Genomic DNA, 243,793 nt, shown 5'->3' with positions numbered 1-243,793 from the left:
TTAAGAATCCCTGTAAGCCAGAGGTCAGGTAAACGCAAGCACACAGTATGGGGGATAGTTCAGCTGCCAGCTCCTGAAAGGAAGTAAAATGAAAGAAGAGCAAGGGCACACTGGCAGAAGTCAAGAAGGGATAGAGGCCAGGTGAAGAGACTCAGCAGTTCTGGCGAGTTTTGCCCGTAGGCTGTCCCTTGCAACTACCTGCAACCTAGAAATGAACCTCACCCAGTAGTGATTCTATCTACTTTGGGTCCAGTCCAGAAACATATAGGGCAGCAAGTGCTGAGTACACATTTGTATCCCAAAGGGGAACCAGAAAAGTCATAGCTAAGTGGGAACTCAGTCCAGAAATACGCACAAATATTGAAGCAGCAGACTATTAGGGCCGGCAAACTGTAATTAAAAAAAAAAGAAGACATGGGCTTTGGGCTCCTCTTGAGCATAGATCATGCCCAGCATCTCCAAAGTTTCTGCATTTCATAGAACAATTTGCTCTAAATTCCCTTACTATCCCCACCCCCCCACGCCCCGCACTTGCTATTAAATATGTCTGTTAATTGTCTCTCCCATCAGAATGTAAACTCCATGAAGGCAAGATTGGGGAGCTTTATCACCAGTGTTCCCAACTCCTAGAACAGTGCCTGTTGTAGAGTAGGGGTTCAATTGATATTTTACTGCCTTCTCACACTACTTCTCACACTACACATTAGTTATTCCTCTCACTAGATTTCATAAAAAGGAAATCAGTCAGTATGTTACTTTTGGTGTCTAGCTTTCAGTGAGCATGTTTTTTTTAAAAGAATCATCCATGTTGTTGCACGTGTTTGTAGTTCATTCTTTCCATACATTGTTTATCCATTCTCCTCTTGGAGCAACTTTGGGGATGTTTCCCATTTGAGGCTATAATGTATGAAGCTATAATGAATTTTCTTGTACAAGTTTTTTTGTGGACATATGTTTTCATTTCACTTGAGGACAGTTCTAGGAGTGGAATTACTGGATCTTCAGATGGGAGTATTCAGCATTTTAAGAAACTGTCAAACTATTTTCAAAGTAGTTGTACTGTTTCATGCTTCCATCAACAACGTTTGAGGGTTTCAGAGATTTCACATGGTCACCAACATTTAGAGTGTTCTCAGCCCTTATAGGGATTCCCTGGTTGCTCAGTGGTAAAGAATCCACCTGCCAAAGCAGGAGACAAGGGTTTGATCCCTGGGTCTGGAAGATCCTGAGGAGAAGGAAATGACAACCCACTCCAGTATTCTTGCTTGGGAAATCCCATGGACAGAGGAGCCTGGTGGGCCGTCCTCCATGGGATCCCAAGGAGTGACAACAACAACAAATTTACTTTATTGTTTATTTACAATAAATTTCTTTATTATGTTTATTTACAACAACATAAATTACTTTATGTTTCTATAGATCTCGCTATTCTGGACAGTTCATATAAGTGGTATCATACATATGTGGTTCTTTGTGGAGTGGTTTCTTTCCCTTAGCATATTTTCAAGGTTCATTTATGTCATGGTATGTACCAGTACTTCATTCTTTTTTTTTAAACGCTGAATAATAGTCCTCTGTAAAAAATTCTACCTCTTACTTATCCATTAGTCAGTTGATGGACATTTAGGTTGTTCCCATTTTTTTTTTTTTTTTGGCTGTTATGAATATCTGTATAGACATTTATCTGTGCACATATATTTTTTTATTTCTCTTGGGGATATACCTGGGAGTGAAATTCTGGACCATATGGTAACTCCATGTTTAATCTTTTGACGAGCTGTCAAACTGTTTTTCAAAGGTGGCTGCACCATTTTCCATTACCAATAGCAAGGCTTCAATGTGTCCATATCCTCACCATTTTTTATGTTTTATTGAATATAGCCATCCTAACGGGCATCAAGTATCTGACCTCAGTTTTGACATGCATTTTGCTAGTGGCTAACAATGCTGAGCATCTTTTCCTATGCTTATAGGTCATTTGTGAGTCTTCTTTGGAGCAGTACCTATTTTTAATTGGGTTAGTTATCTTTTTATTACCGAGTTGTTAAGAGTTACTAGTACATTCTAGATATGAATTTCTTTTCTGATATATGATATGCAAACATTTCCTCGCATTCTATGGGTTGTCATTTCACTTTCTGGATAATAACTTCTGAAGCGTAAAAGGTTTAATTGTGATGAAGTTCCATTTATCTATTTTTTTCCTTTGTTGCCTATGCTTTAGCTCTCATATCTAAGACTAGTGCTGTTCAGCAATTTTTCATGTGCTATTAAATAATAGCCAATATGGCTATTTTTATACCTCCTTTTGTGAAATGTATGTTTAAATCTTATGTCATTTTTCTGAGTTATCTTTTTATGTGCTGTGATATATGTTCTCATTCACTGTCTTATCTATTTGTTTTCTTAATAGTTCCTTTTGGTATCATAAAATGTTAACTTTCTTGAGTGCAATTTATCCATTTCCCCACCCCATGGTTCTTGCTTTTTGTATCCTGTCCAAACAACCTTTGCCTACCTCAAGGTCACAAAGATCTTTTCCTCTATTCTACATAGAAACTTTATAGTTGTAGGTTTTACATTTAGCTCTCATTTTTTTTTTTTTTTTTGTGGAATGAGCTAGAGGTTGAAGTTCATTTAACCTATATGGTTATCCAGTTGTCCCAGCAATACTTGTTAAAAGAGACTTTCCCTCTCACATTGTACTGACCTGGGACCATTGTAAAAAGTCAGTTAACGTGTGTTGGTGGGTTTCTAAAATTTCTAATTTGTTTCATTGACCTGCTTGTCTCTATTTCCCTAATACCACATTCTCTTGAATACTCTAGGCTTATGGTTAAGTCCTAATTAAAATATTTTACTCCTTCAGCTTTGTTCTTTTTCTCCAAGATCATTTCTGGCTACTCTAGACCCTGTGCATTTCCACTTAAATTTTAGAGTCAGCTTGTCTATTTCCTCAAAGAAATCTGTTGGATTTTTATAGGGATTAAATTAATCCATAGATCAACATCAGTCCAGAAACTGCTATGGTACCCTGCACCCGTTTTCACAAAGCAAGATTTATAGGTCCAATCTTCATCTCCCAAGCATATTTTGTGCTTTCCTATTATGCACTGAAACACCTATCATCTTAATCAATGTATACATGCAATTGAATACAAATATTGATAATATACTTATTTATAACTTCTAATTTGCCACTGACCTAATACTTCTTGATATCAAAGTTCATGCTGGGATTTCCCTGACAGTACAGTGGTTAAGACTGCACTTCCAATGTAGGGGGCACACGTTTGATCCCTGGTCAGGGCACTAAGGTCCCTCATGACCGAAAAAAAAAAAAAATTAAAGCTCATGCTTTCCCCATAATATTACTCCTACCACATAGCCACATTTCATGGGTTGTGGCAAGCTACTGAGAGTTTTAAAGTAGTGGGTGATACACTCATAGCCATGTGATATGCCCCAGATGAACTTCAGGGAGGAAGCCCAAGCTAGGGAACCACTCACCTTTCTACTATAGTTATCAACAGTGAGATGGCTCTGGCCATTCCCCTCCTCCCCAAAACTCTCTCCTTATCCAGACCTTCTATAAACTCCCAGAGATTCCCCCACAGGGTAGCATCTTGTCTTTAGAGAGGAATAAAATATTCCTGATTCTCCATTTATGTCTTGGCAGGCCCCCTTTCCTTTCTCTTGCAGAACCTGAATGACCTAGCACCTAGCTTACATAGTAATGGCAGCATTAAGTGGTATCATCAGTCATACCTACCTGAGTCTAAGTGAGGAGGAGGGCAGTTTCTAGAGAACTCTGATGTTTCAGCTCGTTCCCTGATGAAGTAGAGGAAATAGGCTCAGACATACCTAGTCAGTTAAAGGGAAAGAAATTTGGTCTCAGTGGTAGAGCCACTTTTGGCCACAATTGAGGGTACACCCCCAAAGCAACCCTGACTCTTCTACCTTGAAGAATAGCCCTATACATGGCAGAGGAATTAAGCCAATTAGACATTGCAGAAGAGCCTGGAGAGGAGCAACAGTGCCCAGACTTCTCTCCCCCACATACATGCTGAGGGCTACTGAGCCATGATGAGACAGCTGTCTGTATCTAAAAACATCTAGTCTCATTCAAAACTTTTGCACTGGACAGGGAGTCAGGACTGGAATGGAGGTGGATGGTGACCGACCAGGAGGCTGGCCAGACCCCAAGACCTGCGGCCTACTAGCGAGCTCCTTAATCATCCTTCCAGGCCATCCCAGGTGCCTCTCTTCCAGAAGCTAGTTGTTGGCACAAAACTCCTCACTTTCTTCTCTTGCCAAACGGATGGTATTTGGGGAGACAGGGGTGTGGTTGGAGGCTGGGAGAATGCACAGCCTGCCTGGTTCCCAGCTTACCCCCATGGTAAGGCTCCCACAGCCCTCGGAAAAGGCAAGACTGTGAGCCACAACACTGAGGTCAGAACATGTCAGGGACCAGGGATTCTGAGTAGGGATTAAGACCTGGGCTCCATCATTATATTTCTGGGCTCAGCTACTAGCTCTATCATTGACTGGCTGCTGTGACCATAAGAAAGTTATTTAATTTCTCTATAGATCACTTCTCTCATCTTTTAAAAGGGAATAAATGACTACCCACCTCACAGGGCCACAAAGTGAAAGTGAAGTCACTCAGTCATGTCTGACTCTTTGCAACCGCATGGACAGAGGAGCCTGCACCAGGCTCCACTGTCCATGGAATTTTCTAGGTAAGAGTACTGGAGTGGGTTGCCATTTCCTTCTCCAGGGAATCTTCCTGACCCAGGGATCGGACCCAGGTCTCCTACATTGTAGACAGACGCTTTACTGTCTTGAGCCCCCAGGGAACTTCACAGGGTCACAAGTAAGTATCAAATGAAAGGATTCTTGTGGATTGGCTTGCAATCAATACCTTTTGGCTATTCTTGCTGCACTTATAAGTACTTTCTCCTGCTTTTGAGTGAAAGCACGTCTGTACTTTCCCCACGAAATGGCCTTTCCCAACGAAGGCAATTCCAAAACAACAACCCGACAATCTAAAGAATCTCCAGAACATCCCTCACTCGTTCTGTTGGCGTGGGCACAGGGATAGCATAGTTCACTGGTGCCTGGCAGTGAACATTCCCTTTCGACGTGCCCAGTGGTTGAACCTCTTGCGCGCGTGCAGATGTACACATCAGTGCATCTACTTGTGTGTGCGCCGCCTCCCGCCGGCCTGCCCGCGGGGAGGCCCGCATGCCTGTTCAGCAGTCCCGGGTTAGCGCTGCGCCGCTGGTGGGCGGGGCCCGGCCATTGTTCCGTGGCCAACCGAACGGCCCCCAGCCCCCTACCCCGCATCCCCTGAGCGCTAGCGACAGAGGGAGGCGGGGCTTCGCCAGGCGCGCGGCCCGGGACCCGGGGTTTGAGGGCACGTCTCCCCTCCCACGCGTCTAGGCGAGCGGGAAGGCCGGGGTGGAGTTGTGTGGAGTGGTCGCCCGCGTGGTTTCCCCACTCTTTCCCGGGAAACTTCCCCAGTGCCCATCCATTTGCGAATTGCCCGGGGCCAGTCCAGGGCTGACACGCATCCCCGCACCGTTCCCCGACCGGGTCCTCTCCCTGTTCCCGAGCGCCTCCGAGGCGGCAGGATGCCCGGTAGAGGCCCAGCGGCCGGTGGAAGAGAAGCCGAGGAGAAAGGGAGGGGAGGGGGAGTGAGGAGCTCGCGGCAGAGGGAACAGCAGATTGCGCCGAGCCAATGGCAACGGCAGGACGAGGTGGCACCAAATTCCCTTCGGCCAATGACGCGCCAGAGTCTACAGAAGCCCATTAGCATTTCCCCAGGGGCAGGGGCAGAGGCAGGGGCTGCGGCGGCCAAGACGCGGTGTGTCTGCAGCATCCAGTTCTTGCTTCTCCGGCCCCCAGCACGCCTCGGCTGTCTGTCTCCTCCCCTCTCCCGCCCAGGCGGGTCTCCCACGGTGAGCCAACTCTGCGCACTTTGCCCCTAGCTGGCAGCGAATAAAAGGGGTCTGAGGAACTACGGGGCACGGTCACCCGCTGCCAGCGCTAGCCTTTAAATCCCCAGAACAGCAGGTCCGGTTCGGACACCAATCCAGCGCGCACCGCGCAGCGGAAGGTCCCGAGCGCAGCGCCGCGGATCGCCACGCAAAAGCAGGCTCAGGAACTAGCCTACGCTCAGTTCGGACTGCCCCGAACTCCGCTCCGCAGTCTCAGCCCTGGGAAAGTGATCCCAGTGTCCGAGGGCCCAGATGCCGGCCCACTTGCTGCAAGAGGAGGTGAGAGCTTCCGAGGAATGGCCCCCAGGCCCCGGGTTCGCCGGTGCTGGTGGGGCTTCTAGGTGACTCACTGGAGAAGAGTTGAGATCATCGCAGGAGAACATAGCCATCTTTTGCGAGTTGTACTGCCTTCAGTTTGTTGGGAATGGGGATTGTAATTTGCCAACTTAGGTCTCCAACTTTCGTTTCTTACGCTTTAAAGAGAAACCTGGTCCTGCCGGTAGCCTTATGTATGTAGGTATGCGGGCTTTCTTTGTGTGCTCGTTGGGGTGCGAGTGTTTCACTCCTCTTTCTTATTTCCCCTTCACCTTGAGGTTTCACCTCCTCTCCCCAATCTCTGCATAGTTCCTGGGGACTTCCCTGTCTTCCGTCTGCCATAGACCTTGCCCTCAGGTAACCTGGGTATTGGGACCAGGTCTGTGCCTATCCCCCGCCCCTCCCCCAGCTTGGCTAGGGAGTGAAGTGGTCCCTACTACCTACCTCCACGTGTCCTCTCCTCTCTCTTGATCCTCCACTCCGTCTCCCTTCCAGATCTCTAGCTCCTACACAACCACCACCACCATCACAGCACCTCCTTCCAGGGTCCTGCAGAATGGAGGGGGCAAATTGGAGAAGACTCCCCTATACTTGGAAGAAGACATCCGCCCTGAAATGAGAGATGACATCTATGACCCAACTTACCAGGATAAGGAGGGCCCAAAGCCCAAGCTTGAGTATGTTTGGAGAAACATCATCCTCATGGGTCTGTTACACTTGGGAGCCCTGTATGGGATCACATTGATCCCCACCTGCAAGATATACACCTATATCTGGGGTAAGAAGTTCCCATGTCCTCCCGACCCAGTACCCCAGGTTCTCTCCACTCTTTTAGTTAAGTAGGAACTTACATAGAGTAGAAACACCAGCCCCTCCAGGCCGAGGTTTTCCCAGCCATTTCTCTTTGGTGTCCTGAGAGGCTGGGTGGCCTGGGAACAGAGCCTTTGGGATGCAGGAGCGTCCACTCTGGGGGATCTTTTAATTTCAGTGTTGGGGCTGGAGCCCTGAGACCATGGGCCTCAGGTTTTGAAATGAGCAGAACTATACCAGAGTCATCTTTCTCTGAAAGAGGTTTTCTGTTTTAAGTCTTTTGCTTGACTGCTTGTCCCAGCCCTGCCAGCCAGGAAAGAATCAAGGTCCCTACCTGGGAGGCATGGGGACATGGGACTAGATGAGTGACTTTAGAGGGCTTAAGCTGAGTCTAGTCATGGGGTAACAAGAACAGCTTCTCAGGAAGAGAGTTAGTAGTAGAGGAACAGAGTGGTGGTCATCCACAAACTTATTTTGCCCTGACCCTGGGCCCTTTCAGGCTCCTTGGTTACATAAACAGATGAAGAAGGCTCCTGTGTAACTTAGTTTATACAGATGATTGATCTGTGATTCTGTGTAGGTCTTGACAAATTGTTCTTAGATTGAAATAAGGTTCAAGAAGTGTTCCATGTCCATTCCACACCCATCCTGCTCCAGCCCCTCTCTCCTAGGCCTGGGCAGCCCTGGCCTTCAGGCTGCTGCAGTGAGAGGGATAGTCCCCAATGTATCCCTCACCTGCCTGTCCTTAGCTCAGCTCTTTCAGGAATCCATGGGCTTGGGCTGATAGCAGGGCCTTGCCGCCTGCACACATACATGCGCTCTGTGGGCATTCCCACCTCTGCCACTGAGTCTGGCTTGGGAAGGGGAAAACAGAGAACCCTAAAGACCAGGGATGGGAGGGTGGGGCACATCAGCACTCTCTGAGAGGGGCAGACCAGAACTCCCCCTCCAGAAAGCAACTAGGTCTTCCAGAGCAGTCTTGGGTGTGGGGTGCTTGCAGACAGCTGCACTCTTGGAGGGGAGTTACATAGAAGGGCTGGCGGGCCAAGTTTCAGACAAGTCCTCCAGAACCTCTTTGGTCTAAAGGTGGTGGATCTGGTATGTGGAGATTTTGGGAGGAATCCTCTTGGTAATCCATGGACAGAAATGTAGCTGGGTAGATCCCCTCTCTCAGTTTTTCAAGGAACACACTGGGGACAATAGTACTTTTTTTTTAAGATTAGAAAGGTAGTGCTTTTTTACATGTGTTTAATTGCTGGGGCCAGCCAGGCACCGATGAAATCGTTTCATCGGCAGACCAGGAAGGGCTTTTATTTTTGAGGGGAGGGGGACATCTGTTCTCTAGTCCTTCTAAGAACCCAGCAGAACTTGAGTTCTGGAATTTCAGTTCAAACTGAGGAATCAGGAGCAGGACAGGGATTCCCCAGGGAGGCTTCGGACTCCTCTCTCCACCCCTTCTCCCCAGTAGAGAAGTCTTCACCAGGTGTTTGGTGAAGGTGTTTGGTCACCTGCAAGCCCCTTCCAGCCCCAAGAGTCCTTGAAAGCCTTGTAAAGTCCTGAGCTTGACCAGATGCTGCTGCTCACTCCCTTCCCTTGGCTGCTGGTGCAGGGGGCAGAATGCTATCCCCAAACCAGGGCTGTGCCCGCTACCTTTTTGGTGTCCTGCCCATGGGTGTGTGCTGTGCCTTTGGACAGAGAAATGTGTCACATGGAGCCTGGATGGTGACTTTTATACTCCTGTCCCTGGGCCCTGTGGTGGATGGCTTAGCTGATGGAATGACTGGTTTGGTGTGGGGATTTCAGAACTCTTGTCTTAAGGAACAAAAGGGCAGTGGGAGGAGGGAGGGTCAGAGGGGCCTCAGAGTTCAGGAGCTTGGCTTTACCTTTTCTTGTTTTATCCCTAAGGATGGTGTTAAATTAGCAAATGGTTGTGATCCCAGCTTTTCTCATGACTGAGCAGTTTTGGTGTCTCAGAACTGCCTTGAGGGAATGGCCGAAGAGATATCTCTGGCTACACTGAGGGACCATGGGGTAAAACTTCTCCAGTCTCTTTCTTAGGACTAAAACTAAGGTTTTGCTTAACCACCAATTTGGACTTTAAGAGAATGAATTTCCAACTGACCCAGAGCCTTCTAGAAGATAGGCTTAGAGGTGCTGATGAGAAAAAAGCCACCAGAGGGTTTGAGTGCTTTTTCCAATTCCTCTGTCAATGCAGGGATCTCAGGTACTTTTCTGAGTCAACTTGCCAGGGTCTTCTGTGGCATGAAACAACTCTAGGAGCTTCTGTGCTTCTGAGCTGAGTGCTTCTTCTTTTGTGCCCAAAGAACTTTCCTTTACCCTGGGTGATTGGTGGGCTGTGGCTCAACCATCATCTCTCCAGGTGTAGATGCAGACAGATACGGCATCTGAAAGGCTATTACCACATGCCCAGGGACCAGCAAATCACCTAGGGCCCCAACCCAGTCCAGAGGGCTATGAGTAGAGGAACTCTCACTGGGACAGACTCTGGCTCCATGGCTCTCCTCCTGTAGGAGAAATTGGATAGGGTAGAGGAAGATGGGTGGGGTGGGGGCTTGTTTAGGAAACTGGTGTCTGTGGCAGGAGAAGAACACAGAAGGATTTGTTACAATGTGCAGTGTCTCCAACTGCAATTAAGTTCAGTGGCCACTGAGAATCTATTGTTTCTAGCCCTTCCCTAGGAATGAAACATTGTCAATAGTCACTGCTCTACCAAGGCCTCAACCCCTGCCTCCCTGGAGCTATTGAGCAGAGGAAGGTGGGTGGCTGTTGGGTTGCCCAGCAACCCACCTCCCAGTTAGAGACTCTATCTGGTGCCTGGAGCCAGCAGGCCTCCAGGAAGGTGAGGCATGACAGTGTTGGGCAACTTTGAGCCTGTCCTGCCGTTATCTAGAATTAGCCTTGCCAGCTGGAGTATGGACTGGCAGAGAGACGTGGCAAAGGCGAGACATATCTGGCGAGACATATGCCACGGAACCGTGGGCATATCTTGGGGAGGTGGATGGTATACATCCTCGTGCCAGACTTCTGGAACACAAACCACTTTATTGAGACAGAAATCTAGTTTCAAGCCACGGCTCCATTTCCTAGCCATAGGACCACAGATAAACGCTTAACTTCGCCAAGCATCTGTTTTTTCAGCTGCAAAGCAAGGGATATTAAGCCCCTTTCAAGGTATCTAGTGAATCAGAAAACATAGAATCCTTGGTGAAGCTTAAGACACTGCAGCTATGACTGATGTGTGGGGTTGGTTTTCCCTTCCTGTGGCCACATTGCCTGCTAAAAGTTTTTTGGACCACTTGGTAAATAGTCCTAGTTCTGAGCCCCCTTAATGTGCCCTAGAACCCAAGCACCCTCAAATGGGTCAGTGCCCAGACTATACTGTCTGTTAAATATTTTAATACCACCCTTGCCTATGGGTCTTAAGCACTGCCATAGTGGTCTGTGGTCCTTAAAACATTGAAGAAGGTTAGCAGAAGGTCAGAGGGGTTGGGACCTGGGAGAATATCCATGACAAAGAAGGCCAAATGGCCAGGGAAGGTGGGGGTGGGTAACAGCCCTCTTCTCTCCTGCCTTTCTGAAGTTCCCTGGGACTCCTAAGCTTATTCCAGCTCCTAGGTTAGATGATGAGAGGGGATGGTATTTTTCAAGTGATTAAAATCAAAGGCGCCTAAGAGATCAAGGTATCCCTGGAGTTCAGGGAAAAGCAGATCCTCACCGGGAGCCTGAAGAACACACACTGTGACCTGAGGAAAACATCATGCAAATACTCTCCTAGGTTACTGACTGCCTGCCCTGTCTTATCCTGGCAGTGTTATTCTACTATTTGATGGGTGCCCTGGGCATCACAGCAGGGGCCCATCGCCTGTGGAGTCACCGAACCTACAAAGCCCGGCTGCCCCTGCGGGTCTTCCTGATCATCGCCAACACCATGGCGTTCCAGGTGAGAAGCCAGCTGTGCTCAGCTCTTTCTCTCCTCACTCGTTATCGATAAGCCAGTGGCGGAATGGAGGCAATCAGTGCCTGGAGAGGGACAGCACCTGGACAACCACTTCACTTTCCTCTCTCCTTGTGGTTAAGTTCAGGTTCGGTCCTGAAGTCCATAAAACATAGGGATACTTCTGAGTGACTGGCAGAGGCAAGTAGGAGATAAAGAGGAAAAAATGTCGGCGGGCAGGGTCGCTTTTGAACCTCTGTTATCACTCAGTCTGGCTGTTGTGGTCTTTCATAAGTGCATAAGGCAAGAACTGAGCCTGCTTTCACGGGCAGACATTGGACAGAACATTCACAACTCTGGGTGGATGTCTTAGGACTCTGTCACAGTGGGGTTGAAGTTAATGTTTCACAGATTTCTTCTTTTAAACTCTGTTGTTTTCAGGTAAGACAATCAAACACTTTTATAGTGCTAACTATATGTCTGGCACTATTCTAAGCACTTGACATAGACTGCCTCATTAAACCCTCACAACAATCTTAGGAGGTAGGTAGCATTGTTATCCCCATTTCACCGATGGGGAAATTTTGTCACTGAGGGTTTAGGTAGACCAACATTATGCTCCTTTTAATGGGTTACCAGGCTGCCTAAGTCAAGTGTTGAGGTTTGTTGAAGCAGAAAGTTTTTAGCAGAGATAGAATGAAGGGGACTGGAAAAAGAGAACTCATAGTTATTAAGCAGTAGCAAAGGGCAAAAGATAGCATGTAGTGAGGGGCCTAGCTTGGAACAAGAGGAAAACACAAGGAAGCCCAGTTAGTCCCCTTCTCCATGGCAATATCCATGGTTGTGTAATCATCTCTGCCATATGCCTTAATGCCTCAAAGGCTCCTGATACTGTCCCTGTAGAGCAAAAAAAAAGGAAGAGAGATTGGCGCACTCTATGGAATAGAAAGAGTCCCAGAGGCCATTTGGGAATGTGGTCATATCATGATTTATCTGCATGGCCTTTTCGAGTTGTATGAGGTATCTCTTGCCAAGGCATCAGAATGGAGCTGCCCACAGCTTCATCCACTGACCAGGGTGCTAAGACATAAGGCTGCCTGCCTCCTGTTATCCACGCTCAGGGATTAGCCCCCCACACCCCATTTCTTGCTTGAAGAATTGCAGTGTTCCCTCCTAATGTAACTCTGAGCCCTGTACAATCTTCCTGCATTCCGCCCACCACATAACCCTCAAGAAGCAGCCAGCCCTGTTCATGTGGTCCTGAGACTTGAAGTTGCTTTTCCACTTATGCTTCAGCAGCAAGTTTAGGGAGGAGAGGAGGCAACTGCATGACTTCTCCTTTGGAGCACTGACTCCTAGGTATTTTGTGAGGTTGGGCTGAGAGCTGTGGGCTCTGGAAGATGCCCGGCAATTGGAATTCCCCTGAGAGGGTGTCTCTCCTCAGGCCTTCATTCCTCTTCTCTGTTCCTCTAGAATGACGTTTTTGAATGGTCCCGAGATCACCGTGCCCACCACAAGTTTTCAGAAACGGATGCTGATCCCCACAATTCCCGACGTGGCTTTTTCTTCTCTCACGTGGGTTGGCTGCTTGTGCGCAAACACCCAGCTGTCAGAGAAAAGGGTGCTACGCTAAATTTATCTGACCTAAGAGCCGAGAAGCTGGTGATGTTCCAGAGGAAGTGAGTGACATGATGATGGAGCTGGGGACCTGGCATTTGGGGACCCCCTTTTTTCTCCTAGGACTTGTCAACATGAGCTGAGAAATTTACTTGGTTTCCATATCTCAGATTATAATTTAAAACCCTAATTTTTAATAGCCCATGGGCCCAGAGCCATAGACTGTTGTTTCTTTTTCTCTGAGCTACCTAAGCCAATTAAATTCAACAAATGTTTGTTGACCTAGGACAGTCATGGATACAAAGCCAAATGTGTCAGTCCTTACCTTCAAGGAGTTCATAGCTTATTGGGGAGTGGAAGGATAAGCCAAGTGTCCAAATACCTATGATACATGGCAAAATATTTTCCATAGCGAGGAGAGGCACAAAGGGGAGGGAGACTGTAGAGTGGGGAACATCAGGGAAGGGCTTATGAAGAAAGTAGCTTTGGAATCCACTGATGGATGGCACAGGGCAGGTGGGTGGGGGGACAGTGCAAATAGAAAGAGCTGAAGTGTGTTCCTGGAACAGAGTCCTTTTGCTTGAAATACGGGGTGTGGTAGGAAAAAAGACTAGCAACAGAGACTGATGCCATTCTTATGGAGTCTTACAAGCAGACAAGGTTTAATTCAACCCAGGCAATAGGAAACCATGGAAAGGTTTTTGAGTCAGAAGGTGGCATGGTTGGAGGTGTGCTTTAGAAAGGTAGTTCTGGGGTGGATGAGAGAAGGCATTGAATGAAAGAGGTGGGAAAGTCCTGGGTTTCCGTGCGGGGAAGTGGTGGTAGGAATGGAGAGGAGTTGAAGGCAGCAGGGGTTACTAATGATATAAGAATAGCAGACTTAACTGCTGAAGGCATCTAGGAAATCAATTCCCTGGTAATGTCGATGCCTGCTGTACCTTTGGGAGGAGGAAGAATGGAACAGGGCCTCCAGAGGGACAGATCTGCTGGCATCTAGGACATTTGGGGTGCCTCTCTGAGGGAGAAGAAGAGGAAGGATGATAAAGATTCCTGGCTAGCAGGAGATGAAGGCAACATACTAAGCAAAAGTTCTGGGGACTTCCCTGGTGGTCCAGTGGTTAAGACTCCACACGTGCACTGGGCATGGGTTCGATCTCTGGTCCGGGAACTAAGATCCCCTCATGCCACCTGGTGTGGCCAAAAAAAAAAAATAAAGATTGACTTAGACATAGATTCTGCAAAGAGCACTGCTGAAAGGGAAAGGAAGCCCAAAGGCAGATCGGAAAAAACCGGGAAGGAGAACTCAGTCTGTAATTTGGACCCTGTCTGTTCCCCTGAAGTAGTAAAAGAGAGCAGTGGATTTAGAGTCAGGAGATGAAGCATTCCAGTCCTTGCTCCACCACTCCCTGGTAGTGTGACCTTAGAAAAGTCATTTAACCCCTTATTACCTCATCTCAGAAGTATGATAATAACACTATATTCTCAGAAAATTTCCTTGCCCATTCCCTCTTGCTCTGTTGCCTGCCACATTGTGCTCTCAGTGTAGAAGGGACAGCCCAGCCCTGTGAGAGTGGAAAATCAGGTAGGTCTCAGCATCCTCTCTCCACTCACTAAGTGTATGATCTCTCAATGCAGGTACTATAAACCTGCTGTCCTGCTGTTGTGCTTCATCCTGCCCACACTCGTGCCGTGGTATCTATGGGGTGAAACGTTTCAAAACAGCCTGTTTTTTGCCACCCTTTTCCGTTACGCTGCTGGGCTCAACGCCACCTGGCTGGTGAACAGTGCTGCCCATATGTATGGATATCGCCCTTACGACAAGACCATCAACCCCCGAGAGAATATCCTGGTTTCAATGGGAGCTGTGGGTAAGTCAGCAGTCCACAGCAAGACCACGTCTAGTGGTCTGCTGCCTAGGGTATTAGATTATGAGCCAGGAAAACTAGATTTACCTGTTTTATATCCCCTCTCCATATGTCATTCCACTATAAAACTAAGGGACAGTATTAGAAAACCCTTGAAAGTTAAGCCACAAGTCCTATGTAAAGAGAAAAGGGTGAAAAATAACAATGCCTTTAATTCCAGGTTTAAGAGCAATCCACAAATGCTATGTATGATGAGCCCCTTTGGGCTGTCCTCTTCCCAGTCATCTCTGATCTGGGTGGTAGTCTTGCTTGGGGCAGGGAATGCATAAATAGAAGAGTAGGGTCATCTGGGTGGCCAGAAAGCCTAGTGTTTTATATTTAGACGTGATATACAAAACAAATACTTGTTGTTTAACTCAATAAGCTTCTCTTTTATCACCTTCCTGTATTCAGAGGGGCAATATTTGAAGTGTGTTACATGCCTTACTGCCTGGTGATGCCAGTATGAAGGATATCGAAGCAACTGTTGGTGGCCCTTTATCACCACCTACCACTCTCTTCTCTTATCCTTTATTTTTCTCTCTTCTGTTTCTCTGCTGTGCTGGGAACACTCCCTCCCCACAGTGTGACTTAGGAAACTCCTAGTAAAGCAATTACTTACTGGCCCAATGCTGACTATTCAGGAATTTATTTCTACCAGTCCTGTTCCAATAGCCAGACAACAGGGTTCTGCCATCTGTCTCCATTTTCTTTTTCTTTGTTTTGTTTTTTTTTTTTTTTTGGTCTGTCACTCTTTTCAGCTAAATATAGAACTTGACTAAGGCCTGGAATTAGGTTTCCTTAGGCAGACCCCACGGCCTCTTCCAGTGATCAGGGCTTCTGGTCATCCGGCATAGATAGGTAACCTCCCTTTTCCACACATGTACATGTGCCATGGCCTAGCCATCACTTGGTTCTCTTTAAAACCTTCCTTTATATTCTCAACCCTGACTGTCTTTTTCTTTTTTATTACTCTCTGTACTAAAGGCATTTTTTCATTCCTTTTTAATTTTCATGCATCTTCCCCTCCTTCCAGACACCATGTACTGTTTACATGTTCTTACTCTGAACCATGTTTGAAATCAATCACATTATAGGCTATTTTCATAGAAAACCAGTTAATGTAATGGAAGGTTTCTGGAATGAGATCAGTCCCGTACTGCAAACAGATCTGTTGTGAGCTTCCCCAAGCCTATTCAGAGTGGCTGTCAATATCTCACTTATCATTTGTTCCTTCATCCCTGTTGCTCCCCACTTATCACCTCACTCTTTGTTCTCTGGTCGCCTGTTTCCCTGCCATTCTAATCTTGTTCTTGAATTACCCCCACCCCCACCCCCCAGTCACATGCTCATCTTCTCTCTGCCAGAGCCAACCTCCCCGCTTGAGCATCTCTTGGCTGTATCTTGCTGTTCCATTACAGAGTCTCATCCTTCTTTTGCCCACTAACCTTCCTCCTCTTTCTTTCCTCTCTTGGCACCGTGTGTGTGTCTGATTGTTTTAAATCTGATAAGTGTGGGCCTAGCTAGTGCTTAGACAGAGCCTAGTTGCAAAGTCATTTATGGAAATTAGCGATCTTCCGTCAGTACCTTTAGCCTTGGGGTTATCCTACCCTCCCCTACTCAGTTCACACTGAATAAACTGATGATCCACACTGTGAGCAAACCTTGAAATGGTGCCCTGGATGGTGTTATTCCCATCATAGGACTTCCTTCCTTGTTGGTTATTAATGTCATTATTACTGTACTGGGGCTCTTTCATCTTCAAAGGGCTCAGCACACTCTTTTATTAGCTATTCTTTACCCAGCTTTACCCCAGCCTCATAAGGGTATTGTTACTGAATGTGGTTCCAAAGAAGATCCTGCCTAGGACTGGAGAACTCTATGGAGTTTCCACAGCTTGACTCATTACAGAAATTATTCTGAATCTAGAATTTCTTTGATTTTCCTCTGTCCAGCAAAGTGAACTGCTCATTTCAGAACTTTAGAGGTTAGAAGGAATACCTAAGCTTTTTGATTCTTATTCCCTCAGAGAGCTTCTGTTTTATCAGCATCACCCCCAGGATGAAAGCTCAAAGAATTAGGAGCCAAAACAGTCCACTCTGAACCAGTAGAGGCTGAGAAAACTTAGGCCCCTCCCTGGGCTAGGCCTCCCTTCTTCTGACTTTTGACTGTGCCGCCCAGTTTCTTGGTACCCTTGGAGAGAGTGCCCGTGCAGTGGGGGAAAGTGTGCTCCTTTGCTCATCTTTATAAGAAGCCCAGTAAAAGTTCTTCATTCTGGACTCTCTCTCCACTCTAACATGTGCACATATACATGTGTTATATGTGGTATGTGGTTATATGTGGTATAAGAGCCTTTAGGGTCTTATACCAATATGTAGTGAAGCTCTGGAATTTTCTTATCTAAAACCCATTTCTACTGATAGCAGTTTCTCTGAAATCATCTTATCTTCTCAGAGAAACTGCCAGCCCTCCTCCCACAAAGGTTCCCAGAGAGCCATGGTGACCAGGTTCTCCCCAGTCATTTCTTAAGATGCCTCTCAGGGCATCTATTTGATTCAGAGTTTAAAAGACTAGCTTCATTCATTCATTCAACAGCAACAGGTTTCTACTAGGTGTGAGGCATTCTGCTATGGAACCAGAATGCCAAGATCAAGAAGCCAGCAATCCACAGTATAGCTACATAACTTTTCTCTGCTTTTGTTCCAGGTGAGGGCTTCCACAACTACCACCACACCTTTCCTTATGACTACTCTGCCAGTGAGTACCGCTGGCACATCAACTTTACCACATTCTTCATTGATTGCATGGCTGCCATCGGTCTGGCTTATGACCGGAAGAAAGTATCCAAGGCTGCCATCTTGGCCAGGATGAAAAGAACTGGAGAGGAAAGCTACAAGAGTGGCTGAGTTTTTGGCCCCTTGGGTTCCTTTTCCAAAAGCCAGCTGGGCAGAGGTTTAATGTTCTGTTTATTAACTACTGAATAATGCTACCAGGATGCTAAAGATGATGTTAACCCATTACAGTACAATATTCTTTTAAATTTTCTTTTTAAGTTGAAAGCCAACAACTCTGCCTTTATGATGTTAAGCTCATGTTCTTATTTCTTCTCTTATCTTCTTTCTCTTCTGTTCCCTTTATCCTTCCCTTTGTTTAGTCCCTATCACCTTTCTTTCTCTTTCCCCTCATTGCCTCCCAGGCAAGCAGTTGGTCAGTCATTGGCGGGTTTCCAGCTTCCAAAGCCTAGACAACCTTTCTGTAGTCTAAAACTAGTGGTCTTTGCCCCAGCTAACCCTTTCCTTGAGCTATCTGAGCTTTAAGGTGGATGGCTCGAGCTGGAGATAGGAGAGAATCTTCTGGGAAGGGCCCTGATGATCTTCAGCCCAGGGTTTTGCTGGATGAAATGGAAAAATAACTTTATTTTGGCACCAAACTGCGAAAACAGGTAAATTGTCAGGGGAGAGAGTCAGCATGCATGGTATGATTGATAAATAGGATGAGTTGAAGTGGGAAACAAGGCAGGAAGCTCCTGCTGTGATCAGACACCCCTGTCTGCCCATCACCCAGCATGCTCCCTTTCTCTCCTGACTCTGACTGGGAAATAGCCATGGAGCAGGGCAGTCCTAGAACTCAAAAGCAAATCTCAATGTCCTGATATACTTTAGGCTGAGGATAAAGAAGAAGCATTTAGTTTGTGGTAAAAGTGGTCTCTGCTGCAGACAAATTGTTTTCTTTCTTTCATAACAGGAAGATTTCTTATTCTAGATAACAAGAAATCTTGAGGTTGGTTGTTTCCAGAATTGCTGACTCTAGCAGCTCAGGAAATTGTCAAAATTCTTTCATCTTTCTACTCTGCCATCTTTGGGATATTGGTCAGCTCCCCTCATGGTAAGAAGGCGGCCACAGCATTTTGAGACTTCCAAAAAAGAGATGTGTTGGTGGTATGGTGGTGAGCATAGCTGCCTCCCAAAAAAGAATTTTAGGAAGCGGAGTTGGGTCAAACATAAAGCTATATATACATGGGTACTTTGGTTGGAATATTAAAGTAATTCTCTCAGAGTATTTCCCTCTGAAAGAGAGGGGGGCTTGAAGAAGAGGAAAAATTAGCCAGGTTGTCTCCTTTCCTCTCGCTGCTGGACAGGAGATGGAGAGGTTGAGGGGCAGGGTCTGTAGGCAGTTCCCAAGAGATAAGGTTACAAAAGAAAGGCTCTGAGATCACATTGCTGGGGGATTCAGAAGGTTACTGAGTAAGTTGTTGGGTGTTTCCGATATGGAAGCTGGTTATACAAACAAGTTAGATGTTGGGTTCATTTCATTAATTCCACTTTCTCCTTGGAATGAGAAAGCATTAGAAGGCTTCTCCCCACAGTGTTGAACCCTTTCACTCATTCCTTCTATTAACTTCTAGCTGAAAGTATAGGACTGGCTGGGGGATGGGGTAGGAATCTCTTAACGACCCTATCGATTCTTGGCTCTGCCTTCTCTGCCCACTTTCTCCTGCTGGTTCTATCTCCTCGATGTTTCCTTCTTTCTCTGGACAGGCAAACCTCTTCTGTGTGTATTCCAGAGGCAGTGATGGCTACTGCGGTTCCAAGTTGTTCCCTCTCTTACCAACAGAATGGTCAGGGTCACTGAACCACTGTTTCTCTTTACAAAGTTGAGCAAGCTGCCACTTTCACTTGGCCTCCAGAGCCTCCATCTATATCCTTGTGCTCCTTACCACACTGATGACTCCAGACAAGGCGGGCAAACCCTGCTAGAAACATCCTGGGCACAGGCATTCACACTCATGAGGCACGGCCAAGCCGAATGCTCATATTGTGCCAGAGCCAGCCATGGAGCAAAAGAGGATTTGTTTTTAGTCTCCTCTGTCTGGGTCAGAACCAGAGAGCATGCTGGCTGCCCCGGCGTACTGGGTAAGCTGCCTAGCCTGAGTCAGTGCTCCCAGGGGACAGTGCAATGCTTGCAGAAGCAGGGGGAGCCTAGCCTTCACTGGGAAGCACAAGAAGCAAAGGCAGGTTCCAAAGTGCCTCACTCAGAAGGTGGCCCCAGCCCCTGGAGGGAGCAAGGGTGTACCGCAAGACCTTGACTGAGGCTTAAGATGTGAGATGCCATGAACTTTGCTGAACAGTGTCTCTGTTCAGCAAACTAACCAGCATTCCCCACAAACACAGTCTAGGGCAGACAATAGTATAGAGGAGTGTTGGAAGAACCTTGGGTCTCTCTGTCCCTGTAACCTCAGTTGTCAAGGCAGAAGCCTGGCTTTATTCTATTTAAAGGTTGAAAATATACAATACCAAATGCTCTGCCACTGTTGAGCTCCAAGGATGGAAAGGAGGAGAGCATTTCTTCCTGTATTAATTGGAAAAATGGCAGCTACAGGGCTTGGGCTAAACTAAAGGCATCCTTGTCTTTTGAGCTGTTCCTCTCAGTAGGAAAAAAAAAAAATCTAATAGAAGATCACTGTAGATTAGATCCTCTGACTGAAGCACCTACCCCTTGGAAATGCCTGTGGGGTAGTTTTAATTCCACAGGTCGTCTGATGCGTGCTTTACAACTGATGATCAAAAACAACATATCTTTCTATTCTAATAGTGTTCCATGGATCTGACCTATACCATGACCCTACACAAGGCTGGATGGTGTCCTTGGGCCCAGGGTACTTGTACTTGTGTAGGTGGGGGTTGTCTACTGAGTAAGGAATACTGTTTTTAGGGTTCTAAAGCTAAATTCAAATGGCGTGTTAATGACCCAGAAACTCAGATCTGATGGTGTCTGAATTTCTAATAGTCCTTGCTTTGTGGGTATGCTGACAACTTATCTGGATGCCTTACATCTTTTCTAATCAGTGTTGCCTCTGAGCCTGCTCTGCTCCCTCCCTGCTCCTTCTGTGGAGCCCTTTGCACCCCAGAGCCTGCAAAAGTGGCCTGGCTGGAGAATGATGAGTATAGCTGTTTGCAGGATTCCCTTCTGGGCTTCATTTTGGAAACTTTGCTTAGGGCTATTTTTCTTAATTGCCCGCATTTGATGGAGGGTGGAAGGAATTTTGAATGTATTTGATTTATTATTATTATTATTATTTTAGATTAAAAGATGGTTGTAGCATTTAAAATGGAAATTTTTCCTCCTGGTTAGCTAGTATCCTGAGTGTATTCTCTGTAAAGTGTAGCTCAAATGGGTCATCATGAAAAGTTCAAGAAAGCTTGATGTCAAAGTTATATGGGTGGTTAAGGCCAGGGCCTGTCCTACCACTGTGCCACTGACTTGCTGTGTGACCCTGGGCAAGTCATTTAACTATAATGTGCCTCAGTTTTCCTTCTGTTAAAATGGGATAATAATACTGACCTACCTCAAAGGGCAGTTTTGAGGCATGACTAATGCTTTTTATAAAGCATCTTGGAATTCTCTTAAGTCCTGAGTATTTTTATAGTAGCAGTATCCACCATGAACTGTGTCCACCATGAACCACGTGTCCTGGATGCAATCAGGAATCTATATGGTTCTCTGAGGGATTGAATAAATGCATTAGCTAAGGGGTGGATAACTAGCCAGACAAAATCTGAGAATGCATAAACTCATTGCCATGGAAACATACACAGGATACCTTTTCCTTGATTGGGTGGGATTTTTCCCTTTTTATGTGGGATAGTAGTTATTTGTGACCTAAGAATAATTTTGGAATAATTTCTATTAATATCAACTCTGAAGCTAGTTGTACTGATCTGAGATTGTGTTTGTTCATAATAAAAGTGAATCTGATTGCCCTGTGTCTGAGCTTTTTTGGCTGTGATTCAGTCTCTTCACCACCCTGTTTATGTCCTATTCCTGTACCTTTAAGAGTAAAAAAGAAGTAGAAACCACAATGGTTGACTCATACCCCAGTAACCTGCCCTGCCCTCCTGCCCTTCTAGGGGTAACTTTAGGTTAAACTCAGCCTTGGCAGCAGGAATCCAGGAGTCTGCTGCCATTAGATAAAACATGTTAACACCCAGCAAGCACTTTGGGTCTGGAGAAATACCAGGTCTCCTGTGTGTCCCATGGTCACATGAGCCCAAAATAGAGAAACAGAGAGGAAGGGAGCAGCAGGAGACACTCTTTGGAAAGCAGTTCTGTACCTGGCAAGCCAGGCAGGGCCATCCAGGTCATTCGTCTGAAATGGAAACAGAAATGTGGTCCCTGAGGGGAATAAAGCTTCCTGAAAATGCTGATTAACAGCTGCAGGAAGACATGAAAAAAATTCAAGGAAAAGCTTGTAAATTCCTGGAATAGAGAGGGCTTCTTGATCATTAGGGGAAAAAGGCTTTTAGCTTTTACTACCTTATCTGAGACTGGAGAAGGAAATGGCAACCCACTCCAGTATTCTTGCCTGGAAAATCCCATGGACAGAGGAGCCTAGCAGGCTACAGTCCATGGGGTCACAAGAGTTGGACATGACTTAGCGACTAAACCACCACCACCACCACCTTATCTGAGAATCTGAGTGGAAAAGAGAAGGACATTTTCTGGTTTGAGAGAGTTTCATTTTCCAACAGGAGCTACCCGGTCAATGCCTGGGCTTCTAAACATTCACCAGAACCAACCTCCCTCACTTCCTAATGTCTTACCAGACCTTAATAAGTTGATGGTGCACTTTCTTAATCAATATCTGGCTTTCCACCCCTTTCCCTCTATTTTGTTTGAAAGGTTCAGGTTGGACATTTTTTTCCTGTTGCTCTATAATTGCCCTGTACCTTCCAAGTCTTACCTTTGTCTTGGAGACAGAGACACCAGCCACATGTAAAAACAACAGTTGCTATAAACTAAAGTCTACCTAGAATGATATATTTGTGATACCAAACTCCTTGGAAAAGTTCACAGATGTACCATGTTCTATATTAGATAGAGGGATTGAGGCCAAACATGAACAGAAATCCCACAGCCTTTTGATGCTGAAAGTCTGAGTTCTAAGTCCATCAGACCCACAGACACCATGATAATATTTACAATAGCCAGACACTATAGCGAGCACTTGACAGAGTGCATTTTCTCATGGTATGTGAAGTGCTCTGATTACTCCAGTTTTACTGATGAGGGAACCGATTTCACTGGGAGAAAAAACACGGTGTGGCAGTGAGCAACAAGTCTGTGATCCAGTTCCAGAAGTTCACTCATTAACTGCTCTGCATAACCATCTAGGTAAATCTGGAGTGCACAAATCTCATATGCAAGTAGATGCCCGGTGAGATGCACTTTTACACAGAGGCAAAGCTTGGCTGCAGTGGCTGGGAGCTAAATTTATGCAAAGTTAAATTGCAGATGTATTCTCTGGTCCAGACGAACCCAACTCATGCCACCTCGTGACCTGTTTTAACCTTCAACCATACCTGAGTTTTAATCTCTCTAACAATAGAAACCTATCTGACATTTCCTCTAAACTTTTACAAACCGTACTCCACCCTGCTGTCACATTTTGAGATCCTTAGCAGTATCTCTTGGAGAAGGAAATGGCAACCCACTCCAGTATCCTTGCCTGGAAAATTCCATGGACGAAGGAGCCTGGCAGGCTACAGTCCATGGGGTTGCAAAGAGTTGGACACGACTGAGAGACTTCACTTCACTTTAAGGGTATCTCTTCTTTTAGAAATGTCTCCTGCACCTGAACAATCTGTATCTGATAAAGTTATTGAAAGACCTCATATCTCATTTTAAATTCTGTCTCTGCAACAAACTGTGTGAAATGTCACAGGGGGTGGGAGTTGTATTCTGTGACTGATAGTTAACTTACTAAGCCGCAGGCAAAGTGCTGCTTCTTGTATGCTGACTTTGGAGCAAATGCCACAGGCCTTAATTGCAGGTTCCAAGCAGTTGAGATTCTATACTAGGATGGCTGGAGGCAGGGCCTTCCCCTTTTCTGGACCCGGGTTTCCCCCTTCCCTACCCTGGCCTGCCCAGCCTGCTGCACCCAAGCCACAGAGAGCTCACAAAGCCCAAGTGTCTGCTATGCTGACTCATGCGGCTCTTCTACGGCCAGGCCAGGACTGTCCAGAAGGGCCTGAGGGGGGCCCTCTCCTTTTGGCCATCTCCCATAGGAGCAGTGTACAGCCAGGGCTGGGCCAGGCTTTAGAACTTTGTGACCGACCAGAGGAAAATGAAAATGAAAGGGCAGACTGCACAGTCAGAGAATTCTGAACAGCAGTGAGGATTCACCCTTCAGTCTTTTTCTTTGCTTGTTTCATATCCATATGTTTTAAGTAAAACTCACATACCATAAAGTTAGCCATTTTAAAGTGAACAATAGGGTGACATCTTAGTCCATATGGAACACTGTGCAACCCCTACTTCTATACAGTTCTGAAACCTTTCCTTCACTCCAAAAGAAGACTTGGTACTTGTTCCACACTTGTTCCTCATGCCTGCCCCCGGCAACCTCCAGTCTGCTTTCTGTCTCTATGGATCTACCTATTCAGGATATTTCATGCAAATAGAATCCTACAAGATGTGACCTTCTGTCCACACAGACCTTCTGTGTCTGGCTTCCTCCTCTCAGCATAGTGCTTTTGAGGGTCACCCACACTGTAGTATGTATCAGTACTTCATTCCTTTTTAACACCAAATAATATACCATTGTATAAATATACCACAATTGCTTTCTCTATTCCTCTGTTTCCACCTTTTTACTATTATGAATCCTGTTGCTATGAACACTTGTGTGTAAGAAATTGAGTATGTGCGTGCTCACTCACGTCTGACTCTGCTGCGACCCCATGGACTGTAATCCGCCAGGCTCCTCTGCCCATGGGATTTTCCAGGCAAGAATACTAGAGTGGGTTGCCATTTCCTCCCCCAGGGGCTCTTCCCAACCCAGGGATCAAACCCACGTCTCCTGCTTGGCAGGAGGATTCTTTACCACTGAATCACCTGAGAAGCTCCAAATAATTGAGTCTGGTCTTCAATTTATTTGGGTTTATACCTAGGAGAGGAATGGCTAGATTATATGGCAGTCCTACATTTAACTCTTTCCAGAACCACCAAACTGTTTTCCACAGCAGCTGCACCATTTATGTTTCTACAAGGAAGGCTCATATCACACATATTCATTTATTTTTTTCACCCTTTATACTTAACAGTGTACCCATTTGTTTCTTTCCTGCTCCCTACTTGCAAGAAAGCAGGGGTAGAGGATGGGAGAAGCTGCACCTCTAGTAGAAAGATGATCCCCCCCATAAACCGGGGCAGCAGGAGCCCCTCTGGCCTTATGCTTTGCCTCTGCTCTTGCCTCTTCAACAAACAGGATTCTGTGACCAGGAACAGAGGAGGGAAGGCTTCCATCTCCCTGTGACACACCCACCACAGCCATTTATGTTATCCCATAAAACGACCCTCCCAGCGCCCTCCAACACTTCCCTGCTCACACAGAATATCCCATTAAACGGTCTTAAACAGCCAAAACTGAGAACAGAAAGGAAGCAGCTCCGTGTGGAAGCTGCCAACCTTGGCTCAGCTCTGCAGGCGAGTGTTTTAACTCTCAGCTCAAGCTTAAGGTCTCCGAAGACACAACCCCGAGCCTTGTGCTGCCCAGCCCCCCTGCTAAAGGGCCTGCCTGTCTGAGCTTGTCTGGACCTGGCTGGGAGTAGACATGAATGGAGAGGAAGAGCTTCCCTCTCCACCCCCTCTCAACGGGGTTACTGCCGGTCACAGAGCTATTTACATTTACAACAGCCCAACAGCGCCTGATCAGGCGGGAGCCAATCAGCAGCCCCCAAGCTTGTCTGACTCCGTCTGCGCCAATCAGGAGGTGCTATCCTTATAGCCTCTCTTTCTTTGAATCACACAGGTCGGTTGTCGCCTGTTTTGGGGAGGGGAGCCTGATTCAGAGTTCAGGCTCTCCCTAGACTTCAGTTTGTCATTCACTGGAATGGGGAAAATACAGAAACACACTCAGCTTCCCGGGGAGACAGCGCACATAAAATTCTAGGAGAGTGTTATAAACGAATGGAGAACACTGTCTTCCTTCCCAGCATAGATTCTGTGCTTCTCCGCTGCGAAAAATTGTATAGAGAGAGTTTCTCCTCCTTCACTGCCAGCCCCTCCCTGACTCAGGATTATCAATATGGGCTCTTAATCCATGATTGCCTTGCAGGCGGTGCGACATTGCTGACCACAACAGGCCAGTAGGCAGAGCTAATTTTTTTTCTCACCAGCAATAGTGCAAACACCTGTCAGTAAAGGGCAAAGAGCAAAGGATCAGCAAAACAGGCTAAAGACTGGATAGTCACAGGGTAGAGCAGAAGCATGAACGTGTTTGGGAGCGGTCAGGGCTGATGTAACCGGAACATGCAGGACTTGGAGTGCAACGTGGAGAGAGGCCTTGAAAGCCCGCCTGGAGCGTTTAAACATGCTTCCGTGAGTGATACAGAGCCCCGGGGAGCCACCAGTTATTTTCAAGCAGGAGAAGAAAATAATTTCCTTTCTCCCAAAAGTTATCTCTGATGATTCAGAAAGTTAACATAAAGAGCAAATCAAGGAAGGATCAGATTAGGGCTGGAAGATCAGTTAGGAGGTCATGAGACCTAAATACTAGGATAGTAATGGCCAAATGGAAAGGACGGGCCCGGCTTGAGAGGTATTTTGGAGTCAAATCGATAGCACTTAATTGATTGGCTGCTTCCCAGGTAGCGCTAGTGGTAAATAATGATCCTGCCAAGGCAGGAGACAGAAGAGAAACGGCTTTGATCCTTGGGTTGGGAAGGAAAAACTTCTTCCTCTTCCCTTTCTAGGTCTGTCTGTTGTTCTAAGAGAAGGGCATGGCAACTCACTCCAGTATTCTTGCCTTTAGAATCCCATGGACAGAGGAACCTGGTGGGCTACAGTCCATGGGGTCATAAAGAATTGGACACGACTGAAGCAGCTTAGCAGGCATGAGAGATGACACGGGAGAGTAGTCAGAAATGATTTTGAGGTTTCACTCCTGTGTGACTGGAAGGGAAGCACCTGCACTAACTGAAATAGGTAGTTTAAAAAAGAGAAGTAGATTTTGGAAAGAGAATAGTTCAATTTTTAACATGTGGAGTTGAAATTACAAGAATACCTATGTGGAAAAAATACCTAGTCAACTGTAGGGAATAGGGATCTTAGTGCCAAAAAGAGAAATAAAAATGAGCTCCAAGGGATTTATACTGAAACTAGGAAGAAAACTGATCACCTGGGAAGGGACTGCACAGTAAGCAGATTCAGCAACAGAATCTTGGGAAATACTGACACTTAACAGGACGAAAGAGGACACAGAGTTAGCAAAACCTAGGCTAACAAGTATGAGATAAGAGGAAAAACAAGCAAGCAAACTAAAACAGCATATGAGAAGTAAAATATTAATTCCAGGAAGAGGGAGCAGGACATGGCAAAAAACAGATACCTGACAAAAGGGCATTGGTTAAATAAATTATGAAACATTCATTTAATGGACTACTATGCAGAAATTAAGATTATCTCATAAAATTATTGCCATCAGAAGATGTTTAATAAATCTAGTTAAGAGAAGCATCCATTTTTAAAAATAGTATGTACAAAATAATTTTTAAAAATTACATATATGACTGCAAATGGGCATGAGGGAAATTTTAGGGGGAGGGAAATGTTCTATATGCTGACTGAGGCAGTAGTAACACAGTTGTATACAATTGCCAAACATCCTCAAACCATAATGCCTTAGAAAAGGAGACGTGGCTGTTGATGGTGTCTATTTCTTTCTTTTTTTTTTTTTTAATTTTTTTTTTTTTTGATGGTGTCTATTTCATAGAGTTATTCTGGGAATTAAGTGGCATGGTGCCTGGAACATAAGAAGGGCTTGGTCAGTGGTGAAGGAAAGGGTAATGGTGAAGAAGGAAAAACTTTTTCCTCTTCCCTTTCTAGGTTTGTCTGTTGTTCTAAGAATTAAGTTGACATGAGACAGATTAACAAGAGATAATAAAATTCAATTGCATACATATAGGGGCCCTATAAGAAAATGAGATCCAAGGACAGCTGTTACAGGTCTTGGGAGAAGTAAGCCACACCTCACCGGACTTGTCCAACCTCTTGTATGGGGTGTGATAATGGATGAGCTTACCTCTTTGATTCCACCTAATTCTTAAAAAATATTTAACTTTTTAAAAAAGCCTTTACTGAATTTATTACAGTATTGTTTCTGTTTTTATGCTTTGGTTTTTTGGCTGTGAGGCATGTGGGATCTTAGCTCCCCAACCAGAGATTGAACCCTCATTCCCTGAATTAAAAGGTGAAGTCTTAACTACTAGACCTGCAGGGAAGTCCCAGGTTCCACCTAATTTTAAGACTCTATGATTTTAAGTACATGAAAGCCCTTTCTCAAGGTGATAGAAGTTAAATTTTGTTGTTTTCAGTCTGTGGAATGGATGTCCACCTTGCCTCTTTTGATTGTCTAAACAGTATCCCATCTCTTTATGGTTTTAAGCACATCTATTTAAATTACCTTTATGACCTGGAATAGAGGAGCTTAAAATGGTCATGTCTGGCTAATAACAACTAACTGCATTTCAAAGTAGGCCTGTGGTAGAAATTTTATTATTATTGTGTTTTATTGAAGTACAGTTGATTTACAATATTACATTAGTTTCAGGTAGACTGAACTGAACTGAACTAATATAGCATAGTGATTCAGTATGTTTTTGTTTTTGTTTTAACAGATTATACTCCATTAAAAGTTATCATAAGATAATGGCTGTAATTCCCTGTGCTATACAATATATCCCTGTTTCTCTGTTTTATATACAGTAGTTGATATCTCTTAACTCCATACCCCTAATTTTCCACTTTCCCTTTCCCTATCCCCTTTGGAAACCACTAGTTTGTTTTCTGTGAGTCTTGTTTCTGTTTTGCATATATGTTCAATTGTGTTATTTTTAATTTATTTGTGTTATTTAGATTGCACATAAGTGATATCATACAGTATTTGTCTTTCTCTGTCTGCCTTATTTTACTAAGCATAATATTCTCTAGGCCCATCTAGGGTGCTGCAAATGGCAAAATTTCATTTTTCCTTAATGTCTGAGTAAAGTTCCATTGTGGAATTTCCCAGATGGCTCAGTGGTAAAGAATCTGTCTGCCAATGAAGGAGACACAGGAGACCTGGGTTCAGTCCCTGGGTTGGGAAGACCCCCTGGAGAAAGGAATGGCAACTCATTCCAGTATTCTTGACTGGAAAATCCCATGGACAGAGGAGCCTCACAGGGTCACAAAGAGCTGGACATGACTGAGCACACACACACACAAAATTCCATTGTGTGTATATATATATATGTATGTATGTATGTGTGTGTGTAACTGTATGCCCCATCTTCTTCATCCACCTGTCTGTTGAGGGGCATTTGGGTTGCTTCCATATCTTGGCTGTTGTAAATAGTGCTGCTATGAACATTCAGGTGCATGTATTTGATTATTTGGCTTTAATATGGGTGCACATTATATTTTATTATCTGTATCACTCATTTTGGCATTCTGCAGTATAATGGAGAAACTATTAGATGAGGAGTTAATAGGTCCTAGTTTCAAGTGAAACTAAATGCATGACTTCGAGAGAGGCATTAAATGCAGGAGCTTTCAACATGTGATCCATAAACACCTGGAGATCCCCCAAGAAGCTTTCAGGGATCTTTGAGACCACAATGAACTTCATTGTATTTCTCACTGTCACCCACTTGGAGGGAGTTTAAAAGTGTTCACTTAAAAGTGTTCTTGATTAGGAAATAAAACTTATTAATTATATTAAATCTTGACAGCTGAGAAATATCTTTTAAAAGTTCTGTGTCAAAAACAGGATGTATACATAGAGCACTTCTGCTATCACAAAATGAAAAAGCAATACTGTAAACATTTGAGTTGTAAGTTAAATTAAGCACTTTTTTCTTTTTTCTAATTACTTTTTTCATATAAGATCATTTTTACTTAAAGGAATGACTGACAGGCAAACTATAGACATTCAGACAGATGTTATTTTGAACATTAGTGATTGTTTTCATCAATGAAAACATCAGATTGTTTTCATTAGTGAAATCTAGAAAACAACTGCCAGTATATGTTCTCATGATAAAATTTGAGCTTTAAAGGAAAAGTTAGAAGTTAGGAAAACTTGTGTGTGGCATTGTGTTGGACAACTTCCCCCAAATTACAGACTCCTCTGATGAAATCAGTGGTATTATTAATGATGGTGATTTTTTAACATTGTAGAATAAAATGTGTCAACATTTTGGAAGATTTGCATAACTTTGTGAGCCAGTGTTTTCAAAATGAACAAAGAGCATTACAAAATCATGCATAGATAAAAGCTGCATTTGAAATGCAAGAGAGATCAATGGATTCTAATAAAAACAAAAAGTTCATTGATGTGGTTTCATATTCTGCACTGCAACTAACCTTTAAGTTGGTTGTTATTTTTCCATAAAAATTTGTTATGTTATCTGTTTATGTTAACATGTAATAGGTTACTTTTGACTAGATGGACCTTTGTTGGCAAAGTAATGTCTCTGCTTTTTAATGTGCTATCTAGGTTGGTCATAACTTTTCTTCCAAGGAGCAAGTGTCTTTTAATTTCATGGGTGCAGTCACCATCTGCAGTGATTTTGGAGCCCCACAAAATAAAGTCTGTCACTGTTTCCACTGTTTCCCCATCTATTTGCCATGAAATGATGGGACTGGATGCCATGATCTTAGTTTTCTGAAAGTTGAGTTTTAAGCCAACTTTTTCACTCTCCTGTCACAAAGAGTCAGACATAACTGAGCAACTGAACTGAACTGAATAGGTTACTACTTAGAGGTTATTGATAGGTTGTTGTTTAGTCACTCAGTTGTGTCTAGCTCTTTGCAACCCAATGGACTGTAGCCCATTAGGCTCCTCTAGTAGAGAATCCATGGGATTCTCCAGGCAAAAATACTGGAGTGGGTTACTGTGCTCTTCTCCAGAGGATCTTCTCAACCCAGGGATCTAACCTGTGTCTCCTGAATTGGCAGGCAGATTCTTTACCCTTGAGCCACCAGGGAAGCCTTAATGATAGGTTATGTGGGTTTTTTATATAAAGCCCATATAAACAAACCCTCTTCAGAGTCCTCTATTTTTTTTAATAACAGCTCTATTGAGATATAATTCACATACCATAAAATTCACCTATTTAAAGTGTATAGTTCAATGGTGTTTAGTATATTCACAGGATTGTGTAACCATCATCACAATCAATTTTAGCAGATCCTCACTAAACATTTACTAGCAAACTGATTAATATAGCATAAACAATCTTGCCTATGTTCTCAGGGAGGCAGAAAGAAAAGTTACTTTTTTGGAAGTCACTGCCCCATCCCCAGCCACTTTTTGCTGTCAACTTGCTAAACTTGCAATTAGTTAGACTCATAGCCTTTTTTTTCCACCTGAAGTGTTAAGCAAAATCTTCCACACGCTGTTTATAAAATTAATATTTTGAATATAAGCATGGTAAATTTCATTTTTTTGTTAATCTTAACTTTGCAACCTATTGAGTTTTTTGAATTCCCCAATTCATTCTTCTATGATATTAAATATCTCTCCCAACTTTGCTTAATTGAAAATAGGATAAGTATGCCTTCTCTGTCACAGATAAGAGGGTTGTCTAGGTCAGACCCAGGGACAGTGTGAAATGTTTTGAACTAATCTAAAATGAGAGATTCTTCTCCCCTGAGTACCATGCAATGAACAGATAAGCACACCTGACCTACCAGGGTCACTTAACTGTGTCCTCCAAAAAGTTCTCTTATTTATATCATGGGCCAGCCTCAGAACCAGAGCCAGTAAATAGCCAGTGAAAGGGAAAGAAAAAATATTCTAGAATTTGGTAGCTTAAGGATAATGTTCTCTGCACAAATAAGCAAAGCTAATAGGGCTTCTGCCTTTTATCCCTGGTGAGGGCAACACAGTAAGATGAAAGGGTAACAGAAATAGTCTGTTACCCAAGTGTTAACAACTTGGCAAGTGTCCATATCTGCTAAAAGGAGATGTACCCTGCCTGAGGCCATCCTTGTCTCTAAAGAAGGAGAATCTAAAGGAAGAAGGAGTAGAAGGTCCATTTACAATCAAGGGTTTTGGAATCAAGATATTCAGTGAAATGTAAGGAAGAGGAAATACATTAGGAGAGACCATCTGAGTCTCTGAGATTTGTAACTTCAGTGGAAAGGCTTTAAATTGTCCCCGGAGAAGTTATCTACTGATAACGGACTAAAGGTGACCCAGGGCTCCTAACAAGATCCCAGAAGGGCAGATCCCAGACTCAACCAGTGTTTCCCTTTCCTCTGTCAGAACTTTGGTTTGTTGAGGTGGTGGAGATACTGGGGAGAGGCTGGTGATTTATGAGATAAGACAGGGTTTGATAATAGCAATATTGGAGGGGTGGGGAATGTTGCAATGGGCTCTGTTCACTTGAAAATTCTTTTGTAGTTTCTTTGAATTTTGTTTTTATTTTAGACCTAAGTTATACATATACATAAAAGAGTCAAATAGTTCTATAAGTCTTGTTTTGAAAACAGCAGTATGCCATCCACATCTCCTCACCATTTTCTGCTCCACAGAAGTAACTATTTTCAACTCTTCTTTATTGAATTTATCAATATTGCTTCTGTTTTTTTTATGTTTTGTTTTTTTGACTGCAAAGCAGGTGGGATCGTAGCTCCCCAACCAGGGATCGAACCCTCATCCCCTGCATTGGAAGGCAAAGTCTTAACCAGTGGACTGCCAGGAAAGTCCCCATTTTCAACTCTTTTTAGCTGACTCTTTTGGCATTTACTTCTGTATCTCTAAATGACACACTTGTGTGGCTATCTGTTGGTATATAGATTTCATATACATTATTTATTGACTTCCCTCCATGAAAGATGAGACTCCCACCTTCATTATCATTATCACCACCACCACCACCACATTCACATGGGCTGGCAGGCTTCACCTTCCCTGTCCTCTCCAAATGGCTGTGTTCTGATATTTGGTTAAAACAATATTCAGTATTTATATTGCTATGACCATGTAAACATTGCTCACGTATAAGCCATGTGATATACCCATGATTTCTTTTTTTTTTTTCTCCATGATTTCTTTCTTGCACAACTTTTTGTTTTCTCTGGCCCTCATGATGACATTTTTTTCATTTAGTTTTCTATGTACTTAATCATCAGTTCAACTCAAACTCCCCATTAATTGTCTACATCTCTTCTCAATAAATTTGGTCATCTTAGGTATTCTCTCAGTTTCATCTTCTTGAAGAAATCTCCCCTGGAGCCGTGTCATCTGCTCTAACCTAGACTGGTTACTCTTTAAGCTGTTGCAGAGTTCTTGTTCTGGGAATTCTCGTTGGCGTCGTTGTAGAGATTCCCTTTTCTTCTTTTCTAGTTGGATTCCCTGCTCCTGCATCCTGTGTGACTCTTTTTCTTGGTTTCTTCTTTTTCTGAAGAAACCGATTCTCTATTAATCTCATGAAGAAGAATGTTCTTAAGATAGTTTCTTTGTCCTTAGTTTTCCAAAATTTCATGATGCTGTGCCTTGGTCTGGATCCACTTTCATTCAACATCAAGGACTTTGGTGGACTCTTCAATCTAGAAATCCTTGTCATTCAATTCTGATAAATTTTTTTATTATTTCCGCCTCATCCACTCTTTATTCTCTCACTCTAGAGTCTCCAGAATTGATCCTTTATTAGGAAAAAAAAAAGAATATTCTCTTTTATTTTCCATGTCTTTTTCTTTTGCTTGATTTTCTAGGTTTCTTCAACTTCACCCTACAAACTTCTATTGCATTTTTTAAAGATCTTATGATACTTTAATTTCTAAAAGTTCTTTTGGAGTTTTCCTTTTTATTGCCTCTTGTCTTGTTCTATGGATGCAATATTTTCATTTATTCCTTTAAAAATATTAATGATAATGTGAGGGAATATTTTCTTTCTCTTTGCATAGTCTCTTGTCCTCCAAGTTTTTTATTTTTCCTGTTTTTAGTTTGGGCAGATATATTTCCACACATAACTGATGATCCTTAGTTCTCTGTCTACATACAAGAGTAGAGCACCAAAGAGCCAATCAGAGGCTCTGAGCATGTGTTAGACACATTTGATTTCCATTGCACATAAGCAGATCTATGTGTTTCTGACTGGATTCTTTCTTTGAGTCATCCTTAATATTGTAGGTTTTTCCTTTTAGACTATCAGCCTCTGCAAAGAAGACCCCTTCAATTTCCTGCCTGAATAGTTCAGCTTGGCTGCCAGCATTTAGAAGCTGAAAGAGCAAAGAGGCTGACCTTCAATATGTAAATATTCTACCGAGCATGGGAATATTTTGTATAATATTGTGTGGTTTCTGTCTCCTGAATGGACCCAGATTGATATAATAACTCTTCCTTTAACTGAATCTGATGTTTCCCCATTAAGAGACCCTTGGTTTTACCCTGTCCAATGAATAAACCTCCAGTGTTATGTGTTGAGTTGAGGTACCACCAAATTTTGAACCTTAGTGGCTTCTTCAGTGTAAATCACAATTCTTCTTGGTTCTCCCCCACTGCTGGCTTAAGCTTTAGCTTTCCAGGTTCTACTAGGACAGTGATCATTTTTTCATCTGTTTTCCAGCTTCTGAACTCTTATTGTGGTCTCGTCTCCCATTCTTTATGTCCTTGTGAGGTTATGCCTCCTTTACTATTATTTTACTAGGGTTTAGGGAGGGAGCAAATGCATGTATTCAAAATGTCTTCCTTATCTGGAAACTTTTCTGTAGTCTCTCAGACCCTATTTATCCCACATAGATTCATGGAGTGCCTCATACTGCTTAAGCACTCGGGACGCATCAGTGAACAAAATAGAATATCCTTGTACTTATAGAATTTACATTTGTGTGCTTGTATGTATATGTGTGTGTGTGTGTGTGTGTAAGGAGAGATAATAAAAATAAAACCTAAATACATAGAGTATATATTAGGTATTATATAGGTAAGGTAGAAAGTGCAACAGGAGGGGAGAGTATGGAGAAAATGGAACCCTCCTACACTGCTGGTAGGAATGTAAACTGGTATAGTCACTATGGAGAACAGTATGGAGGGTCCTTAAAAAAACTGAAAATAGATTACTATATGATCCAGAAATTCTACTTGTGGGCATATATCTGGAAAAGACAAAAACTGATTCAAACAAATACCTGCACCCCAATGTTCATAGCAACACTGTTTACAATAGCTGAAACATGGAAGCAATGTAAGTGTTCATTGACAGATTAATAGGATAAAGAAAATGTGATATGCATATACCATGTAATATTACTCAGCCATAGAAAAGAATTAAAACCTGCCATTTGCAGCAATATGAATAGACCCAGAGATTATCATACTAAAAACAAAGTAATTCAAATATATGATATAACTTATATGTGGAATCTAAACAAATGATACAAATGAACTTATTTTTAAAACAAATTAGACTCAGACATAGAAAACAAACTTGTGGTAACCAAAGGTGAAAGGAAGAGAGGGATAAATTAGGAGAATGGGATTAATAGATACACACCACTATACAGAAAACAGATAAACAACAAGGACCTACTATATAATGCAGGGGACTATATTCAATATCTTGTAATAATCTATAATGGAAAAGAATTTGGAGAACACATATAAATATGAACCACTTTGCTGTATACCTCAAACTAACACAATACTGTAGATCAACTAAACTTTGATTTAAAGAAAGTGCACAGGAATCAGTAGTAATTGGCAGGGGGGAAGGTTGCAGTATTTATTAATAATAAAATGATCAATGTAGGTCTTATCAAGAAAGTAAAATTTGAGCAAAGACTTGAAGGAATTGGAATCATAAATATGTATATTCCTTGTTGGATGGGTTTCCACATATTGTCCACAAGTTTAGCCTCTGTTTATCCTTAGCTTAAAGGGAGACCAAATTCTTCTGTTTATTTTGCACCCTCACTATACTTGGCTTTTAACTCTTCAGAGAACCCAACTTCACTAGCTGCCTACATGCCTGGAGAGATATTTGGTCTACGGCCATACCACCCTGAATGCGCCCGATCTCGTCTGATCTCGGAAGCTAAGCAGGGTCGGGTCTGGTTAGTACTTGGATGGGAGAGATATTTGAACTTAGGGGCTAACCAGCCATATTCTTCTGGGTAAAACACAATTCCTGAATCTCAGTTTTTCCATTTGTATGTGGGAATGATGGTGAATCACTGGGCCTCATTCTCTACCTGGAAGCTAGTACCCATTTCTTCTAAGATTAGTAAAATAAACAATAAAAATCATGTGATGAGTATAACGTCTTTGATGATAAGAGAGACACAACCAACATTTTTTTTGGGGACAGGGAGACAGGGAGAAAATACTGAACTTATCTTGGACTTTAGATTTACTAGGGGCTTCCTTGATAGCTCAGTTGGTAAAGAATCCACCTGCAATGCAGGAGACCCCAGTTCGATTCCTGGGTCAGGAAGATCCGCTGGAGGACGAATAGCCTACCCACTCCAGTATTCCTGGGCTCCCCCTGTGGCTCAGCTGGTAAAGAATCCACCTGCAATGCAGACCTGGGTTCAGTTCCTGGGATAGGAAGATCCCCTGGAGAAGGGAAAGGATATTCACTCCAGTATTCTGGCCTGGAGAATTCCATGGACTGTATAGTCCATGGGGTCACAAAGAGTTGGACACAACAGAGCGACTCTCACTTCACTTAGATTTACTCTGGAGTATACTGAAGTAAGCTGGTTTGACCCTACCAATCCCACTCAGCCACCCCTCAAGCTCCCACCCACAGTTTTGCAGGCTGACTTCATGATCAATTAGCCAAGCAATATTCTTCCATCCAGGGCCACAATCAAAGGAACCAACTTTGAGTGCTTACAAGCCCAGTACTATGCTGGTGCTTTGTCTGTTGAAACTCACAACAGACTGATGAGACATAAGTTCCTAGCCCTAATTTCAAATAAGGAAACTGAGTGGTAGAGTTTTTGAAATGTGAGCAAGTTAACAAGAGAATAAAAACCCCATTTTATTTAGTAGGTATATTAGTATGGGTTCTTCAGAGAAAGAACCAAAGGGACTTTTACCTCCCCATCTCCCCATCTATTGACTGATGAACAAATGGATAGGTTTACTATAAGGAATTGTTTCACATGATGATGGAGGCTGAGAAGTCAAAACCTGCAGAAGTTATTATCTATGCAAGCTAGACACCTGAAGAGTGGGTGGTATAGTGCCAATGTTCCATAAAACATTCTGAACTGCAACTCCAGGAGGCTGTCTTCTCAGGCTGTTGTGAGTGTCACCAGGTGAAGCACCAGTATGCTATTCACCCATGTTGATATATTTGTAGTCATTATGTATTATGTAAGACTAATATTTCCTGACAGCTCAGTGGTAAAGAATCTACCCGCCAATTCAGGAGACACAGGTTCTATCCATGGTTCAGGAAGACCCCCTGGAGAAAGAAATGGCAACCCACTCCAGTATTCTTGCCTGGGAAATCCTATGGACAGAGGAACCTGGTGGGCTACAATCCATGGGGTTGCAAAGAGTCAGACACAACTGAGTGACTAAACAACAACAAGTGACTAATATTAATATAATACATGCAACATAGATGTAATATTATAGCTACTCATCATTGATAAATCTATAATTATTCATCCATTCTCATGCTGATGGACATTGAGCTTGTTACCAACTTTTTGCTATGCATATTCTACATCTGTCTCCTTGTAAACATGAGCACAACTTACTCTAGAATTGGAAGTTTTGGGTCACAAGATTTGGGTCACCAGCATCTTTGACTTTATTCGGTTCAGTTCATTTGCTCAGTTGTGTCCAACTCTTTGTGATCCCTGGACTACAGCATGCCAGGCTTCCCTGTCCATCACCAACTTCCAGAGCTTACTCAAACTCATGTCCATCAAGTCAGTGATGCCATCAAACCATCTCATCCTCTGTCGTCCCCTTCTCCTCCTGCCTTCAATCTTTCCCAGCATCAGCGTCTTTTCCAAGGAGTCAGTTCTTCGTATCAGGTAGCCAAGGTATTGGAGCTTCAGCTTCCAATGAATATTTAGGACTGATTTCCCTTAGAATTGACTGGTTTGATCTCCTTGAAGTCCAAGGGACTCTCAAGACTCTTCTCCAAACATCAATTCTTCGGCACTCAGCTTTCTTCACCATCCAACTCTCACATCCATACAGGACTACTGGAAAAACCATAGTTTTGACTAGACAGACCTTTGTTGGCAGAGTAATGCCTTTGCTTTTTAATATGCTGTCTAGGTTGGTCATAGCTTTTCTTCCAAGGAGAAGGCGTCTTTTAATTTCATGACTACAGTCACTATCTGCAGTGATTTTGGAGCCCCCCAAAATAAAGTCTGACACTGTTTCTATTGTTTCCCCATCTATTTCCCATGAAGTGATGGGACCAGATGCCATGATCTTAGTTTTTCAAATGTTGAGTTTTAAGCCAACTTTTTCACTTTCCTTTTTCACTTTCATCAGGGGGCTCTTTAGTTCCTCTTCACTTTCTGCCATAAGGGTGGTGCCATCTGCGTATCTGAGGTTATTAGTATTTCCCCGGCAATCTTGATTCCAGCTTGTGCTTCATTGAGCCCAGCATTTCTCATGATGTACTCTGCATATAAGTTAAATAAGCAGGGTGACAATATACAGCCTTGACGTACTATTTTCCCTATTTGGAACCAGTCTGTTGACTTTATTAGATATTAATAAATTTTCTCCCCAAATGGTTGTATCAATTTACAGTCTCACTAGCAGCACAGAAGAGTTTCTACTGTTTCATTTACTCACCAACACTTGATAGTTTCAGACCTACTTTCCAACATACTCTTGTAGCTTTAATTCCCACTGCTCTCCTTCATTAATCTTTGATTTCAGCTAAATTCTAGTACACATTGATACCTGAATATATACTGTAATGTACTTCCTTTCTCCCTCAATATTTATTGAGTAAGTACACTATGCCAGAGGCCCAACTAAATATTAGGAAAAAAATATGAAAAGACATAGCTCCTGTCCTAAAAGACTTTATACTTCCCTGGAGGGACAAGACTTGCAAATAGGATTTAGAATATAATTGTTATGATGAAAGTCTGTATAAATTACAGTATGCAGTAAGGCAGAAGCAGCACATAAATGTTCCTCCATTTGGGGCAGGGAAAGGAAGGGGAGTGGGGAGAGATGGTCAGGAGAGCCTTCCCAGAGGAAATAGTTTAACCATGTTTTCACTCTGGAAGATCTTGTCCTTTTCATGACCAGCTCCAAGGCCAACTTCACACAAAACATCCCAATCACCCAAGGGAAGTACTTTGCATTTTCCTTACAGGCAGCATTATACCATCTTATATTGTTGTAGATATCTGTATATGTGTGCTTTACCTCTTCTGCTGCTGCTAAGTCACTTCAGTCATGTCCGACTCTGTGCGATCCCATAGATGGCAGCCCACCAGGCTCCTCCGTCCCTGGGATTCTCAAGACAAGAACACTGGAGTGGGTTGCCACTTCCTTCTCCAATGTGTGAAAGTGAAAAGTGAAAGTGAAGTCTCTCAGTCGTGTCTGACTCTTAGCGACGCCATGGACTGCAGCCTACCAGGCTCCTCCATCCATGGGATTCTCCAGGCAAGAGTACTGGAGTGGGGTGCCGTTGCCTTACCTCTTCTACTAAACAATAAATTCATTTGTGGGAGGTGTTTCTGTCTTAGACATCTTTCTGTCTCCCACTCAGCCTGGAAGATTACTGACATACACTGTAAATTCAGTCAATGGTGCTGAATGAAAGATTAATACAAAAGAGAAGGGGTTAAATCATTTGGCTTCCTTTCTTTCAAATGCTTGACTTTTGAAACATTTTAACTAATTACTAAATCAGACTGATTTGGGGCTATTATCCAAGTAACAGGAAGACTTTTTAAAAAATCCTTTATAAACATTTATTTTTAAATTTAATTAATTAATTTAAAAAATCATTTTCAAAGTCAGTTGCCCAATTCCTTTGGTGCAAAAAAAAAAATATTATGTAACCTTATAAAATCTGGCCAATCAAAAGGACTTTCCCTAGTCTTGTTTCCTACTTCCTTAATAAACTCTACATTCTCATTTCAAAAGATCTTGCCAACATTATTTCATTATCACTGTACCCATCGGCAGAATGAAAAAATGTTGGCATAGTTTTTTGGTATAGCAATGGAGAAATGAGGTCGAAGCAATTTAGGACTTGGAAGCTAGTGGCTTTTATACTCTCTATAGAATGTCTTCCTCTTTCTCTTCCAACCTGAGTTCCCACCCCATCCTGAAACTGACAGTTTGATTTTGTTCCAGGATTTTGTGAGAAACATATACTAGCTACTAACTAACAAACCTATATGAAAAAATTTTCATAACTTTTTATACATACCCACTTTAAGTGAAAGTGTAGTTGTTCAGTAGTGTCCAACTTTTTGCGACCCCATGGACTGTAGCCGACCAGTTTCCTCTGTCCGTGGAATTCTCTAGAGAAGAGTCCTGGAGTGGATTGCCATTCCCTTCTCCAGTGGATCTTCCCAACTCAGGGATTGAATCTGGGTCTCCCACATTCCAGACAGATTTTTTAACATGTGAGCTACAAGGGAAGGCACCCACTTAAGGACATTATCTATACAGATGAAAACAGAAAGTTTCATAAACTTCAGTTCAGTTCAGTCGCTCAGTCGTGTCCAACTCTTTGTGACCCCATAAACCGCAGCATGCCAGGCCTCCCTGTCCATCACCAGCTCCTGGAGTTTACCCAAACTCATGTCCATTCAGTCGGTGATGCCATCCAACCATCTCATCTTCTGTCGTCCCCTTCTCCTCCTGCCTTCAATCTTTCCCAGCATCAGCGTCTTTTCCAAGGAGTCAGTTCTTCGCATCAGGTAGCCAAGGTATTGGAGCTTCAGCTTCCAATGAATATGTAGGACTGATTTCCTTTAGGATTGACTGGTTTGATCTCCTTGCAGTCCAAGAGACTCTCAACAGTCTTCTCCAAAGCATCAATTCTTCAGCACTCACCTTTCTTTATAATCTAACTATCACATCCATACATGACTACTGGAAAAACCATAGCTTTGACTAGACAGACCTTTGTTGGCAAAGTAATGTCTCTGCTTTTAAATATGCTGTCTAGGTTGGTCATAGCTTTTCTTTCAAGGAGCAAGCATCTTTTAATCTCATGGATGCAATCACCATCTGCAGTGATTTTGGAGCCCCCCAAAATAAAGTCTGGCACTGTTTCCATTGTTTCCCATCTATTTGCCATGAACTGATGGGACCAAGCTGAAGTTGAATGGCTCTATGAAGACCTACAAGACCTTTTAGAACTAACACCCCAAGAAGATGTCCTTTTCATTATAGGGGACTGGAATGCAAAAGTAGGAAGTCAAGAAACATCTGGAGTGACAGGCACATTTGGCCTTGGAGTAAGGAATGAAGCAGGGCAAAGGCTAATACAGTTTTGCCAAGAGAATGCACTGGTCATAGCAAACACCCTCTCCCAACAACACAAGAGAAGACTCTACACATGGACATCACCAGATGGCCAACACCAAAATCAGTTTGATTATATTCTTTGCAGCCAAAGATGGAGAAACTCTATACAGTCAGCAAAAATAAGACCAGGAGCTGACTGTGGCTCAGATCATGAACTTCTTTTTTTTTTTTTTTTAGATCATGAACTTCTTATTTCCAAATTCAGACTTTAATTGAAGAAAGTGGGGAAAACCACTAGACCATTCAGGTATGACTTAATCAAATCCCTTATGATTATACAATGGAAGTGAGAAATAGATTTAAGGGACTAGATCTGATAGGTATAGTGCCTGATGAACTACAGACGGAGGTTCGTGACATTTACAGGAGACAGGAATCAAGACCATCCCCAAGAAAAAGAAATGCAAAAACGCACAATGGCTGTCTGAGGAGGCCTTACAAATAGCTGTGAAAAGAAGAGAAGCAAAAAGCAAAGGAGAAAAGGAAAGATATACCCATTTGAATGCAGAGTTCCAAAGAATAGCAAGGAGAGATAAGAAAGCCTTCCTCAGTGATCAGTGCAAAGAAATAGACGAAAACAATAGAATAGGAAGGACTAGAGATCTCTTCAAGAAAATTAGAGATACCAAGGGAACATTTCATGCAAAGATGGGCTCAATAAAGGACAGAAATGGTATGGACCTACAGAAGCAAAAGATATTAAGAAGAGGTGGCAAGAATACACAGAAGAACTATGCAAAAAAGATCTTCATGACCCAGATAATCATGATGGTGTGATCACTCACCTAGGGCCAGATAGCCTGAAATGAGAAGTCAAGTGGGCCTCAGGAACATCACTATGAACAAAGCTAGTGGAGGCGATGGAATTCCAGTTGAACTATTTCAAATCCTGAAAGACGATGCTGTGAAAGTGCTGCACTCAATATGCCAGCAAATTTGGAAAACTCAGCAGTGGCCACAGGACTGGAAAAGGTCAGTTTTCATTCCAGTCCCAAAGAAGGCAATGCCAAAGAATGCTCAAACTACCGCACAATTGCACTCATCTCACACGCTAGTAAAGTAATGCTGAAAATTCTCCAAGCCAGGCTTCAGCAATACATAGACTGTGAACTTCCAGATGTTCAAGTTGGTTTTAGAAAAAGCAGAGGAACAAGAAATCAAATTGCCAACATCCACTGAATTACTGAAAAAGCAAGAGTTCCAAGAAAACATCTATTTCTGCTTTATTAACTATGCCAAAGCCTTTGACTGTGTGGATCACAATAAACTGTGGAAAATTCTGAAAGAGATGGGAAACCCGACCACCTGACCTGCCTCTTGAGAAACCTGTATGCAGGTCAGGAAGCAACAGTTAGAACTGGACATGGAACAACAGACTGGTTCCAAATAGGAAAAGGAGTACATGAAGGTTGTATATTGTCACCCTGCTTATTTAACTTATATGCAGAGTACATCATGAGAAACTCTGGGTTGGAGGAAGCACAAGCTGGAATCAAGATTGCTGGGAGAAATATCAATAACCTCAGATATGCAGATGACAACACCCTTATGGAAGAAAGTGAAGAAGAACTAAAGAGCCTCTTGATGAAAGTGAAAGAGGAGAGTGAAAAAGCTGGTTTAAAACTCAACATTCAGAAAACTAAGATCATGGCATTCAGTCCGATCACTTCATGGGAAATAAAACAGTGGAAACAGTGGCTGACTTTATTTTGGGGGGCTCCAAAATCACTGCAGATGGGGATTGCAGTCATGAAATTAAAAGACGCTTACTGCTTGGAAGGAAAGTTATGACCAACCTAGACAGTGTATTAAAAAGCAGAGACATTAGTTTGTCAACAAAGATCTGTCTAGTCAAGGCTATGGTTTTTCCAGTAGTCATGTATGGATGTGAGAGTTGGACTATAAAGAAAGTTGAGCACTGAAGAATTGATGCTTTTGAACTGTGGTGTTGGAGAAGACTCTTGAGAGTCCCTTAGACGGCAAGATCCAACTAGTCCATTCTAAAGGAGATCAGTCCTGGGTGTTCATTGGAAGGACTGATGTTGAAGCTGAAACTCCAATACTTTGGCCACCTGATGCGAAGAGCTGACTCATTTGAAAAGACCCTGATGCTGGGAAAGATTGAGGGCAGGAGGAGAAGGGGACTACAGAGGATGAGATGTTTGGACGGCATCACTGACTCAATGGACATGAGTTTGAGTAAGCTCTGAAGTTGGTGATGGACAAGGAAGCCTGGCGTGCTGCAGTTCATGTGGTCACAAAGAGTTGGACATGACTGAGTGACTGAACTGAACTGAACAGATGGGACCAGATGCCATAATCTTAGTTTTTTGAATGTTGAGTTTTAAGCCAACTTTTTCACTCTCCTCTTTTACTTTCATCACGAGGCTCTTTAGTTCCTCTTTAGTTTATTTGCTTTCTGCCATAAGGGTGGTGTCATCTGCATATCTGTAGTTATTGATACTTCTCCCGGAAATCTTGATTCCGGCTTGCCTCATCCAGCCTGGCACTTCACATGATGTACTCTGCATATAAGTTAAATAAGCAGAGTGACAATATACAGCCTGACATACTCCTTTCCCAATTTGCAACCAGTCTGTTGTTCTAACTGTTGCTTCTTAACCTGCATACAGATTTCTCAGGAGGAAGGTCAGGTGGTCTGGTATTTCCATCACTTTAAGAACTTTCCAGTTTGTTGTGATCCACACAGTCAAAGGCTTTGGCATAGTCAATAAAACAGAAGTAGATGTTTTTTCTGGAACTCTTGCTTTTTTGATGACCCAACGGATGTTGGCAATTTGATCTCTGGTTCCTCTGCCTTTTCTAAATCCAGGTTGAACATCTGGAAGTTCACAGTTTACATACTGTTGAAGCCTGGCTGGGAGAATTTTGAGCATTACTTTGCTAGCATGTGAGATGCTTGTAATTGTGCAGTAGTTAGAACATTCTTTGGCATTGCCTTCTTTGGGACTGGAATGAAAACTGACCTTTTCCAGTACTGTGGCCACTGCTGAGTTTTCCAAATTTGCTGGCATATTGAGTGCAGCACTTTCATAGCTTCATCTTTCAGGATTTGAAATAGCTCAACTGGAATTCTATCACCTCCACTAGCTTTGTTTGTAGTGATGTTCCTAAGGCCCACTTGACTTCACATTTCATGATATCTGGCTCTAGGTGAGTGATCACACCATCATGGTTTTCTGGGTCATGAAGATCTTTTTTGTATAGTTCTTCTGTGTATTCTTGCCACCTCTTCTTAATATCTTCTGCTTCTGTAAAGTCCATACCATTTCTGTCATTTATTGAGCCCATCTTTGCAAGAAATATTCCCTTGGTATCTCTAATTTTCTTAAAGAGGTCTCTAGTCTTAAACTTAGGTGAGAATATTCCATATTGGCTTGTAAATCCTCTGTGTTAAAAAGACCAATCTGCAACCTTCCCAGATTTTACGTTGGGAAAGAGATACAGCAGATACCAAAGATATCCATACCCATAGACTCTCTGTTGCCAACTCAGCTACACTGGTGACTTGGACATATCAGTGGAAGCTTAGTTTGAAGCCAAAATCTAGTAACAGCTTTACTTTACAAAGAATAGGAATGGGAAATGATAATCTTTCATGAAGGAAGATAAGAGGTAAGTACTTGCCTATCATAGTGAGAATCTTTAGCTTTTCCTTCATGAGGGAAATTCCCTTTGCATCTAGCCTTTTGTCCTAGATAGGAGATTCTAAGAAAAAAAAAAATTCTTTTCATGAAGATACTTGCAAAATCAAGTGTAATGTTTTTCTCTTCTTTGAACATTTCACAGAAAAAGCTATTGATGCAGTGATTTAGCTGCCACAAAAATCAGGAGGAAACACACAGGAATTCACTCATCTCACTCTGGTGATGGAGGACCAGCACACAAGACCTACAGTAATGTTTCCAAACTTGAAGGTGAGTGTATGTAATACTTCCTGCAGTTATTAGACTTGTATGAAGAAAGTGGACCTCTTCACATTATATTCAATCAGGGACTTTATAAGAATGGTGCGTGGGATAAAGAGGATGGTGAGTCTCCGCAGTCAGGCATAGGGTCTAACATTCAGTGGTGCCAGAATGCAGAAGCCAGAGGGCAGAATGATGGCTTCAGGCAGGAATCAGCAGGAGTTGCCTCTGCTTCTTCTGTCAGTATTTCTTCTTTCCATTTTCTGAGACATGCACTTCTCTGTCACTGTCCCATATATTCATTCCACTCTACCCTCTGTTTGGGAAGAAAAAGACACCATACCCTTCATAGCCCTGTTCCTGGTCCACTACTGAAGGGCTTACCTTCAATTATCCTTAGCTTGGACATCCATACTCCTTTCCCCTCAGTCTGGCAACTTAGCAAGTGATTCAATAAAAAGAAAAGGTGTTGGTCAACCTTTTTCAGATGCCAGTAAAAGGGATACCTTCCTACCTTTTGGATTCATCCAACAAAGCTAATAAAATTTTCTAATCCTCTATTTCTTAGTCTGTGAGTTCAACTGACTTAATCCTAGATTAAGATAAAGTATCAAATTCAACCTCAGACAGACCAGGCAATGCCAAAATTTTGACACTAACATTGACAAGGGAAGTAGTTCTCCTGTTCAGCTGAGCATGCCTACTCTCAAACAATTTAAAATTCTAGAATTTTGGAACTGGTAGAGACCTTTGTCCTTGTGACTACCCCTTAGTCTTGCTACTCATGAGTCTTGCCTCCAAAAATGTCCACTTTATGTGAAGTGGGACTCTGGTACAGCCAGATTTTTTTCTGTTACCTCTTTGTAATCAGAGAAAATGCAAGTGGCTGAGATCGTTGTCAGTATGTGGGTGTGGCTGGGGAAAAAATACCCTCTGTGACCAATAGTTCTTTCATCACTGTACTCTGCTTTCATACTGTTGCTCATGAATAAAACATATTCACAGGACATTTTGTACTTTTCTTTCCTTATTCAGTTTATGCAGATAGCCACTTCCTTTGGGCAGTAGGACAGAAACCTCAGTTCTGTGTAGCTAGAGATGAAGAAAAAGAGGCATGAAGAAGCTAGAGCATTTGCTGAAGAGCACATGATGGGACCCTCTTAGAAATAGGATGAAAAGTCACAGTCCTGGACCCTGGGTCCATAAGTTGGTCTGTTTTCTTCTCAATGAAAAGCTTGTTTACTAAAGAAATTCACAATGACTTTCTTTTGGGGAGGGACTTTCTTTGGGGACTTTGTCCTGTCATCAAGAAGAAAGAAAGGAAAGGAGAGAAAGAGAATCAGAGTAGTTTCAATTTTTTACAAAACTACAAACTTGGGCCAGTTTGAAAATATGAACGTTCCATAAAGTGAACATGAATTCTTTTATTTGGTAACAATAACAAGGTAAATCATATGGAAAGTCACACGCAACCAGTGCAGTTCAGTTCAGTTCAGTCGCTCAGTCATGTCCGACTCTTTGCGACCCCATGAATCACAGCACGCCAGGGCTCCCTGTCCATCACCAACTCCCAGAGTTTACCCAAACCCATGTCCATCGAGTCGGTGATGCCATCCAGCCATCTCATCCTCTGTAGTCCCCTTCTCCTCCTCCCCTCAATCCTTCCCAGCATCAGGGTCTTTTCCAATCAGTCAACTCTTCACATGAGGTGGCCAAAGTTTTGGAATTTCAGCTTCAACATCAGTCCTTTCAATGAACAACCAGGACTGATCTCCTTTAGGATGGACTGGTTGGATCTCCATGCAGTCCAAGGGACTCTCAAGAGTCTTCTCCAACACCACAGTTCAAAAGCATCAACTCTTCAGTGCTCAGCTTTCTTCACCATCCAACTCTCACATCCATACATGACTACTGGAAAAACTATAGCCTTGACTAGATGGACCTTTATTGGCAAAGTAATGTCTCTGCTTTTAAACATGCTATCTAGGTTGGTCATAACTTTCCTTCCAAGCAGTAAGCGTCTTTTAATTTCATGGGTGCAATCACCATCTGCAGTGATTTTAGAGCCCCCCAAAATAAAGTCTGACACTGTTTCCACTGTTTTCCCATCTATTTCCCATGAAGTGATGGGACCAGATGCCATGATCTTAGTTTTCTGAATGTTGAGTTTTAAGCCAAATTTTCACTCTCCTCTTCACTTTCTGCCATAAGGGTGGTGTCATCTGCATATCTGAGGTTATTGATATTTCTCCCAGCAATCTTGATTCCAGCTTGTGCTTCTTCCAGCCCAGCATTTCTCATGATGTACTCTGCATATAAGTTAAATAAGCAGGGTGACAATACACAACCTTCATGTACTCCTTTTCCTATTTGGAACCAGTCTGTTGTTCCATGTCCAGTTCTAACTGTTGCTTCCTGACCTGCATACACGTTTCTCAAGAGACAGGTCAGATGGTCTGGTATTCCCTTCTCTTTCAGAATTTTCCACAGTTTATTGTGATCCACACAGTCAAAGGCTTTGGCATAGTCGATAAAGCAGAAATAGATGTTTCTCTGGAATTCTCTTGCTTTTTCTATGATCCAGAGGATGTTGTCAGTTTGATCTCTGGTTCCTCTGCCTTTTCTAAAACCAGCTTGGACATCCAGAAATTCACGGTTCACATATTGCTGAAGCCTGGCTTGGAGAATTTTGAGCATTACTTTACTAGTGTGTGAGATTAGTACAATTGTGCAGTAGTGTGAGCATTCTTTGGCATTGCCTTTCTTAGGGATTGGAATGAAACCTGACCTTTTCCAGTCCTGTGGCCACTGCTGAGTTTTCCAAATTTGCTAGCATATTGAGTGCAGCACTTTCACAGCATCATCTTTCAGGATTTGAAATAGTTCAACTGGAATTCCATCACCTCCACTAGCTTTGGTTTGTATTGATGCTTTTCTTTTTTTTTTTTCTAACTGTTTATTTATTTATTTATTTTTTGGTATCATTGATATGAATAAGCATAGATTTACACTGTTCCCCATCCCGATCCCCCTCCACCTCCCTCTCCACCCGATCCCTCTGGGTCTTCCCAGTGCACCAGGCCCGAGCACTTGTCTCATGCATCTCACCTGGGCTGGTATCTGTTTCACTATAGATAATATACATGCTGTTCTCTCGAAACATCCCACCCTCGCCTTCTCCCACAGAGTTCAAAAGTCTGTTCTGTATTTCTGTGTCTCTTTTTCTGTTTTGCATATAGGGTCATCATTACCATCTTTCTAAATACCATATATATGCGTTAGTATGCTGTAATGTTCTTTATCTTTCTGGCTTACTTAACTCTGTATAAGGGGCTCCAGTTTCATCCATCTCATTAGGACTGGTTCAAATGAATTCTTTTTAATGGCTGAGTAATATTCCATGGTGTATATGTACCACAGCTTCCTATCCATTCATCTCTAGATGGGCATCTAGGTTGTTCCATGTCCTGGCTATTATAAACAGTGCTGCGATGAACATTGGGGTGCACGTGTCTCTTTCAGATCTGTTTCCTATGTTATGCCCAGAGTGGGATTGCTTGGGTCATATGGCAGTCTATTTCCAGTTTTTTAAGAAATTCCACATTCTGTTTCCATAGGCCGTCACTAGTTTATTCCCAACCAACAGTGTAAGAGGTTTCCCTTTTCTCCACACCCTCTCCGGCATTTATTGCTTGTAGACTTTGGGATAGCAGCCATCCTGACTGGCGTGTAATGGTACCTCATTGTGGTTTTGATTTGCATTTCTCTGATAATGAGTGATGTTGAGCATCTTTTCATGTGTTTGTTAGCCATCTGTATGTCTTCTTTGGAGAAATGTCTGTTTAGTTCTTTGGCCCATTTTTTGATTGGGTCATTTATTTTTCTGGAATTAAGCTGCAGGAGTTGCTTGTATATTTTTGAGATTAATCCTTTGTCTGTTTCTTCATTTGCTATTATTTTCTCCCAATCTGAGGGCTGTCTTTTCACCTTACTTATAGTTTCCTTTGTAGTGCAAAAGCTTTTAAGTTTCATTAGGTCCCATTTGTTTAGTTTGCTTTTATTTCCAATATTCTGGGAGGTGGGTCATAGAGGATCTTGCTGTGATTTATGTCGGAGAGTGTTTTGCCTATGTTCTCCTCTAGGAGTTTTATAGTTTCTGGTCTTACATTTAGATCTTTAATCCATTTTGAGTTTATTTTTGTGTATGGTGTTAGAAAGTGTAGTGATGCTTTCTAAGGCCTACTTGACTTCACTTTCCAGGATGTCTGGCTCTAGATTCAACCTGAATGGAGTTAAGACAGCCACACATTCATCCTGAGATGCTGGGGGGAGCTGGGACTGGCCTGACCAGATCGTGTCACCTTCAGTCCCTGACCTTTGGGATCTCTGAAGTGACTGCTTGGCCCAGGCTGGGTTTTCCAGTAGCTGAGTTACACCCATGTCAACTTGGCTTGTGAAATATTTAACAAGCAGTTTTAAATATTATGATTAAAGGAACAGATATATCCAGAGGGCTTTAAAACCTCCCTTTCCTAAGCTATCATAAGGATTTTCAACAGGTTTGGCCCTAATATTTGCAGAGCTAAAGCAAGAAAACAAACAAAGGCTCACATATTATGTTCAAATATTTAGAATTTACAAACAAACCTGACAAACTGTTAAAAGAGGACAGAGGTGTCATCTTTCCTTCTGCTGCAACACATAAATGCCTCCATATTTTAAAGCCTAGATTTGGATTTAGAATTTCCGAATGGCACAGAGTTCCACACCAGAAAGTGTGGCGAGAGCTGGCTCCCAAGTTCCAGCCTCTAGACCCTTCCCCAGGCCTCCCCACTCTCGGAGGTCCTTGTGCTCCTCCAGGCTAACTCTCTAATCCCCACATTTCAGTTCCAGTTTTGTGCCCTTCAAACAGCCACACCAGGGATGTGGTGATGCGTGCACAGGTGGTGCAGTCCACCCTTAGAAGGTAGGCCAGGGAAGAGGCCCACACAGGCTCTGGAATTGGGTTTTAGGCCACTTGGGCAAGAAGTGCTAGGGTTCCAAGTGCCCAAAACCTAGCGGAAAAGGAGGTGAATACAGATTCAGGGTGGACACAGCCTCTTGGTCCCACGGATGCTTCCACCTATTGAAAGAAGGATCAAAGAGGCCCTAAAACCTGGGACTTGGGACACAGATTCCTCTCACCTTGGTCCAAGTATGAAAGTGAAAGTCGCCCAGTTGTGTCTGACTCTTTGCAATGCCATGGACTATACAGTCCATGGAATTCTCCAGGCCAGAATACTGGAGTGGATAGCCTTTCCTTTCTCCACCTTATCTTCCAAACCCAGGGATTGAACCCAGGTCTCCCATATTGCAGGTGGATTCTTTACCAACTGAGCCACAAGGGAAGCCCAAGTATACTACTTGGTCCAAGTGTACTAACTTTCAATACTTTTTTTTACAGAGCAGTAGTGCCTTATTTTTTTCCTTCTAGTTATGCTGAGATATAGTTGACTTACAGCACTGTGTACACTTAAAGTGTACAGCATACTGATTTGACTTACCTAAATGATGTAAGTCAAATCAGTATGCTGTACCCTGAATATTCATTGGATGAACTGATGCTAAAGCTGAAGCTCCAATACTTTGGCCACCTGATGGGAAGAGCTGACTCACTGGAAAAGACCCTGATGCTGGGAAAGATTGAAGGCAGGAGGAGAAGGGGACGGCAGAGGATGAGATGGTTGGATGGCATCACCGACTCAATGGACATGAGTCTGAGCAAGCTCCGGGAGTTGGTGATGGACAGGGAAGCCTGGCGTGCTGCAGTCCATGAGGGTCACAAAGAGTCGGACAAAACTGAGCGACTGAACAACAACATCACAAAATGATAATCACAATAAGTTTAGTGAACATCTATCATCTCTTGTGGACAGAAAATTCACAAAAAAATTTTTTACCTTGTGATGAGAACTCTTAGGATTTACTCTGTTAACAACTTTGATATGTAACAAGCAGCAATGTCAATTATGTTTCTCATGTTGCACATCCCTAGCACTTGTTTATCTTATAAATGGAAATTTGTCCCCCTTGACCACACTCATCAGTTTCCCCCTCTCCTACCCCTCACCTCTGGTAACCACAAATCTGATCTCTTTTTCTATGAGTTTGTGTGTTTTTGAAGGATAACTGATCTGTAACAGATATTAGTTCCTGGTGCCAACACAGTGAGTTGATGTTTCAATCCATTACAAAATGGTCACCACTTACTCATTTTTATTAAAGTAATACATATACATAAAGCAGATCGAATGGTAAGGATGAGTTTATAATGGGAAGTCAAATATTTTTTCCTCTCTGAACCACTCCTAGAATTTTCCTCAATAAAGCCAGATTATGTTTTCACCTCTATTTATTAATTTATCAACTTTATTATCTTTTTTAATAAACAATCTTATTCTACTGAAGGGTTTAAAATAGGAAAGTGACAAGCAGATGTGCATTGTAAAAGATCACTGTGGATATAGTGTGGTGAATAGACTACAGGCACAGGAGCAGACACAGGAAATCTATTAGGAAGCAATTTCAGTTCAAAGGAAAGCTATTGGTGGCAGCAGAAAAGAGGGAAGAGGACAAACTGAAGAGATACTTGGGAGTTACAACTGAGAGGATAGATAGAATTGATAGGTATGGAAAGGAGAAAGACTCAAAAATGATTCCTTCCCTATCTTTTCCTTGGTAGTGCTTACAACAATTATGATGAATTGGTTATTTGTATGATTGTTTAATGTTTGCATTCCCTTCTGGTTTATAAGCAACCCAAGGACAGGGGCCAGGCTTATCCAACACCTTATTTCTGTGTTCATGTGCTAGCATAGTATGTGACACACAGCAGTATTTAAAAACTGTTTATTGGTTAAATTGTATTTTGGGTTATAAGCAAATGGGTTTATGGTGGCATCATTCACCGAGTTCAGGGCATGGAGGAAGAAGATGAAATGTGGAGAATGAGTTTTGACCATGCTGAGTTGCAGGTTCCTGTGAAACATCCCAGGGTAAGTGTCCTGGAAGCAATTGGAAATACATGTCTAAACCTTGGGAGAGACAGATGAGCCGGAGAGATGTGGGAGTCAGGAGCATAGAGAAGATGGTCAAAGTCATAGAGGATTTGAGACAGCCAAACCAGAAGTGAGCCCAGCTGGTAAAGAATCCACATGCAATGCAGGAGACCCCAGTATGATTCCTGGGTCAGGAAGATCCCCTGGAAAACAGATAAGTTACCCACTCCAGTATTCTTGGGCTTCCTTGATGGCTCAGATGGTAAAGAATCTGCCTGCAATGTGGGAGACCTGGGTTCAATCCCTGGGTTGGGAAGATCCCCTGGACGAGGGCATGGCAACTCATTCCAGTATTCTAGCCTGGAGAATCCCCTTGGACAGAGGAGCCTGGTGGGCTGCAGTCCATGGAGTTGCAAAGAGTCGGACATGACTGAGTGGCTAAGCACACAAACCAGAAGCTTAGAATAAGAAAAGAGATCCTAGGAGAGCGCTCTGAGGAAGTAATATTTAAGGATTGTGCAGAAGAATAGCAATCGACAAAGGAGATAGAGAAATGGCCAGAGTGTTCTAGGTAGGAGGAAAACCAGGAGAAATTGGAGTGTGAAGTTTAAGAGAAGAATTTTAAGAAAGAAGGAGGGGTCAACATGTCCAATGCATCTAGGAACTCAAGCAAGGAAGGTAACCAATAATCAGGGTCAATTCAGTGGTGGGTAAAAAAGCCAGAGTGAATTAAGGTGAAAGTGGAAAGAAAATGAATTTAGCAAATGTAAGTGGCTCATTCAAACTCATTTATCAGACTAGTTCACTGTCATCTTTAAAATCAGTTTAGATTTCAGAGAGGATAAAATGAAGAGCTTGAATTAAAAAAAAAAAGAGAGAGAGAGGGACAATAGAGTTTGACTGTAATTAAGCCCCATCTCTCATAGGTAGATGAGGGGATACCAGAGAGGTGAGGCTAGGGCTGAGGAGGCGGCTCTGGGGTGCATGCCTGTAAGAGGGAGGAGAGTAGCATAGAGAATTCTGATTAGTTCATCATTTTGCCTTGTGTGTGCTAAGTCGCTTCAGTCGTGTCTGATTCTTTTGCAACCTCATGGACTGTAGCCTGTAGTCAGGCTCCTCTGTCCAGGGAACTCTCCAGGAAAGAATACTTGAGTGGGTTGCTGTGCCTTCCCCCAGGGATTCTTCCCTCTGATTAGTTCATCATTTAGCATTAGGACAGCCCGAATCCTGACCTAATTCTCTGCCCAAGGGAAAAGGTCACAGGATTTATTACCAGGGTTTAGCTGATGGAATACCACATCTCACAAATAGATTTTGTTAAGGTCCTCACTCAAGCAGCAAGAAGATAAAGCTCTGCTGAGAAATTTTAGGACATTTCACTAAACTTCTCAGTTTCTCCTCTGCAAAGAAGCTAACCAGTGATGAGAGCAAAGAATGTTGAACAACAACAACTAAACTTCCTTTTGTTGAGAAATTGAGATTAATAGTTGGCTAACCTTTTTTTGTGGTTCAGGAATTTGATTTGTTGTATATAATCATTTGTGCCCCTTATCTTGTTAAATCAACATTGGGAAGAACAAATAAAAACATTTGTATGAACTGCTTCAACCTTTAAAATCAACAATAAGAATACAAGCGGACACTTCCTTCCCTAAGGGTTAATAAATTAAATATTAACCTAAAGTGCCACTTACTACTGGAGGCTTACACATTCAGCCCAATTGCTAACTAGAAAAATGCGAAGATAAAGTATAGATTCAGCCCTGATCTTGAAATTTCCTGATCCAAAATTTCCAGCTTTTTGGAAAAGCTGGCATGAACAATGACTTTTCAAGCTGTAAGAACAAAAAACCAGACCCTCACAATAGCCCTGACCCCTAAGGTCTCAGACCAACTTCCTCAGGACACTGGATCCTAACAGCCCTTCAGTAAGGAGGAAGCACATTCCATCAACTTTGCCTAGGTAGCCTGTTTTCAGTTCTTTTGCTTCCTAAAACCTGCACATTCCTTGTTTAAGGTCAGAAAGAGTCTCTTCTTCCTTGCATTCTCTACGCCCATTTCCACCACCTTGTAATCTCTCCTACCATATAACTTCTTGTTCCGGACAGGTTAAAGTTGATTTGAAAAGAAAGCTGAGAGAAGAGAGTACAGAAAGTCAAATTTCTACCCAGAAAGCAATATCTCCATGGCACGTATGAGATTTTTTACTAATAGGCACAGTAGTTCAGAAATCAGGCAAAATTAGAAGTTATAAGAAAGCTGTCCTTTCAATGTACTTCAGTAACAGTAAAGATGTTTTTGCATATATACGTTTTCCACAAAGCTCTTGCAGTGGGCATATGTGATAATGAGGATTAAGGGGCTTAGAGGCAGGCTCACAAATACCGGAGATTGGAGTCCAAAAAGATAAGTCTGCATTTCCTTTCATCTTTACCCATCTCTTTACTCCAGTTAAGTGTTCCTGGACCCCATAAACATTTTTCTATTAATGTTTCCACATATCTTTATAATTTCCAAGAAGACCCTTAAGTCTGTCCCTAAAATTCATTCATTCAACTTAAGTTCCTTTTATTTTCCACCACCGAGCCAAGCACTGCCAATATAAACAGGAGTTAGACATGATCCTCAACTTTGAGGAGCTTATGGTTTAGTGGTGATTCAAGAAAAAAGAAATTAAAACACTTCTGGAGATCTAAAAGCATTTTTAGAAATATAAAGTGATAACATCTGGGTCTTGTTTTGTAGATAAGTTAACATCTTCTGATTTTGTATTATTGAAATCAAGACTCCAAGTCTAAATCCACCTGTTTATGCACGTAATGATGCTTTTAAACTGTGGTGTTGGAGAAGACTCTTGAGAGTCCCTTGGACTGCAAGGAGATCCAACCACTCCATCCTAAAGGAGATCAGTCCTGGGTGTTCATTGGAAGGACTGATGCTGAAGCTGAAACTCCAGTACTTTGACCACCTCATGCGAAGAGTTGACTCATTAGAAAAGACCCCGATGCTGGGAGGGGTTGGGGGCAGGAGGAGAAGGGGACGACAGAGGATGAGATGGCTGGATGGCATCACTGATTCAATGGACATGAGTTTGAGTAAACTCCGGGAGTTGGTGATGGACAGGGAGGCCTGGCGTGCCGTGATTCATGGGGTCGCAAAGAGTCGGACACGACTGAGCAATGGAACTGAACTGAACTGACTGAGGCACATAACCTTAGATGTTTACACGGTTAAATTTTAAACTGGTCCTTAAATAGAGGGGTTTTGCAATTTATTCATTTTTGAGTTTGTTTCTGAGGTATTTCTTAATACTGAAGCACTTATGGGATGATTTAAACATACTCACAAATTTTGAGAGTCAAAAGGCATCTCTGAAAATAAGTACAGGGTACAGTGTCCAAGAATTTCCTGTTCTCCCTAGCTTTGATGGTTTTGTTTGCCTTGTTCAAAGAGATATTTGACTATTATGTAGAACTCATATTTAACAGACAGCTTTGCAAAGCTGAGTTGTGATATTTTCTCTTTTGCTGATCCATTTTACCATCTGAAGAATGTTTTTACAGTTTAGCATCTGGGCTCCTAGCTTCAAACACATGGGGTTTGAAATTGAGATACACGGTTAAAGTGAGACAAAAGTTCATGATGCTTCACCATAATTATTTAATATTTATCTTTCATTTTTCTAATTATTAACTCAAAGTTTTGGCTCAAATGATTCTAACCTGTAATCTGTATACGATCAGTCTTAATGAATGCTGAGTAGATTAACCCAGAGGTAGAGGTAGCCTATGAACTTGAAATCAAGTTATCTTGTAGAAAATAAATATTACAATTTCATTTCATTCTTTCATTCACAAACATTTATTCAGGGTCTTCCAAAGGATAAGAACAGTTCTAGGTGTTGAAAAGACATCAGTGAACAAAACAGGCTCCCCTAGGGAGCTCATTTTACTGGAGCTTACATTCATTTGACCAAAACCCCTCAACAGCCAATTTTGAGAAGGGACTCCACTTTTTATGGGGGAAGGGAGACAAACGACAATAATCCCAGATTACTTGAAAGCTGCATCATAGCAGAGTCAAAGGGCCTCTGGATTTGCAATCAGGAGACACTGATCATAGACGTCCTGTAACTCATTTTCCTTGCTGTTTTCTGGGTCTTAGTTTTCTCATCTATTAAATATTCATAATCTCAAGAGTCTCTTCTGGAGTGAATAATCCATTATTCTACAATATGTAACAGGCATTTACTTGATTAGGGTAAATTCACATACAGTGAAATGCACAGATCACAGAGATTTCTTTTTCAAAAGTACAGAAATGTCTGGGAGCCATCTTAAACTTCTCTACCTTCTGAAGCTACAGTATGGTGTATAAGTGTATTTTATGTTCAGAGTAATGATCCTGAGGCATTGCAGGATGCTGAATCAGTAGGACAAGGTTTAATTATGTTCATTAGACTACGTATTAAAGCAACAAAATGACTGAGGAAATACAGAGAGATTTCAAACAAAACTGTCTTCTCATAACCCATAGTTAATCAGAAACCCAATTAACCAATATGCTCCAGTCCATGAGTTTACAGTTTTCAGACTTATTTATTCTTCTTTACAACCATGACCAAGTCACTGATCCAGATTCCAGCCATTTCACACTGATTCCACTAAAATCAGTGGATTATGTCTCCTTCAAACAACATGAGACGAACCGAGAACTTTCAGATGTACAAGCTGGATTTAGAAAAGGCAGAGGAATCAGAGATCAAATAGCCAACATCCGCTGGATCATAGAAAAAGCAAGAGAATTCCAGAAAAACTTCTGCTTCATTTACTATGCTAAAGCCTTTGACTGTGTGTATCACAACAAACTGGAAAGTTAAAATGATGGGAATACCAGATCACCTTGCCTGCCCCTGAGAAATCTGTATGCAGGTCAAGAAGCAACAGTTAAAACTGGACATGGAACAATGGACTGGTTCCAAATTGGGAAAGGAGTATGCCAAGGCTATGCATCATCACCCTGCTTATTTAACTTATATGAAGAGTAAATCATGTGAAGGATAAGCTGGAATCAAGACTGCTGGAAGAAATATCAATAACCTCAGGTATGCAAATGATACTATCCTAACCACAGAAAGCAAAGAGGAACTAAAGAGCCTCTTGTAGGTGAAAGAGGAGAGTGAAAAAGCTGGCCTAAACTCAACATTCAAAAAATGAAGATCAGGGCATCCAGTTCCAACACTTCATGGCAAATAGATGGGAAAACAATGGAAACAATGACAGACTTAATTTTCTTGGACTTCAAAATCACTGTGGACGGTGACTGCAACCATGAAATTAAGACAGTTGCTCCTTGGAAGGAAAGTTATGACAAACCTAGACAGCATATTAAAAAGCAGAGACATTACTTTGCTGATGACGGTCTGTATAGTCAAAGCTGTGGTTTTTCCAGTAGTCATGTATGGATGTGAAAACTGGACAATAAAAAAGGCTAAGCACTGAAGAATTGATGCCTTCTCAACTAGGGTGCTGGAGTAGACTCTTGAGAGTCCGTTGGACAGCAAGGAGATCAAACCAGTCAATCCTAAAAGAAATCAACCCTGAATATTCATTGGATGAACTGATCCTGAAGCTGAAGCTCCAATACTTTGGCTACCTGATGGGAAGAGCTGACTCATTGGAAAAGACCCTAATGCTGGGAAAGATTGAAGGCAGGAGGAGAAGGGGACAACAGAGGATGAGATGGTTGGATGGCATCACTGACTCAATGGACATGAGCCTGAGCAAGCTCCAGGAGTTCGTGATGGACAGAGAAGCCTGGCGTGCTGCATTCCATGGGGTTGCAAAGAGTCAGACACGACTGAGCAACTGAACAACAACTACCACCAAAACAATCACTTCAGAGACAGAAAAAAAATTATTTAAATAAGAAACAGGCTTATATAAGACTTATAGGACTTATATAAGTCTTCTTAGGTTAAATAAGAAACAGATTGAGTAAAGTGATACAATTCTGAGTTGTGCGTGTGTGTGTGTGTGTGTGTTTTAAATGAAGGGGCCAAGGCCCACGATAGGTTAGACACTTGAAGGATAGGCACCTGAGACAGAACAGACACCAAGAGACAGCTCAGTAGACAGAAGGCATATCAAGTGATAGGTGCTCAGGAGAGCTGGGCATTTTCCAGGAGACTACAGGCAAATCTGGAAGACATTTAAAGAGGCAAGAGCTGGGTATGAGAACATATTTATTAAAGAGGCAGGAAAAGGGAGTACCTTGTCAGGGCCCTGGGTAGGAAAAAGAACATGCACTCCTTCTCTTCTTCATGCGAAAGAAAGAAAGGAAGAGAGAAAGAAAGAAAAAAATATGAGCAAAGTGATAAAGTTCTGAGTTTTGTTTTACAACATTCCAGATGTATTCTATCAAGTATACGTGCAACTAAAAAGCAAGTGAAAATAAGAAACAAAACATCTATTTTCCAAATATGCTTTTACTTCAATAAATCTTAATCCTTTCTAAATTCTAAGCATTAAAATACGCTAAATAAGGGTCTCTGGAAAACATGCCTCGCTGATGAGGCTGAGTGTTGGAAAGGCTACAGTGGCACTAGTGGTAAAGAACACACCTGCCAGGGCAGGAGACATAAGAGACGTGGGTTCAATTCCAGGCTTGGGAAGATCCCCTGGAGGAGGGCAGGGCAACCCACTCCAGTACTCTTGCCTGGAGAATCCCACGACCAGAGGAGCCTGAAGGGCTACAGTCCATAGGGTCACAAGTAGTCAGACATGACTCCGAGACTTAGGACTGACAGATGGAAAACATGCCTCACTGATGAAGCTGAGTGTTGGACTGAGGCAAGACTGTCCTCCTCCTCAATTCATGGTATCTAAGGAGCTAAAGCACAACCAGAACTCTTTGAAATCTTAATAGACATGTACACTGGCTTGATTCTTATAGAAGAATAAAGTCAGATTTCAAATTGGCTTTGGTCTTCAATACTTGATTGTAACATTCAGGAAAAATCTGAAGTCTGGCCTGTTGTTTTAAAGCTGTGTTCATTCACCAACTGGGTGAATTTACAACTCACACATTCCAAAAGTAAAACTTTCTTTCATACGATACCTTTTGAAACATTCATCTTGGTCGTCATTCAGTGAAGAAATCTTATTTTCCTCATGCATGAATCACATATCTCCTCAGAAGTTATTGTCCACAATAACATTTCCACTTTAAAAAAAAAACTAGACTAATTTCCTCCCTTCATGTTGCCTCTGATTAGACCTGCTCTTCTGTTTTCCTTTTCCGAAACTACTTCCTTCCACTGGTCAGTTAAATCAGTCTTTTAGAAACATTATTTTTCATCCCTTTCTCTTTCCTGGCTCTCCTTCACCTCTCATTCTCTTAAAACACCTCTCCCCATTATTCAGTCAGCCTAAACATTCATGTTGGCCAGGCAGTGCATGTCCAACAATGCAGATGTCTAAAGGCTAGAAGAGATCTAGGCTTGGAAACTTCAGTCAAGGGGCTTTCAGTCTGGTTAGGGAGACAGCAAGCATATCAGAGCAAATAAAACCACAAGGAAACCAGGACACTAGACCCTGCGATCCGGCTACCAGATCTGAACTCTAGAGTTCAGAAAACCAAGCAGCCTGAAGTTGCAAAGCAAAGAAACAAAGCCACACCATCATCTGTCAAGAAATCGTACACAAATATGCAGAGACAGATCTTGCCCAGTGTGACTTCCCAACTTTGGAACCAATATGCAACTGTTACAAAATAAGTACACTTTTAACATCTTCTTTCTAGCTGTATTAATTTGCTAGCCAGATCACTAAAGATGATCAGGCCATTGAAAAAATGTGTCCATAAATATCAGAAACATGAGAGTGTGCGTATGAGAAATAGACAGACAGACGGAGATGGAGGGAGACTTAGCCAGGTAGGAATCAATCAAAAGGTGAATAATCAGAACACAATGTACCCCAACCTGCTCCATCAATATAGCCAATGTGTCACTGTGGAGAAATAGCACCATTTAAGAGGTCTGATATATTAATTATGCTTGAATTATCATATAAAAATTAATCTTTCCAAGATATACCTTACAGCAGGTATTACCTGCGATAGATATGTCTTAAATGAAGTCACATATTGACTGGGAAACGGGGACCACTCTAGTCTTTCCCTGAGCAAGACTGTCACAGAGATTGGCATTTAACGTCAGCAGAAGGCTTGGCCATGCCTGTGTACCTAGTCATCCCAGTTTATTCTAGTTTCACAGTGAGGAGATTTTTGTTTTCCGTTTGGCGCAATGTTCCTTCCACCTCGTGCCTTTCTATAAGGACGTTTACTGAGGTCACCCCACACAGGTAAGGAGACTGCCTCACCTAAAAATGTAAGGAAATGGTGCTCCCTGCAGGACAGAATGGTCATCGCAGCCCCAATGACCCTTGAGGACGGCGTCGTGCTTTTTGTAGTGCAATACTATTTCTTTCCACAATGTGGCGCTGCTGTTCTAAACGTCGTTTTTCAGCCAGTGGGTGGGAAAGCGGGTGACGGCGACAGTGAAGATATAGGGTGGGAAGTACAAGCAAATTAGGAGGGGAGATTGGCTAAGGAAGAAAGCAGACACTTTCTGCCAGAGAGGGCTTGCCTGGCAACTCAAATCAGACCCATTCCAATTAGGAAAGTTACCCCCGAGCCCAAGTAATTCATTTTGGATCATTTAATCCAATGCTTCCCAAACCTTTCTGACCAACAGAATCACCAGCGAACTTTTTAAAAAGATATAGATCCCCAGATTCTACCCCCAAGAAACTCTGATTCATAAATTTGGGGAGGAGCCCAGCCATTTGTCTTTTTTAAAAGCTCTCCCGAAGATCATCGCTATTTCATTTATACAAGTTTTGGAGAGGAAAACAAAAATTTTAAGAGGAATCAATTCTTGCAGCATACAGTTTCCATTTCTCAATTCAATAACAACTAACGCCATGAGAATCTATTCTGTGGTTATGAGAATCTATTCCTGAGTTCTCTAGGAAATCAGGGCACAATTGATTGACGATGCCCATCTGTCTCCTTGAAGTGCTTACTAAACAGACCTCTATTCTGTGTTTCCTCTCGCCAGCTATGGGCAAAGACTGTGACCCAACAGAACCATAATCCCCTAGTACCAGACCACACTGTCTCCTTTCCATGCACTGATCACCCTAGTCAGAGAGCAGAGGTGGTCTGGCTAACTTTGGCATCATTCAGAACTGAGTTTGAATCCTAACCCAACAACTCGTCGGCTATGGGGCATTTAAAAATTTACCTAACCTTTCTGAACCTTTATTTATAATAGGAGATAGTCATACTTGCCTCTGAAGGCTGTAGAAGACTCAAATGAGGTGATTTAAAGTCCATACATCCTGCCTGGCACAGGATGATTAATGAATGGTATTTATTACTGGCAGAAGTAGTCATGCTACCTGTGATCTCTGGAATTTCTCTCCAGCACCCGCACAATCTAAGAATTCTCTACATACATGATGTTTTTTGCATCCTAATGCCCTGTTTTGAGAAAGACTGCTCAGCCTTGTTTCTAATAACCTGTTTAAAAAGTAAGAAAAGTGTCCTTCCCTTCTCTGAATCATAGCAGATAGACAAAATGAACATCTTTAGCAATCCTTAATCCCCCAATCATTCATGTTAGAATGATACTGTTGGAACTTACCTTAGCAGGAGTTTTCAGGTTTTGGTGAGTGATCAAATCCTTCAGAGCACTTATTAAAAGCCCAGTTTCCTAGGCTACGGCTCATGATTCTCGATTAAATTAACCTGGCACGGAGGCCAGGGATCGTCACTTCAACAATCCGCACACTTGCGCCGTGAAAAACATGGCCTTAAAAATAGCTTAGTCCCAGGTGATGGGTATTAACAAAACAGGGTGGTGATCCTCTTGCAATATATATGTCTGTCGAATCAGGTTGTACACCTTAAACTTCTACAATGCTATATATCAATTATATTTCCATAAAATGGGAAAATTACCCAGTTCCAGGGTATTAAACTCAAAAGCTTTCAGAAGCCAAGCAGATTGTGCATGTACAGGAAGGGACAGGGTGTCAGGTAAAAATGGTGTGATGCTTACCAAATGGAACTGGAAAGCCCATGCCCTATCTTCTTTAATTTTTAAAAATTAAGTTACGATGCATTTGGAAACAATTTGCTAGACAAATGGAATTTGTCTCTGAGCATAGGAAGGTAAAATGACTTGCTCTTTATCATTTGAGGAGTGGTGGAGCGATACTCACTTTGTGAATGTCCTGGTTACTGTGCCATGTGACAGCCTCTTGAGTGGAACTCAATAGTCTCCTTCTTTTTTGGCCTGAGACTAAATTTTATATCCAGTTGGAGAAAAGGAAAAACAGCATTGAGAGAGCACAGCTCAGAGGGTGATTCCAGCCTAGACTGTTCCCCTAAAGAAAGCTTTTTTTAAAGCAAAGAAGCCTAGAGTTCACAGAGGAGGTCTTTATCCAGTGGTCCTGAGTGCCAAGACCTCTCAAACTGCAGACAATATGTGCCATCAATTATTTTTGATGGACTTTAAGAAAGCAACCAGAAGCAGCCTGTCTCCCTCCTGAGAGAACTATCCACCTGGTGTGTGCTATGCTTAGTTGCTCAGTCGTGTCCACCTGGTGATGGTGATCAATAGAGCCAAGGAAAGACAGAGTTGGATTAAATGGGGGAAGGGAACAATGTCAGGAAACTGTGGGAAAGCAAGACTTGGCATTTTTAAACATGACTCGCCTGTCTCATAAAATTTCAGGAAAACCAACATCCCATAAAAACAAGCAACAGAAAAGCATCAAGATTAAATCCAATAAAGGTTATCATGAGGAAAAGGAGAATGAGAAGCAGATAACATTTTTACAAACAGTGAAAATGAAAGCACACCAGAAACAGATGAAGGCTATTCTGCTCCAAAATGAGCTGAAAAACACTTTAAAATGATACAAGACATAAAATAGTAGAAATCAGAAGTAGAGATACTTGAAATAAAGTGACAGAACTCATAAAAGAACTAGAAATAAAGGAAAAAATTCAGAGACTGGAACACCAGAGTGAACAAACAAACAGAAACCACCTTAACAGACATAGAAGGTGAAAAAGAAGGAAACTTTAAAACCAAAAAGAAATCTAAAATATTAAAGAGAAAGTGACAAATATTAGAGGCAAACTAAAGCAAAAGTGAAAGTCGCTCAGTCATGTCCGACTCTTTGCAACCCCACGGTCTATACAGTCCATGGAATTCTCCAGGCCGGAATAGTGGAGTGGTTAGCCTTACCTTTCTCCAGGGGATCTTCCCAACCCAGGGATCGAACCCAGGTCTCCCACATTGCAGGTGGATTCTTTACCAGCTGAGCAACAAGGGAAGCCCCCAAAAGACAAACTAAGGACATCCAATATGCTGAGCATAGTTTTATACTATCATAGTTGGGAGATATCCCAACTAAATTGGGAACATAAATGTTTAAAATTTTTAAATTTTTTAGTCTATCTTAAACTAAAAAGGATTAAAATTCATTCAATGGTTTTGAAGTTTTTCACTGATTAGAACCCAAATCCCCCCTTCCTGGGACTTATCATGTGAACCTGTCATTCCATTTCCAAGTATGTACCTCCAAATAAATGAAAGTATATGTTCATACAAGGACTTGTATTAAATGTTAATAGCAGCTTTCTTTGTAAAAGCTAAGAACTGGAAGGGGTTCCTTGGTGGATGCAGGAGACCTGCAATGCAGGAGAACAGGTCCAGTCCCTGGGTTAGGAAGATCCCCTGGAGAAGGAAATGGCAATCCATTCTAGTATTCTTGCCTGGGAAATCCCATAGACAGAGGAGCCTGGTGGGCTACAGTCCATGGCCTTGCAAAAGAGTTGGGCATAACTTTGTGATTAAACAACAACTGGAAAAAACCCTTATGACCACCTACAGGTGAACAGGTAAGCAAAATATGGTACATTCATGCAGTGGAATACTACTTAGCAAAAAGAAAAGAAAAGAAATGAACTTGATAAATGAACAATTTGAAAAAAAAACTCAAAAACATTATATTGAATGAAATGACATAGACAAAAAAAAGTACGTACTGTATATGATTTCATTCATACAAAAAATTCTAGGGCTTCTTTGGTGGTCCAGTGGTTAAGAATCCGCCTGCCAATGCAGGAGACATGGGTTTGATCCCTAGTCTGGGAAGATTCCACATGCTGTGGAGCAACTAAGCCTGTGTGCTGCAACTATTGAGCTTGTTCTCTAGAATCCAGGAGCCAAAACAACTGAGCCCTTGTGCCGCAACTATTGAAGTCCTCATGCCCTACAGCCTGTGCTCCACAATAAGAGAAGCTACTGCAATGAGAAACCCATGCACTGCAACTAGAGAGTAGCCCTTGCTCACTGTAGCTAGAGAAAAGTCCTTGAAACAACAAAGACCTAGCACAGCCAAAAATAAATAAAAAAAATTTTTTAATTATAGAAAATGCAGACTAATCTAGAGTGGTAGAAAGATGAGTGGTTGCTTGGAAAATGTAATAGGAAACGGGGGGGGGGTGGGGCGGGGTAGAAGTTGGTAACATGGTATTGTATAATTGAAATTTTACAGGGGAGTAGAATTTAAGTGTCCACACACAAAGAGAAAAGATGAATATGCAAGGTGATGGATGTGGTCATTAACTAATGGGAGGGAGCCTTTCATATGTACATGTATATTAAATCATCAAGATGTACATTTTAAATATCTTACAATTTTATTTGTCAATTATACCTCAATATGGCTGAATTACAGAGAGAGAGATGAGGGAAATGACTGATAAAGAAGGGATAACCATGACTAGTGAGAAACACACCAATAAATCACCCTCACAGGGAGCCAGCTAGGCTGGTGCTCAGAAAACCTGAGTAGTTAAACAGTTCAGGCAATGGCCAGGCCAAAGCCATCTAAAGCCATAGGTGAGGTGTCACTTCATCATGGCTCCTCTAGCACATTGGCAGAGGTATGGGCATTTGGGTGAGGATAGTTTTGTGTATTACTTGGTGCTTATTATTTTTTTTTTTAATATGAAATGTATTTCTTCAGAAGTCCAGAGTAAAATAAAACACCAGAGGGTTTCTTGGAGGGCTGGCTTTTGGACAGGCAGAGACCATTAGATACTGTGTTTCAGTCTTATAGAACTTAAGCTGAATAGTTACCAGGGTCTCCTTGACTTGTCCTGTAATTGATGGTACTAAGGCATTCTCTCTCTCCAGCCTGTACTTTGGCAGATTGCAGCTGCTAACACAAAATAGCTTGCCTTTATTACCCTTTCCTTTATTTCCTCTCTTTTTTTTTATTGTGATTAAAAACATATAATATAAAATTTACCATCTTAACCATTTTTAACGGTATAGTTCAGAAATGTTAAGTATAATTCTCATCATTGTGAAACAGATCCATTCTATTTCCCCTTGCCCCAAACCCTCTCCTTGTCTGTTCTCCGCTTTCCCTTAATAAGCATCCTACTTTTCGATTCAAAATCTCAGAAACAACCTTTGTCTACCTCTATTCCACTTGCTAATTCCAGTCAGTTCCATCTGTAAGTTGTGTTAGAGGCTGTAAGTCAGCCTTCTAACTTTCTCATCTCATCAGTTCCTTCCTTTCTCATCTCTGTCTCTTTCCTAGTCTAAAGCCTTATTACTTCTTGCCTGGATAACTAAGAGTTTTATAAGTAATTCTCTTATCTCCAGGATCTCTCCCTTTTTGATCCATTCTTTACCAAATTAACATTTTTAATAAAAATGTGGGAGCATAGTATTAATCAGCTCAGAAAAATCTTCCATGACTCCCCTATAAAATAAAATATGGTGTCCTTAGCCTATCATATAAGGGTCTGCATGATGTGCCATAAATTATCTTTCTAGCCTCATCACTAATAAGCATGGTGCAACTTCAGAGGACTGAGAAGAAAAGAACCATTGTCAGTGTACAAAGCAGAGAACACATCTCCATCGAGACCATTCCATAACAGCATATGACCCTGATTTCACTAGTGCTCTTGTTTCAAAGAATGCCTTTCCCTTTCTCCATATAATGTAAGTGTACAAGCCATTGTGAAATCATAGGCATTAAAAGTTATATGTTCATACTTCTTGCATGCCTACATTATTTTTCTTTTGGAAATAAAAATATTAATTTCCTTGGACAATCATAGAACCAGTGTACTGGAAAAAGTCTTCGTATCTGTCTATTTTTCTTTTCATCTACTGCTACCACTCTTGACCAAACCACCATCATCTTCTGCTTGGACCTCCACAGAAGTCTCCTAAATGTTTCTCTCTGTTTCTATTCGATCATTTGTCTAAAGTGTTCTTCACACAGCAACCAGAATACATTTTTCAATAATGTTAACCATATTATGATACTACTCCCCTGCTTAAAATCCTCCTATGACTTCCCATTGTCTTAGAATCAAATCCAAATATCTTGCAGGCTCTTCCTGATCTAGTTTATTCTATCTGTTTGACCTTATCTCCAACTATTCTCCCCTTTCTGCTTACTAGGTTTCAGCCACACAGGTTTTCTTTTGGCTCCATAAATCTGCCCGACTTGTTTCTACCTCTGGACCTTTGCATCTACTGTTCCATTCACTGCAATGCTCCTCTGTGAATCCATGCCTGGTGGCTCCTTCCTGTCTTTCATGTCTCATTTCATATATTCCTCTCTTTAGAAATTTCTTCCATCACCACCTGATCTAAAGTAGGTCTCTGGTCATCTATTTTTTTAAACTGAAGTATGGTTGATTTACAGTGTTATGCCAATCTCTGTCACACAGCAAAGTGACTCAGTTATACACATATATACATTCTTTTTTTTAAATTCTTTTCCATTATGCTTTGTCCCAGGATATTGAATATAGTTCCCTGTCCTATTAGTCATTAGTCATTTCTTATTAATTATCCTGTTTGATAGCAAGTATCATCTGAAATTGCTGTGTCATTTATTCATTATCTATCTCCCCACCATCACCACCTCTGTAATGTGAAGTTCCATGACATAAGTTCATTTCTACGTTTCCACAGCTGTCTCTCTTGTGCATAGAACAGCATCTAGAACAACAGAGGCACTCATTAAATATGTGTTGAATGAATGAATGAACTACTTCCAAGCAGACGGAAGGGAAACAGATTGTTCTCTCCTTAAACATCTCCAGAGATGATACCACCATTTTTCTGAAAATGAATTCCAGCATCCAATAACTTTTAGTTGTCAGAAAGTTCTTTCTAATATCCAACCTAAATCCTTTCTAAAGTAATTTCTGTCTCTTCCTATTTGGTTCTCAATGGAATCATTAAATTGCCCTCTTACAGTCAGTCATAAATTTGTTATTAGGCCCTCTTAACACTGTTTTTACTCTTCACATTTTGTAACATTGTTGTCTTCTTCTGTTGTTGTCAAATTCTCCCTCTTAAACATTGGTGAGCCCAATATTGGACACAAATATTACTGCTTAAAATAATGCCTGTGTAAGAAAACCTCAGCTTATAAGTACCTACCTTAAAAAACAGCAGTTGTCATTGTCATCCCACCTCTTTCTTAATCTCTTTTTCTACAGGTTCCATATGTGTTTTTATAAGAGACTTTATTGGGCTTCTCTTGTGGCTCAGCTGGTAAAGAATCCGCCTGCAATGCAAAAGACCTGGGTTTGATCCCTGGGTTGGGAAGATCTCCCGGAGAAGGGAAAGGCTACCCACTCCAGTACTCTGGCCTGGACAATTCCATGGACTGTATGGTCTATGGAGTCGCAAAGTGTCGGACACGACTGAGCGACTTTCACTTTCACTTCACTTTATGAAAATGCTTGGATTTTACAAGAATCTGTAAGTTCAAATGAGAACTGAAATAGCTGAAGGACACAGATCCTAGAAAAAGATCCTCAATTTGACCGATCCAACTGTATTTTAGCCTAAACTCCACACAAAGCAGATTATAGGCACAAGGTCTGAGGTTCCAACAACCCAGAGGAAGGTTGAATGGATAACAGTGAAAGAACACTTCAGTGAGAAGTTATCAAGACTAAAAGTGAGTTTTAGGGGTAAATCTCTCCAAAGTTGAGATGGGGGAAAAGGTAAACAGAACTTTTAAACTAGCTGTTTAAAAGGAATCTTTAAACTAGCTGATATTCAAGAATGTGGCATAATTTTATTTACGATAGCCAAGACATGGAAGCGACCTAAATGTCAATCAACAGATGCATAAAGAAAGATGTGGTACATATATGTAATGGAATACTAATCAGCTGTAAAAAAGAATGAAATAATGCCATTTGCAGCAACGTAGATGGACCTAGAGATTGTCATACTAAGTGAAGTAAGTCAGACAGAGAAAGACAGATACCATGTGATATCACTTATATGTGAAATCTAAAATATGACACAAATGAACTTATCTATGAAACAGAAACAGACTCACAGACATAGAAGACAGACTTGTGGTTTCCAAGAGAGAGGGAGGATGTGAATGATGGATTGGAAGTTTGGGATTATCAGATGCAAGCTATTATATAGAGAATGGATAAACAACAAGGTCCTACTGTATAGCACAGGGAAATGTATTCAGTATCCTTTTTAAACTGATAAACCATAATGGAAAAGAATATAAAGAAGAATGTGTGTGTATGTGTGTAAAACTGAATTACTTTGATATACAGCAGAAATTAACACAACATTGTAAATCAACTATACATCAATAAAATAAATTTTTTAAAAAAGAAACCCATCTTTAGAAACAGTGTAGTGTAGCTGCAGGACACCCAAGACAAAAAAACTATCTTAAAATGAGACAGAAAGTCACTACTTTCAAAGGAAAGATTATTAGATTTACATCTGACATTTCAGTAGGAACAGTAGAAGCCAGAAAACAGTAATGTATTCATTATGCTCAAATAAAATAAGCATAAACTAGAAATGTATATTTAGTAAAACTGTCTTTCAAAAAGGGCTTCCCTGATAGCTCAGTTAGTAAAGAATCCGCCTGCAATGTGGGAGACCTGGGTTTGATCCCTGGGTTGGGAAGATCCCCTGGAGAAGGGAAATGCTACCCACTCCAGTATTCTGGCCTGGAGAATTCCATGGACTTTATAGTCCATGGGGTCTCAAAGGGTCGGACATGACTGAATGACTTAATATCTTTCAAAAACAAGAATGAAATAAAAATATTTCAAACAAATATTGAGAGTTTGCTACAACACTGCAGGAATTCTAAAGAGTTATAATTCAGGTGAAAGGAAAATGATCTGTTTCTGCCAAAATAATTAGCAAAGAAAGTGGTAAATATGTGGGTGACTCTAAAAAAGCAATAACTAGATGAAATAATGACGTCTTGTGGGGTTTAAATAAAACAAGATAGAATTTAAATGCATGAAAACAATAGCATGTAAATTGGAGATCTTTGGAGGCAAAGTTTTCTACAGTGTTTATTGTCAGGTGTGGTAAAGACATTGATTACCTTTGGACTTTGAAAAGTTGAATATGGATAATAAAATTCCAAGGGTAAACACTAAAAAAATAGAGAATATGTATAATTTCTAAGTTACTACTGGGAAATAAAGAATGAAAAAACATTCAATCATTTTAAAAGAGGCAAGAAAAGATATAAAAAGACACATGCGGGAAGGTGGGACAAAGAGAAATCACATAGAAATACAAATATGTCTGTAATCACAATAAATGTAAATGGGTTAAATGGTTCCATTTAATCAGATTGAATAAAAGTAAGTTTATCTATATGAGGTTTTACAAGAAAGACATAAACCATAACAACTTTTCAAGTAAAAAATGGAAAAAATACATCAGGAAAAGCACTAGCAATAACAATAAAATATATTAATATTGGACAATTCAGTGTTAAAGCAAAAAGCATTACTTGAGATAATGAAGATCAATTCAAGAAAGTTTAGCAATTCTGAAGAACATCATTCACAATTTAATCTAATAGATCTAGAAGATACCCAACATTACAAGGTATATACTCTCTAGAATTCAAAAATACTTTAAACTAAGTGACATATACCATATATGTGATACAGCTAAAGCAATACTTAAAAGGAAGTTTATAATATTAAATGCTTTTGAAAAGAGGATGACCATACTAGGGCTGGTAAGTGTTCCCCCAACACAGCAGTTAGCTTGTCCCAGAGCAAGTCATCCAAGAATGAGAACAAAATGGCATATAGCTTAAGAAGTTAAGGGAAATTATAAAGTAAAAAAAAAAAAAAGTAAAAAAAAAAAAAAAGTAACTAAAATGAAGGAAATAATTAAGATAACCTCAGAAAGTAAGACTTTACATAGTACTTTCCACGTGCAGGGTAGTGTTCTAAATTCTTAGCACTTATTAACAAAATCATGCAAAATAGAAAAGAACATAAGCAAAACATTTTTGAGCATGCCAAGAGGAACATGAAAAAATGTTCAGCATCATTAATTAATGGGGAAATGCAAATTAAAACTACAACGAGGTATCAACTCACATTGGGTCACAATGGCCATCATCAAAAAGCCTACAAATTACAAATGCTGAAGAGGGTATGCAGAAAAGGGAACCCTCCTGAACTGTTGGTGGGAATGTAACTTGTGTAGCCACTATGAAAAACAGTATCAAGATTCCTTAAAAACTAAAAATAGAGTTACTACATAATCCAGTTAGCCCACTCCTGGATATATATCTAAAAAAGATGAAAATTTTAATTTAAAATGATAACATGCACCCCTATGATCATAGCAGCACTATTTATATTAGCCAAGACACGGAAGCAACCTAAACGTCCATCGGCAGATGAATGAATAAAGAAGATGTGGTATATATACATAATGGAATATTACTCAGCAATAAAAAGAACAAAATAATGCCATTTGCAGCAACATGGATGGACCTAGAGAATATCTTACTAAATGAAGTAAGTCAAATAGAGAAAGACAAATGTTGGTATAACTTACATGTGGAGTCTTAAAAAAAAAAATGATACAAATGAATTTATTTACAAAACAGAAACAAACTCACAGACAGAGAAAACAAATTTAAGGTTACCAGAATGGAAAGGGATGGGGAGGAGAGATAAATTAGGAGTACGGGATTAAAAGATACAAACTACTATACATAAAGTACAAAAGGAACAAGGATTTACTGTATAACACAGTGGACTATATTCAATGTCTTGTAATAACCTATCATGGAAAATAATCTGAAATATATATATCTGAATCACCTTCCTATACACTTGAAACTAACACAAAATTGTAAATCAACTACACTCCAATTTAAAAAGAAAGAAAATCATATAACAGAAAGAATGAACAAAATCAAAGCTTCATTTTTAGAAAAAAAATCTTAAAATTTTAAAATCTCTGGCAAGATTGATCAAATAAGGGCGGGGGGGGGGTCCAAATAGTAATAAGTATAAAAATGACAGAGATTAAGTAGGTAATAAGAGTATATTATGAGAAAAAAAAAACATAAATGAAAACTTGCATGAAATGAACCAACTTCCAGAAAAAAATATAGCTTTCTCCAACAGACTTAGGAATAAACAAAAACCTTGACTAATTCTATAATCATTAAGTCATTGAAACAATAGTTGAAAATCTTCCCAGATAGAAATCAGGTCCAGATTGTTTTACCAGTGCGTTAAAATACACATTGAAGGGCCAAACAATTTCACTTTATATAAGCCAATCCAGAGTATGGAAAAAAATAAATTATTCCCCAACTGATGAAAAGCAAAATCCTGGCACCAAAACTTTATGAGAAAAGGGGCTTCCCTGGTGGCTCAGTGGGTAAAGAATCTGCCTGCAATCCGGGAGACCCAAGTTTGATCCCTGGGTCAGGAAGGTCCCCTGGAGAAGGGAATGGCTACCCACTCCAGTGGAGACTCCCATGGAGTCTCCCATGAGACTTGCCTGGAGACTCCCATGAGACTTCCCTGGAGACTCCCATTGACAGAAGAGCCTGGCAGGCAGAGGAAGATTGTAGGTAAGACTCATTCAATAATATAGATGCAAAAATCCTAATAAAGTATTAAAAAACTAAATCCAATAATGTAAAAAAGGATAATATGTTATAACCAACTTGGGTTTATCCTCGAAATACAAGCCTGTTTTAACACTAGAAAATCAACCAGTGTAACTAATCGTAGTAGTAGTGTTGTGTCACTCAGTCTGCATCTTTGCAACTCTGTGGACTGTAGCCCACAAGGCTCCTCTCTCCACGGGATTCTCCAGGCAAGAATACTGGAGTGGATTGCCACTTCCTCCTCCAGGGGATCTTCCCAACCCAGGGATCAAACCTAGGTCTCCCCCATTGAAGGCAGAGTCTTTACTGTCTGAGCCACCAGGGAAGCATAACTAATCATGCTTGCACATTAAGGAATGATAATATGTTCACTCACTAGATGGATAAAATTCATATAATATTCAACATCAATTTGTAATTGTAAAAAAATATCTTATGAAAGTAAAAATCAGTGGGAACTTCCTTAATCTGATAAAACTTCTACAAAATCTCCCTGTATTTGTTATTCATTTTACAAAATAAATTACCCCAAATGTTAATAGCTTCACTCAATAATAAACATTCATGCTTTCCCATGATTTCTGTGGGTTAGAAATTCAGGACAACTGAAGTTAAGCTTTCACACAAGGTTTCAGTCAAGAATGTTGGCCAGTACTGCAGACTCCTGAAGACTTGACTAGGCCCAGAGGGCCCATTTCCAAAGAGGCTCATTCATAGAACTAGCAAATTGATGCTGGCGGCTGGCAAGAGGCCTCTGCCACACTGACCCTGCCATAGGCTGCTTGAGTAGGCGCCCAACACAGCATCTGGTTTCCAAAGCAGAGCAAAGTGGAAGCAGCAATATCTTTTATAATCTAGCCTCAGAAGTTGTGCATGGAAATAACACACTGTTGTTTCCACGATATCTTGTTACACAGGTCAACCCTATTCAGCACTGGGTTGTGAATATCATTAGGCAAAAATCATTTGAAGCCATCCTGAGGACTGGTTATCACAAAGATATGACAAATGTTTTGTGGTGAAGCATTCAAAGTATTGCAATTTCACAAACAAGACAAAGGTTGCCACTCTCATCACTTCTATTCAATATGGAACTAGAGGTCTTGACTGATACAGAAAAACACGAAAAAGAAACAGAAGGAAGACACAGTCACTATTTTCAGATTACATAATGTGTCAAAAAGGAAACAACAAACAAATATACCACAACATAAAAGAATTAAGGTGAATAATATTATGTTTCTAGATACAAAGTCAATTTATGAAATTCATTTTTAAAATTTTAAATTAAAAAAAACATTTGTTTTATTTATTTGACTGTGTCAGTGCCTAGTTGCAGCACTCAGGATCTTTGATCCTTGCTCCAGCATGCAGGACTGCAGGATGTTTTTTTTAGCTGCCACATGCAGGATCCAGTCCCTGACTAGGGATCGAACTTGGGCCCCCTGCATTGGAAGTGCGGTGCCCCAGCCACTGGACCACCAGGGAAGTCCCAATCACTTGAATTTTTACACATTAGCAACAATGTTAGAAAATTCAATTTAAGAGATGATTTAACTTACAATAGCATAAAAATTATGAAGTACCTAGGAATAAACCTGACAAAATATATCTGAGACTTGGAGGAGAATATCATAAGGCTTCACTGAGTAACATTTCCGATCACCTAATAATGGAGGGATGTATCACCATCATGGACTGGAAGACTCAGTGATGCAAGGGTGCCAATTCCCCCCAAATTAATCTGCAGATCTGATAAATTCCAATCAAAAGCCTAAGAGAGTTTTGGGAGGAGGAGAGAATTCACAAAGTGATTCTAAAGAACTAGATAGGAGGACTTGCCATACCAAATATAAAGAATGATTATAAATTCCAAATAATTAAACTATATCTTACTAATATAGAGATAGAAATGTAGCCACTGAAATAAAATGGCACAGAAACAGACTCGTGAATAAATGAAAACTGGACTTACGATAGAGCTGGTAAAAAAGGGCAGAGGAAAAAGGATAGCTTTTTTTGATAGATACTTGGTTATCCATATGAAAAGTAATTAAATTGGACCCCTACCTTACACCATAAACAAAAATCAATTCTTAGTGAATTCAGAATCTAAATATAAAGGGCAAACTATAATATTTTTATAACACAATATCAGAAATTATCTTTATAACCTATGGATAGGAAATAACTTCTTAAACAAGACAAAAAAGGTACAAGTTGTTAATAATAATGATAATAATAACAAGAGAAACACTAAGTTTCATAGAATGTCAGATGCCAATGATTATACGATGCACCACTACTTTTAAAATAGGAAAAATATGTTAATTAACTATAGGACAGTTTTCTTATTAATCAGGATTTTTAACCTTATATTTTATATACTTACTTAAACATAGATTTTATGTACATACATGCATAAGAAAGACAATTTGAGAGAAATAAACTGATTAAAATATTCAATATCCAGTATATACAAAGAATTTATATACTTCATTAAAAGAGGAAAGACAAATAAAGCCAATAGAAAAAAAACAGGTGAAAGATTTGAAATTACACATCATAAAGTACCCAACAGAGTATAAAACACTAGTTGGAACATAAATTAGTATAATTGCTTTGGAAAATAATTTAACATCATCTTCTAAAGTGGAAGATGAACTAGCCCTATGATCATGGAATTTCACTTTAGGTGTATATATTCTAAAGAAACTACTGTGAATGTGTACAAAAGACATCTATAAGAACATTCCTAGCACCTCTGTTACAAATTAGTAAAAGATATGACACAGCCAAATGCTATCAACAGTAACATGGATAAATTGTAAACTATTTATACAATTAAATAGTCTATTGTGGTGAAAATGAATGCACTACAGCTGTATATTAATGGCATGGATAATCTCAGGAATGTAATGTTAAGTTAAGAAAGCAAATTGCAGAAGAATACATACAGTATGATTTCATTAATATAAGTTCAAAAACACAAAACCAGGGGACTTCCTTGGTGGTACAGTTAAGAATCCACCTTGTAATGCAGGGGATGCAGGTTTGATCCCTGGCTGGGGAGCTAGATCCCCACATGCCATGGAGCAACAAAGCCCCTGTGCCACAAGGACAGAGCCTGCATGCCGCAACTAAGAACTGATGCAGGGAAATAAACAAACCCTAGAAAAAACAAAACAAAAGCACAAATCAAACATTGTTTAGGAATAAAACATGTGAACAGCAAAAGCATGTTAAAGGAAAAAAAACTCAAAATATTATCTATCTCTGAAGGGGGAATAAAGGAGATAAGCTTGGGATGAGATATAAAGTTCATTTCAAACATAATAGAATTAGTCTATTACTTGTATTAAGCTGCATAGGTGTTCATTGTATCTTGTCTTTAAATTTTTAATGTATTCTTGTAAATTTTATTTTCATATTAATTAATATCTAAAGACAACTTTTAAAAGATAAATATAATAGTACATATAAGATATACACCTACTTTTCAAACACAAATGAAACAGTCATGTAACTTGAAAGAAAATCTCGAGGAACTTCAAAAAAGTCATGACTATACTAGCTATACTTTCTGATCACAATATAATACAGTTAAAGATTAACAATAATTTTTTAAAATGCATCCATTTAGAAAATATAAAATGCTTAATTAAATCAGATTAGAGCTGAAATCAAACAGAAATTTAAAAATATGGGATGTGGCTAAGCAGTTCTCACAGAAAAAATTTAAATGCATATACTAGAAATTAATGATAGAAAATGAATAAAGCATATAATGCAAGAAGCTCTAAAAAATAAATTCAATTGAAGCAGATGAAATTAGTAAAGTTAAAAGTCAAAATGAAATAGAAAACAAATGATAGGAAGAAGCAACTCATGGAATAACAATCTGAATAACTGTCATTGGTAATCAATAAAGTGCAAATTAAAATGAGGTACCATTTTTACAAAAGAGATACCATTTCACACTCATTAGATTGAAAAAATGTAAAATGTGAAAATAACCACTATAGAATCTAAAGAATCTTTCATTCAATAGAAATGGAAAAGAAAAAATTGTGAAAATACCAAATGTGGATGAAGATGTGAAGAAACAAGAATTTTCATATTGCTTATGAGACTATAAATTGTCATGAATACCATAGAAAAAAATTTGGCAGAATCTGGCAAAGCCAAGAAAGCATATTTTTGGGACCAACAATTATATTTATATTTATATATTTTAAAGAAACTTTGATATAGGAGTTCCAGGACACATGAATATCTGTGTAAAAAATTCTTAAATATTCACCAAGAAAGAATGGATAAATAAATTTAGTATATTCATGAAAGGTATGTTATGTGGTAGTTTAAATGAAGAAATTAGGTTACATGAATCTAAATGAATAAATAACTAAAGAAGAAGAAAAAAACCAAGGAAGACATAAAACTATGTGGCATATGATTGCATTTGTAGAAATATTGAAAACATCCAAAGCAATACTACACATTATTTAAGAATACATATGTATTCTTAAATACAATAAAGAATACATATGTATTTATACAAAGTATAAAACTTGCTTGGGAATTATAAGCACCAAATGCAGAATAATGATATGCCTAGGGAAAGAATGAAGGGAAGAGAATTGGGATGTAGTATGTTAGAGACTTCGAGTATATCTGCTATCCTTTATTTCTTTTTAAAAAATTAAGCAAAAAAATTACGACTTCCCTCATAGCTCAGTTGGTAAAGTATCCGCCTGCAATGCAGGAAACCCGAGTTCAATCCCTGGGTCAGGAAGATTCCCTGGAGAAGGAAACGGCAACCCACTCCAGTATTCTTGCCTGGGAAATCCCATGGACAGAGGAATCTGACAGTCCATAGGGTTGCAAGAGTCAGACACGACTTAGCAACTAAACCACCATGAAGCAAGTAAAACAAAATGTTTGGATTTGATAGAAGCAAGATGAATACAGATGTTTGTTATGTTTCAGCTCCGAATGGTATATTTTATAATATTTTAAACTTTTAAATGACTCAAGAATATGTAGAAAACCTGAAAAGATGGATATTTACAAAAGATATGAATATGTTCTACTCAAGACAACAGCATCTGGTTCACATAATTTTATGAGTCCTAACAAATCTTAAAGAAATGATAATTTTTATGTTATTTGTATCAGGACTTAGAAAAGGATGAAAGTCCTTCAGTTTATTCCAAAAATCTAGCATAATCCTGCTACCAATACCAAACTAGGATGACATTTAACATTTTAAAAAGGGAGGCAGGTAGAGCTAAATTTACTTACACTCATAGATGAAATATCTGAAATGACATGTTAACAAATTAATCCAGCAATGCAGTAAAGTAATAATACATCATGAACCAGAAACATTCATCCCAGAAATCCATGAATGATTTTGAATTAGGAATTATGTTGATATAATTCACTACATTAACATAGTAAAGGAGGAAAACCTATCATCTCAATAGATACCACCAAGATAATTTAATAAGATCAAAGCCCATAACAGATTTTTTTTAAACTCAGCAGAAATATTAAGAAAATTTCTCAGTCTCATGAAGGATACTAATCTACAACAAAAATCATATTTAATGATGAAATATTTAGCAGTATTTCCACCTAAATAGATGGAGAAGGCAATGGCACCCCACTCCAGTACTCTTGCCAGGAAAATTCCATGGTTGGAGGAGCCTAGTAGGCTGCAGTCCATGCGGTCACTAAGAGTCGGACAGGACTGAGCGACTTCCCTTTCACTTTTCACTTTCATGCATTGGAGAAGGAAATGGCAACCCACTCCAGTGTTCTTGCCTGGAGAATCCCAGGGACGGGGGAGCCCGGTGGGCTTCTGTCTATGGGGTCTCACAGAGTCGGACACGACTGAAGCAACTTAGCAGCCACAGCAGCAGCCACCTAAATAGAATAAGATAAAAACAACTACTATCAGCATTATATTCAAGTTTAGTCAAAGCAATAAAATAAGAAAAATAAGTGAGAAATAAAAATATTGAAAAGAAAAAGCAACTTGGTAGTATCTACCAGAAAACCAAGTATGTATATACACAAGTTTTAGATGGCTGTGAACACAGTTTTCGCCATTCCCTATTGGCATCACACTCCATTAAAATGGTGACAGAGAACTTATGGTTGCCAGGGAGAAGAGATAGTTAGGGACTTTGGGAAGGTCATGTACACAATGCTACATTTGAAATAGATAACCAACAAGACCTATTGTATAGCACGTGGAACTCTGCTCAATGTTATGTGGCCAACTGAATGGGAGCGGGGTTTGGAGGAGAATGGATACATGAATATGTATGGCTGAGTCCCTTTGCTGTTCACCAGAAACTACAACATTGTTAATCAGCTATACGCTGGTACAAAATAAAAAGTTTAAAGTTTGGGTTAAAAAAATTATGACAGAGAAGTACACATAAATTAAATGGTACAAATACTGAGGGAGTCTATACGCAAAGGAAAGATTTCAACCAATATTTGGAAGTTAGAGAATGGATAAAGAAAGGGTAATTAATGAAACCAGTAAGAGGAAGTTACTGCCTAGAGTACCGAGATAGGGATACAGCTAAGGGCACTAACCAGTTTGTCAGAATCCCAGAGAAGCTCTTAGCTGGGAAGCACCAGGTACAACAGAGGGAATAAGTGAGATGTGGTACTTATTAATTAAAAGTCAATTTACACAAGAGTTAAGCCATCAATTTTACTCTCCCTCCATCAGTCAAGTATCTATCCCATTGGCAAATAAATGAAGAGTTTTCAAAATAAACCATAAGGTGCGATGAGAAAAAAGGCTCAAAGGCTCAATATGAAAAATGCAGGCCCTAGAGTCACAGAACTTTCCCACATCTGATACATGGGATTTGATCACCCAAGTGAAAGGACCCAAAGAGTTAAATATGAGATTACACATCTGAGTAAGAGTTGGAGGTTTGTTGGAGTCATGTGTGATAGGCTCAATTGTGATACCTTAAGGATATTTTGAAGTCATAACCCTGAGTACCTCAGAATGTGACCTTATTTGGAAATAAGATCATTGCCAATGTAGTTAGTTAAGATAGGGTCATCTGGGGTAGGGTGGGCTCTTAATCTAACAGCTGGTATCCTTATAAGAAGAGGAGAAGAGACAGAGAGGCAGACACACAGGGAGAGCAGCATAGAGGACACAAGCAGAGACTGGGGTGGTGTGCCTACAAGCTGTTGTTGTTATTTAGTTCCTAGGTTGTGTCTGACTCTTTGTAACCCCATGTAGGCCACTAGGCTCCTCGGTCCATGGGATTTTGCAAGCAAGAATACTGGAGTGGGTTGCCATTTCCTTCTCCAGGGGATCTTCCTGACTCAGGGATCGAACTTGTGTCTCCTGAGTCTGTTGCATTGCAGGTGGATTCTTTATTGCTGAGCCACCAGTGAAGCCACCTACAAGCTATTACAGCATTTCTAGGTTCCCTAAGTCATCTACTTTAGAAAGCATTTTGCTATCCCATGCTTTTCCTTTCTGTTCTCAGCATCATTCTCCTTTTGGGAGGCGGGGGGTGGGGTGAGGGAAGGACTATTCAGGAGTCACTGAGAAGTTCAACTTGACAGAGGTACTGTTTCCTCTCTGTCTTCCAAATTTCCAGGGAAGGAAATGTGACTGGCTCAGCTGGGGTGAGTATCAACTTAGTTATGATCACTGAGGGTGTTGGGGAAAGACTGCTACATGGTACAAAATCACTGCTGGAGATCAGCCATTGGAAGTAAGACAGTCCATAAAAGCAGTCACCATGAGCTAGGTAGACATTGCAAAAGTTTTCTACTAAAACTTTTATTTACTATTATTTATGATAACTCAATAGATATCCTTGTAGGTATGTCCTGATAGACATTACCTGATTACTTCCTTATGATAAATTCATAAAGGTAGAATTACTGGGTCAAATGTATTATTATGATTAAAGTTTTAAATTCATGTTATCAAAATTGTTTTTCGTTGGGTTAATTCACACTCCTATCAGCAGTATTACAAAATGACCACTTGATAAAACACAGTTCCTTTGTCAGTACCGGGTCTTATTTTTATTAACCTTTGACAATGTGATAAATGAATCTGATGTCTCATTGTTTTTATCTATCTTTTCTCTTATAATCAAGAAAACTGAATATTTTTATTTGCTTTAGGGATATTTTTACTTCTATGTTTTTGAGGCATCTAATTACATAAATCAGCCATTTTAAAATAGAGCTTCTTTTTTCATCCTAATGGCTACATAATAGCTCTTTATATATTAATATATAAAAAATTTACTTTTTAAGATCTATGTTGAAAATATTTCTATTTCTAATTTTGTTTATAGAGAGGGTTTTGGTTTTTTTTTTTGGATGGCAGGTTATATCTAAGAAGATGATTTTACTCACATATGAATTGTCTTCAGATCAACTTTAATAATTGATTTTTAAAAATACTATGGAGAACAATAGAGTAAATATTAACAAATGAATCTTGAATACTTAATGAGTATGAGGTGCCAAGCAAATATGCACTCATGGAAGCCTCTGTTATATTAATGGCGATCTAACTCCATCCTCTTTTAATCATTGTGATAGTTCAGTCTGTCTCCTCTCTCTTGGATTTCTTCAACTGGCCCTAAATTGTCTCTGCCTCTAGTTTCAGCCAAGCCATCTTTCATCACTGCCCCCAAATAATGCCAAATAATGTGGCATTTCATGTCACATATCTGCTTAACCCCCTTTGATGGCTTCTTGTTGCCTTCATGATAAAATTCAAACTCTTAGCACAAGGCTCTTCCCTACCTGTATCCTACCAAATGTCTCTGGCTTTCCTTCTGTCTTTATGTCACACATACTTTAGCCAAACAGACTAATTATAGTTCTCCAAACGTACCTTGTTGCTTCACAGATCTGCAAAACCTTCTGTTATTTCTTATACATGGAACCCCCTTACTGTCAGTCACTGCTGATGAACTCGTTCATTTTTTTAAGACCTACACAAGCCTTTATCCACTCTAGGAAGTCTTCCTACCTCTCTCTCCTGTTCCTGTATGTAGATGGCCTCTAGGCTGCCACAGCACTTTATACCAATCTTTCCCTTGGCACTTCTGAGTCTAAGTCTCTACGTCTGTTTCTCCCAGAAGACCATCAATGTGGCGAAAGCTTCCTCTCTCCTCATAATGCATGGTCTTACACAAAGCAAGTGTGCTAATGTCAAAGTTTTAAAGAGGAATTAAACAATACATCAGAGCATCAGGACATTAATAGCAATAATTTGTACAGTTCATATCATTTACAGTACTCATTATGTTGCTTTTTTTGCATATGCCTTAATTTCCACAGTTTTAGGTTTAAAAGAATATTATCAAGCAATTATCTTCAGACAATAAACTAGAATTGAAGGAAATTAAGAAACTTAGTTATAACATGCTTCAATATGTCAGGTGCTGCTATAAAATTCCAGGAGACCTAAGAACATCTTATTTTCAAATATCTATAATATTTAAAAGTTATGGAATAATGCAATATAGTTTATTTTTAGAGGAATAATGCAAATGTAGTTCATTTTTAACTCAGACCCCTGATTTGAGGACATCAAGTAGAAACTCCAGACCTAGAATTTGGAGAAGATGAGAGGAGATTAAGAAGGTAATATAAACCTCAAAGTTGCTAAAAGACTAAGATTTGTTCTCACAATAAAAAAGAAATTATAATTATGTGACATGATAAAGCACTAAAACCTTAAAAATCTTGCAGTGTTTCAAATCAGCAGCTTATATGTTGCATGGCAATTATATATCAATTAAGAAAAGAAGATTAAAAAGTTGAGCACACATACAAAAGTACTGTGAAACTCATAACTTTATGTATGATCCATTGTACCTCAGACATTGAGATAACTCCTTTTTCCAGTATCAAAGTGATTAAAACAGCATTGTGTGCGGGTGTGCTAAGTCGCTTCAGTCATGTCCGACTCTTTGTGACTCTATGGACTGTAGCCTGCTGGGCTCCTTAACTCCAAATTGAAATAAATCAAAAAGTTTCCAGTTTCTTTGCTAGACTGAAAACAACCCAAAGATTCAGCAGAGTAAGACTGCTGACAATTTACATTATCATGGCCTTAAAATAAGCGAGAGGTCTTTAGGCCCTAGCATAGGGAGCTGCAAAATATTAAATGAGGAAAACAACTTGCAAAATATAATCTATATAATCTCATTTTTGTGAAAAAAAGTTAATATACATGTTTATATTCATATACACAATATATTTATTTATTTAAAAACCCAAAACACCATCCAAAATTTAGTTGTTATCCTGGAGTAGGGAGAATGCAGTTCAGCAAGGGGACGTGTGCTCTCTACTTCATATGTTTCTGTTAGGCTTAAGTTTTCACAATGAGAAGGCATTAGCCTTGTTCAAAACAATATGGGTATGAAATCTTTCCTTTGTGGGAAAAATTCTGAGGGAGTAGGAGAGCACATCAAAAAACTTGTTTTAAACCAGGTCTCCCTCTTCAGAGAAAAGTCACCCAAGTCTGCTCTACTTCCTACAAGTTTTTCCCTCTCCTGGGAATTTCTTAGTCAAGTAACTGTAGAGAACTCTGTCCCTGTTGTCAGGGAAGAAGTTAGGATTGAAATTCATGAGTCATCGTGCCTTGTTTTCCTAGGACTTAACTCTGGGTCTTAAACAGACTCTGTGGCTCCCTTTCTGAAAGATGAAAGAGAGAAAAACCTACAAAGGGTACAAACTTTCCGTTACAGGATGAACAAGTTCTAGAGATCTAATGTAGAGCATAGTAACTATAGTTAATAATACTGTATTGTACACTTGAAATTTGCTAAGGGAGTAGATATTCAGTGTTCTCACCACACACACACACACACACTGTTACCATGTGAGGTGATGGATGTATGAATTAACTTGATTATGGTAATCATTTCACAATACAGACATATATCAAACTATCATATTGGACACCTTAAGTACATATAATTTTCATTTGTTAATTATACTTCAGTAAAGCCTAGGAGAAAAAAGAGAGCATGAAGGACCTAAAGCTGTTTGTGTGGGGGTCAAAACTGACTGAGCTTATCTCACTGAGATCCCTTATCTTAAGGGATCTCAAATAAAGATCTGGAAGATTCAAAATGGACAACAAAGTTCATGGTCAAAATATTCAAGTCAAGAGTCCTATCCTCTGGCCTGAATAATCCAATAATGAATGGACCTAATAACTCTTTATTTTCAGTTCCCTTTGCCAATGTAGATCTGGCCAGAGAGGGTTCTGAAGCAAGAGAAATAAAGATGAAGGGGAGGAAACAAAGACAGACCATTGTTTCTGGGGAGCCCTGAGGAAAGGTGATGCAGACGCTGAGGCAGATGTGACCACATGGAAGTGTGTTGGGGGCCCTTTGGGTTCCTGTGCTGTGACTCAGGTGACCCTTCCTGGGAAAGCAGCTCTGAGATGTGAGAACAAGAAGCTTGGGTGCCCTCTTGGCTTCACCTTAGGGACTTGGTTGCCTTTTGAAATTTCATCCTTTCTTTGAAGCTCGAATTCTACCTTCTTCAGGAAACCTTCCCAAATAAGCCTACATGATTTATACTCAGTGTGTAGCAATTTAATATCTTATTAAATGACATTCTTGTATTATCACCTTACTAGGTTGTAGGTGTCTTTAGGGTAGAAATCCTATTTTAGTTTTAAATGTGTCCACAATGTCTAGTGTTGGGTTGAGAAAGTAATGTGTTCAACAAGTAAGTGTTTAATGGAAAAGTTGAAAGGAGGAAACCATCAGGCTCCTAAAGTTGCCTAAGCTTCATTCTAACTTGAAGAATACAGAGAGTTGAGTCATATCGCTGCATTCTCAAATCAGAGTGCTGAGGTTCACCCAGTACATGGTATATTTTTCTCTGAAGAAAGCTACACTGAATGCAAATGAAGTCACAAAGCCCTACAAAGTACAATCGGGAAAACACAGTTCCTTCTAAATCCCTTTGGGGACCAGGCTCCCCTCTCCGTGTGTCTGTGTCTGCGTTGAGTATGCCTGGGTGGGGGAGGCTGGGGTGGGGTGGGAGGAGGCAGAGGGAGGAGAAAGACTCCATGCAGTGATTATGTGGAGGGGATTTGCTATGTCCCTTTTCTCCCCCCCCCCCTTTTCTTTGTCCTCTTTCTCTGTGTTCCTCTCTTTGTCCCCTTTTCCTCGTCCCCTTCTTCTGCATTTGTCTGGGAGAGGATCCTGGAGTGTTCTTTTGATCGAATCAATCTTTCTCTGGCACTTGAGTTCTGATTGGCTGAAGGACTTAGGGAGGAAAAAAAACTTTAATTAAGGAGATAATCTCTTCTTTGGAAGTTTGGCAGCTCCATTTCACCTCCCCTTAAATCTGTTTGAGATCACTTACACACCAAGGAAGTTGGGGTTTGAGGGGAATTCCACCCCAGTACCACTGAGGAGAATACTTTTCCGTCTTACCTCTCTGTCTCCCAAAGTTTAGAATTTTCTATCCTTGTTACTCCAAAGGATTAGGATGCTTGTGAAGCCTTCTGTGTGCATCTTTCTTTTCACCTGTGTCTTCCAACTCAGCCATACCTGGTAAGTAACCTGGACTCCTACCTGGAACTGGGAATAGGTAATTGTGTGTAATCTATTGGAGAGAGCTTATTTGCATTTCCAGAACTGTAGGAAGCCTTGGGATCTCTCCTAGGGAAAAAAAATTGTTCCACGGAGTAGGACTCTTTCTAAATTCATGGCTGGTTTTAGTAAATCTTTAAGATTCTTGGAAATATAGGAATGGATTATAAGATGGGGGGTTCTTACTTTTATAAATTGCTGGATCACATATATTCAAGTCGTTTTGGGGGAAATGGACAGTAGTCCTTTTTACCAAATTCTGATGTCAGCATTGTGGTGAAGAAGAAGGTGGTTCAGAGCAAGATCTACTGTAAACTGAATCTGATCTTTGAGGTGGAGGCGGGAGACAAAATTCAATGGAATCTTATTTTTGCACTTTCTGACTTAAATATTTTTTTCAGAATATTCTAAGTAACTGCTCATATCAACACTTCCTAGACACTGAAAAATTTACCCAAGTTACTGAGTTGGTATAGGTTAACAAACATGTTTGAAATAAACTGTTTCAGAAACCTGAACTTCTCTATAAATGTATTTAATTTATTCCATTTACACATATTTCTAAATTGCTCAGAAAATGAGAAAATGTGTCTGAAAATGCTTTGTAATCCACAAACCATTACACAAATCATAGATGATATTATCATCCTTTTCATTTAGCTCTTGGAAACCATAAAAATATCTATATAAGGAAATGTTAACAAGCAAGTATGGAATAACATACAGAAGAAAGACCTGGGAGATACATGTCGTGAGGTGTTTGGAATTTCTCCCTAATTAAATTATAAAATCAGTTTCTCTCTTTATCAATTTTAGCTTTGCCCATCTATGTAACCAAGATATAAATCCAATTGCTGCACGAACTACTGAGAAAACAAAAATAGGAATTTCATTGCTAAAACCAGCTTCCTATGCTAGTTGAGAGTGTATTCTAATTTTAAATGAGTAAAGCCATCTTTATTAAAGAGTTGATCAGAAGTGTGTCAAATGAGTACAACAATTTGCAAGCTAACACAACAATAACTGGTCAGTTTTTAATTGGCATTTTAATTAAATATATCACGTTGAAAAAAATCTGTCTTCTCTCTCCTTCATGGGAACAAAAAGACAAAAGGGAGAGGAGACTATTTCAGAGCATTTCTACTGACGTTCATGGTATTCTTCAGCTGATTCAGTATCAGCAAAAGAGAAACACGAGATTCCTTTCCCCAGTCACCAGGGCAGTGTGAGGAATTGTTCTATAAAAATACCTTTACTGTGTGTTCCTTCCCTGCTGGAGGGGGTCATGTTCATTTCATTCCGATACTGACACAGCCACACTGAAAGGTGGCTGGGTTGCTTGTCTGTCCAAATTCAAGTGTCTGGATTCAAAAAGAGACAAGGAAAAAAGAGATGTGAAAGAAAGTTCTAATTTAAAAACAGGGTTTAAGAACCCCTTCTTGCCTCGCCTGACTTTGAGGAGAAAACGTACAAATCTCCTGTATAATGCAATTAGGTTTTAATTGCCTTTCCCCTATAAGCTCCAATTTGAATGCAACATTTATAGTTTGCCAAGAGTCTGATTTGGGTAGCATTTGAAAGTGATTTTTAAGCTTCACATTAAATCTTGATTATTCTTATAATGGAACTATCAGGGTTTTACATAAGGTCATCCTTCCCTTTGTGCCATGCAGAGAAATTTGACCAACCGCAGCCTTTCAGAGTTTCTCTTAATACTTCATTACCAACCTTTTATGTAAGGATCCCAAAAGCATTTAACAAATAGAGAACCACAATTTCTGCTTGGCTGTTCAATTGTAGGCTTTCCTGAAATTGCTGTCTAAAGGAGTCTATCAACAGAAATTCCTGAGCTTGAAAAGAAGAGAATAAAGATGACATTCACCTACAATCTGCAGTTTTACTAGATATCTCAGTGCAAGACAATTAGGAGGAAAAAAGCATTCTCCACAGTTCCTTCTTGTTGGGACTTCTCTGAGAATAATTTAGTAACTTGAGAAAAATATTTTCTTTGAATTTGTCTTAATCCTAATGACTTAAGAAAGAGAGAGAAGGGGAAAGTATGAGCGCATGACACAGCCAAGCAGATGGTGATGGTTATAATGGTGGCCAGAGATAAGCCAATTTGAGTTTTCACTTCCAATACTTGTATTTATCTGGAGTAAACAGACCTAGAATATGTTTTTTCTTAACTTTTACCGTCATTTTATTCCAAATGATGTCTCATAATGATACTAGGTCTTGCTCGGTACTATCCACTTCTCTTTCTTTCTGATCCACTCAATCACCAAATCAGAAAGATGCACTGGGATGCAGATGTTAGCCCTGGCTCTGCCCTCAGGCTTTAAGAGAGGTTTTTAACTACCTCTCCTCCTTTAATGGAGTTAAACAGGGTCAGTCTCTTTTCTGCAGTAGAGAAAGAATTTATCTGAAAACTTAGGGTTTTAAGGCATCTTTGAAATATATAATTCCTTGGTTCTCTGCAGGTGCATTTTTTTGGGTAACCTTTCTATGGCTCTTGAAATTTCATCTGATAATGACATGCAAAACCCCTGATATGAGATTATGTGTGTGTGTTGGGGGTGGGGCTTGAGGCCATATTCTCACCGAACATCATCTATAGTTTATTATTTTTTGCATGTATGTGAAGCTATTTTTCATATAAATTATGAATAATAAAACGAACTCATTTAAAAATGATAGAATTCATGGTAATTTGTTGCATATTAAGTTTTTGTTGCGTTCTTCCCACTGATAGATACTGAAAGAACAGGTGCGATTGGGTGAGAATCCATTCCATCTCTTCAAGCTAAGAGGATTCTCATCCCCACAGAGGCTGGGGATTTTCAAAGTTGGGGACATAAAAAGTAAGGTGTGTGAAACTGCTTTGGAATCTGGAAAATAATATGCCAATATGAAAGATTCACATACCTAATAGCTTCCCTGCTCAATAAAAAAAGGTTTATAGCCCACTGAAAAAAAAAATGGCTTGAGATTTGTGGAGGTGGATTAGGTTGGCAGCTGTACAGTAGGAAGTCCTTCCAAGGGCTTGTGACATGATTACTGAAATTTAATTTCCATTTTGTCATTGATTTCTCAACAGTGGAGCCATGCATTGTTTCTTTCAGAGTCTCTCTGTCTCTTGCCACATATAATAACATTAATATTATAACTATTATTATTTACAAAGGCTGTGAGGTCTGGAGGAGACACTTCATTACAGCTTTTCTTACAAAACCAGTTTGTAGAAGTGATGATGACAATGCTCCATGATACATCTTCATTTTTGTGTGTGTGGATGATAATGTGATACAAAGAAAGATCTTATTTTTATGATATTATAGAAAGAAAATTGGGCTTTCCTGGTGGCTCAGTGGTAAAGAATTCACCTGCCAATGCAGGAGACGAGGGTTCGATCTCTGGGTTGGGAAGATCCTCTGGAGAAGGAAATGGCAACCCACTCTGGTATTCTTGCCTCGGAAATCCCATGGACAGAGGAGCCTGGTAGACTACAGTCCATGGGGTCACAAAGAGTCAGACATGACTTAGTGACTAAACAACAATAAGCAAATCAGGGTATTTTTTAAAAGGGTCAGAAGAAAAGAGGTTTCAAACCAAACCCTCTCTATTCCATGGAAAGAGTTTACTTTTTCCCCTTATTTCCCAGCTGGGACAGTTGGTTTAATGCTACTCTATATTGGGTGATGCTATTATCTCAGGGACTATTAATAAAATCCCTTTTTCCTGGACTCCATTTACTCTTTTTTTTAAAATCCAACTCATACAATCAATTTCTCTTAATCTGCTGGCTGATTATTACTTTTATAAATCAGGACATTTCTAAAGGATTTCATTTGTTCACATTTGGATGAAATGGGTTTTTGGCTAAAAGATTCCAAAGATTCCACCAGAACCTTGCCATCTACTCATCCTTAAAGACTTAGCTCAGGTAGTCCCTCCTCCAGGAAGTCTTCCTAGATTGAATTAGCTACCTCTGCCTCCATTTTCATATTTTGTAGTTTAAAAACAGGAAGTTACCTGGCTTACTGAAGTTATTACTGCTATATAGCTATAGGCTCCTGAGAAAAGGAAGCTTATGATTAGCTTTGGCTTTGTCCCAGATTTGTCTTGGGACACAATCTATACTCAGGAATAATAATGATGTGAACCAATAGTTAGTGAGCATTCACTCTGTAACTTCGCCAAAGACACATAGCTTGTTAGTAGTGAGACAAGAATTTGACTCAACGTCACTTGCTACACTGAACCACCAAACCATCCTGTGTCAGACAGGACTGCTTTGTTTCCTCTGCCCCTGATTTGTAGCTCAGCAGCCAGAATACTGGACGGTGCTCCTTCATACTATGGCCAGACTTCTTTCTCTGTCTGGCACTCCAATTCTTTTGGGAATTTTTAATGATATTAAGTTTAGTCTGACAAACCTGCAGAAGTCTGGCACTGAGAAACAAAAGCTTATACCTGGCTAATATTTTTATTTTTAAAAATATTTCTTCTGTTAGCTTACTTAAATTGTCTCTTACATTAATTATCCATAGAATGCACTTTTATTTCATTCCTTTCATCCCATTGAAAACTATCTTCTACCTCTTTATTTGGATTAGATATATGAAGTACTGGCTTTTGTCCCAAAACTCAAATTACCTGTTCTTTTCAAGATAGCAGGTTTGTGTTTGTATGGAGATCAGCGCAAAAACTTTTGTGCTATCTGTGCTGCCTCTGACGTTAAAAGTTTACTTGCAACATAAGGAAGCTAGTTCTGACTATTTTCTCCTAAGAATAAAGACATATATTTGTAGCATCTGTTAGAATTTCCAGGAGCCCAAGAATGATTATGGGTATCCTCCTTTTCATCATTTTTCATTTAACAGTTTTTAAATAAACACTTGGGAGTCTTTAGAACTTTTTTGCCTTTTGATTATCAAAGTAACAAGCCAATAGTAAAAACAAATTACCCAATATTCCTAATTTAATTGCACAACAAGGAGACATATAGAATAAATATATGTGATTATCTTAAACCAAACACACCCAAAAAACTCTTCCCTATTTCCATCAGAAAGGCAGAGGAGATTTCATAGAGTTTAGAGAGAGAGGGCAATACAATTTTTCTTAGGATAAACTCATTTTTCAGAAAGCAGAGGCTTTTTCTTCCTAGGTAAAAAGATCAGGCTGGGTTAATAGTTGGGGGAACTCTGAGCTTGGTTCACATAAACAACATTCCCCACTGCCTCCCATTTGAAATATACCTACACTCTGAGGGCCTCTCGAAAGAAACTACCATCCACTTTGGACAGACTCTCTAGTCTCATTATGAGCCAAACTTTTACGGTTTGTTTTTCTCAATCTTTATTGTTGGCTCTTGTTATTGATCATATCATTTCACTGTATGCTTCTAAGATCAGAGCTTTCTCCAGACCAAGAGAAATCAAACCATAAGGGGATCATTTAAATCCACTATTATCTGACCAGTTCAAATTCACTTTTCTTAATAGGATATTTTCCCAACTTCAGCATCCTCTGATACCAGCACACTGTGAGGCTATGTGCCAGCAATCTCAAAAAGACCCTGTAAGTGAGACAATAGTTCAATCTTCCTATGCAATTCCCTAAATGAAATTCTTACGTTTACTAGGTCAAGCTTAAACCATCCTTCAGAAGGAGAAATTCCCCTTCATTCAAAACTATAATTATTTTTTGCTACCATAAATCACAGTCCTTTTGCTTTACTCAGGCCCTCCATATCAGATTTTGAAGATTTCATTTCATACTAATATCCAAGCTAATAAATAGTGGTAGTTGAACCGTTTTATCCTGTCTGGCATTTCTTAATGTTAATCTAAGGCATCTGGTAGAGACTAGATTGCACAGATAGTTGGTTCTGTTCAGGCTGTTTATTCTATTGTTTAATTCTATATTATAAACATTTTCTTAGAAAGATAGAGTAGCATATAGAATGAACTGCCATAGTTCAGCTTCAACAGTTATCAACTGCTGGCTCATCCTGCTTCATCTATACTTTCTATATTATTGGCAACTGCATATATTTCTCTTTGTCTAAACCTTCCATGGTAAATACTGTCATGGTTCAAAATAGGAAAAAGAAGGATAGGAAAAGGATTCTTGTGCCTAAGAGATCTTGAGCCAGTAATTAGAGTGAATCTTGGGGAACATCATACAGATATGCCCTTGAGGGAAAATCAAGAATACAAATTAGTGAAAAGAGAAAATTTATTCAAACAGATATTTGAGTTTATTTCTATTTGAGCTGTGGCTGGTTAGCAAAGGCAACAGAAATTGATAGTTGGGTCAGATTGAGGAAAGAAAACGTTTACCATCCATTTGGATTTAGTTCCATTAAGTAATGAAAATGGTAACAAAGTGCCAACGCTTGCCAATTTTCCCATCTTGAACTGGTCACCTAATTGTGTTTTAAGATAATTCTTACAGTTACCATACAAACTTTCCTCCTTGATCCTGACACAAACCGATTGACTCATCCATCAATAAAACTGAGAACATGAATATTTTCTAAAGTCTATACTACAGGGACCAACGTTAAAGATCATAAAACAAAACAAACTTTGCTGCCTTCATAACAATCCTGGAAGAGGTTCCTGCAATCCCAGGCTTTCTGGGAACAGTGGCTTGAGCTGTACCTTAGCAGCTTTCACTTAGAGACCACAGAACAGAGAATGAGTTCAGTTTATTCCCAGTTAGAGTCCTCATTTACATGCTAAGTGTTGAAGTGCTTTTTTGTAGCTCAGTGTTTCTCAGCAGAGTTTGTTACAATACATAAAGAAGGAGGGAAATGAGGACAGAAAGACCACTCTATAAAATATCCTTGAATACAAATGCCTTTTCAGTTTCAAGGGAAAAGATTATCCCTTGAAAATTTGTGATTTCCTTGGGAAAGGAATCTGCCTGAGATTGTTTTGCAGAGAAGCATGATACATTGTCTCCTGTGGGATATTACTGTGGGCTATTATATATTATCTTTGCCGTTGCCTTTGCCTTTGCCGGTAGTTACTTGGCAAGGGCTAGATCTGAGACAACATGGGATTTTAATACAAGCATTAAGGACAACTGTTAAAACTGAAGCACCTGTTTAACATTTCTTTCTTTATAGCCAAGTGGTGTATAACACTTTTTCCTAGTATTTTAGGGCGCTGCATTATAATATAGAAAATTCACATTTATATAAAACAGTTTGAGAATTATTTATAGAGCTGAATCCCCTTTGAAGAATGAGAGGGAGTTTAAAACTATGAAACAGATAATGGGGATATAGCCAAAACTACACATTCGTTACTTTTTCCTTTCCTACTGATCTTGGAAAAAACCTTCACTTGTCCCCAGTCTTCACTGCAGTCATTTCTCTCTTTCCGTTCACATCCACACTCCTTCAGTGAATCTATGCTAATTGCTTTCATTTCACAACTATTTACTCGCTGTAATCTGGCCTCTCTTCTATTTCTCCATTGAAATAGATCTCTCCATTGATATCACCTCTGTTCCCTCCTGACAAATTTTTAAGTTGAAGGAAGTTTATCTTTGAAATCCTGAATCCTTCTCTTCCCTTCAAGACTTTAAATATCTTGGGTCTTCTACTTTCTAATCCCATCCAATGACTAAATCGGAAAGAACCCGATTTCAATTATTTCTACTTTACAATGTATAAGAATTAATCATGCTGGTCACTCTTGGAAAAGTCTGCATTTTAAACTTAACTCTCTCTAATGGTACAGTAAATTGTTTCTAGCTCAAATCTCCTTAGGTACTATCAGCAAAGGGAATGAAAATGTTTGGATCAATGAGATATTCTTTCAGTCACCAGTAAGGCTTGCCTTCTATGTATATAATTGTGTGTATGTACATATCTGTGCGTGTGCTCTGCAGGTCTGATGCTGCAAAGGCTAGAGTCACAATGAAATTTGCTCAGGAAGAGCTGTCCTTGGGTTTTCCCCAGCCCAATGCATCTTGTAAATTCCATGGGGTGAAACACCTGACCGTTAGACATACATTCTAAAAGAAAGTTGTTTCACTGGGGCATTTATTTGCCAGCAGCTCCGCTAGTCTGGACCCTCCCCTCAACCCTTCTCCTCCTTTCCCCTACACTCTCACTGTGCCAATTCACCAGCTCCAGCTGAAGATCTGTATCTACATTCATTTACCACCACTTCTCCTCTTCCCTGGGCTTCCCCCAAAGTTATTATTATCAGACTGACTTCCTGAAGCGGACCACCTAGGGCTTCATGACCCAGAGACTCTCTGTGGACCTCAAAGGGTAAAGAGAAGCCAAACCTGTTATTCAAGGACCTGTGGGGAGAGTGAACCAAGGAGGGGATCAGAGGGCATAGAGATGAACGTCCTGGGCATTGAGAAGAAAACACCAAATCCTGGAAAATTCTGTTTAGAACCTTTGTTTTTTTTTTTTTTTAAAGAAAATGTGTGTGGAAGGGGAAAAGGGAATCCTAACTTAGAGTGAAACTATATCAACCACTGGAGTTCCAATGTATTTGGTTACACTTGCCAATCAGTGAGGCTGGCCTGTAAGCCTTGCTGCATGAGACTGAGTTCTTTGCTGGGAGGGACTCTCGTACTGAGGGGAGAGCTAGTCATGCCCACAAACTTGGCGCAGTAACAAGGTCCTGGTCATGCAAAGGGATGAGTAAGTCTGCAGGTAGCATGCTGGGTGCTCCTTCCTGGGCCTGCGCTGGTCTGTGCTGTGGGGCTCTACAGAATCAGGCATGTGTCCTCACAAGGGCTGCCACACCACTCAGAGCACGAGGTGATGGGCTACAGACCTCCTCATGGGCTGTGCTAGTTTGGAGAAAGCCTACAAATAGGGAGAAATAAGTAAAACTAATTGGATAGTGTTTGCCCACAATTAGATATAACTAAGAGTCCCCAGGTGGCGCTAGTGGTAAAGAATCCATCTGCCGATGCAGGAGACATAAGAGATGTGGGTTCGATCCCTGGGTTGGGAAGATCCTCTGGAGGAGGGCATGACAACCCACTCCAGTGTTCTTGCCTGGAGAATCCCATGGACAGAGGAGCCCGGTGGGCTCTAGAACTTCTGAGCAACTGAGCATGCATGCACGCAGGAAGTTCTAGAAAATTGCAGGTTCCCATTCTCTACTAGATATGCCTGCATGCATGAATGCTAAGTTGCTTCAGTCATGTCCAACTCTTTGTGACCCCGTGGACTGTAGCCTGCCAGGCTCCTCTGTCCACGGGATTCTCCAGACAAGAATACTGGAGTGGGATGCCATGCCCTCCTCCAGGGGATCTTCCTGACTCTGGGATTGAATCCAAATCTCCTAAGTCTCCTGCATTGGCAGGAGGGTTCTTTATGCTAGTGCCACCTGGGAAGACTCTAGAACTTCCTAAGCGGGTAAAATAAAGTACATTTCTTCAAATACTATCAGGTGAAGAAGGTCTTTGAAAATCTGAGTGTATGGCTCTATGGATAATAAATATTAGGTAAGAAAAGACGAACAAACAAACTTGAAGGCTTTCCAAGAGCTAAAAGAGAAGCGGTGGCATTTGCATTTGGGTTGATCCAAAGCCCCTCCTGTCCTGTACCAGCTCTCTGGGAAAATTTTGCTGGTGATCAGGCTGATTCTGGAATAGCCAATTCAGGAGGCCAGATAGCCCATGAAAAAAGCTGTGTAATGTCGGAAGCTGTGGGTGTTTATGCTCTAGATCAAAGAATTTTGCATTGTGGTTAGATTGTGGGCAGATTACAGCTACTGAGGTACTGCAAGTTTAGAAGGTCCCCAGAGCAGAGAAGCAATGGGGAAATGATTAAAAAAAAAAAAAGTCCATAGGGCTCTGCTTCAGCAGTTACTCACAGCCTCAGAACTGCTAATGTATCTGTATCTATGGATGGTTGCTTAACAAGAGTTGAAAAGATATTTAGTGATGGAGAAAACAGCAAGGACCTAAACTCACATTAAAAGGGAGGGGAAGGAACTTGTTAATGTCGATATTACAGGGATTGTGGCAAAAGGTAGTGAAGTCAAGACAAAAGGACACAATGTGGCCAGTCAGCCCAGATGGGAGCAAGTAAAAGCAGAGGTACTTCCAGTGAAACAGGGAGAGATCTCAGAATGAATGATGGGGGGTGGGCAGAGATCCGATTACTCTTTCAAATGTGTCGGGTGGGTAAATTAACTTGGAAGAAGAATGAAATAGCTTTAGAAGTTTGTAGGAGAAAGCATAAAGCAAAACATGAGTCACAGACTCCCTTCAGGGTTAATGACAAGAGTGTGGAGGTGCCCTGAGAATACAGAATATTAGTTATGGCATTAAAGACTTCTGTGAGTGAAAGTAGTTAGCATGTTTCCTAGAGGACAGAGGGCCCCTAGATGAAGATGCAGAATCCTTGTGGGCATATCCTACTCTCTTCAAATAAATATTTCACTCTTGGTATGGGGAAGGTGGGCATAATGGGGAAGGTGGGCATAAACAGGGCAGCTGAAATCGCCAGGAAAAGACTGATACCAAGAAAAAACTGCAGGGAAGGAAGGAGATCCATGGTTTTCATTCTCAGTGCAGAGACTCAGCCTCTCAAGACAGGGACCAGCAAGAGCTTTGGAAACTGATGAAACCAGAAGGTGCTCCATCCAGACAGGAAAGAGAATGTCCACCTGTTTGTTACTGTTGCACTTGGAGCAGCCATTTTCCAAAAGATCGAGGCAATATTGGAGTTTCCCAGGCCTCAAATTATACCTAGGCGTGGGATGCTTGTTGGCACCTTCCTGTTCTCCCTTAGCCAGTGCTTCTCAAAGCGGACTCTCGGGATCACCAGCAATACAGATTCTACCCACTCTCCCATCAACACTCTACTGTCCAGCAAGAGTCTCTGGACCTGCGGGCCCTCATGTTTAATAAACTCCCCAGAAGATTCTCATGCACTCTACAGATAATATATCTGGATTGATTTTCAAAGTCTGTAATGAAGTCCCTTCTCCAAATCTCTGGCACTCCAGATTATGTATATATACATGTGATTTTTACATAATTATTATAAAAGATTTGCAGAAGGTTGCAAAGAAATGTTCAGGGAAGTTCTATGCCCTCTTTCCCCAGTCTCCCCCAGCATTAGCATCTTACAACTATAGTATGATATCCATAAAGCTTATTCAGACTTTACCAGTTCTACATACACCACAGTCAGCACTTCACTGTCCTAGACTAATGGAATATCTCTAAAAGATCACCAAAGCAAGACAGACAGGAGGAGAAAGGAGGTTGGGAAAGAATCAGGTCCTGTCCAGGTCAGGCACTATGGCCACCTGACAGTTAAAGGGGACTGGTACAGTGTGTCTGTGGCTTACATCATTTTCCACTGCGACTAACAGTAAAGCTGGGGCAGCTCTGAGGAGACGCTCTCATCAAATTCACCGTCTTCAGGCATCTGAAGACAAGGGAAGGGCTGGAGCTTCAACTGGAGTCTTATTGAGGAATCATCCTGCTTCTCTGGCTAAAATCCAAGTCTCCGTGTCTTTGCTTTTGAGCCACTGGAAACTGTTAGCTTCCAAGGTAATAGTCTTTCCTAAAATCAGAAATTCTTCAGCGTTATTATAGGAGTAGAAGTGGTCCAGGGTGGGTGAATCAATAATGGCCAGAGTGCCAAGACTAAGCACACTGCTCTTGGGTGGGCAAAGCACTATTTTCACGAGATCCCTAAAGGTTGATCCCAAGAAAAGTACTGAAAGAACACTACAGAGTCTAATACTTAAAAAAATTTCCCATTTCCTTGCAAAGTTGACACCCTTTGAAAGGGTCACCGTATGAAGGGGTTTCAGGCTGGGATCACTGCTTGGATTCAGCATATTGGAGGCAGATCAGGAAAACTGGGAGGGCTCAGGCCCCAGAAGTTTATCTAAAGGAGTAACTATGGAGTCTTCCTAAGAGAGCATTCTCTCCAAAGGAAGGAAATTGAGATCAACTCTTAAATCTGGTCACTGGAATTTGTGAGCAAGCCCCTCAGTTTCAGTCCAGTGAAGCAGGTTGGAGGGTGACCAGGAGGGGGTTGTAAGCAAAAACAAAAGAACAGTTTCATGAAACCCTGTAAGACTTGTACACAAACTGCAGTTTTGATACCAAGTGGAAAAGTAAAACTCTAAAAGGGGTTAAAAGATATTTGCCCTGACATTGAAAAAATAGACTTTTAAAAGGAGAAGCTTTAGGTTTACAGAAAATTAGAGCAGAGAGTACAGAATTCACATCTATCTGCTCCCCTTCTCCCCTGCACAGATCTCCCAATTATTAATATCTTGCATTAGTGTGGTACATTTGTTTGTCCCTGCTTTTTCATCTGTTGAGCCCAATGTGCGCAGCAACAGTAACCCAAAATGTACCCAGGGGACATGGTGGTAGACAAAGCAGAGCCTGGCAGATATGGGTGCCTGGTGGGCATGGAGCCAAAGAGAACGTTATAGCAATGGAATAATAGAAAAGCAGCAGAGACACGGTGATAGTTAACTGAACCTTTTATGACTGTGGGTAAAACACCTCTAAAACCTCCAAGGAATACCAAGATATTTTCAGGGATCGGGAGTCCTCAGTTAGCATGTGGGACTAAGAGCAAGAGAAATATGAGCTGCAGAAAAGCACAGCAGTAAGGGAGTACATGCTCCAGAAATCAGACCGACTAGGTTCCAACTCCGTCTTTACCATTTAACTAGCTGTGTGACACTGGCTGACACTCTGCTTCTGTTCCTGTGACTGTAAAATGGAAGCCATACTAGCTTCTACCTCATATAATTGTTGCAATAATTATGTGAGCTTAAAACGTGTAAAGTACTAAAAAGAGTATTTTGTGTGCGCAGAATAAACACCCAATAAGTCGTGCAGTAACTACTCCATGGGGTTGTTATAAAAAAATTGAAAATGATGATACAGGTAGAGCACCCGAAATAGTTCCTTATATATCTAATAAATTCTAATTATTACTTGTGTGATAAAAATTAAACTTTATATGGGATTAGTATATACACTGGAGGACTAACCAAAGGAGAGGAAACAACTGTAAAATTTTTATTTGGCAGCGTAAAAGCAAAACTAACTACAGTTATTTATGTAAATTGCTTGCTACTTATGCCTAATTGCTATGAAGCACAATAACAATTATACATAGCATTAGTGTGAGATTAACGTTGCTAAAAGTTTTGATTATAACATCAACCTCTGTGCACATATGCTCAGTGTTCATTGATGCTTTTGTGGAATGATCTGCTAATGTACCACACTCATCTGCTCACCATGCTAGAAAATTATTGGGAGCACAGGCTTACCACAGACTTTTTTCTCATATCCCCCCAAATCTTTTTTTAAGTCCTTTTTATCCTAGACTTTTCTGTTGATTCTGATGATCCTCTCATTATTTTTGCAAAATATTTTAATTTATTTTTATTGGGTACTTGCTATGTTCAAGGTACTATATTGGGAGCTGGAGGGGATACAATGATAACTAAGACAGCCCCTACTTCAAGTTAAGTATAAGGGAATAAAGGAAAACCTTTATATGAGGCAGAAAAAAAAATTGCTGTGAGTCTTCAAGAAACTGGTTGTGGCTTTTGAGTTAGATACTAATTTAAGAATAAGTAAGATTTTTTTTACATATTCAGTTCAGTTCAGTTCATTTAAGTCGCTCAGCCGTGTCTGACTCAGCAATCCCATGAACCGCATCACGCCAGGCCTCCCTGTCCATCACCAGCTCCTGGAGTTTACTCAAACTCATGTCCATCGAGTCAGTGATGCCATCCAATCATCTCATCCTCTGTTGGCCCCTTTTCCTCCCGCCTTCAATCTTTCCCAGCATCAGGGTCTTTTCAAATGAGTCACTTCTTCGCATCAGATGGCCAAAGTATTGGAGTTTCAGCTTCAGCATCAGTTCTTCCAATGAATATTCAGGATTGATTTCCTTTAGGATGGACTGGTTGGATCTCCTTGCTGTTCAAGGGACTCTCAAGAGTCTTCTCCAACACCATTGTTCAAAAGCATTAAATCTTCGACTCTCAGCTTTCTTTATAGTCTAACCCTCACATCCTTACATGACTACTGGAAAAACCATAGCTTTGACTAGATGGACCTTTGTTGGCAAAGTAATGTCTCCGCTTTTTAATAATCTGTCTAGGCTGGTCATAAGTTTTCTTCCAAGGAGCAAGCATCTTTTAATTTCATGGCTGCAGTCACCATCTGCAGTGATTCTGGAGCCTAGCAAAAATAAAATCTGTCATTGTTTACACTGTTTCCCCATCTATTTGCCATGAAGTGATGGGACCAGATGCCATGATCTTAGTTTTCTGAATGTTCAGCTTTAAGCCAACTTTTTCACTCTCCTCTTTCATCAAGAGGTTTTTTAGTTCTTCTTCACTTTCTGTCATAAGGGTAATGTCATCTGCATATCTGAGGTTATTGGTATTTCTCCTGGCAGTCTTGATTCCAGCTTGTGCTTCATCCAGTCCAGTGTATCTCATGATGTACTCTGCATATAAGTTAAATAAGCAAGGTGAAAATATACAGCCTTGATGTATTCCTTTCCTGATTTGGAACCAGTCTGTTGTTCCAAGTCCAGTTCTAACTGTTGCATCCTGACCTGCATACAGATTTCTCAAGAGGCAGGTCAGATGGTCTGGTATTCCCATTTCTTGAAGAATTTTCCACAGGTTTTTGTGATCCACACAGTCAAAGGCTTTGGCATAGTCAATAAAGCAGTAGATGTTTTTCTGGAATTCTTTTGCTTTTTTGATAACCCAGCGGATTTTGGCAATTTGATCTCTGGTTCCTCTGCCTTTTCTAAATCCAGGTTGAACATCTGGAAGTTCACGGTTCACATACTGTTGAAGCCTGACTTGGAGAATTTTGAGCATTATTTTACTAGCGTGTGAGATGAGTGCAATTGTGCGGTAGTTTGAGCATTCTTCGGCATTGCCTTTCTTAGGGATTGGAATGAAAACTGACCTTTTCCAGTCCTGTGGTCACTGTTGAGTTTTTCATATTTGCTGGCATATTGAGTGCAGCACTTCCATAGCATCATCTTTTAGGATTTGAAATAGCTCAAATGGAATTCCATCACCTTCACTAGCTTTGTTTGTTGTGATGCTTCCTAAAGCCCACTTGACTTCGCATTCCAGGATGTCTGGCGCTAGGTGACTGATCACACCATCGTGATTATCTGAGTCATGAAGACCTTTTTTGTATAGTTCTTCTGTGTATTCTTGCCACCTCTTCTATCTTCTGCTTCTGTTAGGTCCATAGCATTTCTGTCCTTTATTGTACCCATCTTTGCATGAAAAGTTGTTTGGTATCTCTAATTTTCTTGAAGAGATCTCTAGTCTTTCCTATTCTGTTGTTTCCCTCTAGTTTTTTGCATTGATCACTGAGGAAGGCTTTCTTATCTCTCCTTGCTATTCTTTTTACATATTAATTGAGGTATAATTCATGCATTATAAAATTTACCCACTTAAAGTATACACACCAATGGGTTTCAGGATATTAAAAAATCTGTACAACCCTCACCACAATCTGTTTTAGAACATTTTCATCACCTTAAAAAGAAATCCCTTATCCATTAGCAGCCACGTCCCATTCTTCCACCTGTTAGTCCTTGGCAACTACTAATCTACTTTTGGTTTCTATGGAATTGTTTGTTCTGCTCATTTGCATAAAAAGAATCATATAACATATGGCCTTTTGTGTCTGGCTTTCATTTACAATGATATTTTCAAGGTTCATTCATGTAGCATTAGTACTCCATTCCTTTTTATGGTCGAATAATATTCCATTGTATGAATAGACCACAGTTTATTCATCCATTCATCACATGATAGACATTTAGGTTGTTTTCACTTTTTGGCCATCATGAATAATGCTGCTATGAACACTCATGTGTTACAAGTTTTTGTTGGACACATGCTTTTAATTCTCTTGAGTAAATGCCTAGGAGTGGAATTGCTGGGTCATATAGTAACTCTGTGTTTAGCCTTTTGAAGAATTGCCAGACTATTCTCCAAAGTAGTTACACTATTTTGTAATCCCACCAGCAATGTATGAAGGTTTTGATTTCTCCATCCTTGACAATACTTGCTATAGTTTTTTAAATTTTTTAGTTTAGTGGATGTGAATTCTTGTGTTTTTTATTTTTCATGATAACAAACAATGTGGCTTCCCTGGTGGCTCAGTAGTAAGGAATCTGCCTACAGTGCAAGAGTGACAGAAGATGTGGGTTCGATCCCTGGGTTGGGAAGATCCCCTGGAGGAGGGCATGGCACCCACTCCAGTATTCTTGCCTGGAGAATCCCATGAACAGACTATAGTTCATGGGGTTGCAGAGTCAGACATAACTGAAGTGACTTAGGATGCATGCAATGATGTTTGGCATCTTATCATGTAGTTAGTGGCCATTTGTACCCCTTCTTTGGAGAAATTTTTATTCAGATTCTCTGTCCATTTTATTTTTCTTTCAATTAATTTTTATCAGAGTATACTTGCTTTACAATGTTGTGCTAGTTTCCAGTGTAGAGCAAAGTGAATCAGCTATGTGTATACATATAACTCCTTTTTTTTGGATTTCCTTCCCATTTAGGTCACCACAGAGCATTGAGTAGAGTTCTTTGTGCTATACAATAGGTCCTTTGCTCATTTTCAAATTGAGCTCTTTGCCTTTTCACTCTTTAGTTGAAGTGCTCTTTATATGTTCTGGGTAGTGTCTAACCAGATATATGACTTGTAGACATTTTATTCCATTCTATGGGGTGTCTTTTTACTTTCTTGATGGTGTCTTTTGAAGCATAAAAATTTTTAATTTTTATTAAGTCTAATTTATCTGTTTTCTTTTTCTTTTTTTTTTAATTTATCTACGTTTTCTTTGATGACATGTGCTTTTGGTATATCTTAGAAACCATTGCCTGATTCCAGGTCATGAAAAATTAAACCTGTGTTTTTGTCTAAGAGTTTTGTAGTTTTAGCTCTCACACTTAGGTCTATAATTTTTAGTTAATTTTTATGTGGTATGAGGTAGAGATCCAACCTCATTCTTTTGTATATGGATATCCAGTTGTCCCAGCACTATTGGCTGACAATACTAAGAACAGATAAGATTAATGGAACAGCATAATCAAAGGCATAGAGGCATGAATGCATGGGTTTCCAAGAATAGCAACTGGTTAGGCCTGACTAGGGGCTTCCTGGTGGCTCAGAAGGTAAAGAACCTGCCTGCAACGCAGGAGACTTGGGTTTAATCCCTGGGTTGGGAAGATCCTCTGGAGGAGGGCATGGCAACCCACTCTGTGTATTCTTGCCTGGGGAATCCCAAGGACAGAGGAGCATGGTGGGCTACAGTCCATGGGGTCACAAAGAGTCGGACAGAACTGAGCAACTAAGCACCGCAGAGGCCTGACTAGAGGACTAGACAAGTAGAGGTGTTCAATGGGAAACGACCCTGGAAAGGGATGTAGGGTCAGATTATGGAGGGCCTTAAGTGGCCAGAGGTGGAGAACTGCAAAAGATTCTTGAGTAGGATGACACTGGAATCAGGCTTTCGGAAGACTGATCTAGCTCAGACCGTACCTGACAGGAATTGGATAAAAACTGTTAGAGAGGTTAATCACTAGAGTTCTACAGTGGTTTAGGTCAGGGGTCACAACTCAGGCTGCAACAGTGAGAGTCACTGAGACAATGAGAAAGAAAAGAGGGAACTTGTATGTGAAAAATATTACAAAGGTAAGATACACTTGGGTTTTAATAACTGGTTGGATGCCGAGAATGGATTGAGAGAGACTGGGCGGTAGGGGTAGGGCAGGAAGGAAACAGTGAAGCCAGGAGAAGTGGCTAGTTGGCAGGGAAGATGATTTAACTTTTAAATATTCTGTCCTCCATTGTTTACTGGCTATTTCTATTTCTTTTGGGATTTATGTTGTTCATGTCCTTTTTTTTTTTTTAAAAAAAAGTGTGTTCTTTTTAATATGTAAGAGCTCTTCATGTGTCATATATTGTAAGCATTTCCCCCAATTGTCATATGTCCTATACAAGTATTATGTCATCTGACCCTCTCAATAGCTTCTGAAGTTGCCACATCATAACCCCATCATAACCCCATCAGTTATAGTTGAGGTTAACTGAGCACAGACTAGTCTCTTTCCCAGGGTCACATAGTTAATAAGTAGCAGAGCTGGGACACCAACCCTCTGGCTCTAGAACTTCCTCTCTCAGGTTTTCTGCCTCATAATAAGGCAAATTTAGTAATAGTTTCCTAGAAAATCATCTGTACTTTAAACAAATTTTAAAGAAAATAGGGTATATTTAAATCTTTTATAGTATTCTCTTTGCACACACCAACTTAATTGTATGTATTTGTGTTTCTCTTTTCTTGATGGCTCTAGCTAGAGATTTGCTGTCTTATTATCTTTAAAAGCCAGCCCTATAAAACTACCATTTTTCTGGCTTCTAATTCTTTAACTTTTGCTCTTTTTTATTATAGTTCCCTATTTTTCTTACGTTCACTTTGCTGATTTCAAGAACACATAGCAACATTTTTTTAACTTTTAAAAAAAAGTACTTAGAGTTTTTCTCTTAATAGTGACTTTTAACCAGCATGAGAAGGGGGAGGAAGGCTAATTATAATCTCCAGGAGGACTTTTTCACAGATAATCTACTATTCTCTTGTCCCTTGCACCAAATGCCCATCCCACCCCAACCTATGAGGAATATACTATGTTAAGAGTGCTTTCTAATAGCTGTGTGTTTCCCCTGTAAGAATAAAACTCAAGTTTTAACCACATCCCATGAGTCTTCATATGATATTCTCATTGTTAATATTTAAATAGGCATTGAAGTTATTTGGAAGGTGTGCTTTTTCATATTAAATGGTAAAAATTAAGAAAATAAACATACTGTCATCACAATCTGAAGCATTCCCAGTAGAGAAGTCTAGCATTTGTTTGAAAACATAGCTTTGGACCTCAAGATGGAAGTCAGGGTTGGAGGTAAAGATTTGGGAGATATTGCATATTCATGGTGGTAAGACCTTGAGCATGAATGAAGGATTCTCTCCTTTCCCCATCTCTCTAGATTGCTGTTCCTTCTGAGTTTCCTCAGATGATACTTCTTCCTGCTCCCACCCCTAAATGTGAGTTCCTTTGTTCTTTCATTCAACAAATATTTATTAAATGGTTACTATCCTCAGGCACTGTTCAAGGCATTGATATCTGGTGAACAAAACAGACCAAAAGAAAAAACAAGGGGAAAAAAAACCCTTGCCTAATGAAGCTTACAATCTAGTGGAAGGAGAATATACAAATAAAGATGTAAAACATGGCATTTAGATGATGAAAAGTGCCATGGAGAAAAATAGAGCAGAGAGAGGGACTGGAAGAAGTTGTAATTTTTAAATAGATGATCCAGGAAAGCCTCAGGGAAAATGACACATTTGATTAAAAGGCCGGTGCAAGTGAAGGAACAAGCTATATGGTTATATGGGAAAAGCATTCCAGACAGAAAAGATAGCCCATGCAATAGCCCAGAGGCTGGAGAGTACCTGGTGTGCTGGAGGAACAAGAGGACCAGTCTGGCTGGAGCAGATTGAGGGGAGAGTAGCAGGAGATTAGACCAGAGGCATAACTGGGTACCAGATTGCATAGGATCTCATAAACCACAATAAGAATTTGGCTATCATTCTATGTGAGATTTAAGGATCAAAACAAAACACTAGAGGATTTTGAGCAGAGTGGCAAAAATTTGATTTATATTTTAAAGGGATCACTTTTAAAGGGATCAATCATTTTGAGCATAGATTATGGGAAGAATAAGGGTAGAACCAAGGGGTTCAGTTAGCAGGCTATGACAACAGTCCAGGCAAGAGATAATGACACCTTGGACCAGGGTGACAGCAGTGAAGGTGTTGGGAACTGGTTAGAGTCTGGATATATTTTGAACTGGAGCTGGCAGGAGCTGATGACAGACTGAACACAGGATGTGAGAGAAAGAAAAGAGTTAAAGATGACACCCAGCAGTTGGAAGAAAGAACGGTCCTTTCCTTAGATGAGGAAGACAAGGGGAGGAGCAGGTTTGAAATGGTGACAGCGAAGATCAAAACTGTTTGGACAAGTTTGAGCTGCCCATTAAAGCCTGAAGTGATGTCAAGAAATATAGTTGGGGGAATTCCTGTGGTCCAGTGGTTAGCTCTCTGAGTTTCCACTGCAGGGGTCCCAGGTCCAGTCCCTGGTCAGGGAAATAAGGTCCTGTAAGCTATGCAGCATGGCCAAAACATAAATATATAAATAAATAATACCTCAAACCCTAATTCCTTTATAAATAAATAAATAAATATATATATATATATATATATTGCTTCCCTGGTGGCTCAGTAGGTAAAGAATCTGCCTGCCATGTGGGAGACCCAGGTGTGATCCCTGGATCGGCTGGAGAAGAGAATGGCAACCCACTCCAGGTTTCTTTCCTGGAGAATTCCACACAGAGGAGCCTGTCAGATGTAGTCCATGAGGTCACAAAGAGTCAGACACGACTGAGTTTTATATATTATATGTATTTATGCAAATCTGGAATTTAACAAAAGGTCTGAGAAGAGCTGAGAGGGTCCAGAAAGACACAAACCCTTTGACACCAGCCTGGGTCGTGTCATCAGCAACTGTATGTAAAGGGAATGGGAAGCTTACACCTCCATGTAGTAGTAGTATGCTGCTTGAACCACATTCTGTAGAGCCAGCTCCATCTTCCACTGTCTGTTAGCATCTTTCCTTTAATCATATTACTGTCCCTAGGTGGCACACATATACACTTAAATTCCTTCCTCTTTGGCTCTCCTCACATTACACACTCACTATGCCTTCTATAATCCATATTCTATGTCACTCCCTAAAAGGACATATAAGACTGCAAATTTAATCAATAAATGTGTGGGTTCTGACTGATCCACCCACCAGCCCTTCTCATCTCTCTCCCTTTCCTCAGGCTTCCCTATTCCCTGACACAGCAATATTGGAATCAGGCCAGTTGAAAACACCACAATGATCTCTAAGTGTTCCAGTGAAAACAAGAATCACTCATTTTAAATCAAAAGCTATAAATTATTAAGTTTAGTGAGGAAGTTAGGCTCCTTTCCCAAATATTGTGAATGCAAAGGAAAAGTTCTTAAGGAAATTTAAAGTGCTGCTCCAGTGAACACAAGAATGATAAGTGAGGGGCTTCCTTGGTGGCTCAGTGGTAAAGAATCTGCCTGCCAATCAAGGCAGGAGACACAGGTTTGATTACTGATCCGGTAAGATCCCACATGCCAGGTAGCAACTAGCCTGTGCACCACAACTACTGAGCCTGTGCTCTAGAACCTGGGGGCCACAACTACTGAGCCCATGTGTTGCGACTACTGAAGTCCACACGCACCTTAGAGACTGTGCTCCACAGCAGAAGCCACAGCAGTGAGAAGCCTGCACCTATTAACAAGAGAATGGCCCCCGCTCTCTGCAACTACAGAAAAGCCTGCACGGCAATGAGGACCCAACACAGCCAAAAAAAAAAAAAAAAAAAAGAATGATAAATAAAACAGTCTATATGGAGAGAGTATTAGTATTAGTGGTCTGGATAGAAGATCAAACCAGCCACAACATTCCCTTAAGCCAAAGCCTAACCCAAAGCAAGGACCTAAGTCTTTTTAATTCTGTAAAGCCTGAGAGAGGTGAGGAAGATGCAAAAGAGAAGTTTGAAGCTATCAGAGGTTGGTTCGTGAGGCTTATGGAAAAGAAGCCATCTCCCTAATATAAAAATGCAAGGGCAGACAGCAAATGCTGATGTAAATCTGCAGCAAATTATCCAATTCCAGATCTAGTCAAAATAATTAATGGACGCTAAATTAAACAATGGATTTTCAATGTAGATGAAACAGCCTTCTACTGAAAGAATATGCCATCTAGGACTTTCATAGCTAGAGAGGAAAAGCCAATGTCCAGTTTCAGAACTTCAAAAGACAGGTTGACTCTTGTTAGGGACTAAGGCAGCTCGTGATATAGACTGAAGTCAATGTTCATTTAACCTTTTGAAAATTCCAGGGCCCTTAAGAATTATGCTAATTCTGCCCTATAAATGGAACAACAAAGCCTGGATTACAGCACATCTGTTTACAACATTGTTTACTGAATATTTTAAGCCCAATGTTGGGAACTATTGCTCAGAAAAAACAGATCATGTTCAAAATATGACTGCTCACTGACAATACACCTGAGAACTCTGATGGAGATGTACAGTGAAATTAATGCTATTTTTCATGCCTGCTAACACAACATTCATTCTGCAGCCCATGAATCAAGGAATAATTTTGACTTTCAAGTCTTATTATTTAAGAAATACATTTTATAAGGCTATAACTGCCATGAATGAGTCCTCTGTACAAAGTTAATTGAGAACCTTCTGAAAAGGCTGTACCATTCTAGAAAACTAAGAACATTCAGGATTCATGGGAAGATGTCAAAACATCAAGTTTAACAGGGGTTTGGAAGAAGTTGATTCCAGTCCTCATGGATGACTTTGTGAAGTTCAAGATTTGAGCAGAGGAAATAACTGCAGGTGGAAAAATAACTAGAATTAGAAGCAGAGTCTGAAGATGTGATTGAATTGCTGCAATTTCATGATAAAACTTCAATGGATGAGAAGTTGCTTCTTACGGATGAGCAAAGAAAGTGGTTTCTTGAGATGAACTCTACCCATGGTGAAGAGGCTGTAAAGATTGTTGAAATGACAACAAAGGATTTAGAATATTACATAAACTTAGTTGATAAAGCAGTGACACTATTTGAGAGGATTGACTCCAATTTTGAAAGAAGTTCTACTCTGGGCAAAATGCTATCAAACAGCACTACATACTACAGAGGAATCATTCATGAAAGGAAGAACCAATCAATATGGCAAAATTTATTGTCTTATTTTAAGAAATTGCCATATCTACTCCAGTCTTCAGCAACCACCACCCCGGTCAGTCAGCAGACATCAACATCAACGCAAGACCCTCTACCAGCAAAAAGATTATGACTCAGGAAGCCTCAGGTGATGGTTAGCACTTTTAACAATAAGGTATTTTTTTTTTTTTTTAGAACTTCCCTGGTGGGCCAGTGGTTAAGAATCCGTCTGCAGGGGACTTGGGTTCAATCTCTGCTCGGGGAAGATTCCACATGCCATGGGGCAACTAAGCCTATTCACCATAACTACTAAGTCAGCGCTTTAGAGCCTGTGCTCTGCAACAAGAGAAGCGGTGGCAATGAGAAGCCCACACACCACAGTGAAGAGTGGCCCCTCCCCCCACAACTAGAGAAAATCGGCATGCAGCAACGAAGACCCAGCACAGCCAAAAATAAGTAAATGTCAAGGTTGTAAAATCCATTAAAAAATAAAGTATTTTAAAATTAGGGTACATACGTTGTGTTTTTTTTAAGATGATGCTATTGTACACTTAATAGACAACAGTATAGTGTGAACATAGCTTTTATATGTACTGGGAAACCAAAAAATTCATGTGATTGGCTTTATTGCAATATTTGCTTTATTGCAGTGGTCTGAAACCAAACCAGGAATGTCGCTGAGGTATGCCTATATATTTGCTGAAGTAATTCTTAAAACTCTTGGCATCAGAAATGAGTCGGTGTATCCCTATTATGCTCTGTGGTTTTTCTCTCTTCTAGGTCAGTGAACAATTTCCTGATGACTGGTCCAAAGGTAAGAAAAAAATTCCTTTGATTTATTTGGACTTCACTTAACTTCTTGACTGAGGACTATGTCAATTTCTTTTCATTATATCCACATCTTTTATTATACTGTGTATCTTTTAGGCAGAAAAACTGTGGCACAGAAAGGGATACACTCCAAATTACACAGCAAACTAATGTCAGAGCCAGGACAAGAACTCAGGAATATTGACTCTGAATTTATGGCCAGAATAAAAGTTTTCTTCTGTAGTGTCAGGCTATAGTCAGCGATCCTTCTCCACATGGGATGGGGGGGGGCGGGGGCGGGCGCGGCAGGGGCAGGCCATCCTCCATCTTTAAAATGCTGGCATTCTACTACATGATCTCTAAGAATATTTCCAGCTACAAAATGTTCTCTTCATAGGATGAAAACAGTTGGAAATTCATGAATCATGTAACTGAGTCTCATTTTGAAGTGACAGAGTACAGTGAACAGAGGTAGTGAGGTCTAGAGTCTAATGAAACACCAGTTTCATTCCTACTTCCACCATTTGCTAGTGGTGGGACCTTGAGCAAATTGTTTTAGTCACCTTCCTGAGCCTTGGGTTACTATTCTATGAAATGGTACCAATTTCACAAGGTTATTTGCGATGTTACATTAGACAGCATATTGAAAGTGCTTACTCTGTCATTAATTTGGAGGAGTGGGAAAGTGTGCAGGAAAAGATGCGCTTGGCCACTTTAAGGCAAACGCCTACCAAGTTCAGCTGCTGTGAGTCTGAAGTTTGACACCTGTGTCCCTGCAGGCTTACCTGATCTACTCCAGCAGCGTGGCAGCTGGTGCCCAGAGTGGAATTGAAGAATGCAAATACCAGTTTGCTTGGGACCGCTGGAACTGCCCTGAGAGAGCCCTGCAGCTGTCCAGCCATGGTGGCCTTCGCAGTGGTAAGGAAAGCTTCAGCCACAGGTCCCTGGACCCCTTGGCCACAGGTTAGAGCCCCACTCTCCAGGGATGGAACCCAGCCTCCTCTCTACCTTTGTTCCTCCGCTGGTCTCTGCTCTCAGGTCATCTCCCTCTCTAGTATCTTCTCTGTTTTTTGCTCCAGCTCCTCTTTTTCTTTACTGACACCCTCTCTATTCAACAAATGGCCCTTGCCTCATCCCCAATCCTATACCATCTGCAGCCTCCTAGCTTCCTCAAAATATAAATAGATAGGTAGAGGTCATATATTTTCACACCTCTTAGCCTCTTCCTTTAGCAGGCTCAGTAGAGAGGTACAGGGCAAGTAGAAACTGACTTGGAGACCAGATTCCCATACAGAAGATTGAAAAGTGGCCATGCCAGGAAATGATTCAGGACTAGCTAGCACCTCTCAGAAGCCTCTCAGACTTTGATGTTCCAAGAGAAAGTGGGGATGGGTTCTTTACAACCTGACCTTCAGATTCTTCCCCATTTCTTTCTTGGTCTCTTTCCCACCTAAATGCCACCCATATCAACAATACTCTAGACACTCAGTCATAAAATGTGTAACCTGAAAAGATGGGAAGAGAGAAGAGCTGAGCTGAGACCAGGACTGGAGCAGATCCTGAAAGAGAGTAAGGTACATTATAAAGGTGGCAAGATATTGGGTTGGCCAAACAGTTTGTTGGGGTTTTCCATAAGATCCTGTGGAAAAACCTGAACTAACTTTTTGGCCAACCCAATAGAATGGAGCAGAGTGAGGAGGGTATAATGATGGTATTAAAGGTATGTCTTTGGGCTGTAAGTCCTCCCTCTAACTCCCTCAATTTTTGGTTCCTGCCAGCTAATCGGGAGACAGCATTTGTACATGCCATCAGTTCTGCCGGGGTCATGTACACTCTGACTAGAAACTGCAGCCTTGGGGATTTTGACAACTGTGGCTGTGATGACTCCCGCAATGGGCAACTGGGTAAGTAGTGAGCTTGGGGGTGGGTAGGGCAGCCCAGTGAAGTTCACTCAGGCAATGAAAAGCTTGGCAGGTACTTGGTGGAGTGAAGAAGGGTTGTAGTCTTCTAAATCTGAGGAAAATCAAGGTGGACCACTTTGAGCCCAAGTGGCGCTACAGTGACAAACAAGGCCATAGGTAGCTGGGAGCCCTTTTCTCACAGGGTGTTTCCCTTAACTTAAATACAATAGCGATAAAAGAACAGTCCCTTCAGATTCTAACCTATTACTGTCTCGACCATGGGAGGGGAGCCCTTCCACACTGCCTAGTGAAGGAAAGCTACAGGGCTCAAAATAGCCTGGAGTTAAAACTCCCCTCCAGGTCCTCCCCACCGTTCCATACAGAATAAAGAACTTTCTCCCCGGAAGAAAGGAAGGGACCTTAAGATTGATTACGTTCAGCTCAATCCCAGCCAATCCCAGTCTCTGGCCGGTCTCAGGCATTCCTTGCCCCAGTTGTTGAAAGCTAACTAATCAAAAATAATCATGAGGAAAAACAGACCCCCTCAAAACAATGTATCTCTGCATATATATGTTTTCTATATACACCTACTCTCTTCTTAGCGCAGCAGCTCACTCATCTGACTGCTGCCCCTTCTCATCTCATTAAAGGTGATCTGTTCCTGTAAAGTGCCGGTCTTGTGTTTTTTTTCTCGAACTTCGCCTTCTCTAACTCCCTTACCTTACACCTATCCCTATCTCATTTCCCCCGTTTACCTCCACTGTCCTCTGCAGTCCTCTGCCCTTCACCTCAACTGCCAACTGCTGTTCCATATTATCTCAATTGGCCTCTCTCCTCCTCAGGGTCTGCACTTTCCTCACGTTTTCCACACCACTTTGTGCCTTCTGGACGTCAATCTCTGGCAGAGCATGTGTACACTCTGCCTGAAGGCCGGGGAACAGGCACCTGCCTCCCGTGGTAGCTACTTAACGTCATTGGAGTCCTGAGCAGGGGATGGGCTGAAGCTAGGAGTAGGAGTACAAAGGTGTCAAAAATAAATCTGGGGTGAAACTAATCTGGAGCGAGGGCACTCACCCCACCTGAATCCTTCCCCAATCCCCCTAACCCACTTAGAACCAGCAGCCCAGGAGGCTCCGAGCAGCCTGCTCAACGGCCTTTCTGCCCACCACGTTTTCCAGGGGGCCAAGGCTGGCTGTGGGGAGGCTGCAGCGACAACGTGGGCTTTGGAGAGGCAATATCCAAGCAGTTCGTCGATGCCCTGGAGACAGGACAGGATGCTCGGGCAGCCATGAACCTGCACAACAATGAGGCTGGCCGCAAGGTGAGTCCTGCAGCCCGTGGAATCAGGTGCCTGGCTCCATCTACTACCAGGCCTAGGTCTTTTATCAGACTGGGCAAACGTGGTACCAAGCCAGCTGGCCAGGTAGACTTGCAGGAAGCCTCGCAACTCACCAGAGGGCGAGACTCCCCAGGGACGCAGTCCCTGGCCCGCTCACTCGTAGCTCTCTCCCCAGGCGGTGAAGGGCACCATGAAACGCACGTGTAAGTGCCACGGGGTGTCTGGCAGCTGCACCACGCAGACCTGCTGGCTGCAGCTGCCGGAATTCCGAGAGGTGGGTGCGCACCTGAAAGAGAAGTACCACGCGGCTCTCAAGGTGGACCTGCTGCAGGGTGCAGGCAACAGCGCGGCGGGCCGCGGTGCCATCGCTGACACCTTTCGTTCCATCTCCACACGGGAGCTGGTGCACCTGGAGGACTCCCCGGACTACTGCCTGGAGAACAAGACGCTAGGGCTGCTGGGCACCGAAGGCAGAGAGTGTCTGCGGCGCGGCCGGGCCCTGGGCCGCTGGGAGCGCCGCAGCTGCCGTCGACTCTGCGGGGACTGCGGGCTGGCGGTGGAGGAGCGCCGCGCCGAGACAGTGTCCAGTTGCAATTGCAAGTTTCACTGGTGCTGCGCGGTCCGCTGCGAGCAGTGCCGCCGGCGAGTCACCAAGTACTTCTGCAGCCGCGCGGACCGGCCACGCGGGGGCGCGGCGCACGAACCCGGGAGAAAACCCTAAGCGACTCCCCTCCCCTCTTGTTTCCCGGTTGGTCCTTGGCTTTTTTTTTTTTTTTTTAAGAGACCCCAGTAGTGAGGAATCTAGGGAATAGGGACCCCACACTACCAAGGCCAGGGATCCCGAGGGGGAAAGCTGCTGCATTCTCTCCAGAGCTCGCCACTTTCCCACCTGTTTCCACAGTTCCTCTGCTGTCGGCATCGTTTGCCCACCACACTGAGACCTGCAGCGCTCTGTTCTGAGACTCTGAGCTATTGATCTTCCCAGGACTTCGAAGAGAACGGGCGTTCCTTCTCCCGGTCCTACCTGACCTAGCCTGTGGAACTTAGGAACTGGAAGAACCCGTCTGAGATATGCAGGGCCCAGAGAAAGCATGGCTTTTTTTTTTAACCCATCTTCCCCTCCGCTACCCCTACTCCCCAATTTTCTGCTGTCAGCTCTCTGCCACAGCCACACCTTCCTTGGGCAGAGGCCCTCCTGTGCTTGATTCCCTAACTGCTGGCATAGACTCCCCAAGAATCTCTACTTTGCCCCCCGTTATCCTTCCTTCTTTCTCTGAAAGAGATACTGAGGAAACCGACCCAAGAAAAAGCATGTCTTTAGGGGTTGGTTCCTAGAGGCAGAAGTTTAAGATGGAGGAAGTGGGAACGCTTGAGTGCCGACTTGATGAAAACCAAGGGTGCCACTCACCCTTGTCGTGTCTCTAATGGACTTTGCCAGTGGGGCAATGACCTTCCTAGACAATCATCCAAGGTGCCCCAGACATATACCCACAACATCCAGGCAAGAGGTAAGGGGAGAGTGCCAGTTATTTCCTACCCTTTCAAATAAGCTTCTGCATGCTCCTAACCTACATTCTCCTAGCAACCAACTTTACCTCTACTCTTCCTCAAAGGATCTTATTCCCCTGAGCCAAGACTGAGATAAATAAAGCTAATTTCCCTTCAGACCCTGGTTTGCACCTCTGAAGACAGGTCATGAGGAATGAGAAGCTGGGATCCCTCCTTTTCACTAACCTGATTCTCAAATAGGCAGGATTCAAGTACTGGATACTTTCCTTCAATATGTAAACTTCCTGCAATGAAACTGTTAATAGGAAGTTCAGTACCTTGAACCTTAATTTATTGCAGTCACTGTGACATCTTTTTTTCCAGGTATTGAACTTATTCTTGGGGCTATGGGGAAAGGTGCATGGAAGATGTAACCTTTAGGCTCTCTCCTCCCTCCCACCTTGCCTGGATACTATCCTCCTGTGGGCCTCACTTCCCTGATGGCCTATGTAGTTATCCTGGCCTGGCTGAGGTTCATCTGCCAAGTATTAGGAAATCATGCCCATAAGTCTTCCACTGATACATTTACTCAGTGGCTAAGACCTTGCTACTTGTGGTGCTTCTGATTCTCTTCTCAGAAGGAAGCAGTACAGCAGGGACTTGCTGATGGAATAGGGCTCGGGAAGGGAAGAACTAACTCCTGACAGACCCTCTGCAGCCCAAGGAGCCTCCCAGTCATCTCCTTCCCCTAGGCTGGTCCTGGATCTGGGTGCCAGGCAACCCTCTGGAGCAGAATGGGTCAAATGCTAGAAGACTTCATCTCATCTCTTGTCGAGCAGAGCACAGGGAAAGAGTAGCTCCAAGTGGGTAAAATGGGAGGAGGCTCTAAGGGTCGATCAGTGAGAGCAGAATGGCTCCCATACTCCAAACTGAGACAACAGCAAGGGCAGATCTCAAATCCCTGGCCTCATCCCTACATATCTTCTGGTCCCACTAACACCTACTGAGGAGAGAGGTTCACCTTCCCTCCTTACAGGGTACATGCTGCCCTCCAGGGTATTGGGAGTGCTTCACTTCCAGTTCTACCAGCAAAGGCCTTTTGCTCCTTTCCTCAGCTTTGATCTGGGCCTCGTGGATCTCCCAACTAGCCCTTTGTCCCTAATCAAGCAGTAGCATGCACTAACTTGGCTGTCCCACTTGGTAGAATTGCTTGACAGTGTTCAGTAAGAAATCTGGCAAGGCAGCTAGAAAATATAAAAGTAAAACCTTGTAAAGGAAAGTGACATTCCCCAGGAGGTCTCTCAGCATACTACTAGGAGAACTATCATGTGACCTGTGTGACAACTCCAGGTTGGTATTTGAAACATGTCACGCTGCCAGAAAGTTCTTTCACAGGTTATTGTTTTATATTCCCAAATGTCTATGATTGATACCACATTCATGTCTATAAAGAAAACAATACTGAGCTACCTTAGATCTGGATTACTTTCCCCCAGCCCCTTACATTATCCATTGATTCATTTATTCATTCAACAAAGACCACAGTAGAAATACAGTGGTGAACAACATACTGACCTCCTGCATTCGTGGAGTTTAAGTTCTCTCTTATAATCAATCACCAGTGCTGTGTTCCTCTTTATAAATGTGGACAACCAGACTGGCTGCTTGGGAAGATTCAACTTCAAGGTCAGCGAGTGAAAAATCTTTTGTTTTACAGATTTAAACTGACGCTGAGAAAGATGTCTGGCTTGTTCCACCAACTAGTAAGGTACCATGGGGTGAGTTCTGGAACCCAGGCCCCTCCCCTCCTCTTGTGCGCTCCTTAGGAGTCCATCTGTCTCAGCCAGGGGACAGAAGCGGAGGGAGGTCCTGAGAAGTGACAAGGATGCTGGGTGGAGGGGACAAAACACTGTCTCCTTCCTGTCCCTGGCCTGTGAGCCTACACACAGGCAGGGCTTTCTTTCCTTGAAAAGAATCTCAGCCTCAACTGGCCTTAGCAGCAGGTTAGGGCAAAGACAGAGACAGGGTCGTGCTCAGCACTGGCGGTGCTGGGGGTGGTGGGAGGGAAGGGCAGGCCAGGGCACTCGCCTATTGTGGGTCTGGATTGGATGCTTCCACTCATTCATTTCCTTTTAATTAACCCGCATTCCTGGAGGAGAAATATTTATGTTGGCTCCCATAGAGGCAATCTGCAGACTGGAAAGAAGGGGGAAGAAAGCCGGCCTTAGCAAAACAATATCTCTCAAGAGCTCAAGAAGAGAAAATAAGAGAACAAAATGCCATTAAAATAGCCTTCTACCCCCACCGGAGTCAATGAAAACTTCATTTCACATGCTAATCCCCCACTCCGCCCCCTTCCCTTCTCACAACACCTTTCCGAAAGTGTTTGGGAAAAGTCTTCGCAGTCAGTACACAGCTCCCCGCAGCTCAGACTTCTCCTTGTGTTAGTTCAGGGCCCCAAGTGGGGCTCTCGCTCCAGCAGCGGCTTTTTTCTCCCCCACTTTAATTTAAACAAAGACTTCAGAGTTCATCAACCTCCCACTGAAATTCACAGCTGCTGAACAAACTAATCCCCTCTCCCGGCTTTTCTTCCCTTCAATGGGCTCTTGGCTTCAAAGACACTTTGGGAAAGGACTTTGCTGGGGCTCACACTGCTTTATCAATAGAAGTTAGTGCAAGTATTATCTGAAGAGCAAGTGGCTTTACAAACAAATACTGCCTAACAATCCCTTCCTCCCAAACACACACATCTAGCCTGCAGACATGATGGGATCTACAACAGGATTAGAGATCGTACCCCTGGCTTCACACCCGGCCCCTTTGTGTAGCTGAGCTCAGCCCTGAAGTGGTGTGGGGAAAACCCTGGAGCTGAATGTCAGGCACGGATGGACACATGGACACACACACACACACACACAGTGATGTGGGGAAAACCCTGGAACTGAATGTCAGGCAAAGATGGAGACACACACACACACCCCCGAAGTATGTGGAGCTGAATGTCAGGCACGGATGGAGACATGCACGTGCACGCGCGTGCACACACACATACACACCCCCTCCGAGTGGCCATAAATGCTGCAAGGAGAGAGCCTAATTCAGTGCCACCTCCTTTCTTCAGTTCTCCTGACTTCCTATCTGTCCCCAAGCGCCTCCCCTGCCTTACTGAGGTACAGGAAGCAAGAAGAAAGGACTGGGAAGACAGGTAAGAGCAAAATAGGACCCAGAGGAGATAATAATTGGGAGATGACTGAGGAAACCAAACTAAAGCAGCTTTATTGCACATAAAGTACATCAGGGCTTCAGTGCAGAGTCCAACCATGAAAGTGCAGCCAGGGAGAGAAGGCAGCCCTGAGATGTGTGGGGGTGGGGAAGAAGGGCCTCCAAGTCTTGAAGAAGAGTACCAGAAGAGTCTTTCATTAATATGGCTCCTATTCCAGAACCAGGCTTCTAATCACAGAATGAATGGGTCTAGATCTTGCCAGGGCCAGAACTCAGGCAGGCTGAGTCAGGGGCTGCTCCCCATGAGCAGTGGTCCTTCTGCTCCTATCCCATAGTTTAAGACAACTCTCAGCAAAAGGCACTGCACTCCTTCCGCCCTCCACCTCACCTAGTTAACCCTTAACAATGCTGGCAGAGGAGAAATCCCTTCTTAAAAGGGCCTGAGTTCCTTCTCTTGGTTCTGCTCAGCACCCATCACTCATGTCTAGGATTTGTTGAAAGGGTGAGCAGCGGTCAACTCTACCCCAGTCTCTGGGACTCAGAGAAGTATGGAAACATGAAGTCAGAGGCAAGAAGAAGGGAAAGTCAGGCTCATAACCCACAGAAGGGGAAACACATAAGACCCACACGATGGGTATGGCAGAGGTAGACTTGAAAAAATGATCCTGCTCACCCTCTCAGAAACCACTTGGACAGAATACCCCTGGGGGAGAAGGCACCCTATGTCAGCCCCTGTTGGAGTATAGTTTTAGGGAAAGTGAAGAGAACAGGCTGAGCGAGCCCTGGGCAGATCCCAGAGGGCCAGGCATAAAGTTGTAGACAGCAGGCACTCTGCTGGTTCGGAGCCAAGCCTACAGCATCATATACCTGGCAGCAAGGGAGGAAGGCTGGGAAAAACAAACAGAATCTGTTCCAAAATTCCCTTCTTGCAGGAAGGGATTAAGTAACAGTAAAAGTGGTCTCCTGGCAAGAGGAGATGCCTGGTTTAGACGTGCAGCTTATGAGCAATGGTGAGGACAGACTTCAGGACAGGCATGAAGCTGGAGACCTCACTGAAGCTGCTGCAGCCCACCACCTGGGCATGCACCATGAGGCCCTGTTCTGAGCTTCCTGCGTCCACACATCGGGCAATCTCATGGAGCCCAGCCAGCACAGGAGGCGAGAGCTGTGGAGGGATTGGCCCAGAGTTAGTAAGCCCAACTCCACCCCTACCCTGGAAGCATGGAGGGGAGAAGCGAGGACTCCTTTCTGGAGTTCTGGAGCCCAGTGCAGGCAACATGTCTATATTCTGTAGGGAACCCAGGGTCATGAGGCTTATGGGAAGAGACACTGCATGCCCTCTGGCCATGGGTGAGGGTGGAAAAACAGGAGGCAGATGAGCACCACCGAGTGTACTTACTGTCCCCTCACAGAGCTTGTCATACAGACATTCTAGACGTTGCGCAGCTTCATCTAGCTTCCGTTTTGTTTTCTGCAGGGAGGGAAATGGATTCTAATTCCAGCCCCTAAGCCTAATACTACACAGGACCATAAAGAATCATGGTACCTTTAGAGCTAGAATGGCTCAATTCTCTTTCTTTCATTTGACAGAGGACAAATGGAGACCTGAAGAGGGTAAGTGACTTGCTTTAACTGACTCAGCCAGGAATGAATGGCAGGTCTCCTCACTACTGATCTCACCCTCCTTCCAGTACTCCCTGCTGCCTTTCCAAGAGCTAAGTCTCGGTGCTGTTGGGTCCTGCTACCAAGGAGCTAAACTCCAGACCAGACAAGTCCTCCCCAACTCCACACCGACAATATCAAATAAGTATAAGCTACAGACAGCATGTCCAGGAACAGTAAGAAGATTCACACAAGGAACTGGTCTTACAGTTAAGGGATCCTGGGACCAGCTGGGGTCGGAAGGGAGCATCATGGGGAAGGTTCAGACTCACTAAGTCAGTGGCAGACAGGGCGCAGCGCTGCAGAAGCGCCTCAAAGCTGATCTTCATGGACTGGTGTTCAGGGGGCATCTCCTTCCTGTCCATCTTCTCCAGTGGCTGCTGACATTGCTGAGGAGGGAGCAGGGAGACAAGAGAGATAGGCAAGCTGTCCTGCTTATGGCTCCCCTCAGGACTAGTCCTCTGTGATTTGGGGTCATGCTGCTCCCACTGGAGCAGAACTGGGGAGGGGCATCCCCTTTCTCTGCAGTAGGGACACTTGGTATCTGCCTCCCACCCCATCTCTTTCAGCCCAGAGTCTACCTCCAATGTGAGGAATGAAGCCATCCTCCATGCTCCCTGCTTTTCTACACCCAAGAAAAGAAGGTTTCCAAGAGGAAGGAAAACACATCATTCCTGTCACCTGCCGGCTGAGTTCTCGTGGGGTTCCAGGGGGAGCATGACTCACACTGGGGACAGTGGGTTGTGAGGAAAGGACCCCTTGAGGCTCAGAAGCGAGGCACATAACTGGAGCAGTAATTGGTGCTGGGGGCATAAATGCCTCTGGCAACTAAAGAGAGAGAAAAGAAAGGCACATGAGTCTAACCTGGAAGAACTCTTCCACCCTGCTTTGAGGGAGTGGCAGAAACTATGAATGAACAAGGGCACAGAACAGTGAGTGGGGAAGTTAGAAGTCAGAAGATGGTGAATAAGAAAGAAAGAGGAAAAAAAAAAAAGAAAGAAAGAGGAGGTGGCTGAGGGGAGAAGAGTGAGTGGGGAGAGAGAGGAGACAGAGTGCCCATCTGAGAATGGGAAGGACCAGGCTGCTTCTATAAGGAACTAGAGCGTGGCTCGTTGGTGAATGTATGAGGGTTGAGTTGGGACAGATGTATTCACCTTTTTCCTCTGGAGGTTTCCCTTGAGCACTGGAGCATTTTTCAAGGAGTCCTGAGGTCCTGCATAGTATAAATACAGGGGTATTTAGGGGCATGACCAGAAACACTGAAATTTTTGGTCTGAAGATCAGTAAAATTGTTTTAGTTGGAGTCTTCTACATACACCCTCTGCAGACCAGCCACACACTCAGTTGACATTCCTAACCCTAGTTCACTGGCTTGAGGAAAGAGACTCCCAAGGTGGTAGTGGGGAGGGGAGGAGAGGAGAGGGAGGCCATGGGAGAAGACTGACCTGGGTGAGGAGTCAAGATGCCAGTGGTCGGGAGGACACCAGCGCGTGAAGTACCTGGCCCTCCTGGAGGGTGGGCCCCAGGGAAGCTGACAGGAGGGGCTGGTGGCTGGGAGCTCATTGGGCTGAAGCCTGGCGCTCTCACAGGAAGCAGAGGGGGCACTGGAGGAGCCCCAGGCAGGGGGACAGAGCCAGGCTGCATAATGTCTGGGAGTGCCATGGGTGGAGCCAGAAGAGGCCATGTTCCAGGGAATCCCACGGGGTTAGGAGCTTGCGCCCTTTGCCCTCGTAACAGCTGAGGCTGAGATAAAGCTGAAATGGGACAGAGAAGAGATTCAGACCACATCAGAGAGGAATCATGGAGGAATAAAAACAAAACTATAATAATAATAAATAATATAAGTGTACGGAGATCTACCATTTACAAACTACTTTTAACTATATTCCTTATTTGACCCTCAAAACAACCCTGTGGGATTGAAATGACCAATATAACAAGCACTCTCAATTTTCAAAAGAAACAAAGTGGCTAGGTATAGTGCACAAAGTACAAAGCCAAGTACTGACAGTATTAAGAATTCAGACTCCAAGCTCCTCCCACTAGATGGACATATTACTTCCCAAATCCATGTCAGCCATGCCAGCAGTTTTTCTCTGCGCTCTGTCTAGACAGATCTCCATTCAGCTGGTCACTCACCAGGCCTTACCCCAGGGCCCAGAGGCAAAGGCTGTGCTTCCTGGACCCCAGATGGCCTGTAGTCACTTGTATACTGCATTCTGGAGCCCTGATAAGGGCTAGGATGGGAAGGTGTCAAGGGCATCATTAGTGATGACTGAGGTGTAAAAATCCTTGGCCTTGGAGGTAGAACTGGAACCTGTAGGAAGAGAAAAAACGATCAGCATCTTGGAAAGGAAAAGAAAGTACTAAGTAACTGAAAATGGAAAAACAACAGGGAAAATGAAACCAAAGGCTAATTTAAAAAAAAAACCAACAAAATTGATAAATCTTTATAAAGACTGACAAATATAAAGAGAGAAGACACAATTCATCAAGATAGAGGATGAAACAGAGAATACTTCAACAGACCCTGCATCCATGAAAGAGATGATAAGGAATGTTACAAATGACTTTACAAATAATTTGACAACTTAGAAAAGTGGAAAAAAAAAAAATGGACGAATTCCTCAAGAACCACAAACTACCAAAACTCTGCTAAAATTAAACCAAAAACCTGAACGTTCTATAACTATTAAAGGAATTAAATTTGTAATTAAAAACCTCTTCCCACCCCCTTCCCCAAAAAGTTTCTAGGTAGACCTAGATAGTTTCACTGGGGAAATTTTACCAAACCTTCAAAGAATTGACACAAAGGTTCCATAATCTCTTCCAGAATATAGAAGGACCATTTCCTAATTTACTTTATGAGGTCAGTACTACCCTGATACCAACACCACAAAATAAAACTACAGATCAATATTTCTCATAAACTTAGGCACAAAAATCCTCAGCAAAATTTTAGTAAATCAAATCCAACAATGTATATAAAAATAATATACCACAACCAAATAGGATTTATTCCTGGTCATGGAATGTACAATCATGATATATTTAAAAATCAATCAACGCAATCCACCATATCAGAAGAAAAATCATTTGATCATACAAAATGATGCGGAAAAAACATTTGACAAAATTCAGCACTGATTCATGACTCAGCATCCAGGAAAAGAAGGAATTTCCTTAGTTTCACAAAGAGCATCTACAGAAACCTAGAGCTACCATTATTCTTGGTGCTGAAAGACTGAATGTTCTCCCCCTAAGACTGGTAACAAAGTTACGGTGTTCACACTCACCATTCTCATTTTAATACTACAAAAAGGCAATAGAAATTAAAGACATGTAATCTGGGAAAAAAGGAAGAGGGATAGCCTTTTTAATAAATGATTCTGGATATCCGTTGGCAAAAAAAATAAACCTTGACTCAAATTTCACACTTACACAAAAATTAACCCAAAGTGAAACATGGACTTAAAACAAAACTATTTCTAGAAAAAAAACAGTAGGAAACTTAGGGGATCTTGTACTAGGCTAACAGTTCTTTGACTTGACATGAAAAGCATGAACCATAGAAGGAAAACTTTATAAATTGGACTTTATAAATTTAATTTTTGGTTGCTCTGTGAAGGACTATTAAAAATATGAAAAGAAAAATTCTTACATAATTATACACACACACACACATATGAGGACGTGTAAAACCAGTGAAGTCTGTGGATAATACTAATGTTAATTTCCTGGTCTTGCTATTGTATTGTGGTTGTCTGAGATACTGACATGGGATGTGATGGGCCTGGTGTGCATGAGACTTCCCAGTACATTTCATTGCATCTTCTTGTGAGTCTATGATTATTTCAAAATAGAAAAGAGAGAGGAAGGTTGGGGAGGGAGGGAGAGTAAATGAGCAAGTAGGAAAAATAGAAGGAGGTGGAGCAGAGGGAGAGAAAAAATGAGGGTGGAAATTAAAAGATGGGACAGGATAAATCATCAGAATTTTCCTGCCTAATACCTTTATCTACTCTCCCTGGATTTTGCTCCCCCTGGTAGGCTCCTAGTCTCACAAATTAACAGCATCCTATCTATCTGGGCACTGTCCTCTACACCATCATCAGTTTCTGTCAATTCTACTGACTAAATATCTCAAATCCAACCTCACTTTCTAGTTTTATATCATTTCTTTCCTTCATCATCTCCTGCTATGCTCCTAACTGTCTCTAGCCTTGCCCTTCCTTCTAGGAAGGAAGGGCATAGCTAATCCTTCCCTTGCATAAGACCACTCAATAGCTCCAGAATGCCTTCAGGGTCAAGTCTAAACTCTTGAACACAGAAATGCCAGGTCTCTTCTGATCTAACTATACATACTGTTACCCCAGCCTCAACTAACTCATCCAACTGCCACAAACACCTGCTTTGTAACCTCATTAAAATGTTAGTCATTCCTCAAACAGGCTTTGCTTACTTTCCCTTTACTGCCTTGGCAGATGCCATTCCCTCTGCCTGAAGTAACCTTTCTTCACTCTTCCTTTGCTTAAATAACTTTTAATCTTCAAGACTCAGATCAAATATCAGTAAATTGCTTTCTGTGTGATCTCAGGGCTCTTTGATCATATCCCAATCAGGGCATTTATGAATTTTACTGTAGTTAATTTTTACATATCTATCTTTTCACTAGACTACAAGGAAATTAAGGGCAAGGATCACGGTTTGTATACTTTTCTGTTCTAAATGCCTAGCAGTTGTTCAATAAACAGCTATTTAAAAATAACTGAATCTATGCTTTATGAAGATAGGAATTTTCATCATTTTTTAAATTAATATATTCCAATCATGCCTGGTACTTGGTAGACACTTAATAGGTATTTTTGAATGACTGAATAAGCAGGGTCTTACCTGGTGAGAAGACTGGAATTTCAGTCTGGGAGAAGATGTCTCTTGAGAGTAGGGGGTAGCTCCCACGACAACCCGGGGGAAAGGGAAAGGGGGAGACTGCCGGCCCAAGACACCAGAACCCTGGGCATGAAAAAGTCGATCTCTCAGCTGCTGAACTGGTGGCTATAAAAGTTACAATAATGAAAGACTGTGTTAAGTAAAATTAAAACAAGCAAACAACCTCTCTTACAAGCCTAGCCTCACATAGCTTTTAAACCTCAGCTGACCCTCAACATTTTGGCCATCTCAGAGAACTCAAAAGGTCTCTAACCCCTGCCAAAGTGACATCTGCCTTACTAGTTATTTCTCTTTGAAGGTACAACTCAACTGTTTTAAACCACTGAGAAGCCTTCTTCAGCTTCTCCAGACAAAGCCAGCCCCTTGCCTGTGAAGTCCCACAATGCTTAGTATAAGCTTCTGTTATGGCAGGATAAATTACTGACATCTGGTTTTTCTCCAAGAGACTGAACTTCCTGAAGGACTAGGTCTTATTTATCCTGGGAGCTTTAGCATTTAGCATAGTGCCTGTAACACAGAAGTGCTCAGCCAATGTTAAGATGACTGAAAGAAATGGTTTGGTCTCTCAGGTGTGCTCCCACTCACCTGAGCACAGTCTCTGGGTAGGTAGCTCATGGCAGTGGCCAGGCTGCCCTGGGCTGCCAGGAGGTTGGCATACTGAGTGATTCTGTAGGTTGTGGCAGGGCCTGGGTTCACCCCATCAGGACCCCGCAGTAGCTCCAAGCTCCTGTTAAGGATCATCACTTTCTCCATCAGGTCCTGGAGGGACAACAAAAAAGGGCAGTCAGTCCTCATCAACGCACACCCTGCTCTCTTAGCTCAGGCAGCTCAACCAAGGACTTCCCTACTATGGATAGCAGGTGATGATATATGATATGTAAGAGACATGACAGCCAGAGAAGGGCCACTTGGCTTCACCTCCCAAGCTGTTTGGGTCTTACACTCTTGTACATTTCTGTCTCTTCATTTTGGATTCTTTACCTTTTATGCTAATACATCTCAATTTCAGATTCTGTTATCCTTTTATTTCATGTGTGACTTTGTCTCCCCGTGACTGTGATCTGGGCAACCACAGAGTACTTGGTACAACTTAGATTCACAGGACTTTTCATAGACGCTAATAGAAGGCCCAAACTCAGCATTATTCAAATACAAAGTAAACTTATATACCCAAACCTGAAGTGGGAAAAAATTACAAAGTTAATATCTAAGCAGCTGCTACTCAATCTCCCTTGACTGAGAAGGAGGGAAGATGCTTATCCATGGAAAAGGTCCCAGACTTTGAGGGCCCTTCCCTCTTCCCTAAAACTCCTGATTCCAGCCTGGATACCTAGAAGACTCGCCTCTGATGTCCCTGCAGTCTCCACTTCCAGCCTCTCCTGAAGGCCTGGTATGGCGGGACCAGGCCCTGAAGTGAAGGGGTACCTGTAAAGCCATGGAGGAAGAAGCTGGCTGGCATCTTGCCCAGCACTCCACCAGCCGCTCCACGCTCCCTGAGCACACGTAGCAGAGTCTGGCTTCAGAGGCGAGAGCCCAGCCACTCTCCTGCTCCATACGAGTTCCCAGCCTGTCTGCAGAGAGATAGAAGCTTCTTAAAATGGCACAGCTTCCCTGTGCTTCTCCTCCTTCTCCTGTTTGAAAACAGGTGGGGGACCATGAGCTATGGGACAAGTAGTCACAGTGGCTTTAAGACAACACTGAGGTTAATCCTGCTCTGCAGTGAAGGGCAAAGCTTTTGCACTGAGATCTGACAAGAAAAAGTAAAAGAGGACAATAAATGCCCTCCACAGAAAGCAGAGATGCACTCTAGTCCCTGACGACATGGCTTGGCCTCCCAGAGTTCAGGCTGCGCCTCTGTCTCCTCCCTCAGTGTGCCCACTGACTCCATGCTAGAGTTATACCACTCCATCCTGGAGCCAAGGGCCACCTACCACAGAGCTCGGGGAATTTCTCTGGCTCTGAGTATGTCAGCAGCAAGGCCAGAGCCTCTCTCCAGTTCTTCAGGCTACAGGCACACACCAGGTCTTTCCAATTCTTCTGTATAATGCAGGCTAGCAGCTGTAATGGGCAGTGAGGGAAGGAAGCCATCAGCTGTTCATGCAGCATAGGCAGCAGAAGTCACACACAGGGATGTGCTGAGACAAGCCCCTGTTAAGCAGCCTTCCTGTTTGACCACTGACTAGGGGCTCAGGGTAAGGTAAGGGTGGTTGGAGTAGGAGGAGAGAGAGGCAGATCCTCTAAACACCAGTCCCGTAGTGTGGATAGCCACTTGACAAGGTCCAAGCAATCCCTTCCTCCTCCTCTCTGCATGGTGGGCAGTTACCGGGGCGATTCCGGTTTTCTTCTTGGCCAAGTAGCACTCCTGTGCTTGCTTCAGCAGATCTGCACCTCCAGCCTGGGCCAGGATGATGGCATCAGCAAAGCGCTCTTCCTTCAGACACAGCTCCACGGCAGGGCCCAGTTCTCCAAGCAGGAGAGCCCGGCTCAGGAGTCCCTCCGTGTCTGCAGGCAGAGCATCCCCTCTGTATCAGCCTGCCCTCAGACCAGCGCTTTATGTCCCCACCTCCTATACCCTGCCTCCCTGAGTCTCTCTCACCCCAAACTCCCAAGATTCATTCCTTCACAACAAAATGCAGGAGGGTGTCCGGGGACGCCCAGGTCCAGTGGTAAATCTCTACGAACAGAACCCAAGACAGGGGAGGGACTCATGGCAGCTTCACAGGTGTGCCATGTGTTTGCTCAACAACAAGAGGGTCACAGTTCTTTAAGCAGGAAGACAGAAGGATGAAGACTACCTTGGTAGAAGGCCTTCCATATGAAGGACCCATTCATGAAAATCTTCAGCCAGAGAGAGCTCTGACTGGTACAGGACCATCTAGCATTTGCAGTCATGAGGGGAAGCAGGAAGCCAGGGACAAGAAGGCAGGGTCTTCAAGTCTCGAGAACTCTGAGCCCACCTATCCCCACACAGAGGGTTCCTCTCCCTCAGGGTCAGGGTACCTTCTGTGATGGGGATCTCCCACGGAGTCATGTTTTGAGGGATCAGCTCATCAAAGAAGGCTGAGGAGGCTGAGGCTTCCCAGGTAGTATGTTTGGAGGTCTGTACGAAGAAGGACAAAAATGGCTACTTGGGAAATGAGCCTAGAAGACAGAGAGCTGGCTTAGTCGCTCTCTTTGAGAGTGCTATTAAGAGTTGTTCCTTCAATAGAAATAAAAGCAAAAATAAACAAATGGGACATAATCAAACTTGCAAGCTTATGCACAGCAAAGAAAAACAAAAGACAATATACAGAATGGGAGAAAATATTTACAAACGATGTGACTGACAAGGGCTTAATTTCCAAAATATACAAAACAGCTCATACAATTCAACAACAACAAAAAACAACTCAACAGAAAAATGGACAGACAACCTAAACAGATATTTTTCCAAAGAAGACATACAAATGGTCAACAGGCACATGAAAAGATGCTTAATTATTGAGAAGCAAATCAAAACTACAGTGAGATATTACATTACACTAAACAGAATGGGCATCATTAAAACATCTACAAATAAATGCTGGAGAGGGTATGGAGAAAAGGGAACCCTCCTACACTGTTGGTGGGAATGTAAGCTGGTGTAGCCATAACAGTATGGAGGTTCGTTAAAAAACTAGAGTTTCCATATGATCTAGCAATCCCTCTCCTGAGCATATATATGGACAAAACTATAATTCAAAAAGATACATGCATCCCTATGTTCACAGCAGCACTATTCACAACAGCCAAGACAGGAAACAACTTAAACATTTACTAACAGATGAATGGACAAAGAGGATGTGATACATACACATTGGAATACTACTCAGCCATAAAAAATGAAATAATGCCATTTGTAGCAAGATGAGGAAAGACAAATACCATATGATATCATTTATATGTGAAATCTAAAATATGACACAAATGAACTTCTCTATGAAACAGAAACAGACCCATGGACACAGAGAACAGACTTGTGGTTGCCAAGGGGGAGGGAGGTGAGGAAGGGATGGAGTGGGAGTGTGGGATTAGCAGATGCAAACTAATGTACATAGGATGGATAAACAAGGTTCTACTGTACAGCACGGGGAATTATATTCAGTATCTTGTGATAAACTATAATGGAAAAGAATATAAAAAAGAATGTATGTATATATATATACACACATAACTAAATCACTTTGTAGTACAGCAGAAATTAACACAACATTGTAAATCAACTATCTTTCAATTAAAAAAAAAAAAAAAGAGTTGGCCCTTAATGGGTAAAGCTAAAAGAATAACCAGGTAAAGTTTGGGAAGTGCTATACTTCATGGTTAAAAGAGCTCTACTCCTAGCTCCAAACCTTATGGGTTCTGTGTCTCTCCTTGGTTCTAAATGAGTGAGGAGTTTGAAAACTTCCACAGAAGTTGAGCACTTATTGAGAGCAAAATGAAGAGCTCAGAGGGGCAAGATTCCCTAAGGGCAGGTTTTCTATGCCACCCTAGATGGGGCTGGCTGGGCTCCTTCCATACCTGTAAGAAGGCCTGTTGTCTGTTACTGTTGGGGTCATCTCCCTTGGACTGAGGGCTCTCATCCAGCCTCAAATCACTCCTCAACCATGTGGCCACCTGCAGGGAGAAACATATGAATACCACTCTTCCCAACACATGATCAAATAAATATTAAGCTTTTCTTCCCACCTTCATACTCCACCAACTGGACTTACTAAGATCTTTGTACTATTTTCCTGAGAAACAGAATAACTCCAGGAGGTAAAATGCTCATATATGCATTATGGAAGCCCAGGAAGAGGTATTCTGAGATGGTTTCCACCAGCAGGATTCTCTTTTTCTGCAACAAACACATATTTCTGACGTGAAAGCAGCTTACCTTCTTCTGAAGTTCATCTTTACTATATCCTAATAGCTTCAGGAATTTCATTCTGGAGTCCTCCTCTAAAGTCACCTAGGAGCCACAGAAGACAGAAATGTCCATTAAATGAATGTGAATGACTCTCTCCTGCACCAGTTGGACATCTGTGCTGGTGTACCCTCAAATGTAGCTCTACCAGAAGTGCCCCCTGAGGCCAACACTATCTCTCCCCTCTTTTCCACAGACTTGATTCCTGTGGGGTTATGGGTAGATTTGTTAATAAACCCTTTCTCCCTTCTGCATGAGAACTGGACCTTCAAGTTGACTTTCTAGATCTATTATGCTGGTACCCTGATAAGAGTAAAATGTCAGCTATGTTTCTAGGCAACACTGCTTGTGACTGGTAAATTGCATCTGGACTGGAACTATGTAAACTATAAATAATTGATATGGGCACCATGCTATGGGCTTCCCTGATAGCAAGGACTCTTGTACTAAATAAATCCCTTGCAGGGACCCTAGAAGTTATGCTTCTGGAGTTCATAAAAGAGATATTGGTCCTTGTGGGCCTGAGGCTTCTGAGCCAGTGCAGCTAACACACCAGCTTGATGTATATCTTATCTTCTTGCACCTGAGCTGTCTTCTGAGGAGCTGAAGGGGAGAACTCTACGCTGCTGCATGGACTGCAACAAGGACTCCCGCAGAAGAGAACCACTTGATGCAGTCCTGTGAATCTAAATGGCTAGGTGAGAAGACTCCTAAGTAGAAGTTGCATGGATGTGGTAAACAGTAAGCTTACCTACTCATGTTCCAGATACTGAGGGCCAAGGTTTCCTGAAGCTCTATCCTAATGGGTTAGCTGAGCTGGGCCCTTCATTTATTCCACACTGAACCATAATCTTTCACAAAGTCTCTCAGGGACCCCTCCTTCTTCTATGCTCTTCTGGAAATGCTTATCCACACTCAGCTTCAGAACTATTATGATAGACAGCTCTTGCATAGCTTTAAATCAGACTCCCCTCTGTCCTATGGGCGCCAGTGCCTCCTTTGTTCAGCAGAGTAAGGGCTGAACTCTCGATTATTCCCTCCACCCTTTCCCACCCATCATTCCTGGAGCTATTACCTGTATTTTGCTTATAGCAAAAGCATTATTTCTTATTATTTTCCTCCCACATCTTTTCCCAGCTTCACTCTACAGTTGATGATTTTTCTCACATTCTTTTCCTCTTCTCAGACTTCTGGTGTCTACCTTCATAAAGTTCTAGCACAGACTCCGATTTCTTCTCAAAATCCCCAGAAAAAATCCTTTTTTGCATTCTACTTTATAACCCAAAGATCTGATTAATCCCTTCACTGCCTGTCCAGTTGCTTCTCCTTCCTTTAGCTCTCTCATGCGTTCACTTCCTTTGATAAGTAAAGCACTCCTCCTCGTGTCATAAGCAACCTGAAATTGGATTGACACTGGAACTGAAGCCATGCTTCCAGAGTAGAGTGGCACTTGAGCCCGCCACAATGACTTGCCTTGGGTTACCTGATAAAACTCAAAGCCTTCCAGGTGATCTTCTTCCCTTCCTACTGCCCCATGGCATGGCACTGGAAAAGCCTTCACCTTGGATCTGATAAAGTACCCAGGACATCAGCAATAGTAGAAAAAAGGCCAATGTCGCTTGTATTCCTCAGTTTCACTAGCCATAGAGAGTCTCTGAGCCTCTGGTAAAATGAAGATTTTGTTCCCAGGATGGGTGCTGTGTAGGAAAAAACCCAGCAGGGTTAAGGCCTCTGTAATCTGGGCCATAGGGTGGTTGTTGACAGAGGCTGGGGGATCTGGCTTTGGGGAGACACTTCTGAGCAGCCAGCCTTCAGGCTTCCTACCTTCAGGAACTGCCAGAGCATCTTTTCGCTTTGCAGTGTTGCTTGCTGGATCTTGTTCTGACAGTAATTCAGGAGATTTCCTGATCCCAGGGCCTCCTGCAGCTCAGCTGACTGTGTCAGGAATTCAGGTTCTGTGGTGACCTGACTGATAAAGACTAGGCGGAAGCAAGGTTGTGGCACCTGATGGACAGGGGTGCTGGGGAGGCCAAAGGTCACCAGCTTGCCCCCAAACTGATAAAGGAAAACAAGAAGAGTAGGGCAAAATTAACACCAAGTCAGGATTACAGGGGAGGCTATCTATTGGTCAACCCTTAAAGATAGGAAAGCAGTAAAAAAAAAAAAAAAAAAAACAACAACTCCTGGGGGTGGAAAGAATCAGGAATTGAGTAGTGAATGTGCCCATATCCCAAAACCACCCCTGCACTTTCAGCACCATTAACTTAAAAGGTACAGTCCATGGTACTCCTCCCTTCCTCACCTGTTCTGCTGTCATCATTCTCCCAGAGTTACATGATAGTTATCACTATCCCAGGCAGGGGGTTCCCTGTGGCTCAGACAGTAAAGCGTCTGCCTGCAATGCGGGAGACCTCGGTTCGATCCCTGGGTTGGGAAGGTCCTCTGGAGAAGCAAATGGCAACCCACTCCAGTACTCTTGCCTGGAAAATCCCATGGACAGAGGAGCCTGGTAGACTACAGTCCATGGGGTCGCAAAGAATTGGACACGACTGATAGTTATCACCATCCCAGGTAACTCTGGACTAAACCCCTTGTCATTATCACAGTCTTTTTACCCACTGTAGCTGAGCAACAATAAAATCCTCCCGCTTCTTGTTCAGTGTCTCCCATTCCCTGTGCTAGCATTTTCCTCCTCCATTCCAAGCCCTAGACTACCACCCTTTTCCAGGAGCTTGTACTGGTTTCACAAGGCCACGGGAGAGAGTTTAAGCTCCTCTGCCTATAATGCACAAAATCTTTCAAAATCAGGACCAGACCTGCCTCTCTAGCACCGTTCTCTCTGTTCATTCACATGATCACTCTGTGTCTCCAAAGTGCCCAGTACATTCCTGCTTCTATGCCTTCATCCACCACAACACTCCCACCTGCGCATCCTTCTCACCAAATTAGGTACTTTATTATATAAAGCACCTGGCACAAAAGCAGAGCACAGTCAAGTTCCTTTACTCCAGCAGTTCTTCACCTTGGCTGCACATTAAAACCACCTGGGGGGGTATCCAAAGTCACCAGGCTATACCCCAGACAAAAAATTTCAGAAGCTCTGGAGGTGGTACCCAGGCACTGGTAATTTTTTTTAAGTTCTTCAGTTTATTCCAATTGCAGTCGTGGCCAGACAACTACTGCTCTACTCCCCAACCATTCACTACTCTCCCTCTTTAATGAGTGCTTCCAGCCAGAATTCTTCTCATGACTTTTATAGCACAAAATCTATACTACAGATCAGTGCTAAACGCAGTCATCTTAACTTTTGATTTGTATAATACTCAATAGTTTTACAAAGTGTTTATATGTAGTCTTTTTTGAATGCTGGATGGCATGGACTGTTTATTAACCTCTGTTCTCCTAGGGCAGGAGAGGTGGGGGGTATCAAGTTCTCAACCCTCTTCCTCCTGTTCTTCCTAAGGAGAGATTTCCATTTCTCCTTGGCCCGAGTCCCTAGCTGAGTCTCAGTGGACCACAGACAGAGGGACTGAGGGTTAAGAGGGGATGTTGGTGGGAGGCATGCAGGAAAATCCTTCCCTCTGCTGTCCCCCACTTGGAGAGGGGTTGGGTTTGGAATGTGAGAACAGTACAATAAACAACGTTTACCCTCATCCCCCATATACTGTCACCCTGCTTATTTAACTTCTATGCACAGTACATCATTCGAAATGCTGGGCTGGATGAATCACAAACTGGAATTAAGATTCCTGGGAGAAATATCAACAGCTTCAGAAATGCAGATGATACCACTCTAATGGCAAAAAGTGAAGAGGAACTAAAGAGCCTCTTGATGAGAGTAAAAGAAGAGAGTGCCAAAGCCGACCTAAAATGCAACACTCAAAAAACTAAGCTCATGGCATCCGGTTCCATCGCATCATGGCAAAGAGAAGGGGGACAAAGTGGAAGCAGTGACAGATTTTATTTCTTGGGCTCTAAAATCACTGTGGATGGTGACTGCAGCCACAAAATTAAAAGATGCTTGCTTGTTGGAAGGAAACCTATGACAAACCTAGACAGAGTATTAAAAAGCAGAAACATCACTTTGCCAATAAAAGTCCATATAGTCAAAGCTATGGTTTTCTAGTAGTCATGTACAGATGTGAGAACTGGACCATAAAGAAGGCTGAGCATTGAAGAATTGATGCTTTCGAATTATGGTGCCAGAGAAGACCTCTGAGAGACCCTTGGACAGCAAGGAGATCAAACCAGTCAATCTTAAAGAAAATTTAAAAAAAAAAAAAAGAAAAGAAAATCAACCCTGAATATTCATTGGAAGGACTGATGCCAAAGCTCCAATGCTTTGGCCACCTGATGCAAAGAGCCAACTCATTGGAAAAGACCCTGATGCTGGGAAAGACTGAGGGCAGAAGGAGAAGGTGGCGACAGAGGATGAGATGGTTGGATGGCATCACGGACTCAATGGACATGAGTTTGAGCAAACTCCGGGAGACAGTGGAGGACAGAGGAGTGCCTGGCGTGCTACAGTCCTTGGGGTTACAAAGAGTCTGACATGACTTAACAATTGAACAACAAGAACAACCCCCAGCCCCTAACCATCCCTGGAGGTAAATGGGGGCTCTGCGTACATTTGGCCTTGAGTCTAAAAGGCAATGGCAGTGGGGAGGGTCAAAGGTTTTGAGCAGGGGAGAGGAGAAGATTTACATTCTTTCTCCTCTACTATCTATTCATTCTGTTCTTGCTTTGTATTCTAACCAGGAAAATCAGATGGAATGGCAGGCAGTTCTCCATAAGTGAGAGCTCAAAAGCAATCAATTCTTTTAGACAGGACTGGCACTGCAAGCAGGGTAAAGGGGTTGAGAAGAAAGCTTAGCAAATCGCTGCTTAAGCAATAAAATGGGACCTGATCTGAGACTCAGGCAGTGAGAATCAACTTCTTATAGAACAGAGCTCCATGCTGGGGACACAGTAGGCTATACACACACACTACACTTACAGCAAATGAAACACCTGCTGGCCTCCTCATCCATTTGGGGGGTTTTTTCAGGGGAGGTATCAATGATGCTTGGGCCACTTGCTTTGGCACCTGCAATGGTGGGAGAGGCTGGCCTTTGCTGAAGGAAGAAGAGATCTGGGGACAAAAAGGACACCTCCATTACCGGTGTGGAGTGGTGGCTTAGCCAGGAACTCCACCTACAAAGTCCATTTTGGGAGGGATCCCTGAGATACCCAGTCTGGCGCACAAAAGTCAGGACTCTCATATTTCAGGGGGCTCGTAGTTTCAGATGCCCATGCAGCAGGCTCCTGGAAAGCCAACTGCATCCAATGTCTACAGTGAAGTGTGACACAAAATGTATCTATAGGAGACAGGGAGGTAAGTTCATTCTTCAGAATAGTGGAGGGTCCCAGCATGGAAGTCCAATTCCCCTGAAATACCACAAGGAACATTCAAGAACAAGAGTCAAGGTAAAGGCCTCCTTTGTATTGGGTAGGAACTGACATCCTTCCAGGAGGATGGACACTGGTGCAAAGGTTCACAAACCTGGGGTTCCCGAACCCAGGGCCCTAGTCTCCCAAGTCTTTAGTAGTCCCCATTTCTCCCCAGGCTTATGTCCTTTGTTCTCCCACTGAACAGAGACAGTCCCTTCCCTCCAGCATTTTCCACCAAGCCCTTCAAACCTTGTCAGCCTGTCTCATCTGCTGGACTTCCCAGCTCCTACCCATCACAGAGTATAAATTGATCCAGCCATCAAAGGAGGCAGCAGAGAACACCAAAGGGTCCCGAGGGCACCACTGCACATCAAAGCACCAGCTGCTCAGTGTGGGTAGTTTATACACCACCTATTGTGAGGGAACATAACCAAGAGGGAAACCCTGACTTAGGTAAGCCAACTAGAGCACAGAGGTGCAGCTGGGACTGCCCTACCATCCCAGCATACCCACAGAAGGGCCAGCCTACCTCGCTGCTCCCCAGGTTCCAGCACAAGATCTGGTTGTCCTTGGCACTGCTGAGCAGCAGCTCAGCATCAGCCTGACTCCATGACACTGACAGGATCCCCCTAAAAAGGAAAGGAAAGAGGAACTAACATTTGTTGAATGCCTACTATGAGTAGCATGCCTTACATATCTTGGGTAAATGTCATCCCCTCAAAATAAGCAGTGTGACTTCATTTTACATATGAGGAAAATGAGGCTTGGGAAGAAATTGAGGAACTTGCAGCAGTCATACAGCCAGAACCCAAGTCAAATTTCAGTGTGGGCATAAAGTGCTATAACCACTCTGCTACCCACAGGTCCCTGCAGGATGGCCTGCTTCTCTTCCCTGATTGTAGGGTGGGTAGAAATTCTGAATCAGCATGAATCAGGGAAGCACCCATTCCTATGGGTGCTGTTAGCCCAGGAGGGTAGTGAGGACCTAACTCTCAGAAGTCCCTAAGGAGGTACAAAGGCATGATCTTTGAGTTAGAAAGAACAGACTATGGGGCTGCTTGTTCTACTGTAGGCCCAAGAGCAAAGGCTTCAGAGGCAAGCCTGTTCACAGGAAAAACAGGAGCCAGGGTTCTTTTATTAAGAAGTCTTGGAAGAGGCAGCCTAATTACATAAGAAATGAGCATGTCCTCAGATGAGAGCCTGGGGGCTCTCCCAGAGGAACTAAACATTGGCTCCAATATTCCTCATGACCCTACCCCCACTCACATGTGTGGAGGTTACATGGAATCTCAGGCTCTTTTCTATAACCTCAGGGTCTACAGGAATTCCTCTTGATTGGAAGTGGGGCTAGAACTGGGCAACTGTGTGTTCACCAGGATGGCTCTGAAGCTGGGGAGAACGTCTGCTAGCCAAAGTGAGGCATGTATTGCCCTCTACCCAGGTCAGCTATGCCCTGCCCTCCACCAAGGATGACATGCTACCTGCTGTGACTCTCCAGCACCTTTAGGGGTGAGGAGGCAAAGCGCAAGTCCCACAGCTGAATTACTGGAAGACGATCATCTTCTGAACAAAGTACCAACTGGGTGGCTACGTCTGGGTGCCAGGCCAGGCCTGAGCAGTTCATCTGTGAACAAAGCAGATCCCAATGGGCAATACAACCTGACTCTTTTTATGAACCCTTTTTGTCAAGCTGAAATGGGACCTCTCTGAGGGTTTTGTGTCTTGTCTTATGTAATCGGGAACACCACAGCCATCGGGAAACAAGTGATGACCATAAGCAAGGAGCACTAGAAGCCTTCAGATCAGCTCAGTTTGTTTTCTCTGAGCTTTCCCTCTCAATAGGAAATCTACCACAGGGCTGAATCCACACATGTAACAGCTGAAAGCAGAACCCTGGCCTGGGGGACAGCAGCTCCAGTACTAGGCCTGAGAGAGACAGCAGAGCCCGAGCCTATATTCTGCCCGTATTCAACTCACCCGGTTGCTGTGATCACTGACTTTGATGATAGGTTCATTCTTCCTGAGATCCCACACGACTGCCTTGCCGCTGGGGTGAGCAGAAGACAGAATGTGTTGAACTTGACGGTTCCAAGATAGAGCCTTGACATCTTCTAGGGGCTGCTAAGGCAGAATGGGGCAAGGGGCGGGATGAGGACAACCTGTTACCCCTGGACCAAGAGACAGCTGGTCTGCCACTGCTCCCAACCACCCGCAGAAAAGCCAAGAGTAGACGCGGGGCTACCCAAACCATGCCAGTCTCAGGAAGCTAGAAGGGAAGTTTTCCAGAGAGGATCCTTTAGAAAATGATGTAGAAGCTGAAAGAAGGACAGGTGCACTTGGGTTTTACTCCTATCCCAAGATGCTCCTGAGAAGATCGAGTCAAGATTTTAAAAAGAGCCTTCTCAACTATGACGAGAGAGAGAGAGAGGGAGAGGAGAAAGGTGAGGATAGGAAAGAGGGAAATATAGACACCCAAGACCCCCAGGGAGAATGAGGTAGAGAGAAAAGTCATTGATACTTTAGGGCACAAGATGCTATCAAATTCATATTGAACTCACCTCACGATACTGTATGCATAAGAGAAAAGCCAGGAAGAAAAAGATGGGGGCCCAGTTACAGACTGACAAGACAGGTACACTCAGACACAGAGACAGAGGAGACCCCCAGCTGCACGGGGGAACAGAACACAAGGACAAAGCTGGCCTTTCCACAAGAGGACAAGGGTGTATCTGGGTGTCCTACTCTTGCCCCTGGTTGGCTAAACCCAGGGCCCAGCCCTGCTTCAATTATACTGTGATAAATAGTACAGTCACCCCTTCTCTCACTTTTACTCCCCTCACTCTTCTTGCCTTCCAGAAACTTCTAGGACAGTTAATGATCACAAGCCACTTCCACCCCTATCCATATTCCCCGACCTCCCACCAGTCCCCACCCACCTCCCGCCATTATCTGGCTGGTAGGCAACATATTAGTCTGTGGAGCTTTACTGCCCTCCAGTGGTGAAGACTGAAATCTGTGCGCTGGCTGCCTCCAGAATTGAATTCTCCCTGGGAAAATCAGGTGCACACTTCTAAGCAGCAGCACTGGGAGCCTCCTCACCTGAGACTTGGATCCTGGGGTCATTGGCACACTCAGGTTATTCAAATCCCAAATGAAGATTTCAGAATCACTGGCCCCTGAGGCCAGGAGGTTGCCCTGTATGAAAGAATATGCCTTTGGAGACACACCATCCCAGGAAGAGATGAGAGCAGAAAAAGGGGAAAGAGACCCACATTTGGGTCCAAAGCCACCCCCGTAACAACCTGGGAAGGCTCAGAGTTACAGACCAGAGGTCACAAGTAAACGCTTCCCTTCAGATCTGTTGCTCCATGCCTCCCAGGTCGGATCAATTGAGATGTAGTACCTGGAAAGGATTAAAGTCAAGGGCTCTGACAGCCCCCGAGTGCTTCTGTCTCCGGGCAATCACAGGCTCCTTTCCCGAAGATAAGATGTGGGTCACATTGTACAGAGTAAGCATGCCATTGTCCCCGCCGCCTGCAATGACCCCGGAGGCTTCCAGAAGCCCATTGCCAAAGCTCCCCCAGATCAGCTTGTGAAACCTACAAAGAGGAACTGGCATCAGCAACAACTCAGGTCCACATTAGTCAGTAGAGAATGGGCATCTTTGTCAGCCTCTGCCATTACGCAGGCATCCCCACCCTTAGGGCCTGCCTGTCTCCCTCATTTCCCAGACGCAGAACAGAAGTCTCCCCTGCCTGGCCCTGCCCTTTAGCTGAGAAAAATACTTCAAATAGATTACTTCACTTAATCCTCCCAACTCAAATAACAATACTTATTGATAACTTCCTATGTACCAGGCACTGTTTTAAGTACTTTACATGTATTAGCTGATTAACAATCCCATGAAATATTTACCTTATTTTCAATTGAGGAAAGTGAGGCACAGAGAAGTTACAAAACTTCTGTTATACAGCTAGTAATTTTACTCCCATTTAACAGCTAGGAAATGACAGACTCAAGGTTCAAAGTTAGGCCCATCTTATGCCAAAGCCTGAGCTCTTAACCATCATAGAATATGGTCTTCTATTGAGAGGAAGATCCAAACTCTTCTACACCTGAATAGAAGCAGGTTCCCTAGGCCAACAGTTGCTGTCCCTTCTTAAATAGGAAGTGAGAAAAGATCTATAGACCTTCCCTTCTCATGCCATGCTCATGTGATTAGTCCACTGGAGCTGCCGTATGTATTCTGTGGGCCAGCCTTAGAGAAACACAGAGGCATGAAAAATAAATGCACTGTTTGGGAAACACTTTTCTGTCTTTCTGAGCATCTTGCATTCCGGCACACAAGAAAGAGATGGACCCTGGGCTCCCTGGCTAAGAACAGGCCCCCTGAAAAGCCCCTAGGGAAGGCATGTGACACCCTCAATGACTCACAGGTGGTCTTCCCTCCATTTCACAGCTGTTAGCCAAGGATATTTCCACAGCCCTTCCGAGAAGGCAAATTTCACACTGAATGATGTCATGTAAGATCCCTAACTGAAATTAAATGTTTCCACACTCTGGGAACAGTCAGCAAAGAAACTGAATGGGGAAACCAGGCAGGAACCTGTCTAGCCAGTCCTTAGATCAGAGCCAACCTCTCAGAAGTGAAGAGTTGAGCACTAATTCAATAAGGTCAGCATCTGAACAGAAGCAGCACAGCTGAACAAAGAGTGGGTCTAAAGCTACTGTCAGAAAGGTACGTTTTCTAAAGTTATGCTGATGTTAACATGGCAGAAGAGCGTGTTCCATGCTGGCTCCAGAGGATGCCATGTCATCCAGGGGCTGGAGCTCAGCATGGGCAGAGAGCAAGACAACAGGTTACCCAGAGAAGCCTGAAACAGGTCACACAAGAAGCAGAGGAAGGTACGCCCAGGGGAACTCACATGGGAATGCAGTGACCTCGGAATGGTCACAGCACATGACTTACAAATCAGAGTGAAAGGTACCTGAGACCTCAAAGGAGTCACCACAGGGTTAGAGAAGAGGGCCCAGTTACTTTAGAGTGGCTGAACTGCAGAATACAGGGTGTGACAAAATCATTATTCTTTGTGTAGGCATGTAGAAAGTATATTCCTATTGTTAACAATTCACTGAGAGTGGAACCGGAGCCTGAATAGCTGTGATAGACAACATCTGGGAGAGGGGAACACCTGGGAAAGCCTGGCAAAGAAGACTTGGTTGTGTGTGTGTATGTACAAAGAGGGCATACAACATGTGAGCAAATATGACATTTGTTAGTGTTAAAACATCAACAACTGATGAGTCTAAGTGAAGGTATGTGTGCTTAGTCGCTCAGTCATGTCTGACTCTTTGCAACCCATGAATTGTAGCCCGCCAGGCTCCTCTGTCCATGGGATTTCCCAGGCAAGAAGACTGGAGTGGTTGGTTTTTCCTTTTCCAGGGGATCTTCCTGACCCAGGGATCAAACCTGTGTCTCCTGAGTCTCTTGCATTGCAGGTGGATTCTTTACCATTGAGCCACCTGGGAAGCCTTCATCATTGTAATATTCTGCAATTTTTCTATGTTTGAATATTTTGAAAACAAAAAGTTATAAAACAACAACAACAAAAAAGATGGCCTGAAAATAGGAACTAAAAGATTTAAGGAGAAGGTATAGGGAGAAGAGTTTGTATAGGAAGGTGGGAACCTTGCAAACATGAAAATACAGGTGGAATTCTTTGCTAAAGAGTTTCCCAGGATAATGATGGCAGTGATGGAGACCATATGGCATCACAGAATGACAGGAGGCACCTGAAGAAAATACAGGTTCCTTGACTCCCTCCCAGGCCTTCTGAAGCATAATTTCCAGAGTCCGGCCTTTAGGATCCACATTGTTAACAAGTGACCCCCGTGATTCTAACAAGTTGCCAAGATTGAGATACATCAGGCTGCATACCAGCCTAGAACAACAGGAAGTAGTTGAATTCATAAAGAAAGAACTAGCCCCAACAATCAACTCATGGCTACACTTCTGGTAAAAAGGAAAAGACAAGGCTGGAGAGAATAAACTGAGACCTGTGAGATCAGATTATCGTACCAGCTAAGCTCACCTGAGGCCAAGCTTCAGCTGCCATAGGATTAGGAATACATGCTATATAAATGATTGTTCCCATGATTTCTGTACTTCTCTCTTTTGGATTTTTATTTTATTTGCTTAGTAAAGTTCCTTATGAAAAACCCCAACCTCATGTTAGTGGGTTAAAATGAAAATGAGTTTGTCCACATCCTGGCCAAAATAACTGAGGAAATCCAAGTTTCCTTGGAAGTTAAACAGAGCAATGAGGGCAGTGCTCCAAGCTGGAGAACGAAGACAGTGGGGTGGAGCAATAGCTGTTTGAGAGGAGAACTACTTTTCTGAATGCCTAGTATGCACTAGGCTACAATGTGCTGACTATATATCTCAAATTTACACTAGAGAAAACGGTCAGAGAAGTTAAAGTAAGGTGCCCAATAGGACAGAATATGGCAAAGCTGGGATTTGAACCCAACAACAAAGCCCATGCTCTCTCTACTCTGTGATCCTGATGTCTCTAAAGAGAAGGCAAGTCTTAGAAACAAGAAAACAAGAAAACTAGGAGTGGTACCAAAATGATCTCTTAACTGCTTGGTGTTATCCCTTACAGAGGTACCTAAAGAGGGGTTATAGTGCCCCCTAAGAAACTGAACTGACATAAATGTATTAGAAGATAGATCACCTACTTTCTCCATGTTACTAGAAGATGAGTCAGACATAGGTTACAGAGGCCACTGAGAGATCTAGAACGTCAGTGTAGACAGAGGAAGAGTGCAGCAAATCACCCACTGACCTCTGAACTCATTCAGGCATAGGCAGCCGTGTCCTCAACTCAAAAGTCAATACATAAACAATGTATTATTCTCCCACAAAGCTTTCTTCTTGAGTGGGATTCATCTAACAAACCCAAACATCACTTGCATCAGTGCACATGCTAATCCACATGGATGCTGATTGCATCCAGCGGCATTTATCCATACGCTTTCTTCCCTCTATTTATAGCTTTCGACTATCTCTCTTTTTTTTTTTTGCTTTTATTTATTTATTTATTTTTTATATATATCAAAATTACTTTATTTTTTTTTAATTAGTTGGAGGCTAATTACTTCACAACATTTCAGTGGGTTTTGTCATACATTGATATGAATCAGCCATAGAGTTACACGTATTCCCCATCCCGATCCCCCCTCCCACCTCCCTCTCCACCCGATTCCTCTGGGTCTACGCTCAGACATGCATCGCTTTCAGAACATTCCTTTCAGTCAGGTATTTCTAAGTAGATAATATTTCTCTGATGCATCATGGATTGAGTATAAGGGGATCTTCAGGATTCAAAAGTAGTTGAGGCCCGGGTCTGGTAAGAAGGGCTGGCAATGGAAGGGGGAAGATTTTGAAAAGTATGTTAAATCAATAATAAGAGAGATACAGAGAGGGTTTTGTTTTGTTGTTTTTTTTAAGGGAAAAAGGAAGGAAATTAAGCTAGAAAAAGGAAAGAACATAAGACCTAAATTTGGAGTTCAGTAGGTTCTTAGAAGTCATTTTATACAACCTCTTCTTTATACATAACTGAGGAAACCTAAGATCACTGATGGAATTAAATTTGCCCGAAGTCACATAGTTTTAGGCAAGGCAACAATCCAACACAACTGTGCTTTCCATTAAACCATGCAGAAGATGACACAGAAAAGAGGAAAGCATAAAGCAAAGGGTGGGTTGACCTTTATCTACCCTGATCATCTTGGTCAATTGTTTGTGATGCTGACTTTTGAGTAAGTGACCTAACCCAGGCTAGAATGGAAAGAAGTGAGTGCCTTAGACCCTGGAGCGTCTAAGATGATTTCTTCAGAAAGGCTTCAACAGAACTGCATCAAAGGTAATCCCCTAGGTCTTCGAGAATGAGAATCAGTCTTTAGACACAATTATATAGGTGAAAAAAGGAAGCTGTCAACCTAGTTGACTGCAAAACAGATTGTTACCCTTGAAAAGCTCTTCAGGCACTAACAGAAGACTGACCATAACTAACTGAAGTGGTGAAGACTGCTCAGTTTGGTAATCCAGAAGTTTCTAACATCACTCATTTATTCCACAGATATTTTTTCAACTACCTAATGCCAGGCACTATTCTAGATGCTAGAGATACAGCAGTAAATAAAACAGACAAAAATCTCTGCCTACGTGGTTCTCAGGATTCAGTTTCAAGGTTTCTTAAGCAATTAGCTCTTTCTTAAGAACTCTTGGCCTTAAGGAGCCACTACTGTGCTGAAGCTGCTACTTGGCTGGTTGAAGAAAAGAGCCCTTGCCCACTGCCCCTTTTCTTATCTCCAGGAGTATAAACATGATTAAATTAGCTCTCCTCTTTCAGCAGCCCTTTCTGAAATGCCTACTTACAGGCTAACAATATCTCATCGTTACTGGTAAAACTGCTAAGGCCTTTCTTCAAAAGGTACAGGTCCTGGAAATACAAAGAAATGTAAAAAACTGCAAAATAAGGGATTCTGTAATAAAGTGATAAAGGAGTGATAAAGTGATATACGAGCTCAAGAAAGTATGAATAACTAATCTTCATTATTCAAGTTAAGCCATGAAAAGAAAGAGGAGGGTACTTCTAAGTATCTTAATCTAATCACTCAGATGAACCAAAAAATGCATAAGATGAAAAGTTACATAACAGACCAGCAATCTCTTATGGGGGATGGCAAGAAAATCCTCTGGGCTGTAAGAAAAGGATTTATATTTTTATATTAAAAAATAATACAGTAATACATGTATATTATTTATATTGAAAATATACTTGAGTGCAGTAAATATTCACACTTCTCCTGATGGTGCAAAAATCTGGGGATCATTGATTCAGACCATAAGCCTCATCTTTACAAAACTAATAAAAGAACAGTTGAATAATAGAAAGCAGGTCTTGGAGTCAGCTAGGACTAGACTTAAATTCTAGCTTCCCTGGGTTTTGGTTCTCTCCTATGTAAAATGGGAATAATGGTATTTATTGGCTAGGCTTATTTTGAGAAATGAATACAATATACAGAGCCACAGCATAGTGCCTGGCATGTGTACACAGGCTCAGTGAATGCTCATACCCAGCCCTGTAAGTCTGCCAGAGCCAAGAAATCCATGAGTGACCAATCAGTGCCTGACAGCAGTGAGGAGAGGACCATTCATTCGCCTCTCATTGGCAGAAAAGGGAGACACTGTGTAAGGCTGTTATTTTCACAAGAGCCAAGGGAGGAAGGAGCCAACATCTCTGGGTTCCAGAGGTAGACCAGGTACTTGTGGGTCCAGGCTTGTGTGAGGCGTCTCTATCACATCATTCTGCCTTATGCTGCTGCTGACCACAAAGGTTCGAATGGGAGTTTTCAAAATCTTCTTGCAAAATAAACCCAGAATTAACTTCTCTTTAACTTAAAGATCATTCTCCCCTCACTTGTCCCCTCATAAGCCCTGAGAAGCACACACCGCTCCTGAGATTCCCCATCAAAGTCTATATCAGGATCTGCCCTGCATTCCCATCAACAGTTCAGACATAGTACCTGCTGGAGGCAGAAAGGACTCCCTTGCGTTTCACGTCCAGAGAGGGGTCCCTGAAATCAACCTCAAAGATTTCCAATGTGCCATTTGTACTAAAGGAGGCATCTAGCTGCTGGGCAGATGTTCCTAGGCACAAGAAAAGTCAGGAAGAGGCAGCATGTGAGCAACAATATATGCATGGATTTGGGGTATAAATGGTTAGGCAGTAGAGAAAAGGAGGAATAGGAGAGAACTGGATATACCCTTCTTCAAGTGGTACCTCCAAAAAAAAATCAAGAAAGCATTAGGTGCTTAGCCTTGAGCCATAATCCAAGATTGTCCCCAGGGACCAAAACTCCTAATATCCCCTTGCTTATGCTGCTAGTCAACCCCACCTTTCCATGACTCTGAAACTTTCTCTGAAGCACAATCAAGAACACTGGATACTAAGTTTCCCTTCAACCTATTCAGTGGATCGTCATCTACAGTACCACACCATACCTGTGGCCAGATACACAGGGTACTGGCTGGCTGGGCTCCAAACTTGGACGGCTTGTCGCTCAAGCTCCTTCAGCTTCATTGTCTGTCCTGTAGGTGGCAGAAAAGTGACAGTAGAAACCACAAGCTTTTGGGCCAGATCAAGGGAATACCTGTGGACACGAGCACCTGTTTTTCTCGCTCCACCATAGGATGGAGTATTTGAGGGCAATACAGGGTGACAAATACATGATCGACTGCAGATCTGTAATGACAATTCAGTTACCCAGTTGGACAGGGAAACCTGGTGTGCTGCAGTCCACGGGGTCACAGACAGCCGGACACAACTGAGCTACTGAACTGAACTTACCCAGTTACTGAAATCTAGTGCTTTAAATCCTAAAAGATACTGAACCACACTGGTTGCCACAGGCCCAATGGTGATGATGACCATCAAACCAGAAAATCTCAGTCACTCTATCCATTCCCTTGGTTTTAAACATTATCCATATGCTGATGACTGCCAAATTTCTATCAGCAACACAAATCTCTCCTCTGAGTTACAAGTTCTTCTATACAACTGCCATTTATACAAGTTCTTATATACAACTGCTAATCAAATATTTCCACTTGGGTATAGTCAAGATACCTAAAAGTTAGTCTGTCTAAAATGGAATTCTCTATTCTACCATCTCACCCTTTCATCTGTTGTTCCTTCAGGTTTCTTCATTTCAGCAAACAGCCAATTGCTCAACCTCAAAACCTGCAAATCACCCTAGATCCCTCCTTCTCCCTCTTTCCCTTCTAATCCATCATTAAGTCTTCCAGATTTTACCTCCAAAATAAATCTTAGAGTATTTTTCTCCATCTTCACCACCACTACTCTATTTGAAGACACTATCATCTATCACCTAGATTACTGGTCATCTAAATCACCCAATTCTTTCTTTGCATAGAGTAAGAGTAAACTTTTAAAATCAAAAATAGGATTTTGGCATTCCATGTTTAAAGTTCTTCAGTGGCTTCTATCACACTCAACAAGACACAAACCCCCTTTAGCCCTGCTCACAACTACCACTTCAACTTCCTCTCTTGCTACTCTCCCCCTTATTTATTGGGTTCCATCTGCATTAGTCTTTTAGTTTCTTGGCTTTTCCCCACTTTAGAGCTTTGTAAATTAGGTTTGCTATACTTTGGAAGCTTTTTATTTCATTCTCTGAATAAGTGGTTCCTTATCACATCTTTCAGGGCTCAGCTTCTCACCTCCTCAAGGAGGTAAGTCACCCAGTCCAAAATAGTATTTTTTGCTTCTTAGCAATTTGTAATTGTATATTCATTTACATCTACATTGTTGGTGTTGTACACTAATAAGTAAACTCCATGAAAGCTACCACTGTGTCTGCTTTGTTCACCATGTTATACCTAGTGTTAGAACAATGTCTAACACATAGTAAGTGTTCAATAATATTTTATGAATGAATGCAGACATCTATTTTAAGTTGGGTTTCCAAACCAGTTCTAACACATACTCAAGGTGCCATTCCAACAGGCTAGTAAAGCAGCAAGAAAGTTAAAAAAAACAAAACAAAACAAAAAAACAATGAGCTTCAGGGAGTAAACTTGGGACCCACTGTGACCTGCTTGAGCAAGCCACAGCCAGGTTAGTCTTGACCAACAAAAACAAAAGCTTTTTTTAATCTCGAATGTACTGTTCAGCTTGAAGAAAGCTTAGGGCTGCCAACTCAACCAAGACTTTCCGGGCACCTCTAAACACTTGAGGCTACAGCAGGACTCCTCTGACGAGTTTGCACATCATACTATACGGTCACCAGTGCCACCTGCTGGTCAAGATTATTTTCACGTTTCTGGAGAAAGATCTCTTACGTGGGAGCTATAATTAGTTCAGTGCACTTAACGTGCACCTCCCATTTAATTCTAACAATGATTCCATGCTATTACTATCCCCATTTTACACGGAAGAAAACTAGCTAGGCCAAGCTGTGAACCCCAACCAGCCTTCAGAGCCCGTTGCTTTTAACCATTATACCAGTCTAAAGTAAACTCCATAGTGTTTAAATCCCAGACAGCCTACAAATTGAGAAGATAGGCTTGTCATCTACTTTGTTCAGAGACAACTGTTGGCAAAAATGGTCCCCGATGCAGTCAGAATGGCGGGGCCTGGGAGCGTCAAAGGTGGGGAGAGCTATGGATCATGCAACCAAGAGCTGGATACACTGGTGCAGTGAAGGGGGAAAGCCAGCCTTCCTTGGCTGTCCACTCCCTCTCTGGAGGACGGTCGGCCTTCCCCGCGGCTCACCGGCGTTAGCACGGACGGGCGTTTTCGCCCGGGCGGGACGCACAGACCCGCGGCCGACTCTGGGCCCCGGACAGGTCAGGGCCCAAGGCTGCTGAGGGACGTGCGAGGGCAGCGCTGGAGAGAGATCGTCGTCGGGCTGCGGGGCCCGGGCGCCGCAAGGAGAGTGAGCCGGCTGCAGTCCGAGAGCAGGGCGGGCATCTTGGGGCCCCCTGAGAGGCACACCGGCCGGAGCCCCCGGGAGAGAGCCGGGTGGGCCGGGGTCTCCGCCGAGGATGAACGCCCCCCCCCTCTCGCGAGAGAGGAACCGCGCTCTGGGTCCCCGGCGCACCTTCTGCTCTCAGGAGCCCGGGACAGGCGGGGAAAACCAACCTGCGCGGACAGCCCAGCTCACTGGTCTGGCGTCGCAGAGCTGGAGTCGGAGCCGGTTCCCTCAGGGCGTTGGAGCTCAGCGGGTGCTGTGGACGGCGGCTGCGGAGGGCCAAAAGTAGTCCAGGCCGCGGGCACCGCCGCCCACAGGCGCCGCCAGACGCCAGGCCCGAGACCCGGACAACCCACGGAGAACGTTCCCTCTTAGAAATGTAGCTTTTAATGGGGCTTCCCTCATCTGTCCTGTGATTATGCAGTGGGTCAGATCCCGCGACTATTAAAGTTCTGGGGTATTCGAGTCAGGTTCCGGGGGTATCCTCTGAAAAGGGAAAAATACTAATTGAAGCGGAAAAGACCTGGTCCTAGATCCAGGAGCGCTCTGTGGAATCCACTTAGCTGAAAAGGTGAAAAGCAATCGAGGCCAGGTGGGTCTAGCGATAACCCGCCTACCAATGTAGGAGACATAAGAGACGAGGCTTCCTTCTCTGGGTTGGGAAGATTCCCTGGAGGAGGGCATGGCAACCCACTCCAGTATCCTTGCCTGGAGAAGCCTGTGGACAGAAGCACCTAGCGGGCTACAGTCCATAGGGTCACACGGAATCGGTCACGACTGAAACGACTTAGCCCGCACAGGCCTTAACACCAGAGTGACTTTCTGCGGCGGACCAAAAACTGGTTCTCCCAAGGGCTGTAGATGGGCGGAGGGCGAGGTACTGTAGACCAGGGGTTACCCGGAAGGTATCAGAGACGAGACAGGTGTTACATGTTGAAGTTTGACGAAGATAGTTGATGTCCCAACAAGGAGAAAAGGGCCCAACAGACTGACAGGCACCTTGGCATTTCCCATACTGTGAATGAAAGCGGCCACAGTTGGGAAAGTGGGCTGACTACAGATTGTGGAATACTAATTCCACTCTGCAGGTAATTGGGAGTTACTGAAAATTATAGGTAGATACGGTGGCTTAGGAGTAAAGAAGCTGCCTGCTAATGCAGGAGACGCTGGATTGATCCCTGGGTTGGGAAGATCCCCTGGAGAAGCAAAAGGCAACCCACTCCAGTATTTTCTTGCCTGGGAAATACCATGGACAGAGGAGTCTGGCCGACTGTAGCCCATGGGGTTGCAAGAGTTGGAACCAACTTAGTGACTGAACAACATGCCGTAAGATTATATCACTAGCAATATGGATCCCCTTACAGAGAAAACAGAACTGGAGGCAGGGAATCAAATTAGGAGACTAACAGAACAATTCAGGTACCAGGTGATGGATTGGATTAACAGATTGTAATAGCTGAACAGGCTCTTGTGACTGATATAGGTAAACAGTTGGCAGGGGTATCTGTGACCATATATATCTATTGATTGAGGGAATTATGGCATTTCCAAATAAAATGTTTTGTAGGCAGCTGAAGATTTTAGACCTAAGTTATTTTGATTCAAAACTTATAATGCATGAATTCTACTGTAGTCCAGTCTGATACACCTCCAAAGATGGTGAGCTGATTATGACTGGGCCCCAAGTCTTTGTGACACAGCTCTAGATTTCCTTTTCACATGGATATGGGAGTTTTGAACTCAGAACAGAAAAGAACATAGGGTACTGGTGGTGCCTGCCCACTCTTTTTATGTACTATTTCTTGAATTTCTCAGCACAACAGTGGATAACAAACAGGACTGAAAACTGAACCTCAGGCAACAACTCAAAGGAGGGAATGAGGCCAAGGTGTCACTGAAGTGTTCTGAAAGAAATCTGAACCAAAGGCATAAGGTTAGTTTCAAGTAGGACATGATTTAAAAAAAAACAAACAACCACTCTTCCTGCAACTGGGACATTTTAGAAATTCTTTTCACCTTGTTTTATAAATGCTAGTCTTCTCTTCTAGGTAACTCATTGAAGGCAATTATTTTCTTGTTCAATTTTATATCCCCAAGGCCTATCAGTGTCATATATATTAGGCAGACAGACGTTTGTTAAATGGTTATCAAATGCTCTAAAGGACAGAGAATGAAGACATATAAAAAGCAGTGGAGGCCTTCAGAGAGGCATTTCAAAAAAGAAAAGAGAGGCATTTCAGCAGACCCACTCCCTGATCTCATGTCTTTCACTGTCTTCACACCTGTAAAGGACCCCTTATCTACCATGAATGGACTCACTTCCACAGATTATGCTGAATGTATACTTTTTTATGGGACAGGTTTTTAGGCAGTATCATTGTAATTTAAGAAAATGTCCCTAAAGGGAAGAAAAGAACATAAATTGGTTCTCTTTAACAGATGCATTGACATACACCCTCAAAAATATGGTTTTTCTCTTTCTAAAGGCTATTATAAGAGCTTGGATCAATCATTAAGGTAATGAAAGCCAAGCATAGTTTCAGTAGTAACTCTGATTATCCTCTAATTCATAAATATAGGTAATGTCAACTTATAACAGTCTAGGATTCAGAAGCTGCTTTGGAATCATATTCTCTTTTTCTAAAATGAAGTATAGTTGATTTACAATGCTGTGTTGTTAATACATATTCTTATAAGAGATACATACAAAATTAGAGGCAATCACAGCCCTAGGCTTGTCCTGGAACACCTATTTATCCTATAGTATTTTGAAACATGTTAGAGTATACATTTTTTAGCTAACTACTATTTTTTTTTTAATTAAGGAGGGGGGTATCAGTAAAATTTAATATTCTTTCAAACAAAACCCCTTCATCTGTATCATATACTTGATAGCTTCCTCTAAGGCAATTTCACAAATCTCACCGCAAGTGAAAAATGAAAGTGAAGTCGCTCAGTCATGTCCGACTCTTTGCGACCCCATGGACTGTAGCCTACCAGGCTTCTCCATCCATGGGATTTTCCAGGCAAGAATATTGGAGTGGGTTGCCATTTCCTTCTCCGCTAACTATTATTATTAAAAAGTTTTTTTATGGGAAATAAATCTGTTCCAACTGCAGAAGTCGAAAACCCTGTAAATGGGGAGCTACCCATAACATAACTGGAGCCCTCAACTACCTTTCCCAACAAAATTAACAAATCAACATCTTCTTATGCTTCAGTTCAGTTTAGTTGCTCAGTTGTGTCCGACTCTTTGCGACCCCATGGATTGCAGCACGCCAGGTCTCCCTGTCCATCACCAACTCCCGGAGTCTACCCAAACTCATGTCCATTGAGTCGGTGATGCCATCTAACCATCTCATCCTCTGTGGTCCCCTTCTCCGCCTGCCCTCAATCTTTCCCATCATCAGGGTCTTTTCAAATGAGTCATGCTTAAGCAGTAGCTATTCCCGGGGGAAATGAGGCACAGATACCACAGCACTAAGTTTTATTACGGGTTTCATTAAAGTTAAATTTCTCCAGTTGAAGGAGTCAGCTAAGGAACACAAAGCTCACGAAGCCTCCTCAGATCTCATAGTGAACCACTGGCTCAGGTTCTTTGTTGGGATCACCGCCTCGTTCCAGATACAGATTATTGTAAGGATACTGCTTTGGCCCCTAAGGAAAAAACACAGGTCAGCAAGAACAACATATATCCAGCCAACACCTGGCCACAGCCTACCCCGAGTGAAGAATCACACACAGTAAACAGGTACACGGTAGCTTCTGGTCAGACCCAGCTGGGCCAGAACAGCAGGGACAGCACTCTTCTTCCCAGCTCAGCCCAAGGCAGTGAGAAAGCTTAGATTGTAAGAGAAGTGGTGCCTACAGAAATAGAGAGAGAGAGAGAGAGAGACAGAGTGTGTGTGTGTGTGTGTGTAAGAGAAGGGTGTCTACAGAGGTAGAGTGTCTGTGTGTGTGTGTAAGAGAAATGGTGCCTACAGTGTATGTGTGTGTGAGAGAGAGAGAAAGAGAAGGAGGGAGAGGGAGGGAGAGAGAAAGGGAGAGCATGAGGGAAGCTTTCTAAATGAGACGATGCATCCATCCATCCCACTCTCTCGGGGTTGAGACAGACTCAATCTCCTTTAAGTCACTCAGCCTCTAATGGTTCCACCACTAAAGTGGCCTAGCAAATGAGGCGTGCAGGAGCAGTAGTGGGGGAAAGCACAGAGGAAACATAGCTTGGACGTGCTTTAGGGGCTGCTGGCTTTACCAACAAACAGCTGTCAGAGAACACAGCTCAAGGGGAGGAGAAAAGGGTGATGTGCTTACAGAACTGAAAAATGGAGGAGCCACACTGCGTTTCTTGCTCTCCTGAAGTGGTTAGTGCTCACACCAGCCCTATGCGCACTCTCCAGCCTGGGGCCCCTGGGGCTTGGTAGGAAGGCTTGTGTCAGTGCACAGACATACGAGCTACCATTAGGACATTGCCTATCTCAGCAGAGGTAGCACTGTGCAGCCAACTGGAGACAGGGCAGCCTCCTGCTTTTAGTACCTTTCTCACAGTCTGCCCTGTAGACTATTCCCAGGTTAATCTTTTAAAAACTTAGGCATCTTTACAGCATTCTTCTGTTCAAAATCCCAACATGGCTCCCTGCTTCCTAGAGGCAGGCCAAGTCATCAGTGTATTCCCAACCCTTAGCACCTTCTGTACCTGGTACATGACAGGAGCTTCATAAACATTTATTGAATTAATGCATTACTATACCATCAAGTCCAGATCTCTCAGCCATGCAATAAAAGCTGCCCAACCAAACTGATCAAATGTACTTCACAATATTTTTAACACAGCAGTTTCCACACCTGATTTCCCAGCACATCAAAATTACCTGGGAACCTGTTAAATATTGATTGTAGAACCCCACTGTGGAGTTACTGAATTAGGCTCTCCAAGAGCTAAGGAATCTGACTTTTTAGCAGTTCCCCAGGTGCAGCTGGTTGTCGGAGAGCTATTTATAAACCTATTCCACTCCAGCTAACTCACTGTCCTCTTCCTCCATTCTGTTTTCTTTTCCCCCAAATGTTCTCTTCAACTTCTCTCCATCATCTAAAAATATATGTTTTAGCATCTAGCATAATCCTCCCTAACAGCACAAGCACATGTTTTCACTATGCACATATAAACACAAAAACTGTGCCAAATTCCTGTATATGTTCCAATGTTGCTCACGTCACATCTCTAAATTTTCTTATCCAAATTAAATGTCCTCAAAGCTAGACAGTATATTTTCATTCTTTTTTTAATTTAGTTGATTTACAATATTTGTCAATTTCTGCTATACAGCAAAGTGATTCAGTTATGTATGTGTGTGTGTGTATACACATTTTTTCATACTCTTTTCCATTATGGTTTATCACAGGATATTGAATATAGTTCCCTGTGCTTTTACAATAGGACCTTGTTGTTTATCCATTCTATTTATACTAGTTTGCATCTGCTAATCCCAAATTCTCAATCCATCCCTTCCCCATACCAGCCCTATGTGCACTCCCTGGCAACAAGTCTGTTCTATACAGAGAGTATATTTGCTGTGTCCTTCATGTTCTCTAAAATTAACTGTCCACGTTAATTGCTTCCTATAGAAAATGCCCTTCACACCAATAAAGGATAAGCTTTCAACTTGAGATTCCTGGACTCTACCTTAAAAGATCACTTGCTGAAATATGGTGTTAAGTACACTTCACCAAAGGGCAACTCTAAAGGCTAGCTGGCTTCTTCATTCTCATTCCTCACCTAGTCCCACAGTTTCTTCTCACTCAGACTGACCCAAGATACAGTCAAAAGCTATGCTTTAGTACTTGTTCCAGGACAGTAGCTAAGGCCCTCTATAGGCCTCACCAGGAAGCCAAGCTTGGTATCAGGTAGATCTCTACTCCAGAGACTGCATTCCCTCAGGAAAGTGTGCCCGAGGGAGCACTCCTCGGATACTCACCACAGGCTGGTAGGCGGGGTAAGTCTCCCCTACCCAAAACATGAACAGCATGAAGGCGACGAACCCGAAGAGGTGCTTACACATGAGGTTCCAATTAACAGCAGTCGGGGACGTGTCCACACGGTTCCTGATATACATGTCCAGGTCCCAGTGCATCTGAAACAGAAAGGCAGATCACTGTCACATACTGCTCTTCCTGCAAAAGGCAGGCAGTCCAGAGTGATTAGAGCCTCATACAAGACTTGAAAGGCATTCTCCTGCCCTGGGCAATATTCTGAGAGCCACATCTGAGATACTCTGGACCATAGGACTGGATGCTGTCTTATGTCTGGGTTTGGCTGATCAGAGACAGTCCCAATCATGAACATTCACAACTCAAGAGCTTCGATTATTCTCAGAAGTCCTATTCTACACACACACACAGGGAAGCTTAGGTCTCAGAGCACTTGACCCTGCTTCCTTGGGCAGAAAAACCTTCGTGTTGTTGATGTTTAGTCGCTAAGTCATGTCCAACTCTTTGCGACCCCATGGACTGTCCATGGGGTTCTCCCGGCAAGAATGTTGGAGTGGGATACCATTTCCTTCTCAAGGGGATTTTCCTGGATCAGGGATCAAACCCATGTCTCCTGCAGTGGCAAGCAGATTCTTCACCACTGAGCCACCAGGAAAGCCCACTTGGGCAGAAAAGTGCCATGTGTTCTACAGAAGACATAGGGAAAAAGAAGGAAGGGCAAATGGGACATGGTTCTCTTACCGGTTCACCCCAGTTCAACCGCAGGTCTGGGTGGTCCCAGTCATACCATGGATCCCTCTCCTGCTGTGAGCGGTCAGGCAGTTTCGGATAGTCACCATACCTGAGAGACAGCAAGAACTTCTGGACACGGCTTTGAGAGCCTCAGACAATGCACAGCCTCCTCAGCTCTGAGATGAGAAACCAAGTGACAAGATAATGGCTTTCCCCAAAGGACAGAGGAACTAACCTTCCAATCAAGATCTCAGTGTTTTCCTGTGGTGCACATATTGAGAAATGTTGGGTTAAAGGGCGGCTGGTAAATATCCCAAATATCCCCCCAGAAAAACTGTGGCAATTTACATTCCTGCAAATGGTATAAAAGAGATTAATTTTCCTGAATGCTTTTCAGTATCAAAATTATCATTAATAAAATAAAATAGTTGCTATTTTATTGTTTTATTAAATCTCAGTTTTCACTCACTAAGCACAACGCTAACTGCAGAAGTCCAAATTGTTATTAAAAATTCATGTCAAACTCTGAAACATTATTTAACATATGTAAGCTTTTCTTATCGTCTTTCAACAAAAAGAAAAAAAGTCACGCCATGTTATAATGTTAGCAAGGGAAGGGAATTCAATAATCAATCACTCTGTTTTCCTGAGTAGACAGAAAAAGAAACTGAAGTTTAGAGTCTGAACCTAGGTTGCCCAGTTAACTGGAATAAAAACAAAAAGGTATAGATGACAGAAGCACTCTTCATAGCAACTGTTTCTCAACCACAAAACTGACATGTATCTTCAAGCCTCAAGCACCTTATGGACGTGATAGGCTGGATTTTTCACCAGCAAGTGCAGGTTCAACTTATACAGACTGCTACCGAGGCTGCTCTTGTCCACAACACAATAGAAGTCATAGGAAATTTAAAAAAAAAAAAAAAAAAAAAGTCATAGGAAATGATGACAACTAGGACATGTGTCACAGGAAGTGATTGGAAAACAACAAGATGAATAGGAGCTGCTGAAACCACCGCTGAAAGAGTGATGCTAGGAAGAAAATGAGGGTGACGGTAATCAATTCAGGTAATTAACCAGAGATGTTATGGGGAATGGGGGGAAACCATCAACTGGAGTAAGAGTTAGCTATTTAACCTTTTAAAGTTGCTAAGATTTCCACAACGCTAACAGCAACGATTAAAAAAAAGAAATATACACATATAAATATAGAGTACTCTATCTACAAATAAGGTTCTCATGACAGGAGTCCAGCTCCAGCCTGGTCACGTGCCTGGATGACAGACAGCACCTGAGCCCAGCAGATGCTCGATCTAAATGAAACCTTGCGCTCTGGATGAACCAAGGAAGGTTCCCGCTATTCAGGGGTCCTCAAGGGAGCTATTAAAACCTCAGCTTCCTCATCTGAGGAAACAACCCGAGCCAAGGAGAAAATTAAAGTCCTCTCGACTGCAGCTGCTCACCCATCCCCTCCCACCTCTCTCCACCGAGAAAAGTACCCACACCACTGACTCTGAAGGGTCACGAAAAGGTTCGGGGAAAGGGGTCAGAGTAGAGCCACCCACCCAGTCCGAACCTCTCCCATTACTACCCGGGTGCGAGCAGACCCTATCTTACCCCATGCCATCATCTGGGTACGGCTCGTAGTCCTCCACCCGCATATTATACTTCTTGGCGGCAGCAGCCCGTTCTTCTGGGGTCTTGGGATAGGGTCCCGGGAGCATGTCCTTGGTAATGTGGGAGGCTGGAGGGCAGACGAGGGCAAGTCAGAAGCGGCCCCATTTTTCCTGCCACTCTAAAGGCTTCAGGCTTCAAGGTCAGAGCCCGAGGCTTCGAGGGACCAGCAGACCTTCCTTCCGTTTCTGTGGATATCCCAACTCCACCTCCGCCCTTTCCCGAACTCGGCGACCGTGGTACCCCACCAAATCCACTCTGCGCCCAACACAATAAACCTCAGGCACCCCTCCCTCCCACCCACACTGAGGCCTCGCCCGTTCTAGCGGACCTGTCCGTGCACCCATTGGCACCATGTTTCGGGCTGCCTTTTGCAGCCACCGGACTCCCAGGACCCCCGCCCTGGCCGCCGCCATCTTCACCTTCTTCCCGTTTCACCCCGCACATGCGCAAAGACTTTGTCACGGCGCCTGAGCCGGGCCAAACGCGGTTAGGGAGAAAATTGTTAAAGGAAGGGCGGGGCTTAAATGGTGCTGGGAAGCCAGAGGGTTGGTGAGCGGATCCGTAGAGGCTGAGAGGCAAGGCGGGAAGGACAGAAAAACAAGCGGGTCACTGCTTTGACATTTCTGATTGCTGACTCCCTTTTCTCCCTCTGCTGACTTAGACGCATCCCAGAATAGCGGGCATTCGGAACCTGAGCATCTCGGGTGGATAGCTGACCCACCTCCCTCAGGACCTGTATAAGTAAAATGAGCCTGTTTAATCTCTTTTCTAGGGCTTCCCTCATAGCTCAGTCAGCAAAGAATCTGCCTGCAATGCAGGAGATCCGGGTTCGATTTCTGGGTCGGGAAGATACACTGGAGACGGAAATGGCAACCCACTCCAGTGTTATTGCCCGGAGAATCCTTTGGAGCCTGGCAGGCTGCAGTCCATGGGGTCGCAAGAGTCGGACACGACTTAGCGACTAAAGAGAGAGAATCTTCTTCTCTGGCTGCTTGCTTGCCTTGTTCTTCTCCTTCAGTGGCAGTTCCTCTTTCCATCTTCAAACGTGATCATTCTTCAAATTTAGTGCTTGGTCTTGTTTGTTCATGTTTTGTTTTCTACATTAATTATTTCCTTCAGTTAGAGGCAAATTGGCCCCCAAAACTGGTGGTTTTGTTTCGGCCGCGCGGCTGGCGGAGCCCAATTTCTCGGCCAGGGATTGAACCCGCACCCTTGGCGAGGAGTCCCAACCGCTGGACCACCAGGGAATTATCCCTCGCCTCCCAAATGGTTCTTCAGTTTCAGTCTCGTGTTTACATCCGCATGTCTCAGTCACCACAACCCAACAAATATAAAACCAGTCCTATTGTTTGAACCCGCCTCAGATTTGCTAGACTCGGATAAACACACTTCGAGCCGAACCACAATTGGCGAACACTCCAGTACTCTTGACTGGAAAATCCCATGGACAGAGGAGCCTGGTAGGCTACAGTCCTTGGGGTCACAAAGAGACCGGCAGGACTGAGCGACTTCACTTTACAGTCCAACAAAAGAATGGGAGGGGCATTATTGTTGGCATATGAATGCTTTTATTTACACAGGTATGATTTGCATAATTTACAGTATATGCATGCACATATTTCCAGGAACTTTTAGTGATCACTGTTTTGGAGTAGAATCTATTATTATAGACATTCCCCAATATATATCAGAGCAATAAAAACTGATAAATACTCTTCAGTATATGAAATTTGGGGGAGAATTACTTTACAGCAACTTGCCCTCTTGCAAATGAGCAACTAATTGATGTTCAGAATGGGGGGGGGGGGGTGACATCTGCACTCGACCAATAGCAAACCCTGATCTAATTCAGCCGAGAAACAGAGTTGGACTAAGGCAAAAATGCCTTTTAAGTAGGTGAGATGGAGAAATCAAATGGCGCCAAGCAAAACAAAAACAAAAACAAAAAACCGCCTTTGATTTCAGAAGAATTCAAGTTGCCATATATTTTTTTGCAGAGGGCTTCAGATCAAACTTTGCTCAACATCTATGTATTGGACAACTGCTTTTCCTTCTGACTTCCTTAGGTGGGTCAAGTTTGTGTCTCCCCCTATCCGTCAGGGTAAAATTTAATGCCTCACTAAACTTGCCTTCTTCTTTGCCTGTTGTGTAGGCCTGGACGCATAAGCAATAATATTTTGTGAATTGGTTAGCCCAATCTAGTCAGTGAAATAATTGTCTAGTCTTAGAAACCTAAACTCTACCTAGTGTAGAGCTATCGGTTACCATTAGGAGGCACTCCCAAAGGGCTCGGGCCGGCGTTCTTAATTTCTCTGGGCCGCTCTCTCTTACCGCCTATCTCTATGGTTTCCGTTGTATTATTCTCCGGAATAGGAGCAGCTTCCGCTTCCGCTGGGGCCGTCCCTAGCGGTAGAGATGGCGGCGACAGCAACGGAGGCCGCGTCCTCGGCCCCTGGAGAACCCCGGGAAGAGGCTGAAGGTCCTGGTCCCGCCTGGGATGAGTCCCAACTGCGCAGTTACACCTTCCCGACCCGGCCCATCCCGCGTTTGAGTCAAAGCGACCCCCGGGCGGAGGAGCTTATCGAGAATGAGGTAGGGGGCGGAGCCGCTTTCGAAGCGGGAGGGGGAAGGGACCAGGTTGGGAGGAGAGGTCAAAGGCGAATGGTGGTAGAAGGAAGGGACCAGCCGGGCTGTGGACTAGGGTCTTAAGCGGGGATGGAGAGGAAAGCGAGGAGAAATGGAACTTGCGGGGTTCATGCTGATTAACATAAGTTACTTTTAAGTTGGGAAATAGTTGGAATCTTGGGACGAGAACCCACCAGCTCCTTGGGACAACTTGATTTGTTTTTTCCATTTAGGAGCCTGTGGTGCTGACTGACACAAATCTTGTGTATCCTGCACTAAAATGGGATCTTGAATACCTGCAAGAAAATATTGGCAACGGTGACTTCTCCGTGTACAGTGCCAGCACCCACAAGTTCTTGTACTATGATGAGAAGAAGATGGCTAATTTCCAGAACTTTAAGCCAAGGTCCAACAGGGAAGAAATGAAATTTTATGAGTTTGTTGAGAAACTGCAGGATATACAGCAGCGAGGAGGTGAAGAGAGGTAAGTTCTGAGATCATGGCTTTTCCCATTGAATCTAGGGCATCCCATTTTTCTTTCCTGTATTTATTTGAGGCTGAATTTTCTAGCTTGAGGGATGATGGAATGACTAGACTTGAAGTGTGACTCAAATTTGTTGTCTTCATAAAGTGAGAATTACACTTGCCTAGCACAGAGTCGGACATGACTGAAGTGACTTAGCAGCAGAGTCTAGTAGGTGAATGAAATGAGTCAAGGTTTGGGTGAAAGCTCTGATGAAGCTGAAGGCATATGCCCTGTTCAGAGTGAGAAGTCATTACTTAACTCTTGTTTCCATTTTGGAGTGCAACCCCAGGGTTGCCAGATAGTCTGATTCCCTCCCCCACGTCCTGCCAGGAGAAGCTAGAAATCAGGATTTCTATTTTAAAAAAATTTTTAAGCTTTAAATGTGGGCAGCTAATTCAAGTTTTTTAAAATGCTGCAGGAGGCCAGTTTAAAATGTCAGTGAATTTCCTGAGACTGCAGGTTTGCAGCCTTTGTCCTAAAATATTTGAATGGGGGCAGCGCAGGCTGAAAAGTTGAATAGGTGAGGGTAGGGAGAATATTGATGTTCTGCATTATATTGACAATAGCAAACACAAGACACCCACACACATAGGGGAGTGACTTATCTCTCCCTTTTAACTCTCTTTATGAGGACCTTCTCTTATATAGTTCTCAGACAGCATTCAGTCCTGCTTTAACTTTGCTCCTGGGGAATTGCTGTCACTGAGTACTTGATGGTGATTGACTATCTCCATCTCACATTTGGTGCCCAACCCGGGGCTTTTCTTCAGTTTCCAGCCCCATTTCTCTTTCAGACTCTGTTAGCAGTATGTGGCAGAGTGAAAGGATTTGAAATATCTGCCTCCCTCCCCCCTCCCTTTTTTTGTCTTCTTAACTCTTAGCTATTGTCATAATGTTGGAACTTTGACCAAAAGAGTTTCTAGAACCCGAACTACAATAGATTTGTTCTTTATGTCTTGTAGAGACTATTGCAGTGGAATCCGTTCATGCATTAATGTCCTCAAATTTACCACAGTGTGCACTCATGCACACACAAACATACACACACAACCAACATTGAGAAGAAAGATTGATTTAGATGATGCTGGTGGAGTGTAAATCTGTTGGGTGAACATACACACTACAGTGAGCATGAGATAAGATATGAGTCTTCTGATTTCTCAGTCATTTTAGGGTTCTTGTTTCCCATAGTGAGAACATTTTGCGTAAATGTGAGCTAGGAGTGTAGTCTGTACTTTGTGGATGACTTAAGGAAAATTTCTTTACTGTTTGCAGATTTTTCCCTACCAGCTGACCTTAGCACCAACTAACCCCATTGTATAATGATACAAGTTGTTACGATTCTGAGGTAAAGGGTATTAGGATCCTCTTTGAGCTGTTTTGAGCATTTACTGTTAAGGTTTCAGAGGAATTGTTTAGATTCCTGTTTGGGAAGTGTTTCTCAGTCTTTCAGAGTTACTTGAGAAATATTTGTGTGAATATACGTACTTCATAATCTCTGGGGAGCATTCCAAGGTTGTATTCAAGTCTTGAGGGTTCCATGTCCCCACACAGGTAGCTCTTTTCAAGTTAGCAAAATTTTAATAAAGATTGCTTTAAAACATCATGGTTATCATCAGGCACTGAGATACCTTTGAGCCTTTTGAAATGACGTTCTTAGCACCATTACTTTTTTTCCTTCATGTTTGCCTCCTAAATAATATTTCTTTGGGGACTTGAGCAACTGTGTTTGGGTTTTCATATGTATTAAGTAACTTCTTACCTTCCTCAGGTGTGTTAGGGACCCTGAGTCTGCAGAAAGTTTAGTGAGGTTTCTTCCTTCAGCTCCAGATGGCTGCTACAGATAGGTGGCTGAATCAGTTAAAATAAACTAGGCTTCATTCCAGGACTCAGCAATGTGAAGCAAGAAAGGTTTATTTTTCACACATGCTACATGTCCATCTTGGGTCACCTGGAGGCTCTTCTCTTAGGTCATCTTTTCCACTTTGGGACCCAGAATTGCTCCAGCAGTTGCTATCTGAAACTTTGCAGTTGCTGTGGCCGAGGGAAAGTAATGTGGTGGTAGTGTGTACTGGTTCTTAAAATTAAAGTTTGGAAGCAGCTCCAGTCACTTCTGTGGACAGCTTGGTGGCCAAAGAAGTTAGATAAGCAAACCTTACTTCAAGGAGGTGCAGAAGAATAACTCTCACAAGGAGGGAATACAATCTGCCACAATGGCTGTTGGAGGCCAAAGGAGACCTCTCAGGCCCTGAGAGTTTCTGGAACAGGCTGAGTCGTCATTCTAGGGTCTATGGGTAGGCTTTGAGGAATCTATGAAATTAAATGAAAGTTCAGTGTATGTGCATTTTTATGGGGAACCTCCCTTGGGTACTTTTTTCTCCCCTCTTGGATTCATAAAAGATTCGTAATGTAACCCAGAAAAGCCAAGAATCACTTCTTTAAAATAAAAAATTTGATGTTGAACAGAGCTCAAAGAAGGATAGGAGAGGATTCGGCTCTGTGAGAGTTCATGACTGCAGCTGTTTTTCTTAGAAATGTTGGTATGGGCTTGGGTTTGAATTTCCAGGTGTAGGGAGGCCATGCCACAGACACTGTGTACATGCACTAATGGGATTTTCTTTTTGGGGAACATAGGTTGTATCTACAGCAAACACTCAATGATACTGTCGGCAGGAAGATTGTCATGGACTTCTTGGGTTTTAACTGGAACTGGATTAATAAGCAACAGGGAAAGCGTGGCTGGGGTCAGCTGACCTCTAACCTGCTGCTTATTGGCATGGAAGGTAAGAAATCTTTCAGAAAGCAGCACGACTTGGGGTCATATGAACTGATTTCTGATCCTTTCCCCACCACTTACTCGATCCATGACTTTGAACAAGTCATGTAACTTTCTTAAGCCTCAGTCTCCTAATTTGTAAAACAGGCACAGTAATACCTTAAAATTGACTATGAAGGTTCAATGAGATTAATATGTTACATCATTAAACTAGCTTCAGTCACTCTAAAAAGAAAGTTCCCTTTTCCCTTCCTCAGCTTTGTGGATACATATACTCAGATACTGGAGATCTCTTTAAAATTCTGCTGTTTTCTGTTTGATATGTGTGCAGATTTTTATCCTAGTAGAAGAGAAATATTTTTCAAATATAAATTGAACTTACCTTTTGAGCAGATAATACATTTTTGGAGTTAAATTCAAAAGGTATAAATAGGTATGTAGTGATAAATCTCTTACTTTCCAGTTTCCCAGCCTCCCAGTTTCCATTCCCTCCCTGGAGGCACCAAATGTTGTTAGCTGGTTCTGTATCCTGCTAGAAGATTTTACACGTACATAAGCAAATACTTGAATACTTCTTTTTTTTTTTTAATTAAAAAGAGACGCCTTTAAACTCCAATGAGGAGAAAGAAACCTATTTACCAACCAGGGTCATTGTCTCAATTCTGTCACTAGCTCAGTGCCAGGGTCATTGTAGAGGTACTTTGTAAATGGTGAGTAAATTGAGTTGAACAAGGAAGCACAGTAATTACTCATTATGAGTCACCACTAGGCTCTGAAGTCTCTTCTTCCCCTTTGATTGTCTTTTCTCCAGATTTATATCTTTTACTGCTAGTATTAATGAAAGCTTCTAGTATTGCAGCTTATGAATTGACCCTTAGCCTGCCCCTTTGAAGCTAACTGTTGGTTGACCTACCAGGAGCCAGTTCTTATTTACTTGACTCTGAATGTTGCCTTTCTATCCTGTGGTAGAGGGCAAGAAAGCAGATAGAGCAGGTAGAGACAAGTGAGCAAGTCTTCTTCAGGAATGTACATGGACTCTGCACCTAATAAAGTGGCTGTCTTGGCCCCCTCAGGCAGACTGGGGAATGTTTTCTAAACTCCATGCCCTGCAGAGGTCCCTTGAGCTCTCAGGGACTGTGCAGAGAAACAGTGGGGCTCTTTATAACTGTCAGATGCAGCCTCAGTTAAAAAGAGGAGCATGCATACACAAGGGCAGATAATTCAAGATGGCATTTTAGATAATTTGCGTTATTCGGAGTACACAACACTCTTCAGGAGTTTGTTATGCTCCCCCGGCTCCCATGAGAATAAACAGCTCCAGTGTTCATTTAAAGAAGTGTTGCAGTCCAACAGGTGTGTTGAAGTGGGAGCAAAGGTTGAGAATCTTTGAGCTCCAGAGAGAATCTTTGAGCTCCAGAGAGTGTTTGTCACTCAGTTGTGTTCGACTCTTTGCGACCTTATGGGCAGTAGCCCACCAGGCTCCTCTATCCATGGAATTCTTCAAGTAAAATTACTGGAGTGGGTAGCCATTCCCTTCTCCAGGGGATTTTCCTGACCTAGGGGTCGAACCCACCTCTCCTGCATTGCAGGCAGATTCTTCACTGTCTAAGCCGCCAGGAAAGCCCCTGGTGAGCTCCAGAAGAGCTACCCAAAGCAAGTACATATATACAACTTAATAAGACTGGTTAACTCTGTCAAAGAAGAGCATGTATGCATTGCCGATACCAGTCATTTCAACTGTTTCTAACTCTTGCTTGTGTTTCCCTTGAATTTGTGCCATTGTCAAGAAGAGTACAAGTACAGGTTCCCACTAGCTGTCTGAAAGCAAACCATCCCTTTGAAACCTTCTATAAGCCAAGATGATGTAAAACAAAGAAGCAATTATTCTAGGGCACATCTTGCTAACGGATGCACAAAATAAATAGAGATAAAGCACAGATGCTCACAGACACAATCAGAGCTGTGGTGGCTTGATGCTGAGTGTAGTTTCCAGGCGAGGAGGTTGGCAGTGCCACTCTTGCTGCTCGTGCTCGCTGCCTCTGTAATGGCTCACTCCAGAGCAAACACTGAATGATACTTTTGCCTTTTTCTTTGTAAAAATGAAAATTCTCTTTGAATTTCTTTCAGTTAGCAAAATAGGTGCAAATATAGGTCCTTGGTAAAAGCAAAGTGGTATAAAGTGAACTTCCGAAAAGCAGGGCATAGCTGTATGGAGTGTATTATTTTGTCATGCTTGTATCATTTTGATGTGCAGTTGTATACAGTAAGGGCAGCAGCCGTCATTTAAGGAAGTCTACTCTGCTAATTGATGGTGAACCCTTAGCCAGTGATGTTTGCTACTAGACCTATCACCTATTAAAAAGTGTAACACCTAATTGAATGAGTTGTGATTATAGTCTCCTTGATTTTGATTTGGAACCTTTTGCTGAGAGGGCAGACTAGGTTTCTCTGTAACATTGAAGCCTGTGTTCCATCCTGTGAGTAGAGCTACTGTCTTGAATAAGAAAATGTCTTTCTTCCTATAGGAAATGTGACACCTGCTCACTATGATGAGCAACAGAACTTCTTTGCTCAGATAAAAGGCTATAAGCGATGCATTTTGTTCCCTCCGGATCAGTTTGAGTGCCTCTACCCGTATCCTGTTCATCATCCCTGTGACAGACAGAGCCAGGTGAGCTTGTGTGATCCGAGGAGGGTATAGAACTCCTTTGAGGTCCAAGATGGGCATTGGTCCCCCTTCTCTGTGGCAGTATGCCAGGTTTGGATAAACTCAGAGGACAGTTTCACAATGTAGCTTACATATTCCTGGCCCCTGTGCCAGTCTCCAGATGTTCAGGGCAAAGCCCTCATTGATGCTGGTGGGCTCTGGTTATTCTCTTTGATTGGATTATAAATTCATGAAACAAAATGTGTATGTCTCCATTAGATTTTATGATTGTTTACTTTTGTCACAGATGCTACTTCTTTTTGATAAAAAGAAGGATGAATAGAATTGAGATATGTCACTTAAGGTCTTTTCTGGATCTCAGTGAGGTATGTAGTTGACTTTGTGGCCAACCAGAGAGCTCCTCTTCTTCCTTGAGGAGAAAGCTGCTTAGCTGCCTTGTGTAGGAGTCTTTGCTGGTTAGAATATGTGTTTGGGAGAAAGTTTCTGAAAGTTTGGCTGAAAGATGAGTCCTAATTCCTTAAAAGCCTAGTATTCATTTAACATTCAGCAGTGCCCATCTTCTTATGTCATTCTCTGAGAGAGTTTGCATATGTTTAATGTGTATTGTGTCTTTTGCTGGATTAAAAAAAAAAATTCTCAAGACTTTTTAAGGGATCTTTCTTGATTACCAAAGTAACAGATAAAAATTTGGTGATTGACTGATTTTTTTTTTTCCTCTTGAACCTCTCAGGTGGACTTTGACAATCCTGACTACGAGAGGTTTCCCAATTTCCAGAACGTGGTTGGTTACGAAACAGTTGTTGGCCCCGGTGATGTTCTTTACATCCCAATGTACTGGTGAGGATGGGGCTAGGACTGGGGGCTTCTGGGGAGCTTTTCTTTCCGATTCCCTGGAAAGCCTTATCCATATTCCTTCTTTTGAGTTGTGGCAGGATTGGACTTAATGTGATGTACAGGAAGGTTGGCATATCCAGATGATGGGCATACTTAATGTGGGGGAAATGACAACACTGTCTCTAGACGAGATAACAGTTCCTCTGGTCCAAAGAGGCCCCAGAGGCTTGAGGCTTGGCTCTGTGGTATTTGAAGACCAAACACCACACTCCCTCTAGCTCCAGGGTGTGTTTGATAGGATGAGTGTGAAGATACTGTCTTCTTTACATCCCTTAGCTGCACTCTACCTAGTTTCAGAGGATCCGTCCCTCTGAAAAGTACTGGTGGCAAACAGCAACCTGTTTATTTTCTTGCAGGTGGCATCACATAGAGTCATTACTAAATGGGGGGATAACCATCACTGTGAACTTCTGGTATAAGGTGACTATGGTTTTTTGTTCTAGATGGGAGTGGGGTGAGGTAGGTGTGATGAATTATTTCGGGGTAGGGCAGGGAGGTTGGCTGTCCTGGAAGTGATTACTGGGTCTTTGGGGAGATGAAGAGGGTTGGGGTTGAACGGGTTTCCTAAGAGAGGGTGGTGCTTGGCACAGTGGGTGACTCTGGAGCCTGCTGAAGACATTCCTGAGCTGCTGCTTACTTTGCAGGGGGCCCCGACTCCTAAGAGGATTGAATATCCTCTCAAAGCCCATCAGAAAGTGGCCATCATGAGGAACATTGAGAAGATGCTTGGAGAGGCCTTGGGGAACCCACAAGAGGTATGTGGCTACCCCAGAGGGGCACTCCTGTGACTCAGTGGGCAGAGTGACCAGGGGAAGTCAGGGTTGGTGTCTTGTTCTCTCTTGCTCATCTGTTTCAGTATGTTGTCCTCTCTCTTCATAGAGGTTATGGGTGTGTTCAGAAAATTCTAATTTTTTGGTGAGAGCTGGGGTTGACTGGCAGATCAGTTGTAATCTGTTCCATGCTAGTAGTAATGTTCCTCATGGGGCTTGTGTGCCAGCTGGGGACCCCTGAGGGGATTCTTCTGGAACGGAAAGCGAGCAGTAAAGCATCTTCTGGCATGCTCCCAGCTGTGCCAAGGCTGCTCTAGGTAATGTTGAGACCTGCTTCCCACACAGGTGTGCCAGTGGCCCATTGCATAAATGGGGGAGATTTGTATTTGTGATGCTCTTTACCTCTGTCCTGTGGATAGCCTCTGCATCCATAGCACCTGTGGGAGGAGAGCACCAGCCCCAATTGCAAGTGATCCTTTCAGGATAAAGAAGCATTTAAGATTCTTAAGGCACATTTACGAAACACGCAGATAGACACTCTGAGGTGTCTGGGGAGTGTTAGCTCCTCTGACCGTCTATTTGTCAGTTTGGTGCTGCTTATGTGTATAGGGTGTTGTGAGAGGGAAGGTAATCCAACATGGACCCAGAGGAGGGGACCATGCCCAAGAACACTGGGTTGACCTCCAGGAAGAGAGTTGATTAGAGGGTTTACAAGATTGAATGAAAGCCTTGTCCTTGCCCTTGGCTGGACGTCAATGTCTCCAGACACACCCCGTCCTGCTCTGGGGCTAGAGGACAGACAGTTCTGACTGGCTCCTCATGTCTTTCCACAGGTGGGGCCCTTGTTGAACACAATGATCAAGGGCAGATACAACTAGCCTGCCAGGAGTCAAGGCCTCCTGCCAGGTGACTGCTAGCCCGTCCACACCGCTTCATTGATGAGGACAGGAGACTCCAAGCGCTAGTATTGCACGCTGCACTTAATGGACTGGACTCTTGCCATGGCCCTGGAGGCAGGTGTTTGGGGCAAGGCAGGGTGGTTGGCACTCCACTCCCATTCGGAGGGACTTCTTACCTTGCCTCTGTGCCCCAGCACCTTCCCTCTCTGCCCCCTAAAGTCCTGCATTCAGTGTGTGGAGTCCCCAGCTTCTGGTTGTCATCATGTCTGTGTGTTAGTCTGTCAACCTCGGGGTGTGTGTGCGTGTGTGTGCCTGCACACGTGTGTATGTGTTTGTTCCTTGCTCCCTTCTCCTGGGTCAGGATGCCACTTTTGGCTCTCGGCTCTGTCTCCTGCAACCTCAGTGCCTCAGCCTGAGAGAGAGGAGATGCTCTCGGATGCCCCCACATCTGGGCTACAGGGCCCAGGGCTGTCCTGTCTGTGAGGTCGGTCTGCCCCCTCCCCGTTTTCACAGAGTAAGGCTCTAGGCTGGTAGAAGTGCTACGGGGACACTAATGGGAGAAAGAGGGAGGGGGAGGCGTCCCTCTGAGAGCCTCAATAGCTTCCTGGGAGAGCGCATTAGGCAGGGTTCCAGCTTGGACCTTCAAGCTTAAGCCATACACAGAAACGCGCCTTGGGACAAACGAACCAAGGATTGTGCAGAACTTCCACATTACAGGAGTTTTACAGACAACTTCTCTCTTTCAGCACCAGCTCTTGCTCTCTGTCCTGAGTGCCAGGGGAGTCCTCTAGCAATGGCTTCTGTAGGTTCTAAGGGTGCAAGCCTTTTGTGGATGTGTGTGTGTGCATGTGTGTCTACACTGGCCTGCCTCTCTGCTTACCAAGTTTCTACTGCTTAACCTTGTCCAATGGAACATACAGCAGGAGCTCCAAGGCAGTACTGCCTGACCTGGTCTAAAGCTTTTAAACTCATTTTTAGCCATTGGATAATGGTCAGGCCTCACTGCAACAACCTGCCTGAGACTGGCTAGAGCCTCCAGGTCCTATGACCCTCCCCGCCCAGGCCAAGTCCTCTGCTATGTCTGTGGAGCTTCCTGGCTCAAGTAGACTAAGTGGGGTCAAGCCGAGGCAGCTAACTCACCACCTGTCATCCACCTCATGGCAAGGGCAAAAATGTAGCCTTGCCTCTTGAAGCCAGCACCTCTGCCAGACCCCACTGTAATGTTCCACAAACACCCTCACAAGTGAGGGCAACTGGTGGAGCATGGAGTGGAATTCCTTTTCTGTTTATAGTTACTTGTGGGAACCCCTCTCAGGGCTGCAGCTTACAGCTGGGCCACTGGGCACTGCAAAACTCAAAGGGCCGTCATTCACACCTGTGTGGTGGAAGTGGGGCCCTTGGAATTGGGCAGTGTGGTGGCCCTGCGTCCTGTCACCTCCACTCCCATCTCCACGCCCCTTCTCTTTGGAAGGAAAAAGGAGTTGGAAGTCTCTGGGTTCATTTTTTTTTTTTTGCCAAAGGTTTACTTCCAGTGTCTGAGCTGTGGCTCTCACCCCCAGAGCTCAGTTTATAGTTACAGTGCACTGATGGACTGAGGATGCCGCGTGTGTGTGCATGAGCGCACCTGTGTGTATTTTGGGGTGGGGTGTTTATTTTTAGTACCCCATGCTGGGGTTCTCTGATGCAGTGTGGGTGTTCAAACACGGTACCTTCTAAAGTGTAGTTCTTTCAAATATAGCCAATGCTGGAAAATGTGACCGCAGTGGTCTCCATCCCTCCATCTCTTTTGGGAAAAAGGAACACAGCAAAGAAAACAGGACAGAAGAAGGATAAATTGACCACACTCACATTTTGAAATATAGCACATTCTTTTCATTCTCCTCACAGCATGTCTGCAGCCTTCCTGGCTCATTCCTCAAGGATGTGGGTGATGGCTTGGTCCTCTCAGCTGATCTTCTCTGGGTGCTGTGCCCACCCATGTCTGACTGGGGTGGAGGGGCCTTCACAGGTTGGCTCCTGATCCTTGGGTAATACAACAGGAACCCCTGACTATTAAGACACCTAATAGTGGCAAGTGCTTTTGTCTTTGTTCCTCGCTATCCTGCAAGGTAGGTATTCTCATTTTACAGCTCAAGAGTAAGTGATTGGTGGCAATCAGGATTCAATCCTAGTACTATTGGGCTACAAACCCCCTGCTGTGCTTCTCCAGCAAACTATATTGATTTTCCTACCATACCTTTGAACTACAGGCCTTGCTCAGATCTTACCCACTGGGCAGTATCTATTACAGACAGGCTTAGCCCAAAAGAATACAGAAGATACAGCTCAGGGTAAAAGCTCTCTGGGCTCCAGCAAACACTTCTTGGAGAAGATGCCAGGAAGCCATACTATGGAGTTAAAAGAGTTCTGAAATGAGTTACCGGGAAGCAGTTCTGGATCCCATTGATGACTTGTGTGTCCTTGAATAGGTCCAGTCACTTCTCCCAGCATGCTTGTGCATCCTGGAGCGTTGAAGATCTAGGTCTGGAAGTTCACTGAAAACTGTGATTCATGTTCTGCTGCCAGCATTTCCCCTGATGAAAAGATTGAGGCCCTTCCTTTCACATAGCTAGGCTAGGGCTGTTCAGGCACAAATTCTGCTTGTTGCAGAGGAAGCGTCTCTGCCCTGTTGCTTACACCTATTCTAACTAGCAGCATGAGGGCAGACAAGAGGGAAAGGTGGGGATTTGGGCCTGTATAGAGGTCAGCCATGTTGCATGCTCCTATTTTTACACCAGCAGGTACAGAGGAAACCACTCTCTTGTGAAGTCTAATATTTGTTGGGGGGTTGGAGTTGAGGGATGGAGGAGGGGCTGTTCTGGGCATCAGTTGAGCAGATGCCCAGGATGCCTGGGGGAGACCAGCTTCTCCTACAAATCAGAGCTCTAAATTACAAGGTTTTAACCAACGTGAACAGTTGGGGGAAGTCGTCTGCTCTCATTTGCGTAATGGTTTCTGTCACTGGTGATTAGACACAGGATGAAGGAAAAGAAATTTGACAATTAGGAATGAGCAATCATTAATCTGAATCTGTTAGGAGACAGAGAAGGGAAGGATCCTTATCAATGGGCCAACCCAATGTGAGGATACCCTCCCTCTGTCCCCCAGAGACTCTTGGGCCACATACCCTTTCATTATTTCCTTCATAGGAAATATTTCTTATGAGCTGTTATTTCTTAATAAAGGTTGGGTGGGCCCATTCCCCAGGCTGCAGTAGATTCAGGAACAGACATCTAGAGGCGTGAGCCAACAAGGAGTGTCAGACGCAAGCGATAGGGCAAAGAATAGCAACAGAATGGTTCTGACATGTGTTTTTTGTTTGTGGAAAATGTTGTTGTAATCAACACTCCAGATACCCCACCTGTGACAATTTGTTAAGATTCCAACACTGAAGGATGTGGAGAAAATCTGCTCTTTTATCCTCCAGGAGCCTCTTTAGTTGGAGAGGAAAGCACACGAAATACCCAGAGCTTATGAAGCCATGTGTCATGCACCCTGTGAGGACAAGATTAGAGGCTGTTGAGAGAGGAAGAAGATGAGTGGAGAGCAAAGCTCAGCCTCCGGGCTCCTCTCAGTCCTTGGGCTCATCAGGGAGGATGCTTCACCCTGGGCCTCCCCCCTCACATGTCATTGCGGCTGTAGCTGTGTGGAAGGCCCTGGTGTGTGAGCAGGTGATGAGATGAACTAACAGGCTGAGTGTTAAAGTGTGAAGAGTCCCTCCTTGGATCATATGTCTCCATGTCACCTCGTCTCTCATCCTTCTGATTCTTCGAAGATCATGGACAGTATTTGCAGCAATTGTTATTTCTCAGTTTTGTGACTTACATGTTGGTGGTTCCTTAGGTCAGAGGCTCTCTTGGGGATTGGAGGCAGGGATAGCGGTGGTGGTGGTTCATTGTCTCCTCAGAATGGGAACTTCTGTGGATAGGACTGTCTCTCCCCTTGGTAACTTCCCTACCTCTGGGTCTTCTACCATTCAAAATCCAGTGCAGAGGTCAGTAGGACTGCAGAGAGGGGTCCTCAGTGGTCAGTTTTACCCAAACAAGTTGGATATAGGGATACACTTAAGTGCTTGTGGACTTCCAGATGCCTTGGCCTTTCTGCCCGTGTCATCTTGCCTTTTTCTGGTACCTCTAGTGCTTCCCCCACCGCCCAACACCCCAGTCCCAGCCTGCTTCTCTGGTATTCTCTCAAATTGCCTGCTCTAAAGAGATGTTCCAGCTTCCTTTTCCAGAGTACCCCCTCCCCCAGTTTCTCCTACTCACCCTCTTCCTACCTGGTCTCTCCAGCAGTCCCTTCACCAAAGTCCTTTTTGTAAACAGTCACTTTCTCAGAAGATCCCTGGCTGCAGGTGTTTGGATTGACTTTCTCTAGGGTCCCTTCATCTTTCTTTTCTGATCTGCAGTAATTCTATGTACCTGTTTGTTGTGTGTCTGTTCTCTTGCCATCCATTCCTTTGTCATGTCTGCACATCCTGGTTTGGCTTTGCTCACTCTGGGAGCCCTTTCTGCTAGTCTTCAGCCAGCTCCATTCAATCCTTATAGGGTTTAGGGCCCTCAGCAGAGCCCTGCTGAGCACTTTTGGTGTGATTCTGAGGGACAAAGCCTCACACGTGGGCAGCCTTGAGTCCCAGGGGCCTGTGGTTAGTGAGACCTCCAGTGAGGAGTGAGAGGAGGGAATCCAGAGTCATGGACAGTGGAGGACCAGTGAGTAGAGATTGAGCAGGAGACTCCCCAGGAGTGGAGCTGAGCCTGGCAAGCCTGGAGGGAAGAACTGAAGTTTGTGTTTCTGTCTACATCCATCCGTATGCCTTAGGGTCCAGCAGTTGAGGGATGGTGGGTCTTTTGCGAATGTTGCCCGATTTCTCTCAGGTATCTTTGGTGATGCTCCGAGTCACCAAATTTGGCTCACTTCTGCGTTTCAGTGTTTGAGAGGGAGAAAGCACACTGAGTAGTCATGTGTCAGGAGTGGAAGGTCTTAGACAAGAAAGACCCTGGAAGCCAGGGTAGCAGGAGACGGGGACCCAGTGGTCAGCTTGTATAACCAGACTGTCACTTCACTCCTCCAGGTGTTTAGTACAATAGGTGGTTAGAGGAGTTTAAAAAAAAATTGGGCCTTGCCTTCCCTACCTAAATCTGGTCTTCAGGTGATGTTTTAGGAAGGAGTATGTATCTTTTAGCTTCCAGTGAGAAACAGCATAACAATTGAGTGTAGTGTATAAAAGCATGGATTTGTGAATCAAATGTTGTACTTGGTTCAGATGTCTAGTTCTACCTACCAGCCGGGCTGGACCTTGTTGATTGAGTTGACCCCTGTGAGCCTCAAGTTTCCTCAACTATAATGATATATGTGTAGGGAGAGGGAGTGGGTGTTGAAAATATCTACCTCAGGGCTGATGAATTGATGGAAACAATGATTGTAAAGCTTTAGCACAGTGCCTGGCAAGCACTTAATAAATGGCTGTGGTAGTTGTGGTTGTATTTTTTATATGACTTATTCAGAAACTCAATTTTAGTGATACCTTCACTCAAGAAAAGTAAGGAAGAATAAATTATGCTGGAGAAGCCCATGTTGCTATGGAGACAGACAGAAGAGCCTTGGTATCTTAAACCCACCTTAGAGGGAGGGAAACGGTAGAATTTGATGCCTTCTGCTTGGTCAGCAGGACTTTTCCTCTACACCAGCCCAGGACCAGCGTGAGAAGCTGTTAGGTGCATGCTCCCCTTAGACTCTGAGAGCTGAAAGCAGCTGGATGAGTGTCCATTACACCTGAAGAAGCTATTGCCAGCCTTACACCATGAGACATTGCAGCAGCTAAGTCAGGCCTCCTCGGTGCAGTGTTATTTCATGTATTTAAGTTATGTGTGTGAAGATTATTCTAGGGCAGGAGGGCATTCAGAAGAGAATTCAGAAAAATATGAGACTGGGATCTTTAATAGCTACCATTTGTGGAGCCCTTGGAGCATTTCTGTTACAGACCCAGGGCTCGTCTCTACCCACGTGTGCTCAGTTCATTGTGGCCATCAAGCAGGCAGTTGGTGTCAGGTCTGCAGAGGAGAAGCCCCTGACAGGCTCAGGTGTTCACAGGCTTCCTGCAAGAAGTCACATAGTCTAAGCTGATTCATGGAAGACAACCCGGGTTTGGGAGAAGTGAAAGGCTTAAGTTTCTCCTCTGGCTTCTCTCTCCCAGTTGCCAAAGCAAACACTGTCTTCTTCCATGTTTAAGCATTTTAGGAATCACTTCTAGGAAGGAGCTAGACAGTGGACCCCCAAAAGAAGAAAACCCTCTGGTTAGCCAGAGAAACCTTTGAAAATCATTTTGGTTGTCAGCCCAGCTTTGTCCTGGAGTGCAAATGGATTTGACTTGCTCACTTGTAACCCCATCACTGCCTTCTCAGAAGACTGCATTCTGGCCTTTGGAGATACACCCTGCCTCTCTGCCTGGAAGAGATGCTGGATCCAGTATTTGGGCGTCAGCCTGAGATGTACTCGGATTGCCTGGAATGCTCAGCCTTTTCCACACTGATACCCACTGATCTCTTAGGTATCTTGCCTTCCACCACCCTGCTACTCCCCTCCTCCCCACTGTGAGCCACTCATATCCCTTTGCATCTGACCCTGGTCTCCAGCCCTGTGGGTGAAGAAGACCTCTCTAGCAGGTGCCAAGCCATCTTTGGACTGCAGGCCATTCTGTAGTCACTTTGTAGTCACATCTAGATGTCTTTTGCCCTGGATCTTGGCAGTCTTTTCTCTGGCTACAGAAAATGTTGCTGTGTTTTTTTCAGTTTGCTTAAAACTAATCCTTTGGTCGTTGAGGTCAGTCCTGCCCTTCAGGAAAGCTCTACTACTTATCTCCAAATCCAAGCTACTTCTGAGCTAAGTTCTGTTAACCTCTTGAATGTGTAGTGTATGGTGCAATACAGGGTCATGGTTGAGAATGAACACTTGGCATATTTGGCTTTGAATCCTAGGTCTGTCCTCTTACGTGACCTTGAGCAAATGACACTGCCTGAAACTTCATATATATGCGTATAAATTACCTACCTTGTCAGGGTTACATGAAATCAGGTATGTAAAGAAAGACTCAGCAGGGTGAATGTTCCATAGCTCAGACTTATTTGTCATTGGCCCCAGCCTTGTCTCTCAAAGACTTTACTTCTCTTCCCATCTCACTTTCTAACAAAGGTCCTGCCTCCTGCCAGAGAAAGTCTGGTTGTCAGGTCATGAGCATAGCAGAGATGGTAGCATAAATTTCCTGCTCATGTTACCATTTACTACCACTTCTTGGGCTTTCCTGGTGGCTCAGACAGTAAAGAATCCGCCAGCAATGCTGGAGACCCGGGTTCAATCCCTGGGTTGGGAGGATCCCCTGGAGAGGGGCATGTCAACCCACCCCTGTGTTCTTGCCTGGAGAACCCCCCCACGGACGGAAGAGCCTGGTAGGCTACAGTCCATGGGGTTGCAAAGAGTCGGACATGACTGAGCAACTAAGCACCCCTTCTTAGTGATCTCCAACTTATTTTTAACAAGGACTCTAATCTACTATACTGCCATTGCTGGGGAAAGATCTTGTGAAAGTTGTTTTCAATTATATTAAAAATTCCTGAAAAGCACTGTCAGTGAAAATAAAAAACCTCAGACCTGCTGCCACCAAGGGGATCAGAGGCACTGGAAGTGTGTGGGCTGCCGGCACAACAGGTGTAAGGTGGGTGTGGCAGGGGCATGGAGGCAAGGAGGTTGGCACAGAAGCTGCTGTGTTCATCTAGAGGCAGCACATGGGCTCGTTAAGTTTCCCTCTAAGTTTTTGAATAGTGAGCTTTTGATTTGTTGGAGCAAAACCCCACCCACTTTACAGTCAGTACAGTCATTGTTCTCACAGGCCTTATGTGATGTTTTGACAAGAATGGAGGCGTTGGATGTGACTCCTGGGCTTAAATCCCTATTGTCCACTTCCTAATTATAATCTCTTAAGTCTCTGTCTCTGCCACTTCACCTGTGAGGGATTGAAAATAGCACATGGTTTGCAACATCGTTATGAGCGTTTGTGATGATTTTTTTTTATTGGAGGGTAATTTCCCCACAATACTGTGCCAGCCCCTGCCACACATCAACACGAATCAGCCACACAGGCACACACATGTCCCTCCCTTCCAAACCCTCCCCCACCCCTCCACTCCCATCCCAGCCCTCTAGGCCATTACAGAGTACCAGGCCAAACTCCCTGCATCACACAGTGAATTCCCACTTGCTGTCTGTTTTACGCATGGTAATGTATATGTTTCCATGCTATTCTCTCATGATTTAAAAAATAGATATTTGTTTAACTGCACTGGGTCTTAGCTGAAGCATGTGGCATCTAATTCCCCCACCAGGGATTGAACCTCGGCCCCCTGCATTGGGAACGTGGAATCTTAGCCTCTGCACCACCAGGGAAGTCCCATTTATGATGTTTTTAAAACACTCAATTCAGTATGGGCACTCAGAAAACGGTTTATTATGAAGACTCAGTATTTAGTTAATGCTTGAGGGCTGGGCTTTTTTGATCCTACCCTGACTCTCAATATGTGAAGTGGAATCAGATATATTGGGGTGGGGGAAGCAAAATGGAAAAGATCAGGTTATGAAAGAGACGAAGTCTGTGAAAAGCAGAGATGGGGGCAAAGATGGTTTGGCTAGGATGGGGTCTTAAGGAACAGAAGCAGAGACCTAGGCTCTAGGTTACCATCCAATACATTCTACCATTCCTGTAGAATGAAGGGAATGGGGCAGGAGGGTGTCTGTGGACCACACGGTGTGGCTAAGTGGAAGGAACACAAAGTTCAGGGGCTCTGAACCTACGTGTGACCCGTAGATGTCCTTTTCATAGGCCGAGTGACTTGGGGCACACTTGTCTCTCTGCTTCAGTCTCCTCTTCCTTAACAGTGGTTAGTATGACTACTGCCTCCTTTTGTTGATGGGACAATATATGTGAGAATGCTATCTAAACTGGGCACTGTCTGTTACCTGGGTGGTGATTGGGGTCGGGGTTTAGGGAGCTTTCCCAGAGTGGTGGGTCATAGAATTGCAGGAGTTCACAGATAAGAGCCTCTCGCATTTTCAACAGGAGACAGTAAAGCAATGCTGTTTCCCACAAAAACACTGTCCTTTCACTCTGCTAACATTTGTCTGGTAAGGATTTTGTTTTGGTTTAAGAAGGAAAAGCAGTGTGCTGAGAAAGGTCGTGAGTTTTGGAGTTCCATGGATTAGGTTTGAATCAGTTTCACCACTCCCAGCGCTGAGATGGTCAGATTACTTACACTGTCTCTGAACTTTGCTTTCTTAGCAGGCCCCTTTGACTGGCTATTGGGAATTAATGAGACACCTCAAGTAAACAGCTCAGTGATTAGTACCTCCCTAGTAGTTCGTGAAAGTCGCTCAGTCGTGTCTGACTCTGCGACCCCATGGACTGTACAATCCATGGAATTCTCCAGGCCTGAACACTGGAGTGGGTAGCCTTTCCCTTCTCCAGGGGATCTTCCCAACCCAGGGATTGAACCCAGGTCTCCCGCATTGCAGGCAGATTCTTTACCAGCTGAGTCACAAGGGAAGCCCAAGAATACTGGAGTGGGTAGCCTTCCCGAATCAAACCAGGGTCTCCTGCGTTGCAGGAGGATTCTTTACCAACTGAGCTATCAGGGAAGCCTCCCTAGTAAGTGCCCAATAAATATAAATTCCCTCTTCTTTCCTTTCTCTTCCTTTCAGTTCAGTTCAGTTGCTCAGTCGTGTCCAACTCTTTGTAACTCCATGGACTGCAGCATCCCAGGCTTCCCTGTCCATCACCAACTCCCAGAGTTTGCTCAAACTCATGTCCATCAAGTTGGTGATGCCATCCAATCATCTCATCCTCTGTTATCCCCTTCTCATCCTGCCTTCAATATTTCCCAGCATCAGAGTCTTTTCCGATGAGTCAGTTCTTCGCATCAGGTGGCCAAAGTATTGGAGCTTCAGCTTTAGCATCAGTCCTTCCAATGAATATTCAGGAATGATTTCCTTTACGACTGACTGGTTTAATCTCACAGTTCAAGGGACTTTCAAGAGTTTTCTCCAGTACCACAGTTCAAAAGCATCAATTCTTCAGTGCTCAGCTTTCTTTATGGTCCAACTCACATGCATACGTGACTACTGGAAAAACCATAGCTTTGACTAGATGGACCTTTGTCGGCAACGTAATGCCTCTGCTTTTTAACATGCTGTCTAGGTTGGTCATAGCTTTTCTTCCAAGGAGCAGGCGTCTTTTAACTTCATGGCTACAGTCACCATCTGCAGTAATTTTGGAGCCAAGAAAAGAAAGTCTGTCACTGTTTCCATTGTTGCCCCATCTATTTGCCATGAAGTGATGGGACTGGATGCCATGATCTTAGTTTTTTGCGTGTTGAGTTTTAAGCCAGCTTTTTCACTCTACTCTCACTTTCATCAAGAGGCTTAGTTCCTCTTTGCTTTCTGCCATAAGGGTGGTGTCATCTGCATAGCTGAGGTTATTGATATTTCTCCTGGCAATCTTGATTCCAGCTGGTGCTTTACCCAGCCCAGCATTTCACATAATGTACTTGGCATATCGATTAAACAAACAGGGTGACAATATACAGCCTTGACATACTCCTTTTGCAGTTTGGAACAGTCTGTTCCATGTCCAGTTCTAACTTGCTTCTTGACCTGCATACAGATTTCTCAGGAGACAGGTAAGGTGTTCTGTTATTCCCACCTATTTAAGAATTTTCCACAGCTTGTTGTGATCCAAACAGTCAAAGGCTTTGGAGTAGTCAATAAAGCAGAAGTAGATGTTTTTTCGAACTCTTGTTTTTTCTATGATCCAATGGATGTTGGCAATTTGATCTCTGGTTCCTCTGCCTTTTCTAAATCCATCTGGAAGTTCTCAGTTCCCTACTGTCCCTTTAGGAAGCATCTAGTTTACGCATTGTAAAAGGAACTCAGTTGTCCATGCCTTGGAATGAACAAGTAATATCAGAATTCCCTTTTCTAGGATGAGATCAGTTGCCCAAAAGAGTTTGAGAAAGAATTTAGGGAGAAGAGTGCAGGGCTCTGCTATATTGGAGCTGGAGTAGGGGTCCTTTGGTCATCTCGTTGGCATGGGGGTGGGTGAAGAAACCATGGTGTTGAGAAATGAGTTTGAAGAAAGAAGGTGGGTGCTGAATGCTAGAAGGAAAAGTCAGTCAGAGAGGAGGCTATGCGGAGTGGAAGACAGGGACAGGTCGGTGAGCTGTGGATGAGATCAGAGTTCTGCCAGGAAAACCTTAGGAACTGTGACTGCAAATCAAAGTTGTGAGGGAAGTCTTATATTCAGCCTGCTGTCATCTTAATACCTCTAAAACTTGTGGTCTTTCTAGAAAGGAAGAATATAAAAAGAAAGCAGAAATCTTCAAGATGGAAAGCCTTTTAAGTGTTTTCAGAGCCGAGGAAATGCACGACCTAAACAAGGTATCTGACAGCCTAGGTGGGATTCAAGATGTCTGAGAAAATGCAGTAGGTATTGAAAAACACCAAACTCAGGGATATGAGCTGGGCACCAACTCATTAGGTAATGGAGGCCCTGTGCTAAGGCTTTCAGAGACAATAAGGAATTTCTGGATCCCTTTTTAGAATATAGTCAGTAGCCCAATCAGTGTTTCTGGTTGTTTTACCATCTTAACCATCTGAGAAGGCCACCTTCAAAATATATGGGGCAGTATCAGTTGTTTCCTTGACAGGAAAGCATCTTTTAACTCTGGAGAACTTAGAATAAAGGATAGGCATGTTTAAGAACATGGAACCTGCAGCATTACTATGTTTACTTGAAGGAATCTATGCAGTTTGTTTTTAAATCCTTTAACATAAGAGGGAGAATTTGCCTTTTAGTTTGATAGGTTTACCTTATAATACCAACTAAAGAGTGTTGAATAATTTATTTAGGCTTGAATTTTAAGTTGAAATCTTGCCAAGTCTCTGTTGTTTTGAAAGATTTGAAATGATTTGAGATTTGCTGTATTAGTGTGATTTATTGGTGATATGATAAGTACTTGGGAAGGTTTGTTTTAGTCTGATAAATGAAGTACTTAAGGAAATAAAATATATTAACCTTACATAACTCCTTGTTTTATAAACAATAAGATTTGCAAGCTGAGCTTAACAGCTTAGGCAAGACCTAGGATTTTGAATATGAACTTTGAAAATCGAGTATGACTCTTAAAATCAAAGTAATTTCTGGATAATTATTTTCTACACACAAAAGTATCCCTACACACAAAAGTATCAGACACCTCCCAGGGAAACGGCCTGTAGCATTAGTATTATAACAGACCCACCCACTCAGCATCTCCAGGTACCAGTCATTCTCCAAGCACTGGAAGCATTAAAATGGCCACCATGGGTCACATCATAGCTACAGACATGGGTTTTGAAAGTTTTTGAAGTTGGTTGGCAACATTTAGGATAAACTTGAAAAACAAACAAAAACTTGGTTTCTCTGGAAAATTAGAAGATCTGGCAAGTTAAATCACATTTCCCATTTGACAACAGTTGGCTCCAGCTGAGTAGCTACCACCACTTTCAGCACTTTCCTTCCAGCTTGCCAGTCACCACTCTTCATTTTGGTACCTAATACCTGGTTTATCTCACCTCTGTGACCTGTGTGACTGACTTTTTTGCATGTCAACCCCGAACTAGAGATTTTTCAAGGTTCCTAACAGCTGATCAATAGCTGAGGGAAGGGCTCAGGAAAAGTGCAGTCCCTGCCTGCCTCTCTATTCTCATCATCCCTACCCTGGCTGGGCCTTCTTTTCCCATCCACGTGACCCTACGGCTGGCTTCAGCCCGTGGAGGAAATAGACTAGAAGTTCCCTGGCTCAAACTTCTCCACATTAGCTGCTCTTATTTATAACCAGACTGCTTCCAGATATTCTCTTGCCCAATCTGCCTGGGCTCTGACCTCACATCTATCAGTTAATGTGACCTTCCTGCCTTGCTTATTTAACCACAGCCTTGCTTTGGGGTTTAGTGTTCCCAGGCTCTGCTTTATGAAGCTCCCATAGCTGACTAGACCTGGTCTGTCAGGCTTGCTTGTGAATCTTCCGATTCAGACTCCCAAATCCCAACCCATCTCCGCCATCACTGCTCACTCACAGGGCAGTGTGATTACTCAGCTGAGGAATGGAGGACTGTTGAAGGTTCAGGAAACATAAAGGTGAGGTTGGAAGTGTTTGCACTTTCAAGAGAAGGATGGAGGCTGAAGCCAATCACAGTGTAAGGAGGCAGACAGGAGAAGGCTTTTTAGGTGAGGGAGGCCAGCAAGCCTAGTTGTAGACAGAGGAGAAGGCAGCAGAAGAGAGAGAATTCGGGTGTGAGAAGAAGGTCACAGGAGGCGCAGGGTGATAAGATAGGAAATAGCAATAGTTGGTGACGCCCAGGGAGATTCTGAAGCTTAGACGCATCTTAACACCTTAAGAGTTGCAGGAGTGGGCACTGTTGGAATTCTGCAGTCCCCTAGAGTTAGGGTTAAGAAAATGATGTTAGAGGTTAGGAGCGTAGAAAGAGGGCATGGCCATGGTGGGGCTGGACCTGGGGCAGGAGAAATTTCCAGCAGTGCAGCCAGCAGCATCTCGCAGTATCTGTAGACATAGTAGAAGCATTTGAACCAAGTGGTCGTGAAACTTGGTGAAAATGAGACCCAATGAAGGTTGGTGTTGGATCCACATCAGCCTGGACTAGAAAGATGTCTGCAGCAGTATGCTTTAGGGCTCAGTCTGGGCCTGTGTCCTGTCTGACATTTTTATTGATTACCAAGGCGGCAGGCTCATCAAGTTTGCAGGTGATAGAGCTAGGAGGGGCAGCTAATACTTTGCATGAAAGAGTCAGGATTCAAAATGATTTCAACAGGCTGGAACACTGGGCTGGAACCAACAAGATTAAATTTAACAGGGATAAATGTAGAGTCCTGCACTTAGGTTAAAACAAAATCAATGACATAAGTACTGGGTGGGGGGGCAGACCAAACTTGACAGCAGTTCATGAAGAAAAGACCTGGGGGGTTTAGTTGACTGCAAACTCAATATGAGTCAGCTGTGTGATGTGACTGCTAAAACCTCAAATACAATCACGAACTGCATTAACCAAAAAGGAGCAGCCAGATAAAGGGAAATGCTTACCCCACTGCTCTCTGAGATTGTCAGGCCACCTCTGGAATACTGGGTCCAATTCTGAGGTTCATTTTCCTAAGGAGATCAGTGACAAATGAGAGAATATTTTGAACAAGCAGCCAGTGTGGCATTAGGCTTGAATACTGCCAGAAAGTTTCCAGAAATTCTGTGGTGCTGAGGTTCTGGGATGAAGGGCAGGAGTGACCCCTGGCAAAGACGGTTGTATCTGGAGCACTTTTCTGCTATTTGGGAGGCTTCCCTAGTAGCTCAGACAGTAAAAAATCTTACTGCAGTGCAGGAGACCCGGGATCAATCCCTGGATTGGGAAGATCCCCTGGAGAAGGAAATGGCAACCCACTCCAGTATTCTTGCCTAGAGAATTCCATAGACAAAGGAGCCTGACGAGCTACAGTTCCTGGTGTTGCAAACAGTCGGACACAACTTAACTAATACACACACATGGGGACCTACTTTTCCTCACTTCCTATGGGTACCCAGAGGCATTGGCCTGCAAATATCATCCCGGATTTCCTGAAGTTGGGCAATTGGGGGTCACTTAGAAGGGGTCTAGGACGGGGATCAGTGTGAGAGCAGGTAGAGAAACGGGGCAGTGTGGCAGTAAGGAATCTGCACACTTGGACCTCAGCAGCACCTTCCCAGCATCCTTCTCCAGGACATGTAGTCCTCACTTCTGTCACAGCATGGCGCCCTCACTCCATGCCGAGATCCCGAGTCCACAGAGGGAGCCAAGTGGGCTGCAAGGCCGCAGCTGCCCTTCCCACATTCCCCACTGCAGGGAGCCCACGGGGCCGCTCTCCTGATGTGTGACTGGCCTGGGCTCCCGTGTGGCGAGAAGACAGACGTGGAATTCAGGTGTGGCTACTGTTAACAGCTGAGCATTCTGGCCTGAGCTACTGTGCATGCGGCCTCTTGTCTGCCCTGGCATGGAGCCCAGGGTGCAGAGAACTGATCCTCTGGCAGGAGGGTTCCTTGGCACCAAGAGCTTCATCTCTGTGGGGTCATGGACGAACCCAAATCCCCTGCCATGGGTTGGCTAACTGACTGTTCGCAGTTTACCCAAACTAAGTTTTGTTTGTCTTGAGTTCCTTAACTATTTGAAGTAGAATAACACTGCCAAGTTCATAGAGTTGTTAGGACTGAATGAGTCAGGCTTCTAGGGCAATATTCTGAACAGTTACAGGAATCACCAGAGGAGCTTGTTGAAAATATAGATTTGTGGCTCCATCAGCAGTCATTTGGTAGTTCTGGATGAAGCCCAGAAATCTTTTTAGTCAGCTCCTCAGGTGATTCCGATGTCCATGGCACTTTGAGAAACTGACTTAGAACATACAAGACTACCTAGTATGCATTAGTTCTGTTTCTCAGCACACAAGGACAGTGTGGCGATCAAGAGTACACAGTCTTGCTGTCTAGATTATTTAGCCAAGATGTTGGGAGGAGGAGGATGGGTCTGGGGACAGGAACACAATGTTTAAGCCCAGAATGGGTGTTTGAGACCTGAGGAGGCTGATATAAGGAGGGCCATAGGGAGAGCAGGGGTACTGGCATTGTTGGAGAGTGATGGGAGTGTGTCGGTGTATTGTAATGCTGAATGTAATGTGTTGTTGAAGGGAATGAGATCAAAGTGTACTGGGGAGAAGGAGCGGAGACGGTGGGTTGGGGTACATTGACGTTTTCTTGAGGAGCTGGAGCTGGAGATTTGTTATATCATGATGGGGTCACGAAGATGAAGTGGTGGAGACTGTGATGCTCAGTGAAGCCCCACGGGGGCAGTCATGCTTTGTGATTTATGGTGAGACATTAAGCCCAGGCTTCTGACTATTCTCTTTTTGGTTCTAAGAGGGGAGGTGAATGCTCCTTAAGCTTCTGGGGGAACTTTTCTGCTCCCAGAATGTACCGGCTAAGTGTGTGTGTGTGTGTGTGTGTGCGCGTATGTGTGTGTGAGAGAGAGCGACCGAGAGAATGGGGAGGGGAAGGTGCGCTTATGTGATGAGATTTTGAAAAGTCTTTCCCTGAATTTCCTGACTGACTTGAGGAGAGGGAGTCAGTCTACTCAGCCAGTCAGTTTCCTCTCCCCTACCTTCACATACAAAATAATGTTTGATATGCCTGGTTTCTCTTGGGGTTCAACTCGCCAAAAGGAGGCACTCTTGTCAGCTGCTCATGAACATGAGGATGTCTGCTAACTGAAAACACCTTCCAGAAGCTCTGAAGATCTTCCCAGAGGAACATTCTAGAAAGAATCCTCGAATTTCAACACTGGAATTGGAAGAGATCTTAGATGCCACCTGATGCAGTCTCCCTCAGTTTGGTCCTGGAAAGACCTTGTGAGGACACTCTACTTTCTAAGCCTTTGGATATCCCAGAGCGTGGTGTAGGAGACAACTCATGTGTTACCTAGGGAAAGGGGAGACTCAGTAGAGTAAGGTAGGGGTTTGTGGGTTCTGCTGGTAAATGCCTAGGAGGTCAGAGGTAGGTGAGAGCCTATAGAGGGCTCCTTAGAGACAGGCAGCTGGAGCTACACATTAAAATGGGTGGAATTTATTTTTAGTTACATTTGTTCAATAATTTTATGAAAATTAAGGAAACAAAAAATACTGGGATAAGAGGGTGAGGCATCTGTCTGTAGGGGAGCCTGAATCCATCTGAGGTTTGGAAGACAGTAGAGAGACCACCTTGGTTAGAGAGCTGGGACCACTGGCAGAGCAGAGTAAGTGAGGAAGACAGAGTGGTCTGGCTGTGGCGGGAGGGGCGAGACTGGAAGCCAGAGGAAGGACACTGGGGGTTGGGTTCAGGCATGAGGAGGGTTGAGGCATGAGGAGCAGTTGAGAGCACCCAGGAGACAGAGGACAGAAGAGGTTTCCAGGGCCAGGTGTGAACATACATCCCATCCAGAGAAGCACTGCTCAAGGAAGCAGGAATGGAACCCAGAGAATGGAGGTCGTTGAGCTGGAGAGAACTCAGGAGGGGCAGTCACAGATCAAACACTAGTAGCTTCATTTGATACAGGAGGTAGGGGTGAAGACCAGTGAAGGTCCTTAGAGTTGGTGATTAAGAGGTCAGCAGAATAGTAGGGGTTAAAGAGTGAGTTGGTGGATAAGAAATGGGGCAGTAAGTATAGACCACTGTAGGTTATCCTTTGAGAAATATACACAGGACTGGAGATGGGCTGTAGTCTGAAAAACAAGCTGCAGCAAAGCTTTGTTAGCCTGGGGGAGAGGAGTAAATCTGTGGACAGAGGACAAGGGAGAAGGAGCTGTTGAAGAGGAAGAGATTGAGCAGACACTGGGAAAGAGCCAAGTTGTAGACAGGGATCGAACCTGCATCTCCTGCATTGGCAGGTGGATTCTTTACCACTGAGCCACCAGGGAAACCCATCCATGAATTAGGTAGATGCTATTATTATTATTTTATAAATGAGGAAATTGAGGTTCAGAGTGGGGAAGTAACTTAGCTGAGGTCACACAGCCAGTTGGTGTCAGAGTTAAGTTTGGTTTTTCTGATTCCCAAGCATATGTTTTCTGCTGTGCCTTTTAATCACTACTTACTATGTAAGTGACCTTGAACAAATTAATTTCTTCCTCACTTTCTTCATCTGAAAAGTAGGGATAATAATAATGCTAGCTCATAGATTTTTGTGAGGATTAAATAGATTAATATGTGTAAAGGGCTTAAAACAGGGTCTAGTACATAGAAAGTGCTACTTAAGAGGATGCTTCCATCAGTATTATTATTTGTCATTAATCCTCATAGCCTCCAGCCAGAAGCTAAGAACTTTTAAGAAAGTGAAAGAAGATCTTGGAACATACAGGTAATTTAGAGAGGATCAAGTAGTGGGAGAAAAGTGAGAGAACCGTATCGTCCCAGTGGTTCTCAACCAGGGACGTTTTTGTTGATGTGGCCAGGAAGAGCTTCTGGGTTTTGATGGAATCAGGAGTGTTAACAGTGTGCAGTCATTTCCCAGTTGAGAATGTGCAGGAGAAACTTAGCTAGAAAGGATGCTTGGTATTTAACTCCTCAGAAGAGTAGCAGTTTCAGAGACTGGGAGCAGCTTGCTCGAGCAAGTGTCGGGAGGAGCTTGAAGATCTGCCTGGCTGGGGAGAATTAGACTCTGTTGGAGGCAAGTGTTCCTGGAGGGAAGGGAAGGGTTAGGGCTGCAGAGGAAGCTGGGAGCACATCCCAGAAGGTCAGACCGAGGGCTCTGGACACTGAGCAGAGAAATGGAAACCCGTGGGGTTCTGGGTGAGAGCATGGCATACTTAGGGAGACCACTCATGCAGTCAGGGAAGACAGTGGGTGAGAGGGGGAGAATTTGGACCAAACCCTGGAGGAAAGACATGAATTGGACTAGATTTGGGCTGAAGTGTGTGAATAAGCAGCAACCTAAGGGACACTTGAAGGAAAACTCCCAGTGTGAAGATGCATGAATGGAGAGTGGGCTGAACCTGACCTAGCAGGCACATGACGTAGGAGAGAATTCTGGGAGAGGTGAGCTGGTTTGGGACTCAGGTGGTCACAGTGAGTTTAGTGTGTAGTGATGGGGAATCTAGAACGAGATATCTGGTGAGGAACTGGGGATGCTGGTACAAAGTCAGGACTGAAGTACCGATTTGGGAGTCATTAATCCACATTATTGAGTACGCTCAATACACATATAAAAATGGGGCCCTTTGAGGGTCATTCCTATGGGGTTGCTAGTTGAATTTAAAGTCCTGCTTGTAGATAAGTTGGTCATGGGAGAGAGTGTGGAGAGGAAAGCACTAAAAACCTTCAGACTGAGCCTTGGCCCCTTCTGCAGGTAAGAAGAGTTGCTGGGAGAGAATCAGAGAGGTTGGAGAACTAGGAGAGGGCAGAAAGCTTCCGGGGGGGCATCACCAGTGCCAGATACCCCAGAGAAGAAGCCTGGGGCTGGCTGCTTCCAGAGCAAGTGACTTAAGGACAGCAGTAGGGTGGAGGCCAGAGACAGGCAGAGGGGCCACTAAAGGAAGGATGGTTGGTGGGCTGGAGGAGTTTGGGAACTCAAGGAAAAAGAGAATTGAGGTTCCCAAGGCAGGTTGTAAAGGGGGTGTACATGAGAGAGAAAACAGGCTGATAGAGTAGGAGAGGGAGCACTCCTCTGAGCTGAGAGGTTCCCAAAGAACCAGCCCCACCACAGGTACAAAGTAGTAGATTTCTCTTGGCTCCCATTCTCTGGCCTTTCTCTGCTCCTCTTTTAACCCCTAGTTTAAGCTATTATTTCCTCTCTCCATGCCTCAAGAAACACAGAGAAAAACAGCCCATGTCCTGTGGCTTTCTTGATTTATCTGGCTTTTCCACCCTGCCCTCCGGACTCAGCGGCTCTCACCTCCTGTGCCCTCAACCTTCCCTTCTCCAGGATAAAGTCCAGCTCCTCTAAGGGGACTGCACTGAGAGTTCTTTCCTGTTTGCCATCCACAGTGCATGCGGGCTTTTCAGAAAGCTTGTGGACCACCCTGTGCCCTTCTCCCCCTCCCCCACTGTCTTCTGCTGGTCCTATTCAGGCAGGGCTTGCCTTTTTTTGTATGTTGCTTTGATCACAGTCCCTTCTGAGAAATGGTTCCCTGATCCCTCCCCCACCAACTCCCTGGTCTCTGAGTCTGTCACCAGACTTAGGAATCAGCAAAAGATGTTGAAAACTCCTCTCCTCGGGGAATCCTCCACCAATTGGGCTCATTCAATTCTTATTGCTACTTCCTCTGTCGATTTTGCAGATGGGGGTCCACTTAGATAACTTTGCAGATAAAAAGCAGCACCTGCTCCGGCATCTTCCTGTTTTGGAACTATTCTGCTTCTGTTGTATTGTAATATTCCAGAAGGCAGCTAGAGATTACCTAGTTCAGGGATTTCAAAGACTATTTTAAATTTTAGAACCTTCAATTCTAAATACACACACACACACACACACACACAGATAAAAGCAGAAATGCTGTGGCTGAAGTGCTCACCTTCGCTCCCATCCTTGCCCACAGCATCTTGGGTGTTCCTGAGCCCCTGGAGCTCCACAGAGCACATTCTGATGTCTTCATTTGCGGGTGAGGAAATGAGGCCCAGAGAGATGAAGAGACTTGCCTGGAGTCACACAGCAAGAGCAAGCACTCAGGATTTCCCCATGATCTTCCCAGTTCTGGCATTCTAGGACTTATTAACTAGCCAAGCTGTCCCTCTAGTGTTCTTTTATGTACTTTGTGTTTGTCATTCAGTCATTTAGATGTTTATTGAGCACCTGCTATGCGTTGGGTACAGAGTAGGCTCTCAGGACTATTAGGTAGCAGTCCTGGGAATCAGTGAAAGCAAAAGCAGACTCTGCTCTCACAGGGCCTTCAGTCCAGTGGTGGAAACTGGAAAACTGTATCTATGAAGAGCACCATAATGGAGAGACCAGCAATTTAATAAGGAGGGCTTATAAGTGGCATGTCAGTCCTTTGGGACTTTTAGAACAAAACACATAGACTGAGGAGCTTATAAACAACAGAAATTTATTTCTTACATGTTTCAGAGGCTGGGGAGTCCAATATCAAGACACCAACAGGATTAGTTTCTGTTGAGGGCCCCCTCCTTGTTCATAGATGACTGTTTTCTCACTGGGTCCGGGTCCGCATACTACAGGAGGGCGAGGGAGCTTGCTGGAGTCCCTCTCATAAGGGCACCAATCGCCACCCAAAGGCCCCACCTCCAGATACTATCATGGTGGGGATTAGATTTCAACATATGAATTTGGAGGGGTGCACAGACATTCAGTCTACAGCATGAGGGATTTAACCTAGTGAGGAAGTGACCTGAAGCCAAAAGCTGAACGTAAACTAGGAGAACAGAGGAGAGAAGAGTTCCAGGTGAAGGCAGCAGCGTAAACAAAGCCCAGTGGAAGGAGGGAGCTGAGTGGGATGAGGAATGAAAGGAGGCCAGTGTGACCTGAGCATAGGAAGTAGGGCTGTGGCTGGGCAGGCAGACAGGGGCTGTGTACAAGACGGGGCAGTGCAGGCTGTTGAGAAGTACTGGAATTAGATTTGTGTTTCAGAAACTTGTCTCCAGTTGCAAAAGTAACTGAATGACTTGTGCCCTACTCTGTCCCAGCTGGGTTCCTTTCATTCCATCTCCTTCTGTCTGCTTTTCTGATCTCAGTTACATGGTGCTTGGGGTGTTACTAGCAGAGTTTGTTTCCATTTTTTACAGCGTATGCATTTCAGCTCTAAGGTACATGTGTGCAGTGTAGTGTGTGAATGTGCTATGACTGTATCATTTATTCATTCAATAAATATTAAGTTAGTGAATGCCAAAGAATCTGCCTGTCAAAGCAGGAGACGCCAAGAGATGCAGATTTGATCCCTGGGTTAGGAAGATCTCCTAGAGTAGGAAATGGCAACCCACTCCAGTATTCTTGCCTGGAAAATTCCATGGACAGAGGAGCCAGGTAGGCTACAGTCCACGGGATCACAAAGAGTCGGACAGGACTGAAAAACTGAACATGCACACTTGAGCCAGATACCATTTGATTATCATTATGGGCAACCAATAAGCTGGGTGATAGCATGTCCTCGTGTGTGATGTTGGTGTGTTGTGTCGTCGTGTGGGTGCCTGCGTGTGAATGTGTGAACTGTGTGCTCTTAGTGATGGTCACTGCAGGTGGCTGTGTTACCCCATGGCTATTGGTGTATGTCTCCCCTAGGTGTCCTTGCATGTGACTGTCATCATGGGTGTTGTGTGTCACTCAATATAACAACAGTGGGTGTGGTTGAGGGTGTGGGTGTGTTGCTGTGCAGTGTGAATGTAGGACTGTCAGGGTATGGCATGCATGGCCTGGCCAGGTGAGGCTTGGTGTGTGATGTGTGTGTGTGTCGGTGGGGTCCTTGGGAAACCCCCATCTCCCGCCGTAAATCTGGAGGAGAATGAGCTTCCTGGACTGTTGGAGGTACTCTTGGTGGCCCCCGGATGATTGATGCGGGAATGGAGCCTCCGCCTGGCGCGGCCCTGGGATGTTGGGGAGCTGGAGCCTCCCCCACTGGCGCTGGAGAGAGAGGGGTGGGGTTATAGGGGCGACTAGGCGGCTCTGGGCTGGCCAGACGAGGCCAGATTAATAAAGAGGGACCCGGGGGAGGGAAGGCCAGGGCGGCGGCTGCGGCAGGAGGCAGCTGAGATGAAAGCAGCCCGACTGGTGAGCAGGCAGGTGGCCTCTCCCCTGCCCTGTCAGCACTTTTTAATGTCCCTCTGGTTAGAGTGTGCGGGGGGACTGGGGCGAGGGGAGCCAGAGCTCACCTTTCCCAGGCCCTGGGGGAGGGGCTGGGGTTGCTTTTGGTGGGGTGGGAGGAAAGCCGTCAGAGGTGTAACTGAGAGGAAGAGCCTGGCTCATGCCCTAAACGCTGTCCCCTTAAACACCTTGGCTCAGGCTATCCAGGGACAGCAAGGTTCAGAAGCAGCTGGAGAAACAGAAAACCAGAAAGGCGGGTAGAAGGGGGTGACCGTGTGTACAAATGTGGGCACAGCACATGCAGGTTACTGTCAGGTGGGAGTGTGTATATGTGTATGTGTGTGTGTGAGAAATTGAACCAGCTACATAAATGAGTGTGAGGCTGAGTTCAAGAGAACGTGTGAGCAAGACCAAGACCCTGTGTGTTTGTGTTTGTTCAGCTCTCTGCTGTTGGCAACTTAAATTTTTAAACAGGGCTCTCGTCCTGGCTTGGCCTGTTAGTATGTGGTTTTGGGAAGTTCGTTTAACCTCCCTGAGCTCACACTCAACTGTAAGTCTCTCTGTAAATGTTTGGGGTCATTGTTAAAAATTGCACATGGGGTGTGTTAGGTGACTGTGTGTGAAGGTGTGGGTCCGGAGGCCTGAGTGTCATGGTGGGTATCAGCCATAGTGGGTGCGTGGGTGAGAGAACAAGTGTGTTAGTAAGTGTGAACTTTATTTGCAATGACCTGTTGTGGGAGGGAGTATACAGGTGTTTGAAATGTATTTGCTAATTGTAGTGAAATATCTGTGTGGGTCCAAGAGTAGGGAGTGTGTCTGTGTGTGACCATGAATGTGCGTGTTTGGGTCCCATGTGTCCATTGGCAGTAGGTGATTTTGTGTCTCAGGGTGTATCTGAGTTAGTTGTCCTGGCACCTGCAGTGAACGGGTGCCTCTTGGAGTGTACACTGGCCATGTGGGGGTGTGCGGGGATGGATTTGTGTGTCCGTGTGTCTCAGTGTGTGTCCCAATGCAAGTGTGGTTGAATGTGCCTTTGTCTCAGTCGCGTGAGTGTGATGGCGGTATGTGGTGCCTTGGTGTGGCTGTGTGTGACAGTGTATGTGCGTGTGTGCGTGCGCGTGTGTGTTTGGTGAGCGGCTCTGCTGCCTTAAGCACCTTTCGAATACATTGGCCACAGCTCATTGAATCCTTTAACAATCTGACTCTGCTCTTCCTTCCCCGTTTTTTCTAATTCAGTTCCTCTTATTACAAAAATAAAAAATAAAGCACTGCCCCTTTCCAGTGGCTGGCCCCGCGGAGCCCCTGCCTCGGGACCAGCCTCGTTTCACTCCATTTCGGAGAAAACGGGAAGTCGGTAGTTTTAAAAAATATTTTCTACTTTATTTGGGATTTAATGTTCTTACAGAATCCTGCTGCCTCCCTCTGTTCCCCCTCCCCACCCACCCCCAGCCCCACATGCAAGAGGCGTAATGGCCCGTTCAGCATATTAGGGGAGCCAAGTGTGCGCCCTTGTGTGTGTGTGTGTGTGTGTATACATACCCACACTCTTGGAGAAAAACATGCAGAGACCCACAGCAGACACACTTAGGAATACACAGCAGCTCAAATGTATACTCAGACATAAATTTAAACACTCTATCCTAATACTCAGACACCACACAAAGAGACAGTCATACTCTGAAGGGAAACACAAAAGTAGGAGCACTGTCAGGGGAGTCTCGGCGGAGACATGAAGGGAACCAGACAGGTAGAGAGGGGAGGAAGGAAAGAGATGTGCTCCCAGTGACAGATCAGAAGCAACTTTTACACCATAAATGAACATGAGTGGTTCAAGAGAACGAGAGGGTGTAGATCATCCCTGGGCCAGGTCTTGTCCCCTTTGTACCAGGGGATACTGATGGTCAAAAAGTGATAATTCAAGATGAAGACTAGATGTGGGGACAGAAATAATTCTGTGCCACTTGCCTGTGTCCTGCTCTCAGGGTTCCAGGGCAGTAAAATGCATAACTGTATACTTGTGTGTGTGTTTGTGTAAGATGTGCTTTTGAGCAGAACTAACTTAAATGCCACATACATATTAGGCTCAACAAATGTTTGCAGAGGCTAGCAAGGCCTGGGTATGGCTGTGTTTGTCTTTAAATGTATATTTGAGAACCTGTGTCTACACACAATGGGAGCATCCATTATGGTGTATAAGCCTGTGTAAGTGTGGCTGTGTATGGCCGTGTCTACACATAGACTGTAAGCCCCATAGGGGCAAGACCAAGTATCCTCTTTGTAGCTCCATCACTTAAGAAAGGGCCTGGCACATAGTAGGTGCTCAATAAATATTCATTCAAGAACAAATGAATGAACAAAGTCACTCTGGAAGATCACATAGCTTAGGAAGGACCTGATTGTCATGGGTAGAGACCATGAGCATCCCAGTCTCTGGGCAGGACATGGGAAGAGGGGAGATGGTATACAGCATGAAATGTGGAGGGTGGGAACTCAGGCAGTCTCTCCCTGCCTCTGTCTCTTTTGCTAGGAGATGTGGGCCCTGTGGTCAGTGCTTTGTCCAGAGTGATGAGTTTCAAGAGTTATTCTGGTGGTGAAAAAGAGAAATGAGCTATCCATTTAAAAAATATGGGACAGGTGAGGGAGAGAAGGGCAGAAGTGAACAGAAATTCAAGATGGATGGATGGACAGAGACAGATAGGCATACTGAGTAAACACACGAACTCATTAATAGATTTATTTATAGACAGACCAAAAGACAAATAGAGACACAGATAAACAGGTGTACAGATAGACACACAGGCTGACATGGATAGGCAGGCAGTCTCCAGGAGGGACTGAAAGATCAACAGACAGGCAGACCAAATCGATACACAGCTAGATGGACAGGTGATTGCACAGAGAAGATGGATATATAGCTCAGCATATAGAATGGGCCTCCCCAATAGCCATGCCCCATATTCCATCCTCCCTCCTTCCTAGTGGAGCCCACTCTTTTGTTTGGTGCTCGGAGACCAAGTGCTTTGGGGAAGGTTGAATCTCTCCCTTGCCCCAGAGGTGACTCTTAATTGGTCCAGGAAACTCCTGATAATTCTATTCCCCTTGCTGGAGATTGATTAAGAAATGGACGCATGATACAAGTCTGACCATTGAAATGTGGGAGGAAGTCTGTTAAGGAAACTTTGGGGAAATTTTACCTCAAACATATACAAAGACCCACAGAAGAGATGTGCCCTCTTCTCCCCTGGATTCTGGACTTTGCTGTGTGACGATATAACGTGTTGAGTTGCTGCAGCCTTTTTGAAACCCTGAGGCTTCTCCTGAGTCAAAAGCCGATGTGCCAGAGATGGCGGAGGATAGCTGTGAAAATCTGGGTGCCAGACGATGCCCCCAGAGTCACATTAACCAATTTAGGAATCTCCCTGCCCCCAAACTTCTTGTTATCTGAGATAATATTTTTTTTAATCATCTAAGCCACTTTTGGTAGGGCCATCTGTCACTTGCAGCCCAAAGCATCCTAATTGCTACACAAATCAACTGACAAATTGGCAGACAACTAGTTAGAGCAAAAATAGGCAGAAAAACAAAGGGGCAGATGGACAAAAGACAGACAGGTAGTCAAACCTCAGGCATGTAGATATATGGCTAGTTAGACAAATTTAAAAGCAAAAAGAAATGGGTACATGAATGGATGGATAGAGATGGACAGAGAGATAAACAAACTGGGCAGCAGACAGTTGGAAATACAATCAGACTCTGACCCTCATGTTTATGTTTATCACTTGTTAGATACTTCCTTCTTCCTGAAACTATGTAATTTTGTTTTTTTGGGAGAAATTCTCTCTGTCCCTCTACCCTCTCCTGCCCCCTCTCTCCCTCTCCCCTACCTTCTCTCCTATCTCTGCCCTCTGTCTCTCTATTTCTCCCTCTCTCTCTCTTTTCTTTTCTTCTCCTTTCCTTTTCCCCATGTCCTTCCCCTCTGCTTTCTCCTCATGCCTCATGTGCCTCCCCTTGTATACGTGCACACTGACCTCCAACTATGTTGATAACATCATCAAGAAATTCTTCGACCATGTCTTGTGCTTTCTTCTCTGCTCTGGTCAGAGTCTAGGCTCCTGCAGGCTCTTGGTTCATCCCCTTGACCTTTCATATTCTCAGTTCCACTTTTAACAAAGAGACCTTAGCATGTTTTTTGGGTTATGGCCCTTGATGTGTTCCCTCAACCTTGCTTGTTATCTGCCCAGACACTGACCCTTCCTTCCTCCCCTCCTCCACTGCCCTTGCTCCTCCTCTTCCTTCTCAACATCAACAAGCTTCCTTGAGAGCCTACTGTGTGTAGAGTGTGTTCCTTCCACCCTTAGGGCAGAGATCTGGAGCCTGACTGCCTGGGTTGTAATTCTGGCTCCACCTCTTCCTAGCTGTGTGACCTCAAGCAAATTTCTTAGCTTCTCTGAGCCACATTTCCCCATCTACGAGATGAGATTAATAATGGTATTAACACCTGCTTCACAGGACTGTTGAGAGGATTGATTTGATATGAGAAGGGTGCTTAGAACAGTCCCTGACATATCAGTTCAGTTCAGTTCAGTCACTCAGTCATGTCCGACTCTGTGACCCCATGAATCGCAGCACACCAGGCCTCCCTGTCCATCACCAACTCCCAGAGTCTATCCAAACCCATGTCCATCGAGTCGGTGATGCCATCCAGCCATCTCATCCTCTGTTGGCCCCTTCTTCTCCTGCCCCCAATCCCTCCCAGAATCAGGGTCTTTTCCAATGAGTCAACTCTTCGCATCAGGTGGCCAAAGTATTGGAGTTTCAGCTTCAACATCAGTCCTTCCAATGAACACCCAGGACTTATCTCCTTTAGGATGGACTGGTTGGATCTCCTTGCAGTCCAAGGGACTGTCAAGAGCCTTCTCCAATACCACAGTTCAAAAGCATCAATTTTTCGGCGCTCAGCTTTCTTCACAGTCCAACTCTCACATCCATACATGACCACTGGTAAAACCATAGCTTTGACTAGATGGACCTCTGTTGGCAAAGTAATGTCTCTGCTTTTTAATATGCTATCTAGGTTGGTCATAACTTTCCTTCCAAGGAGTAAGCGTATTTTAATTTCATGGCTGCAATCACCATCTGCAGTGATTTTGGAGCCCAAAAAAATAAAGTCTGACATTGCTTCCACTGTTTCCCCACCTATTTCCCATGAAGTGATGGGACCAGATGCCATGATCTTAGTTTTCTGGATGTTGAGCTTTAAGCCAACTTTTTCACTCTCCTCTTTCACTTTCATCAAGAGACTTTTTAGTTCTTCTTCACTTTCTGCCATAAGGGTGGTGTCATCTACATGTCTGAGGTTATTGATATTTCTCCCGGGTTGTAAATCTTGATTCCAGCTTGTGCTTCTTCCAGCCCAGCATTTCTCATGATGTACTCTGCATATAAGTTAAATAAGCTGGGTGACAATATACAGCCTTGATGTACTCCTTTTCCTATTTGGAACCCTGACACATAGTCAGTACTATAAAAGTGAGAGTTCTGCTTCTCACTTTATAATGCTTCTGACTAGGAATTCACAATTCTCAAGTATCGAGAAAGATAATTATCCGCAACTCAGTATGCTGAGGGTCTTATATGTGGTGTCTCAATTAAAACAAACAAAAAAAAACCTTGTGATATGGAACTGTCACCACACGTGTTTTCCTGAACAAGGCGATGAGGTGTTAGGTGGCTGATGTGACTCGCAAGAGGCCTCATCACCCGTACGGGGAAGATTCAGGAGTTGGAACTCAGATTTAGTTGATTCAAAAGCTGTGCCTTTTCCAAGACACTGTGCTGTTTCTTTAATTTGTGGATCAAGAGTTTAGGATTTGGAGTTAGCAATTCAAGGATATGAGGTATCGGGATGCTGGTGTTTTGGGTGTCCTCATTACCTTGACTGAGAAATATGAATAGCTTGTTTTCAGAGTGGTTAGAGTGCGTGACATGGGATTGCAGCCTCCCTGCCATACATCCCCACCCTCTGCCTTCTGAAATCAATGCTGGCCTCACAGTATGATTTGGGGGTTCCCAGTGGGTGAGGGTCAGGTGAGTAGTGGAAGACAGCAAGAGTCACCAAATTAATGCCTTGCCTGAGGTCAGGAAATCCAGGGCCACCTGGAGATGAATTATCTGGTTAAGAAACCATGACCAAGGGATGGGATGGGGAGGGAGGTGGGAGCGGGGTTCAGGATGGGGAACACATGTAAATCCATGGCTGATTCATGTCAATATATGGCAAAAACCACTACAATATTGTAAAGTAATTAGCCTCCAACTAATAAAAATAAATGAAAAAATAAATAAATAAAAAAAGAAGCCATGACCAGGTAGATCAATGGAGACAGAGGGTTTTGCCACTTATTGCCCTGCATTTAAAGTGCTGCAGTGCTGGGGTTCATGAAGACTGTTGCCTTTCTCCAGTAGTGCACCCACCCTGGACCACTGAATCCTCAGGGAGCCTAACTGGGAGACGTGAGAACTGAGGGCTTCCCCAGGAAGCAGATTCGGAGATAAAGATTAATACACAGAGTGTTATCAGGAAGCTCTTGGGGTCAAAACCTTTGGAGGGAGAGGAAGGAAGCAGGACTGGGCAGAGGCCAACCCTTTGGGCCACTCTGGGAATAGAATGGCCCTTGAACTTTTCCCCAAGTTGGGGCCAGATTTTCTACCTTTTTCTACCTTTTCTACTCTTGGGTCATGGAATACAAGTAGTCCCGGAAGTGGTTGTGACCTTAGGCTGGGCAGCTCTCCTCAACTGAGGCCATTCCCCCATGGTAACAGAAAGCTGAGGACTGTCTGCAAGCACTCCCAGCAACTGGGGTAAATCCTTCACTGAAGGGGATCGGGCAGCACATTATAGTGTTTGCCAAGTCACCTCCCTGAGCTGGGCAGGACAGGGCACTCACACAATGAAGGCTGGCTTCTGTGTATGAGACAGTTCCTGGGCTTTGAGAAGTGTAAGTAGGCCAAAAAAAAAAAAAAAAAGGAAGGGGAACATGTAGGCAAAGGGGAGTTTCTAGTTGAAAGAACAGCATGTACTAAAACCCAAAGACAAAGTTGACATAGGAGAGGTAGGCAGGACTCAGATCTGAAGCTCTGCACTGCTGTGATAAAGAATTTGAGTTTTTGAGGACTTCTCTAATTGTCCAGTGGTTAAGACTCCACGCGTCCAACGCAGAGACACAAGTTTGATCTTTGGTCAGGGAACTAAGATCCCACATGCCGTGCAGTACAAGTGGTGGTGGAGGGCGGGGGGATGAATTTGAGTTTGAGTATTAAGGAGGTGGGGGGGCCTTTAAGGATTTTAGGACAGTGTGTGGCATAATTAAAATTCGCACTTTAGAATAATCTTGACATGCCACTTGCTAGCTATGTTCCTAAAAAGTGACCTAACCTCTCTGTGCCTCAGTTCCCTCCTCTATAGAATGGGGACGATGGTAGTGCCTGCCTCTTGGAGTTATTGTACGAATGTAGTGAGATAGTATGGATAGAACTGGGATGTGGCAACCCTTGGTGAAGATTAGCTGTGGTTATTAGCTATTACAGGCTAGACTGGGATGGGCAGAGACCCGGAGAAAGAGCAATGAAGATGGCCGTGGATGGAACTGTGATGGAACTTGGGAGTGAGACAGAAGAGATCTCAGAGAAGCAGAAGAAAGAAAGAGATGCTGATGTCAGGAAAGCCAAGGGAGGAAAGAGACCCCCAAGGAACAGCCAACACAGCTCATTGTCACAGAGAAAGCATCAACATTAAAAGTGGCAGAGTCTATGGAAGAGGGTAAGGGGTTCCTGGTGATGTACTCTGAGGAAAGCATATCATCAGAGTGGTGGTTGGAAGGTAAGTTGTGGTAGTTTGAAGAGTAAAGATGAAGCTGAGGGTTGTATATCTCTGAATGAACAGACATATGGATGGAGAGATTCACCAAGGTCCATGCTCTTATGTTTCCCATCATAGACTGTATCTATCATAGTTACCTCTATTCCTTCCTATGTGTCTACTGGACCAGAAGCTCCTTCAAGCTGGGATCCTCATCCATGTTTGGGTCCTTCTCTGTACCAGATGAATGGTACTGACTGGAGGGGCAGGGAATTAGCAGCTCCTTCTTGAGAGAATGAACCATCTGAGGTGAGACCAGGAAGCAAGTTTCCTGGTTTGTAGACTGGTCAGTCAGCAGAGAAACAGTGAAATTATGTCCTGACGGAAGATGTGTGAGGGCAAGAGGGTTAGCTAAGTATATAGGGAGGCATGAATCAAGGGATTTAGGGAAAAATAAATACAACTGACCTTTGAGCAGAAATTCTTAGCCTTTTTAGATCCTAGATCCCTTGCAGATACAATGTAAATAATGAACACTTTCCCCAAGAAGAACATGTATCACACACTCACATTCAGTCTACATGTGATTTCAGGAGTTTCATACCCACTGAGGCTCATCTGTGAACCTGTCTAGTGGTCCCATGGGTTTCAAGCCAAGAAGGTACTTCCAAATGAAGTCCTATGACCTGGGATATATCACTCACCCACTCTTGGCTTCAGTTTCTTTATCTGTAAGATGAGGAATCATGAGATGGAGACCATAAAGAAATGAACAACTTTGCAAGTCATCTGAAGCAGGCATTTTATTATACAGACCACAAGTATTCTACCTGGTTAGTAGGTAGAATTATCTCCATTTTGAAAACAGGGAAATGGAGACTTGGTTCAAGAAACTTGACCAAACTGACACATGAGTAAGTGAAGGAGCTAGAGAATCTACCCAGATCTGTCCAACTCCAAATCCTCGGCTCTTCCCTGTAAACTGAGCTGCCTACCAGGGATAGTGCTATTGATGTCTGTCTGCTCATCCCTGGCACGGTTAATGCACTGAAAATATGTAAAAAGAATTTAGAAACTGGATAGCACTTTTGAAAATATAAGATACCACATTGGCATCCTCATTACTGGTCACCCTGTATCTTAAAATCCCTTCCTTGGCATCTGTTAGTTCTTCCTCCAACCTCAGGCAGATTCTTCCTTGCTTCTGTCACCTGTTCTTTCTTTCCCTTCCACTTCCTGAGGGTAGGTTTCTTTAGTCCCTCTTGCTTTCTTTTCTTTACTTTCTAAATCCTGTCATCCTATAGCTTCAGCTGTGACCTCCAAGTAGTGAAGTGAAGTGAAAGTCACTCAGTCATGTCCAACTCTTTTTGACCCCACGGACTATACAGTTCATGGAATTCTCCAGGCCAGAATACTGCAGTGGGTAGCCTTTCCCTTCTCCAGGGGATCTTCCCAACTCAAGGATCGAACCCAGGTCTCCTGCATTGCAGGCAGATTCTTTACCAGCTGAGCCATAAGGGAAGCCCAAGAATACTGGAGTGGGTAGCCTATCCCTTCTCCAGCCAATCTTCCTGACCCAGGAATTGAACCGGGGTCTCCTGCATTGCAGGCAGATTCTTTACTAACTGAGCTATGAGGGAAGGTGACTCTCAAGTCTATACTCCAGTCCAGAGCATTATTTCAAGCACTTGCTGGTAGTTTATTGCCTAAATTACGGGTCTCAGGCTTTGTTGTGCATTAGAATTACCTAGAGTGTTAAAACACAGTTTGCTGGACCTATTCCCAGTTTCTGATTCAGTAGGCCTACAGAGGGCCTGAGAATATTTTTTACAGCATTATGCAAGGTATACTTGACATGCAACAAACCACACATATCTAAAGTGAACAATTGGATAAGTTTTGATATAAGAGTACACTTGTGAAACCAGCACCACAATCAAGATAAACATATCTGTATCCCCCAAACTCCTTGTTTCCGCTTATAATCCCTCTTTTTCTCTCCTCAACCTCCACTTCCATCCCCAGGCAGCCATTAACCTATTTGTGTCAGTATAGATGAGTTTGCATTGTTTAGAGTTTTTTGTAAATAGAATCATTAAATATGTACTCTTTCTTGTTTCTGGCTTATTTCATTCAGCATAATTATTTGTTACATGTATTAACAGTTCATTCCTTTTTGTTACTGAGTGTTAGTCAATTGTATGAATATATAGCAGTTTGTTTCTCTGTTCACTAGTTTATAGACATTTGGTTTTACAGTTTGGGGTTATTACAGATAAAGCTGCTGAGAATATTTCTGTAAAAATCTTTGTGCTTTTATTTCTCTTGGAAGTGAAGTGAGTCATGTGGTGAGAGTATGTTAGCTCTTTTAGGAAGGAACTGCCAGACTGTTTTTCAAGTTGGTTGCACCATATTACACAGCCATCAACAGTGTATGAGAATTCCAGTCATTCCACATCTTTACAAATGTCTGGTGTGATCAGTCTTTTTAATCTTAATCATTCGAGTGGGTATGTAGTGGTATCTCATTGTGGTTTTAATTTGTATTTCCTTAATAACTAATGATGTTGAGCAGCTTTTCGGGTTCTTATTTTTCCATCCATTTATCTTCTTGGGTTAAATGTCTGTTTATATCTTTTGCTTATTTAAAAAATTGCATTGTTGTCTTCTTACTATTGAGACATGAAAGTTCTTTATATTTTCTAGAACACATGTGCTTTGTTAGATGTGTTTTACAAATAACTTCTCTCAGTATATGTCTTACATTTTCATTATTTAAACAATATCTTTTGAAGAGCAAACATTCTTAATTTGATGAGGTTTAATTTATTGATTTTTTATTATTTGCACTTTTCTGGACATATTTAAGAAGTCCTTGCCAAATCCAGAGTCATTAAGATTTTCTTCTACATTTTCTTATAGAAATTTAACAATTTTAGCTCTTACTAGATATATGATTCTTTTCAGGTTAACTTTTGTATGTGGTGTGAGGTAAGGGTCAAGCTTAATTTGTGTGTGTCTCTGTGTGTGTGGCGGGGGGCAGCTATCCAACTATTCCAGCATCTTTTGTTGAAAAGATTTTCCTTTCCCCATTGAATTGCCTTGGTACTTTTGTCAAAAATCGATTGAGCATTTATTTCTGAACTTTATTCTGCTCCATTGGTCTGTTTGTCTGTCATTATACTAGTACCACTCTGTCTTGCTATATCTTACTAAGTCTTGAAATTCATTAATGTAAGCCTTTCAACTTTGTTCTTTTTCAGAGTTGTTTTGGCCAATAAAAAAAACACAATTTTATTTTCTCTAAATATTTCTATTTCCTTGCTCATCTCATGCTCTTTCTCTTTGTCTACCTATTTGAAGTCTAGCTCTGATGTGCCATCCTCCATGAATCCCCCTCCCTGATTCTTCCATCCAAATGTGATTTCTCTCTCTTCTGAACTTCAGAGTATTCTAATTGTATCCTTCTTGGCAGTTAGAGTTTACCTCAAATTATCATTACTCAGATGCCTATCCTGCTAGATCATGAGCTCCCCTTCTGGTGCCAAGCACAGGGTTATTGTTCAACAAAGATTTGCTGAAAGAATTCATGAATAAAGGAATGAGTAAGTGAAAACAAGGAGCAAACATTATTTTCTCTCCTCGTCCTGTGCAACATCCATCCAAATCCCTTCACAAGGTTGAAAAGATCCCCACAGTTGATCAAGGAAAAGAGAGAGGCAGTGAGCACAAAGTAAGCCAAAGGACCTCCTCTGTCTGGAGAGGACCAGACTGAGGGAGTATAATTACACTTGGCCCAGCCTGCCTTTGTAACAATGACAACAACACCGACTAATGTTTACTAAGTACTTGCTATATGCTGACACCATGCAAAGTGATGTACATGCACTATTTCATTTAATTTAATCCACCAACAACCTATGAGATTGGTACTAGTCTATCCCATATTATAAGTGAGGAGACTGAGGTTCAGAGAGGTTTACTCACCTACCCAAGGGCACAGAGCTTGAAGTGGCAGAGCTGAAACTGGGACCCAGTCCTATTGGATTCCAAACCATGTTTCTAACTATGTGCCAGACTAAATAAAAAATGGCTATCTATTCCCCTAAGTGGTGAGGTCCTGATACATAAGAGCCATAATTTATATACTTCTGCCACACTGCAGTGACTGTATAGTTCTGAAGTCTCTGCCAATGGATGAGTATTAAAATTATCAAAGAGAAGTTTCTATCCTAGGATGGCAGAGTAGACATACTTTCCCCAGTTTCTTCCATTCTTCCAACTAAAACTCCTAGACATAATACATAGAGCAAACATCAGAAAACTCTGAAAAGTAGAGATAAGAAGGCAGATCAGCTAGGGAACTTGAAACCTGAGGAACAACATGATGGTTAGTTCCCTGAGTTTTCTTTTTGTCTCACCTCATGTATCCCAGACCTAGAGCTAAAGAGGGCAGTAACCCAGAAATACTAATAAGTACAGATTTTTTTTTTTAAGTTCCAATGAAAGCTTGCTCTCTTTAGTCAAAGAACTAGGAAAATGACAGCTTAGGAGGGCAACTTTTAGACAAAAACTGCTCAACTCCAGCCAAATGCCACAGAAAAGCCTATGATCTGCCTCTCACCTATTCCAGCAAGGGCAATTGCTAAGTCTATACCTCTACCTTCACTAGTCCATAAGGTGGCATCCCAACCCTCTGCAGGATGGTGTCAGAGGAGGCTAAGAAAGGAGCCTGGATGTTCATACTGGCCAGTGGTACCAAGCTCCCCATCTCCACTGCACAGTATCAGTGGAGACCACATGAGGAGCCTGAGCTTTCATCCATACCCAGCAGCAATAAAGCAACGCTTCTCCTCCACACTGGGGTGGTATCAGAGGAGGCTTACTGGAGAGCTAGAACTTTCATGCCTCCATGATGTCAATGGAAGCCATGTGTATAACAGTAGCAAAGTACCCCCTTGCATCCAGGGAGGTATCAGAGGAGGCTTCATGGAGAGCTGGAACGTTCACCTCCATCCAGCAGTAATAAGATCAGAAGCAAAGTGGAGAACCTGAACTTCTACTCCACCTTGCAGTTACAAAACAGTGTTCTCCCCCTTCTTCAGCTGGAGGAGTATCAGAGGAAGACAGCAAAAACATAAGATTTAAATAAAAGCAAGAGTCTTGTAATATCCAAAGTGTTCAAGTTTGGATAAAAATAAATCACTCATAATACCACAAACAAGGAAGATGCCAAACTGAATGAAAGAAAAGACATTAAATAGATGCCAACACTGAGATGACAAAAATGTTAGAATTATTTAACAAAAAGTTTAAAGCAACCATCACAACAATGTCTCAATTAACAATTATGAACATACTTGAAACAAAGGAAAAAATAGAAAATTTCAGCAAGAGTATAGAAACTCTTAGCAAATAAATAGAAAATATAAAGAACCAAACAAATTTTAGACCTCAATGGATGGGCTCAAAAGCAGAATGGAGAGCAAAGGAATGAATCAGTGAACTGGAAGATAGAAGATTAGAAATTACCCAATCTGAACAACATAGAGAAAAAAACACTGAAAACAGACTGCAGGACTATAACAAAAGGTCTAACATATTTGTCACTGGAGCCCCAGAAGGAGGAAAGAAAGAGAGCAGGGCTGGAAAAGTACTCAAAGATGGCCAAAACTCCCAGAAATTCAGCAAAAGATAGAAACCCACAGATTCAAGAAGTTGGTACATTCCAAACCTAAAGAAACCCACTGCAAGACATATCATAGTCAACCTTCTAAACACTGAAGACAAAACTCTTAAAAAAAGTGAGAGAAATGACACTTTACCTATAGAGGAAAACCAGTTCAAATGCAGTGGATTTTTCATCAGAAACCATATAGATGAGAAAGAAGTAGTACAACATTTTTTCGAGTGCTGAAAGAAAAGAACCGTCAACCTAGAATATACAGTGAAAATATCCTTTAGAAATGAAGGGGGAATCAAGATATTCTCAGATGAAGGAAATGAAGATAATGTGTCACTAGCAGACTTATCCTAAAAGAATGGCTAAAGAAAATTCTCAAAATAGAAAGAAATTGGTAAAAGAAGGAATCTTGGAACATCAAGAAGGAAGAAAGAATGTACTAAGTAAAAATATGGGTAAATATAATAGACTTTCCTTCTACTCTTGAGTTTTCTAAAATGTGTTTGTTGAAGCAAAAATTATAACACTGTTTGATGTATGTAAAGGATGTATTTAAGCCAATGATATTATAAATGAGAGAGGATAAAAGAATGTAAAATGAGGTAAAGTTTCTATAGTTCATTCGAGCTGGGTAAAATGATGGCACCAGTAGACTGTGATGTTTTGCAAATATAATGTAATACCTACAGAGACAAGTGTTTTTTTAAGCTATGCAAAGAGATACCCTCAAAAACATTATAGGAAAATAAAAGCAGAATTTGAAAAAAATGCTCAAGTAAACCACAGAAAGGCAGGGAGATGAAAACAGAAAAAAAAAAAGACGGAATAAACACAAAATCCTCAGAAAATAAAAAGGCAGAACATAATATATCAATAATTACATTAGATATAAATGGTATAAATATACAAATTAAAAGATTGACAGAATGATTAAAAATCTTAACTATATGCTGTCTACAAGGAGCTCACTTCAAACATATCTCCTATATATAAAGGCAAATTGAAAGCAAAAGGATGGAAAAGATCATAAAAAATTATCATAAAATATTAAAACATTAATCAAAAAGCAGGAGTTCATATGTATATCAGTCCATATGCTATGTTAATATCAAATAAAGTAGACTTTAGAGCAAATAAAATTACCAGAGACAGGGGTGTAATATAGTGATAAAAGGGTTATTCCACCAGGAAAATGTACAATCCTAAGTATATATGTGCCAAGCAACAGAGCTGCAAGATATGTTAAGGCAAAAATTGATAGAACTGAAAGGAAAAAGACAAATGTAAAATTACAGTTGAAAATGTAAACATCCCCTCTCAATAACTGATTAAACAACTAGAAAGGAAATCAGACCTCAACACCAGCATCAACCAAAAGAATCCAATTGACATTTACAGAACATTCTGTCCAGCAACAGCAGAATACACCTTATTTTCAAGTGTATGTGGGACATACACCAAGGTAGACCATATCCTGGGCCATAAAACTAACCTCAACAAACTTAAAGGAATTGAAATCATTTATGGTGTGTCCATTGACCACAGATAAAATTTTTTATAAACAGAACTGATGATAACATAAATATAACAAGAAACTCTTCACTTAGAAATAAAACAACACATTTGTATATAATCCATTGGTCAAAGAAGACATCTCAAAGGAAACTTTAAAGATACATCGAACTGAATGAACATGAAAATACAATAAATCAAAATGCATGGGCCACAGCTAAAGTAGTGCTGGCAGGAAAATTTATACACTAAAGTCATGCATTAGAAAAGAAGAAAAGTCTCAAATCAGTTTTACAAGCTCTCACTTCAAGAATCTAGAGAAAGAAAAACAAGATAAACATAAGACAAACAGGAGAAGGAAATAATAAGAGCAGAGGTTAATGAAATTGTAAACAGTAAAACTGAGAAAATCCGTGAAACAAAGATCTAGTTCTTTGAAAAGATCAACAAAGCTGACAAACTTTTAGCAAAATCAACAAAGAAAAAAAGACAAATCACCAGTATAAGGAATGGACAGGAGATACCACTACAGACCCTGTAGACATCAGATGTATGAGGGAGTAGTATGAGCAATTCTGACACACCGTGAAGAACGCAAGCTGCCACAATTCATCCAATATGAAACAGACCATTTTAATAGCGTTCTAACTATTGAGGAAGTTGAAGTAATTTCAAAACTCCTATAAACGAAATCTCCAGGCCCAGACAGTTTTACTATGGAATTCTACCAAATGTTTAAAGAAGAATGTAGTGCTACATAATCTCTTCTAGAAAACAGAAGAGGGAGGAACACTTCCCAATTAATTTTATGAAGCTAATTATTACCTGGATATCACCAACAAAGACTGTATCCGAAAAAGAGAAAACTACAAACCAATATCCCTCATGAATATATGCAAAAATCCTCAACAAAATACTAACAAAGTGAACTGAAGTGAAAGTGAAAGTGAAGTTGCTCGGTCGTGTCCAACTCTTTGCGACCCCATGGACTATAGCCTACCAGGTTCCTCCGTCCGTAGGATTTTCCAGGCAAGAATACTGGAGTGGGTTGCCATTTCCTTCTTCAGGAGATCTTCTCAACCCAGGGATTGAACCCAGGTCTCCCGCATTGTAGGCAGATGCTTTACCATCTGAGCCACCAGGGAAGTCTAACAAAGTAAATCCAGCAATATATAAAAAGAATTATATGACATAAGTAATTGGAGTTTATTCCAGTCATGAAAGTCTGGTTCAATATTTTAAAATCAGTCAATGTATTCTATCCTATGTACAGGCTAAAGAAGAACAATCACATAGACATACTAGTTGATGGAGAAAAGTCATTTGATAAAATCCAATACACATTTATGATAAAAAAAAGAAACTCTCTGAAAAATAGGAATAGAGGGGAACTTCCTCAATTTGATAAAGAGCATCCATTAAAGTCCTAGTGCTAACATTATACTTAATGGTGAAAGACTGAATGTTTTCCCCCTAAGACCAGGAGCAAAACGAGGATATCCATTCTCCCCACTCCAATTTAACATGTTCCTTAAACTTCTAGCCAGGATGATAAGGCAAGAGAAGAAAAGAAAAGCTGTATCGATGAGAAAGGAAGACATTATGTCTACTTAAGGAATCCCAAGAATATTTTTTAAAAATTTAAAATATCCTAGAATTAATGAGTAAATTTAGCAAGGTTACGGGATACAAGATAAATATATAAAACTCATTTTTTAAAATATACTAGCAATGAACATATGGACACAAATTTAAAATATTTATATAATTGCTCAAAAATAAGTGAAATGTTAAGTTGCTAAGTCGTGTCCAACTCTTTGAAACCCCATGGACTGCAGTACACCAGGCTTCCCTGTCCATCACTATCTCCCAGAGTTTGCTCAGATTCATTGAGTTAGTGATGCTATCTAACCATCTCATTCTCTGCTACCCTCTTCTCCTTTTGCCTTCACTCGTTCCCAGCATCAGGGTCTTTTCCAGTGAGTTGGCTCTTTGCATCAGGTGGCCAAAGTATTGGAGCTTCAGTTTCAGTATTAGTCCTTCTAATGAATATTCAGGGTTGATTCCCCATAGGATTAACTGGTTTGATCTCCCTGCAATCTAAGGGACTCTCAAGAGTCTTGTCCAGCACCACAGTTTGAAAGCATTTAGCTAAAATAACATGTGCAGGATTTGTATGCTTGTATTTCTTTCTTTGAGAGGGTCTTTTTAAAAAATGAAAAGATGTATCATATTCACAAATTGGAAGATTTAATATACTACAAATGTCCATTCTTCTCAAACTGATATACAGGTTTAACACAATTCTTATGAAAATCCCAGGAAGATTTTTTAATAAATATAAACAAATTATTCCAAAATTTGTTTGTAAAAAAAGCTGAGGAACTAGAATAATTAAAACATTATTAGAAAGAATAAAGTGGGAGGAATTTATCTGTACAGTTTCCAGTTCTATTATATAGCTACAGTAACAAAGATTGTAAGGTATTTGTAGAGGTATAGGCACAGATCCTGGAGAAGACAATGGCAACCCACTCCAGTGCTCTTGCCTGGAAAATCCCATGGATGGAGGGGCCTGGTGGGCTGCAGTCCATGGGGTCGCGAAGAGTCGGACACGATGGAGCAACTTCACTTTCACTTTTCACTTTCATGCATTGGAGAAGGAAATGGCAGCCCACTCCAGTGTTCTTGCCTGGAGTATCCCAGGGACAGGGGAGCCTGGTGGGCTCCTGACTATGGGGTCTCACAGAGTCGGACACAACTGAAGTGACTTAGCAGCAGCAGCAGCAGGCACTGAGATCATGGAACTGAGTAAACAATCCAGAAATAAACCACACAGTTGTGTCCAACTGATTTTTGACAAAGGTACAAAAGCAATCCAATGGAGGAAAGATTGTTCTCTTAACAAATGGTGCTACAGCAAGTGGAAAGGCATAGGCTTGAAAAAAGAAGAACCGCCTTAACCTAAGTCTCACACCTTATAGAAAGGTGAACTCAAAATGAAGCACATATTCAAATGTAAAATTAAAATATTTAGAAAAAAACAGAAAGTTGTCAGGATCTCAATAGGCAAAGAGCTTTTAGACTTAACACCAAAAGCGTGATCCATGCAAGGAAAAATTGATAAACTGAACTTCATAAAAATTTAGAACTTTAGCTCTGTTAAAGACTGTTAAGAGAATGCAAACACAAGCTACAGACTGGGATAAAATATTTGCAAATCATATATCCAAAAAATGATAGGTATATGAAATATATAAGAAACTCAAATTCTTGACATTAAAAAAAAAAAAAGTCAAGCAATCCAATAGAAATGGACTTAATACCTGAAGAGAGATATTTCTCCAAAGAGGATATACATACAGCAAATAATTACATGGAAAGATATTCAAGGTAATACAAAAACAAACCCAAAACCAAACCACAATGAGAGATTACACACCTTTCAAAATGGCTTAAGATTTAAAAAAAAAAAAAAAGACACTGCCAAATGCTGGCAAGGATGCAGAAAAGTGATCACTCATACATTTCTAGTGGGAATGTATTATATAGTCACTGTGGAGATGAGTTTGGCAGTTTCTTAAAATTATCTATCTATCATATGACCCAGCCAACTGTAATCCTAGGCATTTATCCTAAAGAAATGATAATAATTTATGTCTACACAAAACCTGTACACAATTGTCCATAACAGCTTTATTCATAATAACCAAAACCAACCCAATTGTCTTTCAATAAGTGAATGTTCTTCTGTGGGGAAATAAATTGTGGTACATTCACACTGTAGAATGCTGCTGCTGCTGCTAAGTCGCTTCAGTCGTGTCCGACTCTGTGCATAGATGGCAGCCCACCAGGCTCCACCGTCCCTGGGATTCTCCAGGCAAGAACACTGGAGTGGGTTGCCATTTCCTTCTCCAATGCATGAAAGTGAAAAGTGAAAGTGAAGTCACTCAGTCGTATCCGACTCTTGGCAACCCCATGGACTGCAGCCTACCAGGCTCCTCCGTCCATGGGATTTTCCAGGCAAGAGTACTGGAGTGGGTTGCCACTCCACACTGTAGAATACTACTCATCAATATAAAAAGGAATGAACTACTGATACATAGCACAATTCGGATGACTCACCAGAAAATTTTGCCAAGTTAAAAAAATAAAAACCAATCTCCAAAGGTGATTTCACTTGTGTGAATATTATACAAGTGAAATTATGTGATTTCACTTGTATAATATTCTTGAAGTAACAAAATAGGAGAACAGAGTAGTGGTTGTAAGGGGTTAAGGAGGTAATGAGAGCTAGAGGGAAGTAAGTGTGGCTTAAAGGGCAAGATGAGAGATCTTTGTGATGAAAGTTTTCTGTACCTTTTCTTTATCAGTATCAATATCCTGATTGTGGGATATTACGCTACAGCTTTGTAAGGTATTACCATTCACTGAAACTGGGTAAAGAGTATTGTGTTATTTCTTACAATTGCATGTGAATTACCTCAAAATAAAAAGTTTAATTTTAAAAAATGATCAACGTGGGACTTCCCTGGTAGTCCAGTGGCTAAAGATTCTAGGTTCAATCCTTGGTCAGGGAACTAGATCCCCCATGCCACAACTTAAGATCCCATATGCCCCAACAAAGACTGAAGATACCATGTGGCACAACTAAGACTGAGGACAGCCAAATAAATAAACAAATAAAAATAAATTTTTTTAAATGATCAAAGAAAGTCAGCAACTACTTTACACAAGCCCTTCATAAACCTTACCCTGGGAGATGAGGCACAGCTGAAAACATATACAGAATCAAAGTAAGTCTAAATAAATGCCTGTATGGTAGGTCTGAAGTCATTCTCTGATCCTTGGGGTTCTTCCTTAATACCAGGGAGGACAGCCATGTTCCCTGTGACACTCTGTGGGACTTTGTCAATATGGGACCTGAAATTCAAGGAAGCATAGGGCAAAGCTGCAGGGCAAGTCTCTGGTTTTTATGTTGGAGGAAGATATGAAAGGAGTTGAGGGACAGATGTGAGGGAGGACAGAGCCAGCTCAGAAGCCACCCTCTCCAGGAGTGCTCTGCACAGTTGCCCAAGTTAGGTATCCCCTTCCATCTGCTCCATTAACCTGCATCACAATTTACTATGATTAATAACTTACTTCTCTGTCTCCCCCTCTAGACCATACATTTCTTGAAGGCTGAGATAATTTCTTAGTTTGCCTCTGCATACGTTAAATGTTTTATTTTTGAGTTAAAACAAAGACTATTTACTCTGTAGTTTTTTTAGATGTATGGCTAAGACCTTTCTTTGTATATGGGTGTGCCAGCTAGCATTCCACCATCATCTTTCCTGCATGAGTTATACCCAGAATGTATTGATTGCCATTTTCAGTTTTGATTTCTTTCACATGCATTGGAAACTTTAAAAAAAAAAAGAGAGAGAAACAATCTGAATGCAGAGCCTTAGATTTTAAATAGTTTTTCTTCTTCTTTTTCAGTTGCGTCACCAATACAAAATTTGATAAGAAAATTCTTTAGCAACTTGCCATTATGGAAACCTTCCAAACAGCAACATTAGTTTTTGTTTTTAAGTTAATTTGGCTACATTGGCTTTTAGTTGCAGTATGTGAGATCTTGCTTGCATCATGTGGAATCCTCCACTGCGGCGCACAGACTCTCTGATTACGGTGCACAGGCTCCAGAGCACACAGACTTCAGTAGTTGTGGTGCATGGGCTTAGTTGCTCCATGGCATGTGGGATCTTAGTTCTCCAATCAGGGATTGAATACACGTCCCCTGCATTATAAGGGGATCTTAACCACTGGACTGCCAGGGAAGTCCCAGCAACATTAGTTTTGCACTCATGTTTTAATGGCTTATGTAGTATTTATTTAAATTAGATAATAAGAATAATAGGCACAGCTGGCATAAATAGGCAGAGTTAAAAACAAATGACTCTTGGTAAACATGCAGTTCAACCCAATGGGAGAACACAAGTGTACAGCATCCTAGCCATGAAGGTTTGATGAGCCATGAATGTTAGTATGTTTTACAAAAGAATTGATGGTGTCACTTTAGCCAGTGAGCCAGGTAAGTGCAGGTTGAAGTTCCATTTTAATAATACCAGTAACTTAATAATCTTAGTAATAACTAACACTTATCAAGTGCTTACTGTGCCAGGCATCATGCTAAATGCTTCTATACATATCTCAATTAATCCTACCTAAAGAAAGTACTATCCCCATTTTATAGGTAAAGATGTTGAAGCTCAACGAAGTCCAACAGCTCTATAAGTTCTCACAGCTTTTAGGTGGTAGAGTTGAGTTTCTGTCCAGTTCCAAAATCTGTGCTTTTATGTACTACACTGTATTATTTCCGTGTGCATGCATGCTCAGTTGCTCAGTTGTTTCTGACTCTTTGTGACTCCATGGACTGCAGTTCACCAGCTCCTCTGTCCATGGGATTCTCCAGGCAAGAATACTGGAGTGGATTGACATTTCCTCCTCCAGGGGATCTTCCCAACCTAGGGATTGAACTCATGTCTCCTGGATTAGCAGGCAAATTCTTTACCCCTGACCCACCTGGGTTATTTCCAGTATATATCTAATGGATGAAGGAATGAATGCAGGAAAGTATACAGAGAACAGGGTAAGGTTGGAAGTTGGGAGATATTTTTCTACAGTCACAAAAATATCCCTTAAAGACCAACTGGTTCACCTTTGGCAGTTTCTTGAGGTAACAGGGGCTCTGAAGAAGAGCGTTAGCTGTTCTTAGAGGACTTGGGAGAGGGGGAGACCCACCAAAGGTGCTAGAGGAGGCCTACATCTGGTGCTGGGAAATGATGGGCACCTCTCTTTTATCTAGTCCAGACTTCTGACCACCATCACCAGTGGCCTCCCTTTAGTTCAGTTCTGCCTTTTATTTCAACTGAATCTGCCTAGAATTTTAAAATCTTAATTACCAAATGAAGGGAAAATAGCAAAACTACACTCTCAATGCCTGGACTAGAAGCTGAATTTGGCTGCCATAGCTTATGAGCCAAACACCTTCTTGTTTCTCACCTCAGCTCTGGGTGGATCAAACATGATGGATTCAGGCTGGCACTATGGTCTGACCGAGGCTGGGTGTGTGTGTAGGGGGATGCTCAGTTCTTCCCAAGGCCTCCTTCTTAGCTGCTATCCCTTAGCATCTGTCCCCTGGCCAGCTGCAAACCTCTGCACCTCAAAGCCACTGGTCTCCTAGAGGCCTAGTCTCCTAGTGAGGAAGAAGAGTCAAGGTTTGGCTCATCCTTGTATTTCAGTCCCCTCTGTCTTCCTTCTCTCCAACTGTTGCCATTTCTTCTGCTTCTTGGGTGACTTATCCTTAGAAGAGGATCTGCTCTACCTCCTCAGGCCCATTTCTCTCTGCCCTCTTAAATCCCATTTCCTAAGCATTCCTACTGACTGAAGTTTAAGCTAGTTTTCTTCCTCACTCAGGTTCCTGGCTGGTGCCTGGGTCTGGTGTCTCCTTTGCCTTGTACTTTAAAGAAGGCAGTGTGCTCGTTGTTGCCTCACTGTCTCCTGCTGGATCCCTCCCATGGTCTGGAGCAGATTATTCACCTCCTGAAAGTAATTCCTTCTGCCTGGAATGCCCTTCCCTCTTTTCTTACCTAGATACCTTTTAACTATCCTGTGAATCACAACTCAGATGTCACCTCTTCCAAGAAACTTCTCCAGTACATCTATGCTGGGTGCCTTCCTTTCCTCTGTGTTGGGTGCCTTCCTTTCCTCTGTGTTGGGTGCCTTTTTAGCTTTCAAAACATCACACTGAAATTGACTTGTTATTTATATGTCTCTTGCTCTAGGCTCTGATCCCTGAGAAGCTATGTCTTGTTCACTGCTGTAGTCCAAGCACCTAACAGCGTTTGTCATGAACTAGGTGCTCAGTAACTATTGTTTATTTAATGTATAGTTTGAAAGTCTAACCTACTACCCATCAACTTTCATCTGCTGTATAAGAATGGTTCTGTCTCTGTGACCATGAGTGGGACAGAATGACTCTCACCTCCTGACCCTAGTGAATGAGCAAGTGCAGTTCACCTAGCTACTTACTTTCTCAATGGACTCATTCTTCCTGGGTTCTCAGAAACCTCCTGGCTTTCTATGTCTGAGGATCTTCCAATATAAAAAAAAAAAACCAAAACCTGTATATGAAAGTTGTATAAGTCAGGATAGATGGGTATGTGGCTGTAGCAGCCCCCCGTTTCAGTAGTTTAAGACAACAAAGTTTATTTCTCACTCATACTACGTGTGCATCGTGGTTGAGCTGGGGACTCAGCTTTGCACTGTTGTCTCTAAAGGACCCAGGCATGATTTTAAGAAGCATTGTGGCTTAAAGAAGTTAAAATCCTGTTTATATTTGTTTAACCTTCTGTTTCCCAAATTATTTGACCCCAGATTCCTTTTTATTATGCAACAATTATTTACACCCTATGGACCTCATGCTCAGAGATGCCAGTCTAAAGAGGTTATAGCAGATCAAACCTCCGTGACACACCTAATAGGTGATAAAATATGAGTAAAGCAGTCTCTGTTCACATTTGTTGAATTTCAGAATATGTTCAATTAATATCCATGAAGCCCTTACTTTGTGCCAAGTGCTTTGCCAGGTGCTGGGGATACAGGACTTGCTGAAATATCTATGGTCCTTGCTCTCATCTAGCCTCCCTTTCAATAGGGAAGATACTATTAAACTGCAAACAGCCATCCTCACGATGCCATATAAAGTAAATATATTCCAAAATGACCTTGCATAGTCAAGTTAAGATTGTTGCAAAGAAATTAATCTGATATTTACAAGATGAGCAGTTAGGCAAAGTAGGAGTAGAGAGCAGTGGCTAGAGGTGGGAAATGTACTAGGCAGAGAAAACAGCATGTGCAAAGGCCCTGAGGTGGAAAACAGAGAGGCCAGTAAAGTTGGAATACACTGAGAAAGGAACCATGAACAAAGGGCCGTGTCATGCAGGCCTCACATGCCAAGTTGGCATTTTGAATTTCATTTGAAAAGCAATTGGAACCAATGAAGGGGCTCCTAATCCAACAGGAAAAATGCAAACACATTCAGCTAATTAATTATATGGCTTTTTATAAGATATTTCATTGGTGTAGCACTTATGCTTTACAAAATATTTTCATGTCATTATTTTATGTCTTCCTTGGAGCAGCTGTCTGAAGGAGATAGTCCAACTGTTAGTACAGATGGGAAATCTGAGGCTCAGAGAGGTAAGTAGCTTACCTAAGGACACAGTGACTTAGCCAGGGAACAGGCATCCACTTCTGATCATTTCATTTCTTAGGCTAGTCATGCAGAGAAAGCACTGGTCTGTATGAGTCAGTCCTGGAGTCTATGTCTTTACTGGCAGGCACAGAGGGGCTTGATTTGAGAACTGTATGGAATAGTGGTTAAGTGCTCAGGCCAAGAGTCTGCCAAACTGAAGTTCAAATCCCAGCTCACCAAGCACTTACTAGCTAGGTAACCTCTTGCAAGTTACTTAACAGCTCTAGCTCCTACACTCATTTATAAAATGGGGATAGTCATACTAACCTCATAGGGTTGATGTAAAGATTAAATGAGATGATGCATGTAAAAGTGTTTGACACATAGTAGGAGCTCAAAAAATGCCAGTCTGATTTTTAGAGATAACTGGCTCTTTCTTTCAATTTGGAACCTTGGAATGTGCTGAATGTGTTAAATGTGCAATTAAGTGAGGCTCAAATCCCTTCATGCCAGGGATCATTGTATATGAGATGGGTTGAATACTTGTGTGATTTGCAGATGTTCAAAATGGTACAGAGAAGGAACAAGTGCTGGCTGGGGCCTTTCTCAATAATGCTGATGCTCCAAACAAAGTCTTTACATCTGATACTTCTACCTTCTAGACTGCAGGGGAGTTCTCCAGATGATAATTTCCCTGGGAGTTGAGTGCAGGGGAGTAATTGCCCAGTTGTCCTTCCAGGTGGATATTATATGGTGGCCTTGAGAACTACATTCAAGGAGCTGTCTAGGGTCATGACCCTAGAATAACTGCATTTAAGGGTCTAAAAGGCCTGCTAAACATCAGCTGAAAGGCCTGTCCAGACTTTTGACAGGAGTAGAGGAGTGAAGTACAGGGGCTGGAGCACAGAGAATATCTGTGATTCATGGGTCACACTGGGTATTCTTGACCACTTGTGGGGCTTCCAGTCCAGGGCAGTGTGGGCCTTTGTGAAACCTGCCCTCCTCAATGGGGCAGAAGAACTTCATATGGAAAAGATAGGTCTTGAATTTCCTGGCTTTGCAATTAATTTTTGCTCTTGAAGATGGGCCTGCTAGAAATGGATAGTAGGTTGAGTAGAGGCTCAGAAAAGTCTAATCAATGACCCTCAAACATGTTCACCCTGACTTACAGCTTGAAATACATTGTGCATGGTGACCCAGTGTGTGTATATGCATGTGTGCATGTGTGCACACACACATACAAATGTGAAATAAAGTTTCTGTAATCAGTACCTACACTTACATATGTGAGGCACCTTGGTATTTTTTTTTCTGTTTTATTATATTTCATTAAATTGGTTTCTTGACCTACTAATGGATTGCAACCTGCACTTTGAGAAACACTGGTCTAATAGATGATGAATTGTCCTTGAAGGTGATTGAGAAAGATGTTGTTCATGAATAATGAAATTCAAATGAGCAATGCCAAAGGCTGAACAGACTGACTGTATAGTTTGAATGCTCACAGCATATCCAGAACCTGATTTTCCCTCACTCCTGAACAGTGAGGTTGGAGATAGTAAAAATAATAAGAAAAATTACATTTTCTGAGGACCTACTCAGTTAAGAGAATGGGGTTATGTACTTGAATAGTATAAAAATATAAATAGTAAATACTCTGACCTTAAAAGAGCTTATAAACTAGTGGAAAAGATGGACTGGATCATAAGCACAAGAATGTAAGGGGATTTCAGGTTAATGTCACAGACTGAACTGATATATGAAAAACGTCCCCTACTAGAAACAGAAACTTTATAATTGTATATATGATAAACTTTAAAAATATACAGTAAAATAATTGAAAAGTATACAATCACATTCTAAAGCAATAAATGGAAGAGCCTAAATGCCAGGAATGAAAAAGAAAACTCAGAGCCAAAGTGTCCAGGGGGATTTCGCAGAGTTCTTAGAGCCAGTAATATGTCATAAGAGCTAGAGTTTAATAGTAATGAGGATAGAATAGCAAGCCCAAAACCTCTGCATGAGCTCCCTTCATAAAGTTAGGAACCATGAAGAGCTATTTATCTATGCAACAGGAACCAGAAAACTCCACTCATTGATAAGGATTCAGTAGAGAAGCATGTCATCTTTTGGGGGCTGAGGGTAGAATAAGAGTCATCTGTGAAAAATTAGAACTCCAAGTCTGTGCCAAACATGGTTCCACACTGCAAATTTTGTACTACTCACAAGATGTGGGAAACTCAATTCAAGAAAATAACAAACTGGTCCATAAATGATGAAACCCATAGAATTCCAACAGAGGCAAAACTTTGACATGATTCTTCCTCCAGGGCCAAGGGCAGGTTAGCCTTCTCCAGAAACCAAGTTTTGCTAGAGATGAGTTCATAATCAAAAACTACAAACCACAAGAATAAATGAACCACTACAAGAAAGAGAATCAGCAAACACAGTACACTGAAGAATTTTAATAACTGTATAGGCAATAAAAAACAATATGGAAAATACTTTAAGATGTTCCCTCAAAAAAGGAAAGAACAGAATCCAAAAGGCAAGAATAAGACATGCTGGAAAAGAAGAGTCAGAAAAGAACCAAGTAGAATTTCTAGAAATAAAATAATATTTACATAAAACCAATTCAATGGAAGGTTTGAACAGTTGATAACACTGCTCAAAAGAGAATTAGTGAATTGGAAGACAAATTCAAAAGTACCCAAAATGTAGCTCATAGAGCTGCATTTGAAGTCAGGGAAAATATGAAGAAGTTGAGACATGAGGAATAGAAGGTACAATAGAAATATTAGAAATTCCAGAAGAAGAGAGAAGAGAGAAGCAGTATATGAAGAAGATACAATGGTGGAGAATTGACCAGTATTGAATGCAAAAATTCCTACTAAATAGGAATACAACTGAGTTTCTGAGGAGAATAAATAAAAGAAGTTTACACCTAAACACATTGTTGTGATATTGTAGAATATCAAAGACAAAAGTCTTAAAAGCTAACAGAATAATAACAATTAGACAAGCTTCTCATTAGGAGCAACAGAAATCAGAAGATAAGTCATTACAGCTGAAGGAAAATTACTGTCAACATAAAGTACTATAACTCAAATAATTATCATTCAACACAGAAAGGGTGAAATAAAGACAATTTTAGATATAACTGAAAAAAAGTTTAATATTCACAGACCTTACTGATGAAATTTTTTTTAAAGACTTCATTAAGAAGGAAATTGAACCTAAAAGGAAGAATTGGCTATTAGAAGCAGTAATGAGCAAAGAAATTGGCAAATATGTAGGTAAATCTAAATAACTATTTTGAAATATATTTTTAAAATATAATAAAACTAAAATACTACTAATCAATATATAACATGAAAATATGGAAGAGGTTGGTTTGCAGTCTAAGATCCTTCTATCGTTGAAAAGAACAGAAAAATAGATTAGCTTTTGTTAAGTAAAAATGTTCAAATGTAAAAAGGTTTAAAAATTAAGAGTAACTGTTTATTTAGAAATAGAATGTTTTTAACTTCCAGACCAGTAGAAAAGAAAATAAAAAACAGAATGAAGAAAACTTTATCAGTGCAATTGGAGGCATGAAAGAGGGAAAAGAGGAAAAGCAAATAAAAAGCAGGAAGAATAGAAACACAAAATGAGACAATAGAAGTAAGTCCAAATGCATTAATCACAATAAAAGTAGACATATCAAATTTGCCCATTAAAAGAGACTTTCAATGTGGATTTTTAAAAAATCCAGGAATAGGCTGTTCACAAAAAACTTGCCTAAAACAAAGTTACAGAAAGATTGGAAATGGAGATTTAGAAAGATATGCTAGGCAAATACTAACCAAAAGGAAGCTGGGCTAGCAATATTGATAACAGATAAGAATTTAAAAGCAAAAACATTAATGGAGATAAATGGAGATTTTAATGGAGATAAAATGGGACATTACTTATTGAGAGAAGGGACAACAAGGAGATTTACTTATCAGCAGCTTGGGCAGCTTGAGTCCAGCCTAGGCCAGCTTCTCTGTTGTGGGTAGAGGGCTTCCAGCTCCGACTGCATTGCCTTAGCTTCCACCGGCCTGGGTGGGGAAGGTACACCAAGACAGGGCGCTGCTGGGAAAAAACATGCTGTTTCCTGGGTACAACTTATAATTGTTGCATGGTCTAGATATATGTTTATTGTAACTTGTAATATTTGGACTTTGCAAAGTCTCGGGGTAAGAGAAAAAAGCACTAACCAGAATTCCCCAACAGTGGGCAAGGGTAACAACCCAGGCTGGGAAAGAACTGAATCCTCCCTGGACAAGGAAATGCCCACCCACTCACATTCCTGCCTGGGAAATCCCACGGACAGAGGAACCTGGTGGACTACGGTCTGCAAGTCACAAAGAGTCAGACACAACTTAGTGACTAAACAACAATGTGACATTTATTCATAGGTAAACCATTACCTGGAGTTTTCCAGTGCATTTTATTTTCTCTGGAATAAAATGATTTTCTGGTGTTTTTATATTGGTTTAATTTTCTGTGTTCTTAACAGTAATTCAAATCCAAACACTTCCTTAATTATATAAATCTCTTTTCAAAATCTTCAAGTACATTGGGTGTTTTGTTAAAAAAAAAAACTGAATGTTCCATGGGGCTCAAAAATATCAAATACCACTGATGTGGCCTTGATGTTTCTCTCAAACTCACTTCTGTGAGTGGAAAGGACCTAAGGGGCTCTAGGATTTGAGGCCAAAGTAGAAGGTTTGATATATGTCCTTTTGTGGAGCTGGCAACAGCAAAGCAAGGTGTCAGGAAAGTGAGTGAGACTGACCATCTGGAAGACCCAGAATCCTGAAACCGGATCAGTATCTGGTGTTTCAGCCTTACCCTGACCAGACATCTAGACTCACAGAACTACACCTTCTGGACATACTTCCCTTGTGTACCATGTCCCTCCAGACCTATTACAGTGTGATTGGTCCATGGGACTTGGCAATGTGTTTTTTGGCCCCATCTTTCAATTCTGATCAATATACCCTAGGGCCAAGGCCTTGAGCTTTATGATGGAGTTATTTTTCTCCAGAGTTTTTAATCTTTGGAGAGATTTTTTTTATGACATGTGGCTCTTGGAGTGTCTGCCTAGCATCTTTGGGAACCACTTTTCCCACCCACAGGGGTGGATTCCCAGGAGCCACATTTTGGTCACAGTTGATTGAGGCAGGGTCAGATACCTTACTCACAGTGAACCAATCAGATTTCTGCTCTTGGGAGTTAGTCATTTGGATCAATGGGGCCAGAGATTGGGATGCTTACAAACAAAGTCACATTGATGGCAGCATGAAGGAGAAGGCTGATGAGCCTAAGGACTCCAAGATGGTGGCAGGTCAGCCCACTCCAGAACAAGTACTGAGTCTGCCTGTCATCCCTTGAGTAGGACTGTCTTGCCTCATCCCAGGAGCAGTAGCTGGAAGTCTCTGACCTAGGTAAATGCTGAAATCTTTAGAGGTGAAGTGTCATTTATGTCAGCAAGGAACAAACAAGTGTTTCAGAAAGAGAAAGGGAGAGATAAACCAAATCTGGACAATAGGTACAAATTTTTCATTTGTGTCAGGGTATATACGAGTGTTCATTGTAACGGTGAACTTCTCTGTAGGTTTAAATTTTTTTCAGAATAAAAAGCTGAAGCAAAGAAAAAATTTTAAAACAAATACAACACCTAATGAAATCATGGATCTAGTCAATGATAGTAAGTGACTGTTAAAATCATTAAGTGAAAAACTGATAGAGGGGAAAAAAGCTGAAGGGGAACTTTATAATGGACAGATCTGGCTGATAGCTCCTGAACCCACTGATTAATCTTAATGTCATAAAAAGAAAAATGATGAGAAAGTATGTGGTCCTGATATGATGTGAGAGGAAGTTCACACCACATGTAAAATAGTCTTGCCAAAAAATCAGACCTAAAATCAGGCAGCTCTAGAATCTACCAATTTAAGGGACAGAGAAACAGGTTAAATGATACCACAGGGGTGTTATCAGCAAAACTCAGAGTGGAGGAAATTTCGTAGAATAAATGGCCCACAATTTCTTCAATTAATAAATTTCTGGGGGGGAAAAAGGAAAGAAAGTGCAAATTCTGGAATAAAAGAAACTTAAGAGCCATATCAACCACATACATTGCATGGACTGTGATTAAAACCCGATTCAGGTGAATTTGAACATTGCATGTGTATTTGATGAGAGAAAGGATTATAGTTAATTTTTATTGAGGTGAGATAATGGTATTGTGGCTATATTAAAATAGTCCTTAAATGCATTCCATTTATGCATTTTAGAAATGCATATTGAAATATTTATGGGTGAACTGATTTGATATCTGTGATTTGCTTTCAAATAATCCTGGAGGAAAGAGAAATGTGTATAGAAGAAATAAGACCAGCTACATGCTGGTAGTTGTTGAAACTAGGTGATAAGTTTGTGGATTTTTAAAATATATATATATATACTTGAAATCCTCCAGAATAAAGTTTTAACAAATAAAAAAACCCAAGCCACTTCAATATTTTCCTAATATATTCTCCCGAAGGAGGATCTTCAGTGTGAGAAAGAATGAGCGTCCCCTCACAGGCAGAGCACAGGTGAGGTCAGAGAGAGCTTAGAGGGGAGGGTAAAACCCAGGGTCATCAGGAGGATCCAAGTCTTCTTTCAAGTGGAGTGCTGCTTACTGCGGAAGCCTGTCTTGTGTCTTTAAGCCAGACTGTTCCCTGTTGGGTGGGAGAAGAAAATAATATATTTGGGCAGCTCCCCCAGTCAACCCAGGTTAAGAAATAGGGTTTGAAAAGGCTAGTGGGTTGGACCCAGAGCAGAGGAAGGAGGTGGAATTAGAGATCTCTTTTTGTGAGGCTTTGTTGAGGTTCAGGTTCACGATCAGAGAACAGGGATGGGGCTAGAGGGATGGGTACTTCACTAAGCTGGGTGCTCTCTGCTGAGACCTTTGAGTTAAAGTCTCCTGGCCTTCAGAGCTTCATCCTCAGTGCTCTAGTTCTCCTCCAAGATGGAGCCAGAGGTCCCAACCCTTCTCTCTCCACTGTCTTCCTCACGTTGACCCACCCCAAGGCCCATCTCTTTCCCCGCATCTGATTCTCTGGCACATTTCCATTCCCTCCCTACTTGAGCCTCCTCCTCATCTCCATTCTCCATTCCCTGTCCTCCACCCTACCAGACACCCCAGTTCAGGGTCCAAGAGAAGGACAGCTTTTATGTGGCTTGTAAAATTCTATTATATCTGTATTCAAAACCTAGCAGCTGAGAAACACTGGTAATAAGCGTGTTATTAAGCGTGTAAATACACTTCCACTCCAGGGCCTCCAAGGGGCGGGGGCCGGATTCTCAGCCTGGGTGTCTCCCCTGCATGTGAGTCCTTCCCCACCCGGCCTCCACCCCAGAACTGGACCTTGTGCCAAGGCCCAGGCCTCCTCCTGTCTCCAACCACCATCGTCCTGCAGATCTCAGACTCTTGGAGAAAGGGGGCGGGGGAAAGGGCCGAAGAAAAAAAACATTAGGAAAAAAACTCCCACCCAGAGAGCATTCTTTCTGCAGCACTCAGGAAAAAGGATGTCTCACAGGGGACGGGAAGGCGAAATTTTTTCACATCCAAATGGATTGCAATTTCCCTCCATTTAGCACCTGAAGGTAATTAGCTCGAAGAGACTGCCGAGTGCGAAACACGTTCACGGAACATTAACTCTCACACATTCTCCAGTTGCAGGGAATTAATAGGAAAGATTAAAGTTTAAAGAGAGCAAAATGCCATTACCTCGCCAGCCACCTCTCTCCGCGGCAGTATCCAGCCCCCGAAAACCTTCGGCCAGTACTCAGGCCGGGGCTCAGGTCTCTGCCTGCAGCCTGGCTGGCTAGGGCATCTGGGTGTGCCCCAAGAAGAGCACTCACATGTGCTGATGTGAACACATGTGTGCAAAACAGGTCAGCTCTGACCCTTCCCAAGGCCAGGTCAGCCCCTCCTCCCTTCACAATGAAGCTTAGGGTGGACTGGGACAGGTGTGTTTTCTTACAGGCTGACACCTGGCATTGGGGTGCGTCGAGGCCCTGGCTTGGGTCAAGGGTCCTTGGAAGGGTCACTGGCATGGGTGTGCCCTGTGATTTTGGCGAAAAGGGTGCGATCTGCCAGCTTGGTCATGAGTAGAGAGATAGAAGGTGTCCCTCTTGCCTTGGGTGTGTACAGAAGCACTTGGGTGAGGTGATGGAGGGAGTTGCCTCCATTCTTGTGAGGCAGCCAAGACCCACAAACACACGTGTGCACACATGCAATCCCCCACAATCACACACAGATGGCCTTTGTCACTGATTTTTTCAAAGTTTACATAGGCTTCAAATTCTAAAGCTTTCTATGTGGCGTCAGTGTTTTAGGAAAAGATGAGAGACAGAGAGAGGGAGACAGAGAGAGAGTGGGAGAGAGTGAGGGAGAGAGAGTGAGGGAGAGAGGGGCAGAGGCAGGCAGGAGAGAGAGAGCGCGAGATGAAATTGAGACATGGAAGAATTTATTGCCCAGAAAATTCCATTCTGCTATCTGATTCAAAAAGTCCAGTCCCCCCAGCTTCGGAAAATCTATTTTCCACATTTTAATACCCTGCAGAACAGTCCTCATAACTCATCCGAGTGTGTTAAGCACAGTTTTATTAGATCTGAAACAAATTTTGGTGGGGAGATACTATAGGTCATTAACCATGGAGTAATTTTATCCTTGTTTCCCTAATGATGCCATAATGGCGAGCGAATTTCTTAACTAAAGACCAAAGAACATTTTGAAGGTCAGTTTCATCTGTGAGCTCCTTCAAGCGCTTCTCAGAGAAGATTGGAAAACTCGCCGATTTTTTGAAGAGTCATTAATAATGTGAAAGCTGAAAGCACCCTCCATTTGCGTTCCTGCTTTTTACCTTTTAATTTTATATCGTCCCCGCTCAGAGCCCTGCTCCCACTCCTTCACCCTCCTCCAGACCTCCCGCCCGCCTACCCACCCTGTGCAGGGAGCAAGGCTGCCTGGCCCCAGGTACCCAGCTGCCTGTGAGGGGCAGACGGGGGCTTTGCAGGGGGCAGGGATAAGAGCTGGAGAGGCCTGAGAGCCCCCTCTGGCCAGGGCCTCCTGCTGAGATGAGGGTCTTGCCTGTATTCCCAGGGTGTGGTGCACTGTGCAAGGGTATTGTCATAGGCATGGTGTGTGTGCATGCATGTGTGTGCATGTGTGCAACTGTGCGGTGCAGGGGACCGAGGTCTCTGGATCACATGCTGTCTGGGCACGCACATGTTGGGGACCAGTGGGATCTGAGTAATCCCTGTACCGGGGTGTCCCAGTTGGAAGTAGGCTGGGAAGGGGGACTGAAAGACAACCCTGGGTTCCGTGGCCCAAGTGGTAGGGCAGCTGCGGAAGTTGTGGTCTGTTGACAAGGGACGCCGTCTCCCAACAGGGACGGACACAGAAGTGTTTGCACGTGAGCCTGTAAGTCCTGAGGGTGGTGAGGTCATCAAGGCAGGAGCCTCAAGGCCCCTCCCACTAGTAAATCTCTAGATACTAAAGACAGTGGCCATTGTGTGGGCCAACCGTCCCCAGTCCTTGTCCACTCACCCCCTTGTTCCCTCATTCATTCACTTTACTTGTCTTCTGACTCCCAGTCCCTGGCCCTTTGGACCCCCCTAGTTCCGCCATCCCCCCAGAGCCATCCCCTCACCTCCTCACCCAATGGATGGCTGTTATTGCTGGGTGCCCAGCCAGGAGCTGAGGTGGGACAGCACTTCTGTGTGTGAGAAGGTTTGGGGAGGAGGGGGCGGTATGGTGACACTCTGTGCTCCCAGATGTGGTGGCAGCGATAATTCCAATTTTATGCCTTTGTTATGGCTTTAATCACTTTCTTTATGCGTTTTGTTCCAGCGATCAGGGAGAGACACCTGATAGGCAAAGAGGATACCAGGGGAACCATTTTTATTTGGAATGTGGTGAGAAGTCTAATTAGAATCTGAATTCTGCTGAGCCTTGAAATGGCCAGCACTTTATCCTGATCGCCTTAGATATTGTTTCGAGTCAATCATCTGTCATGGTGCGGCAGGAGAGCCTCTCCCTGCCCACCACGCTCCCTCCCACTGCAGGCCCGGCCGGGGCACACTGGCGGGAGGGAGGCTGGGGCCCCCACTCTCACAGGGACAAGTGCCTCCTCCTGGGGGTGCGTGGGAGGCTGTTTCCTATGGTTCATCGTCCCCTGGTGAGGTCTGTCTTTGCTGGGATGCTGAGTGTGAGCTTGTAGGGAGAAGGGCAGCTGCAGGACAAGAGTGCTGAGCAGCCTGTATCAGAATTCGGAACTGCTAGGGCTTCTCTGGTGGCTCAGTGGTAAAGAATCTACCAGCAATGCGGAAGGCCTGGGTCCAATCCCTGGGTCAGGAAGATCCCCTAGAGAAGGGAATGGCTACCCACTCCATTATTCTGGCCTGGAGAATTCCATGGACAGAGGAGCCTGGCGGGCCACAGTCCATGGAGTTGAAAAGAGTCGGACACAGCTGAGCAACTAACACTTTCACCGGGTGAGGCCAAGTTGTCTGGGGATACCCCCTAAGTGGTCCTGCGTCTCTATCAATGGTCCATGGGGACATCTCCTCACTGTCCCCTGGACATCCAGCAGCTCTCCCACCCAGCATTTGCAAGACACTCAGCTCCATTTCTCTGATTTTCCTCACTCCAGTCCTGCAGCTGGAAGGTTGAGCCTGTTTTTTCTTCTTGCTTACAAAATGCACCACCTGTCACATCCCCAAACTGGTTTCACCTCCTCCAGAAAGCCTTCCCTGGCCCACAGTGAGTGAGTTTCCTGAGAGGTGGACAGTAACAGTATTGAGCCCCTATCCTATGATGGCCGTGCAAACTGCGGACGCTCAGTCCGACCAGATCTCCAGTCCACTTATCTTCCTCCTACCTTTAAATGGCTCCCTATCTCTTTTTCTATAACTGTTTTTGTGTTGGTGTATGTGTGTCCTAAATCCACTCAAGCCCTTTTGAACACATGGCAAAATGTAAAGAAGAAATAAATATTACTCTTAATGGCACTTTTATCTCTTGAACCACACTGTGAGCTCCCCAGACTCTGACCATTTCTTCCTTGTCTCCTGCCTTTTCTACTAACTATGAGCACGCAGGACTAGGCACACAGCGGGGAGCTGTATATCAACCACCTCCCAAAGTCCCAGATTCACTGAGGCTTTCTGCCTCCTGCTTCCTCTCGCCTGTCTTCCCCCAGTACCTACCTACCTACATACCTACCATGTGGTAGATGCAGGCATTGCTGTGGCATGATTAATATCTAAAGTAAGTGCTGTTTCTGGCTGGAAGGAAAAGAAGCTGCCCTATGAGTAGTGTTTCCGTGGGATACAACCTGGATGGCTGGTGACTCCTTGGAGGGTCAGGAATCCACATATGGTCACTGAGAGTCCTTTTTAGACATCTGGGGTACTCAGTGCCCCTCTGGCCAGGTAGTGTGTCCCATGTGGCAGAGGGTCCTCACTGCTGGGCAGCATCGCCATGAGCCTCCTGGATGGTCACTTCCCTCTAGAGACTGTCCTGGCAGTGACGGTGCCTTAGGGGTGGTCCAAGGGGCAGTGTGGTCAGACCTCTTATGGAGAGATACAGACTCGGGGTCCCTGAGTACACTTCTCAACCTCCTTACCCCTGGACCCAATTTTGCATGCAACCCTGACTCGTTTTGTTCCTTGCTGGTCTCTCCCTGGTCCCACCTCGGTCCTCCCTGGTCCCTGAGCTCTTGGTGGGGAGCAGATATGGCACCAGCCACAGTCTAGCAAATCACAGACTCTGGAGTGCGTCACATGCATGCTCAGTCACTTCAGTTGTGTCCAATTCTTTGCGACCCTATGGGCTGTAACCCGCCAGACTCCTCAATCCATGGCATTCTCCAGGCAAGAATACTGGAGTGGGGTTGCCATTTCTTTACCAACTGAGCCACCAGGGAAGCCATTGGAGTGCATTGCTGGGACTCTAATCCGAGCAGCCCTCATTTAGAAGGCATGGCTGTTGGTACCAACTGATGAATGAGTGAAGAAATGCAAGGAGATGGGGGGAGCCGGTGGGAAGATCCAGAATTGGGAGGTTCCCATTTACAGGAGAAGGCAAGACAGTGGCTGGAGGGACTTAGGAGAAGTTTCCTAGTGGGAAACTGCAACCTGCTATTGACATCTAGGTATATATTAATAGATCAGATGGCATGTGTGTGTGCGTGTGTGTGTGTGCGTGTGCATGTATGATGGACGGTTGGTAGGTGAGGGACTGCCAGGGGGACCCCCGTAGGGAAGAAGCAGGACCCTGGTGCACTTGGTCTGCCCATGCAGAAGGGTGAGGGTGTGAGAGTGACTCACTCTCCAGCTGCCGTTTCCCTATCTACACGCGGGAGGGAGATGGAGCTCCCGGCCCAGGAGCACATGTGCCAGGTGGCGGTGGAGGGTGAAAGGACAGAGGTACCCAAGCCGGCAAAGGCCTGGCCTCTTCCTATCTCAGACCCCCTCAAGGCACTGTCCTCTCTCTATCCAGAGCTGGGCTGCAGTGGGGGTAGATGAAAAGGAGGAGAAACTGTTGGATAAAAAGAAATTCGAAAAAAAAAAGTAAGTGAAATATTCAAACTGGAAAGTGATATTATAGAAACTGCAGCCCACGGCTCAGTGCATTCAAATTTATTCAAACTCGGCGCCTGACAGTGATGGATGCGGCAGCTTTTCCCACAATATGGAGAAGGCGCGGGGGCATTTAGGACTGCGGGTCCCCTCCGGGAGGGTGGGAGCCCACACCACCTCCCATGCCTGGCTCTTCCTAAATGGAAAGCAAGGTTCGGGGTCCTGCCCTCTCTACTCTCCTGAACCCCAGCCACCTCCAGTACCCCACAGTCTTGGGGGACCTGGGCATCACCAGCTCAAGTGTTTCGGGTATGGCCCAGGACAGAGGTAGCTCACCGTGGACCAGGGAAATCTCCAGTGCCAAGGAAGGGGATGGCCAAGCCTGTCCAGCGGGTGACTGGACAAGGGGGTCACAGTAGTGTGGATTCACAACTAAATAGATAGCATGAACCCAACAACCTCTGAGTGTGCTGAGACCTCAGGGTCTCAGGGCTCCTAAGTCAGGGAGCACTTCCCTCTCCAGGCCAATTTGGCAGCGCTCTGCCCAGGACAAAAGACAGCCTCTGGGGAAACCTCAAGTCTAGGGGCTTGGTCTGCACAGTGGGTAGATGGTAAAGTGTCCTGGAATGCCATGCCCTGGAATATCCCCTGCTCCCATGAGCATCCTCCAGTCTCCACTCCACCAACGCTTCACCCCACAAGGTTGCTCATGGCCTCCTGTCCAAGGTCCCAACCAACAGACCCCATTGCTGATCCCCAGGCCCCGCCCCAGGGGGACGCTTGGAATACTGCTCACTCCTGAAAACTCAGTCATCTCTCCACCCCTTTGCCCATCTCATTCTCCTGCTTCATCCACGTCTCTAACATACCTTCTGTCTCTTTTGCTTTCTACAACTTTCCCCAAATATGGCTACCGTGCAAAACAAACCCCAGCCCTCCACTCTCTCCTACAGTGTCTCAGGAGATCTCACCACTCTCTGCAGGTGATGGAAACATTGACCTCTAATTCGAAGCTTCTCTTGAGATCCAAGCCCACAGTCCAAGCAATGCAAGGCTAATATGTTGAAAAGCAAATGCCTCTTCTAAAACTCATACATCTCTCCCAAAGTCAGCGACAACTTGTGTCCCCCTTATTTGTTACTAGCCCTGTCACACACCCCCACTGACCCACCAGGTACCCTAGAACCTCTAGTTCCTCCTGGACTCATCTCTACCTTCAGTCAGCTTACAAATTCAGAGATACTTCCTGATGTCTTTTGCACCCACATTGCCTCAACATCACGACTGGCCCCAGGAAGGCCCTTATCACAGCTCTCCTGGGTCTCCTCAATTCAATCAATAAACTGCTCTGGAGCACCTTCCCTGCACAGGTGATGCATTTTCTTCCAAACAGGACTGTCTGCCTCTAAGTTCTGCGTCTTTAGCGGTTCTACACACTGCTGCCAGATTAACTTTCCTAAAGCATGGCTCTGATCATGTCACTCCCCTGTTCAAAAACCCTCAATGGCTCCCCAGTGCCTACTAAATAAAGTACAAACTCCTTACTCTGATGTTCACAGCCCTTGTGATCTGGCCCCTAACTACTCCCTCTCCAAACCTTCCCATTACTCTCCTTCACGCTCATATTAGCCAGCCAGATTGGACTCTGAGCAATTCCCCTGGATACACCCCACCTAGCGAATTCCACCCTTGTGCACTGGTTCATGCTCTTTGCCTGTAATGCTCTCCTAGAACCGCATCACCATCCAACACCCCAACTCATCTCTGCCCATCAATATTCTGATCCTCTGTAAAACTGGATTCAAATAAAGCTATTTTGAATATTCCCTGTAAAATACTTAGCAAGGTGCCTACTAGCTGTTATTGTTATTATTATTATTCCTCATGATGACCAGAGGTGGTTTATCTTTCCTATGAAGCTTCTAGTTCTCTCTACAGCTTTCCTGGCTCCTATCATAGCTTTCCTGATACTGTTATTACTAGTATGTCTGCCCAACAGCTCTCCTGGACTATAAATTTCTTGAGAGCCAGGACTAAGTAACATTCATTTGTGTCCTCCTCACCTCTAGCCTAGGGGACTCAGTCGACACTTGTTGGAGAAATGAATGAATGAGTGAACAAATGAACCACATACAGCAAGACTAGCTAGGATGTGGCTGTGTGACACAGACTTGGCTCTTCCTAGCCTTCTGTTCTGGACAGTGACCACCTAAGAGTTCCCTGTCATTACTCCCAGCCCTCCTGACATGTGTCCAGGTGAGCTGGGACACGCGTGTGCAGGCTGTATGACAGGTGTGTCATTGCTCCGGAGCGAGAGGGGAGTGTGGCAGAGTTCAACCTTCCCAACTCATCAATCAAAGGGCACTTACTGACAGCTCCTGAGAGCCAGCTCTGGGCTCTGCTGGGTTACAGGGAGCAAGTGGGGGATGAGGGCTACCCTCTGGGGGTTCACAGTCCACTTGCCTCTTCGCTCATCCTGTGACTCTCAGGCTACAGGAACTTAAAGGACTCTATCGGTGACTGCAGGCAGGAGTGGGAACACTGATGAGCGGGCAAGACTTTTTCTCCAAGTGGCCGAGAAATGCTATGTGAGCCAGAAATGACTTTTTTCTCTTTTGGTTTAGATCTTACTGCCCCATCCAGATTGGAACTCCCCTGGGAAGTCTGTTGCTTTCTGCAGAATTCTCCATGACAGAACCTAGAACCCCACAGATTAAAGCTACAGAATAGAGGGGTGGATGGATGTTGTGAATAGCTGACAAAATAAATGAGAAAATGAGCAACTCACTAGACATGTGGATGAACAAAGTACTGGGCAGATGGGCACACTCTCGGCATTCACTGAGCACCTACTAAGTACCAGCATGGTGTGCATGTGTGCTGTCGTGCGGCTCTCTGTGACCCCATGGACTACAGCCCACCAGGCTCCTCTGTCCATGGGATTCTCCAGACAAAAATACTGGAATGGGTTGCCATTTCCTCCTCCAGGGGATCTTCCGGATTGAACCCAAGTCTTCTGCGTTGGCAGTTGGATTCTTTACCACTGAGCCACCGGGGAAGCCACTAAGTACCAGGCACTCTCATTCAATCTTTCCAGGGACCTAGGAGTAGGAGCTATTATGATCCCACTGAGGAAGAGGAAACTGAGATTCAAGGCTTGAAATAACTTGTGTGAGATCACCCAGTTCATCAGTGACAGAGTGACAGGACCGTGGTTCCCTGCCCTAAACTCTAACCTTCCTTGAGTGACCCTCCAGCCAGGGTCACTGACTCCCCCCTCTTCACCCTCCAGCCCTTTGGGGTGTGGGGGTCAGGGGTCGATTAAGCAGACTAGGGGGCAGGCGGCTCACAGATGGGTGGGGGGTATTGTAAAGTTCCTGTCCCGTCTCCTGCAGTGGTGGGAGACCTCTGGGCTTTGGGTTTTCCCTCCTTTTCTTGGGTCCCCGCCCCACCCCACCCCCACCCAGACAAGGCGAAGTGAAGAAGGGGCACAGCTGAGAAGCCTCTGTTTCCCAAAAGGGGGTCTTTCCAGCCCTCCCTCCACACCTCCTCCGTTTGAGAAGGGAGAGACACTCTCTCCAGAAGGGTCCCTGCGCTGGGGGTGCCTTTCCCGCCCGCCCCCGCCCCTCCCGATCAGATACAAACAAGCGCGCTAAACTCCGGGAGATTTACAGCAGGGCGGCTGGGCGGCGCGGGCCCCCGGCCGCCGGTGAGATATCTCCAAACAGCGCACTAACCACTTTCCATTTTATACCTCACCAGCTTTATAGCATCTTAAGGATTTCTGTGCACGGCTGGCTTCCTGCCCAGGGAAAAAACCCAGCCTTGTAAATAAATACTAAATATATATGAACAGAGACGACAGCGAGAGAAGCGGAGGAGGGGGAAGGGGTGGGGTGGGGGGGCTGCGGAGTTGGGGTGGGGGTAGCCGCCCAGGGCCAGCCATCGAGGAGGAGGAGGGGGCAGGGATATACTGGGGTGTCCGAGACAAAGGCGACTGGGGATAAAGCAGTTGACAGGAAGAGTGAGGGAAACTGAGACAGCACACCAGAGATGGAGGCAGAGAGAATGGGAGATGGGGGCTGGATGGAACCTGTCTCCTGGGGAAGGGGGGCCGTAGAGAGAACTCCCTTCAAGCTTGGGGAGAAAGTGAAGCCTCTTCCAACCCTGTGTCCCCTTCTCCCCATAATTTCTGAAGGGACTGAGACCCGGAGGGGCTACCCCTGCTGTGTGTGTGTCAATGTGTATGTTGTGTAAGTGTGACAGGAAACTGTCACGATGTGCTTCAAGGAGAGAATTTATGTTTCTGTGTGTGCATGCATATGTGTGTACAGGTGTGTGTTTGGGGCATGTGGAGTGGCTGGGACTGTGCCAGGTGAGTACCGGGGCCTCGGTGGGCATGTGGGCAGAGCGTCTGTGGTGTGGTCAGAGTGGGGGGTTAGAATACATTTGGGGGAATGAGGAGGCTGGTGAGTTCTGAGAACAGAGGCCGTCATGGAGGGCTGATGGAAGCATATGTAATTGTAATCGGATGGGTTTGCGTGTCTTGGGGAGGGTGGGGGTCTCTGGGAGAAAAGTCATGGGCTCAGGTAAGGCAGGATGGCCCTTGAAAGGAGTTCAGTGTTGGAATGGAAAGCAAGTGTCCTGGCACGGGTGAATTTTGAGGTGCTACCAGGTGGTCAAACCACCACCTCCTTCCTAGCCCCACTCCCTGAGTCTTTCTAGAGGCCCTGGGACCTTCTCCACAATGGCCCCCTGCGCTGATTGAAGCCCCCGTGTTGCCCCAGCCCCCTGCTCTCAGAACTCTGGACAGGAGCCAGAGTGGAACTGGGGGCCCGGAAGAACCCTCCTCTCCCCTCTCAGGGGACCCAGCCATCCCTTCTCCTTCCCCCCTTGTCTTCGATATTAAGTATTCAAACCTCATTTACATCCTTATTTTTCAATTTGCTGCCACAGTAGTTTAATTTATTCGATATAATTTCTTTTTCTGAGGGGACATTAATCATTGCCCTGTGCTTTTGGGCGCCTGTGGGATCTCCGCGTGTGTGTGTGTGTGCGTGTATGCATCTGTATGTGAGTGGGGGGGCGGGCACCGCATGTATCTATGAGTGTGCGTCTGCGTCTGCGTGTGTCTGTGCCCATGCATACTTGTGACTGTGTGTAAGTGAGGTGCGAGTTTGGTATGTGAATACGAGTGTGTGTGTGTGTGTGAGAGAGAGAGAGAGACAGTGTGGGTCTTTTTAAGAGGGCTTTGTGAGAGAGTTGGGGTGGGTGAATACGTGTGGGAGGGATTGGGTCCTCTTCTTCAGATCCCTCCTGGCCCTTCCCAGGATTCAACAAGGAGGGGAAGTGGGCAGAGTAATTGGGTGACAGGAGATGTGGCTTGCACCAGCTTCTTGGAAGTGAACAACTTCAGGGACACTCCCCGTCCTGGGGCACCATCAAGGTGGGGGTCTTTCCAGTCTCCTCTGCCAGTTTGCCTTTCCTGAGAGTGTGTACCAGACAGTGGTAGCTGTAATGTTCTAGAATCCATGGTCTCTCAAGAAAGAGAGAGGCCGGGGGCGAGGAGAGGAGGCGAGACAGACACAGAGCAGAGCGAGGCAGGCCATGGCCGGGGAGGAAAGAAAAAGGGAAAAGAGACATGGAGGGTGATGGAGAGAGGAGCAGGAGAGGGAGAAGTGAGCAAGCCGCAGCGTCTCAGCCCATAAAGTCCCTGGAATGGGAGGAAGGGGCGAGAGAGACTGCAGCAGCTCAGGCCCAGTCATGGCTCAGTGCAGAGTTGAGGGGGGTGCACGGGGTGAGGGCTGGTTTTCTTCCAGGAGCTGAGATGAGTGAAGTCACTTGGGGGAGGCTTGTTTGGAGAGAAGAGACAAGGGGAAGGGGAAGGGGGAGGGAGGGAGAGAAAACCCCCCTCCTGGGGATATAATTCAGGGAATGACTCTGAGGAAAATTTCTGAGGATGTTCAAGGGACTCGAGGGAAGAGGCTCTCCAGTGCTAGCCTCCCTCCCACCTCACAGCATGTCTGGGCAAATCCAAGGCTTCCTGAGATGCTCTTTTGGTCTGCGGCCCTAGAAGCCCTCAGTTTTCCTTCTCTGGCACGTTCTTGGGGTCTCCTTTCTTCCCACTGGTGGGGCTTGGGGGAAAATGAGCCAGGAATTGAGGGGTGACCCCCTGTACCCCAGGCGCGGTGATAGGAATGCACCTGTGACTCCCACATACTCTTCCTGACAACTGCCCCAGGTGGGGCTGAGAGGAGGGAGGGAGAGGTCGGGGCTTGTCCAGAGTCAAGCGACAGTGCAGAGGATTTAGGTCAATCTGCCTGAGTCTAGGTGCTGAGATTGCCTCCCTCCTCTCTGTTGCCTTCTAGGGTTATGTCTACCCTACCCCTCCTGCCTTTGTACACACTCAAGCAGACACAATACACATTCACGCAGGCATGGTACACGCTCTTGCAGGCACGGTACACGCTCATGCACGTATAATACACACACAAAACAAGATCTGGGACCCAAGGCTCAAGTCAGGAGGCTTTTGGAGCAGGAGTCAAGAGGTTGGGGAGACCACTGCAGCTGATCTCCCAGCTGCCCCCCACTGTGAGGGTGCCAAGGCCCAGGACCTGGGCAGCCTCAGGGCTCCTTTGGACCCTGTCTTCCTTCTCACCCAGGGCTCGGAGGCTGCTTAAAAACCCCTTCAGGAAGGTAGAGGCCAAACCCATTGAGGCTCAAGGACTGTCTGGCTCTGCCCTGGGGCTTGGTTTCTGCTCCCAGGACCTGAATGAGTCTCAAGCCCAGAATCAAGCAGTTATAACTTGCCCATGTTGACCTCATTCATTCCAATAGTGGCATGAGGTCTATGGTTTGGGGGGCGGAGCTTGCTTCTCTAAAATTTTGAAAATGAAATTCTGAAAAATGGTCTAAAATTGAAACTCATGGGACCTCAATGTCTGAGCCTGCAAATATCTGACTCTCTTGATGTGGACAGGTTTAAATATTACAATACCAAATACCTGTGAATGTGAAGGTCCCCCAACATCCAAGCGTTTGAGTCCACAGGTCCCTGAGCTCCTGGGGGTGATGATGGAGCAGGTAGGGTTGAAGATCTAAAATGGAGGGGAAGGCCTCGCCGTGGCAGCATCAGCCCTTCAGGGTCCCTTCTGCCTCTCTTGCTTCCTCCTAAGTGCCTTCAGTTCTTGTGACCTAGAGAGGCCATTCTTCCTTCTCACCCTCCAGAAGTTTGGCTCAGGCCTCACACCCGGACTCCCGGCACAGACGTGTGACACAGAAACCATCGCCCACTCGGGTCAGAGATAACTGGGTGATCGCAATGGGGGGTCTCTGGGCATGCAGAGACGGGGTGAGGGGACAGGCCTGGGGCCGAGGAGAAGGTAGCGTGTTCATTTGAATAATGGGCAAAATCAAATTAATTCTACATTAAATAGTTGTGAATAAAGGGTTGAAGTCAGCAGTTTCAAACTTGTTTTCCTTAATTACTTTCCGTGTTTAATGTCATTAAGAAGATTAAAAATTCATTAACAAGAGTACTAAAGTGGCAAATCAGGAAAGCGATCACTCCAGGTTGGAAACTCCGCTGAGGCCGCACAGTCTTGGGGGGTGGGGCATGGCTGGGGGTTTGGGGCCTGTGAGGGCTGGGGGGCAGAGGCACGCTCACACACTGGCACACAGCAACAACGTCAACACCCATCCACAATAATGGTCAGCACACACACACGCGCGTGCTCAGACACTTTCCACTCATCCACACCCAGGACTTCTGTGATCATGGAGAGGCCATGTAATAGGGTCTGTAGCTAATCAGGCCCCTAACTTCATAAGAGGGAAGATTAAAGCTCAAAATTCTGTGACAGGCAGAATATGGCCACAGGAATCAGTGTCAGGCCAACAGTCTCCGAGTTCACTTTCTGGTTTCCTGGGCATCTCTTGGTCCTCCCTGTCTCCTTTCTTCTCCCCTCCCACACTAAAAGGCTCTCTCAGGGCCAACCCGATCAGTTTCCTGGGAGGAGTTGATGTCTTTGAGGCTTAATTATCTTGGAAAAGGATCCCTTTTGTCTCCTTAGTGTGTGGGGGGGTGGGGGGGTTGGGGGTGGCTGGAGGATGGGGAGGGGTCAGGTTTCTTCTAAGATGAGGGAGCAAGGGAGCCGGGAGACAAAGGGTAACCCAGTCCATGGGGTAAGACAGAAACAGCTGGGGAAATGGGAACCAAGTGTCCTGATGTTCAGACCAGATCCTAACCCCAAGCCCCCATCTCTAACACTTCACCCTCTGCTTCTGCCTTTTTTTGCCATCTTGTTGGCTGGCCTCCTTCCTCTCAAGTTTCAGACTTTCTCTCCCTTCACCATGAAAGACCCTCCCTGTGGCTCTCACAGTCTCTCTGGTTGCATTTCTGTCTTATTCTCTAGGTCCCAAACTCAGGGACAGGTCCCAAACTCAGGGACAGGTCCCTACGGGGGGCTGGGTCACCTTGTGTGCACCTATGCCTTTGTGACTGTGTGTCTGGGTGGCTGTGTTGGTGACTGTGTTTGTGCGTGTATATCTGAGTGGCTGTGTGAGAAAACCGTGATCTCAGCTGGGAAATGGCATGTTAGTCATAAACAAATGCAACTAGATTAGCCTTTGAGATTTTATTAGAATGAAACCTCTCATTTTATAGATGGGAAAACCAACCTCTAAGTTGATGAAGTTCCACTCCTAGGAATAAACTCAAGAGAGATGAAAACATCAGTCCCCACCAAACCAAGAATGTTCATACAATCCACATTTCCAACTGATGAATGCATAAATAAATGGGGTACTACAGCCATACAATGGAATATCTGTCCTTAAAAAGAAATGAAGTTTGGATTCATGCGACAACATGAATGAATAACAAAAACATGTTAAGTGAAAGAAGCGAGTCACAGAAAGCTGTGCATTGTATGATTCTTTTTATAGAAAATGTCCAGAATAAGCAAATATACTGAGAAAGAGAACAGACCAGGCGTTGTTTAGAGCTGGCGGGGAGGGGTACTGGGGGAGAAGTGGGTGTGGGAGAAAAGAGGAGTGATGACTGCTTGTGGGCATAAGATTTGGGGGGGATAATTCAAATGTTCTAAAACATCTTATGGTGATAGTTGCACAACCTTGTGAATATACTAAAAATAGTGACTTGCACACTTCAAATAGATGAATTATATCTTGATAATGCTCTTATTTTTTTTTTAAGAAAAGATATTGTATCTTGCTTGAGGTCTCCCAGCAAGTGAGTGGTGGTGCTGGTACAAGAACTTAGTCCCTTGACTCTAAGTTCAGTGCTCTTTCCACAAGCCTTCCAACGCCTCAAAAGTCTATGGAGACCTGAAGGCCAAGTGCTACTTGCATGGCTGAGGTGGGAAGGGGGTGGTCCACACAGCATCCTGGCTTTTCTGTAGGGTTGTGCAGGTTCTGTCTGGGATGGTGTGTCCTGTTGTACGGCTAGACAGAAACTGTCTCCACTCTGAGTGCCTTGGCAAGTGTGGCCCTGCACATCTGTGTCTGGGCTCAGAAACCTCTCCATAGTGCTTGCTATCTGTGCCCATGTACCTCTTCTCGTGGGCTGGGTCTCTGTGTTCATCAGCATGTATAGGTATATCTGGGTGTGCCCATGTCTTCCCATGTCAGTTTACATGTCTGGGTCCAGGAGGCCATGGATTTCATGGGAGTCAGTGTTCACATGTTTCTGCCTGTTCAATGTGTGTCAGTGGATGCCCATGGCTTTCTTAATGTGTCAGCTTGTAAGTCTAGGTTCATGCGCCTTCACCTCTGAGTCTCTGCCTGGGATTTGTGTTGGAGGGTCTCTGCACTTGCCAGTCTGCATGTTGGTATTCTGGTGTCCACACTGGTCCATCTTGGGAGCCGGCACCCGTGTAGCAGGGCCTGTGGGCCCGTCCATCTGAATCTATGTGTCTGAACCCCTCCTTCAGGCACCAGCCCCAGAAGGTGCCTGCCTCCCCACCCCCGCCTCTGACAGCCGTGGAGAGAGCGTCACAATAAATTCATGGCTGCCCGGCTGGGAAACAGGCGGCTGCAATGGAAAGGAAGCGTGGATTTGCATATTGAATTAAAATTAAGAGCTAATTATGCAAATAAATTATGACATTTGGCAGGAGAATTTGCTTCAAGATCATTTATTACGTTCTTTTTATAACAGTGTGAGCATTTAACGGTCAAAGACAATATTTTAAGGGGAAATTAACGCAAGATTATTAACCTAAAAACAATTCCACGTTAATGAGATGGTGAGCTGGTCCCCCCCCACACACCTGGGCAGGTCTACGCCTAGGCTGGGAAGGCCTTATTCTCCTCCTCTCCTCCCTTCACCCAGTCTGCAATGGGGCAGACCAGGAGGGCACCTGGGACGGGAGAGGGAACCTTGGGGTTGGCCTTCCTTAGGGTCTGCTGAGCTGATGATGCTCTCATCTGAGATCAGGGCCCTGGGCTGAACTTAGGAGGCCACTGAGGATGAGCTAAACTCCACTCCTGGAGACCCCTAGTCTGATGATGAAACACATGGTTCTGGCCTTGGGCAGCCCCATTTTAAGGAAGAAGACAGATGCTCCCCCACATACACACAACCCTAGAAATGACTGTAAATACCAGTGGAGATGGGACCTGGAAAATAGAGTTTAAATAGCCTAGTTGCACCCTATCTCTAACAACTTCTGTCTCCTCCTTCTTCCATGCTGTAGATCCTCAGATTCCCTGGTGTCCCCCAGGCCCTGGATTCTCCAGAACTTGACAGAGCTCCTTTTTCTTTTCTTTTCTTTTTTTTTTTAAAGATAGTGTCTCTTGCTTAAAGTCTCCCAGCAGGTGAGAGGTAGAGCTGGTACAAGAACTTGATCCCTTGACTCTAAGCCCAGTGTTCTGCCCACAAGCCCTGGGAGGCCTCAAAAGTCTAAGCTCTACATCCTTCTGTATGCCACTCTCTCTAGTTTCTCTAGAACCTTAACCTGTCAGCCTAGTTTTTCTTTTGAGGGGATGGCAAAGAAAAGGGGTCTCTACTCTGGGTTTCACTGGGATCCTCCAACCCATCCTACATCAAGTGGGGAGTGAACCCCAAAGGAGTGGTGAATGGCGTCCTCTGTGGACCCCACTTTTCTCTGTGTATGTGGCAGGGGGTGCAGACAGGAGACCATCTGTTCAATTTGATTCCTGTGCAAGCTCTATGTTGTGCAGACTTGTAGGGCTAACCTTTGTTGGCAGGGTGGGCCTCTGAAAGGAGCCCAGGGACTCCGCATAGGCTACTTGGCTGGGTGAATGCCATGGGTTCCCAGAAAGTCCCTCCTCTGATGCATATCTGCTCCCTGGGAGGTGAGACACTGTCACCTGTCATTGCTCCATGCCAGCATTTGGTCCCTCCTGGAGTGACCATCGGGAGGGACAGCCTTTCCTCATGCTAAGCTATACCTCCAGACCCAAGACTGCATTTGAGTTGTGCAGAACTCCGGGAGCCAGGGTCAGATGGCATGGGGACAGACCAGGGTGACAGAAAAGACTATGGGTCTGGACTTAGGAGACCCTATAGGCTCAGGAGTCCTGAGGTCACATTCCCTCTCTGCCATTTACTGGCAAGTTGCTATCCTCCTGGATGTCTGCTCTCCAGATCCTTTCCCACCCTCCTCCTCCCTGCTGTGTGCCTGGGAGCCTGGCCTGTGCAGTCTGCACGCACTGGCCACCTTGGGTTCCACCAGAAGGAGAGGAGAGTGGAGTCAGGGTATTTCCTTCCTTGGCTGCCTCACACCCGGGTTGGCTGCACCTCCCCACCAGAGGCCACAGTTCTCCCCACCTCTCCACTCAGCTCTCTCTCTCTCTCTTGATTCTGGTCACATTTCTCCATCTTTGTCCCTTTTAAACCTGGGTTGGTCATGGCTTTCCACCATTACCAGCCCCAGGGTACTGCACCATCGCTGATACCTTTCCCAATCCCTGTCTATACCTTTGTAAATAGTTGTTTTATTAAACTCTTTTCAGATGACCCAATAGGATATGCCATACATTTCCTGTCAAAACTCTGGCTGGCACATTTCCAGAGCATCTCATTTTCCTCATTGTAAATAAGGATAATAATACACGGCTGCCAAGTTATTAGTACACATCCAGTGAGATCATACATATCAAGGTGCTTTGTAATTTATAGATCACAAGTCCAAATGCTTGTTTCCAGGTAGAAATTAGACCAGAAATTAGGTAGATGTCAAAACCATCTCTGCTATGAAGATTCTGTGTGACCTTAGGTAAGTCATTTCCTTTCTCTGAGCCTGGTTTCTCACTGACAATGTGTGAGGGCTAAACACCTGTCTTTAAGGTCCAGTTGTAGAAACTGGTGAGTCTATATTCATTTTGCTGTTGAGGAAAGAGAGATCAAGAGACTTGCCCAAGGTCACACCAGCAGGTTCGTGGCCACCTGCCTGGGGCCCTGCTGTTGGACCTCAGAGACCTGGTGAGCAGACAAGGCTGGGGCCAGGGGTGCCTGGGGCCGGGGGTCTGCTCCCAAATCCGAGTGGCTCACTGTGCCTCCTGGGACAGGGTGAACCACCCCCTGGAGAGAAAGGGTGAGATTATTAATAACAATGCTAATAAGAGAGAGAAAACAAGGCCAGCAGGGCCTGAGCATTTTTTAAATAAAGAAATTCCCCTCATCTCTTGGTTAATTTAAAAGGTTTATTTCTTGAAATGAATCCTCTTCATCAAACCCCCGATCCTTGAAGATCGGAGGCGACTGCGAGTGCTGGTAATGAATTGATTTGTAACGTGAGCGACACGGCGCCCTCCCGCCTGTGCCCACTGCGGGCCCTTCATCTGCGGTGTTTAAGGGGAAATGAGCTTCTCCATCTCTCAGCCCAAAGCCCAGCACCAGGCACTGGAGTCAGAAGCGAGGCCCAGGCCCAGCAGATGTCCCCAGCTGGGAGGGTCTGTCTGGCAGGTCACCCCCTCAGGGCTCCCAGCACCCCTCTCCCTTCCTTTAAGGGGAGAGTCAGAGAGTCACTCAGTCCAACACAACCCAGCGGCCAACCTGAGCCCACAAGAGCCACTCAGACGGACAGGCATCTGAGCAGACACCCCCACACCCCTGCACACACAGTCACACAGACCCTTTACCGGAGCACAGCTGCACTTAGCCACCTCACCACACAAAGTCACGTGAAACAGTCTCCCTTCAGGCATAAGATGCAGAAATATAGCTACACACATCCTCTATGCTACTAATATAAGGTATCCAGTCACAGAGATGCATCCAGGTCCGGGTGTCCAAACACACAGGAGCACACATCCTGGACATGAGACCCATGCTTCTATAGGCATGGCAATTAGTCTGTCAGTATTTGGTAATGTAGGCATGGTGTGGTAGAAATAGCATGGGCTTTGGCTACAGAGCTGGGTTGGAATCTAAATCTCATTATCTCCAATCTGCTTGACCTTCCTCAGTCTCAATTTCCTCCTCTGTAGAAATGGAGCCACATTTGTCACATGGGTTTCTATATATATATATATAATTTATTCATTTATTTATGGCTGCACTTCGTTGGTCAGATGTCTTTGTTGCTGACACGGGCTTTCTCTAGTTGTGGAGCAGGGGCTAATCTTTGAGGTGGTGCCTGGGCTTCTCACTGCGGTGGCTTCCCTTGTGGATCATGGCCTCTAGGCTCATGAGCTTCAGTAGTTGCAGCACAAGGGCTCAGTAGTTACAGAACACAGGCTTAGTTACATGCTCCAAGGCATGTGGAACCTTCTGCGACCAGGGATTGAACCCCTGTCGCCTGCATTAGCAGGCAGATTCTTATCCTCTGCGCCACCAGGGAAGTCCTGCCTCACAAAATAAAATAAAATAAAAAACTTTTTAAACTGTTAGCTCCATGAAGGTAAGGACATTTGTGAATGAGGTCATGTATGTTGAGTAATTAATAGAGCTTCGGCATAAGTAGGTGCTTAATAAATGCTGCATAATATCACAATAGGCACCCACTACTTTATCCTCAATGCCTTTGTATAGGGCTTGATGTGCATTTTAAAGTAACTGTATGTTAAATTATGCTTAGTACATAGTCAATATTAATAGTGAAAGTCGTTCAGTCATGTCTGACTCTTTGCAACTCCATGAACTATACAGTCCATGGAATTCTCCAGGCCAGAATACTGGAGTGGGTAGCCATTCCCTTCTCCAATTAGAAAGAGGAAAGCAGAGAAATGATGATGACTTAGTGCTTGCAATGTGCCAAGCACTGTGCTAAACAGATACAGGTTATTTTATAGACTCTTCTCAGCAAGCTTCTGAGAATGGGCTAATCATGTCCATTTGTAAATGAAGTAGGCGCAGAGAGAAGTGGCTTGTCCAAGGTCACATAGCCAGTAAGTGGACGGGAGGCACTGAACCCAGGTTATCTGACTCCAGGGCGTGTTCACGCTATGGGTGATGCTGAAAAAAGTACAGAAACAGCCTTACTCTTCAGGAGAAGCCATGTGTCCTTGGGGCTGAGCCACTTTTGCTTTGAGGCTGCCTCCTTGAAGTCACCTCCTTGAAGGTCCCACTAATCCTACCAAAGTCATAGGCTATAGTCTTGATGACATGTCTGGTGGCAGGTCTGTGCCAGGTAAGTGGGCAGTGCTGGCTCTGGGGAACTCTCAGAACTTTTACCCAGTGTGGGCCAAACCTTCAAACTTGACTGAGACCACTCTGTGCTTCCAGCTTCACCATCTCATTAGCCTCAAACTGATCTTTGGTGCCAACTAAACTCCTAGTTTTAAGAGGGATGAACCCAAACCGAAATACCCCAGGCACATGTACATGGCAAGATACTACCTCCTACCTTCCACCTTCCTGCTTTGGCCGCTGTCATTTTTACTGCCACCCCTTGAAGGCCAGGATACCACAGCCCTTCTCCTCATGGTCCCCTTCTTGCTGGGAAGCAGGTCAGCTGAGATGGTGGCTTGGTCAGAGGTTGGATCCAGGTAGAGGAGCCACATGAACCCCAATCCTCTGCACAACCTTGAGGCCAGTCTTCGTCTGGGTCTGACTCTCCTGGGTTTCTCATGAGCTTATCCCCTCTTCCTCATGTCCACGGTCCCCTCCCCATCCCAGTCCTAGGGTCAATGAGAGCTCATGGACCTTCCTGAATGGCACTCCAGGCCTCAGTTAAGCCAAAGAGTCCCAAGGCAACCCTTGAGAAGTGAGATACTCCATCTCCAACCCAGGAAGACTCAGGGGCACCCACAGGCCTCTTCCTACTCCTCAGGGTGCTCTGAACACCCTGTCTTCCTTCACTTAGAAGTACAGTGCTGAGTGGGCACAGGGCGGGGGCAAGGGATACACGTTTCCCTCCTGCAACTTCCAAGAAGAAAATCATTTTTTATAACTGTTGGAATCCTGATTGAGCTGTCAAAAGTACATGAAACCAGCTCCATGAATGGTAAACTATCCATCAGTCACAGGCCTATTTGTCCTGAGACAGTATAAACATCACACATTTTTCTTCAAGATAGAAAATAATACTTACCCCATTACATCCAGGTGATTTGGCCCCCAGCCCCCAAAGTAACATATTAGTCATACTGGTCAGTTCCCTTCTGGTCTCCCAAATCTTTTTATTCTTTTGCCTACCAGACTCACTTTCCTTGAAGCATTCTCGGTTCTGCCTATCAGCTTTCTATCTGTTTAAAGCCAGATTTAGCACCCGTGCCAGAAGTTAATAAGTGCTAAGAAGAAACATGAAGGAAATCATTCTTGAAGATATGAACTAATTTGGATTCCAGTGGTGGCTTGGTGGTAAAGAATCTTCCTGCCAATGCAGAAGACACAGGAGGCATGGGTTTGATCCCTGGGTTGAGAAGATCCCTTAGAGGAGGAAATGGCAACCTGCTCCAGTATTCTTGCCAGGAAAATTTCATGGACAGAGGAGCCTGGTGGGCTACAGTCCATAGGGTCACAAATAGTTAGACATGACTTAGTGACACAGCATGCATGCTCTAGTTGTATGACCTCAGAAAAGTTAGCACTCAGCATTTTTCAAAAGGAAAACGAGAGTAATAATAGGATATACCTTGTGGGACTGTGAGGATTCAGTGATAGCCACAATGCAGTTCCTGGCATACAGTTAAGCATTCAGTAACTAATACCATCACATTATATATACTTTATGTAAGCACTTAAGCAAATCAGAACCTCTTCTAAACTTGAATAATGCACACACTTGTGCAGATATGCACCGGCTGACCGAAGTCTAGGCTAACATAGGGAGGTGGCATGGAGCAGTGGCTAGGAGTACACTTAGGAGCCAGACAGTTCAAATCCAAGCTCTGCCTTTTACAGGCTGTGTGATTTAGAGCAAGTTACTTAATTTTAGTTTTCTCACCTATAAGATGGGAATAGTAATACCAGTTCCTCCTTTATAGGATTATTGTGAAGGTTAAATTAGTTACTATTTATAAAACACTGTGTGTTTGATAAACAGAAATAAATCTCACAGTCTTCTAAAAATTATTAAGTCTAGCTCTGAGAATTTGCAGAGCACTGTCACATGTATAATCTTATAGATCTTCTCAATAAACTTTAAGACAGTATTATTATCACCCTGTTTCCAGATGAGGAAACTTAGGCTAAAAGAGATTAATGATTTGTACTAGCCCAATAGCAAGTGAGCAAGTGAGTGGTAGATAAGCCAAGTCTCTTTGCTTTAAGTTCCATATTCTTTTCACTAAGCAACATACACCTGAATAGAGTGTGTGTGTAGGTATGTAAGCTAAGGAGGCTTGCTCTGCCTTTGGATGGGACTCTCCAACCCTCCTTCATCCCTCTCATCTCCCCTTAAAGGGTCCCTGTCCCTAGGGATTGGTCAAAGCAGTAGTTCTCAAAGTGTGGTGCTCACCTGCAGCATCAGCAACATCTGGGAACTTGTTAGAAATGTCCTTTCTTAGCCCCCCTTCAGCTGCTGAATTGAAAATTGTGGGTATGGACATAGCACTAAGTGCTATGGCCGTTCAGGAGAACAGGGTGGGCTGAGGGATGCATCTGGAAGAGGAGAGGCTGGACCTGGGCCTTGAACAAGGGGCAGAATAGAGGGCTGTGACGAGGTCGAGATGAATACCATCTGGCGAGAGTAGCTGAGGAGTCTGGCCTGTTGCAGTGAAAGTGCTGAAGCTGACGTCATTTGGGGTGTGGCTTTTGGTCCCTCCCGGACACCGTATCCTATTAAATGATCAGTCCTTGAATATCTGGAGAGAGGCTTTGTGGGAATTTGTCCTCTCGGTCAGCCCCAGGTCAGAACATCACTAGAGTGGGGGATGCCCTCCTACCACCACGCTCCCTAGATTTGTCCCCAAAGTGGCGGCCCTCAGCCTTGACTGCACGGGGTTGGGGGTGGGGGGCACCTTATTCCCACCAGGCCCATATTCACAAAGTGAGGGGATATTTTGCATCGAGGATGGGGGCAACTGTGGCCTTCTCCTCCCCACTTCCCTGGGGCCTGAGCCAGGGCCCGCAGAGTCACCCAAGCCAGGGCCAGCAGCATGCAGCCAGCGGCCCTGCCCAACACAGCATTTCCTCCGTGTCCACCCCATGTGTACACCCTGAGGCTGAGAAGAACTGGGCTGGGAAGAGTCCAGGGTGAGCGGGCCAGGGTCTCCAGGGCTGGGGAAGAGCAAGCCCAATCCCAAGCTCCCTTCCCCACCACCCACCCCCTCTCCCCCTCCACGCATCTCCCCTCCCTGTGTCCTGCCCGGGGCTGCCACTAGGAGGCTAATGAAAAGGGAAGAGGCAGGCCGGGGCTTGGGCCAGCAGGAGACAGCAAGGGGACAATGTGAGGCAGGAGGGGGTGATCCTCGGGCAGGGACAGACAATGTCCCCATATGGGAAGCAGACGGGGCCGCCCCTCCTCACTCGGTCCTGGGGCCTCTGTGGCGGGCAGCACCGTCAGCTGAATGTTGGAGCCAGAGCCGGAGCCCTCCGAGCTGCTGCGGCAGGAAAGGAGCAGAAGGAGGAGAGCTCTCAATTCAGCAAGTGTCCCGCTGAGGACTCCATGGGGGGCGTGAACCAGCAGCACACCCACAGCCCTCATGTGTTCACATGCATCGTCAAGTCACTATCTGGGTTTTCCAAATATTTTTCAATTTCACCATAGTACATACCAAAAGTAAAGGAGTAAACCATACAGAAGTATGCAGAGTAAAATATGAAAATTCCCCCTAGCCCGCAGCACCCCCCCAACTTCCTTTTTCAGAAGCATTTATTTTTAACACTGGCCTCGAGCAAAGTCCAGTTTCTATTGTAAATCCAAGGTGGACCAGCTGTCGGTCACAGTCCTGTCAAGCTGGTCTTAAGCTGGGCTTTCCCTGGAGCCCAGCGTGACTCACACACAGTTCTCCTCCGCCCATGGTCCCAGGCTGTAAATCCCCTGGAAAGGTCCCCTTTCGACCCACCTTTACCATTTCTCAAGTATTAAGAAAAAAATCTTCTGTCTTTATTAAATCTAAGCCCCATTTTTAGTTTTACAAGTTTTTGTCTTTAAAATTTAGTTCAGCTTGTTTGTTTTCACTCAAATTATTTTTGCTAGGAATTGAAAGGTATGAATAAACTTTTAGGAATTTCATAGTGACATGAGGCCTGGAACATTTTGAGCATCCAGCCCATTAGAAGAAGTAAACACCTGAAAATCAAGTGGAGATTTTACTTGCCTCTGGGACACCCCCAAGAGACACCTCTCTGGGACTTAGGATTATACTAGTCTCTTCTGTAGGGGAGGGAATTAGCAATTATTGGGCCCCTACTATGGATCAGAGCCCT

At 43.4% G+C, this 243,793-nt stretch overlaps 6 protein-coding genes across 17 annotated transcripts; 3 read left to right on the top strand and 3 right to left on the bottom strand.

Moving 5' to 3' along the window:
* Positions 1-3,787: 3,787 nt before the first annotated feature.
* On the bottom strand, positions 3,788-5,884 carry LOC122446773. Its single transcript, XM_043477274.1, has 3 exons — positions 5,796-5,884; positions 4,925-5,707; positions 3,788-3,864 (listed from the first exon to the last, which is right to left on the bottom strand). The coding sequence occupies exons 1-3, from the start codon at positions 5,882-5,884 to the stop codon at positions 3,855-3,857; spliced, it is 882 nt and encodes a 293-aa protein (XP_043333209.1). The 3' UTR covers positions 3,788-3,854.
* SCD (stearoyl-CoA desaturase) lies at positions 5,847-21,369 on the top strand. The gene is made up of 6 exons (XM_043475734.1): positions 5,847-6,281; positions 6,813-7,095; positions 10,958-11,088; positions 12,556-12,761; positions 14,335-14,567; positions 17,310-21,369. Exons 1-6 carry the CDS (start codon positions 6,255-6,257, stop codon positions 17,507-17,509), a joined length of 1,080 nt encoding a protein of 359 aa, XP_043331669.1. The 5' UTR covers positions 5,847-6,254; the 3' UTR covers positions 17,510-21,369.
* A 134-nt stretch (positions 21,370-21,503) lies between these two features.
* WNT8B (Wnt family member 8B) lies at positions 21,504-112,535 on the top strand. Its single transcript, XM_043475739.1, has 8 exons — positions 21,504-25,982; positions 44,950-45,077; positions 103,932-103,989; positions 108,545-108,578; positions 109,354-109,492; positions 110,353-110,478; positions 111,654-111,796; positions 111,990-112,535. Coding segments are annotated over exons 3-8 (990 nt in total). The 5' UTR covers positions 21,504-25,982; positions 44,950-45,077; positions 103,932-103,987.
* On the bottom strand, positions 105,398-146,466 carry SEC31B (SEC31 homolog B, COPII coat complex component). 11 transcript variants are annotated; one of them, XM_043475728.1, is made up of 26 exons: positions 146,181-146,459; positions 143,560-143,646; positions 143,082-143,205; positions 136,891-137,086; positions 136,587-136,682; positions 135,465-135,608; positions 134,969-135,111; positions 134,017-134,116; positions 133,737-133,898; positions 133,054-133,188; positions 129,882-130,112; positions 128,028-128,102; positions 127,670-127,765; positions 126,134-126,233; positions 125,457-125,635; positions 125,065-125,191; positions 124,559-124,704; positions 123,719-123,892; positions 123,077-123,238; positions 120,326-120,503; positions 119,632-119,940; positions 119,341-119,399; positions 118,868-119,014; positions 118,459-118,575; positions 117,924-117,995; positions 113,778-115,498 (listed from the first exon to the last, which is right to left on the bottom strand). In XM_043475728.1, the coding sequence occupies exons 2-26, from the start codon at positions 143,636-143,638 to the stop codon at positions 115,439-115,441; spliced, it is 3,411 nt and encodes a 1,136-aa protein (XP_043331663.1). In that variant the 5' UTR covers positions 143,639-143,646; positions 146,181-146,459; the 3' UTR covers positions 113,778-115,438. The 11 variants fall into 11 exon arrangements, with proteins under 11 accessions (XP_043331666.1, XP_043331663.1, XP_043331664.1 ...); XM_043475726.1 differs by lacking the exon at positions 113,778-115,498 and adding an exon at positions 116,554-117,689 and having other exon boundaries at positions 146,181-146,457; XM_043475727.1 differs by lacking the exon at positions 113,778-115,498 and adding an exon at positions 116,554-117,689 and having other exon boundaries at positions 118,913-119,014; positions 146,181-146,454.
* A 3,055-nt stretch (positions 146,467-149,521) lies between these two features.
* On the bottom strand, positions 149,522-155,035 carry NDUFB8 (NADH:ubiquinone oxidoreductase subunit B8). Of its 2 annotated transcripts, none has more exons than XM_043475738.1 (5): positions 154,865-155,035; positions 154,386-154,512; positions 152,778-152,877; positions 152,024-152,179; positions 149,522-149,708 (listed from the first exon to the last, which is right to left on the bottom strand). In XM_043475738.1, the coding sequence occupies exons 1-5, from the start codon at positions 154,887-154,889 to the stop codon at positions 149,616-149,618; spliced, it is 501 nt and encodes a 166-aa protein (XP_043331673.1). In that variant the 5' UTR covers positions 154,890-155,035; the 3' UTR covers positions 149,522-149,615. The 2 variants fall into 2 exon arrangements, with proteins under 2 accessions (XP_043331673.1, XP_043331672.1); XM_043475737.1 differs by having other exon boundaries at positions 154,774-154,932.
* A 1,794-nt stretch (positions 155,036-156,829) lies between these two features.
* On the top strand, positions 156,830-165,849 carry HIF1AN (hypoxia inducible factor 1 subunit alpha inhibitor). The gene is made up of 8 exons (XM_043475736.1): positions 156,830-157,037; positions 157,304-157,554; positions 160,231-160,379; positions 162,898-163,043; positions 163,771-163,877; positions 164,291-164,354; positions 164,579-164,689; positions 165,538-165,849. Exons 1-8 carry the CDS (start codon positions 156,861-156,863, stop codon positions 165,580-165,582), a joined length of 1,050 nt encoding a protein of 349 aa, XP_043331671.1. The 5' UTR covers positions 156,830-156,860; the 3' UTR covers positions 165,583-165,849.
* Positions 165,850-243,793: the final 77,944 nt, after the last annotated feature.

This window comes from Cervus canadensis, chromosome 8, assembly GCF_019320065.1.
Source record: "Cervus canadensis isolate Bull #8, Minnesota chromosome 8, ASM1932006v1, whole genome shotgun sequence".
Classification (NCBI taxonomy): Eukaryota; Metazoa; Chordata; class Mammalia; order Artiodactyla; family Cervidae; genus Cervus; species Cervus canadensis.
This window is presented reverse-complemented; position numbering and strand designations above follow the sequence as displayed.

Bases quoted from the DNA above. Each gene is read 5' to 3' on its own strand.
- LOC122446773 (XM_043477274.1), bottom strand. From the start codon at position 5,884: ATGCTGCAGACACACCGCGTCTTGGCCGCCGCAGCCCCTGCCTCTGCC. The intron at 5,708-5,795 runs GCGCGTCATTGG...CTCTGCCGCGAG, and splicing joins ATGGGCTTCTGTAGACTCTG to CTCCTCACTCCCCCTCCCCT.
- SCD (XM_043475734.1), top strand. From the start codon at position 6,255: ATGCCGGCCCACTTGCTGCAAGAGGAG. The intron at 11,089-12,555 runs GTGAGAAGCCAG...CTGTTCCTCTAG, and splicing joins CCAACACCATGGCGTTCCAG to AATGACGTTTTTGAATGGTC. The intron at 14,568-17,309 runs GTAAGTCAGCAG...CTTTTGTTCCAG, and splicing joins GGTTTCAATGGGAGCTGTGG to GTGAGGGCTTCCACAACTAC.
- WNT8B (XM_043475739.1), top strand. The intron at 110,479-111,653 runs GTAAGTAGTGAG...CACGTTTTCCAG, and splicing joins CTCCCGCAATGGGCAACTGG to GGGGCCAAGGCTGGCTGTGG. The intron at 111,797-111,989 runs GTGAGTCCTGCA...CTCTCTCCCCAG, and splicing joins ACAATGAGGCTGGCCGCAAG to GCGGTGAAGGGCACCATGAA.
- SEC31B (XM_043475722.1), bottom strand. From the start codon at position 143,638: ATGAAGCTGAAGGAGCTTGAGCGACAAGCCGTCCAAGTTTGGAGCCCA. The intron at 133,189-133,736 runs GTTTGAAGGGCT...TTTTGTCCCCAG, and splicing joins AGATGAGACAGGCTGACAAG to ATCTCTTCTTCCTTCAGCAA. The intron at 119,941-120,325 runs GTGAGTGACCAG...GTCCCATTTCAG, and splicing joins GGGCCCTGGGGTAAGGCCTG to CTTTATCTCAGCCTCAGCTG.
- NDUFB8 (XM_043475737.1), bottom strand. From the start codon at position 154,858: ATGGCGGCGGCCAGGGCGGGGGTCCTGGGAGTCCGGTGGCTGCAAAAG. The intron at 152,878-154,385 runs GTAAGATAGGGT...GCTGTCTCTCAG, and splicing joins TACCCAGATGATGGCATGGG to GTATGGTGACTATCCGAAAC. The intron at 149,709-152,023 runs GTGAGTATCCGA...TTTTTTCCTTAG, and splicing joins ACCCCGCCTACCAGCCTGTG to GGGCCAAAGCAGTATCCTTA.
- HIF1AN (XM_043475736.1), top strand. From the start codon at position 156,861: ATGGCGGCGACAGCAACGGAGGCCGCGTCCTCGGCCCCTGGAGAACCC. The intron at 160,380-162,897 runs GTAAGAAATCTT...TTCTTCCTATAG, and splicing joins GCTGCTTATTGGCATGGAAG to GAAATGTGACACCTGCTCAC. The intron at 163,878-164,290 runs GTGAGGATGGGG...ATTTTCTTGCAG, and splicing joins CTTTACATCCCAATGTACTG to GTGGCATCACATAGAGTCAT.